Raw genomic sequence first — 286,104 nt, 5'->3', positions numbered from 1 at the left:
GGGTGCTGGTGAGGCGGCATTTGGGCGCTGGTGAGATGGCATTTGATGGGCGCAGGTCAAATGGCATTTGATGGGCACTGGTAAGGCTGCATTTGATGGGCGCTGACCAGGCAGCATTTGATGGGCGCTGGTGAGATGGCATTTGATGGGCGCTGGCTGGATAGCATTTGATGGGCGCTGGTGAGGCGGCATTTGGGTGCTGGTGAGATGGCATTTGATGGGCGCTGGTGAGGCAGCATTTGGGTGCTGGTGAGATGGCATTTGATGGGTGCTGGTGAGGCGGCATTTGGGTGCTGGTGAGATAGTATTTTTTAAATCGAAGCCGTACTTACCGTTTTAGAGATGCATCTTCTCCGCCACTTCCGGGTATGGGCTGCGGGACTGGGCGTTCCTTCTTGATTGACAGTCTTCCGACAGGCTTCTGACGGTCGCATCTATCGCGTCACGATTTTCCGAAAGTAGCCGAACGTCGGTGCGCAGGCGCCGTATAGAGCCGCACCGACGTTCAGCTTCTTTCGGCTACTCGTGACGCGATAGATGCGACTGTCTGAAGCCTGTCGGAAGACTGTCAATCAAGAAGGTATGCCCATTCCCGAAGACCATACCCGGAAGCGGCGGAGAAGATCGCTCTCTAAAACGGTAAGTACTGCTTCGTTTTTAAAAAAAACTACCCGATTCCCCTTGACAAAATGAGCATGAATCTAATCTTAAATTTTTTTTTTAGGGTGAACTCCCGCTTTAAGGGCATGTGGCCTGGTTTGGTTCAGGAGGGGGAAGCCCACTGACAGATGATGAGTTATCAGTTGTTAAGGACGCGGCAGCCAGATTTCTGGCCCACTCCTTGACAACTAGCTATTCTTCACACAGAATTAGAATCGGTCGATCATTTTTTCTACCAATCCGAATTTGAATGGTTACGAAACATTGGAATGTGTTAGAAAACAAATATACGAAATGAAATTAATTATTATTTCATTCACAGATTTGGATACATCCATATAACTAGAAATTAGTCTACTGTGTGCTGTGGTGATGTTACAAACTGTCCATTGGCATAAGGAGGGGTTAAAGGAAGGCCTGAGCTATCTGACTCTGCTGATCTGACATTTAACCTATTTGCTAGTTATTTATTAATTACTCTGAACAGAGACCTGATTGGCCGAGAGGAGAAAGGATCGTATTGGCCACCGCGTTGAGGGAAGGATGAGCGAAGACACCGAGGAGGAACCTGCCGTGAAGAACGAGATGCAGAGGAGGAGAAGACGCAGGAAGGAGCCAAAATTGCCCGCGACCTAGATGTGGTAAGCGGAGGGCTGACTGACCAACCAAAATATACAGCACCAGCCACCACTGGTCAAACATATTCATATACACACACGTACACAAAAATATATAAGGAGCTTATATAAGCCCTGCTACCAATATGTGATTAGGGGTGTAACGGATCAAAAAACTCACGGATCGGATCGATCCTCGGATCAGGAGTCACGGATCGGATCATTTTCGGATCAGCGCAAAAAAAAAAAAATGTGTGTGTGTGTAATATATATATATATATATATATATATATATATATATATATATATATATATATATATATATATATATATATATATATATATATACACACACACACATACATTTCACGGGTGGATTAAAGAGGAAGCAGGTGAGGCTGTTTGGGACTTGTTAAAAGTACAATCTTGATGTTTTTACAGATATATATATATATATATATATATATATATATATATATATACATATAATTATATATAGCTGTAAAAACATCAAGATTGTACTTTTAACAAGTCCCAAACAGCCTCACCTGCTTCCTCTTTAATCCACCCGTGAAATGTGCTCTCCCCCCCCCCCCTCCTCCTCTCACACTAGTGCTTCTCTGCTACTATTCCCTCTCCATGTCGGCTTGCCAGAGCCCAGTGCACAGCGTGACACGCCTCCCCGGGGAGGCGGGGAGGCGTGTCACGCTGGGCTCTGGCAAGCAGACTGGGTGGAGCAAGATCGCTCCGGAGCTAGGCCGAAGCCGGGGACTTTCCTAGGCCTAGGCTCCGGAGCGCTCCGCGGATCGCGGGGTGTGCCGATCCGAACGGGGTGGCCCGTTCGGATCACGGATCGGTGACGATCCGTTACACCCCTAGCGGCCACCCGAAAAATTGCAACCTAAGATAGGACGGCGCAAGCCGTCTTATCTTAGATATGTTTAAGCGTATCTCTGTTTGGGCATACGCTTAAACATAAGTCGGCGTAGATTCTGAGTTAGGTCGGCTTATCTACTGATAAGTCGGCCTAACTCTTACTGAATCTACCTATGTCACTCTTCTGAAGATTCTGATCACCACACCCATGACCACAGCAGAAGCTGAGAGGTGCTTCTCAACCTTAAAAAGGATAAAGACTTTTTTGAGAAATAGCATGACCCAGGAAAGGTTGAATGCATTGGCCATGCTGTCCACGGTGACAGAGATGACTGATTTCAACCAGAAGGTCATTGAAAAATTTGCAAGCCAGAAAGAAAGGAGAGCAAAATGTATTTTCAAATAATTCTACTGGTGCTAATGTGAATGTGGCGTTCATTTGTATTCAGTCACCTTTACTCTAATTCAGAGTTTTTCTGTTGCTGTTTGTTGTGCAATAAAGTTTGTTTACTGTTTTAAAAAAATTCACTGATTTGTGGAAAATGTATTGCATTATTTAACAGTTGACTTAAAGCGGAGGTTCACCCAAAAAACAAGTATATAACATTACATTCAGTATACCTCAAACATGCATGTTTTTTTTTTTTTTGGGGTGTACATACGGTATTATCGGTATTTTCCTCCCGGCTTCTGGGTACTCGCTCCCGCGGGAGTGGGCGTTCCTGTGCAGTGCTGCAATGTCATCTGGGACTTCGCCCATATGATTGACTTGCCTGAGAAAAACTCCCTCCGGCTGATAAGGCGCGTCACGACTTTCCGAAAGTAGTCGAACAGCGAGTCGGCTCTATACGGCGCCTGCGCAGTCAGCTCTACACGACTCCTAGTCGGTGCGCAGGCTGGTTCCCTACTGCTCATGCTAGAGTCGCGCTGCGCAATCTCACTGGTCCCTGCTGTCTTCTGGGACCAATGTGTTGCCCCAAAGACAGCAGGGGATGGAGGAGGGACCGGACATGGCGTAGATCGCTGCGGGTACTGCGGCAATCTATGCCCAGAAGTGGGAGAAAATACCTGTATTAGACAGGTATCTGCTCCCCCCTCCCCCTGAAAGGTGCCAAATGTGACTCCAGAGGGGGGAGGAACCGGAAAAGCAAATGTTCAATTTTTGGGTGGAACTCCGCTTTAACCACTTGAGGACCATTGCACGACGATATACGTCGACAAAATGGCACTGCTGGGCACAAGGGCGTCCCCTTTAAGATACTTTATGATCCCAGGCATGGGTGGCGCGCTCGCGACCCGGTCTTCTTCCCCGTGACCGTCCCTGCGGGAACAGCCGACCCGATCGCCGCTGGTGTCCCGCAGAGAGGAAGAAAGGGGGGAGGTAAGTGTAAACAAAACTCTCCCCATGCTTCCTAGTGAGCCTGTCACTGATCGTCTGTTCCCTGTCATAGGGAACGACGATCAGTGACATCATATGCCCAGCCATGCCCCCCACAGTAAGAATTACACATTAGGGCACACTTAACCCCTACAGCGCCCCCTTCTGTTTAATCCCTTCACTACCTGTGGCATTTTTACAGTAACCAGTGCATTTTTATAGCACTGTTCGCTGTAAAAATGACAATGGTCCCAAAATAGTGTCAAAAGTGTCCGATGCGTCCGCCATAATGTCGCAGTTACGATAAAAATCGTTGATCGCTGCCATTACTAGAATTTTTTTTTTTTTTTATGAAAATACAATAAAACTAATCCCTATTTGGTAGACGCTATAAATTTTGCGCAAACCAATTAATAAACGCTTATTGCTATTTTTTTTACCAAAAATATGTAGGAGAATACATATCGACCTAAACTGAGGGAAAAAAAAAATTTATATATATTTTTGGGGATATTTATTAAAGCAAAAAGTAAAAAATATTGTTTTTTTTTCAAAATTGTCACTCTATTTTTGTAGCGCAAAAAATAAAAACCGCAGAGGTGATCAAATACCACAAAAAGAAAGCTCTATTTGTGGGGAAAAAAAGGATGCCAATTTTGTTTGGGAGCCGCATCGCAGGACCGCGCAATTGTCAGTTAAAGCGAATTGTAAGTGGTTAAGTCTCTTTTTTATCCAAAACACAATCCCTCTGCTGTGTGGAGGGGGGTGTGTGCCTCCTCTGTGCTCCTGACAGATGACAAAAGATTCTAATGCCCCGTACACACGATCGGAAATTACGACAGCAAAAGTCAGATGTGAGATTTTGAACGTAGAGTCCGACCGTGTGTATGCTCCATCGGACTTTTGCTGTCGGAATTTACGCTAACAAAGATTGAGAGCTGGTTCTCAAATTTTCCAACGGGAAAAATTCATATCGGAAAATCCGATCGCAATTCCAACACGCAAAATTTTGACGCTTGCTCGGAAGCATTGAACTTAATTTTCTCAGCTTGTCATAGTGTTCTACATCACCGCGTTCTTGACAGTCGAAAGTTCAGAGAACTTTTGTGTGACCGTGTGTATGCAAGCCAAGCTTGAGCGGAGTTCCGTCGGAAAAACCATCCAAGCTTTTTCCTATGGAAAATCCGATCGTGTGTACGCAGCATAACACTTTTCTGCCCTTTTAAATGAAAATTATTATTTTTTTCCCCTCTAGAGAAAATTAGACCATGCTTTATATAGACTTTGGCCCAGATTCTCAATGGCGTTATGACGGCGCAACACCATTTGCGCCGTCGTAAGTCCTAATCTGGCCCCGGATATCTATGCGACTGATTCTTAGAATCAGTTACGCATAGATACCAATTAGATCTGACAGGCGTAAGGCTCTTACGCTGTCAGATCTTAAATGCAATTTTTTTTTCCCGCCGCTAGGTGTCGCATCGTCGTTTTCCCCGTCGTCTATGCAAATTAGGTAATTACGCGAGATTCCCGAACATACGCGCGGTCGACGCTGAGAATTTACAACGTTTCCGTAGCTTAAGCGACGCGTAAAGTTGCCCCTGCTATTATGAGGGGCAACCAATGTTAAGTATGGCCGTCGTTCCCGCGTCGAAATTTAAAAAAATTACGTTGTTTGCGTAAGACGTCCGTGAATGGCGCTGGACGCCATTTACATTAACGTCTAAGCAAATGACGTCGGGGCGACGTCATTTAGCGCAATGCACGTCGGGTAATTTACCCGATGGAGCATGCGCAGTGCGCTCGGCGCGGGAGCGCGCCTAATTTAAATGGTGCCCGCCCCGTTTGAATTGGGCGGGCTTGCGCCGAGCGCTTTTACGATACACCGCCGCAAGTTTACAGGTAAGTGTTCTGAGAATCAGGCACTAACGCTGTAAACCTGCGGCGGTGTAACGTAAATCACATACGTTACGCTGCCCAGGAGCAACGTAATTGTATGAGAATCTGGGCCTTTGTTTGCCTTCCTCTGAATCACCTGTGGTTATAGGATTTTATATATAGAGGGTTTACATTTATTTTTTTACTTTTTCTATTGGTTGAGCTAGACAGATTTGTGTCTTTTTCAACCAGTAACTATGCAATGTAAATTAATAAAATGCTTATAAATTATTCACACAAAAATTAGCTGATAAGTAGCATACACTGATGATTCTCTAAGCCAGTGACGCATTTGTGTGTTTAGTGACCATGAGTAGGCTGATTACATGGACCTTATCACAAGGTTCCCCAGTCCATAGAGGATCAGAGCTGTGTGTGATTTGCTCAGTAGGCATGCATGCCTTAGAGAATTGAAAGCTGATAAAGGATTTGTTATGTGGAAAGTGTCAGGAAGTATAGATCAAAACAACCAGGAACAAAAACATACCGGAGCAGCAATTGGGGAATACACAGGATAGAGGGACAATCTCAGCATGTTAGGGACCTTGTGAGGTCTGACATCTTGTATAAAAAAAAAAAGTACATGTAAATCCTAAAATGTATTTAATCACACCCATATTCTTAACACCTTTCTGATAGCGTATTTACATTTCAACCCAGTAGCTGTAACACGCATATTTCCCTTAGGTCCAAAATGTGACTTCCTGAGAACATGCTTGAGGAAAGGCCACATGGAAGGTATATATAGCACCGTCCTGGAAGTGCTGAATGCCTTCATTGTTGCAGAAACAGAAGGGAATAGCTACAGCTGCCAAGTCCATCCAGTGGTCTCACTCATGTAGGAAAAATCACATGACTTGGTAAGGCACATATAAACATTGTATTTTTTTTCTCAAGAGGCTCAAAAGGTTGTCTATTAGCCAGCCCATTGTAAATGTCTCAACATGCCTAGTTAGTTATTGTTTATTTCTTCATTTTGGAAAATAGTAATTGAGCCCCCCTTCACACCAGTGCGACTTGTCATGTGATTTGACAGCTCAAAATCGGATGACAAGTCACACAGAATTTGTGCCTATGGAACTATTCAAGATGGTACAACTCTGACTTGCACCGGTTAAAAAAAAACAAAAAACTCCTGCATTAGTTTTGCCGATTTGATGTGTGACCTTCATTGACATCTGTGCATGAAATCATACAGATGCCGGCAAGCGACACACAAAATCGCACTGAAGTAGGGCTATTTCAAAGCCGCATTCAGTGTGAACGGGGGCTGAAGGGCAGCTCCATTTTTCACTTTAGGTTATATAGTCTAGCCTATTTTGTTCATAAAAATCTGCTCTTTTGATTGATGCAGCTCTGAGCATTAGTTCCCATGTTCCTCAACAAATAGTGCTGTCTGTCTAGAAAGTTGGTAGGAAGGACAAGGCAGCTCCAAAATTTAGAAAGTCGTCCTTTTCTATGCTATGTTGATACATGGACAACAAGTGGGTAAAATATTTCAAACTCAATTTGAACAAAAAAAGGAAGTTACTTTTACCTTGCTACAAGTTGTAAAACTGGAGCAACCTGCTTATGTGCCCTTCAGTTCACATTTCCAGTCGGGCGCTAGCGCCCGAATAGCGGCGCAAAAATTATGGTAAAGTTTTGCTAAAAATAGCCTCAGTGTGAAAGCGGCCTTAAAATAAAATTCTCCTTAAAGGATAAAAATGTTCCTTTACCACAAAACTGCCTATGCAGATAAGGGACACCTATAGATAAAAACAAACTGTGCAGCTCTGACTAAAGCTGAATAATGCCCTTGCTATAGGTGTAGGCCATGTACATACCTCATGAAGCCTGACTGGAATACTCCCAGGATGTTGCTAAGTGAGGCCTAGTCATCACTGTTAACCTCCTCCATCACAGGAGTGAGCTCTCAAATGCTGAGCTCAAAGCTACTCTATCAGGGGGAGAAGGAGCATGTGAGGGGGTTTGAATCAGAGAAAGGGCTACTCCTATGATTGTGTAGGTGAACATTGACGACTAGGCCTCACTTAGCAACGTCCTGGGGCTGGAAGTACTTAGAAATGTCCTGGAAGTTCTAAGCAACATCCTGGCACTATTCCAGTCAGGCATCATAAGGTATTTAACCACTACCCGGCGGCCGTACGACTTTATACGGCCGCGGGGTGGTTCTAATTCTCTGACTGGCCGTGTTTATACGGCCTGCGCGCGCAGTCAGCTCGCCGCATCGATGAGATGCAGATGCGAGTGCCTGGCGGCTGTGATGTCCGCCAGGCACTCGGGATCGGCAGCTACAGGGACAAGACGTGAAGCTCTGTGTGTAAACAGCTCCACGTCCTGTCAGGGGAGAGAGGAGACCGATCTGTGTCCCTTGTACATAGGGACATAGATCGGTCACCTCCCCCAGTCACCCCCCTTCCCCCACACAGTTAGAACACAATTCAGGGTACACATTTAACCCCTTCCTCACCCCCTAGTGTTAACCCCTTCAATGCCAGTCACATTTATACAGTAATTAGTGCATATTTATAGCACTGATCGCTGTATAAATGTGAATGGCGCCAAAAATGTGTCAAAAGTGTCCGATGTGTCGGCCATAATGTCGCAGTCACGAAAAAAATGCTGATCGCCGCCATTAGTAGTAAAAAAAAAAAATAATTCTGTCTCCTATTTTGTAAGCGCAATAACTTTTGCGCACACCAGACGCTTCTTGCGATTTTTTTTTTTTTTACCAAAAATATGTAGAAGAATACGTATCGCCTAGACTGAGAAAAAGAATGTTTTTTTTTAAAAAAAATTGGGCTATTTATTACAACAAGTAAAAAATATTGTTTTTTTTTTAAAAATTTTCGCTCTATTTTTGATTATAGCGCAAAAAAAAAAAATGCAGAGGCGATCAAATACCACCAAAAGAAAGCTCTATTTGTGGGGAAAAAAGGACGTCAATTTTGTTTGGGAGCCACGTCGCACGACCGCGCAATTGTCAGTTGAAGTGATGCAGTGCCACAAGCTGAAATTTCACCTGGTCAGGAAGGGGTATATGTGCCCAGTAAGGAAGTGCTTAAATGGCCTACACCTATAGCAAAGGTATTATTCATCTTAGCCCGGGTTCACACTGCCCGTGACTTCAAAGTCACACAGCTTCGTCACAACTTTGAAGTCAGACCCCAGCGGCACTTCGGCATGTCATGCATGTGACTTCTTTACCAGAAGTCAGTGCAAGTCGTACCAAAGTTGGACCAAAAGAAGCCGTGAACTATCCTTTTAAGTTGATAGAGAAGATTATTATACTAAAAATGATATATTTTCATAAATGTGTGTATTTATTTGATTATCTAAATCGTTTCCTATCCCTCTAAAACATCATTTTTTTTTATTTGTCCGACAAATTCTTCCCTATAAAAAATAAATAAAATTCCCTGAAAGCTAACAAAGAGTGAGAGGTTTGACACTTTCTATTGTTACTTTGACGTCTTACTTGACGTATACAAATGAATGTGGGAAATACAGTTACATTACCTTTTGCTGCAAAACCCATATGAGTGATTTGCCAGTTCAATATTTTACATGTCCTCTTACAAACTAATTCCCAAAGATACCCTTGTTCTGACTTGGTATAATGTATTATCCCTAAACCTTTCTTTTTTAATTAGTATTTCTCTGAACACTTCCAGTTTAATTGAACCCTTACTGAACTCTTACTGAACTCTCTCAGTCGCATGACACTCAGCAGTGGGCTGCAAGCCTTGTGCACTATAACACGTCCTTTGTGTTGAAATACTCAGCACCAGAAAAACTCCTCAAAGCAGACAGTTTAACTACCTCAAGCCTACCATATAAACAAATGACGGTGGGCAGGATGCATCATATGATGTTGCCCCAGTCTTACCACGCCTGCGGCGGTGTGCAGCACGGCGATCGAGGGTGCGCTGTGTCACTGGGACATGGTGCGACCCCTATCTCAGTAAAGAGTCAATGATGCGGCTCTTTACCCATGTGATCAGCGTTGCGCACTGTGTCACTGGGAAACGGTGCGACCCAGATCTCGGTATAGAGCCGATGACGCGGCTCTTTACCCATGTGATCAGCTGTGTCTAATCACATGTAAACAAGGAAGAGTGTGAAGAGAGGAGAGCCGATCAGCAGCATCTCCTCACAGGAGAGATCTGTATAGATAATCAGTGCCCTGATTATCAGTACAGCCTCAACAGTGCCCAGCAGTAATGCCGGTCGGTGCCCATCAGTGAGGCCAATCTGTGCCCATCAGTAATGCAAGTCAGCGCTGCCTTTCAGTGCCCATCAGTGCCTGGACACCAGTGGTGCCCATCAAGGAATCAGTGCTGCCTACCCGTGCCACCTATCAGTGCACATAAGTGCCGCCTGTCAGTGCTCATAAGTGTTGCATATCAGTGCTGCCTATCATTGCCCATCAGTGCTGCATATTAGTGCCTCCTCATCAATGCCACCTCAACAGTGCCTATCAGTGCTGCATATTAGTGCCTCCTCATCAGTGCCCTTCAATACCACCTCATCAGTGCCCATTAATTCAATCTCATCAGTGCAGCCTATCAGTGCCCATCAGTGCAGCCTATCAGTGCCCATCAGTGCAGCCTCATCAGCGCACATGGGTAAAGGAGAAAAATCACTTATTCACATAATTTTCCTGACAGAAACTAACAAAAACGATTTTTTTCAAAACCAATTGGTCTTTTTTTATAGCAAAGAAAAAAAAAACACAGTGATTAAATACCACCAAAATAGAGCTCTATTTATGTAAAAAAAAATTATAAATATTTGGGTACAGCGTTGCATGACCACGCAATTGTCATTCAAAGTGTGAGAGCGCTGAAAGCTGAAAATTGGTCTGAGCAGGAAGGGGGTAAAATTGCCCTGTATTGAAGCAGTTAAAGTAGAATTGTAGGCAAAACTTTATTTTATTTTTTTCATTTTGGAATGAGCAAGGGAGGTTAACCCATGTCAGATTATTTTGCCATCGGTGTCCCATTGGGGAGACTTCCCTTTACTTCCTGTCCCATAGCAAAAGAATTTAGCAATGTGTACTTGTACTGTGAGTACTGCATTTTGTTTTCGTATTGTTGACTTGTTCTGATTCTGAATCACAAAAGTATACTCTCTCTCTAAACACCCAGTTGAACTTGTATACCTTTTGCCTAAATTCCAGAATCACTCAGTTGATGTTTCAGATTCCATTATTTTAAGCCCAGTGGTCCATTCTTAGTTGTTTAAGGCCTCGTACACACGACCGAACATGTCCGCTGAAACTGGTCCGGCGGACCAGTTTCCGCGGACATGTTCGGTCGTGTGTACGGCCGACCGGACAATTTTCCGGCGGATCGGACAGGTTTCCAGTGGACAAATGTTTCTTAGCATGCTAAGAAACATGTCCGCTGGAAGCCTGTCCGTCGGACATGTTCGGTCGTCTGTACGACTCACCGGACATGTCCGCTCGGCCGAAAGCCCTCGCATGCGTCAAAGTGATTCGACGCATGCGTGGAAGCATTGACCTTCCAGGGTCGCGCACGTCGCTGCGTCATCATCGCGGCCACGGCGTGGCCACGTCACCGCGTATCCTGTCAGTGGGAAATTTGGTCTGATGGTGTGTACAGCCATCAGACCAAATGATCCCAGCGGACATGTCTGATGAAAACGGTCCGCGGACCGTTTTCATAGGACAGATCCGGTCGTGTGTACGAGGCCAAAGAGTTATGTCAAACCATTACTTGTCATAAGAGTAAAAAGGCTTCTACATCGATGACCATAGCATAGCAAGCTCTTATCCATGCTAGAGATATCTACACCAGGATACCTACCCACGGCGCGGCCACGTCACCGCGTATCCTGTCCGCGGGAAATTTGGTCTGATGGTGTGTACAGCCATCAGACCAAATGATCCCAGCGGACATGTCTGTGATCAGCGTTGCGCACTGTGTCACTGGGAAACGGTGAGACCCAGTTCGGTCGGGTGTACGGCCGACCGGACAATTTTCCGGCGGATCGGACAGGTTTCCAGTGGACAAATGTTTCTTAGCATCCTAAGAAACATGTCCGCTGGAAGCCTGTCCGTCGGACATGTTCGGTCGTCTGTACGACTCACCAGACATGTCCGCTCGGCCGAAAGCCCCCGCATGCGTCAAAGTGATTCGACGCATGTGTGGAAGCATTGACCTTCCAGGGTCGCGCACCTGATCCCAGCGGACATGTCCGATGAAAACGGTCCGCAGACCGTTTTCATAGGACAGATCCGGTCGTGTGTACAAGGCCAAAGAGTTATGTCAAACCATTACTTGTCATAGGAGTAAAAAGGCTTCTACATCGATGACCATAGCATAGCAAGCTCTTATCCATGCTAGAGATATCTACACCAGGATACCTACTTTCAGTCAAGCTTTCTTCCAACCCACACCTAAGCAAACCCTGATGATGGGGGGTCAGTAGAACCCACAGAACTCACCGGCCTGGATTCAAATACAATTGTGTATCTATCGGCGGGGGTAGCGTATCTCAGATACGTTACGCCCACCGTAAATTAGTGCGCAAGTTCTGTATTCAGAAAGAACTTGCGCCCTAAGTTAAGGCGGCGTAGCGTATGTGGTCCGGCGTAAGCCCGCAGAATTCAAATTCTCCATGCAGTGGACGTGTGGTATGGTAATGATGGCTGACCCCATGTAAATTACGTTTTTGGCTAACGGCGCATTCGCCGTCCGTGAACGTATCCCAGTGCGCATGCTCCAAATTAAAGACAATGCTTTCGACGTGAACGTAAATTACGCCCAGCCCTATTCGAGAACGCAAACGACGTAATCGATGGAAAATTCGACGCTGGCCCGACATCCATACTTAACATAGGATACGCCTCATATAGCAGGGGTAACTTTACGCCAGAAAAAGCCTAACGTAAACAACGTAAAAAAATGCGCCGGGCGGACGTACGTTTCTGAATCGGCGTATCTACCTAATTTGCATATTCCTTGTGTAAATCTACGGAAGCGCCACCTAGCGGCCAGCGTAAATAATCATAATTGTAAACAATGGGTGGCTTCCTTTCATTCCATTCATTGTATACAATTGTGTTGCTAGCTGGGATTGGTTACAGTGATCACATGGTACAGACAGGGCAAATCACAGTTAATCATTACAGTAATACTGAATGAATCAGTTGCTTATACTATATAGCTTATGAAATTCACTGGTACAAGCAATCATAACGTGTAAAAGATCCTGATCACTTCCCCAGAGCAGTACAGTGTTACTATGGTGACACTGTATTGCTCTGGTCACAGTGTGTTAAAAATAAAATGGTAAAAAAAAAGAAAAAAAATGTAATAAAGGCATTTTTCTGCACTGGTAACAGTATGTACAAAAAAAATTACAACTTTAAAAACTTCATCATGCCTCTTCCTAAATACATTAAACTGTCTACTTTCCAAAAATGGGTCATTTTGGGTATATTTGTACTGTCCTGGTGTTTTCAGGCCTTTAGAGTTGAGATAGGCCGTCAGTACATCAGGATTGATTAATTTTCAGATACACTATATTGTCAAAATTATTGGGACGCCTGCCTTTACATGCACATGTCCTTTAATGGCATCCCAGTCTTAGTCTGTAGGGTTCAATATTGAGTTGGCCCACCCTTTGCAGCTATAACAGCTTCAGCCCTTCTGGAAAGGCTGTCCACAAGGTTTAGGAGTGTGTCTATGGGAATGTTTGACCATTCTTCCAGAAGCGCATTTGCTTTATGCACTTCTCCAAATCATTTGGTGGAGGGGGCATTATGGTCTGGGGTTGATTTTCAGGGGTTGGGCTTGGCCCCTTCGTTCCAGTGAAGGTAAGTCTTAAGGCATCAGCATACCAATACATTTTAGACAATTTCATGCTCCTAACTTTGTGGGAACAGTTTGGGGATGGCCCCTTCCTGTTCCAACATGGGGAAGTTTCCCATTGACAATGTCACGTGTGGCGAAACGTGTTTGGAGGAGGGTACGTGCTGACGTCACCACACTGTCTCATTAGGAGGACGGAGTTTGCTTTGTAGCTGGTCGGCTTTACAATTTGTGCACGATTTTACAACTTTGGAAATGTAAGTGCAACTATATTTTTTACTGAGCAATAAAACTAGGAATTAGACAATATTACGCTATGGTCAGTTTCTCTTTTTGGGTTCATTGCTGAATATTACAATAGGGAGCTTATGGTGTCATCAGTGTGTGAGTCATTGCAACCATCCATCCAGGGTTCCTTGAGATCATCTGTGCAAGCAAAGGCCTTGGCTGGGCTATAGCCACATGCCTGGTTTGGTTGCTACAATTTTTATATAAGGTGGCGGTGCACTTTTGTGAATCAGTCACTGTGGTGTCTACTACTGGATGAATTCATTTTGCCTTTGGAATTATTGGAATAAGTTTATGCTCTTCAATCAGTTCACTCAAATAATTTTGGACTTTAAAGCGGAGGTTCCGCCAATTTTTTTTTTTGAAAAGCCAGCAGCTACAAATACGGCAGCTGCTGACTTTTAAAAAATGGACACTTACCTGTTCATCGTGCCCGCGATGTCAGCAGCCGAGGCTGAACAATCGCTCGGTCCTCGGCTGCTTCCGCCGCCATCCTCGGTGAGGGAATCAGAAAGTGAAGCCTTGCGGCTTCACTGCCTGATTCCCTACTGCGCATGCAGTGTTTCCCAGAAGACAGCGGGGGGGTGACGTAGCAAGGCTCAATTCCCCGCGGGAGTCAGAACCCGGAAGTGGTGCAAATACTTGTCTCAGACGGGTATCTGTACCCCCCTCCACCTGAAAGGTACCAAATGTGACACCGGAGGGCGGGAGGGATCCAAAAAGCAGAGGTTCACTTTTTGTGTGAACGTCCACTTTAACTAGTGCGGCTTTTTCTTATCTATCTATGTTCTATATCCCACATTTAGCTGCTGCTTTTGGATTGGTCCATCCGTTTTGTTATTTTTAGTTTTTTTCCCATATATATATACCATAGATTGTGGACTCTACAATTTTCCTACAGACTAAATAATATACACTGATTTGGGTTATTTTCACCAACGAAATGTAGCAGAATACAGTTTGGCCTAAACTCATGAAGAAAGATTATTTATTTGCAACATTTTATAACAGAAACAATAAAAAATATGTTTTTTCAAAATGTTTGTTTATTTAGCAAACAATAAAAAAACAGCAAACTCAGCAAAAGAAAGCTCTATTTGTGTGAAAAAATGTCATGTGGGTACAGTGTTGTGTGACCGCGTAATTGTCATTCAAAGTGTGACAGCGCTGAAAGCTAAAAATTGGTCTGGACAGGAAGGAGGTAAAAGTGCCCATTATTGAGTTGGTCAACAATCAGTCTCCTCCTTCTAGTAAAAAAAAAAAGCATAAAACACATCAAAACACATAAAAAATATGCAGAAAAAACACAACAACCGCACATGCTAATAAATAATAATAATTAGGGTCACTGCCGGATCCATCCCCCTAATGTTGACTTCCTGTGTCCCTGCGGCCATTTACCTTGTAAATGGTCATGTACAGCGGCGGGGCGGGGCGATTGGCTAATAATAATAAAGGTTGGCCTATCCGTGATTGGCTGGCCTATCCGTGATCACGGCGGGGCTGGCCAATCCGTAATCATGGCGGGGCGAGGCTGGCCTATCCACGATCACAGAGGGGCTGGTCCCGCCTCCGCACTGATGTGCTCTCTTCCCATCCTCCAGGCTCCCCCTCTCCTCCGTACACCCTCTCTTCACCTCCTCCAGGCTGATGGAAGACGCAAGCTGCAGGTGAGACTCAGTCAGCCAGAGAGAAAGATTAGAGAGTTTAGACAAGTCAGTATTGGTCAGTATATAGTGTAGTGGACAGAGCAGTGGTCAGTGTAGTGCCATCCATCCGTCAGTGCCCCCTGTCAGTGCCATCCATCCATCAGTGCCATCCATCTGTCAGTGCCATCCATCCATCAGTGCCCTCTGTCAGTGCCATCCACCCCTGTCAGTGCCATCCATCTGTCAGTGTCCCCTGTCAGTGCCATTCACCCGTCAGTGCCCCCTGTCAGTGCCCATTATTCAAATTGTCACATGACATTAAAAAAAAGTATCGATATTTGGAATCGGCGAGTACCTAAAAAAAGTATCGGTACTAGTACTCGGGTCCTAGTACTCGGGACAACCCTAATAATAATAATAAAGGTGAACCCAGCATTATTGTGTACTTCTTATGCTGTAGATTCACTTGATTCTGCTGCTTCCACCAGGGGAGGATTTTAATTTATGTGCTGGATGAAGTCTATTTTGTTTCTTTGTAGAATTGTTTCTTATATTTTAAAACAAAATATTAATAAAAAGTTATGCAATAAAATAAATACATATCAAGGGCGTGGTGTGTTTGTACTGCCAAAAATCCTGTCTGGGTGGTTTTCTAAAATCTGTAAAAATGTTCCAATCTTTATGGAGATCCAGACTTGTAATGCTATTTATTATGTTAGCATTGTAGCTGCAAACCTGTTATGATCATTGGCTTCACTCACTGGCCTTTCTGAAAATATTTGCTATACTGCTGTATGTACATGAAATGTACAGCATGTACACTGCAGTGCTGCCATCTTGTGTTTGTTCAAATTATTTCATGTTCTACTCTTAGTTCTCTAAAACTGTATAGTGACAAATGTTTTGGCAAGCATGATTGTTTGAATAAACTGGTCCCAACCAAACAGGACCCTTATGGTTTTCATTTTGGATACAGTAAGGGAGGGTTAGAACCCATGTCACTTTTTTTTGTTATCTGTGTTAAATTGGGGGTATTGCCCTTCAATTTCCGTCAGCCAGACAACTAGCATTTCCAAAAAGAGGTCAGCATTACCAGCCAAATATTTCTCTCGGTACAGATTCTATTTAAGCCATAAATAAAGAAAACTGATGTTTTTTTGAAAAATGCACATAATGGGAATAGGGGATTTACCAAATAGGTACAGCATACAACTGAAGTAGATACTGTTTTTTCCCCTGATGCTAACACCTACAAAGCACAATCAAAAGTGGTCTGCTTCTCTAATAACTGCACCTGGCTGGATCTACAGTGTCTTGAAAAAGTATTCATACCAATGGAAATTTCCCACATTACCAAAAACCTAAATGGATTTTATTAGGATTTTATGTTTTATGTTTTAGGACCAACACAAAGTGGCACATAATTGTGGAGGGGAAATAATAAAGTTTTTCATTTGTTTTTTACAAATAAATATGTGAAAAGTGTGGTGTGCATTTGTATTCAGCCCCCCCCCCCCCCCCAGCTGCAAGTCTTTTCTGGTTTGTCTCTACCAGCTTTGCACATCTAGAGAGTGACATTTTTGCCCATTCTTCTTTGCAAAAATAGCTCAAGCTCTGTCAGATTGGATGGAGAGCGTCTTCTGGGAATAACAATTTTCAAGTCTTGCCACAGATTCTCAATTTGATTTAGGTCTGGACTTTGATCTAAACAATTCTATTGTAGCTCTGGCTGTATGTTTAGAGCCGTTGTCCTGCTGGAAGGTGAACCTCAGCCTCAAGTCTTCTGCAGAATCTAACAGGTTTTCTTCTAAGATTGTCCTGTATTTGGCTCCATCCATCTTCCCATCAACTCTGACCAGTTTCCCTGTCCCTGCTAAAGAAAAGCATCCCCACAACATGATGCTACCACCATCATGTTTCACAGTGGGGATGGTGTGGTTAGGGTGATGTGCAGTGTAAGTTTTCCTCCACACATAGGCCCAGATTCTCAAAGAAGTTACGCTGGCGTATCTCGAGATCCGCGGCATAAGTGTATATGTACGCAGGCGTATCTATGCGCCGTACCCACAGAACCAGATACGCCTGCGGTGCACGTAAGCTGTACGTCCGGCCTAAACTTGCCCCTCATGAAGCAGGGGCAACTTTGCACCAGACGTGTGCAGGTCAGCTGGAGAGCAGCTTCAGCAGCACCGTTACGGGCGAGCTGAGCAACCACACTTGCAGGACAACACATCTGTATGCCAACGTGCCAGGGGCAGGCATGGTCATAGCTATACTAGTGTGGGCCAGGCGCGTAGAAGGAGGAGGGCACAGGAGAGGATATACCGAACGCGCATAAACATCTTTGGCATGGGGGATTCGGAGGTGTATCGCATCTTCAGATTCAACACTGATGCCATCCTGGATTTAGCCACAACCCTGCATGATGACATCACCAGCCAGACACACCGCTCACATGCAGTGCAGCCACTGGTCAAGGTACTGGCAACACTGCATTTCCTCGCCAGTGGATCTTTTCAGCGTACAAGTGGAGTAGTGGCTGGGATGTCACAATCTTCCATGAGCAGATGTGTGCACCAGGTTGTCCCCGCAATCCTCGGACGCAGGTCCCACCACATCATCAGACCCACCCAGGAGCACCTGCGGAATAAGGCAATGGCGGATTTTGTCAGAATTGCAGGATTCCCATGCACCGTGGGGGCCATTGATTGCACACATGTGGCACTACGGCCCCCCAGTGACACAGAGCACATATACCGCAATCGGAAACACTGGCATTCCATCAACGTACAGGTGATAGCCGATGCCCAAGGCCTCATATGGCACGTCCGTGCCAAACACCCAGGCTCCAGCCACGACAGCTACATATACCGTCAAAGCAACATCCCAACAGAATTTGAACAGAACTTGTACGGGGACAGCTGGCTGGTTGGTTAGTGACATGGGTGTCAGGCATGACTGTCCCCCCCATGATGCAGACATCACGAGGGGCACATGCATGACTAACATCCTCCTGTCTTTTCCCTTCCAGGTGACTCTGGATATGCCCTGGGACCCCACCTGATGATTCCATTCCAGAACCCACAAACACCAGGAGAAAGAAGCTACAACGAGGCTCATATACGTACCCGGGGAGTGGTGGAGCGCATGTTTGGCCTCCTGAAGTCACGGTTCCGATGTCTAGATAGGTCTGTTGTATGCCCCAGACTTTGTGTGCCAGATTATCGGTGCATGTTGCATTCTGCACAATTTCGCCATGAGAAGGGGCCTGCAGGTTGAACTCCGTCATGACCTGAGCCCCGAACCAGACATTCCCCCCCCAACCGAGGGTCCCCCGTCTGCTAAGGGAATAGCAGTCAGGAGATGCCTCGTGGAAGGCTTATTTTCACGTGCAACACGCACATGAAACATGTCACAATGAGAATGCACGCATGCACACCACTGTGGTCCCTAACACCCCCCCCCCCCAAACCACAATAAATTGGATTAGACCGAAGTACACCGTGCGGTACTTGGGAGCAGCAACGCCACGTCAAGGCTCCAATTATGTTGCTGTATCTTTTTCTGAAAATAATTTCCCAAAAATATATCCCGAATAATAATAAAATAAATACAACTCCAATCGAGTATCATAATAACATAATATCACTCATATCATGAGTATCATAACAAATTAAGCAGACTCATTTCATGAGTATCAGTTAATAAAAAAAAATCATATTGAGTATAAAAAGAAAATAATCTAACTGGCACTCATCTGGCCCGACGTGGACTACGCCTAGTGCCAAGGCTCCGTGCCCTCTGTTGCCTGGGGGCAGCCGCGGGTGGGGGGGTGGGTCATTGGGAGGAGGAACATCCCCCGGTCTCTCCCTGGCTGCCTGGATACCCTCTAAAGCCAGGGCTATGCGGGTGAGGACCGCAGTGGTCTGATTCCCCACCGCTTCAATGGCTGCTGTATTGGCCTGTATGGCCACTCCCAGGCTCCTGACCTCTGCCACAAGGCCTGAATTTGTGTCATCCAGGTCCCTAACGCAGGTCACCAACGCAGTGCTGTTGGCACTGACCTCCTGCACATTTTCGGTCATGGCGGCAGTGAAAGCAGCCTGGGTCTGCTGCATGGAGGCCAGGCTGGCTGCCCCCCGGCGCATATCACATGCCACAGAACCCACATGGTGGGTCTGCCTGGCCAGGTCCATAGCCAAAGTGGCTTCTAATGCGTCAGGATCACCCCTCGTCTTCCTAGTTGCCTTCCTGGGTGCAGGTGAGGCTTGTGGACGACAGTATGGGGAGGCCCCTGAGGGCACTTCCCTTAGGGAGGATGGGCTTCCCAAAAGGGTGGAGGCCCTTAGGGGGCTTCCCAAAAGGGTGGAGGCCCTTGGGGGGGATCCCACATTTGAGGGCCTTGGGGGGGTTCCCATGAAGTTGGAGTCCCTTGGGGGGGTATCCCCTATGGAGGTGGAGGTATGGGAGGGTCCAGCGACGGAGGTCTTAACCCCCAGATATATTCCATCATCCAGGTGCCCGTGCTCCTCCTCCACTTTCTCTAATGGAGAGGTGTGGACACTGGTATCCTGGGATGGGGTTGGTTGCCCAGCAGCCGAGGATGGGCCCGCTTCATCCTGCACATCTGTGGATGACACAAAACATTCACATGTTGGTGGACCCACACACTTGTCACATATTCACTCCCCCCCCCCCACATGCTAGACACCAGATACCAGATAAAAGATAAAACACACTCACCTGTCCTCAAGGGCTGATCAACTGACTCGAAGCCCTCCAGGCCCTCCACCTGCTCCTTTTCCAGGCACCTGGCAATGACCTGCTCATCAGGTGTCAGTCTTATCTTCAGGGCTGGTCCACCTCCGGTGCCCCTTCTGTGTTTCTTGATCTTGGCCACCTTCTCCTTCACAAGACGCCGAAGGTCGTTGATCTTCTTGGCTATCTTGTCTGGGGTCCGGTTGGCATAGCCAAGGGCACTCACCTCCGCTGCAATCTGTGCCAATATTTGATCCTTACGGACCTTGCTGGTCGAGCCACTTTCCTTGCCGTGGAGGAACTTATTATATTTTGTCATGGCATCAATAATGACCGCCTTCTCCTCATTACTAAAGTTTTTATCCCTCCTATCTTTAGACGCAGCTTCAGACATCTTTTTGGATAAGAACAAGGCAAAAGTAGCCACACCAAACGACCAAAACCAGCAGGTGTACTTTTGCACTTGACTGGCGCATGTCTGAAAATAAAAAATAAAAAAGTGCAGCGCTAAATATTAAATGAAGTGAATCAAAAAATAAGTGAATAATCCAATCCAAAAATCAATGGGATTGGAGAAAGAAGGGGGGAGACCCACCTTGAATGGTGTGGCCAATGGACTACAACCAAGTGTAATACCACAAGAGACCACTGGGGGGTGGTGCTTCTTGTAACCTTAATGTTATGACTAAATGCACTGTGATGAGTGATATAACACCTGTAGATAACGGTGAAAACAAAACAAAACAAAACAAAAACAAAAAGTCCAAACAAGGTATGTGTACCAGACCTACGCAGGTCTAGTATAAATAGTCCAAGAAGGTAAGATGGTTCAGGGATTCTTATCAGGAAAAACACAACCACAAACAGATGAAGGATGATAATCTTCACAGGTATTCAATATGGATGGGAGGAACCTCATCAACGATCCACAGTAAATAGATAGAAAAGATGGATACTCTTACCAGAATCCGTGGACACACACGTCAGCGACGGTATGTCAATCAAGCATGCACGAACTCCAGGACGGCAGTGATGTCGGTGAAGAAGCCTTTTAATATGCTGACATCTAATCCACAGGAGCCGGTATAATCCAATAGAGAGAGACAACTCATGCAGGAGAGGTTCACGAATGCAGACATGTGGTGGACAAACCCATCATGGAATCATGTAAGAAAAAACCGTACCTCACATAGTGCGATTACTCTCGATAAAAAGCCTTTATTAGGCATAAATGATGAGCCAAGCAAACAGAAAAAACGGATAAAAAATATTGCATTTATTAAAAAAATAAAATGGTACAGGTCTGGTAAGAGACGAGTACAAGTGATCACATGGGTAAAATCACATGGGTAAAATGGCGTAATGAGCGGATAGCGTATGAGCTATGTACCCGACATGTATCAAGCAACAAAGCTCTTCAACTGGGGCATATCCCATACACATGCCCAACGCCATCTATTTATAGTGTAAATGAACAATAATGACAACTTGCCTGGAAAAGCTGTGCAAAGCCAAGGGGTGTAACCAATCATCGCCATCAGCATCAAACATGCCCACTGCTGTCAGCAAAGGACGTTTAGGTGTGCAATGACAACTTCCTGTGTATCCCCTCTGTGCTCTCATTGGTTCCTGGAGCCAATACATGAGCCACATCACTTCCGCCCTCAGCAACCTAACTGAAGTCTGGGCGGATTTATGCCCTGGGCGGAAACGGTGGGCTGGGTTATCGTGGGGGAATACGATAGGCGAATTGGGGCGCATGCGCAGTGGGACGCGGGGCATGCGATCACGTGACGGCGCATGCGCCGTTTGTTCGGACCTTAATTTGCATGGGGTCACGCTTCATTTAAATGGATCACGCCCACCTCCTTCCCACTTTAAATTACGTTGGGTTACGCCGTCTAAATTAAGTTACGATGGCGCATCGCAGCGCGCATTTGCTTGCTGAATAGGCTGCTTGCCTCTCTAAGTTTCGACGGTGAAGGTACGTGAATCTGGCCCAAGCTCTTCATAAATAAATAAAGAGAGCAAGAAAAAGAAAAAGTTCAGTGTGATAAGGAAGAAAAATCTCCAAAAAGCCGCGATGACGTCACGGCACCCTACGATCGTTTCGTCTCGACAGGACTTCAACGGGGGATCAGCCGGATGATCCCCCGTTGAAGTCCTGTCGAGATGAAACGAACGTAGGGTGCCGTGACGTCATCGCGTTCCGTCCTGAACGTCGGCGGTGTTTTCGTCCAAATAGCGAGAGGCATCGGAGTGGAGAGACTATGGCTCTTCAGCACTTTTTATGCTATATCCCTATCAACCAATTGTAAGTGCATTACTTATTAAACCCCTGCTTTTGACATACATAATACGCTATGTGAGTCCTTTCTTCTCTATCGTTTATGTATTATCCCGGACCCATTGCTGAGCTTCTTCTGATCATTACACGGATTGGTTCCAGGGAGACCTGACTTCCCTATGCTCCATGAGACTGATGCAAAACAGTCTCTCCTTTTGGTAAGCAGGCAGTCTTAATTCACGTGTGCGGTGTGAAGAGCCATTCTAATCACCAGAAAATTTAAGTTCACTTGATCACCTTTCTTGGCAGCAGTTTTCATCACAAGTTTTAATGCTGGACTTTCCTCATTTAACCCTTCATCACTGAGTGGCTTTTTGGAGATTTGTCTTCCTTATCACACTGAACTTTTTCTTTTTCTTGCTCTCTTTATTTATTTATGAAGAGCTTGTATTTATATATATTTTCATGAACCATATATTATTTATCATTCACTAGCGCTGCATTTCCCTTTGTTTTTTCCATGTTGTATTGAGTTGTTGTACACAACTTTTTAGTGCTAGCAGCTTACAGTTCATTTTTTTCACTGTCACTATTTCAATAATTTACGTCAGCGCAGCGTCAGCCTTTTGTTTTTTTTGTTTATAATATTGTGTGTGATGTTTCCTTATGCATTACACGGATCTGCAGTCTTTCATACAGCCAATGATTATAGCACAGAAGCAGTCTAACATGTAGAGCCTATTGGGAGGTAGTTTTGTTAAATAAATGATTAGTATGTTGCCACTATCAAACTTTTCAAAATAAATGGTGCTAACAACTTTAAAAATGTTCTGTGCCATAAAATAGGTGTTTAAATGTGCCCCATAAGTTTCAATTCTGTTATTTTCTGCCCAGCGTGCAGTTATTAACTGAAGCCACATGATGGCAGCACTTCCCCACAGTACAGCAGTCAGAGTGCAGTAGGTATGTTGGACAGGGTTGGTGCATGGTGCTCAGTACCAACTAAACTAAAACTACATTTTAAAGATATCGAAGCAATGCTTTTTCAAACTCCAAGTGTGATAGTAGCATGAATTAACCTTGGATTGTCCTGGCATATTCTAGTTAAATATAAACACTGTATGCAATGTCAGGATATTGACTCAACATTTGGAAGATACACTGCAATTATAAATCATACTGAATGGATCAATAATTTGATGCTCCAACCTTGGCTGACCCTCAGATCTTCTCCTTTCCAGTCTGGAGATTAGGTGTTGACGTATGGACGAGGAACAAGAAAGATTAGAGTTTAGACTCTGCAGAAATAGGATGATTAGTCACAATCTGTTTCTGTTATTCCTGCTAATTCTCTGTAAAGAGTCCTTCAAATGTTGATGAAAACTAATAAAAATACATTTTAAAGTCATAAAGTAAAGAGTCAGTCTAACCAAAAGTGATTGGCCTTGTTTGGGAGAAGCTAACGTTGAAGCCTATATAGATAAAAACACAGTTTAGTCCGGCTATATATTAAAAACAAGGTGTTAAATATTATACATATTATTACAGGAGGTACCTAAAGTCGCACCGGTGCGACTTGTCATAGTTTCAAATCCCATGACAAGTCGTACCCTATTGTCCACAATACAAGCAGTGAAATCGGTGCGACTCCAACTCCTTTAGAGTCACACCGATTTTGAAAGTAGTTCTTGCACCACTTTTTGCAAGTTCAGGTGTGACTTGCCTCTTCCAAGTCGCACTGACATGCGACTTAGAAACTGTGCGGCTTCAAGTGAAGCTGCACGATTTCAAAGCCGCGTTCAGTGTCACCGAAGTCTAAGGGCCCATTCATACTAGATTCAGTTGGATGCAATTCTGACTGCATTCCAAATGTCTAGACAGGCCAAAATTCAAGTTATGCTATGGGCATAGTTCACACTATTACAGTGCAGTACTGTCCCTAACAGGCGGGGCACCTGTCCCTACTCTATCATCTTGCAAAATGTGCACCAAAACTGGGAGCCAAGGCCCTAAATAGGCTCTGCCTGACCCAAGATGGTTGGGGTGGCAGCATCCAATAGTATAGCTAGGTGACCCAGGAAACCATAGTGCAGGCATTACTAAATGGCAGACCGCGATCTGAAAACAGATCGAAAAACAGTCCTATATGGACCGTGGATTCGCCACTTAGCAGCCGGGGTATCATCTCCTGGCTGACATCCTCCTTCCCCCACCACGACTGCCACAACATTCATTCTAGTATAGCAAGTAGAAGGCAAAAAGCACAGCAAGTCCAGGCAGAGATTGGGACATGCTTTTCAAGTTAACAAGCCAGGGATTTATTGCTAGGATGCAGGGTGGTCCTAGCAACCAATCACCTGCCTGTTAACATCAAAAGCACGCCCTTCGCTCTGCCTGGACATGCTGCACCTTCTGCTTTCTACCTGCTGTGTAAGGTAGGAACGGAACAGTTGGCAGAGTGTTGTCATTGGCAGGGGGAAATGTAAGAGAGAGAATCATTCATACAAAGGGGACCAGTATACAAAAAAGAAAAGGGGCAAGGTCTAGTGTCACCCATAAATCACCTCCGTCCCAAAATATACATACAAACAAGGAAAATGCACAAGGGACTTTGAATGAGGTGAGTATGGTTTAGCCAATGCATATAACAAGAATATTCAATATATTCAATTAAAAATATCCTACGCGTTTCACAACACAAGGCTCGCTTCCTCAGGGATGGGTGTGTGTATAATATATCTGTAATAAAAATACAAAGAAAAATATGTACAATGGTAGTATTGTGGTAAATAGTCAGAAGAATGTAGAGTAAACAACCTCATGCTCACCAATGTACTTGGGCCAAAGTTGTATATTTTTCTAAGTAAATTTCCATAAATTTTAATTCAGTGCCCCTGCCATAGAAGAACATTGTTCCTCTTGACTTCCTCTCAAACAACAGTGTCGCTGAAGAAGAGTGCCTCCTGCAGTGGAGAAAGTAGACTGCACCTGCCGACACACACACTGAACGCATCATAGTGCACATAAAAACCCAAAGAAAGTGACCTCACAGGACAAATGCAGATTGAATCAACTGCATATAAATTTCCATGAAAACATATGTAGTAGATGTAGAAGTTTCTAGTATGAATGGACCCTAAGTGTTGATATTAACATACTGTAATCCAGCGGAATGGTTTTATAATTATAAATCAGCTGCTGCACCTGCAGGGCTCTAATGAGGGTAGTTGCAGGGTCAGCATCCCTTTAGAAGTGATTTCACTTTGAAGCCCAAAATCTGACTTGTATCTGGGGAAATCAGTGAGCCAATCCCACAAGCAGGAAATAACATTTCTGGGGGGCGTTCTGTACACCATCCGTGTGCACAACACCTCCAGGTTGCCATATTGCACTGGCTTTTACAAAAGATTAAAGCACTGCAGATTGAAAAGGAAAGTTAATTTTAATGACATTTATTACAATATGACTTGTGTAGTAACTATATTCACAATATCCTCCTCCTCGGCAGCTTCACGGCAGCTTCACCTTGCGTCTCCTTGGCGGCTTCCTCCTCGGCGGCCATAACAATCGCTTCTCCTCTCGGTCAATCAGGTCTTATGAGCCTCTTCCTGGTCAGGAGGAGAAGCAGGAAGACAATAGTGAATACTAAAAAAGAAGTATGGGTATTTTTTTATTTTATTTTTTATTCATACTCGTTCTGATGCTGCATCTGTCCCCCGGCGGCTCTGCACTGAGAACCAAGCCACCGAACATCGCCGATGGCTCGGTTCTCACAGCTCCCAAAGCTGTAGACGATCAATCAGCAGCTCTCCACTCTGCTCCTCCTCGCTCATTGGAGCGCTAAGCTGTGGAGGGGGCTGGAAGCGGCTCGCTGAGAGGCTGAGATGGGTGTCAGTCAAGGCACCTGGCAGATCCAGACTTTATCGTCACGATGACATGATGCCTGAACTCATTTCTGTGATGTCAGCAGAGAGCGGACTTCAGAGTGGACTTTTCCTCTAATTCACTATTGTCACACAACTGGGTGGGCTCAGGTGCAGTACCCTGTGCCCCAAACCCACCTTTTTTTTAAAGCCAATTAGAGCCTCAGGCTTTAATCATGTGCTTAAAAAAAAACATTGAAATCAATGCATCCGGCACCCTGCATGTGGATTAGGGGGGCGGCATCCCTAATGGAGTGTTCGCCACTGTTTAAAATATCACTCATGTATGTACTCAGGAGTAAGCAGGGTCGGGACAAAGGGTGGGCAGGAGGGAAAGCTACCCTGGGCACTGTTAAGCAGAGGGACAGATTGAACACAGGGCAGTTAAAGCCATTCTACGACATGCATTAACAGTGGGCATATGCATGTGCAGTGGGTGTGCCTGGGCCCTAATCACGATGTGATGCAGTGCTCCTAGTTTCCCTCCTCTCCTCTCCCCCCGGATGTTGCAGGGGATGTTCTAGGATAGAGAGCATGGGAACTGGCTAGTAAATATTTAATTTACCAGCCCCTGGTAGCCGCATCTTTGCAGCACTGTAGGAGCGGTGAAATCAATGAGCAGTGCTGCTGAACCGCCAGCAAAGCATCGCTTTGCCATTGGTTTTAACCTTTTTTCGGCTGCTAGCGGGGGTTACAAGAACTCTGCTAGCGGCCGAAAAGCACTACAAAAAAGACGGTAAAGCGGCCCCCAACCACCTCAGTGTGAAAGAAGCCTTAATGTGCTTTTTTTTTCTTAGAAATTCTAAAATTCTATTGCCTGGGCATTGGCAACTGCTAACATACTATTTTACCAAGAACATTTTATACATTATTTATTGGAATGTGCCTGTCATTAAAATAGAAAATGATAACGATTGGGGAAGAAACTGAAACATGTGTGAGCTAAAACCTTTATAGAATCATAGTCTTCATGGAACTTTCATTTATTATTCTCAAAGGGAAACAAATCAACTCCTATAAATACTCATAAAGGTCAAATCACTTTGGGATTGAGTTGTGATGCCAAAAGTCACCAGCAGGTGCTGCTGCAGAGTAGATGGTGGTAACGCACTCGGATAATAGTCCAATATCAAAAAATTCTCATTTAGATTTTAAAGCTGAACTTGATGTTTCACAGCAAATCGGAACCGATAAAAGAAGATTTGTAAGAAAATTACAAATATTCTCATAAGACAAAAGGCTTTTTTTGTTATTGTTTCTGATCATGCCAGTCTTTCTTTTCTGATTTTTCTTCGACGAAAATCGTACTAAAATGGTACACATTAAACCAAAATATAAAAATGTGTAGTGAAGCAGCGCTAATTAATCAAGTGTAAAGTACTAATTAATCAAATATAAAGTGCTAGTGAACAATAAATAATTCTTCTCCAAATGTATCACAGCATAATAGCATCCAGATAAATCAGTGAAGCATCCAAAAATAAAGTGCATCACATCATACTGACATATAAATAAATAAATAAATAAATAAATTCAATGAAGAAAGTCCATTAATAAGGTGCATCCAAAAGAATCTGATGATTCAGAGAGAAAGTCAATCTCTTATACCGAAATTGGATAATTTCATGTGCAGACAAGTGGCTGCCCATCAAACGCAGCCACTGTGACCATCAAACACAACCACTGTGACCATCAAACGCAGCCACTGTCATTTAAAATGATCGTGTGTGGGCTTCACATCGTTTTTCGGCTTCTGAAAAAAATGTTGTTTTTCGGGTTGTAAAAAATGGCCGTGTGTGGGCTTAAACGACGTAAAAAACCTGCGCATGCTCATTAGCAAGTTATGAGAGGGGAGCGCTCGTTCTGGTAAAACTACCATTCATAATGGAGTAAGCACATTCATCACGCTGTAACAGACAAAAAAGCGCGAATCGTCTTTTACTAACAAGGACCAGCTAAAAGCAGCCCAAAGGCGAATAGAACTTCCCCTTTAGAGTGCCGTCATACGTGTTGTACGTCACCGCTCTTTGTTCATCATTTTTCAAAAACTATGGTGTGTGGGCAACGTCGTTTTTAATGATGAAGTTGGAAAAAAATTGTTTTTTGGACATGCTGAAAAACAATGTTTTTTTTAATGCCGAAAAACAATCGTGTGTACGCGGCATTAGATTTCATATTACATAGTTTTGGTAAATGTGACCTCATGGCGGGGCGGGGCCGAGTCCAGCATTCTTTGTCTATGGAAGCAAATGCTGGACTCGGGAGCGCACCCGCAAGGTAACCCCCGGGAAATCGCTTCTCCTAGGGGGTTATTTGATGCGGGGAGGAGCCGCCAAGGGACCCCAGAAGAGTAGGATCGGGACCACTCTGTGCAAAACGAACTGCACAGTGGAGGTAAGTATGACATGTTTGTTATTTTATTTTTATTTTTAAAAGGAAGCTTTACAATCCCTTTAAGGTTAGAGCTGAAAAAGTTGGTTCCACAATACCAGAACGTCTCCTGTGACACCGATCTGGCAACCTGTTACAAATCATGTGGGGTGTTTTGTTATATCTGCAAACATTCTGTTTATAGGAGAAATATGTGCAGTCTATCTTTTTCTTTTTAAATAATGCATAAAAGTAAACTTTAGGTACAATATTGACTTGCTTTATCCAAAAGCTATGCTAGCTATGCATGTTACTGTATACCTGTGTGTGTAATACAAACAAGCATTCAATGCAAAAAGGAATGCGACGTGACGGCTTTTGCTGCAAACAAATAGTAGAGTTCATCCATAAAATTCAATATTTACATTGTGCGGCAATTATTTAAAACAGTGCCCTCCCTTTTCCGACAAAAAAAAGTGCACTGCGTGCAGATATTAAATCACCTTAGTTTCTATAATGTAAAACAGGCATTCAACTGTTGCTTACATTGAGACGCTAAGTTCATTAATGTAACATTTCTGGACATTTTTAAGCCATGGGAAAAATATTTTTTTTCCCCAGTATTTTTACAGAATTTTTTTTTTTTTCAAAAAAATAATTCAGTGACTGATTTTAGGCAAGATTCACACATGTATGGCATCAGTTTGCAGTCTGTAGTCCTGTGTTGTTTTGATCACCCGTTCAGGTGCGATTCATGTGTGAGTTTGTACATGAACTGGAACCAATATCGCACACGACTCTTTTCAAAAACAGACCATGAGTGAACCGGCTCCATTGAAAGGTGGTCTAGTTCACATGTTATGCAAATCGAATGTGGTTAAAAACACATCTATTTTGCATACAGCTGTATGCAAAAGTTTAGGAACCCCTGACAATTTCCATGATTATCATTTATAAATATTTGATTGTTTGAATCAGCAATTTCATTTTGATCTATCAAATAACTGAAGGACACAGTAATATTTCAGTAGTGAAATGAGGTTTATTGGATTAACAGAAAATGCGCAATATACATCAAAACAAAATAAGACAGGTGCATAAATTTGGTTACCCTCGTCATTTTGTTGATTTGAATACCTGTAACTACTTAGCACTGATTAATTGGACCACACAATTGGTTTGGTGAGCTCATTAAGGCTGGGTTCACACTGGTCTGACAAACACTCTGACATTTTGAGCTCATGTCACATGACGTGTGAAAATCAATGTTTCCCTATGAGAGCTGTCTTAACTGGTTGCCACTTTGAAAATGCTCCCTGTACTACTTTGGTCCGACTTTGATCCTACTTCAGCCCATTGAATATCATTGAAGTCGGATCAAAGTAGGACCCTTGTCCTTACCATCCGACTTTTGACATCCAGCAGCAGTAAAAGGAATTTATCCCACTCTGGGATTGTTTTGATTGGTCAAAGAACAAGTCAGACTATCACAAAGTCGGATCAAAGTAATATCCTGTTCATGAAAGTCAGATGGATGTAGGATCAATGTAGGACCCATGTAGGATGACAGTCGTACTACTGTTGTATAGTATAGTGTGAACCCAGCCTTAGTCCCCTTTCACACTTATACGACTTGTCTCACGATTTTGGACTGCAAAATCGTATGACAAGTCATTCTCCATTATTTTCAATGACTACCATTCATACTGACACGACTTTAAGTTGTGCCTACTTCAAAGTAGTCCTTGCACTACTTTGGTCCGATTTTGATGCCACTTACACAGGCATTCATTGAAATCGCGGCCGCGAATCGCGGTAAAATCGCAGCCGCAAAATCACGGTAAAATCGCGTGACTTTGAAGTCGTACAAGTGTGAAAGGGGGCTTAGCCTTGAACTTCATAGAAAGGTGCATCCAATCATGAGAAAAGGTATTTAGGTGGCCAATTGCAAGTTGTTGTTCTCTTTGACTCTCCTCTGAAGAGTGGCAACATGGGGGTCTCAAAACAACTCTCAAATGACCTGAAAACAAAGATTGTTTTACATTATGGTTTAGGGGAAGGCTAAAAAAAATTATCGCAGAGATATAAGCTGTCAGTGTCCACTGTGAGGAACATAGTGAGGAAATGGAAGACCACAGACACAGTTCTTGTTAATTTGAAGGTATTTTTTACTTAACAGTTCTTGTTAAGGCCAGAAGTGGCAGGCCACATAAAATATTGGAGAGGCATAGGCGAAGGATGGTGAGAACGGTCAAAAGCAGCCCACGGACCACCTACAACATCAACTTGCTGCAGATGGTGTCACTGTGCATCCTTCAACAATTCAGCGCACTTTGCACAGGGAGAAGCTGTATGGGAGGAGTGATGCGAAAGAAGCATTTTCTGCACACACGCCACAAACGGAGTCGCTTGAGGTATGCAAACGCACATTTGGACAAGCCAGCTTCTTTTTAGAATAAGGTGCTGTGAACTGATGAAACAAAGATTGAGTTATTTGGTCATAACAAGGGGCGTTATGCATGGCGGCAAAAGAACACTGCATTCCAAGAAATACACTTGCTACCCACAGGAAAATTTGGTGGAGGTTCCATCATGCTGTGGAGCTGTGTGGCCAGTGCCGGTACTGGGAATCTGGTTAAAGTTGAGGGTCGCATGGATTCCACTCAATATCAGCAGATTCTGTGCCACTCTCGCCACGCTTGCGAGCCCACTGGGGTGCATGGTGAGGCAATAGGTGGTGCGCTCTGACCCTGGGACACGGCTTATTACGGTCCCAGTAAAGAACCGTTGATGAGGCTCTTTACCCATGTAATCAGATGTGTCCAATCACAGCTGATCACATGCAAACAAAGAATATGTCCCAGTGTCACTGGGAAGAATCAATGTGTCAGGCTTGGTGGTCAGTGAGAGTAACAAAATTAATAAACAGTGCATAGACCCTGTGGTCACTGGTCAGTAGTCATTGTTATTAGTAGGAGAAAGATCTCTCCCTTCCCCATGTGTCTTCTACCCTCAGCCAGACAAGCAAGGCAAACAAAAAGACATTACGGGCCAGATCCACAAATAGCAGGCGTAACTTAACTTTTCCCATTTAAGTTACACTGCCGCAAATTGTCCAAGTTAGTGCCCGATCCACAAAGCACTTACCTGGAAATTTGCAGCGGTGTAACTTAAATCCGGCCGGCGCGAGGCGGGCCAATTCAAATGGGGCGAGTCCCATTTAAATTAGGCGCGCTCCCGCGTCGGACGTACTGCGCATGCTCCCGACGCTATTTTCCCGACGTGCTTTGCGCGAAATTACGTTGCGCCGAGTTTTGAGAATCGCGACGGGTGTAAAAGAAAAAAAAAGAGTTGCGGCGGGAAAAAAATATTTAAAACATTTTTTTGACAGCGACGCGGGAAAGAAGGGTCTACTTTTACACGGTGTACTAAGTTTACACTTTGTAAAAGCAGCCCTAATTTTGCGACGGCAAACTAACACTTACGGAAAAAAAACGAAGGGAAAAAGCTTTGTGGATCTCCGTAAGTGCTAATTTGCATACCCGACGCGGAATTTCGACGAGAAATGCCCCCAGCGGCGGCCGCGGTACTTCATCCTAAGATCCGACAGTGTAAAACTATTACACCTGCCGGATCTTAGGAATATCTATGCGTAACTGATTCTATGAATCAGCCGCATAGATAGAAACAGAGATACGACAGCGTATCAGTAGATACGCCTGCGTATCCATTTTGTGGATCTGGCCCTACATCTACATCTCTGTAGATTATTCTTTATGCAACTGGGCTTGTGGGCAGTAGCGACGATCCCTTCCTTGTCTTATCCAAAATGCAATAGTGCATTTTCAAGCAGGATGTTCTTTGTGAGGCCCTCATAACAAGACAAAGAGAGAATGCGTCTTTCCTTTTGAAGTTGTGGCTTTCTGATAGCTCTGACAATGTCCAGGCGATGAAGACTAATCTCTTTGGGGTACTTGGGAGCAGGACACAAAGAGGGAAAGACTATTTCTTCATTAAGGTGGAAGTTAAATACAACCTTTGTCTTTGTGAATGATCAGGAATGGCTCCTTTCAACAGAGGGCTGCTAGTTCGGAGACATGTCCGACAGACATGATAGCCACTAAGAAGGCCACTTTGTAGGAAAGATCATCCAAGTTCCCTGACGGTTTCTGCAGGACACAGAAAACCAAACTAAGATCCCAAGGAAGCACGGGGTGCTATAAGAATGGTCTAATCTGAGAAACATCCTAAAAAAAGGGAAAATAAAGCCAGGGTGTTTCGGAACAAAATGAGGAAGGTTGAAACCTTTCCCCTAATGCCGTGTACACACAATCGGAATTTCCGACAACAAATGTTCGATGTGAGCTTTTGGTCGGATATTCCGACCGTGTGTAAGCTCCATCGGACATTTGCTGTCAGAATTTCTGACAACAAATGTTTGAGAGCTGGTTTTCAATTTTTCCGACAGTTCTTGTCAGAAATTACGATCGTCTGTATGCAATTTCGACGCACAAAAATCCTACGCATGCTCGGAATCAATTTGACGCATGCTCGGAATCATTGAACTTAATTTTTCTTGGTGCGTCGTAGTGTTGTACGTCACCGTGTTCTTGATGTTCGGAATTTCAGACAACATTTATGTGACCGTGTGTATGCAACACAAGTTTGAGGCAACATTCCTTCGGAAAAAAATCAACGGTTTTGTTGTCTGAAATTCCGATCGTGTTTACGCGGCATTAGAGTACTTAATGTGTTACTAATCCCAGAACCTGCATTCACTCTATCTGGCCTACCACAGTACACAGAACATGGAAATGATGCAATTATTTTAGTAAATATAAACAGCTAAATACCTTTTTATCAGCAGTATATAGGAGTCTTGTGACTTGTATCACTGTCTGCTTAAGCTTGTAGGAGGAGTTTTCATTCTCCCCGGATCCTCACTGGATAGTGCTGATTGGCCCTGTGCTGATCACATGCACACTCTTAAGAAAAAAAAAACTCTTTAGCAATACACACCAAACTGGGCATGTGCAGCCTGACTATTGCGAGATTGGAGTCAGTTAAAGAAAAGGAGCATCAGAGAGACAGGATCACACAGCCTGTATACACATTGCAGAGGATTGACCCCTTAGGTTTCACAGTGAGTATAACAAACATGCGTTACTGCATATACACACTGATTTTACTGTTGTGGGTTTAGTAAGGCCCCGTACACACGAGAGGATCGATCCGCTGGAATTGATCCGCGGACCGGTTTCAGCGGATAGATCCCCTGGTGTGTACGATCCAGCGGATCTTTTTCCGCGGATTTTTGTCCCCGGGGATGGATTTCCAGCGGATCAAAATTTCTTGACATGCTAAGAAATCGATCCGCTGGAATCCAGTCCAACGGATTGATCCGCTGGTCTGTACAGACTTACCGGATCAATCCGTCCGAATCCATCCCCCGCATGCGTCGTAATGATTCGACGCATGCGTGGAAGTCCTTATATCACAGCGTCGCGCACGTCGCCGCGTCATCATCGCGGCAACGGCGCGACACGTCACCGCGGACGGAATTCCGCTGGGATTTTGATCTCATGGTTAGTACAACCATGAGATCAAAATCCGCCAGAGGATTTATCCGCGGAAACGGTCCTCTCGTGTGTACTAGGCCTAACACTTTAAGATCAAATGTAGGAAGTCCAGAATGTGAGGCACAGATAATTCTGTGGTATTGAAGTGCCTGCGTTCACACCAGGCAAATAAGGATTTCCAGGCACAACAGTAAATATTTCTGGAAGTTGCTTTCTGGCTTTCAGCAATGTGGGAATGACAGAATCTGAGACACCCCTGGCCCTCGAGACCTGGAAGTCAACAGCCATGCTTAATGCCAATGACTGTGAAGCAGAATGGACAGGGGCTGTGAGACAGCAGGTCTGGTCTGTTTGGACAAAAGGACCCTATAACCTGGTATTTAAGGACTTTAACGGTACCACGTAAGTAAAACATTTTCAAAAATGTTATTGTAAGAAGTTTAAAAACATTGGAACATATATTCAAGACAAAAAAATTAACAAATAATTCTATATATAAATAGTATTTGTGCTACACAGTAAGAGATGGAATCATCAGCCTTGTAGGAATCGTGTGATGATCGGCTTGCTGCGACTTCCAAATGATTAATTTGGAAGAGGCCAGGACTTGTCTCCTAGAAGTTTGAGTGAGGCCCCGTACACACGACCGAGAAACTCGACGGGCAAAACACATCGTTTTGCTCGTCGAGTTCCTTGTTCGGCTGTCAGAAAACTTGTCGAGCCAAATTTTCCCATTGCCCAACGAGGAAATAGAGAACATGCTCTCTATTTGGCTCGACGAGTTTCTCGACGGGTTTCTCGGCGAAAAGTGTATACACGACCGGTTTTCTCGGCAGAATACGTCTCCCACCGAGTTTCTTGCTGGATTCTGCCGAGAAAACCGGTCGTGTGTACGGGGCCTATGTCTGTGTACGGCCTCGTACACACGACCATTTTCCTTGACAGAATCCATCAAGAAACTTGGTGGGAGAGCTTTTTTGCAGAGGAAAACGTTTGTGTGTATGTTTTTCGTCGAGAAATCTGTCGTGGAACTCGACGAGAAAAAAAGAGAACAAGTTATCTTTTTCCTCGTCGGGAGTCTCAATTTCCTCGTCGTGTTCCTCGTCGGGCTGGTTTACAACGAGAAACACGTTTGTGTGTATGCTTAGAAACCCGCGCATGCTCAGAATAAAGTATGAGACGGGAGAACACCTTCGGTAAAAGTCGCATTCGTAATGGAGATAGCACATTTGTCACGCTGTAACAGACTGAAAAGCGCGAATCGTCTCATACCAAACTTTTACTTAACACGCAGTAACATGAGATTAGCAAAAGCAGCCCCAAGGGTTGTGCCAGTGGAATCAAACTTCCCCTTTATAGTGCCGTCGTACGTGTTGTACGTCACCGCGTTTGAGAACGATGAGATTTTGTCTTGACAGTATGTATACAAAGAAAGCTTGTCAAGATTCTCGACAAGCCTAACAAGGAACTCGTCGAGGAAAAAGATGTTTCATTTACGACGAGTTCCTTGGTCGTGTGTACGAGGCCCACCAGGTTCTACTGGGTCAGTTTAGTGCAATGAGAACCACCAGTTTCCTATCTTGTTCTCTTTTGCAGAGCATTCAAGAAGTTTTGTAAGTTGATTACCCAATCAAAGGCCTGAAGCAGCTGAATCGTCTTTGGATGTTTGCCGATAGTTGAAGGGGAGAGGAATTCTTCAGAAGAAGGACGTCTAAAGCCTCAAACACACGATCGGACTTTCATTGGACTTTTCCGTGTATTTTGGTCCGAAGGGGCGTTGGCCGTGAACTTGGTATGCATACACACGGCAGAACATTTTCAGCCAACAAACACGGACGTAGTGATATAATAGACGTACTACGTGGTTTTCAAGCTCTTTAGCGCCACTCTTTGGGCAACTTCTGCCAATGTCTGATGGTTAGCATTGGTTCTGAGAATGCGTGTTTGTACGAAGGACTTGTGTACACATGATTGGATGATCCAACGTAACACATTTGTTGTCAGAAAGTTTGAGAGCATGCACAGCAAACATTTGTCCATGGAAATTCCGACAACAATTGTCTAGCATACAGACAATGGGATTGTCCGATAAAACACGTCTATCGGACCATTGTGGTTGGAAAGTCTGATCGCGTGTATGGGCCTTTATTAAGTAACCTGTTATCTAGATCCTCTTACGAGGGCAAGAAAAGGTGCAGTGGCAGCCCATATATATATATATATATATATATATATATATATATATATATATATATATATATATATATACATATATATTATTTTAACAGTAACTCCATGAGTACTGCGGCTGCTGGAACCTGTGGGAGGAGCTGGGGACCTCTATGTACTTTTTCCCATTGCCATGCTAAGTGGGCTTTTTGTCAGTGCTGTAAAATGCATAACATACCCATAAACCATTTATAATGTGGTTCACATATAATGTAACAGAAGAAATTGTTTGGATTGTGCTGCACAGGAATGTAATTTTAAATGACTGAACTAGAAAATCTATACTTTGCTGTGGGAATAGGAAATGTAATAAGTAAAATCAATAACACTATGCACAGTACATAGTGCCAGGGTGAGAGTCTGCAGGAGTCATAGTGAAGGGCACATGCATAACTGCTTTTTAATGATCAGGAATGGAGTAGGGAAATATGGTTGCAGAAATTAGCACTATAGCCTGTGACAACTGCCAGGCCAGCTGTGTTTACTGAGGAGTAAAATAAACTTCTGCTCCTGCCTAGGAACATAGACATTAAGAACAGTGTTATGATTAAACATTCATAACACAACTTGCTCTGCTTGTATTTCATTATGCTTTCATTGTGCATTGAGCAAAAGTGTAGGTGGGGGGAGCAGCTCAATGGGTTCTGAGCTAAATGAAAGAAAAAAAAACATTCAAATCGGGGTTGGGCAATCTGCTAGTTTCTAAATAAAGTGAACATTTATTCCACCAAAATGACACCCAGTTGTAGTGTCACTTGATGGCAACTGACTGTAACCAGATTCGCGTTGGGCAAAGTGTGCAACAGGGCAGGTCTGGGGAATACGGTAAAGCAAAGGCCATGCACAATGGATAGCCAACAACTGTGCCAAGTTTCCATTGTTATTTCTAATTATAACATGAAACAATCACATGTACTGCTGTACCGGCTTCAGGTGAGAGCAGGCTACATGCACTGGGTACATTTCATGGAAGGGGGTGCAGGCTGGCTGTATGGGGTTGCTACTGGAAAGATTGACAAATCAGAAACAATGAAATCAACAGAGCAAAGCACCAAACATCTCAAAAGTCCATAGTCCCTTCATTTTGGTAAAATTTGACAACAAAAACAGTGTTAAAGGGGTTGTAAAGGTAAAAAAAAATCAGATGACTCTTCGAAAGTCCTATGCTCGCCCCCGGCATCCTCCTCGAGTCGAAGCCCGGCCGTTGATTGGCTGCAGTGGATGGATTGAAAGCAGCCGCCACTGTATCACAGGAGCGCGCCCGCAATAGCTGCCCCCCAATGCTCGCTCGCATGTCTGTGTGCAGGGCTGGACTGGGACAAAAATTTGGCCCTGGACTTCATCCAGACTGGCCCACTTTGACAGTTCTCTCCCACGGCGGCCGGACAGCTCCCACACCCCCCCGACCACCCAAGCCCCCCTCCCCCTTCACTAGCCACTACTTTATTAGAGTAGAACGGCTGGTACTGGTACTCTTATAGGCAGTACCAGTGGGGAAGCTAGACATTATTTCACCCGGGCAAAGAATACGTTTGATGCCCCCCCTTATGGGACAAGATTAGGCAGAAGTGAGAAACTCCCAGGCCATAGCTGTTGAGTCAGCTGTCCCCTCCCCCATGCTCCTCTGTCATCCCCCCTGCTCCTCTGGTCCTCGCCCTGCTCCTTGGTTCCCCCCAGGTGAGCGCTGCGGGGAGGGAGAGGAGGTAAGCGCTGTGGGAAGGGAGAGACAGAGGAGCGGAGGGGGGCGGCGGTCCACTGCCACTGAAGCCACTGAAGCCGGCCCACTGAGCCATCGGCCCACCGGGAAACTCCCTGTAGTCCCAATGGCCAGTCCATCCCTGTCTGTGTGTAGTTGTTGCGGGGAGAAGCCACGACAGCCACCGAGGAACCCCAGAAGACCAGGATCGGGGCCACTGTGTGAAAAACGAACTGCACAGTGGAGGTAATTATAACATGCTTGTTATTTTAAAAAAAAAATCCTTTACAACTCCTTTAAGCCTAGTACACACATTGAGATTATCGGACAAAAGATCGTCCGTTGTTTATTGCATGCTAGTCTCCAGATCGAAAAATGAGGAGGTTACTAAAGTACGAAAATTCTCGTACGACAGAATAAAAACAAGAAAAGTGATGCCACGTGTTGTATTGAATTTGTATTGCATTGCATTTTTGGACAAAAACTATCCTGATAAAACAAAAATTGTACGATCTGGTATTGTAAGAGGAAAGTTTTCATGTTTTTTCCCTTCGGAAAATTTCGGACGAAAGCTGTGTACTAAAGATCAGATTATCGGACGATGATGTCACGGTAAAATTGGTAGTTTAGGGGGCACAGGGTGTGCAGAGCATAGATGTGGACTGGAGAAAACTGCTTTTGCAGCTTTCTCCAGGTTTTGCTATTCCATCATGGGGCTCTGTAGTTTGGAGATTCCATAGTGTCTTGGGTGGGACGGGATCTCCAACACTGTGTCCTGATTTTGTGGATGACCAGCAGGGTGAGCACAACCCTTATAATGAGGGTATGGGAAGACCTGATGGCTCCCAGTTGGAGACAGCTCCACACCAAGAGGGACAGGAGGTCTCCAGGAGTTAGAAGGGCTGCAGGAGGCAGCCAGAATGTGTGACTGCAAGAGGCAGTGCAATGACCTGAAGATTAAGGCCAGAGCGGAGCTGTGGGTGCTAAATGGAAGCCGTCCACATTGAAGAATTCTGTGGTCTAGGTGACCAGGATAAAGAGCAGTGGTGCTGCTAAAGAGAGCCAGGTGGGCTAGTATTTTCTGTTGTGTGTATTTGCTGGAGCAGAACACCTATGTTATGGACTTTTATTTGCCTTTTTAAAAAAATTGGACTATCATGCCCTAAAATATAGTTCCTGACTGCCATAAATCACTGACAAAAGCATATACCACAAGAGCTAATGCCTCCCCTCCCCCATTTTACAGGGCCTTTAGTCAATGTATTTTAGGGGGCAGTTAATCACCCTTGTCAGATGGATTCTATAAAATCTTCTGGAGGACAATCTCTCAGAATAGGTAACCATACCTTCTCAATTGTCTAACCATTTTTTAGCTATAAAACTGCTGGTGCCTATTCTTCACTGAAACATTATAGCCCAGTGATGGAAAACCTTGGCACCCCAGATGTTTTGGAACTACATTTCCCATGATGTTCAACTACACTTGGGGTGCCAAGGTTCGCCATCACTGTTCTAGTCTGTCATAGGTACGTATTGGAAAATTACACATCAGCAGGTTAAAAGAAATGGCAACTGAGTCTTTCTTCACCCTGCTTGCCACACACATAGGCCCCGTACAGACGACCGAACATGTCTGCTGAAACTGGTTTCAGCAGACATGTTCGGTCGTGTGTAGGCCCGAGCGTGCAGGATTCCAGCAAACATTTGCCCGCCGGGCCTTTTCCCAGCGGGCAAATATTTCTGGACTTGTTTTAAAACAGCCCGCTGGAATCCTGCCCGCTCGGACATGTTCGGTCGTCTGTACAGACCTACCGTACATGTCCGAGCGCCCGCCATCCCTCGCATGCGTCGAATGACTTTGACGCATGCGTGGAAGCATTTAACTGGCAGGGCCGCCCACGTCGCCGCGTCATCGTCGCGGCGACGGCGCGGACACGCCCCGCATATTGTTTACGCGCAGATTTCTGTATGATGGTGAGTACAGCCACCATACAGAAATCCCCGGGCATACATGTACGGTGAAAGCGGTACGGCGGACCGGTTTCATCGTACATGTATGCTCGTCTGTACGCGGCAATAGATTAAAACCTATGCATTCACTCCATTGAGCATTCCCTATAAAGTACTATGAGAACAGTAGGACTACAGTGTCTATTAGAGAAGAAGAGGTCTGTAACCATGGATTAAACAAAGGGTGGGAGACTTATTGGGTACATGAGCTTACACTTAAGCTGGCCATAAATTGGTAAATTTGACTTAAAGGGGAGTTCCACCCACAATTTCACCTTTTAAATATAAATACCCCTGTAATACACAAGCTTAATGTATTCTAGTAAAGTTAGTCTGTAAACTAAGGTCTGTTTTGTTAGGTTGTTACAGCATTTAGTTAGTTTATAATCTAGAAATAGACCGTGGCCATCTTAAGTGTGGGCATCATGAAGCCAGACTGTATGACTTTCTGGATTTCAGCCTTGCAGATCTCGCACATGCTTAGTGCTGCACAAGCGATGTAATAGGTTTCAGTCAGGTTTCCATAGCAACGGGAGTGTCAGAGGAAGTTGCCGCCCCTTCTCTATGCAAATAGGCTATTTGCAAGGACTACTGGGATACATGATGCCTATCCCAGAAACCCTTGCGAATAGCCTTGTGACTTAATAGCCTAGGCTAATAAGGAGGAGGAAGTAATGAAGGACTACAAAATAAAGGTATTTACAAGCAACAAAACAAATAAAAATTGTCCATTCTGAACACTACGAGATTAGGGCATGCAGCACAGACAAACATAAAAAAAATGGGTGGAACTCCACTTTAACTGTTTGTGGTATAGTCATCAGAAGAATATGTTTTGCCAGTCAACTAACTTGGCATGAAACCTTCTACAATTTTATCCAGAACTGCTAATGGAAGGTTTGGATTCTAAATGTATGTAACAGGTTTCATTATGCTTGAAGAAGAATTACGGGCCAGATCCTCAAAAAACGGGCTTAACTTAAATATGCCGATTTAAGTTACACCGCCGCAAAATTTCTACCTAAGTGCCCGATCCACAAAGCACTTACCTAGAAATTTTGAGTGGAGTAACTTAAATCGGGCCGGCGCAAGGCGTTCCTCATCATCAGGGGGCGAATCCCATTTAAATGAGGCGCGCTCCCGCGCCGGCCGTACTGCGCATGCTCGTGACGTCATTTTCCCAACGGGCATAGCGCGAAATTACGTTACGTCGGGCTTTGTGGATCGCGACGGGTCAATAAAGTTGCGTCGTGAAAAAAAAAAGATACGGCGGCAAAAAAAAAATTCAAAATAGAAAAAAAAGCGCGGCGCGAGGAAGAAGGGTCTGCTTTTACATGGTGTAAACAGTTTACACTTTGTAAAAGCAGCCCTAATTTTGCTCTTGCAAAATAAAACTTACGGCGACAAAACGAAGCATAATAGCTTCGTGGATCGCCGTAAGTCCTAATTTGCATACTAGAAGCGGCATTTCGACTCGAAATGCCCCCAGCGGCGGATGCGGTACTGCATCCTAAGATTCGGCAGTGTAATTCAATTACACATGCCGGATCTTCTGCCTAACTTTGGAAAACTGATTCTGTGGATCAGTTCCATAGTTAGGACAAGGGATACGATGGAGTAACAGCAGTTACTCCGTTGTATCTCTTTTGTGGATCTGGCCCTACATTTGCATCCGTGTGCTTCAGAGAGTGCAAGCAGCAAACATGGCAGATATAAGATTGATGGTAGGATGATCATAAATTTAATGTATGCCTCCCCCCCCTCTCCATTTTCTCCTTCCATATACCCACACTCCCCTTTCCTTTCTACCCCCAATCTAACTATGAGTTGTAGCGAGATGTGAACAACCAAGCTACCAGGGCAGAATTAGCTCCACTACTGTGCCATCTTGGACACGTCAGTTTGCCTGTGTTGACATCACAATAGGGCCCAGATTCACGTAGGAGATACGACAGCGTATCTCCAGATACGCCGTCGTATCTCTGAGTCTGAGGCGTCGTACCTTGGCGCCTGATTCAAAGAATCAGATACGCCAGAATTTCTCTAAGATACGACCAGCGTAAGTCTCCTACGCCGTCATATCTTAACTGCATATTTACGCTGGCCGCTAGGGGGCGTGTACGCTGATTTACGCCTAGAATATGTAAATCAGCTAGATACGCCTATTCACGAACGTACGCCCGGCCGTCGCAGTACAGATACTCAGTTTACGTTAGGCTTTTTCCAGCGTAAAGTTACCCCTGCTATATGAGGCGCAGCCAATGTTAAGTATGGACGTCGGGCCAGCGTCGAATTTTCCGTCGATTACGTCGTTTGCGTAAGTCGTTCGCAAATAGGGCTGTGCGTCATTTACGTTCACGTCGAAAGCATTGGCTTTTTGCGGGTTAATTTGGAGCATGCGCACTGGGATACTTTCACGGACGGTGCATGCGCCGTTCGTAAAAAGCGTCATTTACGTGGGGTCACAATAGATTAATATAAAACACGCCCACATGTTCCATATTTGAATAAGGCGGGCTTACGCTGGCCTATTTACGCTACGCCGCCGCAGCTTTGCTTTGTGAATACTGCACATGCCTGTCAAAGTTGTGGAGGCGTAGCGTAAATAGGATACGTTACGCCCACTCACAAACACGCGCTCCCTACATGAATCTGGGCCTATATGTCTATTGGTTGAGTCCTGATCCTTGCTTGTGGACCTAAGAAGATACTGTACAATCTGTTTACATTTATGTGACCAGTTTGCCAATGTGTACTTCCACTACTAATATACCCCTTGATTGTACAAAATAAAAATAATAATAATAAAAAAAACTTTCAATATGTAGATTTTTACCTAATGAAAACCACATTCAGTTAGAATTTTGTTTGTTCAAGAAAAAAATTTCCATCCCGTTCTTTGAATTTTCCTGTTAAAAGATTCTTTAATAGATGTAATAACATTATTAAAAAAATAATATTTAATTTCATGAAAGCAAGAGAAGCATGTTGTAAATTTTACACAAGATTGGATTTTACAACAAAGCAATCTAAGAATCATTACAAAAAAAAATAAAAAATTATTTACACCAGACTGTTAGCTGTGTCAATAAAGGGAATGACATTCAGCGATAAAGCTACTTGTTTGGATGTCTGAGGTCTTCGCTAACAAGAAAGCTTGCAGCAACTGCACTGCGATTAGTCATTTAAGCTAAATTAATTTGATAACCGTTTATTATATACTTGAATATAAGATGGCATACTCTATAACAAATGATATATGGATTATAATATTTACAAAGCATAACATCTTGAAGACATTGTTCTGTACAAATCTGTTTACTGTGATCTGTATGGGAAAAGAATACTACAAGCTGGGTGGCTTGTAGCCCGAACTGTTGCTTTCCTTTTTTTTATTCCATGGAATGTACAGTGCATGGTATCCTATGGTTTATTCATCTTTTACAGTCCAAATAACAGATCCAGTTTAGGTGGCAAGGCCATCATCCCTGGAAAATTTGTATGAGGAAGGTGCTTCATAAAGGCTCTCTCCATCAGTGCTTAGGTCATCATCGTCATCAAGGTCATTCAACATCTTGCTTGGGGAGTTCCTGCGTCTGCTGCAAAGAATACATAGCATTAAACAAACAGTTGTGCAAATGACAGAACAGGAAAAAAGGCTATTTTAAATGTAAAAATAATCTACATACGGCTTATCATGTCAAAACAAGTCGTTTTTGAAAAAAAATAAAAAATAAAATACTTTCCTCATTTAACACTTTGCTATGAATTACACAACTGTAGAAAAGTAAGAAATCACTTTGCAAAGACGAGGCAAAGAAATAGATACATTATAATGAACACTGCATACAGTATCTCACAAAAGTGAGTACACCCCTCACATTGAGCTGTAGCATGGTGGCCAAGACCATACGGCGGTTTAACGGGACAGGTTCCACTCAGAACATGCCTCGCCATGGTCAACCAAAGAAGTTCAGTCAAGCATATTGGTGAGAGTGTCTTGGTCTGGGGCTGCATGAGTGCTGTCGGCACTGGGGTGCTACAGTTCATTGAGGGAACCATGAATGCCAACATGTACTGTGACATACTGAAGCAGATCATGATCCCCTCCCTTCAGAGACTGGGCCGCAGGGCAGTATTCCAACATGACAATGACCCCAAACACACCTCCAAGATGGCAACTGCCATGTTAAAGAAGCTGAGGGTAAAGGTGATGGACTGGCCAAGCATGTCTCCAGACCTAAACCCTATTGAGCATCTGTGGGGCATCCTCAAATGGAAGGTGGAGGAGCACAAGGTCTCTAACATCCACCAGCTCTGGGATGTCGTCATTGAGGAGAGGAAGAGGACTCCAGTGGCAACCTGTTAAGCTCTGGTGAACTCCATGTACAAGATGGTTAAGGCAGTGCTGGAAAATATTGGTGGCCACATAAAATATTGACACTTTGGGCCCAATTTGGACATTTTCACTTAGGGGAGTACTCACTTTTGTTGCCAGGGGTTTAGACATTAATGGCTGTGTGTTGAGTTATTTTGAGGAGACAGCAAATCTACACTGTTATACAAGCTGTACACTCACTACTTAACATTGTAGCAAAGTGTCATTTCTTCAGTGTTGTCACATGAAAAGGTATAATAAAATATTTACAAAAATGTGAAGGGTGTACTCACTTTTGTGAGATACTGTACATCAAAGAAAGCACACAAATTAAAATGCATATAACCAGGACGCGGCCATTATTGAAAGTGAACCTGTGTGTGTGTTTTTTTTTTTATTATTCTTTATTTATAGCAACAAAGCATACAGCAGACAAAACAAGCCAGGCAAGTTAGCAGGTTTTTACCTCATTTTGACAAAAAAAAGATCATATATTATCCTGGAAAGTAAACTAAACAAGATATAGGAGTTATGTCCAGAGCAATGAGAATACACTCAAGACCCAAGAGACCCTTGTAGAAATAGTAATAATTAAGAAAAGCCAGGCAATCAACCTTCAGGAGTGGAAGCATGTGTTGCTGACGGGAGAACACTGCGGTTCCCACCATTTTTCATTATATTGTAGATAAGAAGAGAAAAGTAAATGGACTAGAGAGGGAGAATTAAAAAAACAGGGTGAAAAAGAAAAAAATAGTTGGGGGAGGGGGGGGGGGGTGTAGAGGAGTAAGCTCATACATTCACAGACTTGATCCAAAAACTTACTGTGGGGGGGTGGGGTGGACTTCCACTAAATCAGGGTGGAAGATCTACTTGTGTTGGTAAGATGGATTACTAAGGAATGACGATATGTTTGTTTGGAAATGGAGCTGAGGTGAAGAAGACAGGCTGCAGGGTCTTGCTAAAGCGAAAGGTCCATGAGATCTCGGATAAAATCACATAGGCCCAGATTCTCGTACAATTGCGCAAAACTGGGCGGGCGTAACGTATCTGATTTACGTTACGCCGCCGCAAGTTTTACAGGCAAGTGCTTTATTCTCAAAGAACTTGCCTGTAAAGTTGCGGCGGCGTAGCGTAAATCACCCGGCGCAAGCCCGCCTAATTCAAATTAGCCGGGTAGGGGGCGTGGAGCATTTAAATTAGGTGCGTTCCCGCGCCGAACGTACTGCGCATGCGCCGTCCGGAAAATATCCCAGGGTGCATTGCTCCAAATGATGTCGCAAGGACGTCATTGGTTTCGACGTGAGACCCATTGGTTTCGACGTCCAGCCCCATTCACGGGCGACTTACGTAAACGACGTAAATTTTTAAATTTCGACGCAGGAACGACGGCCATACTTAACATTGGTTGCCCCTCATATAGCAGGGGCAACTTTACGCGGCACAAATCTAACGTAAACGTCGTAACTTCACTGCGTCGACCGCGCGTACGTTCGGGAATTCGCGTATTTTGCTAATTTGCATACTCGACGGGGAAAACTACGGAGGCGACACCTAGCGGCAAAAAAAAAAATTGCATTTAAGATCCGACAGCGTAAGAGCCTTACGCCTGTCGGATATAATGGTTATCTATGCGTAACTGATTCTAAGAATCAGTCGCATAGATACGACGGCCCAGATTAGGACTTACGACGGCGTACATTGCGTTGCGCTGTCGTAAGCCCTTTGAGAATCTGGGCCTTACACTCTGACAGAAAAGGTGGTTCAGCAGACAGGACCAAAAAATGTGAAAAAGCGTGCCTCTGTCTGCCATGCACCTCCAGCAGGTAGGTACCTTCAGGAACATGGAGTGTAGTTTTATAGGGACCACCTGGTTAACAACTATGAGATTACTATATTTTTGAGGAGATCGCTAATTTATGCGCAAAGAGGATAATGAATTTTCTTTTTCACATGCAGGGTAAAGCAACAAGTTAATTTCAATGGTAGCCCAACTAGCAGCTTATGTTTACCTCCCTTGCTTAAGAATTTGCCCCATGTAAGCTCTAAGTTGTGAATTAAAACCTACACGGGGATGAGTACCCTTCTTTACCCCATATGATGGTCTTGGTGCTTGGCATTTTAGGTGCCCAGCATATGTAGTCACATGGTAGGAAGAGGAGCGGGTCACATGTTTCCCGCCAAGTGTAGCAGCTGGGGAGAAAAAGAGTAAAGATAAGCTGCAGAAGAGGCTGCCATTTAAGTGAACTTGTTGCATGGCCCTGTATGGACAGAGCATAGGTTCACTTTGAACCTGTGGCTGTGAAAATTGGTATTTTTAAATTAAAGCTCACAATTTGCTTATCTCCACCTTCTAGAAATGTGGCGGTTACATCTCTCGCTGGCCACTATCATCTCCCCCCCGGCTGCTGAGTTTTTGGCCTTTTGATTGGCCAGTGAGGGATGGCGTTTGGTGCCCTACTTGGAACTCATCTTTAACAATATATACCATAACAAGTGTACTTACTAGAAAATGTAATATTTTTTAGATGATATTCTAAAAAAAACAACAACAAAAAGAAGCAAACACTTGGTAGACAGTGCTGCTTCGAGATACCAAAGCTCAGCACACAGATGACCATGCCCCACCAATAATATAAGAAAATGTACATGTGTTGAGGTTTGAACTTCACTAAAAGATAAATCCTCTGTTATAGTACACCACACAAAATAAGAAAATTATATATTCTATGAAATAATGTACTGTATACAGCCCTCAAAATTTACACTCGCCTACTAGCATTTGGCGAGTGTATTTAAGCTGGGGGCGAGTGATGACAGGGCTGCATGAGCAATCTCCCTCCAATCTGTGCCTACACTTAGAGTCCCGATGAGATTGGCGGCCGAAGAGGAAAGGTGCATGCTCGGGAAAAGTAGTCTGGTGAGCCGCGCACAGGCAGAGCAGTACACAGGTGCTCTACTCACAATTCTCATTAAGCCATGGGACCCAACAGTATGACCTCTCTGAGCCTGCCCCCCTCCCCCAGGCCCGACCAATGTAGCTGGAGAGCAGAAAGTAATGAGTGAGGTGGAGGATTGCAAAAATTACCACTCCGGTGCAGCGCTCACTGAAAGTTGCCCTGACATGAGAGCAGCAGCCTTCTAGTTTGTGCAGTTTTCTTCTCCTTGTGCTCTATGTAAGTGTCCAACAGTTTAGCCTGAGCACTGTGAACAGACTGGTCTCAATGTGTGCTGTGCGCTGTCAGTGTGCGCTGTGCTATGGTGTTGTGTGGATCTCAGCGCTGGATTGTACTCCCTCCCGCTGTGCTGCAGCTCCTCTCCTCTCTGCCAGCCTGAATAAAAGGGGGAAGTGGGGACATGCAAGCGTGGAGCCGCACACACAGGCTCCTGATGATCAGATGAATGGGAGAGAGAGGATGGATGGGAGTTGCAGAGGAGACAGCAAGAAAATGGGAAAGAGACCCAGTTCTAGTGCCCTGTCCCTCTTGTCTGCCCCCAGTGCCCTGTCCCTCTGGTTTGCCCCCAGTGCCCTGTCCCTCTGGTCTGCCCCCAGTGCCCTGTCCCATTTTGTTAAAGTTGTTGTTGGTAATATTTAATTTTGTAACTTGATTCTGCATAAAACATTGTCCTTCCATGAGATAATCGATGAGGGCGTGTTTATGGGTGCAATTAGGCGCAGGGCAGTGTATTAATTAGGTGGAGCAACTGGTGGCAAGTAACTCTTGAGGCCTGGCTAGTAGCTCAGGACTTGAAATTTTGAGCCCTGCTGTATATATTTGTAATGCTTTTATTATTAAATGAGCACCAGTCACGAGCAGCACACACTAACCTGAGTTCCTTCTTTGAAGCATTCAGCTGGGTTTGCAGTTGCTCGTTGAGGTCAATCTGTTCCTCGAGATCTCTTTGCAGTTTCTTTTTGGAACTTTCTAGCCTATCAATTTCTTCTTCAGCTTCTTCTACTTGTCTCTTCATTGATTTCAGTCGAAGACTTATCTATAGATTTCAAGAAGAAACACATGTTCTGTGAGTATACAACTGCATTACCTTGTTCCCCCAACCCAGGCCTAGTCACTCACCAGTAGACAAAAGAGTGCTTTTAAATGATAAAAGTCAAGAATTTGTATTATGTGTGGACTTGAAAAGTTACAGATATGTCCACTTTAATGCAAAATGCCTAGACAATGCCTTTGACAATCAGACAGATCAGAAAAATCAAAAACAGTCTGATAAAACCTAGGGGTTTTACGTACACTGTAAACAGTTCTGAATGCATTTCAAGGTCACGCTGATATGGCTTTATTATCCTATCAGCACTGGATGACAGAGGGCAATTGTAACTCTATGCTTTGTTATTAACAGGTTGCTATTGTGTGGCTAGTAAATGAAAACTGGAGGAAAGGAACAATGGAAGTGTTAATAACTGTAAACAGCAAGGAAGTGTTTCTAAGGCCCCTTTCACACGGACGGATAGAATGGTGCTTTTAGCTGCGGATTCTACCGCAGCTAAAAGCACACAATGCTTTTCTATGGCCCCATTCACACACTGCGTTTAGCTGCAGTTTGGTTACCTGCAGGTTGGGTGCAGATAGAAAAAATTAAATGTACTGCGTCCAGGAACGATTTGGCGCAGCTATCTGCACATAACCACAGGTAATCGCAGTGCACTGTGTCAGCTGCGTTTGGTATGAATCATGAGGGGGAACTCCACGCCAAATTTTAAATAAAAAACTGGCATGGGTTCCCCTGCAGAAGCAAAAACGGCATTGGAGTCCCCCCAAAATCCATACCAGACCCTTATCCGAGCACGCAGCCCGGCCGGTCAGGAAAGGGAGGGGGACGAGCGAGCGCCCCTCCCCTCCTGAACCATACCAGGCCGCATGCCCTCAACATGGGGGGTGGGTGCTTTGGGACCGGGGGGCGCCCTGCGGCCCCCCACCGCAAAGCACTTTGTCCAGGTTTTTAAAGTAATTTATTAGGCAGCTCCTGGGGTCTTCTTCTGACTACGTGGGTCTCTTTTTCTGCTCTCCAGTGCCTTCTTTCTTCTGCCGGGCTGCTCCGCTATCTTCTTGCAGCTCTTTTACTAGCGGCGGCCCGGTCTTCTGCGTCATCTTCTCCCCTGGTTTGACACGGGGGGCAGATAGTTTGTTTGCTACCCCCCCAAAAAATGGAGCACCAGTGCCACTGAATCAAACTGGTTGTTTTTGGACAATGGTTACATATTCCTTTACACCACCTCTAAAATACTAAAAACCATGGTATTCTGGAAGTCAGACATCCTCAGGAAATGGAGTAAAGAGTGAGTTGTGACAAAGAAGAATTATGTTCTATGCTGGGGTTATAAATAGAGAGAATAACAGGAACTGCAGTCTGCTCACATAATTTGTAATAAAAAAAAATGCCATTCTGAAGCTTCCCTCCAACCACTTTGCATATTATTTTATATATACTGTTATTCTGTACTTGCTGTATATGCTGCAGAAATGTCCCTCTATTGAGTCTGGCTGCATCCATTTTAACTGTGGGCAGCTGAAGCTGCTGCCTCTTCACTGCCTGGATTTACACAGATACACAGAGGCACACCTCAAGCTCTGCAGCTTTCATTGGCCCTATTATGACTCATCCCCCCTCCCTTCCTGGCAAACTCTCACAAGAGAGTGAGAGAGCGCTGTACATTATGTAATAAGCCTAGGCTTTTTACCAGACAAGAAACAGGACGTGGGCTGTATAAGGTATTTACTGGCAGAAAAAATATTTTACTCTCCACATTTAAAACAACAAGGGCAGAAGATTTAATAGATGGGAAGTTGAAAAAAATTACTCAGGTTCGCCATCAATGAACTAATCTTATTACTCGTGGCCAGTAAACGACATGCCCATCTTTGCGCAATACACTGAAACTAACTGTGGTATAGAGTTTGATTCAGAGATAAGTATTACATTGGACACAGATTTGGGACCTGCCATCCTGGTTCTGGCTTCACTAGATAACACTCTATACAGAAGAACATTAGAACTCCCATTTCCGGCTTGTGCTATTGGCCCCCCGGCTTGCCCTAGACATCTGCACAACTCCAGAGGTGACTCAGGTTCTCCTAGCATTGGCTTTATGTTGGAAGCACTTGCTGAAAAAAACGAAGTTCAATGCTTCCAAGCATGCATCGACTTGATTCTGAGCATGCATGGATTTTTAACCGATGGACGTGCCTACAAACAATCTTTTTTTTCTATCGGTTAGGTATCCATCGGTTAAATTTAAAACAAGATTGCTTTTTTTTAACCTATGGATAAATAATAGGGTTGTCCTGATACCACTTTTTTAAGACCGAGTACGAGTACTGATACTTTTTTTCAAGTACTCGCCGATACCGATTACCGATACTTTTTTTTAATGTCATGTGTCAGTATTTTTTTTTATTTTACAATTTAAACATTTCACATTTTTTTTGTTGTTTTTTTACAATGCTTTCTTGGGGGTGAGGGGGGTGGGGAATGAATGTGTCAGTGTGTGTTTTTTTTTAATATGTATTATTTTTTACAATTAATTATTTTTATTATTTATTGCCATTTTTTTTCTTAGCCCTGTTGGGGGGCTTTGGTGAGATATCAGGGGTCATAACAGACCCCTGATATCTCACCTTTGAGACAGAGAAAGGGACTAAGGACACAGATTCCCCAGTCCCTTTCTCAGCTGCACTGGAAATGAATGGACAGGAGACAGAGGTTCCTATCCATTCATAAACTGAAGCATCGTAAACACAGTGATCGCTCCTACCGCCGCTCTCCATCCTGACAGAGGTGGCGGAGGAGGACACGGAGGGGGGACACAGATCACAGAGGGGGGAAGCAGCCGCACGGAGGGGGGACACAGATTCGGAGGGGGGAAGCAGCGGCACGGAGGGGGGGACACAGATCACAGAGGGGGGAAGCAGCGGCACGGAGGGGGGACACAGATCATGGAGGGGGAAGCAGCGGCATGGAGGGGGAGAGCAGAACAGAGGACGGCAGCAGCACAGAGGGGGAGAACAGAGGACGGCAGCGGCACGGAGGGGGAGAACAGAGGACGGCAGCGGCACGGAGGGGGGACACAGGAGCATGGAGGGAGTCAGGTATCGGTAAAGTATCGGAGCATTTTCCCCGAGTACAAGTACTCGAAGAAATGCTTGGTATCGGTCCCGATACCGATACTAGTATCGGTATCGAGACAACCCTAATAAATAACCGATGGAGCCTACACATGATCGGTTTGGACCGATGAAAACAGTCCATCAGACCATTCTCATCAGTTTAACCGATCGTGTGTACGCGGCCTTAGTGTTATCTTGGCAGAGATACTTGCCAAGGACACTAGATGTCTGAAAGGACATGAAGATGCAGGCTTTCGATAGAAAATTACTGTCATTAATTTTGTCTCTGTTCACTGGCAGACAGACATATTTCAGACACCCATGTAACCTAATCCTGTAATAATCATATGCTGCTAATTTGCAGTATAATTGAAATGCTATAGCAGTTGTTTTCTCAATAATTAGAGAACACAAGTAGCTAAAAATCTACCATGAAGTTTGAGAATATCTTTACAATGCATATATCCAGAGAACATTATTTAAATTTAAATTTTTCATTGTATTAAACTACACAATTCCAATCACTTTACTGACAACTGCAAAGTTAAATGCACTCAGGGTATTACCCTGACCCAGTAAGGTGCAGACTAGAATGAAATACAGATGCGGCAGACGTGATAAATCGTCCATTACCTTTTTGTGATAGAAAATCTTTCATATGATGGGTGAGTTTATCTCTTTTATTTAGCACTAATCCATACAAGAGGTCAAGCAATGCCTAAATCTGTTGCATCCAGAAAGGTTGCTCCACTTAAGCCCCGTACACACGAATAGAATATTGTACAAAAAAATACCGCTTTTCAAAGCGATTGTACGATAATCTGATCGTTAGTACAAAGCTGTCATCTGAAATTTTCCGAAGGGACAAACATGAGACCTGTTCTGGTCCAATTTCATTTAATCAGTACAGTTTTTGTCCGAAAATACATTACAAATACATTAAATCACTTCCGAATTTTTATTCTTTCGTTTAAGAATTTTCGTGCTTTTGTAACCTATTTGTTTTTTTGATATGGAGCCTAGTATCCAAAAAAAAATACAATCATTCATTCGATAATACCATTATGTGTACTGGGCTTAAAGGGGTTGCAAAGGCAATTTTTTTTCCCTAAATAGCTTCCTTTACCTTAGTGCAGTCCTCCTTCACTTACCTCATCCTTCCATTTTGCTTTTAAATGTCCTTATTTCTTCTGAGAAATCCTCACTTCCTGTTCTTCTGTCTGTAACTACACACAGTAATGCGACACTTTCTCCCTGGTGTGGAGAAAGCCTCTTGAGGGTCTCTCCTGGCTGTGTACACATTGAGCCAAGAGGGAGGGAGGAGCCGAAGTGTGACTGTGTATTGCAGTCAGTGGAGACTGAGAGAGAGGGACGCCTGCACTGTAGCCGAATGACGCTGCGGGACCCCGGGCGACAGATGTGCCGGGTGACCGCGCCACTTTGCGGGGGGCAGCAAAAAAGCGCCCCCGCCCCGCGAACCCTCCTCCTCCCGCACGGAGAGCCGCACAGCTGAATCCTGGAGTTCAGTGCAACTGCACGCTTCAGCACTGAACTCCAGGATTCAGCTGTGCGGCTCTCCGTGCGGAAAGAGGGGGTTCGGGGGGGCGCCTTTTCGCCGCCCCCCGCAAAGTGCCGCCCTAGGCCTGGGCCTTGTCGGCCTAGGCCATAATACATCTCTGCAGAGGATATTAAACCCCACCCTGGAGATAATCAACCTGCTGACTGGAGAGAGATTTCCTCTTCTGAAGTCAAGTGATCATATGACCATCACAGTGCCTTCCATGTGACTCCCTAAAACTTGAGAGACACAACATGCAGAATATTCTAGGAGTCACCAAGAAGATGATGGAGCTGCTGACCGGAGAGGTTCCTATAAAGGTGTCAGGATGTCACTCTCGATCTCTCCATGGAGGAATAGGTTTATTAAGAAGGACACAAGATTCTCTACAAGGACATTATGATGGAGAATCAGCCACCTCTCACATCACAGTGGATGCCAAATCATGTTGGTTTGGGCTTGCGCCCTCCTGGTTTGTTTTGCGGGGCCTGTTTGGATCCTATTACCACAGCTCCCAGGACAGACATTCCTAGCAGGAGCCAAGCGAATATGGGCATGTATTTTAGTTTTCAACAGTTTTATATTAAGTTTGCATCAACCCCTGAGGAAGTGAATGGTTGTTCATGAAACACGTTGAGACTATAGACTATTCTATGGAAATTTGTACCTGACTGCAATATACAACATGACAAATCTGTTCATAATATGATATCTGCCTGTGGCTACTCCTGATCTTGTATGTATCAATAAATGTGATTTTTACTTCATCAATAGAAGTGTCACCCCTCATTTTAAGGGCAAAAAAAAATGTATTTGAACAGTCTACTTGCCTTTAGTAAATCAACCCCATTGTTTTTTTGGTCCATGCCCACCCTTAGACCACTTCACGACTTTTATGTGTGCACCATTAACATTAAATTATTACATATCTCAAATTGGACTAGATTTATCATGTTAGTATTATGCACACTATTGGCTGTCCAATATGTTTTATTGTAAATAGTAGGGTTGTCCCGATACCACTTTTTTAGGACCGAGTACAAGTACCGATACTTTTTTTCATGTAGTCGCCGATACCGAATACCGATACTTTTTTTAAATGTCATGTGACAGTTTTCAAACCACAATACAGACTAAGGATATTTTCTTTAGAATTATGAAGAACTCTAACTCAAGACATTATAAAAGAATAAAAATGAGTAAAAATGAATACAAATGTTTTATTTGCTTGTCACGCAGTAGTAAAAAACTCAAAGAATTTTCATAGAACATGTTGATAAATACAAAAAAAGTATTCTATTTAGGTATCGGGAGCATTTGCGCGAGTACGAGTACTCCCGCAAATACTCGGTATCGGTCCCGATACCGATACTAGTATCGGTATCTGGACAACCCTAGTAAATAGTATTCATTTTCCTGCAACTCCCAGTGTTCTCATGCAACATCAGATTGATGCTGCTTGGAATTTACCACTCAAAGTAACATGGTTATAAAGGGCCAGATTCACAGCAGAGATACGACGGAGTATCTCAGATACTCCATCGTATCTCTCAGAGTATCTATGCGACTGATTCATAGAACCAGTTACGCATAGATAGCCCTTAGATCCGACAGGTGTAATTGTTTTACACTGTCGGATCTTAGGATGCAATACCGCGGCCGCCGCTGGGGGGAGTTTGCGTCGTAAACCAGCGTCGGGTATGCAAATTAGTAGTTACGGCGATCCACAATGGTTTTTCGTGTTCGCTACATCGCTGCTAGTCTAGTTTCCCGTCGCAAAGTTAGTCGTCGTTTTAGGTGCCCCAACTTTACACAGCACACGTATGTGCTGTATAAAGTATGGCCGTCGTTCCCGCGTCGAAATTAAAAAATGTTTCCTTCTTGCGTAAGACGTCCGGGAATACGGAAGTACGCTACGCACGTCGCCATTCTAAAAAATGACGTCACTTCGCGCAAAGCACAGTGGGAAATTCAAAAGGGAGCATGCGCAGTAGGTCCGGCGCGGGAGCGCGCCTAATTTAAACGGAGGCCGCCAGCGTAAGTTTTCATGCAAGTGCTTTGAGAATCAGGCACTTGCGATGAAAACTTGCGGCGGTGTAACGTATCTACGATACGTTACGTCGTCGCGATTCTACGTGAATCTGGGCCATAGTTACATAGTTAGTCAGGTTGAACAAAGACACAAGTCCATCTAGTTCAACCAATAAAAGAGAAAAAAAGAGAAACAACATTATTCACATGGTCTGAATATACGGCTTTAAGAATAAAACAGCTGTAATTTGCAAATAAACTTTGTCACCCAAGGCCAAACATGGGAAATACAAAAGCTGTATCTGAAGTCTTAAATTTGACATGCAGTAGTTAATTAGGGTTTGAGAGGAGAACCATTTAAAATCTGCTCTACCTGATCTTTCTGATCGGTTAAAGTGAGATGCTCGTCATCCACCTGCATCATTAACTCCTTCAGCTTCCTCTCCAGCCTGCGGTTGCCGAGTTGGAGGTTTGCCCGATCCCTGTGGAAAGGAAAAGCACATTGTTGGGAAATAGAAGCTGGAAACTGTGCCAGACTCTTCAACTTTCACTCAGAATACTGATGAAACGTTATTATTCTGTGGATTTACTGCTTAAAGCTCAGAATGTTACATTTCTATGGATCTACCATTATATAAACACACAAAAAAAGTTGATACAGCGATTTCTGAAACAAATATGCCCATGTACACCTACTATATAAAAATGGTATAAATAATATGTATGTACGGTAATTGTAACCAGCAAATATACAGAGACACGGGACAGTTTATGAAGACAGAGAAGCAAGACATCAGCACAGCAACCAGTCACTGAACTGCACCGAATCATAGAGCAAAGCATTCAAAGGAAAGCATAATAGACATCTGGGTACAGTATGCCAGCTTCCTGTGATGTTCTCCTGCACAAGTGGAATACTAATGCCGGAGCTTCGTCTGCAGACACACTGCAATGTCCCAAGTTCCGTGCAAACAAACGATCCAAGTGATTGTGTTTGGCCATGGACAGGTTCCCTTGATTGCAATTTTTTCTGGCTGGGTCGAATAGCAAAATTTATTTGGCTCCAATTCTTATTCCTTATTTTTTTTTTTTTTAACAGGCTCAAAAAATAAACAACTGGGATACTGCGAGAATCAGAATATTAATTCTTAAATTAGGATTGTGTGGTCTTGCTTATGATAGAATAAAATACAATGGGGCAGATCCACAGAGAGAGTACGCCGGCGTATCTACTGATACACCGGCGTACTTTCAAATTTCCCGCGTCGTATCTTTAGTTTGAATCCTCAAACCAAAATAATGACGGCATCTGGGTTAGATCCGACAGGCGTACGGCTTTGTACGCCTTCGGATCTTAGATGCAATACTTTGGCGTCTGCTGGGTGGAGTTTGCGTTGTTTTCCGCGTCGGGTATGCAAATTAACTAATTCCGATGATCCACGAACGTACGCGCGGCCGTCGCATTCTTTTACGTCGTCTCTAGTCGGCTTTTTCCGGCGTATAGTTAAAGCTGGTGTTTTGCGGCGTATAGTTAGACTTGCCATGTTAAGTATGGCCGTTGGTCCCGCGTTTAATTTGAATTGTTTTTTTTTTTTTTTTGCGTAAGTCGTCCGTGAATCAGGATGGATGTAATTCACGTCTATGTAAAAAAAAAATGACGTCCTAGTGACGTCATTTAGTGCAATGCACGGCGGGAAATTTATGGACGGGGCATGCGCAGTTCATTCGGCGCGGGGACGCGCTTCATTTAAATGAAACACGCCCCCTAATCGCCGATTTGAATTCCGCCGCCAGAGATAGACTACGCCACCGTAACTTACGGTGCAAAATCTTTAAGGATTCGATTTAAAGCCAGGTAAGGTACGGCGGCGTAGCGTATCTCTGATACGCTGCGCGGGTGCAGATCTCTGTGGATCTGCCCCTATATTTGTATGGTTGTCCTGCCTGACGTAATGCATGGTTTCTCGGCTTCTGATAGAAGGCAGGGTAGAAAAACAGAGCCCTGTACTTGTGTACATCTCTCTTTTTTTTTTTTTTTTATAGCTATAAAAAAGGACAGTAAAAATCCCTACTAAAATAAATAAATAAATATATATATATATATATATATATATATATATATATATATATATATATATATATATATATATATATATATACACACACACACACACACACACACACACACACACACACACACACACACACATTAAGCTCAGACCAATCTGTTGCCATTCCTGAAGCTTAAATCACAGATCAACACTGCTGGTGTATCAGACAAAACTGGCTTATAGAGCATGTAATGAACATGGTCGATCTGCCGGGGAAAGAAATTGTCATCACATGGTGTACATCTCTCTTGACTACAAGGCTTTACTATGCGGCACTGCTATGCACTCTGAGGAGCTGAGAAGTTGTCGGATTATCTGACCGTGTGTATGCAAGTCCTTTGGACAAAACTCCAAAGTACAAACATGCATGCTCAGAAGCAATGCTCACACAACATTAGCAGAAGTTGCCCAAAGGGTGGCGCTAAAGAGCTGAAAAACCACATAATTTTGTGTTTGGTGGCTAACAATTCTTTGCCGTTTGTATGCAATACAAGTTTGTGGCCAACGCCCGTCGAACAAAAGTCCTACCATTTGTCCGCAGAAAATCCGATCGTGTGTATGAGGCTTAACACAAAAAGGAAGGTCTTCTTTAATTCACCCCTATACCCAACTTTTTTGACCCATAAAATGTATTTCTTTTGCTTAATCTCCTAATATACAGATCACCATGAGTAACTCTTTTGCTTCCCCTACTCTCGTTTAATAACCTACACCCTACTTAAAAAATAAAAAAAATAAAAATGTTTTCTAGAGCTATGGCGATAAAAGTTGCTTTATTATCTTTTTTGTGTAATTGTCTACTTGCTAAAACATGTCATCTGGTATTGATTCTGTATGCTTACACACGCTGATTGGCTACCATGCACAGCTGCACAAGAATTTGCTCTCTCTAGTTTTAGTAAATCAACCCCTGCGTCCAGAAATCTAGAGGCCTAACTCCACATTTACTTTAACTAGCTCTTTTGTGCCAAGCTGGCCAAAATAAAATATTTCTTACACTTCTTATACACATAGGTTGTACTGTATAAACTGTTTGTAGGATCAGCTACCTACAGTATACAATACTGTTGAATAAGGACTTCCTGTCCCACTCCCAGAACAAAATTGAGTTGGGCTTAGCGCTGTGTAGCCATTCATAGGCGTGATGTCATCCACCCACCTTTCTACCTCAGCCAATCAGAGTAAGCTTTGCATTCCTTCATAAAATACTAAGCTACTTATGAATGGCTGAGCAGAGCTCATCCTGACTCAGTTTTGTTGGTGGTGTGGGACAGAAAGTTCACACCCCACTGCTGAAACACAGTGCTGTATTCCATATGTAGCTGATGTAGCAGCACACCCCAGTAAGCCAAGCAGTAAGTGTAGCCAATTGTTTGTTTTAGCCAAACAAACAAGTTAAATGGGCAGCAAATGTGGATTTAGATAGATGTTAAGTAGACAGGGCTGACAACATGTACTTATGAATTATGAGTTGTGTTGTCACATCAAAGCTGAAGGTAGGAGCATATTTAAAATTTCTGGCACATCAATAGTTATTTTTCTGTACTTGCAGCAGTTTAGGCCTCATGCACATTGAGCTTAAAAAAAGCGTTGAGTGTTTTTTTAGCCTGATAACCCTCTACATAAGCCAACGTGTCCATGGAAATATAGGCATTTACAGACGTATTAGAAGAGAAGCATTGATAGGATGGAAAAACAAAACAAAAGGCGTATTTAGGAGAAAACCTAAATAGCACGGAAAAAAAACACAGGACACGCCTAAATGAGTATAAACACACAAACCTAGACGCATTTAAGGCACGTCTACCATTTGAACACTAGTGCATTCCAATGGCCAGAATGAATTAATATTCAGGCCAATAGATCACATTGAATGCAAAGTACAGCCAAAGCTTGTTTGGCTTTACTTCTGTGGATCACAGGAGTGCAGATCGTTTTTTTCAGCAGAGAGTGGGCGGAAGCTCGCTGCCAGCTGGCGTCACAGAACCGGTCCAGGCTCAGGCAAGATTGTGAAAATGAATTTGAGATCTGCCCACATGCCTGGACTGGCACCGGCTCAGCCTCTCAGCAAGCCACTGATAGTTTGAGCCGGCCGCACACCAGTGAGGAAGGGGGCAGAGCAGAGAGCCCTAAGAGAGAACTAAGCGATCGGCAGTGTTTGATCGTTCGGTTCTCAGTCTTCGAGCCTGCGGTGGAGAGATGCTGCATCCACCTAGGTAAGTATGATTCTGCAAAAAAAAAAAACCCCATACATCTCGTTTAACATTCAAATGCTAGACGTGCCTAAACACGTGTGCAATACGTGGCTTTTACCGCATTTTTAAAGTAGCTTTTTCCTGCTAGGAGTTCTGTTGTACAGAGTCGCTTGGCAGATGCACAGTGTACATGAGACCTTTTTTTTAAATTTAACATTTTTTTATTGTTGTTTGCATATATATATAGTACAGAAAATAGTGCGCCAAGTTGTATAAGTTTAACATAGTACATATACAAGCATCCATTATACCCCTCCCCCTATCTCTGTGTCATTGTATTTAAGTAAAAAAGACCTATTAAATTCCAAATTATTTTCCCTCATATCCGTCATCCCCCCCCCCCCCCCGCCCCTCCACCCCTCACCCGCCCTCCCATCACACCTTGGACCGGTTTTTTAGGTTAATTTGCTACATTCAGTTGATCGTCCCCATAAAGGGATATCCAATAGCGGGTTAAGGTATTAATTAAGTTTGGAAGATTTCCTCTGCTTATATAGGGCATCCCGTTATGTCTAGCCAAGGTTTCCACATCCTCACATATTTTTTATAGTTACCCTGTTTAGTAAGTGTCGCTCTCTCACTCCAGATCATTGTGTTGATGGTTTCGACCCAGGATTTTACAGTAGGTGGAGTCTGGGCCTGCCACCTCCACGCAATTAGCTTCCTTGCCTGGAAGAGGCATCTCAGCACCACCTCAAGGGCACCGACAGGCACTCTATCCTCCTCAATACTGCCTAATAGGCATGTCTTGGACTCAGCTTCCAGATTAGTTTTAAAAGTTTTATTGATTATGTCTATCACCTCCTCCCAGTATCTGAATAGCTTAGGGCATTTCCACAACATGTGGATAAGATTGCCTGTCGCTCTGCACCTTGGACATTCGTCAGTGCTTCTCCACCCGAGGTTGAACATTCTCCTGGGGGTATAGTATACCCTATGCAGGAGGAACAGGTGTGATACTTTCTGAGATGGAGAGATCGAAACCAATACTCCCCTCCTCAGGATCGCATCCCACTGTTCCGTGGTCATTTTCCCTAAGTCTCTCTCCCATCCTATCCTGCTCTTAATGGGGCCTGCCCTACTTATTGTTTTAGCTCCTATTCTGTAGTACAGTTCGGAGATCAGGCCTTTAGTTGTTTTTGAAGAGATTATTTTCAGGAGGGTAGGAGCCGAGGACCATACAATGGGTCGTGACCCAAACTGGGCTTGAATGCCATGACGGATCTGGAGGTATCTGTAAAATGTTTTATTTGCGATGTTGAATTCCTGTCGCAAGTCTGCAAAGGATTTCATATGTTCTCCATCGTATAGTTGGTTTGTACATGAGACCTTACAGGGACAAAACATGTGGACATGTGCATGTACTGAATATATTGATTTTTTAATTTTGCCTTGACAGACGTTTTAAATGTCCAAATGCAACATCATACAACAGTACATGCACTCAATTAACATGAAATATCACAAAGATATTTACTGAAATATACAATGAATGTCGGAAAATCTAAGCTCTGTAATTTTATTTTGTATTTTAGAATTTTCACTATTTTATTTTATTTCACTATTGGGTTGCAGATGTAAATTTATAATCCAGAGGTTCATCAGGAATTTAAACATATAGGTATGAGAAGAAAAAAAAAAAATAAGAAAAATATAAGCTTAATATTACATCATAAAGCATAACTGAAAGCGCAACTATGCTACAACACTAATACATAAAAAGACAAGAAAGAGTTAAAAAAAATCATCCAGCAAGCCCAAACACAACAAACAACTCCATTACCTTTCTTCATTTTCCAGGCGTTCTTCCAGCTCCACTATTCTTACTTCCATCTGAGCAACAAGCCCTTCTTTATTGGATCGATGTGAAGTTTCAAAATGAGCTATTCGGCTCTTCAGATCTTTGTTCTGAGCGAAAAGAAAAGTGCAGTGGGTCAAACAATTTTAAACTTCAAATGCTACACAAGGTTTTAAAACAAAGCTGGATGTTTCAACAATGCCCAATGAATCTTTTAAGAATAACACATTTTCAGCTGAAAATTCTCTCGATTCAAGAGATCCCATTTACATCCAAGCCAAGGCATACACTCACAAGGTGCTATACAATACATTAGGTCAGTAATATTTAAACGAATGCACAGTGCAAAATTCAGCACTGCAATACATTCATGAGAATTTTTTTTGCCCAAGTATGCAAAAAAAATAAAAATAATACTTATAAAAAAATAAAATGTTACCTGTCTTTCCAAAGACATTTTATCACACTCCAGATCTTGCTTGGCAGCACGTTCTTGAAACAGTTCTCCCCTCATCTGTTCAATCTGATATGAACAACAAAGATTATTTTTTTAATTCTCATAATTATGCATCATATTAATCAGATATTTCTTTCAGCACCAAGTCATCTTTTTTTTTTCCATTTTTATTTAGAGGATTGCAACAGATAAATAAAAACATTGGCCTGGATTCAGATAGCCTTTACGTCGGCGTATCTATTGATACGCTGCGTAAGTGCTAAGAAGCGCCGGCGTATCTTCTTTCTGTATTCAGAAAGCAAGATACGCCAGAATTTTACTAAGATACGGCCGGCGTAAGGCTCTTAAACTGTCGTATCTTAGGCTGCATATTTACGCTGGCCGCTAGGTGGCGCTTCCGTATATTTCCGCGAGGAATATGCAAATTATGTAGTTACGCCGATTCAGAAACGTACGTCCGCCCGGGGCATTTTTTTACGACGTTTACGTTAGGCTTTTTCCGCCGTAAAGTTACCCCTGCTATATGAGGGGTATCCTATGTTAAGTATGGACATCGTTCCCACGTCGAATTTTGAAAATTTTACGTCGTTTGCATAAGTCGTTCGCGAATAGGGCTGTACGTAAGTTACGTTCACGTCTAAAGCATTGACGATTTGCGGCGTAATTTCGAGCATGCGCACTGGTGTTTTTTCACGAACGGCGCATGCGCCGTTCGTAAAATACATCCAATACGTGGGGTCACAGTGAATTTAAATAAAACACGCCCACATCATCCACATTTGAATTAGGCGGGCTTACGCCGGACCACAGACGTTACACCGCCGTAACTTAGGGCGCAAGTTCTTTCTGAATACAGAACTTGCGCCCTAATTTACGGCGGCGCAACATATCTGAGATACGTTACGCCCCGCCGAAAGATACTCCAATGTATCTGAATCCGGCCCATTGACTCCATACAATTGTCGAGTGTACATTCCAAGTCACTGCAAAGCTTCAAAAACATCCACAGAGGGGTACAGCATTACATACAGAAACCACATTGACCAGTAAGGCCTCGTACACACCGTCGATCCATCCGATGAGAATGGTCCGACGGACCGTTTTCATCGGTTCACCGCTGAAGCAGACCGATGGTCTGATGTGCGTACACACCATCGTTTCCAAAACCGATCGGGTCAGAACGCGGTGACGTAAAACACACGACGTGCTGAAAAAAACGAAGTTCAATGCTTCCAAGCATGCGTCGACTTGATTCTGAGCATGCACGGGTTTGAACCGATGCTTTTGCGTACTAACCATCGGTTTTGACCTATCGGTCAACCGTCCATCTGTTCGATTTTTAAGCAAGTTCTCTTTTTTTGGACCGAAGGACAACTGACCGATGGGGCGTACACATGGTCGGTTTGGACCGATGAAACTGAACTTCAGTCCGTTTTCATCGGTTTGGTCCAACCGTGTGTACGCGGCCTAAGAATCTTTATACATAAGTATCAACTGTCTATCCAAACATGGTTAAATGACCTGGATAATTGGGTATAGAAAGGCCTCTGGGAGTCCGCAACTGGATACAGGGTAGGAAGCCCATAAAACCCAAGTCATCTTTTATTAAAGGGACATGAACTATCATCGTAATATACCATTTATATCAGCTTTTTTGAGGACAGTGTGGAAAGCTTTTACAAAGCCTTTGCAACATTTTCAATTTGTAAGCACCTTTTTTTGAAGCTTTGAGGCCGGAATCACACTAGTGCGTTGCTTTTTTGAGCTGCGTTCTCGTTGCAGATTTCTCTAGAGGGTGTTCTGCAGATCAACTGCGGTTTAGCTGCAGATCAGGTGCGAATTTGGAGACCTGGGAGAACTTCCGGGTGAGAGGAGAGTGGGGGAGAATTGTATTGAGCTGAATGAGAGAAACTCCTGCAGAGAACTGAACACATGTGCGAATTAGATGCGTACCCATAGAAGATAATGGGACTGAATTCGCACCGCAAGACATAAAAACCGCATGCGGTTTGGAGGCAATACGCAGTGCGGATGCATCGCACATATGTGAACCAGCCTCATTGAAAACAATGTATTTTGAAATGTCCTGCGAATTAGATGCGGTTTAAACCGCACTCAATTCGCATAGGTGTGAACCTGGCCTAAGGCTCGTTCACACCTGGTAGGTGTGCTGGAGCCAAACACTTTTTTGCACATTCTGCGTATCGTGTTTAGGGAAACCCATTATTTTGATGGGTGAGAGGTATGCAAAAAGGGCCTGACCCATTTTTTATCACCAAAGCGCATGATACTGTGTGGGGGTGCCATTAAGAATTAATGGCACTACCATGCATCTGCAAAAAAACTCTGGCTCCCCTGCATCAGTGAGCAATTGGTGCAGCGGAGGGAATGCTGCCAACAACGTGCTGGGTTATGGAAGCCTAGGGGGACATCACAGCTCTCTGTCGTATAGCAAGATGGGTGGAAGGAACATTTTTAAGAGGTAAGCTGGCCATAGATGGTTGAAATCTCATCCAGTTCAGAAGAGACCAGCTGAAACCTGAACCATCTATGGGCAGACTGACTGTACCAAAATCGATCCATCGATGGACTTGGATACAACTAGCATGCTGGATTTTCACATGCAATTATTGACAGCGGCTTTAGCCGCTAGCAATAATCACTGTGTTCTCCTGGCAGGGACAGCTTCCTAAATCCCCCCTCCAGGAGAACACAAAAGCTTAGCGGGAAGCATTCCCCAATCAACTCAGTCAATTTTGAGCAATTTTCTTTCCTGCATCCCGTAGTTGTAGGAAAGAAAACATCTGTGGGCTGCTTTAGACTTATGCCGCGTACACACGATCATTTTTCGGGTTGTAAAAAACAAAGTTTTTCAGGCTCTCGAAAAAATGATTTTTTTTTCAACTTCATCATTAAAACAACGTTGCCTACACACGATCGTTTAAAAAAAATGCTCTAGCAAAGCGCGGTGACATACAACACGTACAACGGCACTATAAAGGGGAAGTTCCATGCTGATGACGCCACCCTTTGGGCTGCTTTAGCTGATTCCTTGTTAGTAAAAGACGATTCACGCTTTTCTGTCGGTTACAGTGTGATGAATGTGCTTACTCCATTACGAACGATAGTTTTACCAGAACGATCGCTCCCGTCTCATAACTTGCTTCTGAGCATGCGCAGGTTTTTCACGTCGTTTAAGCCCACACACGATCATTTTTTACAACCCGAAAAACGACATAGTTTAAAACGACGTTAAAAAATGCAGCATGTTCGAATTTTTTTTTTTTTGTTTTTTCAGAACCCGAAAAATTATGTGAAGCCCACACACAATCGTTTTAATGGACATTTTTTTAAAACTTTGATTTTTACATGCCGAAAAATGATTGTGTGTACGCAGCATTAGGCATTACTTCCACTTTAATGTCTAAACTGGCTACACTGTGGGGCTAATCCACAAAGAGAGTACGCTGGCGTATCTACTGATACGCCGGCGTACTTTCAAATTTCCCGCGTCGTATCTTTGTTTTGAATCCTCAAAACAAGATACAACGGCATCTGGGTTAGATCCGACAGGCGTACGTCTTCGTACGCCTTCGGATCTTAGATGCAATTCTTCGGCGTCTGCTGGGTGGCGTTCCCGTCGTAATCCGCGTTGAGTATGCAAATTAGCTATTTCCGACGATCCACGAACGTACAAGCGGCCGTCGCATTCTTTTACGTCGTCTCTAGTCGGCTTTTTCCGGCGTATAGTTAAAGCTGCTATATGGTGGCGTACTCAATGTTAAGTATGGCCGTCGTTCCCACGTATAATTTTAAAAAATGTAAGTCGTCCGTGAATCGGGCTGGACGTAACTTACGTCCACGTCAAAACAATGACGTCCTTGCGACGTCATTTAGCGCAATGCACGGTGGGAAATTTAGGGACAGCGCATGCGCAGTTCGTTCGGCGCGGGGACGCGCTTCATTTAAATGAAACACGCCACCTACTCACCGCATTTGAATTGCGCGCCATTACGCCGCGAGAGATACACTACGCCGCCGTAACTTACGGCGCAAATTCTTTGTGGATTCGAAGCTGGGAACAGTAAGTTACAGCAGCGTAGCGTATCTCACATACGCTGCGCCCATGCAATTTTTTGTGAATCTGCCCCTATATCTTCAATATGTATTTAAAACAAAAATAATGTTTGTAATATTAGATCCTAAGACAAAACTGGTTCTTAGGTAGCAGGCACATTCAGCTATCAGAGTGACTCCTCATCCCTTAGGTCTCAACATCATCAAACCCACCCCATGAGCCCAGAGCAACAAGGACACTTCCTGGGGGTTGATCATCAAGCTGCTCTAATCTATCACAGGAGAACACTTCAGTATCCATCACTACTTAACGCTGTCCTCTGCACCATAGAGGACCACCTGCTGAGGGAGGACCTCAGTATGTCACATGACACAACTGCTCCAAAATTTTTGTATGCAAAAAAGTTGTAATAAAGATTGTGGTGGTGATTTAGGGAAAGGGGGGATACTTTCGTTGAAAAGGGGTGTCCCCAACCTGAAGATGGACTTTGGAATGTAAAGCATGCAATAACTTTAAAGAGATATGCAGATATGAGATTCATAATGGCACTGGGTATGTAAACAGCATATTTAACTGTTATTTTGTTGCTTACATCTGGAGTACTCACTTTATTTAATAGGGAAGTTTACTTTGTGCTAAAGAATACCTGTAGACATATTTCCTAGAGTTGTGTTAATTGGTTGAATTTGTGATTTTAAGAGCTCTCTTTAAAAAAATATATATATATGTGATATATATATATATACTCACTATGGGGCAGATCCACAGAGATCTGCACCCACGCCGCCGTACCTTTCCTTGACTTTAAATCGAATCCTTAAAGATTTCGCTCCGTAAGTTACGGCGGCGTAGTCTATCTCTGGCGACGGAATTCAAATCGGCGATTAGGGGGCGTTTCATTTAAATGAAGCGCGTCCCCGCGCCGAATGAACTGCGCATGCGCCGTCCTGAAATTTCCCGCCTTGCATTGCGCTAAATGACATCGCTAGGACGTCGTTTTTTTAAACATAGACGTGAATTACGTCCATCCCGATTCACGGACGACTTACGAAAAAAAAAAAATCAAATTAAACGCGGGAACGACGGCCATACTTAACATGGCAAATCTAACTATACGCCGCAAAACAGCAGCTTTAACTATACGCCAGAAAAGGCCGACTAGAGACGACGTAAAAGAATGCGACGGCCGCGCGTACGTTCGTGGATCGTCGGAAATAGCTAGTTTGCATACCCGACGCGGAAAACGACGCAAACTCCACCCAGCGGACGCCGAAGTATTGCATCTACGATCCGAAGGCGTACGAAGCCGTACGCCTGTCGGATCTAACCCAGATGCCGTCGTATCTTGGTTTGAGGATTCGCGGGTAATTTGAAAGTACGCCGGCGTACTCGCTCTGTGGATCTGCCCCTTTATATATATATATATATATAATTAGACCGTAGTTCTTATTCAGGTCTTACATTCATATAGTAAAAGTTTTAATACATACACCCTCAGCAGCACATTTTAGATTTTTATAAGCAATCTGCTTATACATAGATTCACAGAAACAAAGTCCAAACTGGATACAGCAATGGATGTCCAACAGTCACACCTAAACTGAGATACAGACATGCCAGAACACTTGTTTTATAGGGTAGAAAGAAACCGTATGGTGAAGGTTGGCAATTAGCAGACCCTTACAAAGCATTCATAAACTAGAGAAGAAAAAGGCCCCACATTCCAGAGCAATGAGGTCACACTGTACTGCGGAGAATCACATGGGCTAATTTCTAGTGAAAGTAAATGGCCAGTCAAATCCTTTTAATTGCTCAAACAGCCCTCAGGTACAATACGTTATGGCTGCTCTGTGACTCCGGCAGTAATAATATGACTGTGGGAACAGAGCAGCAGCCTCCTGCGTGCACTTTTTTGTGCCAAGACAGATTTAGAGGCCAATGTTCAGATAACTCTTTGGGTTCATTTAACAGATACTCTCAGAGGCGGTGTAATGACAAACATTGTAAGGCTAATTTTGCAAATTAAAGGAACGCTTATTAATAAACAGGGAAAAATTATTTGATCCCCTGCTGATTTTATATGTTTTCCCACTGACAAAGAAGTGATCAGTCTATAATTTTAATGGTCGGTTTATTTTTACAGTGAGAGACAGAATAACAACAAAATATCCAGAAAAATGCATTTCAAAAAAGTTATAAATTGTTTTGCATTTTAACCACTTGCTCACTGGGCACTTAAACCTCTTTCCTGCCCAGACCAATTTTCAGCTTTCAGCAATCTCACGCTTTGAATGACAGTTGCGCGGTCATGCAACACGTAAAAATAGAATACCCAAAATAGAGCTTTGTTTTTGTGGTATTTAATCACTTTTTTTTTTTTTTTTATAAAAAACTAAAATAGACTTATTGATACATTTTAAAAACGAAAAAAAAAAAAAAAAAACAGTTTCATAGTTTATTTAGAAATTTTTTGAAAACAGGTAATTTTTCTCCTTCATCGATGTGCGCTGATGAGGCTGTCCTGATGGGAACTGAGAGGTGGCACTGATGGGTGGCACTGAAGGGCACTGACAGGTAGCACTGATAGGCAGTACTGATGATCACTGATGGGTGGCACTGATGGGTATTGGTAGGCACTGGTAGGTGACACTGATGATAAGGCACTGATGGGCATTGACTGGCAGCACTGGTGGCACTGGCTACACTGTGGGCACTGGTAGACTGGCTTGCGGGAGGAAAAAAAAAGATTAGCGATCTCCTGTTTACAGCATGTGATCAGCTGTCATTGGCTGACAGCTGATCACATGGTAAGGGCCTTAAAGGGAGTGCTCCTAATCTCAGCTTGTTACCTGTATAAAAAAGACATCTGTCCACATGAGGCAACCAATCAGATTCCAATCTCTCCATCAGGTCCAAGACCAAAGAGCTCTCCAAGGATGTCAGGGACAAGATTGTAGACCTACACAAGGCTGGAATGGGCTACAAGATCACCAATCAGCTTGGTGATAGGGTGACAACAGTTTGTGCGATTATTTGCAAATGAAAAAAATACAAAATAACTGTCGATCTGCCTTGATCTGGAGCTCCATGCAAGATCTTACTTCTTGGAGTTTCAATGATCATTAAAATGGTGAGTAGTCACCAAGAAAACAATTGATAACACACTAAGCCGTGAAGGACTGAAATCCTGCATTGCTCGCAAGTCCCCCCTGCTCAAGAAAGCACATGTACAGGCTAGTTTGCTAATGAACATCTAAATATTTCAGAGGAGAACTGGGTGAAAGTGTTGTGGTCAGATGAGACCAAAATCGAGCTCTTTGGCATCAACTCAACTTGCCATCTTTGGAGGAGAAGGAATGCTGCCTATGACCCCAAGAACACCATCCCCACTGTCAAACATGGAGGCGAAAACATTATGCTTTGGGGGTGTTTTTCTGCTAAGGGGACAGGACAACTTCACTGTATCAAAGAGACAATGGACAGGGCCATGTACCTTAAAATCTTGGGTGATAACCTTCTTCCCTCAGCCAGGGCATTAAAAATGGGTGGTAGATGAGTATTCCAGCATGAGGCCTCGTACACACGACCGAGTAACTCGTCGGGCGAAACACATAATTTTCCTCATCGAGTTCCTTGTTAGGCTTGTCGAGGAACTCGACAAGCTTGCTTTGCGTACACACGTAACAGACAAAATCTCCTCGTTCTCAAACGCGGTGATGTACAACACATACAACGGCAGGGGAAGTTCGATTCCACTTGCACAACTCTTGGGGCTGCTTTTGCTAATCTTATGTGTTTGCGTGTTAAATAAAAGTTTGTTAAGAGACGATTTGCACTTTTCAGTCTGTTACAGCTTTAAAAATGTGTTATCTCCATTACAAATGCTACTTTTACTCCCGTCTCATACTTTAATCTGAGCAAGCGGGGGTTTCTTAGCATACACACGCTCAAGTTTCTCGTCGGAAACCAGCCCGACGAGGAACTCGATGAGCCAATTTGAGACTCCCGTCGAGGGAAAAGAGAACTTGCTCTCTTTTTGGCTCGTCGAGTTCCTCGACAGTTTCCTCGATGAAAAACGTACACACGACCAGTTTCCTCGGCAAAAAAGCTCTCCCACCGAGATTCTTGATAGATTCTGCCGAGGAAACTGGTTGTGTGTACGAGGCCTGACAATGACCGAAAACACACAGTGAAGGCAACAAAGGATTGGCTCAAGAAGGACTAGCCAGTCATATGTGGAGGGAGTTGAAAGTTCGAGTTACCCAACGTCAACCTCAAGAACTTAATGACTTGGAGAGGATCTGCAAAGAGGAGTGGGACAAAATCCCTCCTGAGATGTGTGCAAACCTGGTGGCCAACTACCAAAAAAGTCTTACCTCTGTGATTGCCAACAAAGGTTTTGCCACCAAGTCATGTTTTGCGAATGGGTCAAATACTTAATTCACTTATTGAAATGCAAATCAATGTATAACTTTTTTGAAATGTGTTTTTCAGATTTTTTTTGTTGTTGTTATTCTGTATCTCACTGTTAAAATAAACCTACCATTAAAATTATAGACTGATAATTTCTCTGTCAGTGGACAAACGTACAAAATCAGCAGGGGATCAAATACTTTTTTCCCTCACTTTAAATATGTTAGTAATGATGCTTCCAAACAGCAATATGAAACACCAGATCCACTGTTTGGAAAAACCCAACCAACTCAAAGTTTGAAAATGCAAGTAATTAGCTATGAACTTATAAAGAAAGACTTCTATTCCAACTACAAGAGCAACTGCTGAAAATTATTTTATTTTCTGTTGAGAAGGGAATTTTAACTCCTGCGTTAATTGGAGCTAGCCGCGTAGCAGGTTCCTCTGGCAGCGAATGTGATCATTCTTAATGCATTATTTTCATCCTCGGAGGAACAACAAACATTGTGGATTTCAGCAGAAGTTATCACAGCTGGGTTTGGTGAGCACTAAAAACAAAGCATTTTCAACGAGCCACAATACCCCTCTGAGAGATGGCAAGGATTTAATAAACAGAGGCTGCGCTCATGCTAGACGCGGTATTAAGAACAGCTGGTTATCATCGTCTTGTTAATGAAAGCACACAATTTCATTTCTTCTCAATTATTGATATCGGGAAGCCTGGAACCGTCCCTTCATGTCTTTTTTAAAGAAGTCTGTAATCTTACATCTCATAAATAGAGTGTTTCGTGTAAGCCCACTCAGAGGGGGAGGGGTGGGGTTTCGCTAATGAGGTACATATTCCATTACTCCAGACAGTTGACTCCAAAGATCGCCGTGTGCTATAGTGCAGGAAGGAGGCCTCGATGTTAGGGGCTCCAATCCCTGGAAAAGGGCCTTCGTTTCTCCATTCTGATTTACTTGCTTTGTACACCTGGTGCACAGAGTGGAACAGGTGTTGAGAATCCAACTGGGAACGCTGCTCAGATGAGCGGAAAAAAAAGTAGCAAGGCCACTGTAACTCTAGCCTGCCATATTTACATTGTCACCATAGTAACCCCCTGCTCTCCCACGGTTTCAGGAAAGAAATCCACAGCCAGAAGGTTCTCGTTTAGATTTCTCTCCCCCTATGAAGCTAGAAATTTGACAATTAACTCCTTTCCTGTTACTGGGGTCCCAGCAGCCCCATTCTGCAGTTTAATTCGAAAAGTCGTTCTCTACAGTAGGGGATACAAGTTTGGCCATTTAGACAACAACATTTCTTTTTCAGCCCTTAAAATCTTGAGCTGTTCTAATGAAACAATGCCTCTTGTTTTCTTAGCAAGCATTAAAAGCCATGCTGTGATTTCATAAGCTACTATATATAATGATCATAAGAAGCAGCAAATTGTATGGGGACCATTTAAAGTGTAATGCCTAGTAAACACGACCGGGATTCCGACGGGAAAAGGTCCATCGGAAATCCCGAGGGGAAAACCGAGAACCTACTCTCTACTTTACCATACAGACGATCGGTTTTCCCGTTGGGAATACTCAGATGAGAGCTTTTCCTCGGGAATTCTGACCGTGTTAATGCTCCAACTGAGTTTTTCCCCACAGGAAAACTGCCAAAAATGTCTGGTTTCTGCTACACATGGCCGGGTTTTCTGACAGGGGTCTTAACAGACCTCTGACATCTCCCCTTTGAGACAGAGAAAGGGACTAGGAACACATGTTCCCCTGTCCCTTTCTCAGCAGCATCAGCTGCGCTGAAAATGAATGGAGTGAAGACAGCGTCTTCTCTTCATTCATAAACTGAAACATTGTAATCACAGTTTACGATGTTTCAGTTATGTGAATGGACCGAGTCAGTGATCACTGACTCTGTCCATTCGGAGCAGTAAGGAGCTGGATTTACCAGCTCCTACCCCGCTCTCCATCCTGACAGTTCCAGGGGGTGGAGGAGGAGCACGGAAGGGGAGAGAAACACGGAGGAATACACAGCGGGAATACACGGTGGGAATACACAGCGGGAATACACGGAGGAATACACGGAGGAATACACGGCAATACATGGAGGAATACACGGCGGGAATACACGGAGGAATACACGGCAATACATGGAGGAATACACGGCGGGAATACACTATATAGCGGTGATTGGTGCCTGTAACTTCCCCATGCACTGATCACCCCTGACAGTATAAGTAGCGGGTGAAGCATCAGGAGCATTTGCCCGAGTACAAGTACTCAGGCGAATGCTTGGTATCTGTCCCGATACCGATACTAGTATCGGTATCGGGACAACCCTAGTCATTTTTATTAACATTCAATTACAATATGACTTGTGTCGCAATTGTATATGCTATATTATTTTTTTTTAATTGCTAATTTTTGTTTCACAAGAAAGTGGAGTTACCCATTAAGGTTGGAATTTCTGGTGTGTGCTGTACACCTACACAATTAGTTAGAACTTCTAAAGTGACACTTCAACAGCTGGGGCAGGAGCCAGGCTCAGTGCACTTAGCCCAATTGCACATGGGGCCATTTAGCTGCTGTGCATCCTTTCAAGCATTTTAGTGTGGCCGGGACAGACAGGTATAGAAGACCTGCTTTCCATGCATTCGTCCCTGAAGGCATAGGGCCCTAAATGTGGGTACCACTCAGTACAGTAGTGCATTCAGCCCTGTCAAGCCACAGCCTGCTTGCACTGCAATGTCCGGAGGGATGCACAGCAGCTAGACATCCCATGCCAAGTACAAGTGGTGCTGTGGCTTTCAACAATAGGAGATCAATTTATGCTTTTATTAGTATCATTTATTAGAGGGTCACTAAAGGAAAAACATTTTTAGCTGAAATTACTGTTTACAGGGTATAGAGACATAATAGTTAACTGATTCCTTTAAAAAATGATTAAAAATAGATAAAAAACAATCATATAATGTGTCTGCAGTTTAGTTTTGTTTTTGCTGTTGTTTCCTGGTTCTCTGATGTACAGAGACAAAGAGCCAATAGAGGGCAGTGATGCTTTGGAAAACGAAACTGGATTGGTGCTGACACACAGTAATCACACCTCCTTGATTAGTGACCACAGTGAGAAATCTCCCAGTACTGTGGTGATCAGGAAACCGACAACCAGGAAGTGTCCAGAACAGAGAGGAATTACAGCAACATCAAAGCAAAAACTAACAATGAGGACATGAAACCAGGACTGCAGTAAGGTAAAGGAAGCTATTTAGCTAAAAAAAAAAAATCCTTTAGTGACCCTTTAAGTGCTCTAAATTAAAGTGGTATTAAAACCAAAACCAAAAATTTTATATATTACAACTTACCCATCCTTAAGCCTCATGTACCTTGGGTGTTTGACAAAAGCCAGCCAGAACACGCCAATCTAGGGATTGGAGCCCCTAACATCCAGGTCCCCTCCCTGCACTATAGCACACCGCGATCTTTGAACATCAGTTGGCTGCTGGTTTTCCAGCATGCTCGTCCGACAGAAGCCGGCCAAACACACGGGCCAAATGTCAGACGGTTTTTATTGAACCAACTGATGTCACCCAGCATTCAGTTTGTTTGTACAGTTATTTAGTTCAATTATTTTTCTTGGGGCCTTTGCACCACCTGCATTACAATACTCAAGTATTATGTCGCTCACGCCTAACCCATTAAAAGTTCATGTGTGTAAATTTATGTTAAACTGTTTATTTTTCTACAGTCCAAACATAATAGTTTGATCTGTATTTTACTTGGTTTTTGCATTCCTTAATCTTCAATTTGCTTATATAGAGTGGAACCTTGGATTACGAGCACAATCCATTCCAGGAGAATGCTCGTAATCCAAAGTACTCGCATATCAAAGCAAGCGATTTGGTCAATGGAAGCGAAAACATTTTTTTTTACGAATTGACTTCAATGGCATGCAATACCGCATGCGGCCAGAGGTGGGGGGCGCCAGAGAGCCTCGTAAACACTCGGAAAGGGCAGAGTACACCTCGGCTGAACTGAGTATTTCCAAGATTTTCCAAGCTTTTCCGAACAGTGCAGTTCGGCTCTGCTCGGCTTCGGCGCCCCCCCCACTTCAGGCCAAACACAGTTTTGCACAACGCTTTGGCTTGAATCCTGCACGTTTTGCGAGACAACACTCGCAAACTAAGTCAGGATTTTTTTAAATACAGTGCTCGCATTGCGGATCGCTCTTTAACCGCGTTACTCGCAATCCGAGGTTCCACTGTACTTTACTATATACAGTATTGTCCATGTTTCATTATAATGTGATATTTGGAGATGCATTTATGTTATTGTTAAAAATCAAAACTAAATAAAAAAAAAATTGAAAAAAAAGTACTGAACTCTACATACTTTTCCAATAGAGTCTGCATATTTTATCATTAGGTCTATTTTCTTATAGTGCAATAGGCATGTATCGGATGTCTAGAAGGACATCAAGGAAGAAAATTGGGTCATGTTGACTAATAAATTTGTGGTGCTTGAAAGTCCAGTGGGGCCGATTCATAATACTAGGAGGGAACAAAAGGTTTGTTGCAAGTAGAAATAACCCAGATTTTAACAATCATTGTTTTACAAAGCAAAATATAAAGGGGCAGATCTACAGAGAGAGTACGCCGGCGTATCTACTGATACGCTGGTGTACTTTCAAATTTCCTGCGTCGTATCGTTGTTTTGAATCCTCAAAACAAGATACGACGGCATCTGGGTTAGATCCGACAGGCGTACGTCTTCGTACGCCTTCGGATCTAAGATGCAATTCTTCGGCGTCCGCTGGGTGGCGTTCCCTTCGTTTTCCGCGTCGAGTATGCAAATCAGCTATTTCCGACGATCCACGAACATACGAGCGGCCGGCGCATTCCTCTACGTCATCTCTAGTCGGCTTTTTTCGGCGTATAGTTAAAGCTGCTATTTCGTGGCGTACTCAATGTTAAGTATGGCCGTCGTTCCCGCGTATAATTTCAATTTTTTTTTTTTTTTGCGTAAGTGGTTCGTGAATCGGGATGAATGTAATTTACGTCCAGGTCAAAACCAATGACGTCCTTGCAACGTCATTTCGCGCAATGCACGGTGGGAAATTTAGGGACGGCGCATGCGCAGTTCGTTCGGTGCGGGGACGCGCTTCATTTAAATGAAACACGCCCCCTACCCGCCCAATTTGAATTCCGCGCCGTTACGCCGCTTGAGATACACTACGCCGCCGTAACTTACGGCGCAAAATCTTTATGGATTCGAACCAAAGCCAGGTAAGGTACGGCGGCGTAGCGTATCTCAGATATGATGCGCCGGGGCAGATCTTTGTGGATCTGCCCCAAAATGTGTACATCTAGGCCCAATAGTTGTAATTTTCTTCATTCCTAAGTATTTTTTATTTTTTTTTATTTTATATTTATTATGTTTAATTTATCAAAGGGTTTGAGGAAACGTCTCTCACGCCACCTATGTGACTTTACAGCAAGATCATCCTTTCATTCTCCCCATGATAAATAAGAAGAATCTTATTGGTTGACATGTTTAACAAAAGTTGCTCCTTTGACACTTGATAACCAGGCCAAATGTTTTGGTCCAGTTCAGTACCAGAAGCACAGCTGCTCAAGACACTTGTGTGCAGATAAAGACCTACCTGTTCCCTGCATCGGGTTATTCTTTCTAGGAGGAGATCTGAGTTGTTTTTTTCTTCATCAAGCTCAATTTCCAGCTGGGATATCTTGTCCTGAGGAAAAAAAAACACAAAGCAGTTTTGTATGTGGAGTTTTAGAATACCAACTCAAAGATGAATGAACGGGGTCATTAACAACATTTTCTGGTGGAGTGTTGAGTGATCCGAAGATCTATATTGTCATTTGCTATGTCGGTGTATAACATAAACCATCAAAATGAAAAGAGAGGGGGCCGCCTGACCTGCAGGTGAGGCCACAGGAACAATTGTGAACTTGTGCCTTTATGTTTTTCTTAAGCCAGCAATAAAATGTTTGAATAAAAGACGGACAGAGCTGGTGCCTATTACCAGAACCATTTTCTCTTTTTTCTTAAAAAGTTAATACAGTCAGGGGTGTAACTAGAAATCACAGGGCCCCATAGCAAAATGTTGTATGGGGCCCCCCCCCCCCTCCAAAAAAAATGAACTAATGCCATTGAACAACACATTACTACACTGATGTGGCACAGTACCCAAGCAACAGCTTATATTAATTTTGAACAGCAAAACAAAAATGTAAATAACCATATAATAAATAAAAAAATAAAAAAATTGTTTGGGTGCAACGTCCCACGACTGCACAATTGTCAGTTAAAGCGACGCAGTGACGAATCGCAAAACGTGCTCTGGTCAGGAGGGGGGGGGGGGGGGGATTCTTCTGGGCCTGAAGTGGTTAAAATGACTAGGCTAGCATACTTCAGTAAATCCTGACAAATACCGTACATATGATTCACATGGTGGGAATGACACAGTATTTGAAATCTTCAATACGTTTGTAGAGATATAAATGTATGACGTTTACCATTGCCACTATTGCTATTACTGCTGATTTTTTATTTTTTTTTGCCATTTTTTCTACAAGGACAAAACTAAAAATTCTCACTCGAATACAGGGTTTTTCTCCCCCTACAGGACACCTTACGGATACATCAAACTGGCAATGTTAGCAATCTAATCACAAACCTGTAATTCTGTGAACAACAATTTCTTATTGTGAACAGTATTGCAGCTTTTATGTTCATTTAGGTCAACTGAAGATCAGTAAGGGCTCTCCACAGCACACTGAGTCACCTACCTTAGCAGCCTCAGCCTTAAGTTGGTGTGCGGTCACAGCAGGGCAGGCACTGGCAGTCAGAGGAGCCGAGGAGAGCCGTGCGGCGGCCGAATTGTAATTCCCGCCGTGGAGCCTGCAGCGCCTATGATGGACGTCACACGTCCCGCCATTGGCGCTGCAGACTCCAGAAGGCGGGGCAGCATCCAAGCACATTTTTAGCCCCGAGCGTCTGGGAGTCAGGACCATCTGATGCCAAAAGTACTCGGTAACACTCGGCGCTGACGGCACTCGGCCGCACTCGGCAACCTTCGGCATCAGATGGTCCTGACTCCCAGACGCTCGGGGCTAACAATGTGCTCGGATGCGGCAAACACTCGGGGCTTTTTCTTCATCCTCACAGTCACCGGGCCCCACTCGGCTGCGGGCCCCATAGTGCCCGCGTGGGTCGCTATGGCGGTAGTTCCGCCACTGAATACAGTGCATACCTGCACTCTATTAGCTGACAGCAATAACTATGCATAAGGCCCCTTTCACACTTGTGAACTTGGGACTGTAAAGTCGCATGACAAGTCGTACCCCATGATTTCCTATGAGTACCATTCGTATCTGTGCGCCATCAAAGTACTCCCTGCACTAGTTTGGTCCGACTTTGATGTGAGTTGAGGTCCACAGACCTCAAGATTACACAGGCATTCCATAAATTGCATCAAAATTGTGGCCGCAGATGACTGCCAGGATACAGGACAGCCTAGACGCCCATAATGAGGTCTGGGAGGAGTGGCATCGGCGGGAGGACACGCCGGGAGCAGACGTGGGAGCAGACACGGTAACCTAAACCCTATTTTTGCCCTATACTTTCTTTCTTCCTTTCCCTCTCTTTCTTAGTTTCCTCCTCTCTTTTTCTCTGGTAGATTATTGTTATGTGGTCACAAGCGATACTAAACTGTAGAATGCAACAGGTTACGCTATGTTTACTGACATATAGCCGGATTCAGGTAGAGCGGCGTATGTTTAAGTGGGCGTAGCGCATCTCATATGCGCTACGCGGATGTAACATAGAGAGTCAAGTACAGTATTCACAAAGCACTTGCTCCCTAAGTTATGGCGGCGTAGCGTAAATGGGCGGGCGTAAGCCCGCGTAATTCAAAGTAGGCTGGTAGTAGGCGTGTTGTATTGAAATGAATCGTGACCCCATGTGAACGCATGGCCGAACGAACTGCGCATACGCGCGCATGCTCAGTATCACGTCACAAATGCTCCCTACGATACAACGTCACAATGCGTACGACGTGAAACCTCACTTACGCCCAGCCCCATTCACGTACGACTTACGTAAACAACGTAAAATCCGACGGCACTTCCGACGTCCATACCCTAAACGACTTAGACCAGCTTTTTGGTGGTTTAACTTTACGCCGAAAAAACGCCTTACGTAAACGACGTAGATTACAGCGACGGGCGCAAGTACGTTCGTGAATCGGCGTATCTAGCTCATTTACATATTTGGCGCGTTAATCAACGGAAACGCCCCTTGCGGCCAGCGTAAATATGCCCCCAAGATACAACGGCGTAGGAGACTTACGTCGGTCGCATCTTGGTCAAATTCAGGCGTATCTGGTTTCCAGAATACACTTAAAGATACGACGGCGCACATTTGGACTTACGACGACGTATCTCTGATACGTCGGTGTAAGTCTCTCTGAATCTGCCTAAAAGACACCAAGGAGCCAGTCTTTTTAGTTTGGCTAATGGTTCCTCCTGTCCTGCGGTTACTGCAGGCGGGACTCGTATTTATACCCCTGGTTACATGTCTGTATTGATCCCTTTATTTGTGTTTTGTACTGTCTGTGTTTTACTACAAATTGTGAACTACCTTATATAAATAAAAACTTATTTGAAAAAAAAAAAAATTGTGGCCGCAAATTTGCGGTAAAAAAGTGGCGGCAGTGTGAAAGGGGCTTAAGAGGAAGCATTTTTCTGGTTGTTGGGTTTTTCTCTCTTTTTAAAAAAAAATTAGATCTGCTCTGAAAGATCAGCTTGACCATTTTGTGGCAATAGTCAATAAAGCTTAGATCCCTAGGCTAATTTAAACAGCTTCTAAATGTGTTGTTTAACTTGATAGTAATTATAACCAATTTTCCTAACCAAATAACATTCACATTTTAAGGACATATAATGCCGCGTACACACGACCGTTTTTCGGGTTCTAAAAGATTACGTTTTTTTAATGTCATTAAAAACGATTGTGTGTGGGCTCCAGAGCATTTTTCACAACGTAAAAAATGGGCATTAAAAATTTAGAACATGCTCTAATTTTTCACGTAGTTTTTAACATTCTCGTTTTTAACGTCGTAAAAAATGGTCGTGTGTGGGCTTTAACGATTTGAAAAAAACGTGCATGCTCAGAAGCAAGTTATGAGACGGGAGCGCTCGTTCTGGTAAAAATAGCATTTGTAATGGAGTAAGCACATTCATCACGCTGTAACAGACTGAAAAGCGTGAATCGTCTTTTACTAACACAAAATCAGCAAAAGCAGCCCTGAGGGTGGCGCATCCGCATGGAACTTCCCCTTTATAGTGCCGTCGTACGTGTTGTACGTCACCGCGCTCTGCTAGAGCATTTTTTTTTCACGATCGCGTGTAGGCAAGGCCAGTTTAACAATAAATCGGGTTGAAAAAAACGTAGTTTTTTCTAGACCATTAAAATTTTTATTTTTTACATCCCGAAAAACGATCTTGTATACGCGGCATTAGGCTTTATTAGTTGATTTTGCCTTTTACACTTAAAGTGATTGTAATTGATCACCTTGTAAACAACCCATTCAGTTTAAAATAAAAGGCAAAATATTTTTGTATAGATATAAAAAAAAAACATTATAAATACTCTTTTCCCCTTTTGTATAAGTGATCATATTCACTGTTCTCAGTTGCATAAGAGCTGACAAATGCAAATGCACTTCTGGAAGAACGGTCAAACATTCCCATAGGCACACCCCTAAACCTTGTGGACAGCCTTCCCAGAAGAGTTGAAGCCGTTATAACTGCAAAGGGTGGGCCAACTCAATATTGAACCTTACGGACTAGGACTGGGATGTTTATAAAGTTAAAGTGCATGTGGCAGGCATCCCAATACTTTTGGTAACATGTGTATGTACAGGGGGCATGTGTCAGCACAAGCCTGGAGGAGAGTAGGCTGAGTTCCCAGCACAGCTAGAGAACTGACAGCAATGTGCTCTCATGCCTAGTGTGGTCAGTTTTTAACAGTAGAGCAGAGAGACTGACAGGAACACCAGGGATTTCACACAAAGGAGGCAAAGAGAACAGGATCCCTTTTTATATACAAGTATATGGTACAGCAGACACATATCAAGAATATGCTGTTAAATGTTCACTTTAACGTTAACAGCTTATTGTACATTTTTTATAACCTTTTTTTTTTAGAATGCATTTTTTCCTAACTTTTTGGTGTATAATAGCCAGGTTGCTTTATACTGAATGCTTTTATATTTGAAGGTAATAAAATGTGTTAACAAAAGTGTGTATCAATCAATAGACTGGAATCTCAGACACCTCAAGAACAATTTAGCGGATTTAGCGTAGTTTAATTACAGAGCTTAGAATATTGACCTGTGGAGATTAGCAAGTTAAAACCTTGTGTGGGAAAGAGCTACATTTACTGCACAGAATGCTGTTAGGAATATATATATATAAATTATGAAGAAATGACGATACAATGTGAACATTTTCCACCACTTGAGGATTTCTTCATAGCCAATATTTTAATTGCAACAGTCTTTCTACTTTACTGTAAAGGCTAGCACTGAGTTAGGCTTCTGGGTGGAAAGACATACTGTAGGTAGCTTAAAGGGGTTGTATGGATTTGTTTTTTTTAAAATAACAAACATGTTTTACTTACCTCCACTGTGCAGCTTGTTTTGCACAGAGTGGCCCCGATCCTGGTCTTCTGGGGTCCCTCGGCAGGTGTATCGGCTCCTTCTCGCTTCTGGTAACCCCCCTGGGAAGCGCTCTCCTAAGGGGGTTACTTTGCGGGCGCGCCCCTGAGTCCTGTATCCGGAGTCCGTAGCCACCGACTACAGGACTCGGCCCCGCCCCTGGACCTCGCGTCATTGGAGTTGATTGACAGCAGTGCAAGCCAATGGCTGCACTGCTATCACTCTATCCAATGCAGAGCAGGCCGAGAAGAGCCAAGAAGCAAGCTCGTTCTTTCGATGCATCATGCATTAAGGTGAAAAAACATGAAGATCTACGAACCCTTTGTAAACCCTTACAGGCCACTTATACCTACAGGTAAAACTAGATTAAGGCTTACCTGTAGGTGCAAAAAATATCTCCTAAACCTGCACGATTTAGGAGATATTTGCAAAAAAGACAGCACCGATGTCTACGGCGCATGCGCGCCGTAGACAACGGCGCAGGCGCACTGAGCGTGCTGTCAGTAAATGGGGTCAGGTCGTCAGCAGCGGCTCCCGTGCACATGCACGGCAGTGACGTCATCACGGCTCCGGCCAGTCACAGCGCTGGAGCCGCGATACCCGGAAATCACTCCGGGAGACATGGCGGTGACGGTGGAGGCGAAAGAGGGCGACTGCGAGGGCTTCGATCTCAGGTAAGTACGTCATAATGAGCTAGTATGCTATGCATACTAGCTCTTTGTCTTACAGGGTGTATTTTTTATTTTATTTTTTAAGAAAGCTTTACTTCCTCTTTAATGTTGTCATGTGCCCATTCACTGCTGGCCAAGAGCAACATGTCAGAGCTAGGTGCCACATCACTTTTCACAGCTCATCCTTGCTTGACTAATGGCAAACACGGAAAATATAATACAGCTACGGTTTAGGTATGTAATTGTTACATAGTTATATTGGTCCAATTTGAACCAACAAAAGTATGAATATGCCATAACTGTGGGATCCCTGTGGAAGCTGGAAACCCCTGTCTTAGGCACGGATACAACAGTCATTGCACTAGCTTCCGGGTCCCCTACCAAGTGGCTGACCTGCTGGTTATTGAACAAAGGTGGTCGCCTGCCTTGCCTCTCTATTATGTTCAATCAGATTAAACTTCCGCACTTAAGTAATGTTTAATTTCTATCCAAATGGTAAATTTCAGGACTAATGCCACGTACACACGATCGGTTTTCCCGTCGGATAAAAAAACGATGGTTTTCCCGACGGAATTCCAGCCAAACTTGTCTTGCGTACACACGGTCAGACCAAATTCCGCCCGTTCAAAGCGCGGAGACGTACAACACGTACAACGGCACTATAAAAGGGAAGTTCAATTCCAATGGCGCCACCCTTTGGGCTGCTTTTGCTGACCCTCGTGTTAGTAAAAGTTTGGTGGGAGACGATTCGCACTTTTCAGCCTCGTGCTTTTCATTCCGTTAAAGTGTGACAATTGTGCTATCTTCATTGCGAACGCTAGTTTTACCAGAACAAGAGCTCCCGTCTCATACTTGATTCCAAACATGCACGTTTTTTTTTTTCTGTCGGAAAGGATTTTTTCCTGATGGGAAACAAGAGATCCTGCTCTTTTTTTCCCGGCAGTTTTTCCGTCTGAAAAACTACGATGGAGCATACAGACGGTCAGAATTCACTGCCAAAAGCTCTCATCGCAGTTTTTCCGATGGGAGAACCGGTCGTGTGTACGAGGCATAAAGGTTTTGCCTACAAATATTACCTCCATTGACTTTATTTGTCTAGTACGATCATCCTTCAAGTGGTTTTTGGCATCCAGCTCGTACTGTAGATCTTTAATTGTCTGCTGCAGAAGATGATTCTTGGTCAGTGATTCATCTTGGGCTCTCTGGTGGTCTTGCAAATTTTCTTCCAAGTGGCGAATCTAAGGAGAAGATGCCAACGTTACACAACATTACACAACCCTCTTTGAAATATGAAATTACACAACCTCAGGCTAGGTTCACACTGCTGCGAATTCAAAATCGCGGTAAAATCGCGGCTGCGGTTTTGCCATGATTTTGCCGCGATTTAAGAGACATCTGTGCAGGGTTCAATGTAAATCGCGTCCCGAAATCGCAAAAAGTAGTACAGGAACTACTTTTTGAAATCGGTGCAGCGCCGCAGATGCGGCGTCGCACCGATTAGGACGGTGCCATTGCCGACAATTGCCGGCAAATGCCGCCGATTTGAGATGCGATTTGACATGTGAAATCGCATCTCAAATCGTACCAAATCATACCCAGTGTGAACCTGGGCTCAGAGTAATATTCTCACATTTTTATCTTTGCAATAGTGCTAATTACCTCGTCTTGCAGCTTCTTGATTGCCTGATAGCATCTTTCCAATTCCAGTGTCTTATCCTTAATCTGTCTTTGCATTTCAGAGCCGTCCTTCCGATTCCTCTCTTTATAGTCATCAAACTGCTTTTGAAGATCCACAGTGGATGAACGGGAAAACTCGACATGTTCTGAAATCTAATCAACAATAATAATATTCAATGGGTGAGTCATGATTCGTGGTTACAAGTACAGTAGTTAGTAATCTGGCCTTGGCGTCAGCTCAAAAAAAGAATAATCTGTATTAATTTTTGAACCTATTCCTACCAAGAAACCTTCCTATTAAGAATTGCATTGTATGTAAATGTTGCAGTTTTGTTATTTTTATTGAGCTGGTTTAAAATAGTTATAACGCCCATTGGATTCTAATTCTAATTTCGGTCAACAGGGAGATGTCTGTTCTAACACCGGATTGTTAGTACAGGATCTCCTCTCGAACGGCTTCAGTTTATTTTCGTTCATCTCGAAAAAAATCTGATAGTGTGTACTAGGCTTTAGTCATAGCGGTAAATGGCAGAAACTGGATGGAAGAAGTTATACATTACTGGCAGTGAATATGAGGAGATAAGCATGTGCAAGTGATTAAGGTGATGAAGTCAATGGATAAGATAAGATTCACGTCATCACTTTAATCACTTGCATATGTTTATCTCCTTATTTTCACAACCAGTGATGTAGAGGGCATGGCTTGTGGAGTGGTGTAAGGCTGAGGCTAAGGCCCCGTACACACGACCGAGTTTCTCGGCAGAATTCAGCCAGAAACTCGATCGGAGCTGAATTCTGCCGAGAAACCCGGCCGTGTGTACACTTTCGGCCGAGGAAGCCGACGAGTTACTCGTCGAGCCAAATAGAGAACATGTTCTCTATTTCCTCATTGTTCAATGAGGAAAGTTGGCTCGCCGAGATCCTCGGCGCCTTCACACAGAACTCGACGAGCAAAACGATGAGTTTTGCCCGTCGAGTTCCTCGGACGTGTGTACGGGGCCTGATTTACACATTATTGTTAATAACAGACTAGACTGAGAGAGTGGCGATTTTTGGAAAACATACTACACACTACTGGATGATGATATTTCATGCTGGCACCCCATTCCTGAGCACCAGCAGGACAATATAGATCTTCTTTTTTTTGCTTTGAACGGCACTACAAGTATAAGCATGTTCCATTTGCTCCCCTTACACTTTTGGAGGTAGCATTTAGGCCTCATTCACATCATTGTTTTGCACATTACTGCAGCAGAATGATGTGAATAGGCCTTAGGTAAAACTTTGCTGCATGGGAAAAGCACAGGTTCATTTGGTGGCGCACCATCATGGCGCAGCATTAACAGTTATGGTAGATAAGTAATACGTTTAATTTCATATCTAACTATCAGACCATATACGAGAAATATGCAAAAAGGAAGAAAGGTGGCATAAAAACAGCTTCTTTATTAGTTTATATAATTAAAAATGCATAATAGCAAAAAGACATAAATACAGCCCACGGAACAGTGTGCACCCTGTGTACTTATTCATATAAGAGGAATAACCACAAAGCAATAAAACGTTGGTCTCCAAACTATGGCCTGGGGGCCAGATGTGGCCCGTTGCTTGCATTTTTCCGGCCCTTGGGCCACTATTCATCCCACACTATTTTGCCCACTGATACCAAGAATGGGGCACCATTCTTCCTCCTAATACCAAAGATGGAACACTGTTAAGTCCAGGGGTGCCCAACCTTTTGAAGAGCGAGAGCCACTTAAAGTGGTTGTAAACCCACATTTTTGACTTTTGCCTACAGGTAAGCCTATAATAAGGCTTACCTGTAGGTATAAAGAATATCTCCTAAACCTGTACGGTTTAGGAGATATTCCCCTCGCAATGCGCCGCTGATTGCAGCGGCGCATGCGCAGGGGGGATCCTCGGCTGAAGGGCCAGCACGCCGAAATGAAATCTCCCGCGCGCATGCGCAGGAGTGACGTCATCGCCGCTCCAGCGAATCACAGCGCTGGAGCGGCGATGCCCGGAAGACACGCTCGGCGTCGACCAGGTAAGTTCCCTACACCTCGTTCCAAGGTAAGTATTTCATAATGTATTTCATAATGAGCTAATATGCGGTGCTGTCAGGGAGAGAGGAGTGTCTCTTGTACATAGAGACACAGATCGGTCACCCCCCTTCCCCCACAGTTAGAACACTATATAGGATTCACATTTAACCCCTTCCTCGTCCCCTAGTGTTAACCCCTTCCCTGCCAGTCACATGTATACAGTAATTAGTGCATATTTATAGCACTGATTGCAGTATAAATGTGAATGGTGCCAAAAATGTGTCAAAAGTGTCCGATGTGTCCGCCATAATGTCGCAGTCCCAATAAAAATCGCAGATCGCCGCCATTACTAGTAAAAAAAAATAAAAAAAAATAATTCTTATTTTGTAGGCGCTATAACTTTTGCGCAAACCAGTCGCTAATTGCGATTTTTTTTTTTTTTTTTTTTTTATAAAAATATGTAGAATACGTATCGGCCTAGACTGAGGATAAAAAAAAAATTAAAAAAAAATTGAGCTATTTATTATAGCAACAAGTAAAAAAAAAATTTTTTTTTTTCAAAATTGTCGCTCTATTTTTGTTTATAGCGCAAAAAATAAAAACCGCAGATGTGATCAAATACCACCAAAAGAAAGCTCTATTTGTGGGAAAAAAAGGACATAAATTTTGTTTGGGAGCCACGTCGCACGACCGCGCAATTGTCAGTTAAAGCGACGCAGTGCCGAATCGCAAAAAGTCCTCTGGGCAGGAAGGGGGTTTAAGTGCCCAGTAAGGAAATGGTTAAAGAACCCGACTCTGACATGACCTTGTCTCAAGAACTAAAGGTTTGTCATCTAAATAACTGAGTGCAGCTCATGACTGACTAAAAGAAATATCAAAACACGCAGCCTTGTGGCACATTGAACCCAGGCATAATGATTAACAACCCCAGGCTGGATTTATTTGTGATGCTGTGGTATCCCGTAGGCATATTTCAAAGTATATTCCAGTTAAGGTCTGCAATTCTGAACTGCAGCAGCTACAGGCCAGTTCTTTCTGGTATCACATAGAGATCGCCTAGTAGGTCTTGAGCAATGGTGGAAACGTATTCAGTAGGTCATAATTTCTGACATTGCCTTGATAGGTGTGGCTTACTTATCCACTTAAGGACCCGCTCATGTACATATACGTCGGTACTTTAAAGATGGATATCTCGGTAACGGCAGCAGCCGCTGCCACAACCGAGATATCCACCTTTTCAGTGAGCGGTCCTTTAAACGATAACGGTAGTCTCCGCAGCGGATTTGAACGGGTTTGTCCCCTGCTCGGCTGGAATACGAGTGAGGGCAAGATGGCCCCCACCCGCCTCCATAGCATAGCAGGGCAGAAGCGACGTCAAAACGTCACTTCCGCCCATGCTTCTTAACCACTTAAGGACCGCCTCCTGCACATATACGTCGGCAGAATGGCACGGCTGGGCACAAGCACGTACAGGTACGTCCTCTTTAAGTGCCCAGCCACGGGTCGCGGGCGCGCGCCCGCGACCCGGTCCGAAGCTCCGTGACCATGGGACCCAATTTTGTTTGGGAGCCACGTCGCACGACCGCGCAATTGTCAGTTAAAGCGACACAGTGCAGAATCGCAAAAACTGGCCAGGTCCTTTAGCTGCCTAAAGGTCCGGGTCTTAAGTGGTTAAAGTGACATTTTCTTGTTGTCATTTTATCAAATGACACTTTTTTTTTTGACCCCAGATCTCATATTTAAGAGGACCTGTCATGCTTTTTTCTATTACAAGGGATGTTTACATTCCTTCTAATAGGAATAAAAGTGACTATTTATTTTTTTTGTGTAAAAATGAATAAAACAAATATAAATAAATAAGAAAACCCCCCCAATTTTTTTTTAAGCGCCCCGTCCCGACGAGCTTGCGCGCAGAAGCGAACGCATACGTGAGTAGCGCCTGCATATGAAAGTGGTGTTCAAACCACATAAGTGAGGTATCACCGCGATCGTTAGAGCGAGAGCAATAATTATAATCCTAGACCTCCTCTGTAACTCAAAAGATGCAACCTTTAGAATTTTTTAAACGTCGCCTATGGAGATTTTTAAGGTTAAAAGTTTGACGCCATTCCACAAGCGGGCGCAATTTTTGAAGCGTGACATGTTGGGTATAATTTTACTCGGCGTAACATTATCTTTCACAATATAAAAAAAATTGGGCTAACTTTACTGTTGTCTTATTTTTTTATTCAAAAAAGTGAATTTTTTCCAAAAAAAGTGCGCTTGTAAGACCGCTGCACAAATACGGTGTGACAAAAAGTATTGCAAAGACCTCCATTTTATTCTCTAGGGTGTTAGAAAAAATATATATATAATGTTTGGGGGTTTTAAGTAATTTTCTAGCAAAAAAAAACTGTTTTAATCTTGTAAACACCTCATCTGAAAAACAGGCAAGGTACTTAAAGCGGTAGTTCACCCCCCCCCCGACACATTTTACCATCGAGACAGGCATTGTAGCGCGAGCTACAGTATGCCTGTCCCGATTTTTTTAACCCCGGACTCACCTTGTAATCGGACATCGTAGATTTCGGCTCCCGCGGGGAATGGGCGTGCCTATGGAGAGGGAGGATGATTGACGGCCGGCCCTGGCACGTCACTCTCCCCGAAGACAGCCGGAGTAGGTCTCGGCTCTTCACGGCGCCTGCGCACAGGCTATGCGCACGCGTCGTGAAGACCAAGCCTATTTCGGCTATTCCCGGAGAAGCGTGACGCGCCAGAGCCGGCCGTCAATCATCCTCCGTCTCCATAGGCACGCCCATTCCCCGGTATCTTCGATGGACGACTACAAGGTGAGTACGGGGGTAAAAAATTCGGGACAGGCATACTGTAGCTCGCGCTACAATGCCTGATTTTAAGGTAAAAGAAAAAAAAAAAAATTTTTCGTCGATAGGGTGAACCCCCGCTTTAAGTGGTTATAGAACATAGCTTACTAAAAGTAAAGCCTTTATTACAAAGCAAAGTCCCATAAGGCCCCTTTCACACTGGGGCGGGAGGTGCGGTGGCGGTTAAGCGCTGCTATTTTTAGCGGCACTTCACCACAAATTTTGCGGTGCTATTCGGCTATACCGCAGGCAAACCCTTTTTCGACCACTAGCAGGGGTAAAACCACCCCGCTAATGGCCGGAAAAGGGTTAAAAACCACCACAAAGCGCCTCTGCAGAGGTGCTTTGCCGGCGGTATAGCCGCGGTGACCCATTGTTTCAATGGGCAGGAGCGGTGGAGGGGTGGTATACACACCACTCCTTCACCGCTCCAAAGATGCGGCTGGCAGGACTTTTTTTTCCGTCCTGCCAGCCGCACCGCTCCAGTGTGAAAGCCCTCAGGGCTTTCACACTGGAGAAACAGCAGTCGCTGTTTCAGGTCGGTTTGCAGGCGCTATTTTTAGTGCAATAGTGCCTGCAAACCTCCCCAGTGTGAAAGGGCTCTAACATTTTTTTTAGCACCACAGGGTGGTTTATCTTATATAAACCATTCATTTTAACATTCAGTAGTATTGAACAATATCTACTATGACTTGATTCACACTCATAGAAATGTATCTTATAGTGGTTTAGACCTTGCCATGAAGTCCCTAAATCTGGGAAAGCAAATCTGAAAAAAATGCATGTTGTTACCCAACAATATTTTTTTAAGTGGAAGAACCGGTTGGCATGCAGAAGTTTCCTTGTTAGTATAGCATTCCTTTCATGTGCAGGGAGTCCCCTTAAATGTCTCCACACATCCAAAAATGTTTGCTTTTCTCCACCTTAAGTCTGTGGCATGCCCATTATGTTACAAGGTATTTGGTTGTGATTACCTGGGGGTGGCATGTCAGAGCAGTAATGTTGATGACCCCAGGAAGCATGGGCTTTAGGACACGCAAGGTAGTCTAAAATGTATATCACCATGCATAAACCCATATTTAAAGTGTATGTTTGTGGAAAATAAAAAGTTTATAGCAGTATATCTGTGAAATCCATTGAGCTCCCAACTTCCTGTAGTATACTGATCTACCTTTGCTGCACTGAAATCAAAAGCAGTGATTTCTCGTAATGGACTACAGAACCCCTCACCTCATCTTCATAACATAAGGGAGTGTACTGTTGACCAGTGTCATCCGCAATCAATAAATGGACCTTCTCACCACAGGGTAAAAAAAGCCCTCACTGTTAAAGAAGAGCATGTATACCTACTTTTTTGACAACTCGTTACTTCAAACTCTTCTATTCTGCAAATTCCCAGCCAAAAACACTGCTTCTTTTTACAGGACTGTACATCACAAACGCACATACAAGCAAGCGGGAGAAACCACAGCTGGGCACACCCAGAAGAAGCAAAGCAGCAGATATGGGAAACATGGACCACCTGGAGGAAGAAAAGCAGCAGAGATGGGAGACATGGACCACCTGGAAGAGGCAAAGCAGCAGAGATGGGAGACATGGACCACCTGGAAGAAGAAAAGCAGCAGAGATGGGAAACATGGACCACCTGGAAGAAGAAAAGCAGCAGAGATGAAAGACATGGATAACCTGGAAGAAGAAAAGCAGCAGAGATGGGAGACATGGACCACCTGGAAGAAGAAAAGCAGCAGAGATGGGAGACATGGACCACCTGGAAGAAGAAAAGCAGCAGAGATGGGAGACATGGACCACCTGGAAGAAGAAAAGCAGCAGAGATGGGAGACATGGACCACCTGGAAGAAGAAAAGCAGCAGAGATGGGAGACATGGACCACCTGGAAGAAGAAAAGCAGCAGAGATGGGAGACATGGACCACCTGGAAGAAGAAAAGCAGCAGAGATGGAAGACGTGGACCACCTGGAAGAAGCAAAGCAGCAGAGATGGGAGACATGGACCACCTGGAAGAGGCAAAGCAGCAGAGATGGGAGACATAGACCACCTGCAAGAAGCAAAGCAGCAGAGATGGGAGACATGGACCACCTGGAAGAAGAAAAGCAGCAGAGATGGGAGACATGGACCACCTGGAAGAAGCAAAGCAGCAGAGATGGGAGACATGGACCACCTGGAAGAGGCAAAGCAGCAGAGATGGGAGACATAGACCACCTGGAAGAAGCAAAGCAGCAGAGATGGGAGACATGGACCACCTGGAAAAGCAAAGCAGCAAAGATGGGAGACATGGACCACCTGGAAGAAGCAAAGCAGGAGAGATGGGAGATATGAACCACCTGGAAGAAGCAAAGCAGCAGAGATGGGAGACATAGACCACCTGGAATAAGCAAAGTAGCAGAGATGGAAGACATGGACCACCTGGAAGAAGAAAAGCAGCAGAGATTGGAACTATGGACCACCCAGAAGAAGCAAAGCAAAGAGATGGAAGACATGGATCACCTGGAAGAAGCAAAGCAGCAGAGATGGAAGTTATAGACCACATTGAAGAAGTAAAGCAGCAGAGGTGGAAGTTATAGACCACATTGAAGAAGCAAAATCAGCAGAGATGGAAGTTATAGACCACATTGAAGAAGCAAAGCAGCCGAGATGGAAGACATGAACCCGATAAAAGAAGCAAAACAGCAGAGATGGAAGATGTGGACCACCTGGAAGAAGCAAAGGTGGAAGATATGGACCACGAAGATGAAGCTAAGCAGCATAGAAGACATTGGTCATGCAGAAGCAAAGCAGCAGAAATGGAAGACATGCACCCCCTGCAAGAAGCAAAGCAGCAAAGATAGAAGATATGGACCACGAGGATGAAGCAAAGTAGTCATCGACTACGCAGAAGCAAAGCAGCAGAGATGGAAGACATGGACCACATGGAAGAAGCAAAACAGAAGCAAAACAGCAAAGATGTGGAAAGATAAGTATACTTCGATTACAAGCAACCCTGTGGTGACCGGGTCATTTCCTCATTCTTATATGTTAGTAAGGGATTTGGAATTTATGGTTATCCTAAATGAATAACACAAGCAATACTTTACCAAAAAAATAAAAAACTCAGACATCCATCTTGCTTAGTAACCAGAATGAATTATGCCCCTGCTCTGGCTTTTTTTCTATGGAGGTGGAATGAAAGGCTAAGTTGGAATCAGGGTTGTGGCTGCAGAACAAGTGAATGTCTGTTAAAGAGAACGACACTTGTAGCAGAAATACAGAGATCAGGACCCTTAGCCATGAGAAAGTCACGTACTATGTAACCCTGTGTAATGTAAAACATGCAGAGCAAATTGCTCCAGTTCTGCTCAGCAGAGAAAGTATTACTGATGATAACAGCCAGCTTGAAGGTTAGAACTCTATGTCCATGTTATTGCCCTGTTAATGTTTTATTGGGGAAGTTCTCTATAACTGCACAAAAAGCACAATTTAAATGACCATGTTTGCTAAATACTGTCAGTATACATCTCATTACACACACCTAATGTTTATTTGATCAACCCCTCAGCCTTTCCAGCAGCACCTCTCAGTAAACTGAGAGAACAAACTGTACAACATGTGTCTTTCTTTATCTCTTAACATGAATTCAAGGCGACATTCGCTGCACCGCAGAATGTAAAGTGTTCTGCTCAATTCATTCTCAGTAATTTGGGAATGACCCAAATTGTTAATGAATAACCAAAAGAAAACTCATCTTCGTGAACAGTTCAAAAATAGAGCAGTGAACCAGCTGCTCGGTGAAGAATCACAATTAAACTTACAGAATGGCTCTTTGAAGCTTTGCTAGTAATTACTATCCTTGAACTATAAAGAAAAAAAGTATTAAACCAAAGCAATAATGTGGGAGAAGTTCATTCCTATATTTTAATGGAAATGACAATGCCTGTTCTCAAAGCTTTTATTCTTAGCGCAGAATGTCTAGTCTGGTTACTTGCTGCAACTTCATAAGCACTATGAACCTCCTAAATAAAACTATGATGAGAAAAATGAATTTCCCATTAAACTGCAGCTGTATAATTCCCGGCGAAGGAAACCAAGTTTCAGTTAAGTTGTGATGAGCAATACATTTCCAGCACTTTTTATTCAAGCAGCACTTAGGTCCAGGATTGCCTAGATTATATATAGTGAGGAAGCTTTACAAGGCAGTCACACAAAGTCTGAACATTTCTAAAAGCTTATCTGAAACTTTAAGGTACAGTAAAACCTTGTATTGCGAGCATAATTCTTGTAAATGCTTGTAATTCAAAGCACTTGTATATCAAAGCGAATTTCCCCATAGGAAATAATGGAAACTCAAATGATTCGTTCCACAATAATATATTCATAGGTCGTCAGTTTATAGTCCATATAAAAAGATTACAGCAATGTGATAGGTTGTGTAACCATAAAATGTCCATCCACAAATGGAAGCCTCCACAAGGGGATTAGAAGAAAATTTAAGCAGGAGCTACAGAGTATAAAAGAGAAGAGAGGCGCCTCGAAGTGTAGCAATATGTTGCTAAATGTTGTACTTTCATTAAATGTAACCATATTGCTACACTTAAGGCTCATACACACAGTCACACATCCAACAAACTTTCCCTTGGATTTTTGTCTTAATTGATTTGTCCGGTCACACCCATAGCATACACACGGTCAGACTTTTCTGCAAACTTTTCTAAAAATTACCCAACATCACATGGTTTTTCTGCTCTTTTCTGCTCTTTACCGCCACCCTTTGATTAACTTCTGCTATTCTTGGTTGATTTTAACATTGGTTCTGAGCATGCGTATTTGCACTTTGTCCAAAAGTTGGTTGGCTTGCTGTACACACAGTCAGACAAGGCACCATCGGACTTTTGTTGCCGAAAAGTTGGTCCGTTTGCAGACCCAACTTTTTGTTGGATGAAACCCAAAAAAGTTGGTCCGATGGAGCGTACACGGTCACACAAATTAGAAAAGTTGACGATTTTGAAGTTGGTTGGCAAAAAGTGTGACTGTGTGTATGAGGCTTTAGAGGCTCCTCTCTTCTCTTTTATACTCAGTTGTGACATGACGCTACTCTTATATCAAGACATCGCTTGTATATCAAGTCAAAATGTATACAAAAATTTGGCTTGTCTTGCAAAATGCTCTCAAACCAAGTTACTCTCAAACCAAGGTTTTACTGTATATTGCAATTGCCAACTCCAGGTGCCAAAACTTAGATTAACAGGGCTTTTGAGGTGCTTATATCTACCCAAACAGCTCCAAAATGTATAATATTCATTCACATATTACTGTATATAAAAACCACGTACACAGAACCATAAATAAATCAGCATAAATGATCCCCCTCCTTGAGGTGACTGCCACAAAGGTGGTCACCACCTTACTCTGTACACCACCTTGTATACTAAAATTCCATTTGCAGAAGGAGCTTAAAATGTGACCTGTATCTTAGTGCAGCAGGAAATTAAGCAGGAAATTACATTTCTGGGGGAGTGGTGTACATATCACCTTCAGGTTGCCATATTGCATTGAGTTTTACAGAAGATTACAACAGCTGCAGACTGAAAAGGAAAGGTCAGGTTAACATTAAAGTTTCAACATGGCATGTGTAGCAATTTTATATACTGTGTGTATATATATATATATATATATATATATATATATATACACAAAAGTGGAGTTGGCCTTTAAGGGTTCGTTCTTCCTGTGTCTAGTGACTTGCAGTTATATCCAGTGTATCCAGTGTGGAAAACCGCAAGTCACTGCTAAGGCACAAAGAAAATAACTGTGAAAAAAAAAAAAACAAGCAGTGGTGATGCACTGAAATGCGTATTGCACTGCGCCTTGCTGAAGTCAACAGTGCATTAGTCTGCACAGTGAGACGCTGAATTGTAATGCCGCGTACACACGATCATTTTTCGGGAATGTAGAAAAAAAAGAGATTTTTAATACAGCTTACCTGTAAAATCTTTTTCTTGGAGTACATCACGGGACACAGAGCGGCATTCATTACTATATGGGTTATATGGAGTACCTTCAGGTGTAGACACTGGCAATCTCAAACAGGAAATGCCCCTCCCTATATAACCCCCTCCCATAGGAGGAGTACCTCAGTTTTGTAGCAAGCAGTATGCCTCCCAAAATGGTCCTCAAAAAAGAGGGGTGGGAGCTCTGTGTCCCGTGATGTACTCCAAGAAAAAGATTTTACAGGTAAGCTGTATTAAAAATCTCTTTTTCTTTATCGTACATCACGGGACACAGAGCGGCATTCATTACTATATGGGATGTCCCAAAGCAATGCTTACAATGAGGGGAGGGAGAACATCTCCAAGACAAAAGGATTTAATTTAGAGATATACTCAAATCATAATAAATCCAACTTAGTTGAGAAAAATAATTTTAAATTTTAAATTTAACTCAAAAAAGAGGAGCCCCCGGAATCCGAGGGTCTCAAACTGCAGCCTGCAGCACTGCCTGCCCGAAGGCAGTATCAGTATTCCTTCTTACGTCCAACTTGTAGAATTTTGTAAACGTGTGGACAGAAGACCAGGTTGCCGCCTTGCAAACTTGAGCCATAGAGATCTGGTGGTGTGCTGCCCAGGAGGCGCCCATGGCTCTAGTAGAATGAGCCTTTAATGATACTGGAGGAGGCAACCCTTTCAAGCCGTAGGCCTGAGTGATTAATTGCTTAATCCACCTAGAAATGGTGGACTTTGCAGCTGCCTGCCCCTTCTTGGGCCCATCCGGTAGAATGAACAGCACATCTGTTTTCCGGATCTTCTTTGTAGCTTTAAGATAGGCCTTCATGGCCCTGACAATATCCAAGGTATGCAGCAACCCTTCCTTTCTGGAAGTAGGTTTAGGGAAGAAGGATGGTAATACCAAATCCTGGTTCAAATGAAAACTGGATATGACCTTCGGTAGGAAGGATGAGGGCGGAGAACGACCCTGTCCTTATGAAAAACAAGATATGGTTCCTTACAGGATAAGGCCGCTAGCTCCGAAACTCTTCTTGCGGAAACTATGGCAACCAAAAATACTAACTTCCTTGTCAGTAGAACCAAAGGAATTTCAGCCAACGGCTCAAACGGTTGTTTCTGTAAACTTGACAGAACAAGATTTAAATCCCACGGACAAAGCGGGGATTTAACTGGAGGTCTAATACGTAAGACCCCTTGAAGGAAGGTCTTAACCAGCGAGTGGGTGGCCAGCGGCCGCTGAAACCACACTGACAGAGCAGAAATCTGTCCTTTGATTGTGCTTAATGCCAATCCTTTATCCACTCCTAGCTGGAGAAAACTTAATACTCTATCGATGGTAAATTTGCGAGAAAGCCATCGCTTGGACTCACACCAGCCTACATAGGCCTTCCAGACCCTGTAATAAATCACCCTAGAGACCGGTTTCCTGGCTCTGATTAGGGTAGAGACTACTTTCTGAGACAGACCTCTACCCCTGAGAATCAGGGATTCAGCTTCCAGGCCGTCAAATTTAGATGCCGTAAGGCAGGGTGGAGGATCGGACCTTGCGATAGCAGGTCTGGCCGTAGAGGAAGAGTCCAAGGGTCTCCCACTACCATCTTTAGGATGAGTGAGTACCATGCCCTTCTGGGCCATGCTGGAGCTACCAGGATGACTGGTATGTGTTCCACCCGGATCCTGCGCAGCAGGCGGGGTAGTAACTGGAGCGGGGGAAACGCATAAAGAAGTTTGAACTGATGCCAAGGGCAAACCAACGCATCGGTTCCGCAGGCCATCGGATCCCTTGAGCGGGATATGAACCTGTCTAGTTTCTTGTTGAGTCTCGATGCCATGATATCCACGTCCGGCACTCCCCATCTTTGGCAGAGTGCTTGAAAGACTTGTGGATGCAGAGACCATTCCCCCGGCCATAGAGTCTGGCGGCTTAAGAAGTCCGCCTGAAAGTTGTCCACTCCTGGAATGAATATTGCCGATATGCAGGGCACATGCGCCTCTGCCCATAGGAGAATCAAGCTCACCTCTCTCTGAGCGGCTTGACTCCTGGTTCCCCCTTGGTGATTTATGTATGCCACGGCCGTGGCATTGTCTGATTGAATTCTCACCGGGAACCCCTGCAATTTTGACGTCCAAGCCCTGAGGGCTAGTCGAGCAGCTCTGAGCTCCAAGATGTTGATGGGCAACTGCTTCTCTGGCTTTGCCCAAGTACCTTGGCGAGTGCAACCATCCAAAATTGCTCCCCAGCCCGTCAGGCTGGCATCTGTGGTCACTATCTTCCAAGCCACTGGGCTGAAAGACTTCCCCTTCAGTAGATTCTGAGGGTCTAACCACCAACACAGACTTTGTCGGACTCTTGATAAGAGCGGCAACGGGATATCCAAGGCCTGTGGCCTTCTGCTCCATGCTGACAGGATGGCTGCCTGTAGGATGCGAGTGCTTAGAACCAGTAGGATTAATTCCTTGATGGCTTTTACCTTCCTCAGAGGTAGGAACACTCCTTGTTGTTCTGTGTCTAATCTCATGCCGAGATATTCCAACTGCCTTGTGGGCTGGAAAGCTGACTTTTCTCGATTTAGGACCCAGCCGAACCTCTCGAGGTATTGGACCGTGAGGGCCACTGCTCGCTCCAAGCCGGGAGACGAGTGGTCTATGACTAGGAGGTCGTCCAGGTATGCTAGGATCGTGACCCCTTGGATCCTTAGCTTGGCTAGGATCGGAGCTAGGACCTTCGTGAACACCCGGGGGGCCGTAGCCAACCCGAAGGGAAGCGCCACGAATTGGAAGTGACGCGAAGCCACCATGAAGCGTAGATATCTTTGATGTGGCTGATAAATTGGAACATGAAGGTAGGCATCCTTTATGTCTATGGACGCCATGAAGTCGTCCTTCTGGAGTGTGGCAGCTGCTGACCGCACGGATTCCATCCGAAATGAGCGGATCTTTAGATATGCATTTACCATCTTTAGGTCCAAAATTGGCCTGACATCTCCATTGGATTTTGGGATGATGAATAGGTTGGAGTAGAAACCCAGCCCCTGTTCCAGGACTGGTACCTCTACTATTACTTCCTGGGAAAGTAGATGATCTAATGCCGATCTTAATGCGGCTCCCTTTTCCGAATCGTTTGGAATCCTCGACTTCTGGAAATGAGGAGGAGGAAACCTTAGGAAATCTAATTTGTAGCCTGTGGCCACGGAAGACCGTACCCACTCGTCGGGAATGCTGGCTTCCCAAATCTCTGAAAAGAGTCGCAGCCTTCCCCCCACCTTCGTGGGTGGGGGCGCCCCTTCATAAGGTTGGCTTGGGGGCTGGTTTTGCTGGTTTGCGAAACCACTGCCTTTTGCCTCTAACAGCCTGTCCTTGTGATTTGCTGTTGAAGCCGAAGTTTGCTTTTGCAGGAGGCCGTCGATACTGCTTGGCATTAGAGGGCCCCTGCCCAGGGGAATACTGTCGTTTAAACGCAGGCCCCTGAACCTTCTTCTTAGTTGGCAAGAGAGTACTCTTGCCGTTTGAAATGGTCTGAATGTATTTATCTAGGTCTTCTCCGAAGAGTCGTCCTCCATGGAAGGGGAACCCTACCAGGAGCTTCTTGCATGGGGGCTCAGCCTCCCAGCTTTTTAACCATAAGAGTCTTCTCATATGGATAAGGGATAACGATAAACGTGACGCTTGCTGGATAGAATCCTTGATTGCGTCTACCGTAAAACATATGGCCTTAGGGACATCCGAAAATTCTTCTGCCTGCTGGGCAGGAATAAGTTTAAGCATCTGCTTAAATTGATCCGATAATGCTTGAGCGACCCCAATCGCAGCCACAGCTGGCTGTACTACTGCCCCTGCAGTAGTGAAGGAGTTCTTAAGTAGTGCTTCCAAGCGCTTATCAACTGGATCCTTGAACACCTGTATGTTTTCTACAGGGCATGTTAACGATTTGTTAACACATGAGATGGCTGCGTCCACTGCAGGAGTAGCCCATCTTTTGGAAAAATTTTCTTCCATAGGATATAGGACAGAGAACTTCTTAGGTGGTAAGAAGATCTTATCTGGCTTGTTCCAATCTTGGAACAAAACTCCCTCTAATAGAGGATGGATCGGAAACACAGCATTGCTTTGAGGCGCCCTCAGTGAGCCCAAAGCTGAAACCGTCGATACCTGGAGATCTGGTACTGGCAAGTTGAATGCCCTATGGACCAAGTCCGACAATCCTTGAATCCACCAGCTCTCCCTCAGGGAGACTGCCCCAGACTCCTCTGTATCCGGATCCTCGATCCCTGAACCTACTTGGTCCTTGTCCAAGAGGTCGTCCAATTCCCCTGAGGAAAGGACCTCCTCTTCTGAGGGTCCGCGCTCGGGCGACGGAGATCTATTCCGCTTACTGCCCCGCATAGCTGCGGCTATCATTTTACCCATGCTTTTCTGCATCTCTTTTAAAGAGGTGAGTAACCTCCTCCGTGACCATCTTAGGGTTGGACTGACCCGCGTCAGCTCCAGCCCCAGATCCCGATGGCCCCAAGGCTCCCTGTGGGGAAAGCAGCGGCATAGCTTTGTCCGAGACCTCAGACTCTCTGGGGGAATCCCCACCTCTTGTACCCTTGTTTTTTGATGCCATGGTACAATACCGAGGTACACCTGCTACTTATTGGTACCTGGGACTTATAAATAGTTAAATGCCCAAACACCTGTTTGGGGGATAAAAAAAAATGCTTCCTCTCCCCTAGATGACACTTTTTTTTTTTTTTTTTTTTTTTTTTTTCAAAAAAAAATCTTTTTTTTTTTTTTTTTTTTCAAATCTAGGAAAGAAAAAACATTCTGTCCCCCTGAGTAGTATTGCAAGAAAAACTATGAGATGGAAAAGAAACAGCCTATTCCTAGGCTTGAAAACAGTCTTTCTGAAGACTGCAATATTCTTTCTGGCCACTGTGTGTCCTCGGCGCCCCGTGCTTGCCGTTCTGGTCTTTCCTCCTCAGTTCCAAAGTATTGAATGAGCTATATGGAACAAACAAGGAAGGGCCGCCCCTTCCTTAAGCCACTGACCCGCCCTTCCCCCCCAGCAATCTCAAACAGGAAATGCCCCTCCCGACAGGGGGGGGGGTGGGGTTGGGAGGAAGGGACCTCTCTGCTCCAGCAAACTGCAGCCTGGAACCATGAGGAGGTCAGCGTTTTGCCTGCTTTGCAGGCCGTGAGGAGGAAGACTGAATGGAGCATCGCCTGGAGGCTTGCAGGTAAGCACAGCTCTCTGACACACACATATACTTTTATATCACACAGGCCCCACTCAATGCTTTTCCAACACTACAAGGGAGGTCACATCTTATGGGGAATAATACATATAGAGCCATCCTATCTTTATGATATGTGACTAGTTTGCCAGATGCAGTGCATAACTTTAGGCATGTCCCCTGTGACCCCCCAGAAAAAACCTGCTAAGAACCAAGTTCCGCAAGTTTTCCCCTCACTTACCTGCTCCATGCCGCAGGACTTTGCCAAGCAAGAGGCCCAATCTTCCCCCATCTCGGTGGGGATGTCTAGACCTTCAGGCCCTGGGTTCCTATGAAGGATCCACTGTCCTGGGCCCATATAGCACTCTGGCAACAGAAACATTAGGCACCCAAAGGTTTCTAAGTTCTGGGCCCAGGGTCCAGCTCTCTAAAAAGAAAAGCATTATGGGCTATACCCCAAGGGTTTGGGGTCCGGTTACTGACCACTTTAGCGCTGAGGCTTTTTTGGACAGAACCGGTTAGCTCACCTAATCCCAAGGATGTGGAGGCAAGCTAAACCATGACTAACACCTAAGACACTGGCGGAAAAACTGAGGTACTCCTCCTATGGGAGGGGGTTATATAGGGAGGGGCATTTCCTGTTTGAGATTGCCAGTGTCTACACCTGAAGGTACTCCATATAACCCATATAGTAATGAATGCCGCTCTGTGTCCCGTGATGTACGATAAAGAAACTTTGTTTTTTCCAACTTCATCATTAAAACGACGTTGCCCACACACGATCGTTTTTAAAAAATGTTCTAGCAAAGTGCGGTGACATACAACACATACGACGGCACTATAAAGGGGAAGTTCCATGCGGATGACGCCTTGGGGCTGCTTTAGCTGATGTCCTGTTAGTAAAAGACGATTCGCGCTTTTCTGTCTGTTACAGTGTGATGAATGTGCTTACTCCATTATGAATGGTAGTTTTACCAGAACGAGCGCTCCCATCTCATAACTTGCTTCTGAGCATGCGCGGGTTGTTAACGTCGTTTTAGCCCACACACGATAATTTTTTACAACCCGAAAAAACTGCATTGTTTAAAACGTCGTTAAAAAATGCAGCATGTTCGGGGGAAAAAAAATTCTTTTTTCAGAACCCGAAAAATGATGTGAAGCCCACACACGAGCATTTTAAATGACATTTTTTAGAAACTTTGTTTTTTGCATGCCGAAAAATGATCGTGTGTACGCGGCATAACACGCAAGCTAGTGTGAACCAAGCCTTATTTTACTCTCCTCTAATTATTTTATAATGACAGACATACATCTAGATTGGAAAGACAAAAAATAAATAAAAAAATCATTGTAAGCAGCCACATCACTATATGAGATTGCTTTGATGGATCCTTCTCATTCATTTGTAAGACAGAAACACAACTGCTAAACTCATTAAGCGGTTTTAATGCTAAAGATCTTTTCTATGAGGTTTACTAGTAACACATTACTATAAAAAGTCTCATAAAGAGAGTTGTCATCATCTTCATAACCTTTCATACACATTCCAAAAATTTACAGTAACCATTATGCTGTTCTCTTCTACGTACATTAAAAGACTTTACCTTTCAGTAATACAGACATTGATTTGTTGGTCAAAGGTCCAATCTCTGAGGCCCCGTACACACGACCGAGTTTCTCGGCAGAATTCAGCCAGAAACTCGATCGGAGCCGCATTCAGCCGAGAAACCCGGCCGCGTGTACACTTTCCGCCGAGGAAACCGACGAGGATCTCGTCGGGCCAAATAGAGAACATGTTCTCTATTTCCTCGTTAGTCAACGGGGAAACTTGGCTCGCCGAGATCCTCGGCGGCTTCACAAGGAACTTGACGAGCAAAACGATGTGTTTTGCTCGTCGAGTTTCTCGGCCGTGTGTACGGGGACTTAGTAATGAATAAAGAACAGATGTTTACATTTGATCATCTTCAGCAACTGCTGGCTTTTTAAAAAAGGTCCGAGCCTACCTAAAAAATGTTGGAACACGCTAAACCGAGTGTTATGTGCTGCTCCTGCATTTGGTTTATAGTTATAGAGATGCAAGGACATACACATACCTCTTTATGTAATTTCTCTACTGTCTTGTCCAGTTGCCATCGTTCACTTTCCATTTCATTCTTTAAGTTCCTTAACTGTTCCTTCTGAGTAGATTCCTCTTTTAATCGCTCAGTCAACTGCTGATGCTCATGGGTGATCCTAATGAGGCTTCTCTGAAATGCACAAGCATATGATCACCAATATGATAGAACACAAGAATAATATATGATGGTTTTAAAGTAGAACTATAGGCATTTTGTTTTATTTTGGATAGAGTAAGGGAAGGTCATAACCCCTGTAAGTAAATTATTTTGCCATTTGTGTCCCATTGGGGAGATTTCCCTTCACTTCCTGTCCCATAGCCAAAACAGGAAGTGAGACAAAATCCCTGCAAATTAAGGGAATCCATTGGGGACCCCCCAGGTCATCAGAACTAGTGTCCCTATTGGAAAATTTCCCCTCTATGACTTTTCTGGGGGCAACCCAAAATGTTTAATTTTTTCTTACTTTCACTTTCAAATGATAATGGTAAACAGGTACTGACAAGTGTTCTAAGTGGCAATAAGTCCTGACAAGTGTTCTAATCCATCTCTACTCTGTCCAAAGCATTAAAACAAATAGTTTTTAGTTGTACATTAGGTAAGGGATCTCAGTTTTGCAGGCTTTTTGACATCCTAAACTCCAGACAAACAACTGAAAGGTAGCTGAAATGGACATACTGAATGAGATTGAATTGTGTCCTTAAATTTGCCTGGAGTTCAACACCGAGCCATCCACACATCAGGATGCCGTCAGTAACACACTCTTGTGTATAATAAAATGTTGTAGATTAGTGGCCTGTCAGTTGGGGCAATCTAAAATGGTCCTCTTGATGCTGACCCTGCAAAGTTTGTATATTTTTTGTTAGTTGAAAATGTGTACTGTGTAATTATAGTTTGGTCTACACACTTTGGGGCATAATGCAAGCAGGGCACAGTAAAGCTGACCATACATGGTTAGATTACCGCTCACACGTACATTCTTTTATGCCATAATTAAGTTAACTGGTTTCTTTCAAAAGTCCCTAAAGTGGAAGTTTAGGTAAGCTAACTAACTCTAGTCCGGTCAGTGACGGCTTCACTGTGGAGATGGGTGCAGTAGAGGTAGCAGACAACGGAAGCCTCATAGTAATTTTATTGGCGACGTTGACGCTTCTCTCCTGACACAGCATCTGCCACTGGAGAACTGACCAGATCAGCTGCAGGACAGGTAAGTACAGCGATTTTTGCTTTACAGGGTTAGATAGATTAGTCTTAGAATGTAGCATAGAGTAGGGTTAGTCAGTTTTTGCCTTAACTTCTACTTAAAAATGTCATCAAGACGTGCTATTTGAATGGAATTTCAAAATAAAGAGCTTTCATTCCTTCAAGAAAAATGTCCTATCTTGCTCCTTCAAATTTCACCACTACAATTGGCAGCGAATGTCAATTACCGTATTTATCGGCGTATACCGCGCACTTTTTTCCCCTTAAAATCAGGGGAAAATCGTGGGTGCGCAATATACGCCGATACCCGCTTCCCGCGCTGTGTTTGAACCGGCCACCGACATATACCGAGCGCAGTACACTCAGGTACACTCGGCCAGGCTCGGCTCCGCTCGCGGTCACACCCTGTGCCGCCTCCTAGCCTTTATGCGAGAGGAGCCGAGCGTGGCCGAGCATGCCCGAGTGTACTGCGCTCGGTATATGTCGGCATTCAAACACAGCGCGGGAAGCGGGGATCGACTCAACAACAGCAAGAGAGAAGCGGGGAGGACACCACCAGGGCCGCAGACGGACACCGGACCGGAGAAGGCCGCCGATGGACGCCGGAGCAAGACACCAAAACTGTAAGTAATTCAATTTTTTTTTTCAGGAATTTCCCTTCTACATTAGGGGTGCGGGCTATACGCCGGTGCACGCTATAGGCAGATAAATACGGTATACACCACTGACCATTGGAAAATCTAACAAACGTTCCGGAACAAAGATCTTCTAGTCATTGGTTCTAGGTGTACTGACACAGAGTGGGCAAACACACAATACAATGTCTGATCTTCTTAGCATTTTTCTAAGGTTAAGCTTTCTAATGATGCACAAGGGTATTCAATACAACGTAGCCAGTATGGGGCCAAAAGCATAAAAAAGTATTAATATTTTGCACTAAATATAAAATTAGTACTCAGCAGACTATCAACAAAAAAGCATGAAAACATTTATATATTATCTACAGATTTTATAACCTATATAACAATTAATGGCTTTGTGCTCATTAGATGTGAATAATTCAGCATGAGTATTGAGAGACAGGTGGTAAGCACCTGCTGAAGAGTGAGCAGTATCAAAAGGTACCTGTGAATTACATGGGACTCCTCAACTACTGCTTGGTCATACTGCTCTATACAAAACATACTCTGTGCAGTTTCATACCAAAAGCCTTTAGGGAAATTTAAATTTTTTAAAGCCAGACATATATGGATCGAAAGTCAGCCAATTCAGCAGAGACCAAGCAAATTGGACAGGAAGGTTGCACAAAGTTTTATCTAAAGTTTTATCTGTACAATCTCCCTGTCAGATTTTCTCTGCTTGATCAGCACTTCAATGAATTCTGACAGCAGGGAAGTCTCTCCGCTGTCAGAACACAATGGTTCAGCAGGTAGGATTTCTCCATCCAGTTTCAGTTATTTTCCTGGTTGACCGTAAAAAACTGACTCATCTATGGGCTGCCTAAAGAAGGGTTGGCTTCTTATTAGAGTGTTACTTGCCCAATTACTAGGTGACCAGCTTACCTTTGTGTCTTCAAGTTGGATTTCTAACCCTCTAGAAATCTGTAGTGCTTCTTTTTCTTGTTCTTTTGCATCATCATACTCTTCTAGAAGCTGCTGCTTTTCTTTCTAGAATTAAAGGATGATGAACATTGTTATATAAAATGTCTATGAAATAGCAGAAGTATACATGATCCCTCTCTGTCCCAACCAACATATTCCATACTTCTGAAAAAATAAAACCTTCCAGGATCAGAAAACAACCACATTGTATGCAGCTACTACTCTTTTCCAAACCCTTCCATAGCAAAGTCTATTCCGTTATACATTTCTGTGCTCTACTGCCTGCCACATAGCTATACCTGGGAACTTTTGGGAATCCTAATTCCTGAGAATGCGGGACTGGAGAGGGATGTGGGCAAAGCTAATTGCAGCTCCAGTAGCATGCCACGCTTCAACAGTGGATGGGGCCAAATTATGCTAAAAGTGGGAGGCGCTTAAAGGATAGGTCCAGTGTCTACAGTAAAATACACAAGACCATAGAACCTCTTCCTGGCTCTGTGCCTGACTTACAAATGGTGTCATGCCTAGCACACCACCCCCTCTTATAGTCATTCACATGACATCACAACATTATGGAGTCATGATGTATGCGTGGTGCTGATTGGCAGAAGCAGACATTGCCAGCCACTGCTTGGCATGCACAGCCCATAGAACACAGAGACCAAAAAGCACTGTAGTGTACTGCTCCACAATAAACTGAGTATAAACTGAGTATACACCAGTAGAACACCCCATAAATATCCTAAAACCCTGAGAGAACTTGTGTAGTGGGTAGAGTCAGTACATACTGTTTAAGAAAGTGGTGTCTATTCAACTAAACATGCCACAGACACGTAAAATCCTGGGACAGACTTTCCCCCAAGTGTAACTTACAAATGCCACCACGTTGTACTGTCATAATGGAGTAGCTGCCACCACTAGACATGTATTACAATATGTGTGAACTAAATACCCCAATTATTGCAAAGTTTGCTTGAATGGGTATAGCAGTGTGCAGAGGGTTCATCCAGTATTTATAATTGGAGCAGCTAGCACTACTGGACCTGAACGGATACATAGTTATGTAGTATGTGGACTTAACAACTGGTATCCAGCTCTGTTGCACATCTCTAAGGGCTGAATTCACTAAGATCTAAATAACGGCAAATTAAATATGCTAAAATAACACTTGGCCGGACTTTCCAACGGGAAAAAATAGAGAACCTGCTCTCTATCTAAGTCCTTTGAAAATTCCGGCAGAAAAAGTCAGATGGGGCACACACACTGACGGAATAGCCGATGAAAAGCTCCCATCTGACTTTTTCTGACGGAAATTTATTTAGCGTTAAATGACGACGTGGTATTTTTCCGATTGTTTCAGTAACTACCGCATTTTCTCATTCTAATTTATTGTATGTGTCAGTGGTTAAGGCTTGTTTAAGGTAATTTCCTTATAAAATTTTACAGTATAACATGTTTGTTATTTTTCTTTTGTAAAAAACAATTTTTTTATATCATTTTTTTTTGACTGTAAACTGTATTTGGAGGCATTGAAATTTGAACTACCTTCTCAAATATATGTCTCCTGATGCTTGGTAATCCAAGCTGTGTCTTCTTCATGTGTTGCCTGAAAATAGCTGTTAAGCTGTGTTGCGGTCATTTACTAAATCCATCATGCCATACATTCAAAAAATTGTGATGTTTTTGTACATCTATGGCCCACTAGAGCTGTGGAAAGTGCTCTTTAATAGACTGTTCTATGTTTTTGGCCCAATTCTGTGCTGCTATGCTTATATTGTGGAAATGAAAGAAAACTATATTTTTTTATAATTTTTAAAACATTTTTATCTATTGTTCCTATCAAAGTGTAACTTGTTGAAATGGTGTATATAAAAAGCATTACCTATACTTTTGGTTATATTATAGTGGCCACTTCGAGAGGTCACTTCTAGTTGGAGTAATTGTCATAGATGACATACTCCATTGTTGCACTTTTGTAAACAACGTTTATTTCAAAATATATATATATATATATATATATATATTATAAAAAAAAAAAGTTCTTGATGTAAAATTTCAGCTGATGTTTGCATTTAATTTGCACTGCACGTCATGCCTTTTTGATTTAATAAATAAAAAAAAAGGTGCTCGGGATGTATAATGCCACATTTTTGTGTGTCCATTGCTGGTGGAACAGTGTCAACTTCCTGTGGGTCCTCTGTGGGTTAAATTAGCAGCATTGACAGTTGTAAACTGCAAGCACTTGAGTAGGAACCGTAACCGTAATGTTCTAAAAGGGTGTATTACTACTTTAAAACTTCTGGTACTACAGCCCTCAGTGCTCCAGGTGTCAGAACGCGGTGACGTAAAACACAACAACGTGCTGAAAAAAACTAAGTTCAATGCTTCCAAGCATGCGTCGACTTGATTCTGAGCATGCGTGGATTTTTAACCGATGGTTGTGCCTACTAACGATCGTTTTTTTCCCCATCGGTTAGGAATCCATCGGTTAAATTTAAAACAAGTTGGCTTTTTTCTAACCGATGGTTAAATAACCAATGGCGCCCACACACGATCGGTTTGGACCGATGAAAACGGTCCATCAGACCATTCTCATCGGTTTAACCAATCATGTGTACGCGGCCTGAGACTAACCCGGCAACCAAAACGAAACCCTGGCATTGTTGGGTCAATTCCAGAAAGTTCTCAAATATGCACTTACTGTATCTAACCACATTGTCTTGTGACAGGTATGCTTTAGTTTCCCAACAATTATTAGACAATCACAAATTTTGACCTCACATACTACTTTCCTGTAACCTTTATGTTGCTTAATGGCTGCCTGTCCTAATTCACACATATTAGCAATAACACAAGAAATGGTCCAGTCTGACAGCCATGCGTAATGCTTGGGTAGGCATAAGGCCATTAGGGCAATCCTAGGGCTGATGAGCGCTCATTATTGTGCATATAAACTTTCACTGTTCCCAGAGAGAGATCTGCCTTTTTATTGCCAGGCAAACTTTGGCTGCAGTAGATTTGTGAACTTGCTCTGTAAATATATGCAATGGAAGAAAATACAAAAAGGAGACCATTTTCTACACCAGGCGTATCCAATTCTAGTCTCTATTGCTGTATTCCGGCTAAGGTTCTGTAGCAGACACATTCAATTTGGTTTGATTTCTTACTGTCTGTTAATTATGGAAATCCTAAAACTCTGGGGAGGATCATGGCCCCCAAGGACTGATTTGGACAGCACCGCTCCATACAACAACATGTGAAAGATTAGTTTACACTGATACTGTTCAGAGTAAATGCAGCCCAGTTCATTATCCTATCTAACCCTCTAAGTCTCGGTAAAACATATCAGCTTTTTAGATGTTCATTTTCCTGACCTCGGTTCTCCGCAGTCTCTCTTTTGTTCTATCGTTATCTTCGTTCAGCTCATTGATTTTCTGATGAAGCTCAGTTATTTTGGCCTCCAGCTGCTGTATCCTTTGTCTCAGTTCTTCATTTTCTCGCAATAAACTTTTTACTCTACTTTCACATGCATTCTTTATCTCACTTGCTTCATTCTTCTGAAAAGTGATGTCATTTACATTCTGTAAGGGGAAAAACAACCACAGCATTTCTTAGTTGGATAACAAGATTGGTTGTGCGAGACTGTCCTTAATGTCTACAAAACATATTTCAAGGGCACAAAATAGAGAAGCTCAGTAGGTGGCATGTAGTACACATAATATATACAGGTTTATTTAAAAAACCCAACCATAAGAAGCCTAACCACCCACTACCCAAAACCCCCACACCCACCCTTTGCAGTGGAGCTGCACCCACACTGCAAGGGCCAACAGCTCTTTATATCTAGGGAACAGAAAAGCACTACTACTTAGAGCCCATTCACACCCAGGCGTATATACGCCTGAAGTGCGACGCTCATGCCGCTGGAGGGGCGAATTTACATTGATGTCTATGAGATGGTTCACATCTCACGCCGAAGCGCCGTACGCCTGCCGCCTGAAAACAAGTCCCGGACCCTTTTTTTCAGGCGGCTTTCGACGTTCGGCATAGACATCAATGTAAAATGTTTTGTGAAAAAAAAAAAAAAGTTTACAAATCGCGGCAAAATACGCCGCGTACGCCGTGTTATAGTGTGAATGCAGCCTTACCCAATCCTCTGCACTGCTAGATCAATCTCGATGATGGAGCATAGGGAAAAAAAAGTTGAGGGAACCAGCCTAGCAGTGCAGAGAAATTTTATATTTTGAAACAACACCCATACATGTGGGTGAGTAAATGGCAGTGCCAGCAGTTACACATGGCAATTTCTGCAGTGCATTCCTATGGGTAAAAATATGTTGCAGCTGTGGCTCCCAAGCACCACAACTACAGATGTATTTTACTCTGTATGCACATACACTGTAGATTACAAGTACAAGAGACCTAAAGGATTTGCACTGGAATTTTACCTTGCTGTAGTCAGACATTTTTATGTGGGCTTTGTCCTGCTATAAATATTCATGGTCAAGGTTTGTGCTCTATCATTTATGCCATCTAATTTTTTATTAGTACTCTACAGAAATATATATACACACATACACACACACAATGTATACCATATATACTCGAGTATAAGCCGACCCGAATATAAGCCGAGGTACCTTATTTTACCACAAAAATCTGTACAAATTTATTGACTAGGTATAAGCCTAGGGTGGGAAATGCAGCAGCTACTGTAAGGCCCCGTACACACGTCCGAGAAACTCGACGAGCAAAACACATTGTTTTGCTCGTCGAGTTCCTTGTGAAGCCGCCGAGGATCTCGGCAAGCCAAGTTTCCTCATTGACTAACGAGGAAATAGAGACCATGTTCTCTATTTGGCCTGACGAGATCCTCGTCGGTTTCCTCGGCCAAAAGTGTACACACGACCGGGTTTCTCGGCAGAATACGGCTCCGATCGAGTTTCTGGCTGAATTCTGCCGAGAAACTCGGTCGTGTGTAAGGGGCCTGAGTGGAAAAGAGGGTAAACAATGTCCATCTGCAGCCTCACTGTGCCCATTTGCAGCCTCACTGTGCCCATTTGCAGCCTCTTTGTGCCCATACACACACATAAACACACACACATTTTTTATATATATATATATATATATATATATATATATATATATATATATATACACACACACACACACATACTGATAATTAATGTGATTCATGTTTCCCTAAGCTGGCCATCCACTAGTAGATTTTCTAACAGACATTTGTATATAAATTCCCTTAAGTACATTTGATGACTTGTTGTTCCAAAGTATTTAAAAAGTTTGCCTTTAACATTCAATTTGGGAGTGAATGCACTTTTACGAATGAAAACCACAATCACTGTCAGAAAATGTTTTGTTCAAGAACATTTTCACATCCTGCTCCTCTGAATTAACTCTTCACTGTTGTTGAAAATTAACATACATTTTTACATTCAATAAACATTAGAAAATTAAACAACTGTTCCTATAATGAAAATTTGCAAACAAATTTCTTCTAGCGTATAGCTAGCTTTATAAGTAAATCTACACAATGTATTATTGACACACATGCACAGAACTCTTCAAGTTCAAGCACACAAATTAGTCGGAGAATACTGACTCTGCTACCCACGCTCTACCCAACACAACAAAGGAAAATTGATGCTTGCAGGGCCTTCCTTATAGCAGTCATGTCAGCAGAAAAGTAAAACAGACTAAGCAAATAAAGAAACAATAAAAGTGTTGCCTTTAATGCTTGACCTGCTTCAAATCTGTGCAGGACGGGCATTAGATAAAGAAAAGGAAAAAGGCCAAGTCAAGGCTATTAGGAGACAGGAGAGTGCTTATTTTGAGTTCTTGTTAGTCAGCATTGCTTACTGGGATGGGATTCTCCAGACTGCACTGAAACAAAGGTATATGGGCCTCAAACGGCCCTTTAGGGTAAGAAGCCAACATAAGCTTTTTGCAAAGCCAGCATGTAAATAACATACAAAAGACCCTCGAGTCACAATACATCAAGAAGGAAAAGAGAAAAGTTAAATTAATACGACAACAATTAGCAATCATTTTGGAGCCATCACACTCTATTTAGCACTATCCGTGTGTAATGTTACCTAATAAACTATACTGAGATGCCAGTACTGCTACAACTCCATGCACAGCAATGTATTTGTTGAACTAACTTTAAAAAACACTGTGGGCCATATCCAGAAAGAAATACATTGGCGCAGCGTATCAGAGATACACTACGCCGCCGTACCTTACCTGGCGCATTTTCGAATCCTCAGCGAGTTTGAGCCGTAAGTTACGGCGGCGTAGTGTATTTTTGGTGGCGGATTTTAAATTGGGCGGGTTGGGGGCGGGTTTCATTTAATTGAAGCGCGTCCCCGTGTCGAATGAACTGCGCATGCGTCGTCCCGAAATTTCCCGCCGTGCATTGCGCTAAATGACGTTGCTAGGATGTCATTTTTTTAACTCAGACGTGAGTTACGTCCATCCCTATTCACGGACGACTTACGCAAAAATATTTTTTTTCAAATTTAGACACGGGAACGACGGCCATACTTAACATGGCAAGTCTATGTATACGCCGAAAAATACCAGCTTTAACTATGCGCCGAAAAAAGCCGACTACAGACGACGTTAGAAAATGCGACAGCCGCGTGTACGTTCGTGGATCGTAAATTGCTAATTTGCATACCCGACGCGGAAAAACGGCACCCGGCGGACGCCGAAGTATTGCATCTTAGATCCAAAGGCGTACGAAGACGTACACCTGTCGGATCTAACCCAGAAGCCGTTGTATCTTGTTTTGAGGATTCAAAACAACGATACGACGCGGGAAATTTGAAAGTACGCCGGCGTATCAGTAGATACGCCGGCGTATTTCGTCTGTGGATCTGGCCCTGTATGTAAAGATTTCTATTAAATCATGAAATTTAATCCTCAACAATAAAAGAAGCATTATTTGTTGGAATGACTGGCTGCCTCACTCAACTGAACCAGACAATCCTAACAGCTGGACTGAGGATGTGATGGTCAAGGAATGATATATACAGTACCCGTCTTCATTGGAGACTAGGCAAGAGCAGGGTGATTTTGGTGAAAATGTCTCCAAAGTGGAAACTCACAATTTTACTGAGTTTCTTAGGTGAAAAAAAAATTCTCCTATTTGGTTGTTGGGAAGGGAAGTGGGTGTAATTATTTCATTTAGTGGTGTGGATTTATAAAAAAAATAATTCATAGCTGTCTGTCGAAATTGCATGTAAGTTTGTTGTGTACAAATTGGAAAAATATTGAAAGTTCTCAGACTATATTATCTGCAATTGGAATATGTGAATGCAGAAAATATCCATTATAATCATTAGATGGAGCCGAGGAGCATATATATTTTCTATGATAGTCAACACCATCTAGTGTCCAAAATGCCATATGCATTCACATATTTGAATTGCAGAAAAGGATCTACAGTGGAACCCTGGATTACGAGCATAATCCGTTCCAGGAGAATGCTTGTAATCCAAAGCACTCGCATACCAAAGCAAGTTTTCCCATAGAATTTAATGGAAAAAAAGATACTTTGTTCCACATTGACTTCTATTGCATGCTGGAGAGACTCGGAAATACTCAGAGACTGCTCAGATGCACACGCAAACCCAGGAAAAGCTCAGAAACACTCAGGAACTGAGTATTTCCAAGCCACTCCGAATGGCTCTGTGTCACCAGTGCCCCCGCACCCTCCCATTGCGGTATTGCATGCAAATGTGGTACTGTACACTTCAGAGGCCTGAATCCTGCTCGTTTTGCGAGACAACATTCGCAAACCGAGTCAGGATTAAAAAAATAAATAAAAATGCTTGTATGGCAAAATGCTCGTTAACCGCATTACTCGCAATCCAAGGTTCCACTGTATTGAGAAATCTATGGACGATGCAACAAGAGTTGTCAAACATACATCACTGATAGTACAAGAAAGACAGATCTCAAACACACTTCTTTTTGGAAGAAATGGTCACAGACTAGGTGGTTAGCTCTGTAATTTGTATGTGTAATATTTTATTAGGTACACCCAGCTTGTAGGGTTTTTCCCAAATGACCAGCTATAGCCGGCAAAACTGATCATTGTATTCTGCTGGCAGGAGAGGCTGAATCCAGAATACAATAGCTGAGCAGAAGGATTCCCCCATTCACATCCAATGTGTGGATGGGGGAAATCAGTTAATTTTTTTTTCATTCAACCTGCTGATTGAACAAAAAAAAAGAATCGTATGTGGCCAACATTGTTTGAAAAGATTGTTATTGCACACTGAATCTGTCGACCTAAAATTAAAAAAAAATATATCATTTAAAGGCCAACTCAAACTTTTTCCTATTTTTGCTAGAGTTTGAAAGGGATAAAGTATCTGGGTTTTTTTTTTCTGGTGTCTGTATCTCCATTAGGAAGATTGTCATTATTGTCTTGGTTATGTGACACAAGGTCTAATGCCGCGTACACACGACCGTTTTTCGGGTTCTAAAAAATGATGTTTTTCATTGGTCTAGAAAAAACAATGTTTTTTTCTACTCGATCGTTAAAACGGCCTTGCCTACACACGATTGTAAAAAAAAAATGCTCTAGCAAAGCTCGGTGACGTACAACACGTACGACGGCACTATAAAGGGGAAGTTCCATTCGGATGGCGCCACCCTTGGGGCTGCTTTTGCTGATTTCGTGTTAGTAAAAGACGATTCGCGCTTTTCAGTCTGTTACAGCGTGATGAATGTGCTTACTCCATTACGAACGCTAGTTTTACCAGAACGAGCGCTCCCATCTCATAACTTGCTTCTGAGCATGCACGGATTTTTCACGTCGTTAAAGCCCACACACGACCATTTTTTACGACGTTAAAAACGACAACGTTAAAAACGTTGTGAAAAATAATGCCGCGTACACACGATCATTTTTCGGCATGAAAAAAACAAAGTTTTTCGGCATGTAGAAAAAACTTTGTTTTTTCCAACTTCATCATTAAAACGACGTTGCCCACACACGATCGTTTTAAAAAAATGCTCTAGCAAAGCGCGGTGACATACAACACGTACGACGAAGTTCCTGTTAGTAAAAGACGATTCTGGCTTTTCTGAATGTGCTTACTCCATTATGAACGGTAGTTTTACCAGAACGAGCGCTCCCGTATCATAACTTGCTTCTGAGCATGCGCAGGTTTTTAACGTCGTTTTAGCCCACACATGATCATTTTTTACAACCCGAAAAATGACATTGTTTAAAACGTCGTTATAAAATGCAGCATGTTCGAAAGTAAAATTGTCGTTTTTCACAACCTGAAAAATTACGTTGTTTTTTTCATGCCGAAAAATGATCGTGTGTACGCGCCATTAGAGCATGTTCTAAATTTTGAATGGCCATTTTTTACATTGTGAAAAATGCTCTGAAGCCCAAACACAATCGTTTTTAAAGACATTTTAACGTAATTTTTTACAACCCGAAATATGGTCGTTTGTACACGGCATAACAGTTTGAGGCCCCTTTCACACTTGTCCCACCATTTGGGACTGCAAAGTAGCATGACAAGTCCTTTCCCATGATTTCCAATGACTACCATTTATATTAGTACAACTTCAAGTCGTTCCAACTTCAAAGTAGTCCCTGCACTACTTTGGTCTGACTTTAATGCAAGTTCAGGTTCATAGACCTCAAGTCTCTCTTAAATCGTGGTAAAATCGCGTGACTTTGAAGTCACGGTAGTGTGAAAGGGGCCTGAAGGGAAATCTCCCCAGATATGCAGCCATGCCATTCATTGGTCCAGGTTCTTTCCTTCATCTAACTACTGCAAGATAAGAGGAATATCAGTGTGGACCATTGATGTACATATTCAGCAGAGGCTTTCCTGGCAACCAATCCATCTTACCAACTAATCATTAACAGGAATTTCCAAGCCTGCTACAAAACTAAGGATTATAGATTGTAAGCTCTAAGGAGCAGGGCCCTCTGATTCCTACTGTATTAAAGTGTATTGTATTTGTACTGTCTACCCTCAAGATGTAAAGCGCTGAGTAAACTGTTGGCGCTATATAATTCCTGTATAACAATAATAATTATAAACGCTATTTCAGTTTGATTTGATAATCATGACAAACCTATTTCAACAACCCTACTATTTAAGGTATATGTGTGAGTACATAGAGAGATGGACACACAAACATCGATACAGACAGTTTTAACTCAGCAAATGTAGTGTCCAAAGTCTCTTTAATAAATTAAATTTAAATAATAATAAAATACAATTTCACATTTATGTTTAATCTGAATTGGTCAGTTTTAACAAACCAATATTAGCATTTACACTAATGGTCTATTTATAAAATATTTGCAGTGTGAATGCCTCAGCATAGTCAAATGATCCCTGTAATGTTTTCTATAATTACCAGCTCCATCTAGTGTCCATAATGCAGTATTTTACTGAAATACCATAATCAGTAAAATAATATGATATGGTCACTAGATGGCGCTGACAATCATAGTAAATACACATATTGGACATGTTATGGGGATTTTTTGCAACGGCTGTGTGAATGCTGTGATGTACTCATTTATCTCTAGATCAGGGATATGCAATTAGCGGACCTCCAGTTGTTCCAGAACTACAAGTCCCATGAGGCCTAGCAATACTCTTGACAGCCACAAGCATGACACCCAGAGGCATGATGGGACTTGTAGTTTTGCAAAAGCTGGAGGTCCGCCAATTGCTTATCCCTGCTCTAGATTGTAAGCTCTAACGAGCAGGGCCCTCTGATCCCTCCTGTATTGAATTGTATTGTAACTGTACTGTCTTCCCTGATGTTGTAAAGTGCTGCGTAAACTGTTGGCGCTATATAAATCAAGTATAATAATAATAATAATAAGTGGGGGGGAAAAAAGAGCCTAGAAAGTAACAAACTAGGTATCATATTTTTTTTATGAACAGGCTTAAAGGGGTTGTAAAGGTTCATTTTTTATTTTCTAAATAGGTTCCTTTAAGCTAGTGCATTGTTGGTTCACTTACCTTTTCTTTCGATTTCCCTTCTAAATGTTTTTTTTTATTTGTCTGAATTTCTCACTTCCTGTTTCTCCTCAGCAAGCTTTCCACCATCATCTGAGCTGTTCTGGTTGGGGGTTAGTCAACCAGAACAGCTTACTGGGGAGGATCAGGAAGTGAGAAATTCAGACAAAGAAAAAAAAATAGAAGGGAAATCGAAGGAAAACAATGTTTTCTAATTACTGAAGTAATACAAGTACATGTGTTTAATGGGCTGATTCTGTTTTGGCATTACAAAGAGATCTTCCAGCATAACAACGCATTTCATTCACCTGTGTGTGGTTCAGTTCATTATGATAATCATTCAGAGCCACAAGCACACTGATCACTTAGTACTAGACAAAGACGTACGCCAAGAGTTTTATTACCTAATGCTATAAACAAACATGTGTGGTCAAACATGTCAAGCATACCCAGAGCCTGAAAACTATGCCAGCAATGTAAACCAGTCAGTGCACTAATCCGTAAAACAGGATTGCTGGGGAGGGGGGGACAGTCACTGGAATGAAGACGGTGCAAACATTGGTAACACTTGTGTCATCTTTCTGCAGAGGACATTCACATCACATGCAGTATAATACAAACATCCTAAGTGTATGGTACATTCAGACGGTAATGATAAAAAAAAAAAATCATACTAGTACCACATTCCCTAGGTATTCGAATAATACAAAAAAAAACAAGAAATGAAAAAAAAATAGGGACTTTTCACATGCTTGTATGGTATTTGTGTAATAATCACAGACTGAAAAAAAAAGTCATGTCTATTCTATTACATAGTTGAACCAGAGAGGAACTGGGGACATTGATCATGTTAAAAACGTATCTAAGCCTAACAATAAAGGTGCATTTATTTTTTACAGGTATTTTTATATAGTGTCGACAATTTACGCAACAATTTACATCAGTCCATCTCCCCAAGGAGCTTACAAACTAAAGTCCCTATCTCACATGCAAACATACATATTTTTGGCCAATTTAGTCTCCTTTCACCCTGCTCTGTTGCAAAAACGCAGTAAAAACATGTGTTTTTGATGCGATTTCAGTGCATTTTCTGGGTTCCTATTACCCAGCATGCGCCTGTGAAAGGTGGACATGTGATAAAAAAAAGCAACGCAGGTGCCTTTTTATGTATTTTTGCCTTGTTTTTGCGGCATTTTCTATTAATTTGAGTTTTTAATTTTCATTTTGAAAACCGCACCAAAGATGTGGCTTTAAGGACTTTTCAAAACGCACTGCACCCGTAGCACAGTGGTGTGAACAGTCCCATATAATAGCACCTTAAAAACGCAGCTAAAACACATCAGTGTGAAAGCAACCTAGTACATACGATAAGAATATCGGGCGAAGGATCGTTTTTTTTGCATGCTATTCTCATATCGAAAACCAATAGGTTACTAAAGTTACGAAAATTCTCATAGGACAGAATGAAACTTCAGAAGTGATGTAATGTGTCTTATTGTATTATAATGTATGTTTTTGTTTGGTCACACCATATATACAGTAAAATCTCATATTTTTTTAAATCCTTACACAATTTGGAATCGGCTCGCAAGACGAGCAGGATTCAAGCTTCTGGGGTGTGCAGTACCGCATGTGGCCAGAGGTGCGGGGGCGCCGGTGACACTCTGAGACCAGGTACTACTGTACATACCGTATTTATCGGTGTATAACACGCACAAGCGTATAACACGCACCCTAACTTTAAGAGGGAAGTTTCAGGAAAAAAACTTTCCACAGCCCCCTGCGTATAATACGCAGGCACAGTTTACCCTCTATTTTCAGGGTAAAAAAGTGAGTGTTATACGCCAATAAATACAGTAGTTACATAGTCTAGTTGAAAAAAAGACACAAGTCCATCTAGTTCAGCAAATAAATACTATAATAATACTATACTAATAACACGAAAATCATTTGTTCAGAACATTTTCTGTGCTTGTCCCTTCGGATATTTTTGCATGAACTGTCATGTTCAGCTCTCGAAAGCTGTATACTAATGATCAGATTATTGGACGATTGCTCCAAAAGCAGTATTTTTTGTCAGATTTTTTCATCGTTTGTACGAGGCATTACACAGGAGCTGATTAACCCTTTAACATGCCTTGGGTCTGTAAGGTGTAACCAGAAGAAATGAATATAAGCACAGTGAGAACATGCAAACTTCATGCAGGAAGTGTCCTGGTTGGGATGCAAACCGAGGACCCCAACCCCAGAGTTGCAAGGCAGGAATGCTAACCACCAAACCACTGTGCCATTGATTAAATATAGACACGAGTCCATATACGGGTGACCAACGCCCAGACCCTTTATTTTACATGTGATGTGAGACAATTAATGACGCTACCTGCAGCTGGTTGGACTACAAAGGAGCTCAATGTTTACATTTGGATAGACTTGTGTTCAGTTGCCCAATCTCATCTCTAATTGGAGACTTGCTTTCTAAGATTTACATACCCTTGAAGTGAATAATACAAAAGAAATGCGAATTGCCACCAAATGATTACAAAAGGCATCCACAGGTGTCTTTATTTTTCCAATAACGAGCTCAGCCTGCCCCTTCCCATACCACAAGGCTAATAAATTAGATGACCAACAGCAAGACACAGGAAGCACATAAAGCCCAGGGTGCCAGTCACTAGGCGTGAAGTCAGTAGACATTTGCTTCTATTTATTTATTTATTTATTTTTTTCCCCTTGGTTGAATTAAATAGTCTTGTGTTTTTTTTTTAACCCAACTATGTAACTATATAGCACCATCAATTCATGCAGCTCTTTACATACTGTACACGTTCACATCGGCCCCTGTACTAAAAGGAACTTATCATCTAAAGCCCCGACTTGCACATACTAGAGCCAATTAAGACAGAAGCCAATTAACCTATCAGTGGATCTTTGGAGTGTGGGAGGAAACTAAAGTACCTGGAGGAAACCAAACAAGTACAGGGAGAACATGCAAACTCCATTATTCATCATAGTATGGTTAAAGTCAGAGGTGGCTCTAGGCTTCGTGAAGCCTTAGGCAAAATTTAGACATGAGGCCCCATAATGGGAAAAATAATTCCAGCAAGAAAAATGGCTGAAAAAAATGCACGGATCTAGCACACAGGTGATCAGCAGGGAACCCTCTTCACCCATCAGAAATATTTAGCCAATGCAAGGGGGGGTTGAGAAAGAGAGAGGGGTGATAGAGAGATCTGATGGTGTCGACGTTAGTATTGATCACAGGCAAATTAGGCGGCGGCAAAGGCCCCTGTGAGTGTGAGGCCTTAGGTGACCGCCTTATTTGCCTAATTAGAGAGCCGCCTCTGTTTAAAGTATAACTAAAAGCAAAACTTTTTCTTTAGTTTTGGATAACGTGGAGATGGTTTAGAACACTGGTCAGTTTTTATTGTTGTGTGTGTCCCTGTTAGAGAGATTCATCCTCTATATTCTTCCTGTTTACCATTATCATTGAAAGTAAAAGAAAATCCCACATTTTGGGTTGTCCCCAGAAAAGTAATAAAGGGAAAATATTCCAATGGGGACACTAGTTCTGATGGGGTGTTTCATCAGATATGGCGACCTGTCAGAATTGGTAACAGAAGTGACGTTCCGTCGCCGCCATCTTGCTATAGCCCGCACTCCGCCATAGTAAGGATACACAGAGAAGGGGGAAAGCGGCCTTCTTATTACACCCATCGGACTTTTGCATTTTAGACCTATTTTTTAACAGTAAAGTGACCTTATATAGTGAAATACAGTACACAGAACTTCATCTGACTGGTTAGATGTTGAATTTAAAAAGCAGCACGCTTCTGTACGATTAGCAAACCTATGAGATGAGCAGACTTGACGGCTTTTAAAATTAAACCAGTCAGACGTAATTCTATCTACTGTATTTCACTATATAAAGTCACTTTACAGTTAAAAAAAAGTGTAAAATGAAAAATTCCAGTGGGTGTAACAAGATGTCCACTTTCCCCCTTCTTCAGTGTATCCTTTCTATGGAGGAGGGCAGGGTGAAGCAAGATGGCGGCGACGAAACGTCACTTCCGTTACACATTCTGACAGGTCTCCTAATCTGATGAAACAGGGGTCCCCAAGGGATTTCCTCTTACTTCCTGTTTTGGCTATGGGACAGGAAGTAAAGGTAAATCTCCCAAACAAGGTTTAGATGGGGAAGAATAAACCAACAGGGGTATAACCCTCCCTCCATCCAAAAAAAAAAGAAGTTTTGCCTATAGCTCTACTTTAATTCTGGATTAAAGGGAATATATTAAATGCTATAATCAAGACTTATTTTCAGAAAAGTTAGTTGGAATGTTAGTTGGAAGTTCCCACACATCATTTCTGTATGCATGTATATGACCGTTCTCTGGTGCGTACTATAAACCCACCCCTATGTATTGTTATCATTGTTTTCTTCATTTATACTATAGTTCTACTTATCAAACATAAATGCATATTTGTGCTGTGAGAACAGTCTCTCCAAAATTGTGCTTTTATGAATCGTTAACTCGGCATGACAACCATATTGACAGGACCCCATTTTTATTTCAAAAGCTTGTCTACTGTGAAGAAACTCCATTGTGGATGTATAGTATATCAGAGGCCAGTACACTCCTATGGGGAGTCAATAAATCATTGTTCATCTTCACTGAGCAGAAAGATAAAATAACTTGTGTAAAATATGCTAATGAATAGGTCAAAGAAGTTATTCACTAATTTTGACACCGATGCAGAATTGGTGCCATTTTAATCCCCCCCCCCCCCCCCCCCCCCCTGCAATTTCAAGACTAGCTGGGGATGATTGTTACTTCAACTTCTTCTATTCTTTCTATATGATGAGAGTGAAGATTCTGCTGCCAGATGACTGTCTGTTGTTTCAGAGGCTTGACATAAAAGGATATTTAATCAGCCAATTCATCTTTACTCTGAAATTACACGGAGCGTTACTAATTAGTAAGCACTATGGTGGTGACTGCTCTTTGTTGGCAAAGGACAAGTGTCTATAGGGATAGTGGGGCCGGATGATCTCCCCAAAAAAAATAAAGTTTCTGTTCTCGTCTGTGTCCAAGCCGTTTTCAACTAGACTTGAAGGTGCTGCTATAATTCCTATTATTTATGACTATGATCTGTGGCGAAAAAAACACAGACATTCTACCAAGCACTAAATGTCACCAGTTAAGAAGTGTGTACTTTTAAACATATTAAGATAACAGCAACATATTTTCCCTAACTTGTCATGATCGTAAAAAGCCACCATTCGTTGACAGATATGGTCGCTGCTCAAAGCCTCCTGCCAGAGGTGTAACTAGAACCTTCAGGGCCCCGATGCAAAAAAATATAAAGGGCCCCCTGACTCCTAGCCAGGGCCCCCCTACGGAGGCGTATACCAGGGCTCGGTCACAAGTGCAACCTTTGTGACTCTGGTAGTTTTGCCACTGGTGTCAGTATTTTGTAATGTCATTTTTTATTATTTTTTACCATTTTTTTTTTTTTTTTACACAATTCTATATCCACTGTTGATCCAGAGGAAGGTGAAAATCCCCAACAACGCATGATCCAATTTGCTACAGCAGGGGAAAAAATCCTTCCTGATCCCCTGAGAGGCAATCGGATTTTCCCTGGATCAACTTTACCTATAAATGTTAGTACCCAGTTATATTATGTACATTTATGTTCATCTTTGCAAGTCAATACTGAATCCCAGCACTATGCAGTCTGAGTTCTTGTGTGGCAAGAGGCTTGATTTACAACAATGTAACACATTCATAATGTAGAAAAACAGGTTTGCATAGTAGAAAGCCTACTTTGAAAGCTATCATAGCATTTAGAGAAAAATGGCTCATGTTCATCCAATTATTCAACAAGGCAGAGAAGTGAAAGCATAAAATGCCAGGTACAGTAACAACTTCTCGCACTCAAACATTTAAGAGTTGTTCTGGATAAAAAGGACTTTGATTGAACTTATGGCTTCAAGCTGAACTTGGCACAAGGTAAGTATGTACCTGGATTCGGGGTCACCAGATCGACGTGATAGCCTCTGATTGGCTATTTTAGTCACTATGAAGCCGGCCCTGTGCTCTCTTACTGTGAATGGAGGAGAGAGATAAATCATATCTCTCTCTCCTTGCAGAGAGAGAGAAAAAAAATTGTGTGTAAAAAATAACTAAAATAATAATAAAAAATAATAAAAATAGATACCTAGATAAAGGTTTTATCTAGGACAGTGCCAGGGTTAGTGTTTGGGTCAAAGCTAGGGTCAAAGGTCAAGTTAAGGGTCATTGATCAGGGTCAGTATTTTTTGGGGATGGTATTTTTTAAAAAAATCAGTGTCAGTGTGTTTTAGGTAGGATAAAAAAAGCAAATGCACACTATTGTTTCACTATTTTTTTTACAAACAACAAATAACATACACATATGTGGTATCGTTGTGATCGTCATGAGCAGGAGAATTTATTTTGGGTTGAAATATAGCTACATTTAAAAATATATATATTTTTTTTTACTATTTTGGAACAGTTTTCTTAAGATAATAATAATAAAAAAAATAAAAATAAAAATCAGGAGATATCCATTACCATTTACTACCAAATGAAAGCCCAATTTGTCCTGAAAAAACAAGGTAAAATCCACTTGGATACACAAAGTAGTTGTGATGATATGTACAGTATTAATGACATATGTCAAAGTTGCAAAATTGTGCTCAGCCATTAAGATTTGTTTTACCCTTAGGAGCGATAGGGTTAAGCAAAACCACTGTGTAGTACTGCTAAGCAAAAATCAGTAGACATGTGCACACTGAAATATTTCATTTCGGATTTCCGTTTTCGTCCGAAAAATAAATTTATTTAGTTACTCCCGAAATTCGTTTTTATTTATTTTGTTTTTCGTTGGAAATTGCATTAGTCCGAAAATCCGAACGAATTAAGGTTGAATCTGTCATTGAAGGCTTATGGTGTCTGACTGTCTGTCAAATGTTAAAAGAAGATTCTACGGAACAGCGGAACTGTACGACGCAGCAATCATACTTTTCCGGTCAAATGTTCCGCCTACAAGCTATAGTAGAATTCTAATGTTGTATGACTAGTAATAATTATATTTATTAATTATTATTACTAGTCAACCAACAATAGAATTTTTCTATAGCCTATGGGCCGAGCATTTGACCGGAAATGTATGATTGCAGCGTCGTACAGTTTAGCTGCTCCGTCGAATCTTCTTAGAACTATCAACAGACACCATAAGCCTTCAATGACAGACTCAACGTTTTTCGATGCTTTGTCGAATCTTCGTCGTTCATGTTGAAATGTCAAGTTAGTTCTAGCTATTTTACTGCTCCTCCTCTTTGGTTACAATCAGCCAATAACATTCATCATCATCATTATTTTTATTTTACATCCCCCACCCAATTCCAGCAGCGATCTTTTCTCTCTATGTTGAATCTTTTCTCTCTATAATGTCAAATCTTTTCTCTCTATAATGTCGAATCTTTTCTCTCTATGTAGAATAATCTTGAACTAATAGAGTTAAGGTTAGGCACATTTGACCGACCAAAACAAAAATAAAGCATTTGTTTATGTCGGATCTTTCGGTTTTCGTATTCTGTGCGTTCGTTTTCGTTTGTTAAAACGTTAACGAAAATACATGAAATTTGGTCGAAAATGCATTCGGACGAAAACGAATGCACATGTCTAAAAATGAGTGCCTTCAAAAAGGATGAACAAATATGGCTGCCATATATATATTTTTTAAAACATGAAAACTTATTAATTCGATTTGTTTTAAGTGGATGCAAACATTTACATACATTTTTATAGTTTCCCTTTAAAACGCACCCCACATATAAATGGCAGTTTTAAATTTTAATTAATGTCCAATAGAGTCACCAGTAATTCCATAGTTAACACAATGAGCCCACAGAGAAGGTCAGATTGTCCGACAAAATACAATCAAAGTCCCCTTTCTCAGGCAGATAATCAGCAACGAGTTGCTGACATGGTCCATTTCTCAGAAAGTCTACAAAGCATCCTAATTCCTGGGAATTATTAGGTCAAAATCAGAAACCTTGAGAGGGGAGCTGAAGAGATTAGCTCATTACATGTTGTTGTAGTAACACAGCGTTCTTTAGAAAATGTAAATCCAACATTTAGATTAAAGTCACAACATTCAAAAGAGAAACTAACAAGACCAACTTGGAAATGGAAAAGTCTTCAACATCAACAAAACAGCTATTCTTTCAACAGATATACACTTGCAAACAAATATGAATGGGCTATTGTGTTTTTGGATGGGCAGAATTCTTAACATGGCTTACAGCCTAGCAGTCAGTGTTACAACCAATAACAATGCAGCGGATGTGTCCTTTGTTCATAATTAGAGTATTACATAAGAAAAATCTTATGTACTTACGATTTATACAAAAAGGGGCAAAGGTCAAAAACAGTAGACCCATTAATTTTTTTTTAAGGGGTTTATTTTTTTTTTGCAATTTTTTATAAGTAACAAGAATACAAACAATAAAACATAGCACATTCTGTACTACAACAAAGCTCTCTCTTTTTCCTCATAGACGAAACCAATGCATTATTAATCTAACTAGAGAAGACTGCGACCAGATAGGAATAGTCCTCACCACTAGCTGTCTACAACAGTGGGTGAAAGAGGCACATGTTAAAGTAACAGGTTAGCAGACAACCCGGTATTACAGGGAATCAGCTTGCTGGGGGTCCCTGCCATTGTTTGATAACAACTGACAAATATTATACAATTTTGGGACATGCTCTGCTATGATAATTTTAATGGTGAAAAAATAGTGTAGCGCTAATGGTAGTAGTGAATAAGAGCAATGGTGAATGTACTCAGAAACACAATATCAAAATATGAAAACTTGGTGAATAAACATCAAGAAAGAGGTGAAGCGTGTATCATAATGTGATAAAGTCCAATAAATGAGGCAAATAAACCTTCTTCCTATTGGAATGACACCAGATAATAGGAAAATGGAAAGAGTTGCCTGTAGTCACTCTTCAGAGAAAGGAGGATGGGGGTACTCTTATTGGCTAAGATGGACACATGTCTTATGACAGTGGGTCAAAAGAGCTTGGGATCCTGGATGATCTGGATCAAATGCTGTATATGAAAAAAGATCCGGTAAATGAAGTTGTAGGGTCCCCGATTCTCAGCTGACGAATAACACAGGTACAGCGAAATTCCTTCAGGGTCAGGTCAGGATGGATATACACCAGGGTCGCTCCTCACGGACTCCAAAAGGGAAAAAAAAGTAGGAAAAATGCTCCAATGGTGTAGGTCTACCAAAATAGGTTTACCGGATCTTCTCTCATATACAGCATTTTATCCAGATCATCCAGGATTCCAAGCTCTTTTGACCCACTGTCGTAAGACATGTGTGTCCTTCTTAGCCGGCAAGAGTACCCCATCCTCCTATGTCTGAAGAGTTTAAGAGTGACTACAGGCAACTCTTTCCCTTTTCTTATTATCTGGTGTCATTCCAATAGGAAGAAGCTTAATTTGCCTCTTTTATGTGGATTTTTTTAATATCACATTTTGAAGCTCATATCCATTAATGGACTTTATCACATATGGTTCATATTGTGCTATGATACACGCTTCTCCTCTTTCTTGAAGTTTATTCACCAAGTTTTCATATTTTTATATTGTGTTTCTGAGTACATTCACCATTGCTCTTATACACTAATACCATTAGCGCTACACTATTTTTTCACCATTCACATTAGACTTTGTTTGTTTGAGTGTTAGCTGCTTGTTTTCCCATATTTGTTTTTTGTCTTAGTGAATTTTTTTCCCCCGTTTTTACACATGATAATTTTAATAACTTTAATCATTTTAAGCGTGGGTGGATAACCATTAAAAAAAAAAAACAGGATGCAGTGCTATAAAGCTGATGTTTCATTGAAGAGATGTTTCATTGAATAAGACTGTCCACTGTGCTGACCATTTCCTTGAACCAAACCAGTTCCTAAGAGTAGAACCATTAATACAATATACAGTAGGACAGATGACTTTGCTGGGAAAGTGCTGTTATTAGATTACTTCAACAAAGTGGGTATGTGGTGGATATGTGGTGGGTAGAAGGACCAAAAGAATCTGTTCACTTTGCATGGAGGTGAGTGAATTTCTCCATGCCAAAGCCCCCTTCAAATCGGAGATCTCTAGGATAAACATGCCTATCATGGGAGATACAAAATATCGCTCTCCTTTAAGACAGCAAACATCGATTTATTAATGTTTTCACACAAGATTCACGTGAGTTTTAGTGCACACAAAGTGAGTGAGTGAGTGAGAAACTTGTAAAGCGCAACACAATGCGAACTGAATCGCCTCTGGGCGCTGTATCCATTCCATGGGTAAGGAACCCCTTCAGAAGAGATGGGTTTTAATCTTTCTCCTGAAGGCCAAGTGGTCCGACTCCAGTCGGATGGTGGCTGGTAGAACATTCCACAGCCGAGGTCCCTGGACTGCAAATCTTCGATCTCCTTTGGACTTGTATCTGGCTTTAGGTATCTGGAGTAGGTTTTGATTGGTGGATGGCAGAATGCGATTGGGGTTATAGGCTTTTATTTTTTCGCATAGATATTGTGGGGCGTTTCCTTGATTACACTTATGCATTAGGCAGAGTGCCTTGAAAGTGATTCTGTCTTTTACTGGCAACCAATGAAGGGATCTCAGTGAAGGTGAGATTGATTCCCATGTTTTTTTGCCGGTCACTAATCGCGCGGCCGTATTTTGAACGATTTTGAATGACTTGCAGACGAGTGATTTGGTATTTGGGGAGTCCTAGAAAGAGGGCATTTGCGTAATCTGGAATTGATGATTGTTCCTACCACGACTGCAATGTCCTCTTTCGGGATAAAGGGGGTCAGTCTGCATAGTAGGCGCATCAGATGGTGCGATCCGCTGACTACTGACCCTAGACACTAGAATGCCCAGTTTTTGGTAAAATATAAAAGATGAGGACATGCCGAGTAAATAGATACCATACATATCACACTTTAAAAGTGAGCACACCCATGGAAGGTGTTGGTGGGGGGTACCCTCCTCCTGCCCCCCTGTAAAAGCGACTCAGTGGCTAGTTAGTTAGTCGCTACAAAAAAATGTTACATAAAAAAGTATTGCCAGCTGAAAAAAGTAACCGGGATGTTTACTGTAGCTGCAGCCATCATCCCGGTATATCTCCTTCAATGTATGGGTACATCGCTGAGGCTGAAAGTGGCTAGGTTGGGCTCTAACAAGCAAATATCAAATGCTCTACCATACTGGATGGTATTCTTCTAATGCCTTCCCTTCACATCACATGATGTTTGATCAGGCCAAATAGGTCACCCTATATGTGTTTGCACATCAAAAAACGAAACAATTATTGGTGACACTACCCACCGAGTTGGTTAATTAAATAGCTCTGAAACCTGATGCTTTACCTATATAAGCATCAGGCTTGTATTTCAATAAGCTTCCAACAGTAAGGTCTGCTGTGACTGAGCACAATAAAGAGCAGTGCAATTTGTTGGAATTGGCATGAACAGAAAGGCCAGGTATTTATGGAAAACATAGACCTGGTATTTGTGGAATGTGGCTTTGATGGCTTTATTTGACTTCCCAGTGGCTTAAAACTTGATACTTTCCAGATGACAATTTCCTGATCTTATCTAAACGGTGGTTTACTATGTTATATATTTTAATACAATTGACAATCCATCATGTCAACAACCCTCAACCACAAAACAAGATTTAATAGAAATAAATGATCATTTCAAGTACTTACAGGTTGAGAATACATTTTCCACAAAAATGTACACCTCTTCAATTTTTTTGCATACGCTATACTCCTGTTTACATGAACACTGGCATATAATGGTGTACAGCCACGCACAGCCATTCATGTCCATATGTGGCTGTTTCCAGCAGCTAGGCTTTCTGTCCAGGAGAAATATGCCAGAAACGTTGTTGCAGGGACTTGGGTGCTATTGTGTAAGAGACCTGATTTACAGAATACCTATGTATTCTTAACATGTCAGTAAGAAAAACTGCAGAACAGAATTATAGTTTATAATTCAGAATCCTAAAAACATGTAATGGTTGACAAAATGTTGTACAGCCAGTCTAACATTAGGCATATATTTAAAGACTGGATATAGACACACATCTATATGTAAATAAAAAGATTATTTCTCATGTCAGGACATGGCAGTGTGCAAAAAAACAAACACCAAAGTGTACAAAAGAATGCATTTGAACACACACATAAATAAAGTGCACAGGGGTGTGTCAAATGCCACCTTTCAAAGAGGAAGGCCCCCCTTAAGAGTTACTTCAAGCATACTTGCATGAAAAAAAATCTGAACCTTCAAAGAAGCAAGTGAATACTTACCTGAACCTCTCCTACAACTTGCACCAGCAAACATCACTCTGCAAATAGCGATGCCCCCCTCCCCCTCATGCACTCAGTGGCTCCTCTCGCCAAAAGTATCCTGTGCTAAAGTCGGGGTCAGTGGGAATTAAAAACAGCAGTAGGGAATTCAAAAGAGCACTAAGGGACATGGGTGATTCCGAAGAAATTCCAGACAAGAATTATTTTTAAAGCATCAGAGCAGTGTTTGGTCACAGGTGCAACAGGTGACAGATGTGACTTATTTCAAGGTACATTTTTTTAAAGCATTTATTTTAAGTAAGTTTGTTTAACCCCCCTGGCGGTATTCCCGAGGCTGGCTCGGGGTGGAATTTCAGGAACAAAAGCGGTAACCCCGAACCAGACTCGGGATCGCCTTGCAGTGTCCACAGGCACAAGTTACTTACCTTGTCCCTGGATCCTGCGATGCCTCCCCGCTGTGTGATCGAGCGATGTCCTCCTCGCTCGATTCACAGTGCCGACGAGCTCCGTTCCCTGTGACGTTACAACGCACGGGGGCGGAGATCGGCGCCAAATTTAAAAAAGTAAATAAACACAGTACATAGAGTATACTGTAATCTTATAGATTACAGTACTGTATGAAATAAATACACACCCCCTTTGTCCCTAGTGGTCTATCCAGTGTCCTACATGCACTTTTATATAATAAAAACTGTTCTTTCTGCCTGGAAACTGGAGATTGTCCATAGCAACAAAAAAGTGTCCCTTTATGTCAAAAGTGGTTTTAGACCAGCTAAAAAACAGCGATAAAAAATTATAATCACTTGCAGAATTGAGCGATAGCAATTTGTGGGGAAATTTGTCATCAAAAAATGAAAAGTAATAATTTTTATTATTATTATATTTATATTTGTTATAATTATATAATTTATGATTTTGTGTTTCAAATTTTATTATACCCGGGATGTCTACTAGACTCTTATTTGGACAGATTTAATTGAGATATTTCTAAGAATTACAGGCCTACAATATAAAACGCCAATTTTCCATGCAAAATAATGGTACCGCTTTCAGCACCTAAAATCTGAATTAATCATACCGCCAGGGAGGTTAAGCAACCAGGTCCCGTTATGCACACAATAGAAAGGTTTTAAAACATAAAAAAAAAAGTTTAGATTGTTCATGCAACCCAACAAATCACCAGTTTGTTCTTCTCTACATGGTAGGAAAGGAGGTAGATTGAAGATTGAATTGCAGTATTTATGACTAGCATAACCACATTCCTGAAAAACAGCTGTGTCGTATTTAGCTAGCATTAAAACAGTTATCGGAGTGGTCTTTCATAAAAATATATATTTTTTTAAATATCCTGGCTTTTTTTATATTTTTGGGTGGCGAGGAAATACAGTATTTAAGAAATTTAATGGCAGGCTTAAAACCCTTCATTTACATGTGTTTTTGTTGCCCTCAGAATGGCCTCTGATATGCCACAGTACTCAGAGCAATGCCTATGAGTCATTTGTCCACTGATGACCTTCAAGCTATCCTCATAGTTGTAACAAAACACTTAAAACCGTAGAGCTCAATTAGTTACTATGTAATTTACCTCCATTGTCTCTTGAACTCTCTCTCGCATCTTTTTCAGTTCTTTTTCATATTGTTCTTTTAGCTTATCAATTTCCTGATCATGAGTTGACACCTCTTCTTTAAGTGCTCCCTTTAAAGCAGTGAGTTCTCGTTCTCGCTTCCTTAATAGATCTTCTTGTTCTTCTTTTGCCATTAGTAACTCTTGAACTCCTTGTTTCATGTGCATGAGTTCCTGAGAAATACAATCATATGGACCATATTTACTAAACATGATAAAACCCGTAATAACAAGGGTCCAGAATATAATTTTTACATAACAGTCACCATTTGGTATGTGTAGATGGGATGAAAAACTATATATCTGAAAAGCTTTACATCACACCACTCTTTCAGATTATCATTGAAGCCTTTTGGTTGCACCCTACTACACGTTTTCATTACATGCTGTGGCTTAGGTATGAATATAAGGGCAAAATAAATGTAAGTGATCACAACAAGCAGATGCTTGTATTGTTACTATACACTAGTAAAAAAAAAAGTGCAGTGGTTGTGGCCAATGATACCTATGCAGCTTTCTAATACAAAAGTCTTTGCTTTATGGTACATTTATATAAGGCTATTAAGCCTGCGCTAATACCAAATGCACTGCTTGTTATTACCATTCTCCTATGAACACACATTGCTTACATTTGGTGATTAGCAAAAATAAATAATAATAGCACTATGATTAGCATGATAAAAAAAAGAATGTTGAGAAGCCGCAGGTAAGAACTCAGTAAAAGCTGATATTCAGCAAACACAGCTCAAATGTGTAAAAAACAAACTTGAGATGCAACTTCATTAAATAAGAATTCCAGATATGGCATTTTATACATAGTTACATTGGTCCAGCTTGGAACTATGTATACACCATACCTGTGAATGCCCATGCCCAGTACCCAACCTTCTGTGCTTACTAGTGGAGATCACTGTAGTAGCAGAACCTCCTACAGTGATTTCCAGCTGCTAGAGCAGTGTTTCTCAATCTTTTTTCAGTCAAGGCACCCTTTAAAATTCTCTACAATCTTGAGGCACCCCATTCTAAAATGTCAAAAAGAAAACTAAGTTTTACATAATGCAGCAACATCCACACGTAGGACATCCAATGTTAGAGGTGATATATTCTCACAAAGCAATAATACCTTTGCACACTGGTACTGACTAGTATTCCAATGTTTCTTTTCTTCCTCAGTTTCTTTCTCATTCAGCTAATGTGACCCCAGAGCTGATAGAGAGGGGGCAAGGGAGGGTCACAACACGCAGATGCTTGTATTGTTACTATACACTAGTAAAAAAAACAGGTGCAGTGGTTGTGGCCAATGATACCTATGCAGCTTTCTAATACAAAAGTCTTTGCTTTATGGTACTTTTATATAAGGCTATTAAGCCTGCGCTAATACCAAATGCACTGCTTGTTATTACCATTCTCCTATGAACACACATTGCTTACATTTGGTGATCAGCAAAAATAAATAATAATAGCACTATGATTAGCATGATAAAAAAAAGAATGTTGAGAAGCCGCAGGTAAGAACTCAGCAAAAGCTGATATTCAGCAAACACAACTCAAATGTGTAAAAAAACAAACTTGAGATGCAACTTTATTAAATAAGAATTCCAGATATGGCATTTTATACATAGTAACATTGGTCCAGCTTGGAACTATGTATACACCATACCTGTGAATGGCACCCATGCCCAGTACCCAACCTTCTGTGCTTACTAGTGGAGATCACTGTAGTAGCAGAACCTCCTACAGTGATTTCCAGCTGCTAGAGCAGTGTTTCTCAATTTTTTTTCAGTCAAGGCACCCTTTAAAATTCTCCACAATCTTGAGGCACCCCATTCTAAAATGTCAAAAATAAAACTACGTTTTACATAATGCAGCAACATCCACACGTAGGACATCCAATGTTAGAGGTGATATATTCTCACAAAGCAATAATACCTTTGCACACTGGTACTGACTAGTATTCCAATGTTTCTTTTCTTCCTCAGTTTCTTTCTCATTCAGCTAATGTGAATCCGGAGATGATAGAGAGGGGGCAGGGGAGGGTCAAACAAGGATGCTTAAAGGAGCCCGACATCCTCTTTATCAACCAATGACATCATTGGTTGTTCGGATGCAGGCAGCTAGAAGGTTTTAATGGTGTACAATAAAGACCTGTGGCTTTGTGTAACTAAAAGGCAGTCTTGATCTACCCACTGGCTTGTATACAATTTTGGGCAATTTCCAAGGCACCCTGGTGGAAAAAGACTGTTCTAGGTGGATGCCACAGGTATAGTAAATGCATAGTTATATTGACCCAAGTGTCTAATCATCTTTTAAATCTTCTTTAACCTCCTTAGTGGTAATCCAGAGTGTGGCTTGGGGTGAAATTTCAGTACCAAAAGCGGTTTTAGACCAGCTAGAAAACAGTGATGATAAATTAGAATTTGTGGGGAAATTCATCATCAAACACTGAAAGTAATGACAGTGACAATTCTGCAACTGAGCAAATTTCTGTGTTTTTGATTTGATTACATTATTGAATAATTTGTATTATTATATTATTTGTTATAATTATTTATAGTTATTTATTATATTATAATTTATGATTTTGTGTTTCAAACTTTATCATACCCGGGATGTCTACTAGACTTTGGTTTGGACAGATTTAAGTGAGTTATTACTAAGAATTACAGGCCTACAATATAAAACGCCAAATTTCCATGCAAAACATAAAAAATCTGACATAATCATATCGCCAGGGAGGTTAATCATCCTTAAACTGATCATTATTGAGATATAACTATTTAACAAAAAAAAAACAACCAGCTAAATATAAGCCGACACACAATGACTGCCTTCATATAGCCTGGGCAACAGATCCACATTAACAAACATAAACATAACATTAAAATCTAGGTTTTTCTAGCAAGCCAAAATAACAATTTACGAAAATATAGGAAATAAAAATGCAACTTGTGAGTTTTGATTTTTTGACTTGCGCAGAGATCTGATTTTATAAAAAAAATGGTAATTAGAAGTTAATATTTCTCTGTACTTTTGGTCCAAAAATACCACTGTGATCCAAAACACATCTAAAAAAAAAATTCTAAAAATAAAACTTCGGAACAAATAAATAGATACAGTGGTACCCAACACAAGGGTTGTAATTGTTCAATAACTCTTATGATTTACATTCCCTCCATGCTGCACTGCCTGGAAGATCACTGTACTATTTCCTGAAGATCAATTGTCCAGTGAGCAGGCTGGAGGCACTGAGGTGATAAAAGGAAGCTGAATTGCTGAACCAGTAAATCGTTGTATTACCTGCCTGGCTAGGCAATGTGTCAGGTGTGTTTATAAAATTGCAAGACTAGCTGCACAAATCCTTTCAGCAGGAAAAACAGTAAACATGTGTATTCAACATGCGTATTTATTATTTTTCCACTGGAGTTTTCCTTTAAGTATGTTGATACGCACCGATCAAACTGATAAGCATGTGTGCGCAACTATGAAGTAGTATTCCAGACCCTGCGGTTGCTTTTTCACCATTATAGCTTTCTTAATGGCCTGAAAATTGGGTGCATAAATTAAAATATATTTTCAATGTAATAAATAGCAGCAGCATTAATGCAACACTTCAAAACTAACCTCTATCAAATCCTCTCTTTCTCCATCATCAACAGAGTGCTTTGCATTGTCCAATTCATCATGCATTTCTGACAGCTGCTCTTGCAGGTCTCTAATTTCAGTCTGATACTGCTCCTGCTCCATCTTCAACTCAAATAATCTGTCAAGGAGAAAACACAGTATTTTGTAACTTACAGTACATGTGCAAGATGCTTGCCAGAACAAAATAAACAAAAGGCTCCTTCATGGTTACTTGGCAAGAAATGAAAACTACCAAGGTCCCCCGAGACATCAGACCCCCAATTCAATACACATAAAAAAAGAAGAAAGAAAAAAAGTTGACCTAAGAAAAGAGGTCATCTTGGTTTTTTACCCCAACCACGTTCCAGCCCGCCAAAGCGTCAGAAAACAAGCAAGAATTATCTCCCATCTTAGGGAGGGACAAAATCTTGAAGCATTGCTTAACATGTTGTGAGTGCAGTTTTGTGAAAGGATGATGATTGGACTAAGTAGCCGTTTTGAAAACCTGTTCATTTGAGGCATCTCCCTTTGCCCAAGAACAAAACTCTAGTTAAGTGGGTTCTTAGTACGGATTTATTTTCTCTGTGAGATTGTAAAGTAGGCTTTAGTAATAGAGAGTTTGCTCCTTGTAGTTATCAAAGTTTTAATGGCCATTTGTCTCTGCTATCAATAAGCACACAAAGGGCACGAAAGGGAAATCCACTTTGCACTGAAAGTGCAGTCACTGTTAGGCCTCGTACACACAACCGTTTTCCTCGACAGAATCCATCAAGAAACTTGGTGGCAGAGCTTTTTTGCAGAGGAAAACGGTCATGTGTATGTTTTTCATCGAGGAAACTGTCGAGGAACTCGACGAGAAAAAAAGAGAACAAGTTCTCTTTTTCCTCGACGGGAGTCTCAATTTCCTCGTTGTGTTCCTCGTCGGGCTGGTTTTCGACGAGAAACACGTTCGTGTGTATGCTAAGAAACCAGCGCATGCTCAGAATAAAGTATGAGACGGGAGCATACCTTTGGTAAAAGTAGCGTTTGTAATGGAGATAACACATTTGTCACGCTGTAACAGTCTGAAAAGTGCAAATCGTCTCTTTTCAAACTTTTACTTAACACGCAGAAACATGAGATTAGCAAAAGCAGCCCCAAGGCTTGTGCCAGTGGAATCGAACTTCCCCTGCCATTGTATGTGTTGTACATCACCGCATTTGAGAACGAGGTGATGTGGTCTTGACCGTGTGTACGCAAAGCAAGCTTGTCAAGTATCTCGACAAGCCTAACAAGGAACTCGTCGAGGAAAACGATGTTTCAATTACGACGAGTTCCTCGGTCATGTGTACGAGGCCTAAGGCCTCGTACACACGACCGAGGAACTCGTCGTAAATTAAACATTGTTTTCCTCGTCGAGTTCCTTGTCAGGCTTGTCGAGAATCTTGACAAGCTTTCTTTGCGTACACACTGTCTAGACAAAATCTTGTCGTTATCAAACGGGGTGACGTACAACGCATACGACGGCACTATAAAGGGGAAGTTCGATTCCACTGGCACAACCCTTGGGGCTGCTTTTGCTAATCTCATGTTACTGCGTGTTAAGTAAAAGTTTGGTAAGAGACGATTCGCGCTTTTCAGTCTGTTACAGCGTGACAAATGTGCTATCTCCATTACGAACGCTACTTTTACCGAAGGTGCGCTCCCGTCTCATACTTTATTCTGAGCATGCGCTGGTTTCTAAGCATACACACAAACGTGTTTCTCGTCGTAAACCAGCCCCGGCGAGAAACACGACAAGGAAATTGAGACTCCCGACGAGGAAAAAGAGAACTTGTTCTCTTTTTTTTTCGTTGAGTTCCACAACAGTTTTCTCAATGAAAAACATACACGACCGTTTTCCTCGGCAAAAAAGCTCTGCCACCAAGTTTCTTGATGGATTCTGTCAAGGAAAACGGTCGTGTGTACGAGGCCTTAATCTGAGGGGTAGATCTGAAATGGGGGAAGCTATGCTGATTTTATTATCCAATCATGTGCAAGCTAAAATGCTGTTTTTTACTTTCCTTGCATGTCCTCCTCGGATCTACAGCGACTGCACTTCCAAGTGCACTGTCAGTGCAATTTCAAGTGCACTTTGCACTTTTAGTTTGCACTTGTAGTGCAAAGTGGATTTGCCTTTAGTAAATAATCCCCAAAGGGTGTTGCATTTGCTTTTGTGACATACCTTTTTTTGTATGCATGATTACAATAAGTAAAAAAACAGTACCGTATTTTCCAGCGTATAAGACGACCTTTTACTCCTTAATTACACTGACAGAGAGCAGGGGTCGTCTTATATGCCGGGTGCAGATGGATTCCAGGTGCAGATGCCGCTGCCAGATGAATCTGAAGCCCGCCGGACGATGCACTCTGCTGAAAACAGAGCTTGTTAAGCCTGCTCGGATTGGAGCGGTGCGGGCTGATGATGTCACAGCCTCTGCCAATCCGAGCAGGCTTTGCATTTATCAATAGATTAATAAAATGCATTGCCTGTCATGACTGGCTCAGCGGTGTACACTGTATTCTGCAGTGTTACTATTGCATACCTCCCAACCGTCCCGGATTCCGCGGGACTGTCCCAAGATTTCAAGGCTGTCCCGGGGTCCCTGCAGATCTGGGCTAGAGTCCCGGAAAACAGGTTCAGGCAGCTGGGTGACGTCCACTCAGTGGGGGTGTTCTCATGAGATGCTATATGCTCTTACTGTCTCCTCTGCCTCTCCCCCCCCCTTCAATCTTCCTTCCTGTCATTAGTGCAATATTGTATGGCAAGGAGGGGGGGACAGACCCATGACTAAGTCACGTGACGAGTGACGTAACACGTGGGGGAGGAGCCTATGTGACGGGACAACGATCCGAGTGAGGAGACCATCACACTGAGCGGCAACCTGTCTTTGAGCCTGTGTTAATCGGCGGATCTGTGAATGCACACACCGTCGGTGTAGTGTGTGTCCCCCCCTCCTTGCCATACAATATTGCACTAGGAGATTTGTCCTCTCTCTCTTGTTCTTTTTCCCTATATATCGAGGAGCTTCTGGCCGAATCTGCATGAAGGTCGGTTCTATCTATCTGAAGCAGTTAGAAGGAAACGCCGGCTGATTGCCTGCAGGTCTTCATATGGGTCCATTCCATTAACCCATTATGGACTCACTGTCAGTTTTTGGATAGACGTTTTTTTTCAAGAGTGTTGTTGTTTCTTATGTTTTATCATTCACTATTGATTACCATAATAGCATTTATTGTACTCACCTTGCACTAGTTGATGTTAGCGCTATCTTTATTCATTTTCACATAATTATAATTTATTATCGCTGTTTTCTAGCTGCTCTAAAACCATTTTTGACATAAAGAGACACTTTTGGTTGCTATGGACAATCTACAGTTTGCAGGCAGAAAGAACATTTTTTATTATATAAAAGTACATGTAGGACACTGGGCAGACCACTAGGGACAAGGGGTGTGTGTATTTTTTACATACAGTACTGTAATCTATAAGATTACAGTATACTGTATGTAAGGTGTTTGTTTACCTTTTTGAATTTGGCGCCATTCTCCGCTCCCATGCGTCGTAACGTCGCAGGGAACAGAGATCGGCGGCACACAGAGGCACTGTGCGAATCGAGCGAGGATCGCGGTGGCATCGATGGATCCAGGGACAAGGTAAGTAAACCAAGCCTGTGGATTCTGCGAGGCGAGCCAGAGTCTGACTCGGGGTTACCGATCGCAGCACAAAAATGTAACCCCGAGTCAGACTCGGGAATAACGCCAGGGGGGTTAAGAACTGAGGAAATGCCTGCTTGGAAATCTTAAAGTATACAATTTTTGAAATGCTGGCAACATTTTGGGAATAAAGGTTGGGTTTGCATAGAGGAAGGTAACTAAATTATCTTTAAAAAAAGGGGGCTGGGGCTCATGGACTCCAATGAGAGAGGTGAAGACTAAAAAGAAAAACACATTGGCCCGGATTCAGATAGAATGCTCTATCTATGGGCGGGCGTAACGTATCGCAGATATGGTACGCCGCCGTAACTTAGAGCGCAAGTTCCGTATGCAGAAACAACTTGTGCCCTTAGTTACTGCGGCGTAACGTATGTGTGGTGGCGTAAGCCCGCCTAATTCAAATGGGGATGATGCGGGCGTGTTTTATGCAAATGCACTGTGACCCCACGTATTTGATGTTTTTCACGAACAGTGCATGCGTCGTCCGTGGAATTTCCCAGTGTGCATTGCTCCAAAGTACGCCGCAAGGACGTATTGGTTTCGACATGAACGTAAATGACGTCCAGCCCCATTCACGAACGACTTACGCAAACGACGTAAATTTTTCAAAACTCGACGCGGGAACGACGTCCATACTTAACATAGGATACCCCTCATATAGCAGGGGTAACTTTGAGCCTAACGTAAACGACGTAAAAAGATGCGCCGGCCGGACGGACGTACGTTTCTGAATCGTTGTATCTACCTAATTAGCATATTCATCTCGTAACTATACGGAAGCACCACCTAGTGGCCAGCGTAAATATGCAGCCTAAGATACAACGGTGTAAGACACTTACGCTGGTCGGATCTTAGGAAAATCTATGCGTAACTGATTCTCTGAATCAGTCGCATAGATACGACGGCCCGCAGTCAGAGATACGACGGCGTATCTGGAGATACGCCGTCGTATCTCCTATCTGAATCCGGGCCATTGAGTGTATAGTGTAATAGAACATTACTTGTCAGTTGTCAAGTATGCAAGTATTTGAAGGGTAGTTTGGCTGGTTTTGATGAACCCCTGTTAACTCTTGAAACAGATGGATCAGAATGCTGTCAAATATTAAAAAAAATCAGCAATCCTTAAAACTATTTTAGGTGAGAAGTAGAGCTGCATGATTCTAGCTAAAATGAGAATCACAATTTATTTGCTTAGAATAAATATCCCGATTCTCTCACCGTCCAATCTTTTACATTATTGGGCTAACTTTACTGTTTATTTTTTATTAATTAAATAGTGTATTTTTTCCCAAAAAAGACCACTGCACAGATACAGTGTGACATAAAATATTGCAACAACCACCATTTTATGCTCTAGGGTCTCTGCTAATATATATATATATATATATATATATATATATATATATATATATATATATATATATATATATATATATATATATATATATATATATTTATATATATATATATATATATATATATATTTATTTATATATATTGTTTGGGGGTTCTAAGTAATTTTCTAGCAAACAATACTGATTTTAACTTGTAAGCAACAAGTGTCAAAAAAAGGTTTAGTCTTTATGTGGCTAAACTGACCTCATTTACCTTTGATCTAAAATAAGTATATGTTACAATGTTTCTCTTTAGCGATGTTGTGAGAAACTTGGCAGGCTGCCTGTTTTTTTTTTAAAGCTGTGGGCTTAAAGCGGTAGTTCACCCTCCTTCACCCCATTATTCCATTACTTTCGGCATCGTAGCGCGAGCTACGGTATGCCGGTCTTAAATTTTTAAACCCCGTACTCACTGTGCTATTGTTGATTGAAGAATCCGACTCCCGCGGGGAATGGGCGTGCCTATGGAGAGGGAGGATGATTGACGGCCGGCTCTGGCACGTCACGCTCCCCGAAGACAGCCGGAGTAGGTCTCGGCTATTCACAGCGCCTGCGCACAGGCTATGCGCAGGCGCCGTGAATAGCCAAGCCTATTTCGGCTATTTCCGGAGAAGCGTGACGTGCCAGGGCCGGCCGTCAATCACCTTCTCTCACCAGAGGAACGCCCATTCCCCGGATTCTTCAATCAACGATACCGCAGTGAGTACGGGCATAAAAAATGTAAGACCGGCATACCGTAGCTCGCGCTACGATGCCGAATTTAATTGTCTAATAAAAAAAAACTTTTTTTTTTTTTTTTACAGGGCGAACCCCCGCTTTAAATAGAGAACTCTCTTCACTGACTTGAGGAAATGCTTTTTTAAGATGGGAGGGGGGGTGTGTAGAATCGTGATCTTGATTCTTTAACAATTAATCGTGCAGCTCTAGTGAGAAGGAACAGATGGGAGTCTGAACCTTAAAGCATAGGCATGGTAAAGGTTTCAGAGAGAGCTGGAACATTTATTTCTAGGCAACTATCTCTTCAATCCAGGAAAATAAAAATCACATTTTCCTTTATTCCTAAGAAGGAAATTATTCTAATCAAAGGATTTGTCTGATGTTTGAGAACCCATGTTATTCAGCAAGCAGGCTTATTTGTATTTCCTCTATCTGTGAAAGAGCCTTGGAAAAACAAAATAAAACAATCTACACCCCAATAAAATTGACAATGAAAGTGCTCAACTTTCTTAACTGAAAACTTGAGATCATTGGGTCTTGTTGACAAGGGGCTTAAATACTTATCCTTCATTGACTTTACCATAATTGAAGTCACACTTTTTTCTCCTGAGGCTGCTTGTCTCAAAGGAAAAAAAAAAAGTCATGTGACCTTCAGGGTCAAAACAGGTTTCCTAATGTCTTTTTTCTGAATCCTTTTTTTGTTTCATTTATGAATCCAAAAATAAGTGTCTTGGCCTGGATCTTGAATCATAATGCACTATAACTGGAGGAAATCAGATTCTACATATTATCTGGACTGCTTGAGGACTGAATCTACTGGGGCACTAGCTTTACTATGTTTTGGCTGTAGCCCAAAAAATAATGCAAGTGCAATGAAATTCTTATGCAATATGGAGTATATCCATGCCATTTTTCTGAAGACATTACATCAGATTTCTGATGCACTGGTCCAAATCATTTGGTGGAGGGGGGATTATGGTGTGGGGCAGTTTTTTCAGGGGTTGGGCTAGAACTCTTAAGGCGTCAGCATATGAAGACATTTTGGACAATTTCATGCTCTCAACTTTGTGGGAACGGTTTGTGGGTGGCCCCTTCCTGTTCCAACATGAATACGCACTAGTGCACAAAGCAAGGTCCATAAAGACATGGATGAGCGAGTTTGGGGTGGGGGGAATTGACCGGCCTGCACCTCATGTAGATTATCATAACTATATGCATATTTATATAAATAGTATATAGGGCATAACAGGATAAGTGTTCCTTTAGGGATCACAATCATATTTCTAGAACTTGGCGTGAATAACAAAATTTTGCATGTTATGGAGGTTGTGTATTTACCTTTTTCTCTGGGCTATGTTTGGTACTTTAAAGTCCCTTTTTCTCTCTTTTTTTGCCATTTATGCTTATCTTGGATAAAGTGCCAACTGAGCAAACTATATTCCCTATATGTGTATTATATGTGTATTATATTCTTTTGTAAAATTTAGGCAGTAGACATACCAGATGTTGGTCGGTTTGGCTGACATGACCATCTTAAACACATAGAAGTGGTAGACATTCTCATGTGGAGAGTTGGCAGATCCTGGTGATGTCCTCAAACATCAACAAATAATGCAAATGTTTGCCATCCAGTTATACAGTTGAACTAACCAGTGATTTACCTGATCAAGACTCATCAAGAATCAAATAAAATGTGTACTGATATATTTTGTTCCCTTTTTTAAAGATAAGGTACTTATACGATTAATACAACCATCTTTTTTTATTTCTGTAATTATTTCATCTGGTTTGCGCTTAATTTGATTTGGGGTGAAGGTGCCTTGTTTTTAACTAAGGCCTCGTACACACGACCAGTTTCCTCGGCAGAATCCATCAAGAAACTTGGTGGGAGAGCTTTTTTGCAGAGGAAACTGGTCGTGTGTACATTTTTCATCGAGGAAACTGTCGAGGAACTCGACGAGCAAAAAAGAGAGCAAGTTCTCTATTTCCTCGACGGGAGTCTCAAATTGACTCGTCGGGTTCCTCGTCGGGCTGGTTTCCGACGAGAAACTCAAGCGTGTGTATGCTAAGAAACCCGCGCTTGCTCAGATTAAAGTATGAGACGGGAGTAAAAGTAGCATTTGTAATGGAGATAACACATTTTTAAAGCTGTAACAGACTGAAAAGTGCAAATTGTCTCTTACCAAACTTTTATTTAACACGCAAACACATGAAATTAGCCCCAAGAGTTGTGCCAGTGGAATCGAACTTCCCCTGCCGTTGTATGTGTTGTAGGTCACAACGTTTGAGAACAAGGAGATTTGGTCTTGACTGTGTGTACGCAAAGCAAGCTTGTCAAGTTCCTCGACAAGCCTAACAAGAAACTCTAGAAGGAAAATTATGTGTTTCGCCCGACGAGTAACTCGGTCGTGTGTACGAGGCCTAAGTATTGCTCTGCAAAATAGCTTCATGCCACATATAAGAAAAAAAATCCAGTCTGTGGGATATTTGCAAGTTAAAGTATGTTTAGCATCAGCTAGACAGGCATAACATGAATGTATCTAAAGATTAAAAAAAAAAAAAAAAAACTTCTGCTAAGTATGACTCTACTGCCCACACAGCTTTATAATTATTGCAGTAATAACTATAAGCAGTAAAAAAAATCTTTCAGAAGCCTTCCTATGCCGTTTGATAAAAATGTAACATGTCTACTTTAAGGTATGCCTTTGATGGCTAAACACCTGAGCTTCCCAGTACACTTGTCAATTAGTACACCTGACACAAATGACTGAAAACAAAGTACAAATGTTATATAAAACCCTGGGAAAACCAGACATATATTACAAAAATGTCATCGTGTTTAACCGAAAGAAAATCTTACTCTTCTAGATGTTTTCTTAATTCTTTCTCACTCTCCCCTAGTTTCCCACGAAGAACCAAGTTTTCTTCCATGCTATGTTCAAGTTGTTCCTGGATGTCTTTCATGCTTGCCTTTGTTTTATTGTTCTGTTCTTTGTTGCTTTCTTGACTCTAGGTTCATGGCATGTAAAGTCATTTTTAGTAAAGCTCAGACACAAACAGTTAATATAAACATATATAAAAAGGATGCACAAACCGTAACACAATAGCAAGAGCAAGTATCGCTTAAGGCAGTCTACCTGCATACCCAGCTTATTCTAGTAAAGTCATGTTCTTCTATCAATAAAAGCCTTTATAATCTGTATAGTTTCAATTTTTCTGGTTTCATTGTACTGCCTTGCTGATGTAATAAAGTAAACCTGTAATGAGAAAAACATGGGCTGCCAATGCTAACCTTTTAAAAATCCTTTTAAAAAGGGTCACGCTGACCCTTGTGGATCAGGAAATCAGAGAAAAGTCATAATTTCTTATCTGCCATCCAGTTTGGGGTCAATGATTTGGAAAGTATTGAAACCAATGGTCAGGTTTGCATCCAGACAAATATAGTTTTCAGTAGGAACGGCCAGGCTTGGACGCCTCCATATTTCTATCTTGACAGATTTTAAGAGTAAACAACATAAAATGCAAAAATTGACCTACTGCATACAATGCTGTATACTTAGCATTCTACCATAGTAAACTTTATCTGTTCTGGACTGTGAAACAGGGAAAAAAAACTACTCAGTTAGTACAACATCTCTCAGTCTGGACAAGAGAGACTACTTTAAGTTGTATATGCTTGCTCTTGTATTTAACAGCTTTACAAAAAGCCAACACTTGTGTTGCTTTCACATAACTGACTATCTACTTTGTATAGAAACAAAAATGCATATGAACATGAGAAGTAATGGTGAAAATAAAATTATACCGTTGTTTGGTCATCAAGCCGTTTCTGGAGGGAAGCCAGCTTCCTTTCTAGTTCACTCTTTTGGTCGGTCAAAGCTTTGATTTCTGATGTTGGATCTGGACTCTAGAAGGGAAGAAAGGAGCAGATGAAATTAATTTCATACAACCCAAATATATTTAAACAGCCTGAACCATAAGATAGTTTGGTGAAGGATAAGCACTAGTTCAACTCTGTCTTGGGACCAATTCTGTGTAATTTATAAATGATATAGAGGGTGGGATAAATAGTGTAATCTCAGTGTTTGCTGACGACACAAAAACATGTAGGGCAATAACAACACTCAAGATATGGAATCTTTACAAGAGGACCTGAAAAAATTATTGGAGCGGGCTACTTCACGGCAAATTAAGTCACTTTAAGAAAAGACAAACATCACAAATTGAAAAAATGCATTAAAACACACCAAAAAAAAACAGGAAATGAGGTGTAAAAAGAAAGCTCTGTGATTAAGTGGAGGAACACATAGTACATTTAAGCAATAGTCATTAGGTGCCAGCAGACAGGCGCATTTGCCTGCATGTTCTAAGGAGTGCTAATTTGCAAAAGAAAGTCATGAGACTTGGATTATTTATAAAAAAAAATGCCTCCATATTTGGAAATTCTTTGAAGAGTTACAGCTCATACTTAATCTGGCCAAAGATGGGCAGAATTTCGAACGAAAAGTCTTAGCAAAAGAATGCTAGTTCGTTTTTCTAATCATTAGTGGGTCAAATTGACAAAGGTTTTCAACTGCAGTGACTAGAAAAATTTGAAGGAGCATAACGGATATTTTTTCTCAAATAAATGAATACCTAAAACTGCATGTGGTTTTCATTCAGTCAAGTCCATTCATTCCAAAATCAAATGAAAGTAAATAAAATCTTTCGAACTATAGTATATTTGAATGTTATGAGACCTAAAACTTAGTTCACACAAGCCGAATGTCGGATGGCATTGGACAGTTTCTATTCTATTTCTATTCGGCTCAACAGAAGCCAGTTATTCAGCCAGCTTCTATCAAAGGGGCGTGACTGAAAAACATCTGCCAAAAGGTCTCCCAATCAGCTCTAAGCCAATGGGGGGGGGGGGGGGGGGTCAGCATCAGGCGTCTTCTGAAAATGTACGTACCATGTTGAAAATGAAAATGCCATTAAATGGTACACATATTCTCAAATGACAAAAGAAAAACTTCCCCGATATGTAGCTACATTCCAGCATATAATCAGGCTGTACTTTGTTTCCGATCATGCATGTCTTGCAAATTTGATTTTTTTTAACACAAATATGGTTCAATTCAACGAAAAATCGGTCATTCTGGTAACTATCAAGTAACATTTTCTAACATATCCTTTCAGAAATTTGCGTCCACATCGGCTCTTGAAAGCAGTACACTAACAAACAGAAAATCAAATAACCGATCCAAATTCTGAGATTTCCATTTGATTTTCTAATAACGTGTACTAGGCTTTAAATTCACTGTAATTTAATTGCATGCACAGTTGGTGAGATTCATACTGTTAAGCCTTGATGTACTATTCTTATTGTTTCCAGAAACAGAATCTCTTATTGAATTTCCAAGCTAATAGGACATGCAATAAAAACATCACTCTGCTCTCAGAAATGCAGAGGAATGGCAAGAGTAATCAATTTACTTTCTGTTATTAACATTTAATAAAAGTAAATCGCCACTTTGTCAAAGTTAAAGATTGTTAATATTGATCGTATGCTAGTAAAGTAAACTACCGTAACAAATGCAACACACCAAAAGGAAATCTCAAAGCAATAGGTCCTTATCTTCATGTGTGCAAAGCATAAACATCAATTAAAGAAAAGGACTATTTACCTGGACATTGCTTGAGGCACGGGATTTTAAAGTCTGAATCTTTTCAAAGACCAAGTTGACTTTTCTTTTGGTTGCATCGTCATTATCCTGACTTCTGAAAAATAGAAATTCAATTGTAGTTTAAATACCAATTCATACTTTTTTAAATATATTTTATTTTGCAATTCAATGTTTGCTGATGATCCAGGTGTCTGACAAGACTTTATAAATGTCAAATAACACTGTTAATGTCCAAAAAAATGAAGAATGAGACATGTTGATTACCAGTGGTGAACTGTGACAGAGCAGCCCACTTACTGAGAATGTGTAGGATTCTTTAAAAGAGAAGTATGGGTTGGGGGGGGGGGGGGGATTTCCTCCATTTTCCTTGCCTCTGCACTGAGAACCGAGCGACTCAACATCGCAGATGGCTCGGTTCTCTCACCTCCCCGAGCGGAAAGCTGCTGCCTGTCAATCATCAGCTCTCCGCTCTGCTTCTCCACGCTCACTGGAGCGCTGAGCTGTGCAGGGGGTGGCCATCTAAGCCTCTCAGTGGCTCGCTTAGAGGCTGAGACAAGTGTCAGTCTAGGCACCTGGTAGATCCAGACTCCCATTGTTGTGCCTGGACTGATATCCGTCATGTCAGCAGAGAGCGGACTTCAGACCGTTCTCTGCTGAAAACAGGTCACAGGAGTGCAAAACGAATTGCACTCCTGTGACCCATAGGAGTAGCCCAGCCAAATGAGCTTAGGCTGGACTTCTTTAAAATATTCATACTTACCTCTGTGGATTGAGCATCAGACCGATGCTGCATCTGTCCCCCGCCGTCTCTGCACTGAGAACCGAGCCACTGAACATCGCCGATGGCTCAGTTCTCACAGATCCCCGAGAGGAAAGCTGCTGACAGTAGGTCAGCGTCTTTCCTCTCTGCTTCTCCATGCTCACTGGAGCGATGAGCAGTGGAGGGGCAGGGAGAGGCTGTCTCAGCGGCTCGCTGGGACTGCCATCAGCTGGCGGTTCCCAACTTTAAAGTGGAGGTTCACCCAAAAAGTTAATTTTTAACATTAGATTGAGGCTCGTTTTGTCAAGGGGAATCGGGTGTTTTTTTTTAAATCGACGCAGTACTTACCGTTTTAGAGATAGATCTTCTCCGCCGATTCCAGGTATGGGCTGCGGGACTGGGTGTTCCTATTTGATTGACAGGCTTCCGACAGGCTTCCGACGGTCGCATACATCGCGTCACGATTTTCCGAAAGTAGCCGAACGTCGGTGCGCAGGCGCCGTATAGAGCCGCACCGACGTTCGGCTTCTTCCGGCTACTCGTGACGCGATGTATGCGACTGTCGGAAGCCTGTCGGAAGCCTGTCAATCAAATAGGAACGCCCAGTCCCGAAAACCATACCCGGAAGCGGCGGAGAAGATCTATCTCGAAAACGGTAAGTACTGCTTCGATTTTTAAAAAAACACCCGATTCCCCTTGACAAAATGAGCATCAATCTAATGTTAAAAAAAATGTTTCGGGTGAACTCCCGCTTCAAAGCGGAGGTTCACCCTAAAAACAAGTATATGCCATTCAATCCAGCATACTGCAGACATGTACAGTATGCTGTTTTTTTTTTTTGGTTTACATACCGTAGTATAGGTATTTTCCCCCCAGCTTCCGGGTAGTGAATCCCGCAGGAGTGGGCGTTCCTATTCAGAGACTAAGTGATTGACGTATGACAAAAGCTTCACCCCCGGCGCAAAAGGCGCGTCACCAGTTTCCGGAAAAAGCCGAACGTCGGTGTGCAGGCGCCGTATAGCTCCGTATAGAGCCGACTTGCAGTTCGGCTTCTTTCGGAAACTGGTGACGAGCATTATGCGCCAGGGGTGAAGCTTTTGTCATACGTCAATCACTTAGTCTCTGAATAGGAACGTAGACATCGGTGCATGTCTTTCGCAAATATCTCCTAAACCGTGTAGCATTGAACTTCTTTTTTCTCAGCACGTTGTAGTGTTTTACGTCACCGCGTTGGACACGATCGGATTTTTAACCAATGGTGTGTAGGCAAGACTGATGAAAGCCAGCCATCGGATTCGATTCCATCAGATATCCGATCGTGTGTACAGGGCATTACCCTGGCATTTACCTAGATCAACTTGATCTAGGTAATTTTTTTTATTTTATTTTTTTAAATATAATTTTTTTTTCTACACACTTTTTTTCCTATTTTATTTTCTTCAGTATGACACTGACAGATGGTAAAACATATTCACCCTGGGTGAATATGTTTTACCATCTGTCAGTGTCATACTGAAGAAAATAAAATCCTTTATTAAACCTACTGCCCCATGAAGTCCTTTATCCTCTCCTTCTAATCCCACTCATTGTTTGAGCACAAAGAATTCGTTTGAGCACACGGAACGGCATATCTTCCAATCCTGAAGGTCCAAGAAGGGAGCTGAGACACAGCATTGGAGTACTTCCTGGGATCCACGGAATTACAGCCCTCTGAGTGCCCAATAACCCCTTGAGGGTACAACGTTCTGGTACGCGGCCATCCTATATCTTTTTGGATTTAAATTACCTGTCTGCTGATATCGCCATAGGAACAAGTGTTTATGAAGAGTATAAGATTTTTGAAAATCAGCTGTTTTGCGATAGGACTTATTGCACCTACTGTTTTCACAACACTTGTGGTTATCTGTCACACAGAGACTTTTTTATTTGTATTCATATTTTTATTTATTTCCACCAATCCTTTTTTTAAGGAATTCCATTCACTATGCACATTGGTCAACTATGGCTTTGATGCTATGATAGTAGCGCACTTGTATTTTTTGCCTACGGAAGCCTAGCTGGGCTGTTCCTGGAGCCTGTAGCCACCCACTAAGCCTCTTTGCAGCCCCCCATTCAGTTCACAGCATGGGTGGGGGGCAGAGACTAGAGGTCAGCTGACTGGTGAGGAATGTGAAGTGGGAGAGGCTGGAGGAGACCCCATCTCCTGATTTTGGCATAGGTGTCACTGTTACGGGACACCACAAAGTCAGAGACACAGTGAGTAACACTACCGTGATTAAAGTTGCCATTAAAAGTCCCCACTACAGTTCTCAGATTAGCAGACAACCTTGATCAAGAGCAACTAAGTTGGCTGATCAGAACTCCCCCCAGCACTGCCACTCATCCCAACTCTGTGCCAGCAATGCCACTAATACAAAGGAATACAAATAGAGAATACATGGAAGGGAGAGGAAAAGAGGGGAGGAATAATGAAAAAGGGGGAGAAAGAATAAGAGATAAGAGACAGTACAAGAAAGACCGCTAGAGCGAGGGATGGGGGGAAAAAAACAAGAAATTAGGATAGAGAGAGATAAAAGGGAAAGAAAGGGGAACAAAGAGAAAGAGTGGTACATCGTAAAATATACCATAAGGGGTTCGAATATTGTATGAGTGGAAGGGACTCAGGGAGCGCTAAATGTCCGTGGGCTGGGGGCGGGCGCAAATTACTTGTCTTCCCTTGGGTGCTGACAACCCACGCTCCGAAAATTATTTTACTGTTAGGGGTCCCCACAACTTGGGAAATTTTATCAAGGGGTCACGGCACTAGAAAAGTTGAGAACCACTGCCTTAGATGGACTAAAATTTGTCTGGTTCCTGCTGAACTGACAGAATTTTAATCCATCTGTGCCCAGCCTTACAAATAAATATACACAAACATATTAAGATGAGAGAAAGAAAGAAAGAAAGAAAGAAAGAAAGAAAGAAAGAAAGAAAGAAAGAAAGAAAGAAAGAAAGAAAGAAAGAAAGAAAGAAAGAAAGAAAGAAAGAAAGAAAGAAAGAAAGAAAGAAAGATGGAGGGAGAAAGAGAATGCACTCACAATGGATGGGTGGATTAGCAGGCTGCATCTTTCCTCTTCTGTTTGCTGGGCTTTAAACTTCCCACCCACACATCCCCTTCTCTGAGGCACAACACTGCCGGGGAGTGTGGGTGTGGCAGACACAGGAGGAGAGGGCAGAAGGAGGAGCAGAACCAGCTCTCTCTCTTCTCCTGTCCGTGTGCGTGGGGGGGACTATCAGCGATGGCTCTGGTCTGCCTGCATTTCTGCAAAACCAAAGGTAGTACGCTGTCAGCTGAGCAGGTCTGTGCTAAAGGTGGTAGGGTTGGTTGGCAGAGACCAGAAGCTTGCAGCTTCATTGGCGGCATCAGGAGAAATGTGATACTTCAGTAAGGCACAGGAGGAGCCCAAACCCTGAAGCTCTTAGCATGCCCCCCCTCAACACTTTGCTTGGGGTTATTAGGGTGTGCCCACACCCCGTGTGCAAGCCTATGCATATTTGACATAAATGGATTACCTAAAAAAGAGGCATACATATTTAAACCCAGTGTTTCAAAATGCCACATTTGCAAATGATTTTTAATCCAACATAAAATACAGTGGTACCCAAAACTAAAACCACAGAAACCATGAGAATAACCTTTTTTCATCAGCCATGTAAATCCACTGTTTAGTGCAGGGGTGCCCAACCTTTTGAAGAGCGAGGGCCACTTAACTAACTTGGCAACCACTCGAGGGCCACAATGAGCGGAGCGGGCAGATGACAGGTCACGGCTACGCTATGGCCCTCCGATCCGCCCAGACAAAAGGGTACGAACAGGTGATATGAGGGTCCCATTTGATCGGGCTGATCTTGTGAAAAGGGCCTAAGACTGCTTTCACACTGATGTTCTGTGGTTTGCAGGTGCAGTGTAGTGCCTGTGTCTATCCTGCGGGTTAGCTGAACTTTGCCATAGACTCCACCTGTGGCAAAAGCCGGCGCTGTAGAGGAAGCATCGGCTCATGGGGCTCTGCTCTGCAGCCGCTTTCTTCCTCTACCACCAGCTTCTTTCACCACACTGATGCTGTGGTATGGCGGGTCGGCAACATGCGATCTGGGCTTTCCAACCCACCATTCCAGAGCAGGAGGTCGCGGGCCACATCAGAGGGCTCTGCGGGCCACATGTGACCCCCCGGGCCACTGGTTCGCCACCCCTGATTAAGTGTATTATGAACTACCTGGGGATCTTGTTCCATATACACAAGGCAGGTTTATTGCTGCACAATGGCCATCAATATAATTACCCATTAACAATAACATATTACACTCAACCATTATACTAACCCTTCTTTCAAGTAATTAAAGAGTATCTGTTTTGCAGTTTCCTCATGGGTTTGTTGTGCTAGTTGTTGCTGGCCCTTCAAAATGTCTGGTGTCGCCTGAAAATAAGAAAAAATAAAAAAGATTTAAAAATATAATGTTAGTTAGTGTTAATGTTAGCGTACCAGTGCAAAAATGTGAGTCCAATTAAACATGGTTATGGTTTTGAGTAGCTGTCCAAATATGCTGAGCAGCAACTGCAGCCGATGATTATGAAAAAAAATTCCAACAAGCCTAATCGACTTCTATTGAGTGGGAGCAGCCACACATAGATCGAAATTTAGTCAGTTCCTGCTGAACCAGCCGAATTTCAATCTATCTATGGACAGCTTTACAATAAGGACAATACAGCAGGAAAAGGCAGACAGTCTGTAGCAGCCGCAGAAGCAAGGCCAGCCATACATGGTTCAAATCTCGGCCGGTTCAGAAGGATTGATTGATCAACAGCCTGCTCGCTAGTGGCTGCAATCGTAGCTAGCAATAATCACTGTCTTCTCAGACAATTGCTGATTCCTCTGTCAGTGCTGTCTGTGTTGGAGGAATCGTGCACATTTCTTTCCTGCAACCTCTGATTGCAGGGAAAAAAATTTGCACTGTGCATGGCCAGCTTAAAGTGGTTCCAAAGGCAGAAGTTTTTTATCTTAATGCATTCTGTGCTCAGGGACTGTCACCAGCTCTCTGCTCTGCCCCCCACTGGAGCGCAGAGCTGTGGAAGGGGTAGGAGCGGCCGGCTCAGGCCCCGTACACACGACCGAGTTTCTCGGCAGAATTCTGCCAGAAACTCGATCGGAGCTGAATTCTGCAGAGAAACCCGGCCGTGTGTACACTTTCGGCCGAGGAAGCCGACGAGTTCCTCGTCGAGCCAAATAGAGAACATGTTCTCTATTTCCTCGTTGTTTAATGAGGAAAGTTGGCTCGCCGAGATCCTCGGCGGCTTCACACAGAACTCGACGAGCAAAACGATGAGTTTTGCCCGTCGTGTTCCTCGGACCTGTGTACGGGGCCTCAGGCTCTGAGTGCCTGTGGTCCTGGATTGGAGATCAGAAGCTGAAAAAAAACTGAGTGGACTTAAAGGATAAGTTCACCTTTTTTTTCCTGAATTGCAGCTCCCCTATGTACCAATAGACCATTAAGTCACATGATTAACCAACAGCCTGGAGTCCCTGAACCTGGAAGGAAGCCCAGGTGAAGATGGAAGCCTCTGCAGTGGTGACAGCGTCCCACTGGAAGGCTTCGTTTTAAGGTAAGTCTTTCATAATGTGCTAGTTAGTATGTGGTGCATAACAGCACATTATAATATTGCCTTGCAGGTCTAAACTTTTTTTTTTTTTTTTACAGAGCTTACTTCTGCTTTAAAAGTAAAAACCTCTTTACTGAAGAAGGCTATATATGTTTTTGGGATGCATTTCCCATCTTAAAAATGTATTATTGCACCTTTCCCTGGTAAAAACAAAAAGTCAATCAATGATTAATCCATGCATTCAAACACTGCTTCTGCAGACTGCACTAATTACAAAATCAATCAAGTTTTTTGCAGAGGCAAGATTGACTTTCATTAGATAGTTCAACTGCAGATATACATAGAACCCCGTGGATTATCCTCCATTATGTTCCGCTTTCCATTAGCGTAGCCCTCCTGGCTTCTCCACAGGAATGGAATCAGTCTTCCTCTTATAGCTTTATCTTTGCAGTCGCATATTGAGGCCAAGTAATGAAAGATACATTTAACTCATTCCATAGCTGCAGGACTATCAGGCTGAATTCATTGTAATGGGTGGAGCAGGGTCTTTCCCATTGTCAGGAAGTGCCTTCAGACTGCAGTCATTTTCCACCCTAATGTGTACATATGTACTGAACTGATAGTCAGGAGGGTGGTGTAGGATTAGTAATACAGTCTCAGAGGACTATTTGTCACACGTGTTGAGCGTACAGTGATAGGTTAGGAATCTTTGAAGCTGAACTCCACGATAAGCAAATATCGCCTAGGTACAAGTGATGTGTATTCCTACTTGAATCTTGGCATGCTTGTATTCTTTCTTCAGTTTGCAGTAATATGCAGTAATATGGGGCTGTGCAGTGGTTAAGTGGTTAGCACTTACGCCTAGCAGCATTAGGACTGTTAGTTCAAATCCCAACCACGGCACTACCTGCACAGAGTTTGCATGTTTTCCATGTGACTGCATAGGTTTCCTCCACACTCCAAAGAAATGCTGGTAAGTTAATTGGCCCTAGTATCTGTAGGTATAAATGTGAGCTGTGGGTACCTTAGATTCTAAGCTCCTTGAAAGTAGGGACTTCTGTGAATGTACAATATACAGTATATGTAAAGTGCTGCATAAATTGACAGCACTATATAAGTACCTGTAATAAATAAATAATACAGCTTGAAACTTTGACACCATGCAGCAGCTTTCTGTAATAAAGACCAGTTGCTTCTGTTTTCTCTCCTTACATACAGTGACTGGTCTTGTCTTCGCCCCTCCTGTAATTTTCTGCAGGTAATCTGTACTGGCTGAGACCTACTGGGTACCTCCCACAGCTCTGCTCCTCACAGGATGGGTTTGTAACAGAATTTGGTGCATACAAAAATAGTATTATATCCTTTATGGCCATCAAGGAATAGATTTCAATGATGGCTTTGTCTATTCAGGATTTGGCCATAGCAGAGGGCAATGAGAGCTGCTGCAGGTATAATGCAAGCATCCATTTTACATGGAGCCACCAAACCCTGCACATATGCTACCCAGAGTCCTAATTTTTCCTCTTTAATGCCCCGTACACACAGCTGGCATTTCCGACGGGAAAACTGCGATGAGCGTTTGGCCAGGGATCCCGACCGTGTGTATGCTCCATCGCAGTTTTTCTGACGGAAAAACTGCCAAAAACGTCCGGCAAAAGAAGAGAACTGGCTCTCTTTTTTCCCGTCGGGATTCCCGACTGACTTTTTCCCGTCGGAAATCCCGGCCATGTGTATGGGCCATTAGAATATCGCCCCAAAATGTAATTCAAGAGCCTCAGTGGCCGAAAGAGAGGTGCCTGATTGAATGATGGATTCAAAAAGTGTTCACCCAAATTTAAAAGCATTTGCTTTATTAGATTTTTTTTCAAGCTTAGTGCTAATGGGTTGCACAAAATGACAGGACATTATCTGAAGTTCTGAACCCAAAAACAAAAATCTTCTATATAGCAGCTCTACAGTTTTTTGGTGGCTGCATTCATTTTCTTTTTAGGCTTTTTCCTTTATTTCCTTTAGGTATTGTTATATAGTTCTCTGCAACCTACTTTTGAAATCTCATGTAGCCTTGTTTGATGAGGACAGAGCAAAGCCAAGTGCATCTTGAAACTAGAACTGCAGATGTCACATGCTTCCTTGAACATGATGCTGCTGGTATGGGAGATATTATCACTTAACCCTTTCCCGCCGAGCGTACGCATATATGCGTCCTCGGCTTTTGGGCGTTATACCGGAATGATGCCCGCAGCTGCAGGCATCATCCCGGTACCGTTGTTAGGAGCCGGCGTTTGGCTATCTAGGCATAACAACCGATGCAGCTAAAAGCCGCTCGGTTGTTATGCCGGAGGAGCGGGAGGGGGCGGGAGGGGACATTCCCCCCTCCCGCCGCCTCTCGCCGCTCTGACTGGGCCTCCCGTCCCACCGGGAGACCCGATCCGCCATTCGGCGCCAGTGTCTAGGCGCAGACTGAAATGAAGCCGTAAACGGCTTCGATCCAGTCTCCGCAATGTAAACACGGAAGCAGCATCATGACGTTAATGGCGCCGGATTTAAAAAAGTACACTGTATTCAGAATCGCCGTTTTCGGCAATCTGAATACTTTGAAGTGCAAAGGAGGGATCAGGGGTCTTTTAGACCCCCCGATCCCTCCATAAAGAGTACCTGTCACCACCTATTACTATCACAAGGGATGTTTACATTCCTTGTGACAGCAATAAAAGTGATCAAAATGTAAAAAAAAAACACACAATTTAATATTATACAATTAAATAAAATAAATAAGAAAAAATATATTTTTTTTAAAGCGCCCCCCCTCCCCGCGAGCTTGCGCAACAAAGAAAACGCATAAAGAAGTCGTGCCCGCATATGAAAACGTGAGGTATGGCCGCGATTGCCAGAGTGAGAGCAATAATTCCAGCACTAGACCTCCTCTGTAGCTCCGTAAAAAAAAGTTTAAATCGTCGCCTATGGAGATTTTTAGGTACCGTAGTTTGTCGCCATTCCACGAGTGCGTGCAATTATAAAGCGTGACATGTTTGGTATCTATTTACTTGGAGTAACATCATCTTTCACATTATACAAAAAATTGGGTCAACTTTACCTTTTTATTTATTTTTAATTCATGAAAGTTAATTTTTCCCAAAAAGTTGCGTTTAAAACACCACTGCACAATCAATGTGTGACATATAATTTTGCAACAATCGCCATTGTATTCTCTATATTCTCTGCTAAAATATATATATATAATGTTTGGGGGTTCTAAGTAATTTTCTATAAAAAAATACGGATTTTAACTTGTAAGCACCAAATGTCAGAAATAGGCTCTAGCCCTGTACACATGATCGGTTTGTCTGATGAAAACAGACCGATGGACCGTTTTCATCGGACGAACCGATCGTGTGTGGGCCCCATCGTTTTTTTTTCCATCTGTGAAAAAAAAATGGAACCTGTTTTAAATTTTTCCTATGGATAAAAAAACGATAGAAAAAAACGATCGTCTGTGGGGAAGTCCATCGTTCAAAAATCCATGCATGCTCAGAATCAAGTCGACGCATGCTCAGAAGCATTGAACTTAATTTTTCTCAGCACGTCGTAGTGTTTTACGTCACAGCGTTGGACACGATCGGATTTTTAAACGATGGTGTGCAGGCAAGACTGATGAAAGTCAGCTTCATCGAATATCCGATGAAAAAATCCATCGGATTAGATTCCATCAAGTATACGATCGTGTGTACAGGGCCTTAGTCATGAATGCTTTTACCCAATTTCAATATCGAATTTATTGGCTATATTTGGATCTAGTGACAGGTATGCTTTGATGGTCTTTTTTAAGGATACAGGCCAACATTACTGATGCATCCAGGTTAAATACAAACTATATACAGTTGTGCTCATAACTTTACATACCCTGGCAGAATTTATGATTTCTTGGCCATTTTTCAGAGAATATGAATGATAACACAAACACTTTTCTTTCACTCATGGTTAGTGTTTGGTTGAAGCCATGTATTATCAATCAACTGAGTTTACTCTCTTTAAATCATAATGGCAACAGAAACTACCCAAATGACCCTGATCAAAAGTTTACATACCCCAGTTCTTAATACCGTGTATTGCCCCCTTTAACATCAATGACAGCTTGAAGTCTTTTGTGGTATTTGTGGATGAGGCTCTTTATCTTCTCAGATGGTAAAGCTGCCCATTCCTCTTGGCAAAAAGCCTCCAGTTCCTATAAATTCTTGGCACGTTTAAGATCTCCGCAGAGTGGCTCAAAGATATTGAGGTCAGTAGACTGAGATGGCCACATTCACTTTATTCTGCTGTAGCCAATAACAGGTCGACTTGGCCTTGTGTTTTGGATCATTGTCATGTTGGAATGTCCAAGTACGTCCCATGCGCAGCTTCCTGGCTTATGAATGCAAATGTTCCTCCAGTATTTTTTGATAACATACTGCATTCATCTTGCCAACAATTTTGACCAAATTTCCTGTGCCTTTGTAGCTCACAAATCCCCAAAATAAAGTTAGCGTTTATGGTTGTGGCCAAAAAGCTCAGTTTTGGTCTCATCACTCCAAATGACTCCAAATGACTTTGCGCCAGAAGGTTTGAGACTTGCCTCTGTGCTGTTTGGCGTATTGTAAGCAGGATTCTTTGTGGCATTTACGAAGTAATGGCTTTCTTCTGGCAACTCGACCATACAGCCAATCATTCTTCAAGTGCCTCCTTATTGTGCATCTTGAAAAAGCCACACCACATGTTTTTAGAGAGTCCTGTATTTCACCTGAAGTTATTTGTGGTTTTTTTTTTTTGCATCCTGAACAATTTTCCTGGCAGTTGTTGCTGAAATTTTAGTTGGTCTACCTAAACAGTGGTTTGGTTTCAACAGAACCCCTCATATTTCCACTTCTTGATTCAAGTATGAACACTGCTGATTGGCATTCTCAATTCCTTGGATATCTTTTTATATCCCTTTCCTGTTTTATACAGTTCAACTACCTTTACCTGCAGATCGTTTGACAATTGTTTTGCTTTCTCCATGACTCAGAATTCAGAAACGTCAGTGCAGCACTGGATGAAAGATGCAAGGGTCTGTCAGGAGTCCAGAAACGCATTGACCTTTTATACACACACATTAATTACAAGCAAACAGATCACAGATGAGGATGGTTACATTTAATAGCCATTAAAGCCCCCTTTGTGTCTACTTGTGTGCGTGTAATCACCAGGGTATGTAAACTTTTGACCAGGGTCCTTTGGGTAGTGTCTGTTGCCATTATGATTTAAAAAGAGTAAACACAGTTCAGCCAAACACTAACCATGAGTAAAAAAAATGTTTTTGTGATATCATTCATATTCTCTGAAAGATGGCCAAGAAATCATACATTCTGCCAGGGTATGTAAACTTATGATCACTACTGTATTTTAATCTTGGTAAAGAGGTAGGATTCCATGTTCTACAATCTGCCAAAAAAAGAATGCAAAATGTCTAGCTGGCCTGTTATAGCCCATTATATGGTTTAGCTTCGATGATTAACAAGATTGACAGGGCATTTATTAAAATGATTGGGGTCACAGCAGTACCTCAGGATTTCAATAACAGCCAAGTTTATCAAAGTTCATTGTGAAAAGGGCACTGTGTGGCTCATGATGTTATTGCCTGTTAGGTGCCAAGCTTCAGCTGCTGGACCAGAGCCACCATGTCCTTGTGTTTTGTTCTCACTTTACTCCAATGAGACAGGGAGACTTTTCTAGTTTGCAGTACGACCAATTCAGAAGAGGCTTTCAGTAAAATAAATGTCTAGCCGGTATACTGGTAGAAATAAAACACATACCAAAATGTGCATTTTTTTTATATAATGATGGAGATAATGCAGAAGGGTATTTGCAATATGGAACAGTTCTTCTTGGTGCTTTTTTCTCTGTATAGTATATTTTCTTCTTTTTTTTTGTCTTTCAGAGCCAATATTGATGTGCCCATGATACTAAATTAATATCTGTAGTATATTGTACTTGTTATTGTACCATTTGTCAGCTTGTCAACAGTTTAGAGCTCTTAGAAGCTGCTCACACCCAGGTATTTTACAGTGAACAAACATCTAGAAAACTACAAAAATTGCAGCAATCACATTTTCTTAAAATGGGGAGCCAACATTGCTTACTATCTATGAGGATCTTATGCCGCGTACACACGATCGGACATTCTGTCAACAAAACCGTAGATTTTTTTCTGACGGAATGTTGGCTCAAACTTGTCTTGCATACACATGGTCACACAAATGTTGTCGGAAATTCCAAAGGTCAAGAACGCAGTGACGTACAACACGTACAATGAGCCGAGAAAAATGAAGTTCAATAGGCAGTGCGGCTCTTCTGCTTGATTCCGAGCATGCATGGATTTTTGTGCTTCGGAATTGCATACAGACGATTGGAATTTCCGACAAGAACTTTTGTTGTTGGAAAAATTGAGAACCAGCTCTCAAACAATTGTTGTTGGAAATTCCAACAGCAAATGTCCGATGGAGCCTACACATGGTCGGAAAATCCGACCAAAATCTCACATCGAAAATCTTTTGTCGGAAATTCCAACCATGTGTACGCGCCATAACTGTCTGAAATCACGACTACCACTACAATAGGCATCACATTTGTTGCACAAAGCATAGGTATAGCATATTTAAATGTTCAATTTACTTTGCAGTAACTCAAGTTTGCTTTAAAATAAAAAAAATTGAATTCTGCATGCTATGAACAAGATTAATGTAATACTTTTAACACAAAGGGGTTGATTTACTAAAGGCAAATCCACTTTGCACTACAAGTGCACTTGGAAGGGCAGTCGCTTTAGATCTGAGGGGAAGATCTGAAATAAGGGGAAGCTCTGCTGATTTTATCATCCAATCATGTGCAAGCATGTCTCCCTCAGATCTACAGCAACTACACTTCCAAGTGTACTTGTAGTGCAAGTGGATTTGCCTTTAGTAAATCAACCCCTAGACTAAAACTTAAATCAATGTATTTAGAAATATGTTATCCATTAAATATAAATATTTGAACTAACCTGTGCACCTTGACCTGAACTGTGTGTATTTGCTTTAACTCTTCTTTTTGACTCTTCCGATGGGGGAATGCTGTAGTTTGACAGTTTTAATGAGGACGTCATGGTTTGAATATCTCCATTTCTCTTGTTTTGCCTTTGTAGCGTGGCCGAGTCAGTCTCACTGAATGAGGTTAACCTGCTATTCTTGGTCTCTTTGTAGTAAGGCAAAGAACTGTAGTTTTGCTGCTGGACCTTGTCTGTGGGTGAGGCTTGGCTGACAAGGCTTCCAGTTGTATTTTGCCTTTTAAAGGGCAGTTTATAGTTCTGCATATGTGCTTTCTGCTGGCAGATCTGGGATGGCCGTAATAAGTGTTCATTTGACTTGCCTAAATTTCTACTGAACTCGTTTAAGTAAGCCGTATTGCCTTGTAAACCAAATGGTAGAGCACTGTCAACACTTCTAGCGCGCTTTCTGTCCTCTGCATTGATCCTATTCCGTTTGGCAGACCTGCCTCTTCTTTGTATAGGGACACTCACGTCAAACTTTTCAATCAACTCATCGACTCCAGGAATACACCCAGTATCAATATCACGACCTGTTCCAGGTACAAAAGGAATATACCTCCGATTTTCATGGCGGTTCACATTATCTGCATAAAGAGCATCCTCTTGCTCCTCAAGCCACAACTTTTGTAAGGACTGAGACAATGTTGCAGTTGCTGAAGAACAGGATGATCTACGTGAACGAGGTCCATCAACAGCCTGACCCGAATCTTGTCTTTTAAACTGAAGGACATCAGGCCTTGTTCTCCTAGACTCTGCAGTAATAGTAGAGCTTGTACTATATGGGGATCCATTACTGGAAGAGAAAGACTCTGAGGTATTATTATCACTTGTACTACTCAGCATACTTGTGTTGTCTGTCGGTGACTTGATTTGGTCTTCTTGCATGGAAGATGCATCTTTACCGTTTTGTTCAACTATATCAGCTGACTTACTGCGTACATATTTAGAAGTAACATCTTTAGGTAAAAACATAAAAAGCTTGGAATCTTTTTTTCTTTGCTCTTCTGTAGTCAACAAACCAGAGTCATTTTTAGATGACTTGTAATGGTCTATGCTCAAGGGGTTTTCATTTGGATTATACGGTTTCAAAAGCTCAGGGTGTCTTTGAAAATTTAACACGCTTGCTTTTTGGGACCCATCTTTGGATTCCGGGGTGCTATTCTTCGAGTGGAGATAGTTACTATTGTTTGAGGATTTGTATAACTTGTATGGATTTTCTGGAAAATCCTTGTCATCTGTCCTTACAGAATTTTGACTGTTCTTTAAATTCAGTAACGATCTTTCTTGCGATAGACGTTCCTTTTCAGGTGGGGGAATATTACTTGATGAATATCCTTCTTTATTATTTAATACAATGAATGGATGTCCATCAATTCCTTGGACTCTGATGCTAACACCATAAGAACCTTCCTTTTTATTAGTCCTTGTCCTTCGTGCATTTTCTTCATTGCGCCGAATAATAACATCAGAGTCTTGCCTGTATTTTAGTCCATCATAACGTGAATCCATTGTAGTCTACTGACTCCAGCTGCAGGAACAAGACATAGACAAATTAGAAAGTTATTTTGCTGTCTGCTATAAGAAAACAAAAATTATTATCTCTGAGGTGGTAGGATGTAACCCATAATATAATTTTTAAAAGACTCCCCTCCCCAAAATAATAAAAATACATAAAAATGATGTGGCATAACTATATAAAAACTAGCCTAATAATTTTATTGCAGTTCAAGAAGGTTAGTGCTTCTTTTAAATGTTTTCCTAAGGTTAAAAGTTGTTAATGTACAGGAACAGGAAAGCTTAGGAGTTCCCAGTGGACCCAAAATTCCACACAATGGATCCTCTGGGAAATTAAATGAAAATCCATTACATTCATCTATGGGCATTAGAGCCTATTTCCACAAGCAATCCAAGTCTTACACCAGGGATACAAAAAGGGGTGAAACATGGCTCAGCATCTAAGCAATATAGTTTCTTGCTCACTTAATAATGGAATCCTATATAAGATCCTATATATGATCAATATGTACTGTAGGGTGGGATTACGGTACTTAACCGAGCAGTAAACAGCAGCAGTAACATACCAGTTGGCTATCATTTCAAATTAAAGTATGATTATGTATATATATATATATATATATATATATATATATATATATATATATATATATATATATATATATATATATATATATATATATATACACACACACACACACACTGTAATATATATATAAATATATATATATATATATATATATATATATATATATATACACACACACATATACATACACACATACACACTTTTGAAGGTTTTCCGACAGTACCTTAAAGCTGGCTATAACATTTGATTTTCCAATGAAAAGTTCCTCTATAAATACATACAAAGTGGGAAACAAACAAACAACTCTCTGCATGCTTTCTACTCCCAATCTGACTGTCAGGCCTCGTACACACGACACGACCGAGGAACTCGTCGGGCGAAACACATCGTTTTACTCGTCGAGTTCCTTGTTAGACTTTGCAAGCTTTGCAAGACAACATCTCCTCGTTCTCAAACGCGGTGACATACAACACATACAACGGTAGGGGAAGTTTGATTCCACGGCACAACTCTTGGGGCTGGTTTTGCTAATCTCATGTGTTTGCGTGTTAAGTAAAAGTTTAAGAGACGATTTGCACTTTTCAGTCTGTTACAGCTTGAAAAATGTGTTATCTCCATTACAAATGCTACTTTTACTCCCGTTTCATACTTTATTTTGAGCAAGCGCGGGTTTCCTAGCATACACATGCTCGAGTTTCTCGTCGAAAACAAGCCCAACGAGGAACACGACAAGCAAATTCAGACTCCCGTCGAGGAAAAAGAGAACTTGCTCTCTTTTTTGCTTGTCGAGTTCCTCGACAGTTTCCTTGATGAAAAACGTACACACGACCGGTTTCCTCTGCAAAAAAGCTCTCCCACCAAGTTTCTTGATGGATTCTGCCGAGGAAACCGGTCGTGTGTACGAGGCCTGAAACAATTATGACCGCATAGCTCCCAGCTGTCCTTCATTTGGAGGGACTGTAACTCTGAGACCAAATCCGAAGTCCCTCGTGCAGCCTCAGTGGTCTCTTTTTGGTCTGATGTGTACATCGCTATACAAAATGTACTATCTTACTACCAAAAGTGTTATGTTGGGCTACATTTTTAATCCAACCTCTATTACTGCATTTGAAAAGCCAATAAAAAGAAAAAATTGAGGTCAAAAAGCCAATGTCAATGACGTGTCCTTTGTCTACATACTGTCTGCTAAAAGGACCCCCTCCATCATTTCAGAAGGTTGGGTGGTAATTATGACAGTATCACTTTGCTGACAAAAAATATTAAAAGTCAACAGCTACAAATACTGCAGCTGCTGACTTTTAATATATGGAAACTTACCTGTCCTGAGCGCCCTGCGATGTTGGCACCCGAAGCCGATCTGTCCCTTGGCTCTTGGGTGGAGGCGCCGCCATCTTCGGTAAGACCCCTTTCACACTGCAGCTTCACTTCCGGGTTCCCTACTGTGCATGCACGAGTCGCGCTGCACGATCCCACTGGACCCTGCTGTCTTCTGGGACCTGTGTGTCTCCCAGAAGACAGAGGGGGGACAGAGTAAGTGCCGGACGTGGCGTAGGTCACCGCAGCGATCTAAGTGGGAGCAAATACCTGGATTACACAGGTATCTGCTCCCTTCTCTCCCCTGAAAGGTGCAAGATGTGACACTGGAGGGGGGAAGGATTCCAAAAAGCGGAAGTTTAATTTTTGGGTGAAACTCTACTTTAAGTTCACTTAACAATATAGGGTGCTTCTATGAACTAAATACTCAATAAGCATATTCACAGTTTAAAAAAATTAAATAAAATTAGCAAGCATGTCAAGCTCTCATTTGCAGAAAGCTAATATTTTGATGCTGAAAAAATATTCTTAGAAAACTTCTAATATAAAAGTTAGTATTATCATAACTGCAAATAGAAATGATTTTAGCATTCCAGCATTTGTTAGATTTGTGAATAAAACGAATTGAGCTAAAATTTACTCTTGTCAGAGGAAGTGTTTTACCTAAGCAAGTTACAAAAACTCACAATACTGGTATCCAGCTGGATAGTGTCCTGTAAATTCTACATTTAATGGAATGTTCGGGTGTGTCTGCATACTTTCATCTTGATTATGTGTTCAAATAATAACTCACCAAGCAAAAGAATTTAATTGGGAGGCAAAGCATGGTTTCACTCCCAACAAATAGCATGCTTTGCTCATGAAATTACTACGCACTGTCCAAGTTTTTAGATGTGCATGAACAGTCAAAACGATGCTGTTCGAAGTGAACTGACAAGTGCATTTTATATGGCGGAATAGCCATTATTTCTATAAACCATCCATCCTGGCTGGTACAGACACTACCACTATCTCCATCGCTGCAAAGCAGTTTGCCCTATTTCAGGAGAACAATAACCCGAGCCACTGTAAATGCTGTACCAACAATGCACAGGCTAGTTCTACTAAAAATAAATTATTATTATTATACAGGATTTACATAGCGCCAACAATTTGTGCAGTTACAATGCAATTCAATACAAGAGGAATCAGAGGACCCTGCTTGTTAGAGCTTACAAGAGTTGAGTTATAATTAATGGATGCCATTCGCTGCTGCTTTGCGTGAACTGTACTTTTTTTTATCATTGCCTGAACTAGCTGAAATAAGGAAAGTATTGTTTAAAGCCTATGACAACTTTTAGAAAGAAATATTTATTTATGAATGTTAATTTTTTGTTATAGTCAACCTGTCCTAGCTCCAAAGTAAAGTCCTAGTTCCAAAGTAAGAGGAAACAGTGGCAGCTGGTGGTATATTTTTTTTTACCACCAGTTTCCCCTTGATCGGTCGCCAGGTCAACTCCAAACCACCCCCCCCATCGCCGGTCGCACTTGCCCCATCTAGGTTGTGGCAGGTCCAGGCTTCCCCTGCATCTCCTAATCCCCTGCATCACGCCATGCGTCTCCTCCCTCCTCTCGCCATCCATCTCCTCCTGTCACATACTACGGTGAACAGGAGTAAACCACAACTGCGGTTAAGGAAAGATTTCAATAAACGTGAAAGAGCACAATTGCATTAAAGATTCCAATGCACTTCTCTATGCAAGTGATTATCAGTACTGGACCCCAGGCGTGACTCCAATCAGAGAACAGGAGTTTGGGGGTTCTCTACATCATATCACTTTACATAAAGGAATGCATTGGGCTACTAAGGGAGGAGGTATTACAACATACCCTCTAAGCTTAGCCAACAAAAAGGTATAACGAACATGTTCAGAATTTAAGGGCGGAAGCTGTATACAAGTAACAACAAATGTCAAGCACGTAGCATATGGAATTATTGTATGCAATTAGCAATTTACTGGAGAGAGGCAACTTTAGCGTAAATGATTTGAGAATGTATGTCCCTTTAAGATATTGCACAGCGGTCAGCTGAAGACACAGCAAATAATCCCAAGCAGTAGGATAGCATTAAATAAGCAAATTTTAAATACAGTACTTGTAAAGGCTATATGTGAAGCGGGTAATACTAGAGCAGTAATAGTACTTATCCGTTTGCAGGGATGAGTGTTTTCCAGTAAACAAAGTATTGCAGCAGCAATGGGATTCGTTTATGGAGGGTCTCCTGGTGGGGGATATCTTGGGGTGTCCGCAGCAACTGTAGTAAGGTTGACAGCGTAGATCCAGGCATGGGATGGTTCCCAGTTTAGGGAAAGATAGTAGATGTAGTTTAATTGTAGCCAAGCCGGCTACGGCCGACAATAATAGAACAACGTGTATACTACACGCTGTTCTGTTTATAGCAGAGAGGCATGTGTGCCGAATAGAGCGTTAATTACGCTCGGCACTTCCGCGCTCCAGGCTGGAACGCACGTGGCGCTGGGCGATGACGTTATTGCGCGGTCGCCATTTGCGGTCCAGCGTGGAACGCAATACGGCGACAGAGGCGCCGATTACACCTCCCTCCTGCTCCTAGGTGGCCAATCAAATTGCCTCTATTTTTGGCCAATTGACTGATGCGTCTTATGACACGCTTCCTGATTGGACGGGAGGAGAATCAGTGTGACAATAGAAAATATTCATTCGCTTGGGGCGCAGTGCTCTGCACCTTGAGCCTACCCTTTGCAGCCTAATTTAGCCTGTGGCTCTAATCACATGTTTAAAAAAAAAAAACTCGCCCCTGGTGCTGATGCGAGTGCCCGGCGGGCACGATCACCTCCGGGCACCAGAGATCACTTGTGACAGAACTAGAACCGGGAGCTGTGTGTGTAAACACACAGCTCCCGGTTCTTTCAGGGGGAGAAATTACTGATCGTATGTTCATACAATGTAATGTAATGTATCAACAACTAGTCAGTCCCACCCCCCCTTCAGTTAGAACACAATGAGGGAACCTAATTAACCTCTTGATCGCCCCCTAGTGTTAACCCCTTCCCTGCCAGTGATATTTTTACAGAAATCAATGCATTTTTTTTAGCACTGATCGCTATAAAAATGCCAATGGTCCCAAAAATGTGTCAAAAGTGTCCGATGTGTCCGCCATAAGGTCGCAGTACCGATAAAAATCGCAGATCACCGCCATTACTAGAAAGAAAATTATTAATAAAAATGCCATAAAACTATCCCCTATTTTGTAGACGCTATAACTTTTGCACAAAATCAATCAATAAACGCTTATTGCAATTTTTATATTTTATATTTATTACAGCAAAAAGTTAAAAATATTCATTTTTTTTTACAATTGTCGCTCTATTTTTGCATATAGTACAAAAAAATAAAAACAGCAGAGGTGATCAAATACCACCAAAAGAAATCTCTATTTGTGGGAAAAAAAGGACATCAATTTTGTTTGGGAGCCACGTAGCACGACCGCACAATTGTCAGTTAAAGCGACACAGTGCCAAAACGCAAAAAAGTGGCCCGATCATTGACCAGCAAAATGGTCCGGGGCTGAAGTAGCTAAAGCGACACAGTGGCGTATTGCAAAAAATGGCCTGGTCAGGAAGTGGGTAAAACCTTCCGGAACTGAAGTGGTTAACACAAACGGACACAAGGCTTATACATGGTGATCGACTTGGCGATCTGGTAGGTAAACAGGGGTGTGGGGGGACACGGTGATGGTAAAATATTAGTAACAAATGAGTGTAGGTATAAAGAGAACCTGTTACATTTCCAATGAGCAAAGTGAAAGGCTCACTGTACTACTGTATATTCAGTTTAGATGACCTTGTTCTGTTTTATACAAAGTAAAATGTAATGTACAAACAACTACAGAAAATAGTAAAAAGACATTTAAAATGTCATTAGTCATAATATGTGTGTTGTATTTACCCTCTTAGCATTCAAATTTGTTAGACCTTAACTAAGTATCACCATCGTTTAAATTACTTAATACTATTACTTCAAATGTTCTTTCATGTTGCTCACAAAGCAGCTTGACCTTCTTCTGCTGATTTCTCAATTATATACAAGGTTGCATACTTTGCATAACTTGGCAAGTCATCTATTTACAATGCAGAACACGTATTAAAGGAACATTAAAAACTTTACGTTTTGGTATGTGGCAAGTGATAAGATTCTTATTTCATGACTAATGTTGTTATGCAACCCATGACAAAGTCTACCCAGAGTCTGGTATTTGTGTCATGGGAATGTAGGGCACAGATGTGTATATTATATATGAATATGATTAGAGTGTTTATATAAGGCAAGTATTTGTGCTGAGGCTGTAAAAGGTAAGATGAGTGGTTTATGGACATTAAACAAAGCATACAAAAAATCTTATGGAATAGAGCAGATTTCCACATACAGTATATCCATTCAATAAAATGACAAACTATATTATATATATATATATATATATATATATATATATATATATATATATATATATATATATATATATATTTTTTTTTTTGTAAGATTGGGGTTATTAGACTACAGCGATAGATGCGTTTTCCAGTGAGTACGCCAATCCAGAACTGAGTTTTTAAGGGCCTGGTAGCCCACTTTTATTTAAAAGCATGAAAGTTCACAAATACAATAGCAGCCCTCGCAGGGGGTTCCACCATTCCTGTATCTTGCCAAATCAACAGTTTAGCCTCCCGGCTGTCATACTTGTTATCTGGCTGTTTCAGGCCTTTAGCCTAGGCCCCAGTTTTGTTCCTCAGAACAGTTTCCTAGAGATAAGCTCAAACCTCGCTTACTCCTGTCAGCATCTTGCTGCTCCGTCATTAGTGACATCTGCCTCCTGCAGACATGCACACACAGCCTCTGACTCCACTCAGAGGGATTTTGGGAATCCACCTGATTCCCGGGACAGACTTCCTGTCTGTAGGGTGGGGCCATGAGCTATAGTCAGGTCACAACTAAATAGCTGAACACACAGCTGTGTAATTAGTGTGTCTTTCTCTCCAACATATGGCGGTCAACCAGCAATCTTTCCCATAGCACAGAGTCCCACCCTCACAATATATATATATACACACACACACTCCTGGCACTCCTTCCATATGTGTGTTTTTATCTGGTAGGGTCACTGCAATCTCATCAAATGTAAGTTATGATTTAGAATACTTCTAAATGACTATTAGCTATATATACATACTACGGGTTCTCCCACCTATCCTCTTATTTTCTTTCTTTGAATATACCGGTTTGTCCCCTGGACCTGTATTGTACTCCCTCAGCTTTACCCCACTCGAACCCTGAGGACCACCACCACACGACCACAACATGAAAATAAAATTTCTGTATGACAGTATCATCTATTAACAATACAGAAACATCCTAGCACCTTTACACCTATATTTTCTCAACCAATTACCAGTTCCACAGTATTTTAAATCCAGCATCTGAAAGGCAAATTTAAAAGTGACAATGACTCTCATGTTTCAGACACTCACTGTGTACAGCGAGTTGCCAAGAATATACTGTAAATAGAGTGGTTCTGAATGAGTTGCTTTACCCAGACAGCCTAGTATTTACACATTTGCTGGACAGTGTCACTGATTTAAAGCAGAAATAAACTCTTCTGTCCATTGTTAAAACATTTCCAAACCCCTTTGCTAAAGTTCTAGAAATGTTTGACAACAGATCAATACACCAATACTTGCATGTTTACTGTGTGTTGAGATGAAGGCCACACTACCCTTGCTGCCGCAGAAACAGGCGCCATCTTTGATGTGTCCTGGCACCTACTTTCTTCATGCCCTCCTCCACTGAAAATGCACATTAGCAAAAGATCCTACACAAGGGCAGTAGTTAGTAATAAGGGGTTACCGAAAGGAGATAGTATATCATGACAGTGAGCGCCAATGTTGGAGGTGGAGGCTGATGCCATCCTAGCAAGGCGCTCTGAGGGTCTTGCCATGAAAAGGATTGCAGAACTGAAGGACACACTGATCATCCACAGGTATATGTCACCTGCTTAAATAGCATAGATAATACAGCAAGGCTTTAGAGGACTTTACTACTATGGAAGTAATATATGCATTCAGCACTTTTATATTGGGGAGCACTTCCACAAACTGTTTACTTCCACTTTAACAGAGCAACAGTGGCTTTCTGAAACTCCTGTAGGTCTCCTGGTCTTTTTTGGCAGTTGATCAGATTTTTTCTGGCAGAGCAGTTGTTATGTAGGAGTGCTTCTTTCAACATTTCTAGCATCAGTGTGCTAAAATCCTCCAAATGCAACACATACACACTCACAAATCTTTTGGCTAGAAATACACTATACGCCAGAGGATGACCGAACAAGCAACACAAGCCAGGAATAGGGAACATTTCCAATGTCATATACTAGCAAGCCACAACACTAAATACTGGAGTTTGCAATCTCGCTCCCTCCTCCCTATCCATACCTGTCGTTGCATAAAAAACTTTTTCATATATATATATACTCTGCTTCACTGCCCGGTTCCCTACGACGCATGCGCGAGTCGCGCTACGCCTGCCGATTGGCTCCCGCTGTCTACTGGGAGCCGAGTGTTCCCAGAACACAACGGGGGGACGGGGACGGGAGGTGACGTTATGCCCGCAGTCTGCCCGAGACTGTGTGGCCGGAAGTGGGTGCAAATACCTGTCTTTAGACTGGTATCTGTACCCCCCTGAAAGGTGTCAAATGTGACACCGGAGGGGGGAGGGTTCCGATCAGCGGGAGTTCCACTTTAGGGTGGAGCTCCGCTTTAAAGTCATCTTTAGAAATTATGTTACACATAATAAAGACAGGAATTGCATGCCTTTCTTTTCCAACCACTGTTCAAACAGACGATGAATAGAAGGGTTGTTCATACTCAAAGCATCTGGCAGCATAGACACCCATCCAGTTACAAAAATACTTAAGTCAAATATAAATAATGAGTAATAGGTAGCAATGCTAACAAGTAATCTGCACCAGCAAATACAATGGTCAAGTTAATGCCAAGCATCTGATGTATTGGTCTCTAGAGGATTCCTTCGCATTTTCCGCTCATTGTGATTATAGAACAATCTGAACTCAAACTAAAAGGGTTTCGTCCAACAGTAAAATGACGCCATTTAATGGAAACTAAAACACAATTCACATGATAGAATGACTAGGTAAGAAAAAGCCTTCTGTTAATCTTGGCCATTTTTCCTCTCACGCCTTATAGATAACTATAAATATTAGCGGCTGTGGCTCTTTGGCGTTTCTGCACCCACCCTTCCTCTATCTCTAACAAGCAGGAAGGAGTTGATTCCCCTGAATTAAGGGAGCATTCTGAAAGCGTGAACAATCCTATCTTAAATTTTTTTTGGGGTGGTGCCAATACATCTGAGCAGTAAAATGTTTTCCCCTCCCTATCCGTGACATTATTAACCAGTTAAGGACCAGCCGTCGTATTTATACTGTGGCAGGTTGGCTCCCCTGGGCAAATCGCTCGGGCACTTTAAGAGCACTAGGGGGCACGCGTGGCGCGACGACAGAGCTGATGCACGTGCCTGGCGGCCACGATGTCCATCGGGCACCCGCGATCACTCCTGCAAAAGACAGAACGGGGATTTGTCAATGTAAACAGACAGATCTCCATCCTGTCAGGAGAGAGGAGACAGATCTGTTGTTCATACTGCTTCATACTGAACAGTGATCGGTCTCTTCCTCCAGGCAGTCCCACCCCCAGACAGTTAGAAACACTCCCTAGGACACACATTTAACCTCTTCCCTGACAATAATGGGCCAAATCCTCAAAAGAGATACGCAGGCGGAACTGCTGTTCAGCCTGCGTATCCCTGTGCCTATCTTTGGAACTGATCCACAGAAGGATTTTTCCAAAGATAGGCATAAGATCTGACATCTGTAAGACACTTACACTGTCAGATCTTAAGACCATTATGGCCGAATCCATCTTTTTAATTCTTGCTCAAGTATACCTTTAGAAGTTCGTATGAAGATGGCAGCCTGAAGCCTCGTACACACGCTTGGTTTTCTCGGCAAGAACCAGCAAGAAAACTGGCTGCAGAGCTTTCTTGCCGAGTAAACCGAACGTGTGTATGAGGCTTTCGGGTTTCTCGTCAAGAAAACTGCCTAAAATCTCGACGAGAAAAATAGAGAACATGTTCTCTATTTTCTCGTTGTGATTCTCGGCAGTGTTTTCCTGCCAAGAAACCCTAGAGCAGGGGTCTCAAACTGGTGGCCCTCCAGCTGTTGCAGAACTACAAGTCCCATGAGGCATTGCAAGGCTGACAATTACAAGCATTACTCCCACAGGCAGAGGCATGATGGGACTTGTAGTTTTGTAACAGCTGGAGGGCCGCGAGTTTGAGACCCCTGCCCTAGAGTGTGTATACTTACCTGTTGCCGTGGAAACCTGTGCATGCTTGAAATGACTTTGACGCATGCGCGGTAGCTTCCTAGGCATAGGTACGGTACAGCAAGATGGTGGCGACGGCATCGAATGTGACAAGTGCATGCTCGTCATACGCAATGACGTCACCGCGTTCTTGCCTTTAAAAAGAACTGTGTCTGTACACTGGGGCGGCAAGAGATTCTTGCGAATAATCTCATCAGGGAAAACAACGTTTTTTCCTGACAAGATTCTGGCCCGTGTGTACAGGGCTTGAGAGCCTGCACCTGTACCAAAAAAGTCAGAATCTGCAAGCCCATATTTTTTATCATCAGGTCTTTTCTAGTCTGTGTATTCTACCTGTACACACAATTATTGGATGCCATTGCAACAAAACAGAACACAGATTGTACCTGGGGAAAGTAAATCACTTGACAAGCTCCAGTTTCTTGTTTCCCCCAGTCTGTTCTTTGTGTCCAGGAGCCAGGATTTGATGTCATGCACTTTCCTGCCCAGCTGAGAAGGATATGGAAGGCTGGGATATGAGCAATATGCTTCCTGTTTCTGATTGGCAACACTTGTGAAACTTGTTCTACATTGCATTCTGCTAGCCGAAACCATGCAAGACAATTAATCTGTTCACTGTTGGAGGAACGAATGATTCTAGTGCCAAAGGGAACTTAAAGTAGGAAGTTCTAAATTTAAATAACTCTAAAGATTTTGTCCTGCAAGAAATGGCATCCTCCTTGCCTATGGTTAAAGTGGTTGTTAAGCCACTCTAAGCTGTATACACCATCAGCACTGCCTCCTAGTGTAGTGTCCCCCTCTGGGTGTGATTTATAAAAATAAATGCTGCTCATTTCAGTGCCAAGATTGTGATCACATGACTGGTCAGCTTTCTCCTTTTCTCCTCTGAGAGATGCAGTGGGCGGGGCTCAAATTCCTCTGCTGATGTCAGTCTGGAGGGGAGGAGGAGAGAGCTGGCTGGTCATGTGATCGCAATCTCGCTCTTAAATTAGGTATTTACAGTATTTATATTTATAAATCATTCACAGCGGGGAACACTGCAATAGGAGGCAATGCAGATGGTGTATACATGTTAGCAGGGCCGCCATAAGGGGGGGGACAGCCGATACAACTGTAAGGGGCCCGGGGCCCGTCTTGGCCAGAAGAAGGCAGAAGGGGTGAAGGGGATAGAAATTATCTTACAGCTTTTGCTGCTCTCTTTGTCATTGAGCCCAGACATCAAGCCGTTTACTGCCACCTCTGGCTACTATGTGCATGTGCACCTCTCGTGTGAACGACCTGTACTGTGCTCCTCTGTGTCAGCAACATGTCAGCTTTGTGAAAATGAGCTGGGACTAGGTAGGAAGATTTCCTTTACAAGTAGGGGCTGTGAAGGAAAGGGAGGGGCTGTTCAGGGACAGGGAGGGGCCAGAGGCGTGTCTGTTTACAAATTTGTGCATGTGTGGGGCTGACATATATTTACAGGTGGGGGCTGACATATATACAGGATTGAGGGGGGGCTGAGTGCGTACAGGTGAGGTGGCCGGTGTGTGGATTTCGTGGGATTGCTCATGGGCAAGCCCTGAGGAATGTTGGTGGTCAGGCTTGGGGGGGGCAGGCCTAAAGCTGTGTAAGGGGCCCAAAAATTTCTGATGGCTGCAGGTTAGTGTTATGAGATCAGCAGGAGGGGGGCTCACACACAACAGAGGGACAAGGGGGAAGGAGGACACCAGAGCAGAGAGGAGAATCCCAGTAGATCAGCAGTTTTTGAAACACTCAGAGCAGCCCGTTCAATGTCACTTAAATTCCTTTTTTTTTTTACCCACTCTGATGCTCGGTTTGAACTTTAGCAAGTCATCTTCTCCACGTCTAGATGCATAAATGCACCGAGTTGCTGCCATGCGATTTGCAAATTAGAAATTTGTGTTACTGAGCAATTGAACATGTGCACCTAATAAAGTGTCCGGTGAGTGTATATTGTACATTCACATCAGTAGCTGCCCACAAGAGCTTACAGTAAAGGCCCTTAACATATTCATACATAAATACACATACTAGGGTCAATTTAGACATTAGCCAATTAACTTACCAGCATTTCTTTGTAGTGTGGGAGGAAACCCATGCAAGCACAAGGAGAACATGCAAACTCCAATGTTATAGGTGGGAGGCTAACACAAGGGGGGGGGGGAGTTATTTCTGCAGGAGTTTGGTACACCCAGCATGAAAAGCCTAGGAAGACTGAAGTTATTATAATTAGTAAATGTATTCAAGCTATTACCAAAGTATATCTAAATCCTGAATGGATGATACTTTGTTTGTTAAATCAATAAACAGCATAAACAACTGTAATTTTTTTATATATATATATATATATATATATATATATATATATATATATATATATATATAGATTTTCAGCCATTTCCTATCTACATTCATTGACTTGCAGGCAGAGGAGATAAGAAATATATTTGTACAATAAATTGTGTGAATATTCACCTTAAGGTGGCTGCAAGGGTAAAAAGATGTTTACCTTAATTAATTATCTGCATTAAAGTGATATTAAAGCGGAGTTTCACCCATTTAAAAGTCAGCAGATACAAAATGTGCAGTTGTTGACATTTAATAATCAGACACTCACCTGTCCCACGGTCCAGCGATGAAGGTGCAGGAAGCCCCGCTCCTCTCTCCCTCCTCTATGAGGCGCCGGCATTCTAACTGTGGGCGCCCGGCTGAGGCCTTGTACACACGACCGAGTTTCTCTGCAAAAACCAGCAAGAAACTTCCTGGGAGATATTTTATTGCCGAGGAAACCGGTTGTGTGTACATTTTCGTCAAGGAAACTGTCGAGAAACTCGACGAGCCAAAAAGAAAGCATGTTCTCTATTTCCTTGACGGGAATGGAGAAAATTGGCTTGTCGAGTTTCTCGACGGCTTCACAAGGAACTCGACGAGCAAAACGATGTGTTTCGCCCGTCGAGTTTCTCGGTCGTGTGTACGAGGCCTGAGGCTTCACAGCCGGGGGTGCACTGCACATGGGAGGGGGGAAAGGTGAACTTTCTTTCAGCGTCGCAGAGCCAGGGGAGGAAGTGGGAGCTGGGTGCCCGTAAAAACAGAGTGCCCGCTCCTCCCCCAAAAAAATTACATGCCAAATGCGGCATGACAGGGGGTCACTTGCTCTTAAAGGGGAAGTTCCATTTTTGGGTGGAACTCCGCTTTAAAGTCTCTTTAAAAAAAAAATTATAACAACAACAAATATGTCTATACTTACTAACTCTGTGTAATGGTTTTGCAGAGCAGCCCCGATACTCCTATATCCAGGTCCCTTGCCGGTGCTCCTAGCCCCTCCCTCCTGCCCCCAGAGCAAGCAGCATGGGCGCCTAAGCAAGCTTGATTCCGAGCTGCAGCTCTGCATGTCCATTCACACACAGCCGGAGCTCGGCCGCGCCCCCTCTCTCTCCTGATTGGCTTAGTGACTATGATTAACATCAGTGGGAGCCATTAGCTCAGCCAATGTGGAGGCAAAGTCCCTGAAGAGCCGAGGCACTCATGCACAACATTGGATAGAGATGGGGCTTGGGTATTAAGGGGGGCTGGGGGGGATGCTGCCCAGAGAATGTTTTAACATTCATGCATAGAATGCACAATGGTAAATAACCTTAAACTATTTTATGGTAAAAAAAATTAAAACTTTTAAAAGCTTCTCCCTATCAACCCCTCCCCTCTCTCTCTCTTCTCACAGAAGGCTTGGCAGCAGCAAGAGCCAGCGGCTCCTGCTGCTGTCAGTCAAAGCCTGCGAGGAGGGAGGGGGCGGGATGTGTGTCTATAGATGTACAAGTGGCCCTCTAGCAAGTGGCTTGCTATGGAGGCACTCAGAGAAGGAGGAGGAGCCAAGAGTGATGGCGGGGAACCCCAGAAAAGGAGGTTCACGGCCGCACTATGCACAACGATTGCACAGAGCAGGCAAGTATAACATGTTTGTTATTTAAAAAACCCTCTATAAATCATTTTAAATTGTACCCTTTGTGTTAAATTTAAAGTCCACTTTTTTGCATCCCATATGCCCCCCCCCCCCCAATACAAATAGCTTTAAAAATCCATTTGCAAACAAACCAATTACCTAAGAAAAACATAACAAAAAAAGAAGACTGATTACCTTTGCACTGGCCTCTGACATCTCCGGGAAGCATGGGTTACGTCATCGTGCCTTGCTGCAGACCTGGAAGCTTGAAATCCTGCAAGAACGCACTCTATCCCATTAAAAGAGTGCATTCCCACAGGATTCTGAACTATTCCAGAAGGGAGCATGGAGGTACGGTGATGTTACCTATTGTTCCTGGAACTTTTGTAGGCCAGGGCCAAGGTAAATAAAAAATTCCCAGGTGATATGTTTATTTACAAGTGGCTTTTAATGGGCAACATGGGACATGCAAAAAAAAAAAAGGGGGATCTTCAATTCAGCATGCAAGGTCCACTTTAAGAGCCCATTCACACCTAGGCGTTTTGTCGCCTGTAGCGCGACGCTCACAAACGCCAGAGGGACCAAAATACATTAAAGTCTATGGGGATGGTTCACATCTGAACGCTGATGCGCCTGACGCCCATCGCCTGTAGCCAAAAAAAGTTCCGGACCCTTTTTTGTCGCGCATATCGGGCGGTTTGGGCGTATTTGAGCGTTTCCATTTCCCATAGAAAGTAATGGAAACGCTCGATTCAAGCGACTTGCGCGACAACGGGCGTTTGCTACGGGCGTTTCGTCGCTTTTATCAATAGAACTTGTCGTCCATGCAGAAGATTAAAAAAATCTACCAACATAGCAACAAGTGATGAAAAGATGATAGTTTTTCCTATTGGCTAAAATAAAAAACGTCGGACAACGATGTATGCAAACGCGCAAATAAGCATGAATACGCGCGACAAAACGCCGGGAAAAAAACGCCGAACGACCGACGCTCAGGTGTGAATGCAGCCTAACTATCCTTGAGGGGGGGGGGGGGGGGGCAGATTCATGTTTACTCATTTCATCTGCATATTACTGGATAACTGATGAGAACATTTACACAATTTATTCTATTTAGTAAATCAGGCCATGTGTGTATTAGAATCTGTTGGGGATCCATTTATCTTTTGGGGCTGTAAACACACATTTTATAGCAAAAAAAAATAATGGAAATTATTCAGTCAAGGTCTCCGCAAGCTGACCTCTCTTCTTCTTTTCAAAGAATGAATGTCTCAAAGTGTAAATTCACGGGCTGGGAACAATGACACTGACTTTGAACTGGAAGACCTGACCCTAGTATCTAGAAATCCCAAGCATGTGTTCATGTTGTGGTCTCATGGGGAATATAGCAAAAAAGGACTGGCTAGTAGAAAAGAGAAAAAAAAATGTACCATGGTTTAAAAAATAATTAGTCTAGGAAAAAAAAAGAAATGCATTCTTGTTGTGCAGTTTACTCCATGTGTACTGTAAGCAGGAGTACCAACTAAAGTAACTACACATTGCTGAACAAGCCATCAATACACATTACTATTTAAGGATATACAACTGGAGGTTAAATCACAGTACATTATACAAAAGAGTATGATACTGCTGCTGTAATAATAATAATATATGGGTGTATGTGTACATATAATTATATATCACATTATAGAGATCCAGACTCAACACAGTTGTCGTTTATTTTATGAACTATACAAATGAGAAGGTTGCAATTTATCTCTAAATTTAGGAACCCAAGGGATTTTATGCTTTAATGACACCCCTAGTTCCCAGAAATTGTATAGGCTAAAACTGTAAAGGTCTGTCCTACTAATCCTTGACATTCTGCAGATGTCATCCAGAACCCCTGCATGCCACTGCAGGTTAGGCGTCTGTTCTGGAAGTTTTATAGTTAGGCAAATCCTATAATCTTATTGCGAATTGGTTCCAAATTATTAATAATTTATTTAATAAAAGATGCACACAGCATCTTTCCAAATAACTGTACTGTTTATTTGTGCAATTTAAGTTTTTATACACATGATTAGGTAGGTATCACATTAATATTACAATTGTACTTTTATTGTACTTTTATGGTAACAAGGGGCGTAACATAGGCAGGCTAATTTCCAATCAGGACTCCAAAAGAATGCAACATCTAATCAAAACATTATTAGTGCCGTGTGCACAGAGAGTGCAGAGTGTAATACATAGGCAAAGCATACAAAATAGAAAATAATTTTAAACAGATTTAACAAACTTCCTTTACAGCCTCTCAACACTTCAATGGCACCATTCTTATCCTGGGCCATCAGTAAAGAACGTGCAAGGATAAAAGCCCAGGATCCTGCACCTTTACAAACAATTCATTAATGGGAGCTTCCATATCTATTCTCAAGCTTGAAGATGGATGGTAGGTTACCCTTGAAGAACATATGCTATTAGTGGGATACTAAGGCCCCGTACACATGGTCGGTTTGGTCCGATGAGAATGAACCGAAGTTCATTTTCATCGGACCAAACCGACCGTGTGTATAGGCTATCGGTCTGTTTTCCTTCGGTCCAAAATTTTAAAACATGCTTCAAAACCGAACCGATGGTTAGTACAGAAAAGCATCGGTTTAAAACCCGCGCATGCTCAGAATCAAGTCGACACATGCTTGGAAGCATTGAACTTCGTTTTTTTCAGCACGTCGTGTGTTTTACGTCACCGCGTTCTGACCCGATCGGATTTTGAACTGATGGTGTGTACACACATCAGACCATCAGGCCACTTCAGCGGTGAACCAATGAAAACGGTCCGTCAGACCATTCTCATCGGTTTTGTCCGACCGTGTGTACGGGGCCTAAGGCAGCCATTGCCAAGTTCCTTTGGAAACCTGCATGATCATGCCTGGTTGTTCTGACTCAATGGGGGTTGATTTACCAAAGGAAAAAAGTCTGTTCAATTTGCAAATACATTTTCGCCTTAAAGAAGAAGTCCAGCCTGAGCTTGTTTAGCTGTATTTCTCCTATGGGCCATAGGAGTGCAATTCATTTTGCACTCCTGTGTCCAATTTTTGGCAGAGAGCGTTCTGAAGTCCGCTCTCTGCTGAAATCACTGGAATCAGTCCAGGCATCGCATCATCACAACAAAAATTCTGGATCTCACAGGTGTCTGGACTGATGCCTGTCTCAGCCTCTCAGCGAGCTGCTGAGAGCCTGAGGCGGCCGCTCCCCACCCCCTCCACAGCTCAGCACTCCATAGAGGAGCAGAGAGGAGAGTGGCTGACTGACAGTCAGCTGCTCTCCGCTCGGGGAGCTAAGAGAACTCAACCATCGACAATGTTTGATGGCTCTGTTCTCAATGCAGAGACGCCGGGAGACAAATGTAGCATCGGTCCAATGCTGCATCCACCTAGGCAAGTATGATGGGTTAAAACAAAAAAACATATATTTCTCTTTTAAGTTAGCCATACACTAGTAGAATTTGGTTAGAATTTTTGTTTCTAAGAACATAAATTTATTTTCTAATTTTTAATAGAATAATTTTGATCACAATAACGAGAAAATTCTAAAGAGCAGGATAAAAAATTTTTCACAAATGTATGGATTTCTAACTATGTTAAAAAGTGAATTTTCACCATCTTCACTATGCCAAGGGAGAATTTTCTTCCAAAATGAAATGTCCCTTAAAAAAGGAACAGCCTATTTTTCTTCAGTAAATCAATGCCAGTGAATACTGAAGCCAAAGAGCCATAATGACAGCCTCTGTCATTTTCAAAAAAGCCATTAATTGCATCCCCTGTAATTTTTTATTTTGTTTTGGTGAGGTATGTTAACATATTACTAAAGTCAACGTTTAAACATTGTTGATGAATTGAAACCAAAATTCCAGCAAAAAAATGATAAAAACATACACTGCATCCAGAGTGTACATTTGAGACATGCCTTGGTTCCAGAATGAAATAACGCCGGGGTGCATGAGATAAAGTTACGTCATCCGGCTCAGCCAATCAAGTTGGCTGAAGATGCCAAACAAGAAAGACGGCCAGATAATGATGTTGGTGCCAGCGAGGGAGTTCACAGACATCAACTTATTGGAGGGGAGGGGAGGTGAGGTGAGTACAGGTGCTTTAAAGTGGAACTAAACCCTCCTATCTTTTTCAGCCAAGGAAGCTGCCATCTTAGACTGCTTGATCTGCAACTACCATTATGCTGCACGTGATCAGTTATGACACCAACCATTTAATGGTTTAACAGTTTGGTTGAGAGCACAACCAACGTGACAGTTAACATTCCCTGCATGATGGGAATGTATTTTTTTTGAGTTTAGTTCCGCTTTAAGGTACTTTACAGACAGCAATGTACCGAGCTCTGGCTAAACAACAGCGGCCTTTGCAGAAATCACAAGATCAGTGTTTTATACCTGGGCACCTTCATGGCTGCCAGAATTAGCACAGAGCCCTTCATTCTCTTGCACATAAAGTTTTTCACAACCTTTTATACAACTTTACGGTAGTTAAGCTAGATCTTTAATACCTCTTGCTAGTATACTAAAGTATACTAAAGTTGGCCACAAACAGTTAAGCCCTGTACACACGATCGGTTTGTCTGATGAAAAACGGACCGATGGACCGCTTTCATTGGACGAACCGATCGTGTGTGGGCCCCATCGTTTTTTTATCCATCGGTGAAAAAAAATAGAACCCGTTTTAAATGTTTCTTATGGTGTGCAGGCAAGACTGATGAAAGTCAGCTTCATCAGATATCCGATGAAAAAATCCATCGGATCAGATTCCATCACATATCCGATAGTGTGTACAGGGCTTCAGATTTTCATTTAAACATTTGTACAGAGATTTTGAAAAATCAATCAATATAACATTCTTTCTTGTTATCATGGGGTCAACTAATCTCATTGGAAAGACCTTAAATTTTTAATTTGAATTGAATCCCAAATGTGTTAAACAGGTTTCACTACAATATATACAAATTGTCCTTTACCAAAACCACATTTGCAGTTATAACTTCGTGTTTTTTAATTTTCTCCTTACTATGGTCAAAAAATGAACGTTGGTTTGTATCCATTAACCACTAAAGCATTAAACAAATGCACCAAAAAATGAAATAAAAAAAAAATTCTACTGTTTTATGGGCAGCTTTAGAATATAGGTTCTATTAACCCCCCTGGCGGTATTCCCGATTCTGACTCGGGGTTACATTTTTTTGCTACGATCGGTAACCCCGGGTCAGACTCGGGCTCGCCTCGCTGAATCCACAGGAAGTGTTTACTTACCTTGTCCCTGGATACAGCGATGCCACCATAGTGCCTCTGTGTGTCGCCGATCTCCGTTCCCTGCGATGTTACAACGCACGGGGGCGGAGAACGGCGCCAAATTCAAAAAGGTAATCAAACACCTTACATACAGTATACTGTAATCTTATAGATTACAGTACTATATGTAAAAAATACACACCCCTTGTCCCTAGTGGTCTGCCCAGTGCCCTACATGTACTTTTATATAATAAAAACGGTTCTTTCTCCCTGCAAACTGTAGATTGTCCATAGCAACCAAAAGTGTCCCTTTATGTCAAAAATGGTTTTAGATCAGCTAGAAAACAGCGATAATAAATTATAATCACTTGCAGAATTGTGCGATAGCGATTTGTGGGGAAATTCGTCATAAAAAAAAAAGTAATGACAGCGGCAATTCTGCAACTGAGCACATTTCAGTGATTTTGAGTTGATTACATTATTGAATAATTTTTATTATAATTATATTATTATTTGTTATAATTATTTATAATTATTTCCTATATTATAATTTATGATTTTGTTTTTAAAAAAAATTCATACCCGGTATGCCTACTAGACTCTTGTTTGGTCAGATTTAAAGCGGTAGTTCACCCTCACCCACATGATTTTACCATCGAGACAGGCATTGTAGCGCGAGCTACAGTATGCCTGTCCCGATTTTTTTAACCCCGGACTCACCTTGTAATCGTACATTGTAGATTTCGGCTCCCGCGGGGAATGGGCGTGCCTATGGAGAGGGAGGATGATTGACGGCCGGCCCTGGCACGTCACTCTCCCCGAAGACAGCCGGAGTAGGTCTCGGCTCTTCACGGCGCCTGCGCACAGGCTATGCGCAGGCACCGTGAAGAGCCAAGCCTATTTCGGCTATTTCCGGAGAAGCGTGACGCGCCAGAGCCGGCCGTCAATCATCCTCCGTCTCCATAGGCACGCCCATTCCCCGGTATCTTCGATGAACGATTACAAGGTGAGTACGGGGGTAAAAAAATCGGGACAGGCATACTGTAGCTCGCGCTACAATGCCTGATTTTATTGTAGTAGAAAAAAAAAAAAAAAAAATTCCGTTCATAGGGTGAACCCCCGCTTTAAGTGAGTTATTCCTAAAAATTGCAGGCCTACAGTATAAAACGCCAAATTTCCTTGCAAATAATGGTACTGCTTTCAGCACCTAAAATCTGAAATAATCATACCGCTAGGGAGGCTAAAACCTGAGGATATTGCAAGTTGGGAAAGATTTACCATACGTCCCATAATATATACGAGTGGTTTACATGCAACCCCTACTAAGCATCTCTCCACCTAAATAATGGCACAGCTACAAGTGTAAACTTCATTACATAACCATAATAGAAAGGTTCAGTATCATACACGATCACACCCGTCTCCACCCCAGGAGTCAACTCATTCATGACACAGGAGGGGGGAATTCAGAGGTGCCCAAAAGTTCAGGAATTCCAGGAATGTCATTGGGAAGCTCTGTACCATCCCCTCCCCCAGGGATAATGGCTATTGTCTAGAGATGCCACTATTAACGATGTCACTGCATTGTACTCAGCAGTCTATCCCATTCCTAGTCCAACCAAAACATGAGGGCTAATGGCCAAACCTGCCAGATTCCTGAATTTCAGATGTAATTAGTTTAGATGATACTTATTTGGGTTTCAGGCAGTCCTTTTATTATACTATATCACCTGGACAGTTTACTGCACCACCCATTAAATAAAAAGGTGCATTTAAATAATCTGAAAAGAATACCAGAATTAGAAACATTTTACATTGCTGAAAAGACCTAAACTCGCCATAGATGGATCGAAACTCCACCAAACTGGTTAAATTTTGATCCATGTGCTCTTCAACTTCTTAATAAGTAATTACTGTATCACCACAGAGTGGTACTGTGGATACGTAATAGAGTAGACAGTGCCACGTCCCGTTTGGATTAAAGAGAATTTGAAGTATGTAGGTTTGGACTTTTCAGGCACGACAAAAAACAAATACTGTATTTGCTGGCGTATAAGACTACCTTTTACACTTAAAAAAACTGTCCAAAAAGCAGGGGTCGTCTTATACGCCGGGTCAGCTGCTCGGATGCCTGCTGGATGTGCAGTAATACTGTATGTAGCTTCGGCTGTGCAGTAATCCTGGTCAACGCCAAGGGAGCTGACATTTTTCCCTCGGTGTGCCTTCCGGGTCCTCGACTTCGGTGCTGTGAGTGGCCAGAGCTGCGAAGACGTCGCTCCTGCGCATGCGCGCGGGAGTCTTCTTCCCGGCAAGGTCCGGCAGTGTCTGCCGGACCTTCACAGCGCATGCGCCTCTGACGTCAGTGGCTGCATGCAAAGTTATTATCTCCTAAACAGTACAGGTTTAGGAGATAGTCATTTTACCTATAATAAGGCTTACCTGTAGGTAAAAAAAAAAAAAAATGGGTATACAACCACTTAAATTAGAACTTTTTCAAATTTTGGACAGAGTTTACATACCCCACCTTCACCACTGCAGGCATTGTATCTGTACATTCTCTATAAAAAGGTGCATTTATGGATCCTCAGCCACCTAAGTTGCTGCAAGGTGTGCTGTGACTTGTGGTTCCCCCCAGCTGGCCCCTTTGTCTATTGCTGCAATTGTTTCTAACTATAGAATAATATACGCGGAGGGGGCGCAGAGGGCGCACATCCCGTACACAGGGCCATGTGTTTCCTTTCTGACAAGCCTAATAGGAAATCTTCATGAGGTGTTGTTTATAAACAGACGCACCATAGAGAGGTATATAAATTGTCCATACTGACGGCTTCTATACACAACAACGGGCTCCAGTCACACATGTCACAAGTCACACAAGCAATTTTGCCACATTTGGTAAATGCACTGCACTGGATGAAGTTGGCAATTAACTGATCAAACTTGGGTGGTTTCGCAGAGACTGAATACATTTCGATCAGTGCGTGGCCATCCCTGCTTGACAGAAATTGATCGATTGATCAAGATGATGGAAAACTTGTCGATCATCGGCTGCAGCAGCTGATTTGTGTATTCTGGCATCAGCAGGTCCCACCATCAGAATACAATGTCCCAGCAGGAGGGGATCCCCCCATTCATTCTGTTTGTTTGGATGGAGGAATCTGTTTTTTTGTTTGTTTTTTTACTCAGCTTTCAATGGCCAGTTTTGAGGAGGATTATAACCTGAAGAGGTTTTTTTGTTTTTGCTTCCCATCGGGGAATTTTTTATTTTTATTGTATTATCTTTTAGTTAAATAGAAAAAATAACATGTTGTATCAAGCAGTCCAGTGTATCAGGAGCCATAGACATAAAAAGACATGTATACGGGATAAAATACAATGACAAGCATGGCGATACTGTATGGAACAATAATTGTAGCTCAGAGCGACCACAGGGCCTGCACCATGAAGAAACAAGCAGAAAATCATAACAATAGAGCCCAAAAGCCAGACCTAGGCGAGTCAATACTGATTCCGATGCTAAATTAACTACAGAGTAGGCTGGTGGTGCAAACCCCAGAAGTGGGGGAGTAAACAACCTCCATCCATTGGGGATGTTTCCTTTCACTTCATGTTCCACAGCCAAAACAGGAAGTGAGAGGAATTCCCTCCAAAGTAAGTAAACACGTGGTTGTCAACAGATCTAGTGTCCCCGTTGGAAGATTTCCTTTCTATTAACCTCCCTGGCGGTATGATTCTGTCAGAAAAAACATGCTGAAAGCGGTACCATTATTTGCAAGGAAATTTGGCGTTTTATATTGTAGGTCTGTAATTTTTAGAAATAACTCACTTAAATCTGACCAAACAAGATTCTAATAGGCATCCCGGGTATGACATTTTTTTAAAAACAAAATTATAAATTATAATATAATAAATAATTATAAATAATTATAACAAATAATAATATAATTATAATAAAAATTATTCAATAATGTAATCAAATCAAAATCACTGAAATTTTCTCAGTTGCAGAATTGTTGCTGTCATTATTTTTTTTTTTTTATGACGAATTTCCCCACAAATCGCTATCGCACAATTCTGCAAGTGATTATAATTTATTATCGCTGTTTTTTAGCTGATCTAAAACCATTTTTGACATAAAGGGACACTTTTGGTTGCTATGGACAATCTACAGTTTGCAGGGAGAAAGAAACGTTTTTATTATATAAAATTACATGCATGACACAGGACAGACCACTAGGGACAAGGGGGGTGTGTTTTTTTTACATACAGTACTGTAATCTATAAGATTACAGTATACTGTATGTAAGGTGTTTGTTTACTTTTTTGAATTTGGCGCCGTTCTCCGTCCCCGTGCGTCGTAACGTCGCAGGGAACGGAGATCGGCGTCACACGGAGGCACTGTGTGAATCGAGCGAGGTCCCGCTCGCTCACACAGCGGGGTGGCATCGCTGGATCCAGGGACAAGGTAAGTAACTTTGCCTGTGGATCTAGCGAGGCAAGCCCGAGACTGACTCGGGGTTACCGCTCGCAGCAGGAAAATCTAACCCCGAGTCAGACTCGGGAACACCGCCAGGCAGGTTAATGTTCTGGTGACAACCCAAAATTTGGGATTTTCTTTCACTTTCAATGGCAAACAGGACAAATCCAGAGGATGAATCTCCCTAACGGGGACACAGACAGCAATAAAAACCTGACAGGGATCCTGAAAAAAAAAAGTTTTGCCTTTACTTATACCTAAAGCTTTGTAAATTGAGTCGAATATGCTCTACATCTGATAGTGTTTAATAACAAATTAATCAAACCATGCGGAAAGAAAACGAATGCACAAATGCAACAAACCTGCCAGAAAAAACATCAACCACAAGGTCGATCGTACCCTGAGGGCAACCTCACTGTGTGCAAACTACACGGGATGTAAACAGTGCTGGAGCAAAATGGGTGGCTGCCTGGGGCCCCAGACCTCAGGGGCCACCTCGTATTCATGTCCCTGTATATTCCACCATTACATCTGCAGTTTTTAGAGAGTATACCACTACGAGAGACTCATTAAACTGGTGGGGGCCCCATGAACTGAACCCAACCGGGGACCACCGTATGATTTGTTCAAACCTTGTCCATTGATCAGTGCAAGAACATTGTTTTCGATCGGCCCTAATTACACCATACAGGTGCTGTGTATTAAAAGGTAGCATGTCTGCATCTACACAGTGTACAAAAATGCAATGCATCTAATAATAATACAATAAAAATAAAAAATAAATAAGTAAAAAATAATCACAAATAATAAAAATAAATAATATAAATAATATTATAGGAAAAAAATAGATGTTAGAATTGTGACCCTTGGCCTGTACAGAACAAAACGCATGTAAACAAACAATGTTCAACGCACAGCAAAACAGAGCAATGCACCAAGGCTCATTCACACTTACAGTCAAGTGCCCTTTCACACTTGTGCGACTTGTCCTGCGACTTGAGACGTCATATGACAAGTCATACTTCATGATTTACAATGAGAAAGTAGTCCCTGCACTACTTTGTTCTGACTTTGATGTGACTTGAGGTCCATAGACCTCAAGATTACATAGGCATTGCTTCAAGTCGCCTCCTAGTCGTGGCAAAATCGTTGGCAAGGTTGCACAAGCGTGAAAGGGGTCTAAGGGATGGCAAAACCCCACAGTTGAAACCCTGTTTTTACAGCCCTCCCAACCACACCCCCCTTTAGCTCCAGAGCCAACGGCCGGGCATGTACACATGCCGCAGTGCTTTGCTGCGCCGAGCGCGACGCATTCAAGTGAATGAGTGCCCCTCTACTGCATGCAATGCATAATGCTAGTGAGGGGTGCAAGGCGTTAAAGCAGGCAGTGAGAGGGGATACAACCCCTCATCACCACCTGTCAAATGCTCTCTGAAGAGCAATTTGATCACTCTTCAGAGACCGAAGCAAGTGTGAATGAGCCTTACAAAAAAAAGCAGTTTTCTGTGGATTTTTTTTTTTGCGTTGTTCGGTGTAAATGGGCCCTTCTTACACTACCCCTGCTTCTACCTGTGATGATGGCGCAATAAGTTACAAGCTGCAACTTCTATGCAACAAAATTTGTGTCTAACATGTTAGAACAGTCCTATCCAGTATATTAGTATCCCCCATGTCTTAGTAGGGCAATGATCGCACTAGTAATGTGAGCAGCTGTCAGTGTGAGTTCTGGCAGGAAGCAGTGCAATGCGTCTTTATGCGCTTGTGCGTATTTTCTCACCTGCGATTATCCAGCGCCTAAAAACACAGAACACCACAAATAGTGCAATGCTGGTAAAAACAGACAGTGGTATTGGGTTGATCTCCTTAGGAGCTGACACTTAGATCCCCCCTCCCCCACAGGGAAACTACAACTTGCTGGGAGTCCCAGTTCCAGAACAGCTGCAGTCCTATCCAGGGACAGCCTGCCAACACTTATCATTATTAGCCAGAAAGTCAACACACCAAACAGACACCAAGGTCACTGGAAACTAAATCCCCCAACTAACAAAAGTTACAAAGTTTTCTACAAGAATCTCCAAAGAATGCAAAGCACAGTGATCAGCCTTCTGCTGAATGATTGTCAGCTCTGCAGTCCAGGGAAAGTTCTCACAATCCCATGAACAGATCACCCACCCAGACATACAGATCACCCACCCAGACATACATACAGATCACCCACCCAGACATACATACAGATCACCCAGACAGACACACAGATCTACTACCTGCACACAGACATCACTTTACATGGAGGAGGAAAGTTCTCCTATTCCCAGCTCACAGCACTACACAGGTGCTGAACTCCAGAAAGTAAACAGGTGTATAGGAAGAAACAAGGAAACCAAACTCCTTACCTTTCCTAGTCTGTCCCTCTGCTGACAACTGATTACCATATTATCCCAAACTCAGCTCACATCTCCTCTCCACCCCTACAAGGTGACCACCCCTTCCTCCCATTGTTCCAGCCATGGGAGAGTCAGCTCCACACTGCCATCTACTGGGCGAACTGCACATCTTCACCAGCATGGCAAATGCAATGGTTTACTACACAGAGCAGAGATTTCCTACAGAGAGCAATGATTTAATATAGAGATCAGTAATTTACTACAGAGAGCAGTGATTTCTACAGAGAGCAATGATTTCCTACAGAGAGAAATTACTTCTTATAGAGATCAGTAATTTACTACAGAGAGCAGTGATTTCTACAGAGAGCAATGATTTCCTACAGAGAGCAATGATTTCTTATAGAGATCAGTAATTTACTACAGAGAGCAGTGATTTCCTACAGAGAGCAATGACTTCTTATAGAGATCAGTAATTTACTACAGAGAGCAGTGATTTCTACAGAGAGCAGAGATTTCCTACAGAGAGCAATAATTTATTATATATATCAGTAATTTACTACAGAGATCAATGATTTCTACAGAGAGCAATGATTTCTTATAGAGATCAGTAATTTACTACAGAGAGCAATGATTTCTACAGAGAGCAATGATTTCTACAGAGAGCAATGATTTCTACAGAGAGCAATGATTTCCTACAGAGAGCAATGATTTCTTATAGAGACCAGTCATTTACTACAGATAGCAGTGATTTCTACAGAGAGCAATGATTTCCTACAGAGCAATGATTTCTTATAGAGATCAGTAATTTACTACAGATAGCAGTGATTTCCTACAGAGAGCAATGATTTATTATAGAGATCAGTAATTTACTACAGAGAGCAGTGATTTCTACAGAGAGCACTGATTTCCTACAGAGAGCAATGATTTCTTATAGCGATCAGTAATTTACTACAGAGAGCAATGATTTCTACAGAGAGCAATGATTTCCTACAGAGAGCAATGATTTCTTATAGAGATCAGTAATTTACTACAGAGAGCAGTGATTTCCTACAGAGAGCAATGATTTATTATAGAGATCAGTAATTTACTACAGAGAGCAGTGATTTCTACAGAGAGCAATGATTTCCTACAGAGAGCAATGATTTCTTATAGAGATCAGTAATTTACTACAGAGAGCAATGATTTATTATAGAGATCAGTAATTTACTACAGAGAGCAGTGATTTCTACAGAGAGCAATGATTTCTTATAGAGATCAGTAATTTACTACAGAGAGCAATGATTTCTACAGAGAGCAATGATTTCCTACAGAGAGCAATGATTTCTTATAGAGATCAGTAATTTACTACAGAGAGCAATGATTTCTACAGAGAGCAATGATTTCCTACAGAGAGCAATGATTTCTTATAGAGATCAGTAATTTACTACAGAGAGCAGTGATTTCTACAGAGAGCAATGATTTCCTACAGAGAGCAATGATTTCTTATAGAGATCAGTAATTTACTACAGATAGCAGTAATTTCTACAGAGAGCAATGATTTCCTACAGAGAGCAATGATTTCTTATAGAGATCAGTAATTTACTACAGAGAGCAGTGATTTCTACAGAGAGCAATGATTTTCAACAGATAGCAGGGATTTACTACAGAGAGCAGTGTATTTATTGCAGAAATCAGTGATTTGCTACAGGGAGTAGAGATTTCCTACAGAGAGCAATGATTTATTATAGAGATCAGTAATTTACTACAGAGAGCAGAGATTTCTACAGAAAGCAATGATTTCCTACAGAGAGCAATGATTCTTATAGAGATCAGTAATTTACTACAGAGAGCAAAGATTTCCTACAGAGAGTAATGATTTTTAACAGATAGCAGGGATTTACAACAGAAAGCAGTGTATTTATTGCATAAATCAGTGATTTTCTACAGGGGGCAGAGATTTCCTACAGAGAGCAATGATTTATTATAGAGATAAGTAATTTACTACAGGGAGCAGAGATTTTTCTACAGAGAGCAATGATTTTCAACAGATAGCAGGGATGTTTACTACAGAAAGCATTGGGGTTGATTTATTAAAACTGGAGCGTGCAAAATCTGGTGAAGCTCTGAATAGAAACCAATCAGCTTCCAGGTTGTATTGCCAAAGCTTATTTGAACAAGCTGAAGTTAAATGCTGATTGGCTACCATGCACAGCTGCTACAGATTCTGAGTAAATCTCAGAAAACTGTATTTATAGCAATCAGTGTTTTGCAACAGAGAGCAGAAATTTCCTACAAAGAGCAATGATTTTCAACAGATAGCAGAGATTTAATACAGAAACCAGTGGATTTATTGCAGAAATCAGTGATTTGCTACAGGGAGCAGAGATTGTCTACAGAGGGCAATGATTTATTATAGAGATCAGTAATTTACTACAGAGAGCAGAGATTTCCTACAGAGAGCAATGATTTTCTTCAGATAGCAGGGATTCACTACAGAGAGCAATGATTTTCTTCAGATAGCAGGGATTCACTACAGAGAGCAATGATTTTCTTCAGATAGCAGATATTTACTACAGAAACCAGTGGATTTATTGCAGAAATCAGTGGGATTGATTTACTAAAGGCTAATAGACCTTGCACTTTGCAAGTGCAGTTGCTCCTGAGCTTAGTAAATGAGACAAAGCTTCACTTTGCAAAGAATACCCAGTCACATGCAAGGAAAATAAAAAACAGCATTGTTTGCTTACACATGGTTGGATGATGGAAGTAAGCAGAACTTCCTCTCATTTAACAAGCTATGGGGCAATTGCAGTTGCAGAGTGCACACTCTATTTGCCTTTAGTAAAGTGATTTGCTACAGAGAGCAGAGATTTTCTACAGAGAGCAATGATTTTCAACAGATAGCAGGGATTTACTACAGAAAGCAGTGTATTTACAGCACAAATCAGCAATTTGCTATATATAGCAGAGATTTCCTATAGATAGCAGAGATTTACTACAGAAAGCAGAGATTTCCTACAGAGAGCAATGATTTACGGTATTATAGGGATCAGTGATTTACTACAGAGGGCAATGATTTTTACAGCTAGCAAAGATTTATTACAGAGAGCTGTGATTTCTACAGATAGCAGAAAATTACTACAAAAAGCAGTAATTTATTGCAGAGATCAGTGACTTGCTACAGAGAGCAGAAATTTACTACAAAGATCAGTGATTTAATAAAGAGAGCTGAGCTTTACTACAGATAGAAGTTATATACTGCAGAGAACAACAATTTACTACAGAGAGAAGTGACTTAATACAAACCGCAGAACTTTAATATAAAGGGCAGTGATTTACTACAGAGAGACGTGATTTACTGCAGAGAGCAATGATTTACTACAGAGAGAAGTGATTTAATACAGACAGCAGAGCTTTAATACAGAGAGCAGTGATTTACTACAGAGAGAAGTGATTTAATACAGACAGCAGAGCTTTAATACAGATAGCAAAGCTTTACCACAGAGAGCAATGATTTACTACAGAGAGAAGCGATTTACTACAGATCAGGATATCCTGCAGCTCCCAACGCACACAGGATTATTAAAATACTCCGAGTCCCCATCTATGCTAAAATTCACAGAAAAAAGAAATCATGGGCCAGATTCACAAATAAGATACAACGGCGTTTCTCCTGATACGCCGTCGTATCTCTGTTTCTATCTATGAAACTGATTCATAGAATCAGTTACGCATAGATATCCCTAAGATCCGACAGGTGTAATTGTTTTACACTGTCGGATCTTAGGATGCAGTACCGCGGCCGCCGCTGGGGGGAGTTTGCGTCGTAAACCAGCGTCGGGTATGCAAATTAGGAGTTACGGCGGATCCACAACGGTTTTTCGCGTTCGCTACGTCGCCGCTAGTCTAGTTTCCCGTCGCAAAGTTACACTTTTTTTTGGTGCCTTAACTTTAGTCAGCAAGTGTATTGCTGTCTAAAGTATGGCCGTCGTTCCAGCGTCGAAATTTAAAAATCAATGTCATTTGCGTAAGCCGTCCGGGAATACGGAAGTACGCTACGCGCGTTGCCGTTCAAAAAAATGACGTCACGGCGCGCAAAGCACGGCGGGAGTTAGGAAACGGAGCATGCGCAGTAGGTCCGGCGCGGGAGCGCGCCTAATTTAAATGGCACACGCCCATTTGAATTGGCCCGCCTTGCGCCGGAGGCCGCGGGCGTAGGTTTTCTTTTTTTTCAATTTCTTTATTTTCAAAACAAAAAAATAACATTTTATAGAAAACATTAAAGAAAAATTAACAATCATCTAACAAAAATAAATAAATAAATCCTGGTTCATTCCAATGGACATGTTACAACACTATCTGTCTATCCGATCGTCTCCAGAAGGAACCAAAGCTACAAAAAAAAAAAAAAAAAAATTTAAAGTTACGCAAGAGAGAGAAAGAAGAAACCGGAACTATTCCATATTATTGATATCTTCGGGGTCCTCTCCTTTCCTCCCTTAATTCCCGTCCTCCCACTATTACACATCAGGAGCATGGCCCCTTCGCTACCATTATTGGTTCATAACAAAAGGGAAGGAGGGCCTTATAGGGGGAAGAATTCAATAAATCAGCACTTCAAATTTCCTAATGTTTGGACATGGGAGGACGCTATCCCATGCCATCCCATTTCATTATAGCCCATTCCCCGTGCCCTCTCCCCCCATGTTTCTTATAGTTCCTTTTCGTTCCTTATCTTAATATGCATTCCTAGATTTTCCCTCCCGAGCCTTCTCTAATAAATAAAAAAAAGAAAAAAAAAAAAAGAAAAAACCCCAACCAACACAAAAAAAAAAACAACATCCCCAGGTTTTCATCGCAAGTGCTTGGTGAATCAGGCACTTGCGATGAAAAATTGCGGCGGTGTAACGTATCTAGGATACGTTACGCCGCCACAATTCTACGTGAATCTGGCCCCATGTGCCTATGGCATGTTAGGGGGTCATTTACATGAACAATTTGCCCTATACAGCGTGAAGAGCCATTTGTTAATTTTTCTGTACCAGCTCTGAGTTGCATGCAGACAGCCCATGTCAGTGAATGGAGATTATTGGCTGTTCAGACTCAGGGACAGATGCACGGATCCCAATGCAGAGACAATACACCAAGGGCTGTGAATACCCATTAGGCCTCATGCACACTGGACGTTTTTGGCGTCAGACGTTTTTTTTCTACAGCCAATAAACTCCCCATCATCTTCCCCTATGTGTCCATGCACATAGGTTGTTATCAACTGTTTTTGGCTGGGGTGTTTTTGGGCTGTAAAAAAAAAAAAAAAACTAGTGCATTCTGACAAGAGTTTTTCAGCTGTAAAAAAGCTCTAACGTCACATTCAATGCCGTCGCCGCCATTTTGCTGCACCCTACCTATGCCTAGAAAGCTACCGCGCATGCGTCAAAGTCATTTCGAGCATGCACGGGTTTCCACGGCGACCACACTCTCGGGTTTCTCGGCAGGACGAGAAAATAGAGAGCATGTTCTCTATTTTTCTCGTCTAGTTTCTGGGCAGTTTTCTTGACGAGAATCCTGAAAGCCTCATACACACGCTCGGTATAGTCGACTATTCATGGCATGCATGTCGAGACCTAGCTGGGATGTACACTGCAATGGAAAAGAAAAATTGCAAAGAGTTTGGGGCAAAAGGTTTTTTGAAAAAGACCTCTGGGTACACCATGCAAGTATACAGTATCCAACAAAAATGAGTACACCCCTTACATTTTTGTAAATATTTTATGCTATCTTTTCATGTGACAACACTGAAGAAATGACACTTTGCTACAATGTAAAGTACAGCTTGTATAACAGTGTAAATTTGCTGTCCCCTCACAATAACTCAACACACAGCCATTAATGTCTAAACCCCATGCAACAAAAGTGAGTACACCCCTAATTAAAAAATGTCAAATTGGGCCCAAATAGCCATTTTCTCTCCCCGGTGTCATGTGACATGTTAGTGTTACAAGGTCTCAGGTGTGAATAGGGAGCAGGTGTGTTAAATTTGGTGTTATTGCTCTCACTCTCTTATACTGGTCACTGGAAGTTCAATATGGCACCCCATGGCGATGAACTCTCTGAGGATCTAAAAAAAAGAATTGTTGCTCTATATAAAGATGGCCTAGGCTATAAGAAGATTGCCAAGACCCTGAGACCCTGATGTTTAACAGGACAGGTTCCACTCAGAACAGGCCTCGCCATGGTTGACCAAAGAAGATGAGTGCACGTGCTCAGCGTCATATACAGAGGTCGTCTTTGGGAAATAGACGTATGAGTGCTGCCAGCATTGCTGCAGAGATTGAAGGGGTTGGGGGTCAGCCTGTCATTGTGCATGGCTGTTGTCCCAGAAGGAAGCCTCTTCTAAAGATGATGCACAAGAAAGCCCGCAAGCAGTTTGCTAAAGACAAGCAGACTAAGGACAAGGATTACTGGAACCATGTCCTGTGGTCTGATTAGACCAAGATAAACTTATTTGGTTCAGATGGTGTCAAGCGTGTGTGGTGGTCACCAGGGGAGGAATACAAAGACAAGTGTGTCTTGCCTACAGTCAAGCATGGTGGTGGGAGTGTCATGGTCTGGGGCTACACGAGTGCTGCCGGCACTGGGAGCTACAGTTCATTGAGGGAACCATGAATGTTAACATGTACTGTGACATACTAAGCATGATCCTCTCCTTTTGGAGACTGGGCCGCAGGGCAGTATTCCAACATAACGACCCCAAACACACCTTCAAAACAGCCACTACCTTGCTAAAGAAGCTGAGGGTAAATATGATGGACTGGCCAAGCATGTCTCCAGATCTAAACCCTATTGAGCATCTGTGGGGCATCCTCAAACGGAAGGTGGAGGAGCGCAAGGTCTCTAACATCCAGTGTGGAAGAGGACTCCAGTGGTAACCTGTGAATCTCTGGTGAACTCCATGCCCGAGAGGGTTAAGGCAGTGCTGGAAAATAATGTTGGCCACACAAAATATTGACATTTTGGACCCAATTTGGACATTTTCACTTAGGGGTGTACTCACTTTTGTTGCCAGCGGTTTAGACATTAATGGCTGTGTGTTTCGTTATTTTGAGGGGACAGCAAATTTACACTGTTATGCCGCGTACACACGATCGGACATTCCAACAAAACCGTGGATTTTTTCGCTCAAACTTGTCTTATATACACACGGTCACACAAATGTTGTCGAAAATCCCGAACGTCAAGAACGCGGTGACGTACAACACTACGATGAGCCGAGAAAAATTAAGTTCAATGATTCCGAGCAATGCGTCCAATTGATTCCGAACATGCGTAGGATTTTTGTGCGTCGGAATTGGCTACAGACGATCGGAATTTCCGACAAGAACTTTTGTTGTCTGAAAAATTGAGAACCAGCTCTCCATACCTTTTTTCCTGCAGTCTTCAGACCAAGACTGTGCAGTTATGGGTCCTTCCTCAGTGGCGGTGGCGGTCTGTACTTCCTCCTGGACTGAGCAGTGATAACATGCTGTATCAGTCAAGGAGTACTGTGAGCCTAGTCTAGTGATGATACAACCCCCAAGGGGTGTGTCAATGACAACCTGAGTCAATAGGAAGTAGGTTGGATGACATCGGCCAGAAGAAGAGTGCTGCTTCACCTTGGAGGACAGCGCTGGGAAGAAGGTGAGTACAGTAGTAGCTCAGATTGCGAGTAACGCGGTTAACAAGCGTTTCGCATACGGGCTGTTATTTTTTGATAAAGTGTTTCTGTGTTTCTGATTGCATCCGATCGGCTTTGAGCAGTCTCTAAGGCCTCGTACACACGATAGGTTAACCAACGGACAACGATCTGATGGACCGTTTTCATCAGTCAAAACCGATCGTGTGTGGGCCCCATAGGTTATTTAACCATTGGTTAAAAAAAGCCAACTTGCTTTAAATTTAACCAATGGATTCCTAACCGATGGGAAAAAAACGATCGTTAGTAGGCACGACCATCGGTTAAAAATCCACGCATGCTCAGAATCAAGTTGACGCATGCTTGGAAGCATTGAACTTTTTTTTTTTCAGCATTTCGTTGTGTTACGTCACCACGTTCTGACACGATCGTTTTTTTAACCGATGGTGTGTAGGCGCGACGGACCATCAGTCAGCTTCATCGGTTAACCGACGACAACGGTCCATCAGACCGTTCTCATTGGATGGACTGATCGTGTGTACGAGGCTTGAGTGTCTCCAGCGCCCCCCCACCTCTGACCACATGCGGTACTGCATGCCATAGAAGTCACTGTGAAATGAATTGTCTGGGTTTACAATGACTTCTATGGGGAAACTCGCTTTGATATACGAGTTGTGCTCGTGATTCAAGGTTCCATTGTATTGCATTATAAGCATTTTTTTTTTTTTTTACAGGTGCAAGGTAGCATATTAAAAAAAAAAAAATACAGTACATTTATATGCTAGAATTTATTTATGATTAGTGTGCGCATTTTTCCACTATTTAATAAAATAAAAGGTACTTTGCACTGGGCACAGAGGTGGTAATTTCACTCACACCCCCCATAAACAATTAAGTTCACATACTATAATTAGAATTTTATATCCTATCTTTTATATCCTGTCTATTTTTGGAACTCCAAATAAAAATAACATAGTGGCAAGTTCTAGATTTATGTTAAGTCTCGCACACAGAGGTATTATTATATCATTTCCTAGATTAACACTGCCTTGTGTTCTCTGCTTCCAATTGCTTCTTAAAAAATACATTTTTTATTTTTTTTATTTTTTTTTTAAGTGTATTTTGTGCGTGTACTCGAGAGAGGAGCCGGACTGCAGGAGTTGGGAGTAGGCAGGCCTCCCCCAGAGGCAATCTGCCACCTTTCTCCATGCCCCGGGTGGCAATGGTGGGTGTGTGAGAGGGTCCTCCCACACAGCCCGCCCTACCTGCTCCGCTTTGAAGCCCAACGGGGCAGAGGGACTCCCTATAAGGGAGTGAGAGGATTTGCCCGCTCAACCAGCCCCGTTAGTCCTTCGCCTCTCTTTAAGAGACCGCGTGGTCAAAGTGTGTGTGCGTTAACCCAATTTCGAGTGCGTGTGTAGGTGTGGTGGTTTTTGTGGGAGGGGGGTGGGCGTACTAAGCGCAGGCTTACCTCGCATAGCACACCCACCGGGAGTCGGGCTGAGACCACCAAACTCAATTCACATGTAGCCGAGACCGGGAACCGAACCCCTAGCTGCAGAGGTGAATGGCTTGTCAGCGCAGTGCCAATCGCGTTGAGCCACCGCAGCTCCTCAAAAAAATAAATAAATAAATACATTTCTTATTGGTTTCATATACTGGATCTGTTCCAATTTACCTTCAGTGTATCCATTGTTGTCCTTAATGCATATTTTTAGTCCAAAAACAAAACTTAATATTTTTGCAAATTACTGGTCCTTATACAGTATACACTCATTCATGAAACTGTTGATGGCTGTGCTGTGGAAGTATCGCTAGAAGTCCTCTTCTTCTTCTTTGAGAGGAGGTCAGGCGAATTACACAAAAATTTACGGAACGCGAGGTCCCAGATGACCCAGCGTATTTCCTTCTACACGCAAATGACACCCCTGCGCATATATATAAAAAGTCAATTGTTTGACACCTGTTAGATGCAGTCAAGGCCTGCATCCCACTATGCTGGAAGTCCCCGCATCCACCGACGGTAGCCATGTGGTTGCGGAAGGTAGATGAGACATGGCGAATGTGGACAATGTTCACATATTCGGAGGAGGGCCAGGCCCTCAGAGGTGAATGACCGACCCCCCCTAGCCAGAGTCCCCCCCCCCCCCGGATCAACTGACCTGATTGATGGGACCGTCTCGTGGAGCGGGCCGCTGGCCGGCGGTGGGTGTCCATGCTCGCGAACTTCCCCCTCCCTCCCCTCCCTCCCTCTCCTCTTTTCTCCCTCTTTTCTTCCATCATTCTCCCTTCTCTTTTCTCTTCTGGACTGCTCACTGAGCAGTATCCACAATCTTACTCCTATTTTCTCCACTCAATTGCACTTAGAAAAAGGAAAATGTGGGAGGCTGGGCCACGGTTCCATAGTGCCCTGATGCAGAGTGTACCACACGAATACTGTTTGAGATTAAATGTTGGTTTTCAAGATGGAGGCGGATGTGCGGTGCAGACGGCGGTTCACCCTCTGGTGTCTGCAATACTGCCCTCGACTATAAGTTATAACTAAACACGCTGTTCAACGGCTTCGGCCGAACTCTACATGTAACTTCCCCTTATGTATGTGTATTTGCTGATGACAGCTGTTGTACTGTTTTTTTTTTTTTTTTTGCTGTGGTTCGTGTGGACCAGTCTTCTGTTATGAATAACTAAACAATAAAAAAAGAAGTCCTCTTCTATAGGAAATCTTATCTAAACTGGTTAAATTTCTGTTTCTGTGTATTTAACTTTGTGGACTTTAAACCCAAGCACACTGATTTTTCCTTATCAGTAGGGATGACTAAAACTAAATATTGACTGGAAATAAATGTTATTTGTAATGGTGGTCATTACTGTGCCCTAGGATGGTGTATATTACAACATGGCCATCATTTCAGACAGTTCATTTTCATTATTTCTGTGACCTTACATAAGTTTTATTAAACTAGCAATACACACCATGGGCCAGATTCACAGAATAGATACGACGGCGTATCTCCTGATACACCGTTGTATCTCTTGTCCTATCTATGCGGCTGATTCATAGAATCAGTTCCGCATAGATAGCCCTAAGATCCGACAGGTGTAATTGACTTACACTGTCGGATCTTAGGATGCAATACTTCGGCCGCCGCTGGGTGGAGTTTAAGTCGTTTTCCTGCGTCGGGTATGCTAATGAGCATTTACGGCGATCCACGACGGTTTTCGCGTTCGTTACGTCGTCGCTAGTAATTTTTTCCCGTCGCAAAGTTACACCTGCTTTAACATGGCTTAACTTTAGTCGAGCCATGTTAAAGTATGGCCGTCGTTCCCGGGTCAAATTTAAAAAAATTTTGGGGCGTAAGACGTCCGGGAATACGAATGGACGCTACGCACGTCACCGTTCTAAAAAATGACGTCACTTCGCGCAAAGCACGGCGGGAATTTCAAAACTGAGAATGCGCAGTACTTCCGGCGCGGGAGCGCGCCTAATTTAAATGGTACACGCCCCATTTGAATTGGGCGGGCTTGCGCCGAACGTGTTTACAATACACCGCCGCAAGTTTACAGGTAAGTGCTTTGTGGATCAGGCACTTATACTGAAAACTTGCGGCGGTGTAACGTAAACGGGCTACGTTGCGCCGCCGCAATTGTACCTGAATCTGGCCCCATGAGCTTAGTTGCAATGATTTCTCATTAAAGCATTATATTTTTGGCCTATATGAGAAGATAAGCCAAGTATCTGTGTATGAGCACAGAGGAAAAATACTCTGGCTTTACAAAATATTTGTAGGACTGGATTCAGTTTTGTAAAATTTTTCAATATATGTGCAACCATCAAATGGTGGTCTACTGAAAAGGCTGAATTACAGCAGACCAAGTTGTGGGGCCTTTGTGCCACCTAGGCTGCAGCAACCCTGCTCTGGGCTGTGTGCCACTTATGCTGCAGCTAGGGTTGCCACCTTTTCTTCAAGTCAAACCCGAACACTAGCGGCGCACAGAAATGTTTTTTATACATATATTTTGCTAATAAATAAAATTTCTAATCATATGACGTTAATAACAAGAGTCCCCCTTTACATCATAGTCCACAGAGTTCCCCTTTCACATCTGAACTGGCAGAGTTCCCTTTCACTTTAACCTCCCTGGCGGTATGATTATGTCTGGAATTTTGTTCCAAAAGCGGTACAATTATTTTGCATGGAAATTTGGCGTTTTACATTGTATGCCTGTAATTTTATAGGAATAACTCACTTAAATCTGTCCAAACAAGAGTCTAGTAGACATCCTGGGTATGATAAAGTTCTCTAACCGGAACTGTCTGGGTGAATCCCGTACAGGTGGCAACCCTAGCTTCAGAAAACCTGTTCTGGGCTGTGTGCCACCTATGCTGCAGCAACCCTTCTCTGGGCTCTGTGCCTTATAGACTGTTGCAACCCTACTATGGACTATGTGGGTTATTTACGAAAGGCAAATCCACTTTGCACTATCTGAGGGGTAGATCTGAATTGAGGGGAAGCTCTGCTGATTTTATTATCCAATCATGTGCAAGCTAAAATGCTGTTTTTTATTTTCCCTGCATGTCCCCCTCAGATCTACAGCGACTGCACTTTCAAGTGCACTTTCAGTGCAATTTCAAGTGCACTTTTGTGGTGGAGGTAAATAAAATGAATATTTTTGTGCTTTTCTCCTAAACCATTCAAATTGTATTCTCTAGGGTCTTTGCTTAAAAATATATATATATATAATGTTTTGGGGTTCAATGTAATTTTATAGCAAATAAATGATTATTTTTACATGTAGGAGAGAAATGTCAGAATTGGCCTGGGTGCTCCAGAACGCCTAATGGTGCTCCCTGCATGTTGGGCCTCTGTATGTGGCCACACTGTGTAAAAGTCTTATACATGTGGTATCGCCATACTCGGGAGGAATAGCAGAATGTGTTTTGGGGTATAATTTGTGGTATGCATATGCTGTGTGAGAGAAATAACCTGCTCATATGACAATTTTGTGAAAAAATAAATAAAAAAATAAAACATCTTGGGGCAGATTCACGTAGATCGCAGCAAATTTGTGCGGATTTACGTTACGCCGCCGCAAGTTTTTCAGGCAAGTGCTTTATTCACAAAGCACTTGCCTGTAAAGTTGCGGCGGCGTAGCGTAAATCACCCGGCGGAATTCAAATTTGGCGGGTAGGGGGCGTATATCATTTAAATGAAGCGCGTTCCCGCGCCAAACAAACTGTGCATGCGCCGTCCGTAAAATATCCCATCGCAAGGACATCATTGGTTTCACGGACGACTTACGCAAACAACGTAAATTGTTCAATTTTCGACGCGGGAACAACAGCCATACTGAACATTGGCTGCGCCTCATAGACCCAGGGGCAACTTTACGCCGGGAAAAGCCTAACGTAAACGTCGTAACTTTACTGCGTCGGCCGCGCGTACGTTCGGGAATTTGCGTATCTAACTAATTTGCATACTCAATGCGGAATTCGACGGAAGCGCCACCTAGCGGTCAAAAAAAATGCAGTTGAGATCCGACGGCGTAAGAGACTTACGCCTGTCGGATCTAATGGATATCTATGCGTAACTGATTCTAAGAATCAGGCGCATAGATACGACGGCGCTACGCAGAGATACGATGGCGTATCTGGAGATGCGCCGTCGTATCTCTTTTGAGAATCTGGGCCTTTGATTTTGCAAAGAATTGTGGGAAAAAAATGACAACTTCAAAAAACTCACCATGCCTCTTTCTAAATACCTTGGAATGTCTTCTTTCCAAAAAGGGGTCATTTGGGGGGTATTTGTACTTTTCTGGCATGTTAGGGTCTCAAGAAATGAGATAGGACGTCAGTACTTCAGGTGTGATCAATTTTCAGATATTGGCACCATATTTCAGATATTGGCACCATAGCTTGTGGACGCTATAACTTTCACAAAGACCTAATAATATCCACCAATTTGTACTTATTTTTACCAAAGATATGTAGCAGTATAGATTTTGGCCAAAATTTATGAAGAAAAATTACAAATTTGCTAAATTTTATAACAGAAACAAAGAAACATTTTTTTTCTTTTATAGCGCAAAAAATAAAAAACCCAACGGTGATTATATACCACCAAAAGAAAGCTCCATTTGTGGGAAAAAAAGGACAAAAATAAAATTTGGGTACAGTGTTGTATGACTGACTAATTGTCATTCAAAATGTGAGAGCACCGAAAGCTGAAAATTGGTCTGGTTATTAAGGGAGTTTAAGTGCCCAGTGGTCAAGTGGTTAAATAAAATTGCATGACACAAAGGCAACAGTCTTTCCTTAACCGCTTGCCAACCGCCCACCGTACTTTTATGGCTGCAGGTCGGCTCGGCTGCGCAAAATCACGTAATATAGCGTGATTTTGCATTGCGGCCACTAGGGGCGCATACGCCGCCAGAGGCGCACGCGTGCGCCCCCTGCTCGCCCCTGGTGCCGATCACCGCTGGGCACCCGCGATCGCGCGTGACAGAGCGAGAACCGGGAGCTGTGTGTGTAAACACAATGAGGGAACATAATTAACCCCTTGATCCCCCTAGTGTTAACCCCTTCCCTGCCAGCTACATTTTTACAGTAATCAATGCATTTTTATAGCACTGATCGCTATAAAAATGCCAATGGTCCCAAAAATGTGTCAAAAGTGTCCGAAGTGTCCGCCATAATGTCGCAGTACCAATAAAAATCGCAGATCACCGCCATTACTAGTAAAAAAAAATATTAATAAAAATGCCATAAAACTATCCCCTATTTTGTAGACGCTATAACTTTTGTGCAAACCAATCAATAACCGCTTATTGCCTTTTTTTTACGAAAAATATGTAGAAGAATACGTATTGGCCTAAACTGCTGAAAAAATATTTTTTATATATATTTTTGGGGGATATTTATTATAGCAAAAAATAAAAAATATTCCTTTTTTTTCAAAATTGTCACTCTATTTTTGTTAAAACCGCAAAGGTGATCAAATACCACCAAAAGAAAGCTCTATTTGTCCACGCAATGGTCAGTCAAAGCGACGCTGTGCCGAATCGCAAAAAGTGGCTCGGTCATTGACCACCAAAATGGTCCGGGGCTAAAGTGGTTAAACTAATTCGTAACTCAGGCGAGTCCATAATGGCAGTATCCAGGATTCTGTGCAATACCAGGTAAGTATAACATCTTTTTTTTTTTTTTTTTTTTTATAACAAAAATCCTTTACAATCACTCAAAGGTGAGATAACCTTTTAAGAGATTATGTGCTTTAACTAAAAATTATAGGGCCAGATCCACTGAGAGAGTACGCCGGCGTATCTACTGATACGCCTGCGTACTTTCATATTTCCCGCGTCGTATCTTTAGTTTGAATCCTCAAACCAAGATACGACGGCATCTGGGTTCGATCCGACAGGCGTACGGCTTCGTACGCCTTCGGATCGTAGATGCAATACTTTGGCGTCCGCTGGGTGGCGTTCGCGTAGTTTTCCGCGTCGGGTATGCAAATTCGCTTTTTCCGACGATCCACGAACGTACGCACGGCCGTCGCATTCTCTTACGTCGTCTCTAGTCGGCTTTTTCCGGCATATAGTTAAAGCTGGTATTTTGCGGCGTATAGTTAGACTTGCCATGTTAAGTATGGCCGTCTTTCCCACGTCGTAATTTGAATTTTTTTTTTGCGTAAGTCGTCCGTGAATAGGGATGGACGTAATTCATGTCTAAGTTAAAAAAATTACGTCGTTGCGACGTCATTTAGCGCAATGCACGGCGGGAAATTTAGGGACGGTGCATGCGCAGTTCATTCGACGCGCTTCATTTAAATGAAACACGCCCCCTACTCGCCGATTTGAATTACGCGCCGAGAGATACACTACGCCGCAGTAACTTACGGCGCAAATTCTTTGTGGATTCAAAGAATTAAAAAGTAAGTTACAGCGCCATAGCGTATCTCACATACGCTGCGCCCATCTAAATATATGTGGATCTGGCCCCTAGTTTTCTCTATATGGGAATCTTTAGTCGTGCATAGGAAAAATGGGAAAAGTGTCCCAGCTACAAAAAGGTTAATTGTGAATAAAATGTTAAAATGCTCAGTTCATGGGATGAACTGTTGGGTTTTAGTTGTCTTGTGATCACTGTGACTTGTAAAATCGCCTTACCTATCATGTGGCTTGTTCCCTGTAGACAAAGTCAGTGATGTGTGCATTTTGTTAGGCCATGGAGGAAGTGTAGTGAAAGATTAACAGGGTAATTATGCACACAACATACAGATTAATTTAATTCAGAAAATCTCTGCCCGCTTGGCTTCCAGTTATATGCTCTTAAGTGCTATTACTAAGCATTGAACAATCACTTCAAAGATCTGAAAAAGAATGGAAATAATCCATGTAATAAGAAGAGCAGCAGGAGGACAAGAAGTCCCTTTAGTCTCAATTGGACATAATCTCGTTTTGTGTGCGATATTCCTTGTATGCCTTAAGTCCCGGCTTATACTTGTGGCATTCCAAATGCTGGTATTCTGCAGTCCACTAGAGCAGATATGCTTAACATTTCACTTATCACAGACCCCGAGGTCTTGCTTCTTGGTTCCTATGTGTGTTTATATGCCCTGTTCCAAAGTAATACTGTTTTACTCTTCCTTTGTTTAAAGTATTTTTAAACCCTCAGCGGTCTTAGTTTAACATAAAATTCTTAACCCACCACTTGCAGTTTATAACTTTCATGAATACTGGCTCCTACTCTCTCAGGATTGCTTTCCTGATTTTTGGTCTTCACACTGAAGAGTTAGCAGTGGACAGAGCAGTCATCAGCTAGTCTGTTAGCTTGGAGATGGTTATCGTACACACAACCGTTTTCCTCGACAGAATCCATCAAGGAGCTGCGGTGGCTCAACGCGATTGGCACTGCGCTGACAAGCCATTCACCTCTGCAGCTAGAGGTTCGGATCCTGGTCTAAGCTACATGTGAATTGAGTTTGGTGGTCTCAGCCCGGCTCCCAGTGGGTGTGCTATGCGAGGTAAGCTTGCGCTTAGTATGCCCACCCCCCTCCCACAAAAACCACCACACTTACACGCACTCGAAATTGGGTTAACATGCACACACTTTGATCACGCGGTCTCTAAAAAGAGAGGCGAAGGACTAACGGGGCTGGTTGAGCGGGCTAGATCCTCTCACTCCCTTATAGGGAGTCCCTCTGCCCCGTTGGGCTTCAAAGCGGAGTAGGTAGGGCGGGCTGTGTGGGAGGACCCCCTCACACACCCACCATGGCCACCCGGGGCATGGAGAAAGGTGGCAGAGTACACGCACAAAAATACACTTAAAAAAAAAAAAAAGAATCCATCAAGAAACTTGGTGGCAGAGCTTTTTTGTCGAGGAAAACGGTCATGTGTATGTTTTTCGTCAAGAAAACTGTCGTGGAACTCGACGAGAAAAAAAGAGAACAACTTCTCTTTTTCCTCGTCGGGAGTTTCAATTTCCTTGTCGCGTTTCTCGTCGGGCTGGTTTACGACGAGAAACACGTTTGTGTGTATGCTTAGAAACCCACGCATACTCAGAATAAAGTATGAGACGGGAGCGCGCCTTCGGTAAAAGTAGGGTTTGTAATGGAGATAGCACATTCGTCACGCTGTAACAGACAGAAAAGCGCGAATCGTCTCTCACCAAACTTTTACTTAACACGCAGTAACATGAGATTAGCAAAAGCAGCCCCAAGGGTGACGCCAGTGGAATCAAACTTCCCCTTTATAGTGCCGTTGTACGTATTGTACGTCACCGCGTTTGAGAACAACGAGATTTTGTCTTGACAGTGTGTACGCAAAGAAAGCTTGTCAAGATTCTCGACAAGCCTAACAATGAACTCGTCGAGGAAAACGATGTTTAATTTACGACGAGTTCCTCGGTCGTGTGTACGAGGCCTCAGGGGAAGGAGCAGGGGAGTGCCTTGCCATACTAGGCTACGGGGCTGTGTGTTTCTATTGATGCACACAATGTAGGGAGACTATTCTAGTTCCTTCATGGAAGGGTAACTCCATGGAATTCTGCAAGAGAAATGAACCACCCCGAAACAGGAAACCTGGGGCAGCAATCATGGCACCAGCAAGTCTTAGGCCGGGTACTAACGAGCAAACATGTACGATGAAACCGGTCCGTCGGACCGTTTTCACCGTACATGTCTGCCCGAAAGCTTCTGTACGATGGCTGTACTAACCATCGTACAGAAGACCGTTTTCACCGTACATGTCTGCCCGAGGGCTTCTGTACGATGGCTGTACTAACCATCGTACAGAAGACCGCGCGTAAACAATACGCGGGGCGTGGCCTCGTCGTCGCAGCGGCGATGACGCGGCGATGAGACGGCGACGTGGGCGGGCCTGCCATTTAAATGCTTCCACGAATGCGTCAAACTCATTCGACGCATGCGAGGGACGGCGGGCACTCGGACATGTACGGTAGGTCTGTACTGACGACCGTACATGTCCGAGCGGGCAGGATTCCAGCGGACGGTTTTAAAACACGTCCAGGAATATTTGTCTGCTGGGAAAAGGCCCGGCGGGCAAATGTTTGCTGGAAATCTGCCCGCTCGCGCCTACACACGACCAAACATGTATGCTGAAACTGGTCCGCGGACCAGTTTCAGCATACATGTTTGGTCGTGTGTACGGGGCCTTAAAGTGGTTCTAAAGGCAGAAAGTTTTTTTTTTCTTAATGCATTCTATGCATTCTACCCGTACCACCAGAGAGAGAGCCACGCTGTACCTGCACCACCAGAGTTAGTGCCATGCTGTACCTGCACCACCAGAGAGGGAGCCACGCTGTACCCACACCACCAGAGGGAGAAAGTCTGAGCCACTGCCAGGGTACAGATGTGATACACTACTGACCGGAGTCAGCCTGGGAACCCAGAGTGAGCGGACGTCCAATCGGAGGGATCACTGCAGCTGTTTTGGGGGGTCTGGGTCTTGGTCTGGTAAGAGAGACATTATCCATTACTGTTCCTAGGGACTGAGCTATTAGGGAGTGCCTAATCTGCTATCCTCTATGCCTTATTGACCGCCACAATGAGCTCAAATGCTGGGCCTCTGGCTCAAAACTAGGGGGTAGGGGTTGACACCATTTGTACCACAACAGATAGCTGCCATAGTCCCAGTATCCTCTTCAACGGCAGACAGTCCTCTTTCAGATAAAGGTGGTCTCCACAGCCACTTACCGGAGCCGATCGCGTCCTTTCCCCTGTGAGGTTGGATGCTGAGTGAGGAAAAGATGGCTCCATACCAGGCCCGGATTGGCCATAGGGCAAACCGGGCATATGCCCGGTGGGCCGCGGCCGCCGGGCCGCTGTTCTTGCTTGCGGGGCCAAGGCAGGCTGCTCTGTAAGCCCGCGCCGGTCCTCCGACCTTTCCACGGCCGCCCGGCTGCCAGTTCAGCCTTCGGCATCGGGATATGCAGCAGGAGGACGTAAACAAGAAGGGGGAGGGACTAGAGGAGACACCGCTCCACGGCCGCCAATGAACTGCAGCCGTTGGTGCCGGGGGGCGTGACCAGGAAGGGAGAGGAGCCTGCTACAGCATGTTCTGCAGATGGGATCTCTCCGAGAAAACGTAAGTGCCGGCCCCTGTAACCTGAATAGGAGGAGCGGTGGGGTGGCTCAGGCTGGCTGCATCTAAAAGAATCATTCTCTCCATCTTCTCCCCGTGGTCTCTGAATGCCTGTTTCTGCTCCTCTCCCTCTCGCAGGCATTCAGGTACTGCGGGAAGAAGAGGGAGAGAATGATTCTTCTATATGCAGCCACCCCACCGCTCCACCTATCCTGCTCATCTCTGCTGCCCCCACAGTGCTCCCCCCCCCCACAGTGCTCTCTACCCCCCCCCCCACAGGACTCTCAAGCCCCCCCAGTGCTCTCCACCTCACCCATGCTCTCTGCTGCCCCCTGCCTCTCTTCCTGTGCTCTGCACCTCCCCCCTGTGATATCCAACTCTCCCTGTGCCCTCTACTTCTCCCTCAGTGCTATCCAGCCCACCCCCCCTGTGCTCTCCTCCTCCCTCCTGTACTCTCCACCTCCCCCCATGCTCTAGGCTGTCCCCCTGTGCCCTCCGCCTCTCCCCCTGTGCTCTTCACCTCCCCCAGTGCTCTCCAGCCCCCCCCCAGTGCTCTCTACCTCCCCCCATGCTCAACGCTGCCCCCTGTGCCCTCCGCCTCTCCCCCTGTGCTCTCCACCTCCCCCTGTGCTCTTTTCAATTCCCCCTAATTCTCTCCAGCCCCCCCAGTGCTCTCCACCTCCCCCATGCTCTACGCTGCCCCCCTGTGCCCTCCGTCTCTCCCCCTGTGCTCTCTACCTCCCCCCATGCTCAACGCTGCCCTCTGTGCCCTCCGCCTCTCCCCCTGTGCTCTCCACCTCATCCTGTGCTCTTTTCAATTCCCCCTAATGCTCTCCAACCCCCCCAGTGCTCTCCAGCCCCCCTTCTCTCCACCTCCCTCCTGTGCTCTCCACCTCCCCCATGCTCTACGCTGCCCCCCTGTGTCCTCCGTCTCTCCCCCTGTGCTCTCCACCTCCCCCCATGCTCAACGCTGTGCCCTCCGCCTCTCCCCCTGTGCTCTCCACCTCCCCCTGTGCTCTTTTCAATTCCCCCTAATTCTCTCCAGCCCCCCCAGTGCTCTCCAAACCCCCTTCTCTCCACCTCCCTCCTGTGCTCTCCACCTCCCCCATGCTCTACGCTGCCCCCCTGTGTCCTCCGTCTCTCCCCCTGTGCTCTCTACCTCCCCCCATGCTCTACGATGCCCCCTGTGCCCTCCGCCTCTCCCCCTGTGCTCTCCACCTCCCCCTGTGCTCTTTTCAATTCCCCCTAATTCTCTCCAGCCCCCCCCCCCCAGTGCTCTCTATCCCCCCCAGTGCTCTCCAGCCCCCCTCTTCTCTCCACCTCCCTCCTGTGCTCTCCACCTCCCCCCATGCTCTACGCTGCCCCCTCTGCCCTCCATCTCTCCCCCTGTGCTCTCCACCTCCCCCATGCTCTATGCTGCCCCCCTGTGCCCTCTGCCTCTCCCGCAGTGCTCTCTAGCCCCCCAGTGCTCTCTAGCCTCCCCAGTGCTCTCTACCTCACCCTGTGCTCTCCAGCCCCCCAGTGCTCTTTAACACCCCAGCCCAGTGCTCTCCACCTCCCCCATGCTCTACGCTGCCCCCTGTGCCCTCCACCTTCCCAATGCTCTACGCCTCCCCCTGTGCTCTCCACCTCCCCCCATGCTCTACGCTGCCCCCTATGCCCTCCATCTCTCCCCCTGTGCTCTCCACCTCCCCCATGCTCTATGCTGCCCCCCTGTGCCCTCTGCCTCTCCCCCCAGTGCTCTCTAGCCCCCCAGTGCTCTCTAGCCTCCCCAGTGTTCTCTACCTCACCCTGTGCTCTCCAACCCCCCGTGCTCTTTAATACCCCAGCCCAGTTCTCTCCACCTCCCCCCATGCTCTACGCTGCCCCCCTGTGCCCTCCATCTCTCCCCCTTTGCTCTCCACCTTCCCAATGCTCTACGCCTCCCCCTGTGCTCTCCACCTTCCCCCCATGCTCTACGCTGCCCCCTGTGCCCTCTGCCTCTCCCCCAGTGCTTTCTAGCCCCCCCCCCAGTGTTCTCTAGCCCCCCCAGTGTTCTCTAGCCCCCTTTTGCTCTCCCCTCCCCCATGCTCTATGCTGCCCCCTGTACCCTCTGCCTCTTCCCCAGTGCTCTCTAGCCCCCCAGTGCTCTCCAGCCCCCACTGTGCTCTCCACCTCCTCCCATGCTCTACGTTGCCCCCTGTGCCCTACGCCTCTCCCCCAGTACTCTCCAGCCCCCCATTGATCTTCACCTACCCCCTGTGCTCTCCACCTCCTCCCATGCTCTCTGCTGCCCCCCTGTGCCCTTCGCCTCCCCCCAGTGATCTCCGCCTCCCCCATGTGATCTTCACCCCCGTGCTCTCCTGCCCTCCCTGTGCTCTCTGCCCCACCCTGTGTTTTTGCTTCCCCCTGTGCTCTTCAACCCCCCACTCCCTGTGCTCTCCAGACCCCCATGCTCTCTGGCCCCCTTGTGCTCTCCTCTTCCTCCCTGTGACCTCTGCCTCTCCCCTGTGCTCTCTGCCCCCTCATTCTCTCCACCTCCCCCGTGCTCTCACCCCACCCAATGTTCTCAAGGTTCTTCCCTGTGCTCTCTGCCCCCCCTGCTCTTTCCCTGTCCCCTTGCCCCCTGCACCTTTGCAGGGTTTCCCCCTCCCCTCTCCCGAGGGATCCTTTAGGATGGAGAGTGGGGATGGGTCGGTTAAGGTGTCATGGGCTGCTCATTCCAAAATGCCCGGGCCTATTTTTTGTCCCAGTCCGGGCCTGCTCCATACCATGGGATGACAGAATTGACATCAAATGTTACTTCCACCCAATGGTCTTAAAGGGGAATTATTATTTTATTTGCAAAAAAAAAAAACTTTTTTACTCATTTTTTTTATTGCATTTTGGTGTAAATGTGACATAAAGAGGACCGATTATGCACTATTCCCATTACAAGGGATGTTTACATTCCTTATAATAGCAATAAAAATTATCCAAAAATATATTTTTTTTAAAGAAAGTGTAAAAATAAAAAACTTACAATAAAATAAAAAATAAAAACTATATTTTTTTTAAATCGCCCCTGTCCCTGTGTGCTCAAGCACAGAAGCGAATGCACGCACACGTATGTCCCGCCCACATATGTAAACGCCATTCAAACCACACATGTGAGGTATTGCCACGTGTCTTAGAGCGAGATCAACAATTGTAGCACTAGGCCTCCTCTGTAACTCTAAACATGTGTAGCGCCCCCTTACTTTTAGTATGGGCGTTACGCTAGAAATTAGTGGGGAATGGGAGGATTAGTTTACTCCTATTCATAATTTGTGGAAATTTGGGTTGTTGCCAATTTCAGAATCTGTCCTGTAGGTCAGTCTGCGCTCCGGGGGTGCGTTATCACCCCCGGGCGGCAGGTGGCGCTAGAGGGGTTCTGACAGACCCACCTTCCCCAGCAGCCAATCAGAGGAGTTCTGTACTCGTTGGGCATGCTGGGGGGGATATATCTGTGGCAACCGCCATTGTTCTCTGTTCTGTGTGGGGCCCCAGTTCCAGGTGCGGTATCCACCTTCAGGGTACGCGCATCCATGGGCCTCGCCACCGTGGCCTGCTTCACTGAGGTTACGCACCATGCGGAGCCTCGCCCTAATATTGAGAGGGGCCCCAGCGACTTGCTGGGTCCCAACATTCTGCTGTAAGGATTCTAAGCTGGAAGATGTGTGATGGGGGATCGGCTCAGGGAGAACCTAGAACTAGAGGTTGTCCAGGAGGCCTAGACGAACCATCGGGGATCCGGTCACCACGCCGCATGACAGGTATGCTTAAGCTGTCAGTTTGGTGACACAAAAATCTGAATTGACTGGGAGGATTCACTCATCCTGATCTCACATACCTCAAATTGATAAAGCCTGTATCAGAGGCTCTGAGTTAGGCCGGTGCTACAGGCCTGTTCCTCCCAGTGTTCTTTAAGTGGCACTTCGGCTGCCAGGCATGTGATAGTCGCCTGTCCGGGGCACTTTACCCACCCTGATAGGGGTGGAGAAGAATTGAGTTACACTATTGCTAAGAGCAGGCTTGCTCTTTTCCATATCCAAGGCCTGATACTAAAGTTTCTCTATGCTCATCAACCTTTCTCTATTGTGTGCCATGTTGATGTTGGCCATGTTGGGGCCTTGGAATAAAGCATTAAAAACCCATTCTGTGTCTGGACATGTAGGCGAGAAGTGCCAGAATAGGCCCGGCATGGAAGTGAAGAAAGCAGCTCCTGTTTACTCAGAAGCTTCTCAAACTGATGCCATCAACACAAGCACAAAATCCGACAACACATCCTCTAATGGTTCCTTTTCTTGGCCGTGAAGATCTAAAAGCTCAACGCTTACTCTTCTGTTCCAAATGACAGATATTGGCAGTCATGTGCTGGTTGCAGTTTAATGCTGGCTTCACGCTGCAGCACACTCCGGCTCACAGCAGGAGTCCGGTGCGCACAGCACATCAGCTGTGGCAGGGGAATCATTGCTACTGCAGCTGCATGTGGATAAAGAGGCAGGGATGCTTGTGGTATCATTGATCTAAGTGTGGCCATGTGTCCATTTTAGATCAATGATGTCATTTTTTTTTTTATTTGGTGTGAAGTTCACCTTCAAGATCCTCAGAGCACAAGTCGCATTCCAAAGTCAGATCAGTTAAGACGATGATCCGACTTCAATGATATTCAATGAGCTGAAGTAGGATCAAAGTTGGACCAAAGTAGTGCAGGAACATTTTCAAAGTCGGACTGACTTGTGTCAGACCAGTTAAGACGTCTCTCATAGGGAAACATTGATTTCCATACGTCATGCAACATGTGCTCACAATGTCTGATCGTTTGTTGTACAAGTGTGAACCCGGCCGTAATCACCATGGTGGATGCCACAAGTCGGATGGCTATGACAAGGATCTAACTTTAATCCTACTTCAATGATATTCAATGGGCTGAAGTCGTACAGGAACCTTTTTCAAAGTCGAACTGACTTGTGTCGTACCAGTTAAGATGTCCCTTTAGGGAATAATTGATTTGCACACATCATGAGACATGAGTTTTCCAAAGCCGTTTGGTATGTCATACCAGTGTGAACTCAAGAAGTTGGTTGGCACATCTGCACCAGATTTTGTACGCTGTAGTTTTAGTTAAATCAACCCAACAGTGTCCTATCCATGGCTTGCCATTGTCTCTGTTAAATCATAAAGTAAATGTACTGGAGAGATGTACTGACTTTTTTATTTTGCCAAGACATACAATTTAATTCAGCTCTGCTCAATAGCTATCTGCCTCCACCCTGTTTATGTTTCAGCTTGGCAGTACTAACAGGTTGGAATAGTGATGTTAGGTGACAGAGATGCAGCTTTTGTGTAGGTGTGAAGACTAGTAGGTAGGTTCAGAGAGAAATTTTTACGTTGTTTGCGCACATCGTCCGTGAATAGGGATTTACGTCGTTTACGCAATGCACACTGGGAAATGTAGGTGCCCGGCGCATGCGCAGTTTAAAAAAAACGTCAAAAACGTCAGGTCAAGCCCCATTAACATAAAACACGCCCCCCTTAGACAATTTTGAATTAGGCGCCCTTACGCCCGCCCGCTTTAGGCTACGCTGCCGTAACTTAGCAGGCAAGTACTTTGAGAATCAAGTACTTGCCTCGCCAACTTACGGCGGCGTAGCCTAAACACGCTAAGCTACGCCGCCGCAAAGTTGGGCCAATCTCTCTGAATCTACCTAAAAAGTGATGCCACATTTTCTGTACTCTCAAATTTGTTTTTCCTGCTTGAATCCTCTTGTCCGCTATGCTGTGCTGGAAACCTATTCATTTGAAAGGGCTGCCTTATCACAATGTACATTAATGCACAACATAACACATGTTATTCAATGCCCAAAATCAGACAAGTCTTAAAGTGGAGTTCCACCCATTAATATAACATTACATCAGTAGTTTTAAAAAAAAATCATTAGTCCTTTAAGAATTTTTTTTTTTTTTTAGATGCCTTCAAAGTGTTGTTGCTAGGCAGAATAGTTAATCTTCCCTCTTCCTGCACCTAGGGGCTTAAGCTTCCTAACCTACACCGCACAGACTCCTGGGAATGTAGTGGGTGTAACTTTCCAGGAGTCTGTGCACTCCCCAGTCTCGAAGAATCATGTGACTTGGACAGTACAGGTGCTGAAACCTATTACACTGCTTGTGCAGCACTGAGCATGTGCGAGATCTGCAAGGCTGAAATCCAGGAAGTCATACAGTCTGGCTTCATGATGCCCACACTTAAGATGGCCCCAGTCAATCTCTATTTTATAAAGTGTCTAAATGCTGTAACAACCTAACAAAACGGACCTTAGTTTACAGACTAACTTTACTAGAATACATTAAGCTTGTGTATTACAGGGGTATTTATATTTATAAAGTGAAATTGTGGCCGGAACTCTGCTTTAAAGCCCCTTAAGGATTTCACTTTATAAATGATCTGTAATTTTCTGTAGCAGCGTTTCCCCCCAAGGAGCCGTAAATTGGACTTTAAGAACAACCTCTGGTACACCTGGTTAAATGAAAGTTACTACACGTACTTATAAGAATGCAAGTGTGGATACCTTTAACTGGACTGTGAATTAGTATCAGGAAATAGACACAAGACCATTTAGTAGTAATTGAACTCAATGTATTAGTACGGAGTAAATGGTGCATATAAATATGGTGCAGTAAATGAGCGTACAGAAGGTAGGTTCAGGCGCAGTCCACTAGACAGTATACTCACCATACCTAAGTAACTGTACCACTAGACTGGAATCAACACATAAATCAGCAAAGTCAGCAATAAACAGTGCATATAAGCATTAACTGTAAACAACACAGGAGCCAGGCGCATAAATGTGATCAAAAGTACCCGTAATTGAATGTGAAATACTCCGGCTGCTGCTCCCAAACTCAAAAGACCAGCTGAGATACATTAGAAGATTCAACACGGGAATCGCTGTTTCGGTATAATAGAAACAAACAATGGAAAAAAGGTTAAGAACTTTAATGACAACAGTATCAAGACTTGTATCAATTGTCAATTGTGAAAGAATAAGAGGAAATAACCTCTTATTGTTTCACAATTGACAATTGATACAAATTTTGATACTGTTAAAGTTCTTAACCTTTTTTCCATCATTTGCTTCTATTATACCGGAACAGCGCTTCCGTGTTGAATCTTCTATAAGCATTAGCTGCAATGTGAATATTAACACTATACAGGCATACCCCACTTTTAAGTACACAATGGAGTTTATTTACTAAAGCTGGAAAGCGCAAAATCAGGCTCACTTCTGCATGGAAACCAATTAGCTTCCAGGTTTTATTACCAGACTTAATTGAACAAGCTGGGGTTAGAACCTCATTGGTTTCTATGCAGAAGTGGCCTGATTTTGCACTTTCCAGCTTTAGTAAATAAACCCCATTGTGAACTTAAAAGTGGGGTATGCCTGTAACTAATCTAGAGTTCACTCTAAGGCCCCGTACACACGAGAGGATCCATCCGCTGGAATTGATCCGCGGACCGGCTCCAGCGGATAGATCCCCTGGTGTGTACAATCCAGCGAATCTGTTTCCGCGGATTTTCATCCCCTGGGATGGATTTCAAACGGATACAAATTTGAAGACATGCTTTCAAATCTATCCGCTTGAATCCATCCCAACGGATTGATCCGCTGGTCTGTACAGACTCACCGGATCAATCCGTCCGAATGAATCCGACGCATGCGTGGAATTCCTTATATGACAGCGTCGCGCACGTCGCCGCGTCATCATCGCGGCGACGGCGCGACACGTCATCGCGATGGGATTTCGGCGCAGATTTCGATCCGATGGTGAGTACACTCCATCGGATCAAAATCCTTGCAAATCCTCGAGAGGATTTATCGGCGGAAACGGTCCGGTGTACCGTATCCGCGGATAAATCCTCTCGTGTGTACGGGGCCTTAGAGGATGGCTAGGATATTATAGGTTGGACTTGATAAACTTGTGTCTTTTTGCAACCTCACCTTTGATAACTATGTAACTATGGGATGCCTATACTGATGGGGGGTCCGCACTGAGGGGGGGTGTCTATACTGATGGGGGGTCTGCACTAAGCGGGGGTTTCTATTCTGATAGGGGGTCTGTACTCAGGGGGGTGTCTAAACTGATCGGAGGGTTTGCACTGAGGGGTGGTCTGTACTGATGGAGGGAAGTGGTCTGTACCATGCCCGCAGCCTCTGCATCTCCTGTACCATGCCCACAGCCTCTGCATCTCCTGTACTATGCTTGCAGTCTCTGCATCACATCCTGTACCATCAAAATATATATATAGCGTATAACTTTCTTTTCTTCTCTGCTTCGGGCTCTAGCCCCAGATCTTTTGTAGACCCAGCAACACCCCTACCATCCAGTGAGATGCAATAAAATGCAGCATGTCTGTATTTTATCGCACCTCACTGCACCACATCTCTGGGCTTGCATTGTAGTAACAATAGAGCACATGAAAAACAATTGTTTTATATGTGCCCTAGCGATGACTGGTGTTTTTCCTCTGCTAGTCATTGTTGCTGTGTTGAATGGGCCCTGAGTCTAGGTTTACATCTATGCAGTTTTCAGGTGTGTTTTGTGGTGCGTTTTGTATTTTTAAACCCACATTTTTTATGTGTTTTTGCATATCGTTTTCATGCGTTTTGCGTTTTCTTTTCATTAAACACACTGTATATAGCTGGTTGCTAAGGAGTGAGGCGGCCGCTGCATCCATAACAACGATGAGTAACCAACTTCTCCACTGATAGCTGAACGTAAAAAGAACAAAAAAATATGTTTAAATATGTTTAAACCCGGTGCGGGGTTACACCCCAAATCCAGGCCAGGCCCTGTCTGGTTTGGATTTGGAAGGGAACCCCACGCCAAAAACAATGGCATGGGGTTCCCCCCAAATCCATACCAAACCCTTATGCGAGCATGCCCTCAACATGGGGGGGGGGGGTGCTTTGGGTGAGATGGGCTCTACCCCCTCCCTTTTCTGACATGCTGGGATGAAGGTCTGGTATGGATTTGGGGGAGGGCATATGCCATTTATTTATTCTTGGCATGTGGTTCTCCTCCAAATTTATACCGGACCCTAAGGGCCTGGTATGGATTTGGGAAAGGGGGGGGGCATGCTGTATTTTTCAGAAATTTTCTTGCCAACAAATCTTTTTTTTTTACATTTAGCTGTGGGTGGGGAACCTTGCTGACAGCCGAAGACTCATCGGTTGTTAAAGACGCGGGGGAGGGTTAATAAAGGAAAAAAAAAGTAACACAAAAAAAAGAGAAAAGATATTGCAGTGGCAAGCAGAGGCGTATCTAGTGAAAATAGCACCTATGGCAAGCACTGAGACTGCGCCCCTGTCGAAACATATGAAACCCATCTTTCAGATAACCTTAACAAAAAAACAAAACTTGTGATATTTATCATCCCTTGTGATACCTTTGGTAGTGACATAGCTTTTTTATGGAGAAATCTGGGGTTTATTAGACCTCTGATTCCTCCTTTGCCCTCCAAGGCCAGGTAAATGCAGAACCAACACTGGAAGTGATGAAATCTTCATCACTTACGGCCAAAGTTTTCACAGAGGAGAGGGAGAAACTGATGTTCCTCCTTCTTCTTTGTGCGCTTCCAATCCGACCAAATGGAATGGGAGAGCTTGGGAGAACAGGGAAGGGCTGTGGCTGAACGCAGCAGGGATCGCGCTGCCATTGTCCATTAGCAAAGGTGCTGAAAAGGAGATCATGCCTATGCTCGGGAGGAGAGAAGAAGAGACCCTGGTAAGTGCTTTGCTGCCCAGCCACTCATCAGCGCTCCCTTCATATGGCGCCCATGGCACTTGCCATGGCTGCCATACCCTAGATACGCCACTGGTGGCAAGGCAGTGCAGGACTGGCCAGAAGAGGGATTACTTTGACGGCCGGCTTAAACATGTATTGCAATATGTAAAAATGAACTAAATATCCCTGTTTTTCATTGCATTGTTTGCTGGGAAGGGTGGAGAGCAGGAGTGCCCAACCTTCTGAAAGCAGAGGGCCACTTAAGCGACTTAGTAACCAGTCGCGAGCCACAATGAGTGGAGTGGGCAGATGACAGGTCTGTGTCCAGTCTGCATATGCAAAGCAGACACAGGCAACGCCCAATCTACTCTATGGGCCCTCCTATCCAATCAGATAGAAGGGGGCAGATCTACTTTTGTTTTTTTTAGCAGATCGAATTGGAGGTAGGCAGGTGTAAATGGACAAACGTCTGTTTACATCTGCCTCTCCATAGAGGTGAATGGAGGGTCCGATTGGGTCGGATCGATCATGTGAAAGGGGCCTAAGGCTGCTTTTACACTGATGGTCTGCGGTCTATTGCGGCGTAGTGTACCTGAGGTTTTCCCGCCATCTAGCTGCACTTTGCCATAGATGTCTATTATATCCTGCAGGTGTGGTGCACTTTCTGAAAAGCCACTTGCTTCCTCTACTGCTGGCTTCATTTACAACACTGATGCTCCCGGATGGCAGGTTGGCAACCTGCAATCTGGGCTTGCCAACCAGCCATCCCAGAGCAGGAGGTCGCGGGCCACATCAGAGGGCTCCGCGGGCCACATGTGGCCCCTGGGTCACTGGTTGGGCACCCCTTGTGTAGAGGGTCCATCCAGAATTTGTAAAAAATAACATAAAACGCGCCAAAACACAACAAACACATGTTTTTGGTGCGACTCCATTGAAGGCTATTACACACAAAATGCAATCCGCTACGGGAAAAAATTACCCAACCGTTTTAAAAAAAAGCAGCACCGCAAAACATACAGATGTGAACTACATCTATTCGAAACCATATTAAAGCGGGAGTTCACCCAAATTTGTTTTTTAACATTAGATGGATGCTCATTTTGTCAAGGGGAATCGGGTAGTTTTTTTTAAAATCGAAGCAGTACTTACCGTTTTAGAGAGCGATCTTCTCCGCCGCTTCCGGGGAAGGTCTTCGGGACTGGGCGTTCCTATTTGATTGACAGGCTTCCGACGGTCGCATACATCGCGTCACGAGTAGCCGAAAGAAGCCGAACGTCGGTGCGGCTCTATACGGCGCCTGCGCACCGACGTTCGGCTACTTTCGGAAAATCGTGACGCGATGTATGCGACCGTCGGAAGCCTGTCAATCAAGTAGGAACGCCCAGTCCCGCAGCCCATACCCGGAAGCGGCGGAGAAGATGCATCTCTAAAATGGTAAGTGCGGCTTCGATTGTAAAAAAAAACACCCGATTCCCCTAGACAAAACGAGCCTCAATCTAATGTTAAAAAAAAAAGTTTTTTTGAGTGAACCTCCATTTTAAATGGACTGTAGTGCATTTCTGCAAAATGCAAAGCGCACCAAAATTGTGTGACCGTAGGGTGAGTCATTTAAAGAAAGTCTGAGGGGCTGTGAATTAAAAGTGATAGTAGTTCTACTGCATTACACAGTGCTCTCAGTCCAATACTGCAAACGGAGAAACGGAAAAGAGCAGATTGATAATTCGTTACTGTGCCGCTAATCCTTCATTCTCCAATGAGGGTGCTGGGGGTGTGTCCTGGACCTGGCTATACTGCTTAAACGCAGTGAAGGTGCGGGACCTGGCTTTGCAATCTAAATCACAAGACCCACTGAACAGAATTACAAATCTGTATTTGTGAAGCACCCAGCACTTGCGGTGAGAACATTTTGCCTATACTAAACCTGCTTTTGAGGACCTGTCATTCTGTGAAGGCTGTAATGATAATTAGAAAAATGACAGTTAATATAAATATGTATCAAGAGCTTCTAAATATACAGCAGTTGCCAGTCAAAACTACAACAGTAAATGTTTGTCCATTACAGCAGAGCTGGACATACAGTATATGTTGTGCTGATACATTAATCTGATCAATGGCTGCCTTCCTTGGCACTGTGTAATAGCACCACCTGGTGGAATCTTCTATATCTGCTACTGACGAGTTACCCCTGAAACAACATTTGTCAGTACATGTACAAGCATTTATTTTTTTGCACTACCCTCCTCCCCCTGCTTCTAAAGAAGGATCACATACATTTGTAACTCTAAACCAAACAATAATGTACACAGAAAGAATAATTTAAAAAAATATATATTTGTATTGTAATTCTCTAGTTTAGTTAAACTACATATAACTTGTCATTTCCTATAATAAATCAATGTTTAAATATTTTCCTTATATTAAATGGGAACTCCTTCACGTACTAAACATGGAATGGTGGAAAAATACATCTGCCTTTGAATGTCATAGATTTTAGTAGGTTTCCAAAACTAGAGCTGCATCACTTTGCGTCAGCCAAAAGGTATGGGGGGCCAAATGCTCAGCCTGCCCCACATCTGCTTTCAGACAAATGCTTGGTGCATGACCCTTGTATGGGCCCAATAAATTGCCCAACATTCTCAAGGAGGTACAGGCCCAGATTCTCAAAGGGCTTACGACGGCGCAACGCAATGTACGCCGTTGTAAGTCCTAATCTGGGCCGTCGTATCTATGCGACTGATTCAATCAGTTACACATAGATACCCATTATATCCGACAGGCGTAAGGCTCTTACGCTGTCGGATCTTAAATGCAATTTTTTTTTTTGCCGCTAGGTGTCGCCTCCGTCGTTTTCCCAGTCGAGTATGCAAATTAGCAAAATACGAGAATTCCCAAACGTACGCGCGGTCGACGCAGTGAAGTTACGACGTTTACGTTAGATTTGCACCGCGTAAAGTTGCCCCTGCTATATGAGGGGCAACCAATGTTAAGTATGGCCGTCGTTCCCGCGACAAAATTTTAAAATTTAAGTCGTTTGCGTAAGTCGTCCGTGAATGGGGCTGGACGCCATTTACGTTCACTTCGAAACCAATGACGACCTTGCGACGTCATTTGGAGCAATGCACCCTGGGATATTTTCCGGACGGCGCATGCGCAGTACGTTCGGCGTGGGAACGCGCCTAATTTAAATGCTCCACGCCCCTTACCCGGCTAATTTGAATTAGGCGGGCTTGCGCCGGGTGATTTACGCTACGCCGCCGCAACTTTACAGGCAAGTTCTTTGTGAATAAAGCACTTGCCTGTAAAACTTGCGGTGGCGTAACGTAAATCAGATACGTTAGGCCCGCACAGTTTTACGCCCATATATGAGAATCTGGGCCTTAATGTTTAATCTGAAAGTGTGAAACATTGCATTCTGTCACCTTCCTCTGTTCTGATTGGTGATACCAATGTAACTATTCTAAACAATAAAGTGGTTGTAAACATATACCCAGTGAAGTGACTGGCCTCAGGTGATACACAGGGATAAACAAATCCTCCTATATACCTATTTATCTGCAGCCTTCTCTTCTCTATATGCATTCAAAGTCCAGAATTTTTAAAGCTTGCCTGAGCTGTCAGAAGATGGGGCAGAGAGCTAAAGTTACACTCTGCAGAGATCAGTGAGGAGAGCTCTGAGAGCTGATTGGTTCGAAGGGACACATCCCCCATCACACATCACACAGAAAAAAAGCTTAGACTGTCAACCACAGGCTGTTTACTGGAGATCCCTCCCCTGTCACCTTTTTTCTCTTGGTGTCAGGAAAACATATTAGAAGTGACTCACGCTGGTAGCAGAAGAAGAAATCAGCTGGAAGAAATTACACTTAGTGCTCCTAATTGAGACAAGTACACACAATAGATATGCTTTGTTCATATTTCATGTGGACTAAGCAAGGATTGTGGGGTAGATCCACATACAAATACATTGGCTCAGCGTATGTGAGATACGCTACGCTGCTGTAACTTACATTATGCCGGTTCGAATCCCCAAAGAATTTGCGGCTTAAGTTACGGTGGCGTAGTGTATCTCAAGCGGCGTAACGGCGCGGAATTCAAATCGGCGATTAGGGGGCGTGTTTCATTTAAATGAAGCGCGTCCCCACGCCGAATGAACTGCGCATGCTCCGTTTATAAATTTCCCGCCGTGCATTGCGCTAAATGACGTCGCAACTTAGACGTGAATTACGTCCATCCCGATTCACGGACGACTTACGCAAAAAATAAAAAAAATCTAATTTCGACGCGGGAACGACAGCCATACTTAACATGGCAAGTCTAACTATACGCGACGAAATAGCAGCTTTAACTATACGCCAGAAAAAGCCGACTACTGGCGCCGGAAAAAAATGCGCCGGCCACTCGTACGTTCGTGGATCGTCGGAAATAGCTCATTTGCATACCCGACGCGGAAAACGACGTGAACGCCACCCAGCGGACGCCGAAGTATTGCATCTTAGATCCGAAGGAGTACGAAGACGTACACCTGTCGGATCTAACCCAGAAGCCGTCGATACGACGCGGGAAATTTGAAAGTACGCCTGCGTATCAGTAGATACACCGGCGTACTGGCTTTGTGGATCTACCCCTTAATATCTACTGGACACCTGAATGGGGACACACTTGCTCCAATTGTTCCACTGGCAGGAAAAATGCCACTGCCACTGTAAAGCCCAATACACACGACCGGTCTGTCTGATGGTTTGTTTTCCATCGGTGAAAAAAAATAGAACATGTTTTAAAATTTTCCTATGGATAAAAAACTGATAGAAAAAAGATCGTCTGTGTGGAACTCCATCGGAGAAAAATCCATGCATGCTCAGAATCAAGTCGACGCATGCTCGGAAGCATTGAACTTCATTTTTCTCAGCATGTCGTAGTGTTTTACGTCACAGCGTTGGACACGGTTGGATTTTTGACTGATGGTGTGTAGACAAGACTGATGGAAGTCAGCTTCATCGGATATCCAACGAAAAAATCCATCGGATTAGATTCCATCAGATATCCGATCGTGTGTACAGGGCTTTAGTCAGCAGGAGGAAAACATTCTCCAGCTTCGGATGTTGGAGAAAGACATCTGTTGTCTGTGGTCAGGGGAATGGCTGTCCCTAATGGAAAAGAGGCCTTTCTCTCATTCTACACTGTTACTGTATATGAGGTATAGTGAGTATTTTGGGGGAGTCGAGTTCTTTACTGGTGGTATTTATGCTGGGAGGGAGCTTTGTGCTGGGGTGGATCTGGAAAGGAGGTAATTTTTGGTTGTATGCTAAATACTGCTGAGCCCTGCACTCTGAGGGTTATGCACTCCTGACCCCTGCACTCTGTGCGATACACACTCCTGATCCCTGCACCCTGTGTGTTTGTACTCCTGATCCCTACAGTTTGGGCATTATGCACTCCTGACCCCTGCATCCTGTGCACTATATACATCGGCTCCCTGCACTCTGTGTGATATGCACTCCTTATCCTAGAACCTTCACTTTGAGCACCCCTGACCCCTTAACACTGTAACATGGATATTCCATACTCCTGACCACTGCAAGTACATTATATACTCCTGAGCCCTGCACTCTGCATGCTATATTGTACAATGTACATGACATACTTCTGACCAAAGTCTTTATTTCTTTATCGTACACCACGGCATGGGCGTCCGCAGAACTTTTTTCAGGGGGGGCATCATTTTAAGGTCATCCATGCTCGGTCCCTTTTTGACAATGTCATGAAGTGGAGGGGCTTAGTCATTATCACATAAAGCGCAGGCATCCAAAGGTTTGAGAAACCTGATGCAACTATCAAGCAACTAGCAACTTTGAATAACAATATCATAAAAAATTGAGTCCCCCCCCCCCCCAGGATCAGTGCCAGTTTCTGCAATAACAATCCCCAGCTTTGCTGTCAGTTTCCGCAATAAAAATCGCCAGCATTGGTGTCAGGAGCAACAATAATAACCCTCCACATCGGTGCATATTTCTAGAATAAAAACTTCAGCATCTGTACCAGTGTACATAATAATGACCCTCAGCACTGGTGTCAGTTTCCGCACTAAAAAATCCCAGCATTTGGTGTCATTTTCTGCAATAATTGCCCCCAGCATAGATGGGAGGATATCAGGTTAGACACTTCCTAATGGCTCAGTCCCTAGGATAAGTAATGGATAATGGCCAACAGGCCCTCTTACCAGACCTGGTGAAACCGCAACAGTGATCCCTCTGGCTGGACGTTCACTCACTTTTGGTTGCCTGGGGTGACTCTAGTCAGTAGTGTAGCATGCCTGTATACTGGCAGTGGCTCGGTCTTTCTCCCTCTCTGGTGGTGCGGGTACAGCGTGGCTCCCTCTCTGGTCATGCGGGTACAGCGTGGCTCCCTCTCTGGTCGTGCGGGTACAGCGGGGCTCCCTCTCTGGTCGTGCGGGTACAGCGGGGCTCCCTCTCTGGTCGTGCGGGTACAGCGGGGCTCCCTCTCTGGTGGTAGGGGTACAGCGGGGCTCCCTCTCTGGTGGTGCGGGTACAACGAGGCTCCCTCTCTGGTGGTGCGGGTACAGTGTGACTCCCTCTCTGGTCGTGCGGGTACAACATGGCTCACTGGTTGGTGCGGGTACAGCGTGGCTCTCTGGTTGGTGCGGGTACAGCGTGGCTCTCTGGTTGGTGCGGGTACAGCGTGGCTCTCTGGTTGGTGCGGGTACACCCAGCTTCCCCCAGCATGAGCACAGTATTTTCTTTTCTCCTCTTGTATCCCCCCCCCCCCCAGCAGAGAGCTTGCTCTCTATTTTCTAGCTTCAGCTGACAGAAAGGGGCGATCAGGGAGATATACAGACACAGCCGTGGCTCTCCTCTCCCTGTCACAGCGCCGCTGATCCATTTACCAGCGAACACGGCAGTGGCGCTGTGACAGGGAGAGGAGAGCCGCGGGCTGTGTCTGTATATCTTCCCGGATCGCCCCCTCCCCCTTTCTGTCAGCTGAAGCTAGAAGAGAGAGAGAGAGAGCGGATCTAATTGAATTCGCCGCACCGCCGCCATGCTTCCTACCTACTGTTTTCCTCCCCGAGAATCACGGCACTGGTTTCTAGGGGGGGGGCAAACACCCTCCCTTGCCCTTTGGACGCCCATGCACCACGGGACACAGAGCCTCCTAATCATTACATAGTGGGTTGCATGGTCACCAGAGGTGATTGGACACTGGCACAACCAATCAAAGACAGTTCCTCTCCATATAACCCCTCCCATCAGGGAAGTACCTTCGTTTTTTCCCCAGTGTCTAAGGTGTTGGACGTGAGTAAGATGTGCTGAAGGAAGCTCTGCCAAAGGAGACCCTATGAGGGCAGAGAGCTACACTGTGGGTCCATCCAAGACGCTTATTTTTATTACGCCAAAACTGGATGGTATCCGGACCTCGTGGACGAGGTGTCGTCTGTAATGTCTCTGTTCGGAGGACTGGGCTCTGGGGTCCAGCACTTTCGCTCTATACGCTAAAAGTCCTGGGAAAGTCTTTGACAAGGCCCAGGGAAGAGGTCTCCTTTAAGTAGGAACCCATACCCATGAAGCTTGGCATGCAGAACCCGCAGTGATGGGGGAAGATTGGTATCTGCCTGGCAGAAAACCTGCGGCGGGGACAAGGTGATTTAGGAAAAAGTCCTAAGTTTTAAACTTAACCACTTAAGGACCCATTCACGCCGACATACGTCGGCAGAATGGCACGGCTGGGCACAGGCACGTACCTGTACGTCCTCTTTAAGAGCCCAGCCGTGGGGTCGCGACCCGGTCCGAAGCTCCGTGACCGTGCCCGTGGGACCCGTGGACCCGATCGACGCCTGTGTCCCGCGATCTGTCACAGGAGCTAAAGAACGGGGAGAGGTGTGTGTAAACATTCATTGTGGCAATGTCAGTGATCTTCTGTTCCCTGATATAGGGAAAGACGATCACTAACATCACATGTCCAGCCCCGCCCCCCTACAGTTAGAAACACATATGAGGTCACACTTAACTCCTTCAACGCCCCCTAGTGGTTACCGTAACTCTTAAACTGCAATTGTCATTTTCACAGTAATCAGTGCATTTTTATAGCACTTTTCGCTGTGAAAATTACAATGGTCCCAAAAATGTGTAAAAATTGGCCGATGTGTCCGCCATAATGTCGCAGTCACAAAAACAGGTCGGGGGGGGACCCCCGACCTGTAAGGGGTCCGGTGGCCCCAGGGGCCTGGATGGCATCCCCCATTTTTTTTTTGATCGTCAGCACCCAAAGACCCCCAACCTGTAAGGGGCCCGGTGGTCCCCAGGGGCCCGGATTGGCATCCCCCATTTTTTTTGTTCGTCAGCACCCAAAAGCCCCCCCCCCAGACCTGTAAGGGGCCCGGATGGCATCCTCATTTTTTTCTTTGTTTGTCAGCACCCAAAGCCCCCCGACCTGTAAGGGGCCCGAATGGCATTCCCCATTTTTTTTGTTCGTCAGCACCCAAAGCCCCCCCGACCTGTAAAGAGTCTGATGGCCCCCAGGGGCCCGGATGGCATCCTCCATTTTTTCTATTTTTTTTTGATCGTCCGCACCCAAAGTCCCCGATCTGTATAGGGGCCCGGTGGTTCCCAGGGGCCCGGATGGCATCCCCCATTTTTTTTGTTCGTCAGCACCCACGACCTGTAAGGGGCCCGGTGGCCCACAGGGGCCCAGATGGCATCCCCCATTTTTTTTTTTATCGTCAGCACCCAAAGACCCCCAACCTGTAAGGGGCCCGGTGGTCCCCAGGGGCCCGGATTGGCATCCCCCATTTTTTTTGTTCGTCAGCACCCAAAAGCCCCCCCCCCAGACCTGTAAGGGGCCCGGATAGCATCCTCATTTTTTTCTTTGTTTGTCAGCACCAAAAGACCCCCGACCGGTAAGGGGCCCGAATGGCATTCCCCATTTTTTTTGTTCGTCAGCACCCAAAGCCCCCCCGACCTGTAAAGAGTCTGATGGCCCCCAGGGGCCCGGATGGCATCCTCCATTTTTTCTATTTTTTTTTGATCGTCCGCACCCAAAGTCCCCGATCTGTAAGGGGCCCGGTGGTTCCCAGGGGCCCGGATGGCATCCCCCATTTTTTTTGTTCGTCAGCACCCACGACCTGTAAGGGGCCCGGTGGCCCACAGGGGCCCAGATGGCATCCCCCATTTTTTTTTTTATCGTCAGCACCCAAAGCCCCCCGACCTGTAAGGGTCACGGTGGTCCCCAGGAGCCCGGATGTCATCCCCCATTTTCTTTGTTCATCAGCACTCAAAGCCTCTCCCCTGACCTGTAAGGGGCCTGGTGGTCCCCAGGGGCCTGGATGGCATCCCCCATTCTTTTGTTTTTTAATTCTTTTTTTGTTTGTCAGCACCCAAAGCCCCCCGACTTGTAAGGGGCCCGGATGGCATCCCCCATTTTATTCCTTTGTTCGTCAGCACCCAAAGCCCCCCCCCCCCCCTGACATGTAAGGGGCTCGGATGGCATCCCCAATTTTTTTTGTTCGTCAGCACCCAAAGCCCCCCCGACCCTTAAGGGGCCCGGATGGCATCCCCCATATTTTTTTTTGTGATCGATAGCACCCAAAGCCCCCCCGACCTGTAAGGGGCCTGGTGGTCCCCAGGGGTCCAGATGTCATCCACCATTTTTTTTGTTTGTCAGCACTCAAAGCCCCTTTCCCAACCTGTAAGGGGCCCAGTGGTCTCCAGGGGCCTGGATGCTTCTTTTTTTTTTATTCTTTTTTTTTTGTTCGTCAGCACCCAAAGCCCCCCCCCCCCCCCCCTGTAAGGGGCCCGGGTGGCATCCACCATTTTTTTCTTTGTTCGTCAGCACCCAAAGCCGGATTTCTTCTCCAGCTTGCCGATTGCACTAGTGAGCCAGTAGAAGCACCGGAGGGCAGCAAGTAAAAGCAATTAAGCAGGGAATCACCGGCCAAAAAATATGATATCTGAACAGGGGCAATCTGTCCATTAGGGGCGCCCAGGTGTTGCTACCCTCTCTCCAGGCCACCCTCTATATGCATAGCATGAATCTATCCATTGATGCAGCGGCTGCCCCCTATTAATGCGTCCGACCCCTTTCAGGGCATCAGGCGCATGATTTACCGCAGCCAGATTTTTTTTTAAGCACCTGCCAAAGGCTCTAATAAGCTTCAAAATAGGGTGTGCTCGGGACGCAGAGAGTGCGACTGGAGCCCACCCTGGTGTGTTACATTAGCGAATGAATATTCACTGTTGCAACACTGATCCTCCTCCTGGTCAACAGTGTTGTAACTAACGGCGTTTAAATAAACGCCGTTAGGTAACGATGGGCCTCCTGAGGGTAACGAGTAATCTATCAGATTACTTTTGCCCTCTCGGCAACGCCGTTCCCATTACTGGACGGCGTTACCGAAATTACATAGAGCGCGTGGGGGGGCAGTCCGGGCAGACTCTGCCTCCTCCCGTGACGCTGCTTGTGACTCACCGTCCGACCACCTGACCAGCTGACGCGGCTACGTCGAAACGTCACTCCGTACACTTCCAGCCACCCGATACATTGGGTGGCTGGGAGTGTACGGAGTGACGTTTCGAAGCGACCGCGTCAGCTGGTCAGGTGGTCGGATGGTGAGTCACAAGCAGCGTCACGGCAGGAGGCAGAGTCTGCCCGGACTGCCCGGCGATACTTGACGTTGAGAAGGGAGTGGGACCTGATATGCCTAAAACATATGGAACCGGCGGAGCAGCGGCGTTGGAGCCGAGGAGATCATCATGACAGTCGGCGATGGAGAGGCACAGGTACGCCCGCACAGTACACGGGACACACAGACCCAGGAGGTGGGGAATGGGGATAGAGTCAGAGCCAGATCATATCAGGCAGCTTAGCGGGCTTATCCAGGCTCTCACCACAAAGGATGACATGCCTGGGCAGTGGGCAGTTGGGCACTGTGGGCAGGTGGAGTTGATAATTAATTATACACAGTATTGCATTTGCTGGGCCTGCCTGGGCATGTGGAGCGGTTCGGTGGAGTGACACTCCACCGGACCGCTCCACATGCCCAGGCAGGCCCAGCAAATGCAATACTTTTAAAATGTTATTAGTAATAACATTTTAAAATATGCATTATTTGTAAAGGAATTTTGTAGTGCAGTTATAAAGTATAGTACAGTACAGTATATGGCAGGCCCAGCAAATGCAATACTGTGTACAATTATTAATATCATCATCACACTCCACCTGCCCAGGCAGCAATACTGTACAATATAGATTCAGTGTGCACTGCAGCAGTGTCACTCACACTGCACACTGAATCTATATTGTGCAGTATTGCTGGGCAGGTGGAGTGTGATGATGATATTAATAATTGTACACAGTACGAAATGTTCTAAAATACTGTATATAGTGTTTTTATTCTTCAATCAGTTAATATAAACATCTTTGATATTAAAGATGCTATAGAACGTAATTGTATTGTAGAATATTAAAAAAAAAAGTCAGTTACTTTTCTGAGTAACTAATTACTTTGCCAATGAAGTAACTGAGGGCAAAATCCACAAAGCAGATGCGCCGACTTAACTCGAGATTTCTAATTTTACACGGCGCGTATCTTTGCGCCTGATCCTCAAAACGAGATACGCATGAAATTCCGGTATTTTCGTCCTACCTAAAATAATTACACCGGCGCTTCTTTGTGCGCAAATTACGCTAGACACGCCGCTGTATTTGATAGGCAAAGATGCAAATGAGGGAGATAGGGCGATCCACAAAATTAAGTGTGTGCGGCGTAGATTACGACCTGTGCGCTTTTGTTAGTTTCCCGGAGCAATTTTACACTTTATAAAAGCAGCCCTAATTTTACACATGCCGTGTAAAGGTCAGCTAAAGCAATACCATGAAGGAAGAGCTGACCACACACACTTGCTGGACTACAATCTGTATGCCACCATGCCAGGGGCATCCATGCCCCTATCTATAATAGTGACTTTAGTAACCCAGGGTACCCCCTCTTCTGAGGGAACAGCAGTCAGGAGACGCCTCGCAGAATGCATATTTGCAGAGTAAACGCACATTAATGATGTCACAATGAGAATGCATGAATGCACGCCACTGTGGTCCCTAGCACAGACACATCACATGCACATCGAATTGGATTAGATCCAAGTCCCCCCCCCCCCATTGGTACTTGGAAGCAGCAACGCCACGCCACGGCTCCAATTATGTCACTGTGCATTCATACACCATTCAGGAACCTGGGATCACTTCTCCCTGGTCCTGGGGATCCCTACTCCACCAAAACTGAGGATGACACCCTTATTTTATCAGGAATGCCACCCCCCCACATTCACACACATAAATCAAATCATAAGTACAGAATACCAAATGAAATAATAAAAAAAAAAAAAAAAGTATCCCTGCTAATTAATTATCGGCGGCGATTGCTACGCCTTGGCTGGCCACGGGCATGGCCACGGGCACGGCCACGCCCTCGCGGAGGATGTCCATTGGGGGGGTGTGAGCTGGGGAAGGAGGAGCCTCCTGGGGGGGTGAGCAGGGGAAGGAGGAGCCTCCTGGGGGGGGTGAGCAGGGGAAGGAGGAGCCTCCTGGGGGGGGTGAGCAGGGGAAGGAGGAGCCTCCCCTGCTGGCCTGCCCTCCAAGGCCACTGCAATTCTACTGAGACAGGCAGTGAGGGAAGCCGCATTGGCCTGGCCAGACCTAGTATTGTCCTGCACAGCCTGGGTCAGGGCAGTCACCTCCCGGGCCACGCCTGTTGTGGCGGTCTGTAGGTCGTTCATGCATGTAATGACCGCCACTGAGTTGGTGGCCACATCACCGACTGCCTCCATCATTACACCCAGGCTGTGCTCCATCTGGGTAATTTTTTGGAGCATTTTAGCCAGAGTGCGGGTCTGCCGGGCATTGTCCCTCAGCAGACTGACCGGCAGACGCTCGGCTACCTCCATGGTGTCCTGGGTCGCCATCCTGCCTGCCCCTGAGGCTTGTGGCCTGGGAGGAGGGGATAGAGTGACCCTTGTGGGTGGAGGCCTGTTGGGAGAGAAGTGGGAGGGGCTACCCCTGATGGTGGCCTGACTGGTGCCAGCCTCTGGGGTAGCCTCAGGGGAAGACTCAAAGGTCATCATATCAGAGGCCAACAGGACTTCCCGGCCAATCTGAATATTTTCTTCCTCCTCCCCCTCATCCTCCTCCCCCTCATCCTCCTCCCCCTCAACCTCCTCATGAGGGGAGGTTTGGCCACTCCCCTCCCCTGGGGAATCCTGCCCTTCTTGGGAGTCATCAGCAGCCTGTCTTGGGGGTGGTGCAGCAGCCTGGCCTGATGGGCCAGCAACCTCCTGGCCTGATGGGCCTGCAACCTCCTGGCCTGATGGGCCTGCAACCTCCTGGCCATCTGTGGAGGACACAAAACAATCACAGGTTTGAGGATCCACACACATGGCACATCTTCCCTTCCCCCACCCACACATGCTAATCACCAGAGAGAAAAACCAAAAACGTACCTGTCCTCACAGGAACATCTGACTGATAGCCAGGCAGGCCCACCACCTGCTGTGGGTGGAAACACTGGGCCACTGCCCATTCCTCCTCCGTCAGTCTGACTGGGCAGGGTCCTCCTCCTCCAGTGCCCCTGGTATGGGCGTCCATCTTTGCCATCTTATTGCGGACGACGCTCCTAAGGTCGTTAATCTTTTTCTGTATGCCAGGGGGGGTCCTGGTCTCCCCCCCACCGCATTGACCTGATCCGTTTAAGGAGCTCCTTCCTCCTGGCCGGGGGGGTGTTTTGGCTCTCAGGGCCATGCAGATATCGCCCATATCGCACGATGCCCCGAGCAAGAATTCGCTTCTCTCCCAGGGTGAAATTAAGCTTCCTGCGCTTGGGGGCCATCACAGACACCACCCAGCACCAAGAAACTCACCCAAAAAACAATCACCAATACACACCCAACAAACAGACAAAAATACACACCCAAAAAACAGACAAAAATATACACCCAAAAAACAGACAAAAATCTAAACACACAAGCAGACAGCTACTATAAATTCTAAATAAAACACGAACAAAAAACAAACAAAATACAAGCACAAAAAAAAAATCAGCAAAAACAATAACAAACAAATTAACAAAATACACTTATCAAAAACAAACACCAACTAGACTCTCCAACTCCTCAAACACTTTTCTCACAAACACAACTTAACAACACACCGACAAACGTTAAGAGCAGAAGCAAATTGCTCATGGAAGGGAAACACTGGGATATACTTTTGCAAGGGAAGTGTGTTTGACTGGGGATTTTTATACACAGGGCGATCCTCAAACTAAGTACGCTTGGCCTTTTACCTATCTCACTGATTGCGCCGAGCAAAGTTCTGCACATGCGCAGTGAGCAGCAGATTCGTGCGCGCATGCGCAGTACGGCCGGCCCTTCATTTGCATGGGGTCACGGCTCATTACAATGAAGCACGCCCACTTCCTTCCCACTTGCAATAACCCCGCCTTACGCCTCGGAATTTAAGTTTAATTTTGTGCGCAAATGCGCTGTGGATACGGCACTTACGACACCAACTTAGGGCGCCGTAACTTAAATGACATAAGTTTTAAGTAACTTAATTTGCGCCGCTGGCTGTGGATTTGGCCCTGAGTCACTAACTCAATTACTTTTTCGGACAAGTAATTTGTAACTGTAACTAATTACTTTTTTAAAGGAAGATGAGCAACACTGCTGGTCAATCGGGAAGCGGGTCTGATACCCGTCACTTGATTGGCTGAAAGGACAGGTGATCCTATTGGATGGCTAGAAGCAGGGGGGGAGATGCACGGCGAAAGCAAGGAGGTGAAGAGCCACTGCCCAATGCCTGCATGCTCGGTCCCCGTCGATGCCTGGATGCCCGGTCCCTGCAGATGCTTGGATGCTCCATCCACTCCACCGCTCTGCGGATCTCCGCCGCTGCTCCTTGGATGCCCGCAGACACCAGTCGCCACTGTATCTGAATGATGCCTGCAGCTGCACCCATCATTCAGATATCCCCACTCAAAGCCCAGGAGGTCATATGACGTCATAGGACATAGGATGTCATAAGTGGTAAGCTGCATTGACATACATTGTAGTTGTAGTGCATAACATTTAACATGACTGTCTAGATGTAAAGATAGGAGACAAAATGATGCAAGGCTACTTCTTAACGTGTTTCGTGAAACAAAATCAGGAGATACAGCATTTTTCCGCTCAAAAAACGATATCTGCAAGGAGACCATGTGATTAAATTACATTAAAAGTAAAAAAAAACAAAAAACAGACTTCTTCATGTAATTTAATGATATGGTCTCCTTGCAGATATGGGTATGTTGAGGAAAGTTGAGAAATCCTGAAATCCTGAGTGACCTAGGCATTAGGTAATGAATTTGACATTGTATTTAGTCTTCTTATCTATATAACTGCATACTTGTGTCCTCTGTTATCAACATTGATGGGTCAACAGTAATGTCTTCCATTGGTCTTACTGTCAAAAAGACTGATACTTACAGCAAACAACATCCCCAAATGTAAAACCTTCATCTTGGGTATCTTCAGTCACAGTGAAGGTTATCAGACCTTCTAATGACGCTATATACAGTGACCATATATCAAGACAGTTGTATTGTAGGTTACAGAGCAATGTTTTAAATGGCCACTTTTGTCAATAACAACAAATTGAAGTATGTATATATTGAAGTATGGCTATGAAAAGCTTTTTTGTTTTGGACAGAGTTTTATAGGGATTAGAACACATATCAGTGGGCAGAAGGCCACATTCTTACACCTTTTTTTTTTACTTGGAAAAAACAACTTTATTAATTTAAGGCACAGATTACAAGATAGTCAAGCACATTCATCAATAAAAGTACAATTTCATATGGTAAATTGCGTGATCATTTTGTTTACCCAGAAACCGCTATTCATACATTCACAAGGCCAAAGGAGCAGTTCAACATAGAACAACCTCCGGGCAAGGCAGAATCAGACACATGTTTCTCGATCCTCTAGCCATCTGTCCTATATCTTGGAATACTTTTGTGCGGATCCCCTGTGTGTGTAAATCGTTTTTTTGAATGGCAAAGTGTCATTAACAGCCTTTTTCCACATCTGTAGAGTGGGGGCAAAATGTGCATCCATCTCTGGGCAATCACTTTACATGCTAAAAATAATGTTTCAAATAGGAAAATTGTGTGATATTTATCTACCTCTACATCAGGCAATAGCCCCAGAATACACAACTTAGGGTCAAGTACCACAGGGGATCCCATATTGTCATGTAGAAAGCGGACAACCTGCGTCCAGTAAGTCTGAATATTTGGACAGCTCCAAATGAGATGGTAAAATGTGCCAACACATTCTTACACCTTTGGTGGGATTGCACCTTTATTAAACCATTTTGGGCAGAGTAACAAACCTGTATAGTAATATTGCTCAAAATCGTTAGGAGATGATCCTCTCAGAATGCTATTCCATGACACGCATATGTCTGTGGGCTCCTATAAGTGATAGTTAGTTTCCCAGCTTCTGAGGCTTGTGCCGCTACAATGGAAATCCTTGGTGGTCCCTACTGTCAAGGAGTGGCTAATGAAGGTACAAGAAATACAATGGACAGAGTAGTGGAGGTACCAGTGTTCAGATCATTGTCACAAATTTTGCAGTATCTAAGCTCTATGACTAGATTTCAGTTCCTATGATTTATATAAACAACTAACAATATGGTAATATGAGTTTACATGTGCAAAATGTTGGCCTTTGACCTTTCTCACAGCACTGGTTGACTTGAGTTAGGCTGTGTGATACCCCGGTTTTTCTTCGTATTCTCTTTCTAGGGGAGGGATAGGTTTTCTAGCCCCGCTCACCTGCTTTCCATCCTCCTCTCTTCTTGCTTCACCCATCCTTCTTTCAAACATCTTCCTTTTTGCTCACTGTTTCCTCACTGGAGAGTCAGGGGAAACCTCTACGAAGGCCCCTCCGGTAATATATATTTGTCATCCACAAAGGCATATTATTTTTACTGTAATAGATTGTTATTTTGTAATGCCGTAATATTGTCCATATATCCATGTGGAACAAATGCAATAGGATCCAAAGGGCTGCACACTTGAAAACTGCATTCACTTTATTTATAATCATTAAACACCATATACAGCAACAGTGAACACCATGAGAGCAAGGAAACACAGTCAACCTGTTTTACACTGCCAGCGATTATTCATGACTTTACGAATAAGCGCTAGTAGTGCGAAACTTGCTGACTGTGTTTCCTTGCTATCTTACCTACCGTACCTGTAATGTTCCTATTTTCTTTTTGCAATTATGAAAAAAAAACACATTAAGATTTGAAAAAAAATAATCTGTCGAGATTTTATTGTTGTCTGTGTCCATGATTCACCCTCTCTATTTGTCCTAATGACCATTGTCACTGACAGTGAAAGCCCCAAATTTTTAATTGACCCCTAAACAGGAATACAGAGGACATTTTCCAATGAGGACACAGTTCTAGTGACAGTCAGTGAGTTCCCTCACTTCCTGTTTTGGCTTTGGCAAAATCTCTGCAATAGGACACAGAAGCAAAAAATACCGACAGGGGTTATATAACCCTCCCCTGCTCTATCCAAAATAATAAAGGAGTTTTGCTTTTAGTTCTACTTTCAGCTTTGACAGGTTTGCCCCTGACTGTTTATATAACATCACATTTAAATAATTTTATCTTTAACAGTTATTATCTGGCCTGGTGGCAACAGTCTCTAGAAGGTCGAATGTTGCTAAAGCAGGCCATACACGGTCGAATTTTCTTTTCAAAATCAGAACGTTTTTTTTTTTTTTGATCCGATGATGCCACCATTGATTTTTGAAATTCGGCCGACCAAACCATCATGTTGCCGGGAATATTCGTTTCTCTCCGGGAATATTCGTTTCTCTCCGGGAATATTCTTTTCTTGCACATGCGCATTTTTTTTTCTATTACATTTCTCGCACGATTCTCCCATCATTGATCAAAAAATCATTAGTTTTTCAAAAGATTTCCAACATGTCAGATTCCTCAAATTTGATTGCCGCACGAAAATCGGCTGTTGCTGCAGCCCACTAACGGTGCGAAATTCGTACGAAAATTCTTTGATACGATTTTCGAAAGAAAATTCTTTCAAAATTCGAACCATGTATGGCCTTTAGTGGGACATAACAATTAAAGTCTGACAAGGTTCTAAGGACTCGTACACATGGCCGAGTTTCTCGGCAAAAACCAGCAAGAAGCTTGCTGTGTTTTTTTTTTTGCCGAGGAAACCGGTCGTGTGTACACTTTTCAACGAGGAAACCGCCGAGGATCTCGTCGGGCCAAAAAGAAAGCATGTCTATTTTTTCCTCCACGGCAATGGGAAAATTTGGCTCGCCGAGATTCTCGGCGGCTTCACAAGGAACTTGACGAGCAAAACGATGTGTTTCGCCCGTCGAGTTCCTCGGACATGTGTACGAGGCTTAACCCTTCCCAGCTGAACCCAAAGTTAGAAGAAACAGTTGTGTGGAGTTCCATTTTAAGTGGGTTCAGGATATTTCATGACTCCTAGGGGGTTCAGTCATAAACCATTTGCTGAATGTTGCCACATTGCTTTTTTAGGATGTGTCTTTATAATCATTGCCTAAGGATGTTTTTGCTTAGAAAGGACAATTTGAAAGGAAAGGGAACACATTTTCCTGTAGGATGTATTTTCATATTATACAAACAGGAAGTGAGTGAAGCAAAGAAATAATCTGGACGAGCAAATGCCAAATGGTTGTTAGTAGTCTGTATTCTACTCTAAACATAAATTAACATTTGTTTTTGGCATGACTGATAACCTTCTGGCTCATTGCATAGGATCTTACTTATCTCTGAGTATTCATGGAAACCACATTGTAAAATAATTGTGATAACACAATTACAAGACCATTCAGATAGGGATCAGGAAAGGAGATAAGAAGGGAAGTGCTCTCATAGTGCTATAAATATCTCCTATCATTTTGCTCCTAAAGGAATATTATATTTTATATTTAAAAATTACACTTCTATACTGTACATTCTAAGTTATCTATCCTTTACTACATGGGCTGTTATCAATCATGATCAACAGTGTGACCAAGAACCGTTACTGCTCCCTCATGATTAATAATAGTCTTTACAAGAGAGCGACTGCAAGACATAGCTGGTAATTTACACGCACAGTTACATAGTCATGAACTACCCATGCCTTTTACTGAATTTATGTAGCGCAAAGCCATCTTGCTGACACTGAGGTAGGCCACAAGGAACCAGAGGTTGCATCACTAAGGTTGCTGTAAGGCAGACATTCTCAAGCTTTTTAACATGGGGGAACCCTTGAATTAACTCTCTGGGCTCAGGGAACCCTTGCTTATAATTGCTATGGCCCGGATTCAGAAAGGACTTACGTCGACGTATCTCCAGATACGCTGTCGTAAGTCCAAATGTGCGCCGTCGTATCTATGCGCTTACTCAGGAATCCAGATACGCCTGAATTTCTGCTTGAGCCGACCGACGTAAGTCTCCTTACGCCGTTGTATCTTGGGTGCATATTTACGCTGGCCGCCAGGGGCACTTCCGTAGATTTACGCGTTAAATATGTAAATGAGCTAGATACGCCGATTCACAAACGTACTTGCGCCCGTCGCAGTAAGGCGTACGTCCGGCGTAAATTTACTCCTCATAAATCAGGGGTAAGCCATGTTAAGGTATGGGCGCGGGAACAGTGTCGTATTTTACGTTGTTTGCGTAAGCCGTACGTGAATGGGGCTGGGCATAGGTTATGTTCACGTCGAAAGCATTGAGCCGACGTATCTTAGGGAGTATTTGCAACGTGATTCTGAGCATGCGCCGTTCGTTCGGCCATGCATTTACATGGGGTCACAGTTAATTTAAATACAACACGCCCACGGCCTTGCTACTTTGAATTAGGCGGGCTTACGCCACCCATTTTACGTTACGCCGGCGTAAGAAAGGGAGCAAGTGGTTTGTGAATACAGTACGAGCCACACTATGTTACTTTGGCGTAGCGCATATCAGATGCGCTACGCCGCTCTAAAGATACGCCAATCTCTCTGAATCCCGGACCAAATCTACAACTCACAGTTAGTGTGATGGCTACTTGGAAGAATATTCCTTATATATGGGGTCATTGGGAGGAAATACCCCCTTACAAATAGCTAACAAAATAATTGTTATAAGTGGTTAATCATCTGAGAGGCAGAAGATGCTCATTCCCCACGATGTAGTATATATACACATTCTGTGAATAAACTTACTAGACTGCTGCTGGCATATATGGTCTGTCTTCCGGACTTGTGAGGACGCTTCCTGGGTGGAACGAAATGCATTAAGCGAGTGGATACTTCCGGTGACAACATGTCCGCTATTTAGAACGCAGACCGCAGCTTTGAGTTCCACATCGGCGTCTTTACATGCCCATATACAAGAGGAGAGTTTTGTAAGTGTGCAAATTGCTTTTAAATGCTTTTAGACTAATAAAAATGTAATTGCGCTATGGATCTCTCCAGGTTCTATTTCCCCATACTCATGTAAGAAGTCTTTAACCTACCTGCTGGAACCCCTAAGAAGGAAAAGATACAGCTATCCATTAACAATTGGAGGATCGCAAGCCACTTTTAACAACAGGCACATAACCCACTACAAGTTAGTGAGAGATGGCACATAAGGAGGGGAGCATGGCATGGCACTTTATTGACATCATTGTCACTGGAGGATACTAAGCACTTTAAAGGGCGTATTGTTTTGTATACATTGATGCACAGAACACGGCTTGAATTTTGTTTCTGTAGCGGTACCCCTGTAGGGGCTGCTGAAAGTTGTAGTCCGTCTGTCACCCTGCCCAGCCCGGCATTCACTTTCTCAAGCACACAGAGTCAATAAATAGTCTGTTAACTTAGCGTGTTTAGGCTACGCCGCCGTAAGTTAGCTAGGCAAGTACATGATTCTCAATGTACTTGCCTGCTATGTTACGGCGGCGTAGCCTAAAGTGGGCGGGCGTAAGGGCGCCAAATTCAAATGTGTGTTAGGGGGGGCGTGTTGTATGCTAATAGTGCTTGACCTTAGGTTTTTTATGTTTTTATTTAACTGCGCATGCGCCGGGCGCCTACATTTCCCAGTGTGCATTGCGCAAACGACGTAAAAAATTCAAATTTCGACGCGGGAACGGCGGCCATACTTACTATTCCACTAGGGCCTAGCTCTAAATTTACGCGGCCTATCTCTTATGTAAATGGCGTAAAAGTACTGCGTCGGCCGGGCGTACGTTCGTGAATCGGCGTATCTCCTCATTTACATATTCTACGCCGACCACAATGGAAGCGCCACCTAGCGGCCATCCAAAATATTGCAATCTAAGATAGGACGGCGCAAGCCGTCGTATCTTAAAATATGTTTAAGCGTATCTCTGTTTGAGCATACGCTTAAACATAAGTCGGCGTAGATTATGAGTTAGGTCGGCTTATCTACTGATAAGCCGGCCTAACTCTTTCTGAATTTACCTAAGAGTCTCTGGAAGAGCCCATCCTATACAAATGCATGATCCCCCAAGCGAAGCCCAACTAAGTAACAGAAATAGTTTATGTAAATCATACTTCCATACCAATATATTGCTTGCTGCAAACCAGAACTACTGAAAAGTGATTGCTTTATAAAGCCATATTTTTATAGGGCAGTGTTCTTTTGTCAATATTACAGAAATAGGTGCCAGGTTAAAGATTCCCTTTTTCACATAGAACCCCAGTTTATAAAAGTTCATTGTTCCTTTGCAAAAGCCTTGGGTAGCGGTTACTACCCTATCACTGTTTCCCAGGGCTCTCTCGCTCCATTTGTTCAATTAGACTATTACATCAGTCTGCTATGACTACACTATAATAAAGCTGCAAGCTATTGTCTTTCTGATAGTTTGAAGCACAGTGAAATTTGACAAGGCGTATGTATTTACTGATAAAAAAAATCCTGGAAATTTAGAATAAAGGGCCAGATCCTCAAAAGAGATACGACGGCGTATCTACTGATACACCGTCGTATCCCTGTTTCTATCTTTGGAACTGATCCACAGAATCAGTTTCCAAGAGATAGACAGAAGATCCGACATGTGTAAGTGACTTACACTACTGGGTCTTAGGATGCAGTACCGCATTCGCCGCTGGGGGCATTTCGCGTCGAAATGCCGCCTCGGGTATGCAAATTAGCACTTACGGAGATCCACGAAGCTTTTCAGCTTCGTTTTTTCTCCGTAAGTATTAAGTTGCATGTGTAAAATTAGGGCTGCTTTTACGAAGTGTAAACTGTTTACACCTTGTAAAAGCAGACCCTTCTGTCCAGCGACGCGGGTTTTTTTTTGTTTTAAAAAAAAAAATTCCCGCCGTATCTTTTTTTTTCCCGACGCAACTTTATTGACCCGTCGCGATCCACAAAGCTCGGCGTAGTGTAATTTTGCGCTATGCACGTTGGGAAAATGACGTCACGAGCATGCGCAGTACGGCCGGCGCGGGAGCGCGCCTAATTTAAATGGGAATCGCCCCCAGTTGAAGAGGAACACCTTGCGCTGGCCGGATTTAAGTTACACCGCTCAAAATTTCTAGGTAAGTGCTTTGTGGATCGGGCACTTAGTTAGAGATTTTGCGGCGGTGTAACTTAAATGGCAAAAGTTACGTTGCGCCGGGTTTTTGAGGATTAGGCCCAAAGATTTTTGCAAAATTAAGCCAACCTAATATATAAAGCTATGTGCATTATCCTTAGCCACTGCTTAAAGCGGAGGTCCAGCCTAAACAAATAAATAAAAGCCAGAAAGGCTCCAAAAAAATTTAAAAACATTTTTTTTTTATATACTTACCAGAAATGGCTGTTGCTAGGCAGATCGTCCTAATCTGCCACTTCCTCATCTGCAATCTCCTCCTCGCATTGCCTCCTGGGAAATGGTGCGCGCTGTCTTCTGGGAACTGTGTGTGAGGAAGTGAGGAACAGGAAGTGAGAAATTCAGACAAAGAAAAAAAAAATTTAGAAGGGAAATCGAAGGAAAGGGTAACAATGCAATTGCTAAAAGGAACCAGTTTAGAAAATAAAAAACAAACCTTTACAACCCCTTTAAATCAAAGCCCTTAAGGGCTGCCATCTTTACCCTTCTTCCTTCTGGGAGTCACGGTCATACTACAGCACTCTCAATGGATGTCACACTCAAGCAAACCCTCCATTCAGAGTACGGTGCTCCATTGATGTCTCCGGCTGCAAAACATGCAAATATCTTCTAAACAGTGCATGCTTAGGAGACATTCATTTTACTTTCAGGCAGTGTTAATTTTGATGTCAAATCTCGATTTCATCTTAGTCATAGTCTTTTGACTAAAATGCCATTTTAGTTTTAGTTGGATTTTAGTCATGTGAATTGTTTTAGTTTTAGTCGTATTTTAGTCGACTGAAATCTCCAGTACAATTTGGTTGACCAAAATCTAAAGGGTTTAGTTGAATTGTAATGCATTATTTAAGTGTAGCGCCTGGTTACTTAACCACTTAAGCCCCGGACCAAAATGCAGGTAAAGGACCAGGCCCCTTTTTGCGATTCGGCATTGCGTCGCTTTAACTGACAATTGCGCGGTCGTGCGACGTGGCTCCCAAACAAAATTGGCGTCCTTTTTTTCGCACAAATAGAGCTTTCTTTTGGTGGTATTTGAGTACCTCTGTGGTTTTTATTTTTTGCGCTATAAACAAAAATAGAGCGCCAATTTTGAAAAAAATTCAATATTTTTTACCTTTTGCTATAATAAATATCCCCCAAAAATATATAAAAAAATAGTTTTTTTCCTCAGTTTAGGCCGATACGTATTCTTCTACATATTTTTGGTAAAAAAAAAATCGCAATAAGCGTTTATCGGTTGGTTTGCGCAAAATTTATAGCGTTTACAAAATAGGGGATAGTTTTATTGCATTTTTATTAATTATATTTTTTTTACTACTAATGGCGGCGATCATCGATTTTTTTCGTGACTGCGACATTATGGCGGACACTTCGAACAATTTTGACACATTTTTGGGACCATTGTCATTTTCACAGCAAAAAAATGCATTTAAAATGCATTGTTTATTGTGGAAAAGCCAGTTGCAGTTTGGGAGTTAACCACAGGGGGCGATGAAGGAGTTATGTTTCACCTAGTGTGTGTTTACAACTGTAGGGGGGTGTGGCTGTAGGAGTGACGTCATCGATTGTGTCTCCCTATAAAGGGGATGAAAGTGAAGCACGGGGAAACCGTGTTTACACGCTGCTCTCCCCGTTCTTCAGCTCCGGGGACCAATCGCGGGACTCCAGTGGCGATCGGGTCCGGTCACGGCTGGGCACTAGCAGAGGACGCAGAGGACGTACCTGTACGTGCATTTGTGCCCAGCCGTGCCATTCTGCCGACGTAAAAGCAGGAGGCGGTCCTTAAGCGGTTAAGCTTTGCTTCCCTATGGATAACATAGGTAATCAATAGCGTGCACTTTGCTTTTTTTTTCTATCCTACCTAAAACACACAGACAATGACACTAACTAAAGCCCCGTACACACAATGAGATTATCAGACAAATGATCATCTGTTTTTTTTTTTTGCATGCTAATCTCACGTCAAATCTGATGAGTTTACTAAAGTCACGAAAATTCTCATACGACAGAATAAAAATTCTGAAATGATGTCGTGTTGTAATGCATTTGTATTGCATTTTCAAACGACCGCTGTACTGATTAAACGAACATCGTACGATCTGCCATCGTACAATTTTTTTTTCCATGAATATCCGGTGGAATAATATCGGATGAACTGTCCTGATCGGCTCTCGAAAGCTCTGTACTAACGATCCGATTATCGTACGATCGATTCAAATGCGTAATTTTTTGTACGATGTTTGGATCGTTTGTATGGGCTTAATACTAATAAAACAAAAAAAACAAAAAAAAATACTGACCCTGACCTTGACCTAGATCAAACCTTGATCTAGGTATTTTTTTTTTTTTACCTTTTTTTATTTTTTTTCTACACACACTTTTTTTTTCCAATTCTACAAGGCCAGAGAAAGATACATTAGGGGTTATTTACTAAAGGCAAATCCACTTTGCACTACAAGTGCACTGCAAGTGTACTTGAAAGTGCAGTCGCTGTAGATCAGAGGGGGACATGCAAGGAAAATCAACAGTATTTTAGCTTGCACATGATTGGATGATAAAATCGTCATTCCCCTCATTTCAGATCTTCCCCTCAGATCTACAGCAACTACACTTCCAAGTACACTTTCGGAAATAACCCCCACTGTATATTTCTCGTTCATTCACAGACACATAAAACACGGGGGACGGGCTTCACAGTGACTGATCATTGTGATAGTTAATCAGAAGCTATCACAGTGATCAGGTGACCCAGAATTGGACGTTAAGGGTCCCGATCGTTCGAACAGGGCCCGGGGCTCTCACAAAGGGAGATACACAAATATGTGGCCCCACAGCAAACACAAATATGTGGCCCCATGGCAAAAAGCCCAGTGCAGTGGGGCTGCAAATTTGTGTTAGGTCAGCGCCAAGGGGTTAAACTTTATCTGAGAGCCACAAACCAAATATGCTGTTTTATTTTATTTTATTTTAATATTCAAAGCAAATTCACCCATCCATCCATGTCCCCATGTTTTATTTTGTAGAAAAATCGCTTTGAAAAAGACTCCCCTAATATTTCTAGCCACAGCCATCTTGAGTAAGGGCAGATGATTCATGTAGCATTTACTTCCTGGAATCCATCTGCGCTTAGCTCAGAAATGCAGGCAGGAGGATGTGCTTTGCAATTACAATGAAGACTCATAGATTGTATGGCATCATATCGGCCTAGGCCAGAACCCAGGAAGCAACTAAAGATATGTAAAAATATAAAGTTTAAAATGAGTAAATATAATAGACCTTCTTATGTACAGTGGGGATCGAAAGTTTGGGCACCCCAGGTAAAAATTTGTATGAATGTGCATAGCGAAGCCAAGGAAAGATGGAAAAATCTCCAAAAGGCATCAAATTACAGATTAGACATTCTTATAATATGTAAAAAAAAGTTAGATTTTATTTCCATCATTTACACTTTCAAAATTACAGAAAACAAAAAAATGGCGTCTGCAAAAGTTTGGGCACCCTGCAGAGTTAATATCTTGTACTGCCCCCTTTGGCAAGTATCACAGCTTGTAAACGCTTTTTGTAGCCAGCCAAGAGTCTTTCAATTCTTGTTTGAGGTATCTTTGTCCATTCTTCCTTACAAAAGTCTTCCAGTTCTTTGAGATTTCTGGGCTGTCTGTCACGCACTGCTCTTTTAAGGTCTATCCATAGTTTTTTAATTAGGTTGAGGTCAGGAGATTGTGAAGGCCATGGCAAAACCTTCAGTTTACACCTCTTGATGTAATCCCCTGTGGATTTTGAGGTGTGTTTAGGATCATTATCCATTTGTAGAAGCCATGTTCTCTTTAACTTCAGCTTTTTCACAGATGGCATCAAGTTACCATCCAAAATTTGCTGAAATTTTATTGAATCCATTTTTCCTTCTACTTGTGAAATGTTCCCTGTGCCACTGGCTGCAATACAACCCCAAAGCATGATTGATCCACCCCCATGCTTAACATTTGGACAGAGGTTCTTTTCATTAAATTCTGTGCCCTTTCTTCTCCAAACGTACCTTTGCTCATTCCGGCCAAAAAGTTATATTTTAACTTCATCGGTCCACAGAACTTGTTTCCAAAATGCATCAGGCTTGTCTATATGTTCATTTGCAAAGTTCAAACGCTGATTTTTGTGGTGAGGACGTAGAAGAGGTTTTCTTCTGATGACTCTTCCATGAAGACCATATTTGTACAAATATCTCTTTATAGTGGAATAGTGTACCACAACTCCAGTGTCTGCCAGATCTTTCTGGAGGGATAGTGCAGTCAAATGTGGGTTTTGAATTGCTTTTCTCACAATCCTGCGAGCTGTTCTGTCTGATATTTTTCTTGGTCTTCCAGATCTTGCTTTAACTTCCACTGTTCCTGATGACTGCCATTTCCTAATTACATTCCGAACAGAGGATATTGACATCTGAAAACGCTTTGCTATCTTCTTACAGCCTTCTCCAGCTTTGTGAGCGTCAACTATTTTCAGTTTCAGTTTTCTAGACAACTGCTTAGAAGAACCCATGGTGCTGATTGTTGGGGCAAGGTCAGATGAGTCTGGGCATTTAAAACCTTTGAGATTGACATCACCTGGTCTTCCCAGATGATGATTGAGAACAATCCATGACACTGGCAGGTCTCAGCTTTGCAAAGGGGGCAGTGCATGCTATAAATTCTGCAGGGTGCCCAAAGTGTAAATGATGGAAATAAAATCTAACTTTTTTTTGACATATTATAAGAATGTCTAATCTGTAATTTGATGCCTTTTGGAGATTCTTCTATCTTTCCTTGGCTTCGTTATGCACATTAATACAAATTTTTACCTGGGGTGCCCAAACTTTCGATCCCCACTGTATTTACTAATGCTAGCAGCATAAGGATTACAAATACTTGATGTTTAGTTCCGCTTTAAGAAGCACTGCTTAAAGTAGAACAGCAACAATAGACAAAATGCTTTTAAAGCCTCTTAGCAAATGCAATGTCTAGACGTTGTAGGTGGGTTCATTTCATTTCAGTGGTTTCCAGTAATCGCTTGTGAATCCTAAACGATAACTGTTTCTTTTTCGTATCAGGTATGTTGGGGGAAGCTGTCATTTTGCAAAGCACAGGGGATGACAGAATGCATTAAAGTGATATTAAACGCAATCCTTTTTCTATTATAGATACTAATATTATGTCTTTCTTACATTAAGTAAGATAGATCAGCTTCTCAGGAATAGGATAGGCCATACATGGATGACCAGCTTTACTCCTATTAGCGTGTCCCTTGTTCGCACATGAGCACTGCATCACAGTTGTCTAGCTCTGAGTTCTGCTTCTCTCTCTTCCAGTTAGAGCTCTGTTGTACAGTAAACTCCAAATAGGTAAAATCAAGTCAAATTTAGGCGCCTACACTGCTGGCATAAAATGAATTCCGAGCTGCAATAACGCGTATCTTTAATGCCAGCTTGGAGTCCAGCTTTAACCACTTAAGGACCCCTTCACGCTGACATACGTCGGCAGAAGGGCACGGCTGGGCACAATCATGTACCTGTACGTGTCTCTTTATGCCCAGCCGTGGGGTCGCGAGCGCCCCGCCGGCGGCGCGCTCGCGACCTGGTCCTAACCTCCGTGACCGTGCCCACGGGACCCGCAGATCCGATCGCCGGCGGTGTCCCAGAATCGGTCACCGGAGCTGAAGAACGGGGAGAGGTGTGTGTAACACACCTTCCCTGTTCTTCACCGTGTCAGTGTCATTGATCGTCTGTTCCCTGATATATGTGTGTGTGGTATCAACACAAAAATAAGTAAATAAATAAAATAAAAAAGCTGCTACCCAAAAATAATCAAAAGATTATAACAGTGAGAATATGTGGGGGATGGGTGCGCTATCACTAATAATACATATTTGGATCAATAGAATAAACAAGCACGCCTCCTGAGGACGTTCATAACGAAACGTACGTCGGGGCGGCACCCAACCACGCACGCAACTTTCGTCACTTCCTGCAACGCTGGCTCTCATCACCGCCGAGGTGGAACGCACGCTCTAAAGACCAGAGCGGCATACAGCGCCCAGGTTTCGATACTTGTTCCAACGTGACCAAGCCTCAGTGCCGGGCTCAAGGCACCACATATGGTAGGCGGCCACTTGGCTCCCTCTGTCTACATTTTTTAACTCATAATAAACGTAATACACTATGTTTGGCACCGTTCTATTTTTCATGCATTTCTCGGGTTATCCATGACTGCAACAACCATCACTGCCAGGACGCATTTAACTACACAGGTGATCCTGTCAAAAGCTTTAAATGTCCCCTTCTTTGGTATCAAACTAAGGGGCACATTTATCTGGTAAGGAGCCATCTCATTTATTCACATCGGGTGATTGTCTAACTGGTGAAGGTGGAGCATCATCACATTTGTTTGGAAGCACACAAATTTTCTGCATATTTGAGGACTACATACGAGGACTCTTCCTTATTTTTCTATTATTTGGTTTAAGCACTAATTGGACTGATTCATAGGAGCTCAGTTTGCACCATTTGTTTGGTCCATCAACCAGAGCAACCATTATCACCACATACTTACGGACTTTTTTACTAGATCATCTAGTATCGAAAGGTGTTTCAGTGATATATATATTTGTTTATTCTATTGATCCAAATATGTATTATTAGTGATAGCGCACCCATCCCCCACATATTCTCACTGTTCCCTGATATAGGGAAAGACGATCAATGATGTCACACGTACAGCCCCCAACAACGATTGTTACAAATCTCTGCAATGTACATAAATTACCCAGAGGGTAATGTTTTTTTCTAATCAAAAGTGAAGTTATAGCCCCCAAGAGTGTTTTCTTTGCCATTTGTTTCCCATTGGGGAGATTTCTTTTCACTTCCTGTACCATAGCCAAAATAGTTAGGAAATGCCTGGTTGTCACCAGAACCAGTGTCTCCAATTTGAAAGTTGTCCCTTCTAATACTGTTCTGGGGACCACCTAACATTAGGAATCTACTTTCACTGTTGATGATAATGGTAAACAGGACTAATAGGGTGTGCCTAACAGGGGCACCAAAATAAATAAAATCTTGATTTTGGTTGTCTTAGAGCTGCACGATTAATCGTTAAGAATCAAAATCGCGATATTTTTCCCTTCCCAATCTTCAAAACAGCTGTCACGGTTCTTTCTAAAGCCTCAAACAAACTTTTCCGGGGATTTTTGTTTGAAGGGCGTCGGCCATGAACTTGGCATGCATACACACGGCAGGACTTTTTCAACAAACTTTCTCAAAATCACGTGTTTTTTAAGCTCTTTTCTGCTCTTTACCGCCACCCTGCTATTGTTGGTTGATTTTAATATTGGTTCTGAGCATGCGTGTTTGTACTTTGGACAAAAGTCTGATGGACTTCTGTACACACGATAGGACTTTGCACCGTAGAACTTTTGTTGCCGAAAAGTTTGTCCGTTTGCAGAGCGAACTTTTGTCCGATGAAAACCGAAAAAGTTTTTCTGATGGAGCGTACATATAGTCAGATTTTTTTGAAAACCTGCTCATTTTGAAGTTTGTTGTCGAAAAGTCCGACCTTGTGTATGGGGCTTTACAAGTGCAGAAAGTTCTCACAGCTGAAAATTACTCGGAACACCCAAACATGATATATGCAGCCGTCTTTCAAACGCAGTTTTTTAGAAAAAAATACACTTTAATGAATTTTAAAAAAACTAAACAGTAAAGTTAGCCTCATTTTTTAGTATAGTGTGAAAGATGATATTACATCGCGAGAATCGTGATCTTTATTCTAAGCAAAAAGAAAATATGATTCTCATTTTAGCCAAAATCGTGCAGCTTTAAGTTGTCCCCAGAAAAGTAATATAGGTAGATTCAGGTAGAGAGGAGCAAAGTTATGGCGGCGTAGCTTAGCATGTTTAGGCTACGCCGCCGTAAATTAGCTAGGCTAGTAATGATTCTCGATATACTTGCCTGCTAATATACGGCGGCGTAGCCTAAAGCGTAAGGGCGCCTAAATCAAATGTCTTGGAGGGGGGCGTGTTTGATGGTAATGAGGCTTGACCTCACGTTTTTTACGTTTTTTTTTAACGCCGCATGCGCCGGGCGCCTACATTTCCCAGTGTGCATTGCGGCTACGTACGGCGCACGGGCCTATTGATTTCGACGTGGACGTAAACGACGTAAATCCCGATTCGAGGAAGACTTACGCAAATGACGTAAAAAATTTGAATCTCGCGGCGGGAACCGTGGCCATACTTTAACATTGTTTAGGCCTGCTAATGCCTTACGGAAACGGCGTAAATCGACTGCGGTGGCCGGGCGTACGTTCGTGAATCGGCGTATCCCCTAATTTACATATTCTACACCGACCGCAATGGAAGCGCCACCTAGCGGCCTTCCAAAATATTGCAATCTAAGATAGGACGGCGCAAGCCGTCGTATCTTAGATATGTTTAAGCGTATCTCTGTTTGAGCATACGCTTAAACATAAGTCGGCGTAGATTCTGAGTTAGGTCGGCTTATCTACTGATAAGCCGGCCTAACTCTACCTGAATCTACCTAATAGAGAGGAAATCTTCCAATGGAGACAGTGTCTATCAGTTTAATCATCTGTCTGCTGAGGAGTTTAATAATTTGCTCAGGTTATGTCATCTTGCTGTTTCTTCTTGAATATAAGTATTAGTGTCCAATTTGTCCGCCACAATGTTGCAGTCCCGCTATGAGTCGCTGATCGTCGTCATTACTAGTAACAACAAATAACAAAAATCCATAAACATATCTCATAGTTCGTAGATGCTATAATTTTTGCACAAACCAATCAATATACGCTTATTGTGATTTTTTTTTAAATAAAGATATGTAGCAGAATACATATTGGCCTAAATTGCTGAATAAATTAGATTTTTTTATTTTTATTGGATGTGTTCTATAGCAGAAAGTAAAAAAAATATATATTTTTTTAATTCTCTGTCTTTTTTTGCTTGTAGTGCAAAAAAAAAAAACGCAGAGGTGATCAAGTACCACCAAAAGAAATCTCTATTTGTGGGAAAGAAATTGTATTTGTGTACAGTGTTGCAAGACAGAGCAATTGTCAGTTAAAGTAACACAGGGCCGTATAGCAAAAAACGGCCTGGTCATGAAGCAGGGTAAACCTTCCGGGGCTGACGTGGTTAAAAAACAAGCCTTCACTGATCTCTGTAGCTGCATGTACTATAAACAAATTAACCCCCACAGATCACATCAAAGAGTGTTTGTTTACAATAGAGGGCCGGCAGGCTACCAAAGAATAAGTGGAAAGAAGCTTCATTTTCAGTGGAACTTGAAGATTAGTTTTGGCTTTAACCACTTAAGACCCGGACCATTATGCAGGTAAAGGACCTGGCCCCTTTTTGCAATTCCGCACTGTGTCGCTTTAACTGAAAATTGCGCAGTCATGTGATGTGGCTCCCTATAATAAATATCCCCCAAAAATATATAAAAAAAATATTTTTTCCCACAGTTTAGGCCAATACGTATTCTTCTACTAATTTTTGGCAAAAAAACCCGCAATAAGCGTTTATTTATTGGTTTGCGCAAAAGTTATAGGGCCAGATTCACAAAAGAGATACAACGGCGTATCTCCTGATACGCCGTCGTATCTCTGAGATCCGCCCGTCGTAACTATGCACCTGATTCATAGAATCAGGTTAAGCATAGATCTCACAAAGATCCGACAGGTGTAATTGACTTACACCGTCGGATCTTAGGCTGCAATTCCAGGCCGGCCGCTAGGTGGCGATTCCATTGCGGTCGGCGTAGAATATGCAAATGACTAGTAACGCCGATTCACGATTGTACGATTTGCCCGTCACTCTAAATTGACGTCGTTTCCATAGAGATACGCGGCGTAAAACTAAGGCTGCCCTCTAGGTGGTCTAGCCAATGTTAAGTATGGCCGTCGTTCCCGTGTTGAAATTTGAAATTTCACGTCGTTTGCATAAGTCGTCGGTGAATGGCGCTGGATGCCATTTACGTTAACGTCGAAACCAATGACGTCCTTGCGACGTCATTTAGCGCAATGCACGTCGGGAAATTTTAGGGACGGAGCATGCGCAGTACGTTCGGCGCGGGAACACGCCTAATTTAAATGGTCCCCGCCCCATTTGTATTAGGCGGGCTTGCGCCGGGCGGATTTACGCTACGCCGCCTCAAGTTTACAGGCAAGTGCTTTGTGAATCAAGCACTTACGCTGTAAACTTGCGGCGGTGTAACATAAATGGGATACGTTACGCCGCCCAGCGTAGCCCGATTCTATGTGAATCTGGCCCATAGCGTTTACCAAATAGGGGATAGTTTTATGGCATTTTTATTAATATTTTTTTTTTACTAGTAATGACGGCGATCAGCGATTTTTTTCGTGACTGCGACATTATGGCGGACACATCGAACACTTTTGACAAATTTTTGGGACCATTGTCATTTTCAAAGTGCTATAAAAATGCACTGATTACTGTGAAAATGACAATGGCAGTGAAGGGGTTAACCACTAGGGGGCGCTAAGGGGTTAAGTGTGCCCTAAGGGAGTGATTCTTACTGTAGGGGGCGTGGCTGTAGGTGGGACGTCACTGATCAGCGTTCCCTATAACAGGGAACAGACGATCAGTGACACTGCCACAGAGAAGAACGGGGAAGGTGTGTTTACACTCACCTCTCGCCGTTCTTCAGCTCCTGTGACCCGATCGCGGGACACCGGCGGCGATCGGGTCCGCGGGTCCCGCAGGAGCGGTCATGGAGCTTTCAGGCCATGTCGCGAGCGCGCGTGCCGGCGGCTGGACACTTAAAGGGCAACGTACCTGTACGTGCCTGTGCCAGCCGTGCCATTCTGCCGACGTATATCGGCGTTAGGCGGTTCTTAAGTGGTTAAAGTGTTTTTGTTGCTTGTTTTAAAAATGTTAATACTTTAGTGTGAAAAATCTGTGTACAGGTTCACTTTGAAGCAACATTTCTATGTTTTTAATATAATAAATATGAAGATTTGTAGATTAAAGTAAATGTTACAGAGTTAATGTCAGAGACTGGTGGGCAGTCATGTAAAATGCCTACAAGAAGTAATTTTTGCTAAATGAGGTAATGCCAGTGTAGCAAGGTGACCCTTTCGCTATGGTTTAACCACTTCCTGCACGGTCAATAGACAATTGATGTCCGGGAAGTAGTTGTGAAATCCTGACTGGACGTCAATAGACGGAGGCTCTTTACCACGTGATCTCGTTACCACATGATCAGCCGTGTCCAATCACGGCTGATCTTGATGTAAACAGGAAGAGCCGTTGATGGCTCTTCCTCACTCGCGTCTGACTGTATGCCCACACTGGACCACCAGGGAAGCCCACACTGGACCACCAGGGAAGAGGGCAGTAAAAAAAAAAAGAGAAAGATGCCAATCAGTGCCCACAAATGGGCACTGACTGGCAACATGGGCACTGGGATAAACAAGTGATGCCCAGCAATGCCCTCAGTGCCACCCCTCAGTGTCCATCAGTGCCACTCCTCAGTGTCCATCAGTGCCACCTCTCAGTGCCCATCCATGCCCAGTGCCCATCTGTGCCACCCATAAGTGCCGCCCATGAGTGCCCATCAGTGTCACCTATGAGTGCCCATTGCCGCCTATGAGTGCCCAACAGTGCCGCCTATGAGTGCCCATCAGTGCCGCATACCAGCGCTGCCTATCAGTGCCCATCAGTGCCGCCTATCAGTGTCCATCAGTGCCACCTATCAGTGCCCATCAGTGCTGCCTCACCGGTGCCCATCAGTGCCACCTCATCGGTGCCCATCAGTGCCGCCATATCAGTGCCCGTAATCGAAGAAGAAAATTTACTTATTTACAAAAAAAATAACAGCAAAAAATAAAAATCGCAGAGGTGATCAAATACCACCAAAAGAAAGCTCTATTTGTGGGAATAAAATGATAAAAAATTGTTTGGGTACAGTGTAGCATGACCGCGCAATTGTCATTCAAAGTGTGACAGCGCTGAAAGCTGAAAATTGGCTTGGGCAGGAAGGTACGTAAGTGCCCGGTATGGAAGTGGTAAAAAGACTACCGTTGTAGATAAAGAAGGAACTCAGCTCCCCCTGGTGGTCGATTGCGTTATAGCCACCTCCTGTTGGGTTTTACCCTGGTGCCGGCAATAAATGTTGGGAATTGAAGTACAGGGAGATAAAGACTCCATTGCCCTGGTAAAGTGCAACTGTGCGATCCCAAAATACTTTGCGCCCCACACAGCCTGCTGGGTGGAGGAATTTAAGGAGGAGGACGTCCTTGTTTCGCTCTCTCTGGACCGCCTCTTCGAGCAAGAAGGAGGCCTGTCTTGAGGCTTGCCTCCGGGAGCCTAGGCCTGAGAATCCTGGGCCTGTACACTCCTGTGCGGATCGCCCATCCTGTGAGGGGGATTACTGACGGAGTGACCGGACCATGTCCAGGAGCAACTGGTGACTTGTTCGATAGGCAGTGTGCGACGGCCGCGTGAAAGACCGGGATGCGGGACCATTCACAAAGAGCAGCACGACTCATGCATGCGCAGTAGGAAACCGGCTGTGAAAAATCGTCTTGGGTGCCAACATCGTTGGATCCCTGGACAGGTAAATGCCCTTATATTAAAAGTCAGCAGCTACAATACTTGTAGCTGCTGACTTTTATTTATTTATTTTTGTCCAAATTGGAGCTCCTCTTTAACAAAATGGTTCTAAAGGCAGAAGGTATATACCCTCACATGGTCAGTTTAGAATCAATTTCTCCAAAGTTTGCCTCTTCTGTATAATTTGTTGCTCTACTGTCTGCCAGTCCCGGCTTTATTCCTCCATAGCGCTGGAGTCCAACCCCCCTTTCCCCCAATTTTTCCCCCTGTCCCTCTTCCCCCTGTACCTTATCTCACACCTCTACACCCTTTCTCTCTCTTATATAGATTACTTGCATATTGATTGATTTCCGGGTGTCTATATACCGATTACTTCGATTTACACTTTTTTTATTTGTTGAGGTCCCTCAATCAGATATCAGCAGGACGGGTTTAATGAATAGCTATGACCTTGATGTGGTCTAACCCCATTTTTTATAAAAAAAAAAAACCTTTACTACTAATTTAAAGCTTGACATAAGTTTCTTGATCTTGCAATAACTCCAGAATGTTTGTAGACAGGTCCTAGGTCAAATGTCATATCTTGATCTAGTTTGAAGTTTAATTTTGTTCCGTGAATAAAGGAAAAATACAGCTGGCAATGGAGGATTACGACATAAGCAAAAGGTGCCCTTAGAGAACAAAGCACTTGTTTCCAGTGAGGAGGACACTTATGGCTCAACACAGAATGAAAACATAAATGAAGGGATTATAAAAATCCCCTCAAAAACACTTGGACTCAATTCTTAAATATATATAAATCTATATTTTAGATTGCAAGCTCTCACAAGCAGGGCCCTTTCAACCTTCTTATCTTGAATTGCATTGTAACTGTACTGTCTCCCTTTATATTGTAAATCGCTGCCCAAACTATCGGCACTAATTAAATCTTGTAAAATAAGAATTTTATATATATATACACACACACAGATACACACATACATGTGTAATCATCACTTCATTGTCTATCTTACAATTACTTTGTTCTTTATTCAAAATAGATTGGATGAGGCTTTTTCTTTTTTACCAGTTTTGTTTTTTATCTTTTTTGATGTGTTTCTTTACAATTTATCCTTTCAAGTGAAACTCTACAGGACGCAGACGATCTCATCATAGGCTAGCAAGAAGTAGCCACTTGTGAGTTTACCACATGTCTCTGTGAGGCACAAAGCAGGTCCACAAATGTATACAATATAACTAAACTTGTGTTTGTTCTAAGAGATGCAAACTTCAAAGCTTTCATTAAAGCAGATAGCCACCCAGGATGAAATTCCCTAAAGAGCCCACAATCTCCCAAGTTAGTACAGCCAGAGACTCTGGTGGCCTGGGGATCTGTAAAATGGGGCTTGCCTATTATTGTTATGCTCTCGCAGTAATATTATGGAAAAACAGTGACTCTAGCCTCTTTTTTTTTTTTTTTTTTTGGTAAAAGGCAACAAAAAATTTTGAGTACTGTCTGTGAAACAGTTTTTTTTTTTCAATAGCATTTTTTATTTTTTTTTCCATTTATAAAAAAAGTTAGACAATACAGGCACTATATACATAGTGGGCCAGATTCACAAAAGAGATACGACGGCGTATCTCCTGATATGCCGTCGTATCTCTGTTTCTAACTATGCGACTGATTCATAGAATCAGTTACGCATAGATAGGCAGAAGATCCAACAGGTGTAATGGACTTGCACTGTCGGATCTTAGGATGCAGTACCGCGGCCGCCGCTGGGGGGAGTTTGCGTCGTAAACCAGCGTCGGGTATGCAAATTAGGAGTTACGGCGATCCACAAAGCTTTTTCCCGTCGTTACGTCGTTGCGAGTGTTAGATTTCCGTCGCAAAGATAGGGCACCTTTAACATGGTGTAAAAGTACTCCACCATGTTAAAGTATGCCTGTCTTTCCCGCGTTGCTTTTGAATTTTTTTTTTAATCCTTTATTTTTCCCCGCGTAAATCTTTTTTCACGTTGCGATTCACAAAACGTCGGCGCGTCGTAATTTCGCGCAAAGCACGTCGGGAAATTTTCAACGGGAGCATGCGCAGTACGTCCGGCGCGGGAGCGCGCCTAATTTAAATGGTACCCGCCCCATTTGAATTGGACCGCCTTGCGCCGGACCTGTTTACGATACACCGCCGCAAATTTCCAGGTAAGTGCTTTGTGGATCGGGCACTAAATCGGAAAAATTGCGGCGGTGTAACGTAAACCGGTTACGTAAACTTGCGCCCACTGTATGTGAATCTGGCCCAGTAAACATATTACAATCATAGCACACCAAGACCATGCTGGATGGCATTGACAAAATAAAAGGAAAAGCCTGGACAGTAGAAAAGTGCCTCAACAGAGGCTAATAATACGGGCGACTTAAAGGGTCACTAAAGGAAAAAAATGTTTTAGCTGAAATGACTGTTTACAGGGTATAGAGACATAATAGTTAACTGATTCCTTTTAAAAATGATTAAAAATAGATAAAAATCAATCATATAATGTGCCTGCAGTTTAGTTTAGTTTTTGCTGTTGTTTGCTGGTTCTCTGATGTACAGAGAGCCAATATAGAGTAGTGATACTTTGTCTAAAACTCCTCAGCACCAATCCAGTTTCGTTTTACACACAGTAATCACACCTCCTTGATTAGTCACCACAGAGAGAAATCTCCCAGTACTGTGGTGATCAGGAAACAGACAACCAGGAAGTGTCCAGAACAGAGAGGATTTACAGCAACATCAAAGCAAAAAGGAACAATGAGGACATGAAACCAGGACTGCAGTAAGGTAAAGGAAGCTATTTAGCTAAAAAAAAAAAATTCCTTTAGTGACCCTTTAAGGCACACATTAACAACTTATAATGCCCAGCAGGCAAGCATTGAAAGAAAGGCTCACTGCCATGACTATAGTCTAACATAAGCATTTTAGTGCAAATTATCCCAAAATTACAGAATGAGAATAATAAGAGGAAAAATACCCAGAGTAGGCTAGAAGAAAAGAAAGAAGAGACGAGCACAGGGAAAAGATAGAGGACTACCGCGACATCCCAAATCCTTGATGCAGATCCAACGACCAGAGCTGTGATACTTTTTTTGTTTGCACTAACATTTATATTTTTCTTGTCAAAAATATTTTATTAAGTACAATAAAAATAAATACTGTACAATATACAATACTGAAATATTATATAACGTATGCTAATGTTGTTCAGGGTATAAGAAAATTGTGAAAAGTGTAAATAGTTAATAAACAATTCTATATTAAATCAGATGTATTATTGACAACCTATTAGTATGTGATCCTTATGAATATGAAAAAAAATCCCTGAACAAACTAGAGTTGATGGGTTGTTTATCAGTTTTGAAGCTATATTTTGTAACTTGAGGAGATTCAAAATCATAAGGTATAAAGAGGGACAGAGTAGAAAAGAGGAAAGTGGGGAGTAAAGAGGGGTCCACCGGGTTGATCCAAAATTCTCAGTCAGACCTAATATGATCAGTATGGTTTCAAATCATCTACCAGGGCATTAAGACAGAGTCATTAAAAGATGACGGTAAGAAATATTTAATCCAAGGCTGCCACAACTTACAAAATTTAGGAACTTGATTTTGTTCAATAGCTACCATTTTAGCGTGTATCATGACATTATTCATTCTTTGTTTTGTCTCAGCCAATGCCAAAGAAGGAGTCTTCCAAGCTTTTGCCACAGTTTGCTTAGCTGCTGTGAGAAGAAATATAAAAAGTTTGAATTGGGCATGAGTCAGGCAATCTGGTTTGAGGTTAAGTAATGTCGTAATGGGGTTAGGTTGGAGGGTTACATTAAACATTTTGGAGGCATATGTAAACATTTACATTTTCATTCTACCATAACATTAGGTAGTAATGCCCAGTATACCCCAGGAAAAAATTGTCCTAAAAATTTGAATGTTAGTGCAAATAAAAAAAAGTATCATCAACAGTACTCAATAGTTTTGTTGCAAGTGCAGTAATACAATTACAATCACCTCAATCATGATGGGTACAAGGCAGAAGGGTTAGAAACAATGGGCCAGATTCTGGTAGTTTCTGCGTTGGCGTAGCGTAAGCCATTTACAGTACGCCACCGCAACTTACTGGAGCAAGTGCCGTATTCCTCAAGCACTTGCTCCGTAATTTGCGGAGGCGTAGTGTAGTGTAGTGTATGGCCCGGCGTATCCCAGCGTAATTCAAAGGGGGCGGCTTGTATTTAAATTAAGCGCGCCCCCGCGTCGATTGAACTGCGCATGCGCCGGGCTGAAAAATAGCCCAGTGCGCATGCTCCAGTTCATGACGGAAAACGTCAATGACGCCGACGTGTGCGTCATTGACGTAAAGTCGTATTCAAGAACGACTTAGGAAAACGACGTACCCGACGGGAAAAGACGACGCGGACCCGACGCCATACTTAACATGGCATACGGCGGACTGGCGTAAGGTTACCCCTCATATAGCAGGGGTAACCTTACGCCTACGGAAACGACGTAAGCGACGACTACGCGATGCAAATTAGTTCGGGAATCGGCGTATCAGGCTCATTTGCATAGTCAAATGAGACCTGAACGTAAACGCCACCTAGCGGCCAGCGGCGAATTACATTTAAGATCCGACAGTGTAAGTCACTTACACCTGTCGGATCTTGGCCGTATCTATGCGAAAATGATTCTAGGAATCACTCGCATAGATACCCGGGTCAAAAAACAGAGATACAACGGTGTTTCCTGAGATACACCGTCGTAACTCTTCTGAGAATCTGGCCCAATGTCAGTTTCCCCCCCACTGAGAAGAATATCCCAATTTCCAATCCCACCTAGCAAGTGCAATCCCTTCCAAAACTGGGCACTGAGTTCCACTTTAAGTGGTAATTATTTATTGTCTCTTGATTTGAATCGAATATTAATTGAACATATTGGATTTTCCACCTGCACTGTGGACCTTATCCCTGATGTCATTCTTTGCCTACAATGTGTGTGCTCATTGGAAAAAATATTTCAATAACCATATTGAAACAGAACATATTTTCTCTTGACCCTCCCTTCTAGGCCCTCTGATCCCTCCTGTATTGAATTGTATTGTAATTGTACTGTCTTTGCCCATGTTGTAAATCGCTGCGCAAATTGTTGGCGCTATATAAATCCTGTATAATAATAGTAATAATAATAATTTTAGTGGTTGTCTGAAATTAGGAGTGGGTAACAGAGACAGTTAATCAATCCTTTGGACCAGGCATCATTTGGAGTAATAGTAAAGAACTGTAGGGGAACATACACATGGGTGAATGTATATACAAAAATGTGCTGAGTTTATAGAGCACAGGCATGCAATGACCACTGGAAAGCAATCAGAATACAACTTATAAAGTAGACAAAGAAAAGAACAATAAAGCAATTTCTGATTGATGTTTTTTTTATGTTACATATGATTGCTTTTTGTGCTGCCCTATATATATATTAAGCCTGGAATTCTCTTTTCTAGCCACTGGAATGTACTTTTCCAGCTAAAGACAGTACAGTTTCCCACTGATTGTTTTTTTTTTCTACCTGTGCTGGAAATGATTGAATACCTGTAATACATCATCCACTACCTGCTTATTCTTAGATTGCAGAGCATCTTCCTAATGGGATCCAGTGATGACCAGTGGGTAGTAATTGTAACCCTGAATTAGTGCTCCTTGTATGCTGCAGCAGTGAAGTGTTCTTGATAAGATCATAGTCAGGCTAGTTAATGCGTATGTCAAGGCAAAAACATAAAAAACATACTTAGTACACCTCTGGAAAAAATGCACGTTTAAATTTCTGCCAGGAACTAGGTATGCCACCTTTCTTTTTGGTGAGGTATCCACAGTGATACAACCATGTCTCGAAAGATAGTTAATGACACAGTAAAACCATACAGGTTACGGTTAGAAGATACTAAAGCAATTGAAAAGCCCTCCAACCAAATCAGTGTGTAGCAGAGTCGTGCCTTCTTAAAATGTATCTACATTTCTTCATACTGTATATCCAAAAATATGTGCACAATGGGTAGAGCCATGCAAACAATTCCTTTAATGCACCAACAGCAAGATGTACATCCAGAACTGTTATACCTTGTACACACGAGCGGAATTTCCGACGGAAAAAGTCAGACGGAAGCTTTTCATCGGATATTCTGTCCATGTGTATGACCCATCTGACTTTTTCCGTCTGAAATTCCAACAGAATTAGATAGAGAACATGTTCTCAATTTTTCAGATGAAAAAAAATTCTATCTGAATTTCCATTGGTCTAGATGCAATTCCGACGGACTAAAAACAATGCATGCTCATAATCAAGTCGACGCATGCTTCGAAGCATTAAACTTAATTTTTCTCGGCTCTTCATAGTGTTGTATGTCACTGTGTTCTTGACGGTCAGAATTTGACCGTGTGTATGCAAGACAGCTTGAGCGGAATTCCGTCGGAACTCTGTCTGAAAAACCATCGGAGTTTATTCTATTATTCTGTACAGGGCATTAGTATATAGTGTGCCTACGTGGGTTTCCTCTAGGTACTCCAGAAAACAGCAAAAACTCTCTAGCAAGACTTTTTAAGGCAATGACTAATATGACTAATATGTATGAAAAAAATATTAAATGTAGAAAATATAAGTTTAAGGCCACGTACACACAATCGGTCAAAACCGATGAAAACGGACTGAAGGACCTTTTCATCGGTCCAAACCGATCGTCTGTGGGCCCCATCGGTCAGTTAACCTTCGGTCAAAAAATTTAGAACTTGCTTTAAAATTGAACCGATGGACGCCTACCCGACAGGTCAAAACCGATGGTTAGTATGCAAAAGCATTGGTTAAAAATCCACGCATGCTCAGAATCAAGTCGACGCATACTTGGAAGCATTGAACTTCGTTTTTTTCAGCACGTCATTGTGTTTTACGTCACCGCGTTCTGACACGATCGGTTTTTAACCTATGGTGTGTAGGCACATCAGACCATCAGTCAGCTTCATCGGTTAACCGATGACAACGGTCCTTCGGACCGTTCTCATCGGATGGACTGATCGTGTGTACGCGGCCCAACATTACAAAATCTAAAACCATGGACACAACAAGAGCTGTATCAACAATTTACATATTAAGATTGATATAACATATTATTAATGAGATCACAGAGCAACCACTAATTTACATCACTCTTATGCAATTGAACAGAGTAATACTCAACGCGTTTCAAGGTTATATGTTATTCCTCTTCATTAGAAGCAAGTGGTGTGAAGATTTGTGATATCTACAATTCATAAAAGGTACAAATAAGCAAAGAGTATATGCATACAAATATTCAAACAAAGGATTGTCTACAGACAAGCAATTTATATATTGACAACATTGTTTACTGATCATATATAAGCAGGTATCTTTGATAAGTCACATCAAGGATTTATTAAAGGAAACAAGAACATATGGCTATGCTAGCCCCACAGCGCCCAAAAGAAGGTTGGAGACAGGCAAGGCCGCCAAATCGACGGTCACTCCAAAGAGATGCTTGTAGGTTATTTGGATGAATCCTGTCTAAAATTGGCCCTAGTATGTATGAATGTAAGTTAGGGACCTTTTATTGTAAGCTCCTTGAGGGAAGGGAATGATGTGAATGTACAATATATATCTTTAAAGCGCTGCGTAAATTGACGGCACTATATAAGTACCTGTAATAAACAAAATAAATATAGTGGAAATATGGCCAGATAATATAACAAAGACAAAATTCATCCGTCTTTTTCAGACTTTTATTGTCATGGCCATTATCATTGTAGTATATGCATGTAAACCATTGCTTCTGTGGAGTAAGGCTGTGGACCCAATGAAACAGTATAACCATATAGGCTGTGTTGAGAAGGGACAGTAAGGCCGTGTACACACAACCGTTCCATCCGATGAGAATGGTCCGACGGACCGTTTTCATCGGTTCACCGATGAAGTGGCCTGATGGTCTGATGTGCGTACACACCATCAGTTCAAAATCCGATCGGGTGAGAACGCGGTGACGTTAAACACACAACGTGCTGAAAAAAAACAAAGTTTAATGCTTCCAAGCAAGCTTCGACTTGATTCTGAGCGTGCGCGGGTTTTGAACCGATGGTCAGCCGTCCATTGGTTCGATTTTGAAGCAAGTTCTCTAATTTTTATCCGAAGGACAACAGACCGATGGGCCCTACACACAGTCGGTTTGGACCGATGAAACTAGACTTCAGGCCGTTTTCATCGGTTCGGACCGACCGTGTGTACGCGGCATAAGATATTCACATGTCTCATTCCATTACATATAGCAAAAATAAGAGTGTTACTTATTTCAGGATAGTAGGCGGTGTCAATAAAAGGAGAAAACAATTAGAGACTTTTGTTCCAACTCTCTTACAGCTGGTCATAGAACACATTAAACGTATGTTTAATATTGGACTGTTTCAGTCCCAGTTTGCCACATTCGGTCCTAGTGCAGTAAATAGGGCTTTTGATCAGCTGAACTTTGGAAGCAATTGTTACTACACACATTTTTTACATGATAAAAATCTCATGGTTACCCTTCACATCAGTTGGAATAAAGACTGTGAAGACTCCTGGAGGAACGCAGGTTGATTGAGGATGTGCAGAAGATCCTCCACCTATCATTTTCTGTGAAACATCTGCTTGTCTATAGCCAACCCAAGTTCCCAGTATGCATCTGCTGACTTCCACTGTATTTACCAGGAAATTCTCAGTACTAGGATTCGGCTAGGATCAAAGAACAACTGACAAACTATTGTCAAATGGAGCTTCATGTTCCACATCAAAAGCAATGCTAGCACTTTGATCTCCTAAGACTTTGTGATTACAGTAAGCATCTTCCATTTACCATCCTTTTGTGACCCCTATTTGTCTATTTTTCTACTTGCCCTGGTTGCTGTCTGCTGTGCATGCTATATATCAACTAACATCAGTACATACTGAAACTATTTAATTTCCATGCCCTTTGGTGCGATTCAAAAATATGATGACTCTTGGCACTTATAGGTCTGTTACAAGGTTCTCAATGTACTTTATCGTAGAAAGAAAAATTGTTCAAAAGGAAGAAAGAGAAAAATATTGATTTCAATTCTTATTGAGTTTTGCTTTGTATAAGTACTAGAGTTGGTTTAGAATTATATGGCCTTTAGTCAATAAAATTATTCCTTTTAGGTGCAAAAACAAAAAAAAAAAAAAAAAAAGATTTTACTGATGCAGAAGATGACACAATGATGTTTAAAACATAAAATACATTTTTATTCAATTATTATTATTTTTATTATACAGGATTTATATAGCGCCAACAGTTTACGCAACGCTTTACAACTTGAGGGTAGACAGTACAAACACAATAAACTTTAATTCAATAGTTAAAACCACATTTATAAGAGAAAGGGGGAGTATATACAGAAATCCCCTATGCATCTCTCAAAGTGGGTTAGTATCACATTACATAGTATACACCCATCACATATCATATGGTCTGCAGGGTCAACGCTTTTCGCGTAAAGCTTATTCAGGGCCTTTTCTTAAGGATCCATTGAGAGAGCAGAGCTATCCAGGGACATGAAGAGTGTTATTTTGAGGATTACAATGAGAAAATAAAGCAAAAGAACATGGGGAAAAAAGAAAACAAATGCAGTCACCAAGCACTAGTAGCTGAAATATATTACATTTTTGGTTTTGGGTCTTTAGGCAGGTGGCTAAAATGTTATTTGGATGCTCAATTGAAGGGTTCATTCCCAGTGACTGTGGGGTTAATTGTGGACTGTGGTGCGTCGTCGGCCTGGGAATGTGTCACTTGTCGTTATGCCGCGTATACACCATCACTTTATGTGATGAAAAAAAACGACGTTTTAAATCATGAAATAAAACAACGTTTTTGAAACTTCATTTTCAAAAACGACGTTGCCAACACACCATCGTTTTTTCAAAATGCTCTAGCAAAGCGCGGTTACGTTCAGCACTCTTTTCCATTGAAGCTAGCTTCATAACTTGCTTCTGAGCATGCGCGGGTTTAAAAACGTCGTTTTGCCCACACACGGTCATTTTAATTGACACAAAAAACGACGTTTTGAAAAACGATACAAAAAATTGAAGCATGCTTCAAATTTTTTTTTTCGTTTTTCACAAGACATAAAACAACGTTTTCCCCCACACACGGTCATTTTAAAACTACGTTTTTCAAAACGTAGTTTTTTTTCATCACATAAAGTGATGGTGTGTACGCGGCATAAGAGTTATATAGGGGAGAGGAAATTGTTCCCCAGGCTCTTTCCATGGGTGGGGGGAAGAAGGCCACAAAAACAATGTAGTCCTACAGAGCAGAAAGAATCCACCTGATCTTCGGGACCCGAGCATAGGAAAACAGAGAGACTAAATAGCAGCCAGTTCAGGAGATTGTGGTGATCGGTGACAGAGGTTATGTTGTTGGGGTAGATTGCTGCCCATTTGATCTGCCATTCTCGGTGCTAGGCACCCTATCTTAGAACTGGACAACGAGCGTGCGGTGCCTTGCAGAGTATACAGTGGATTTACCATACATTCCAACTTTCTGTGATGGGAACGAGAGACACCTATTATGAAAAGTATGTAGGCATAGGACATGCCCCATGTCACGCCCCCCTAAAGGAGAATTATCCCCAAAAAATGATTAGTTAAACCCACAAGTGCTTTTGTTTACCACTACTAGTCCTTTATATTGGCTTTTGAGATTTACAAATGTAGCAATTTACAAATTGTATGAAAGGTTTAGCACTGGGAAACACTTTTTGAAAGCTAAATAGAGCGTTTTATATACAACTATATGGATCAGACCAAAATGAGGGACAAATGAGGAGGAATGAGGGACAGAGGGAAAATTTTATAAATCAGGGACAGTCCCTCAAAATCAGGGACAGTTGGGAGGTATGGTTTTACTATATACCTACAGGGTGAAGCACGTAATGTGCGTGTAATAACTGGTGGAGGATAATCAGTGTTCTGTACCATTTTCTTCAAAATGACTCTCTGGTTAATGCTTGGAAAGATGTCCCTGGCCGGTGTCTAATGCCGCGTACACACCATCACTTTATGTGATGAAAAAAAACGACACTTTCTGTGAAGTAAAAAATGACGTTTTTGAAACTTCAATTTTCAAAGACGAAGTTGCCTACACACCATCGTTTTCTCACAATGATCTTGCAAAGTGAGGTTACGTTCCACCACGTTTTACCATTGAAGCTTGCTTCATAAGTAGCTTCTGGGCATGCGTGGATGAAAAAACGTCTTAGAAAACAACGTTTTTTGCTACACACAGTCAATTTCTGTGAAGTAAAAAGTGCACTTTTGAAAAACGACACATAAAATTGAAGCATGCTTCAATTTTTTTTGGTCGTTTTTTAGAAGACATAAAACGACGTTTTCCCCCACACACAGTCAATTAAAGTGACGTTTTTAAAAACTTCATTTTTTTTCATCACATAAAGTGATGGTGTGTACGCGGCATAAGATTTATGTATGTGGAGCTTTGAGAAGTAATTTGGCCTCTGGCCATGAGGTGGTGCTAACCCACATGTGAAACAATATAAAACAATCAGCATGCAGTTCAGCTTAAGCTCCTTATCCAGTGGTAGAGGGACCTAGTACAACTAAGTAGATGGGGCTCAGAGCATGGGCGTAGGAACCGGAGGGGACGGGGGGGACGCATCCCCCCCAGGAAATAATGCGGGGGGGACAGGTATGGTAAAATCCCCCCCGGGTTAGGAGGACTTGGAGCCAGGGCCGGTACATTGAAGGCAGGGGCGGAGAAGGAGAGTGACCTGGGCGCTACCATTTTGTATAGGAGGGGGCGCAGTTCTGACACACAGGCAGCCAAGGTACACTTGTGTCTGTGTGTCATAGACTAGTCAGCGCGGGCGGCGGCAGCGGCAGTGGTGGCAGTGCACTGTACAAATTGTGTGCCTCCTGCAACTGGGACCGTCCCCTCCTGGCTTTTCTGTTTGTTTACTCCCCCTATGGAGTAAGTAAGTTGGTCCATTCCATCAGCGTGAGCCGTGTGACGTCACGGCCGGGGGCGCAGGGAGCTGTGTCGGCGCTGCTGAGCTTGTAACTGCAAGGACTAGACACGAGGAGCCAGAAGGAGCCTGCCTGCCTACAGTCACAGTGCCTAGGAACCAGCAGTGTGCTACTGCAAAGAAGAAGACTACTGAGTCTGTACTAAAAAGTAAGCAGAACAGAACATGTGAGAGAAAATAATTATGGCTGTATTGGGGGGGTGGGGGGAAATTGTGGCTGACTGAGGTGACCAGCACAAAAAAATGTTTTTGAGCCATGCTTGCCTAGTTGCCTTCTCTGATTAGCGAGAAAAAAAAAACATCAATTGCAGCCTCACTATGCCACCAAACGCAGCCACTGTGCCATCACATGCAGCCACTATGCCAACACACGCAGCCACTGTGCCATCAATTGTCGCCACTGTGCCCATCACACGCAGGGACTGTGCCCATCACACACAGCCACTCTGGCCATCACACGCAGCCACTGTTCCCATCACACGCAGCCACTGTTCCCATTACACGCAGCCACTGTGCCCATCACACGCAGCCACTGTTCCCATTACACGCAGCCACTGTGCCCATCACACGCAGCCACTGTTCCCATTACACGCAGCCACTGTGCCCATCACATGCAGCCACTATGCCACCAAACGCAGCCACTGTGCCATCACATGCAGCCACTGTGCCAACACACGCAGCCACTGTGCCATCAATTGTCGCCACTGTGCCCATCACACGCAGCCACTGTGCCCATCACACGCAGCCACTGTGCCATCACACGCAGCCACTGTGCCCATCACACGCAGCCACTGTGCCATCACATGCAGCCACTGTGCCCATCACACGCAGCCACTGTGCCCATCACACGCAGCCACTGTGCCATCACATGCAGCCACTGTGCCATCAAACACAGCCACTGTGCCATCAATTGTCGCCACTGTGCCCATCACACGCAGGGACTGTGCCCATCACACACAGCCACTCTGGCCATCACACGCAGCCACTGTTCCCATTACACGCAGCCACTGTGCCCATCACACGCAGCCACTGTTCCCATTACACGCAGCCACTGTGCCCATCACACGCAGCCACTGTTCCCATTACACGCAGCCACTGTGCCCATCACATGCAGCCACTATGCCACCAAACGCAGCCACTGTGCCATCACATGCAGCCACTGTGCCAACACACGCAGCCACTGTGCCATCAATTGTCGCCACTGTGCCCATCACACGCAGCCACTGTGCCCATCACACGCAGCCACTGTGCCATCACACGCAGCCACTGTGCCCATCACACGCAGCCACTGTGCCATCACATGCAGCCACTGTGCCCATCACACGCAGCCACTGTGCCCATCACACGCAGCCACTGTGCCATCACATGCAGCCACTGTGCCATCAAACACAGCCACTGTGCCATCAATTGTCGCCACTGTGCCCATAAAACGCAGCCACTGTGCCCATCAAACGCAGCCAAATTGCTGTCCCCCCCAGATTTGTAAGGGTTCCTACACCCATGGCTCAGAGCATTGCAAATATATCATTTTGAATTAAACAGCAGCACAGACATGTTATAGGTTAATCTCCAGTATGCACAGAAGCCAATAGTCAGAATTTTCCTAAGACATTCTTGACTTTCCAGGGTATAAGGAATCCAAGAGTGAGTTGCAGCTTTATGTACCATCTGAGATGGGTAGCTGCTACAGAACTGTGTTTTAACAGGCAGTTTATTTTACACAGTCCAGGCTGCAGGATCTACAAGGGAATGAAACAGGGAGGCATGGAATCAGACTGTTAGGTGGCTGGTCTAGGGTTTTCATGCCAGTGCTGCCACAACAGAGGCATGCTGATAGAGTGTATTTGCACAGTATAGGGGCTGCTGCTGCCAAGTGTGCCCCCCTGGCAACAGGGGAGTTCTCAGTTCCTCTGTCACTGCCTACGCTAAGGTGACTAGATTTTTTAAATTAAATCCAAGAACATATTTTTTTTTACTAGTAAGGCCGACAATCAGCAACGCTCTGCCTATCGCTGCCGCTGCCCCCCTCATAGCCTATCACGTCTCAGTCTCAGGGCCCTGGCTACTACTGGGTGGGGAAAGGAGGAAGATCACTCCACCAAGGAAGGCAAGGAGATAAGCAGGCAGGTGGCTGGCCGGGACTTAAGCCAAGTCAGAAGAACATGCAAGTGAAGCTGAATGGGCATGCACCCAAAACTGAAGAAATAGTCCCTACGCTCCAACACATGATCATAAGAAAGGGGCACAGATAATGGAAAAAATACACCCCCCTAAGCTAGTAGGTGCGGGGGTTTGTAATTCAGATAGTTTTTTTTTTATTCTGCACTGACTGTCTGAAATTGCCCCAGCCCCTGTTCAAACCCAATCCGGGGACAAAACCTGGGACAGACTTGGTCCGGGGGCAGTGTCCTCAATCCGGGGACTGTCCCCGGAAAACGGGGATGTCTGGTCACCCTAGCCTACACACCCATCGTAGCATGTTTACTCTCAAGAGCCTACCCTCACAGTGCTAATAGGTAGGGCTCTTGAGATATATAGCATTGTGGGGCATGCCTATGGTATATGGAAATCATGTAGGGTGCCCCTTACAACCCCCCAGCTAGTACTGCTGCAAAACATACTGGAGGCCTGTGATCACATCTTGCTGCAGGAAAATATCTTGCTGCAGGAATACCTTGCTGCAGTAAAATAGCAAGTTACAAAGTCCTGGAAAATGTTGTGCCCGGAGATTATTATTATTATTATTATTATTATTATACAGGATTTATATAGCGCCAACAGTTTGCGCAGCGCTTTACATCAGGGAAGACAGTACAGTCACAATACAAATCAATACAGGAGGGATCAGAGGCAGGCCCGGACTGGCCATCGGGTAAACCGGGCATTCGCCGGTGGGCCGCGGCCACCGAGAGGCCGCCAGGCTGCAAGTCGCGGGGCACAAGTCTCTTTAAACCCACGCCGCTCATCTAGCCTCTCCGCGGCCTCCCGGGCGGACGTAAACACAGGGGGGAGGAGCTAGATGAGAAGCCTTCGGCCTCTCCACGGCCGGGGCACGTGACTGTGAGGGGGAGGAGCCAGAGCGGACACCTGTTGCTCCTTACACAGGCCCGGATATAGCAGAAAACGTGAGTGCAGCCCCCCCTCCTGTAACCTGGATAGGAGGAGCAGTGGGGGCGGCTGCATATAAAAAATCTTTTTCTCTGTCTCCCTTCTGCAATATTGGAATGCCTGAGGCTGCGAGAGGTAGAGGAGAAGCAGGCATTCCAATACTGCAGAAGGGAGATTGAGAAAATGATTTTTTATATGCAGCCGCCCCCACTGCTCCTCCTACACCGCTTATACTCTTTGCCTCCTCGTGATCTCCCAGTGCTCTCTGCCACCCCCCCCAGTGATTTCTGCCACCCCCTCCCAGTGCTCTCTGCCACCCCCCCCCCCAGTGCTCTCTGCCACCCCCCCCAGTGCTTTCTGCCACCCCCTCCCAGTGCTCTCTGCCACCCCCTCCCAGTGCTCTCTGCCACCCCCTCCCAGTGCTTTCTGCCACCCCCTCCCAGTGCTCTCTGCCACCCCCTCCCAGTGCTCTCTGCCACCCCCTCCCCCAGTGCTCTCTGCCACCCCCTCCCCCAGTGCTTTCTGCCACCCCCTCCCAGTGCTCTCTGCCACCCCCCCAGTGCTCTCTGCCACCCCCTCCCAGTGCTCTCTGCCACCCCCTCCCAGTGCTCTCTGCCACCCCCTCCCCCAGTGCCTTCTGCCACCCCCTCCCAGTGCTCTCTGCCACCCCCCCAGTGCTTTCTGCCACCCCCTCCCAGTGCTCTCTGCCACCCCCCCAGTGCTCTCTGCCACCCCCCCCAGTGCTTTCTGCCACCCCCTCCCAGTGCTCTCCACCACCCCCCAGCGCTCTCAACCTCCCCCAGAGCTCTCTGCCACCCCCCAGTGCTCTCCACCACCCCCCAGTGCTCTCAACCTCCCCCCAGAGCTCTCTGCCACCCCCCCAGTGCTTTCTGCCACCCCCTCCCAGTGCTCTCTGCCACCCCCTCCCAGTGCTCTCTGCCACCCCCTCCCAGTGCTTTCTGCCACCCCCTCCCAGTGCTCTCTGCCACCCCCTCCCCCAGTGCTCTCTGCTACCCCCTCCCCCAGTGCTCTCTGCCATCCCCTCCCCCAGTGCTCTCTGCCACCCCCCCCAGTGCTTTCTGCCACCCCCCCCAGTGCTTTCTGCCACCCCCTCCCAGTGCTCTCTGCCACCCCCCCCCAGTGCTCTCTGCCACCCCCTTCCAGTGCTCTCTGCCACCCCCTCCCCCAGTGCCTTCTGCCACCCCCTCCCAGTGCTCTCTGCCACCCCCCCAGTGCTTTCTGCCACCCCCTCCCAGTGCTCTCTGCCACCCCCCCAGTGCTCTCTGCCACCCCCCCCCCAGTGCTTTCTGCCACCCCCTCCCAGTGCTCTCCACCACCCCCCAGCGCTCTCAACCTCCCCCAGAGCTCTCTGCCACCCCCCAGTGCTCTCAACCTCCCCCAGAGCTCTCTGCCACCCCCCAGTGCTCTCTGCCACCCCCCCGTGCTCTCTGCCACCCCCGTGCTCTCCACCTCCCCCTGGTGCCCTCTGCCACCCCCCAGTGCTCTCTGCCACCCCCCCAGTGCTCTCTGCCACCCCCCTAGTGCTCTCCGCCACCCCCCCAGTGCTCTCCGCCACCCCCCAGTACTCTCTGCCACCCTCCAGTGCTCTCTGCCACCCTCCAGTGCTCTCAACCTCCCCCCAGTGCTCTCTGCCACCCCCCAGTGCTCTCTGCCACCCCCGGTGCTCTCTGCCACCCCCCCAGTGCCCTCTGCCACCCCCCAAGTGCTCTCTGCCACCCCCTCCAGTGCTCTCTGCCACCCCCCAGTGCTCTCCGCCACCTCCCAGTGCTCTCTGCCACCTCCCAGTGCTCTCTGCCACCTCCCAGTACTCTCTGCCACCCCCCAGTGCTCTTTACCACCCCCCAGTGCTCTCAACCTCCCCTCAGGGTTCTCTGTCACCCCCCAGTGCTCTCCACCTCCCTCCATGCTCTCTGCCACCCCTCAGTGCTCTCCACCTTCAACCAGGGCACTCCTCCACCCCTGCAGTGCTCTCTGCCAATCCCCGCAGTGCTCTCTGCCAATCCCTGCAGTGCTCTCTGCCACCCCCAGTGCTCTCTGCCACCCCCAGGGCTCTCTGCCACCACCCCAGTGCTCTCTGACACCCCCCAGTGCTCTCAACCTTCCCACCAGTGCTCTCCACCTCCCTTAGTGCTCTCCACCTCCCCCAGTGCTCTCTGCCATGCCACCCCCCCAGTGCTCTCAACCTTCCCCCCAGTGCTCTCTGCCACGTCACCCCCCCCCCCTTTTTCCGGCGTATAGTTAAAGCTGCTATATGGTGGCGTACTCAATGTTAAGTATGGCCGTCGTTCCCGCGTATAATTTTGAAAATGTTACGTCGTTTGCGTAAGTCATCTGTGAATGGGGCTGGACGCCATTTACGTTCACGTCGAAATCAATGACGTCCTTGCGACGTCATTTGGAGCAATGCACCCTGGGAGTTTTTACGGACGGCGCATGCGCAGTTCGTTCGGCGCGGGGACGCGCTTCATTTAAATGAAACACGCCCCCTACCCGCCAAATTTGAATTCCGCACCCTTACGCCGCCGTAACTTATGGCGCGGATTCGTTGAGGATTCAAACCAACTGAAAGTGAGTTACAGCGGAGTAGCCTATCTTAGATACGCTGCGCCCAGCGCAGATGTATGTGGATTTGCCCCTAAATCTACAAGTTCCCTTTGCTCGCCGTTGTTGAAAATAAAAAACTAGCTGTTGATTGATGGCTTCAACTGTTTAGGAGGAATACATCCAGAATACACATGTAAGCTTCAGGTTTAGATGCTTAATTTTCTATATTTGTATTTTATTTTTAAACATGACTCAACAGATGAGGCTGCATGGAGTAAAATACCAGTGGTTGTGCCACATTGTAACCACCCATATGTGGAAACCAATAGGACTGACAGTAAATGATGTACTGGTAGTTACATGTATCATATTACAGTTTGCACACCAGGGGCAAGAAAAGGAAAAAAGAGATCCCAGCTTTTAAAGTCACAAAAACATGGTAATTGTACTATACAGTAAAAAGATCGTGAGCATAATTTGTTCCAGAAACATGCTTGTAATCCAAAGCACTTGTATATCAAAGCAAATTTCCCCATAAGAAATAATGGAAATTCAAATGATTTGTTCCATAGCCATTTATTCATATGTAGGTCCTTCAGTTTATAGTTCATATAAAAAGATTATAGCAATGTGATAGGTTGTGCAACCATAAAATGTCCATCCACAGGGGGATTAGAAGCAAAATCCAGCAAAATAAACAGAGTATAAAAGAGAAGAGAGGATCCTTTAAGTGTAGCAATATGTTGCTAAATGTTTGTACCTTCATTAAATGTAACCATATTGCTACACTAAGGCCTTGTACACACGATAGGTTAACCAGAGGACAACGGTCTGAAGGACCGTTGTTCTAGGTTAACCTATGAAGCTGACTGATGGTCAGTCGTGCCTACACACCATCAGTTAAAAAAACGATCGTGTCAGAACGCGGTGACGTAAAACACAACGACGTGCTGAAAAAAACGAAGTGCAATGCTTCCAAGCATGCATCGACTTGATTCTGAGCATGTGCGGGTTTTTAAACGATGGTTTGCATACTAACGATCGGTTTTGACCTATCGGTTAGCAATCTATCGGTTAAATTTTAAAGCAAGTTGCCATTTTTTTAACCTAAGGTTAAATAACCTATGGGACCTACACAAGATCGGTTTGGACCGATGAAAACGGTCTTTCAGACCGTTGTCCTCTGGTTAACCTATCGTGTGTACGAGGCCTTAGGCGGCGTACACACGGTCGAACATGTCCGCTGAAACTGGTCCGCGGACCAGTTTCCGCGGACATGTCCGACCGTGTGTACGGCCTACCGGACAGGTTTCCAGTGGACAAAAGTTTCTTAGCAAGCTAAGAAACTTGTCCGCTGGAAACATGTCCGTCGGACATGTCCGATGGTTAGTACACCTAATCGGACATGTCCGCTGGTTATGACCTGTAACCAGCGTCCCGAAATCCCGCGCATGCGTCGAATTGATTCGATGCATGCGTGGAAGCATTGCACTTCCGTGTTTGAGAACGTCGGTGTCTTCTACGTCACCGCGTTCTCTGTCCGCGGGGATTTTGGTCTGATGGTGTGTACACACATCAGACCAAAAGCTCCCAGGAGACATGTTCGATGAAAACGTTCCTCTCTTCTCTTTTATACTCAGTTGTGACATGACGCTACTTGTATATTAAGACATCTCTTGTATATCAAGTCAAAAATGTATTGTAAAATTTTGCTTGTCTTGCAAAACTCAAACCAAGTTACTCAAGGTTTTACTGTAATTGTTCCTTTTTACATCCAGGAGCTGATTAATCAACTGCCTTGTTACTGCCATTTTAAAAAAAAGGGCAGGTAGGTGGACTCAATTTTCTGTAGCGCTGTGAATTTTACATAAATGACTTGTGCCAAATGTTAGCACAGGGGCGGATCCAAGGGGGCTGAGAGAGCCGGTGGCTCAGCAGGTGGGTGAGATAGCTACGCGGGTGGGTGAGATAGAGGGCGGCTCAGATAGCGGGTGGGTGCAATGGCAGGCAGCTCTGCAGACGGGTGAGATAGTAGGCAGACCAAGCGGCGCGGTTTGTGGGTGGGTTTGTTTACGGCGCAGTTTGTGGGTGGGTTTTCGGCACGGTTTGTGGGCAGACCAGGCTGCCGGGTGGCTCAGTGTGTTAGCCTTGAGAGTGAGAGAGCAGGCTCTGTGTGGTAGCTGGCCAATCAGCTAGCCGGGGGGAGCAGAGAGATGAGATAATCTCTCACCGCTTGTGCCTGCCCTGCATTAACTTCTGTCCTCACTGTGCAGGCAGCAGAGAGATTACATTATCTCTCTGCTGCCTGACTTTAGGAGTCTGGGACACAGCAAGAAAACCAAAAAAACCACCTTAGCAGGCAAGTGACAATCTGCAAATTTGTGGCAGGTGACGTGGCAAGTGACAATCTGCATCTGGTGGCAGGTAAGTGACAATCAGCAAGGTGTGGTAGGTGACGTGGCAAGTGACAATTCGCAAGGTGTGACAAGTGACAATCCACAAGATGAGTCAGGTGCCGTGGCAAGTGACAATCTGCATCTAGTGGCAGGCAAGTGACAATCCGCAAGGTGTGGCAGGTGAAGTGGCAATTGACAATCCGCAAGGTGTGGCAGGTGATGTGGCAAGTGACAATCTCCAAGGTGTGGCAGGTGACGTGGCAAGTGACAATCTGCATCTAGTGGCAGGCAAGTGACAATCCGCAACATGTGGCAGGTGATGTGGCAAGTGACAATTTGCAACGTGTGGCAGGTGATGTGGCAAGTGACAATCCGCAACATGTGGCAAGTGACAATTGGTAACGTGTGGCAGGTGATGTGGCAAGTGATACATTCAGGGCTCCCACTGATTATGCATTATGGTGAGTTGAACTATTTCATTTCATATTACAATGTAATAATATAAATAATGCTCTTTAATCATCCTGACACCATAACAACCATGGTGCCGGGATGATTTAAGCCCTAACACAAGCCATTTTCCCGATAAATTGCCCACAAAAAAAACTTATTTTCTGGCAGCGCCCCTCCCGAGACAAGACTCTGGATCCGCCTCTGTGTTAGCATGGTGGTACAGCTTTTGTGTGTGTGTTAGCGCTCCTCATGGCCAACCCTAGGCCTCACACCAGAAGGATAATGTTTTTTCACCTGCCAATGACACCTGATTTGGCACTGACTACAGAGACATTTCAAACAATACCGTGTTGAGTGCGGATTCTCTTCACCAGCTCTTTTACACACGTTACACAATATGCTTTACTCTCTTTAATCTGAAGGCACGGAGGGAAGCTGCTGTATAGTTTGTGAGGCTTTGCACACAGTGGCCCCCAGGAAGGTTCCATTTCGCAGCGTGCCCTAACATATGGATCCTGCCACTTAGAAGGGTGAACCATACAACCACAAGTCCACCCCACTAGCTGAATTTCCGTAACCGGCCACCAAAACCTCCTTTCCCAAGCTGGCTGCTCCTCTTTCTCTTTTTTCTCTCGATCACCCAGAAGGTAACATAAAGATTACACTTCATTCCCAGTTCCAATTCACTGTAGGAGAACACACTTATTCTCTTATACTTATACTTCTCTTCGTAAGACGAATCAGAACTTCCTTTACTTCAGTAAAGGGGCTCCAAATTAACAGTTTAATTGTATCTCCACATTACAGTTCTCCAACTGTTCCTTAAGCAAGGCAACATGTCAGATAACATGGCAGTACTACTTCTCCTCTTTGCAAAAATGCTATACTGCACTACTCATACTGTATACCTCATAACCACACACTTGGTGCAACACTACATTTCCTTGTGTATGGTTTTTCCAACTCCCACATCAACCAACAACCATGTATCCCAACCCCCTATCACTATCCATACCACAGGAAGCATCACAGACCAAAAAGAGCAGACATACCACTGTACATTAATTTGTGTGTTACCAGATATTTACCTCATGAATACAGGAAATGAACAGTCTAGGCACCTTCCTACAAACACGCATAGGCAGACAGTGTGCCCTTTGAATGCCTGTGAATAGACAGCACAAATCACAGGCAAAATACGCAGAGCCAATCAAAGTGGCACTGTGCCTTCTGATAACTGTAAACCACAGTGATCACACATATAAACAAAAAATGTAAACAATTCCCTCCTTCTGCCTCTGCTACTGATTGCTTCTCTGCCAATCAGTAACACTGTAAGTAAAGCTTTCTTTCAAAAATGTTCAACTTAGGAAGGTTTGTTTGATTTTCTAACCGTCAGTGAGTCATTATCAAGTCATTATCATCATCTACTAACAATTATGTTTGAAAATCAGCCTGGCTTCACCTATGCACTTGCTTGTGGGGGGAAAGATGGTGGCACCCAATGAGGACATAAATGGGTATTTGAGAACAGACCACTGCAGAGTTTTGTTCACTGATTTTAGACTTGTGCGTTGATTATAAGATGAAAAAATTCCTCTTTGGTATCAGTTTCTGGAAGCATTGCCAACTAAAAAGGGTTACTTCATATTTAAAGTAAGTTAGCAGTTGTTAGTTTCTGCTTTAAGATTTAAACACTTGCCTACTGGGTACTTTTACCCCCCCCCCTTCCTGGCCAGGCCAATTTTCAGCTTTCAGTGCTGTCACACAAATAGAGCTTTCTTTTGGTGGTCTTTAATCACTGCTGGGTTTTTATAGTTTTTGCTAAATGAAAAAAGACTGGAAATTTGAGGGAAAAACTAAAACGTTTGTTATAAAATTTTGCAAACAGGTAATTTTTCTTCTTCACTGATGTGCGGTAAAGAGGCTGCACTGAGGGGTACTGATTAGCAGCACTGATGGGCAATGTTAGGACTGCGCTGATAATCAGGACTAGACATGTGCAGAACGAAAAAAAATGTTTTGTTTTGTTTCGATTAGTTATTTACATCAATTTGTTTCATTAAATCTGTTTCATTCGTTTAATTCATTTTTGGGATGCGTTTTGTTTATTCGTTTTCAAATCGATTCGAAAAGTTTTCTGAAAATTTTAGAATAGTTTTCGAATTCGAAAAGTTTTCCAATAGTTTTTTTGAATTTGAAAAGTTTTTCGAACTTGGAAAGTTTTCGAATTCGAATAGTTTTCGAATTCAAATAGTTTTCCAATTTACAAAAATAATAAAATATAATTTTATTTTCTATTTTTTTTATTCTTTTCCTTTATTTTCTATTCTAAACTCTTTGGAAATTAGAAAGGTTCTTGAATTTGAAAACGATTAGAATTCGAAAACGATTTGAATTTCGTTATTTCGGATTCGTTTAAATTCGGTACTATTCTAATCCGGAAATTTGGATACATCCGAATTTCCAAATAACGAAAATGTGTCCAAATTTTAATTTGGAACGAAACAAACAGCACATATCTAATCAGGACACTGATTATCAGTGTAAATGTCAGCATGATTAAACCACTTGACAACTGGGCCTATTTTGGCACTTCTCTCCTTCATGTAAAAATCTAAATTTTTTGCTAGAAAATTAATCAGAACCCCCAAACATTATATATATTTTTTTTAGCAGACACCCTAGGGAATAAAATGGCAGTCATTGCAACTTTTTTTCTCGCACGGTATTTGCGCAATCATTTTTCAAACGCCTTTTTTGGGGGAAAAATTGGTTTCATGAATTAAAAAATAACAAAACAGTAAAGTCAGCCTAATTTTTTGTATAATGTTAAAGATGATGTTACGCCGAGTAAATAGATACCTAACATGTCACGCTTTAAAATTGAGCACACTCATGGAATGGCGCCAAACTTCGGTACTTCATAGGCGACGCTTACATTTTTTTTACAGGTTACTATTTTCGAGTTACAGAGGAGGTCTAGTGTTAGAAATTGTTGCACACGCTCTAACGCACGCGACGATACCTCATATGTGGGGTTTGAACGGCGTTTACATATGTGGGCGGGACTTGCAGGCGTGTTCACTTCTAAGCGCAAACTACCGGGGACAGGGCGTTTTAAAAATATATATATATATTTTATTTTACCTCATTTTTTTATTTTTACACTTTTTAAAAAAAAATTGTTATCACTTTTATTCCTATTAAAAGGAGTGTAAACATCCCTTGTAATAGGAATCACTGTGACAGGTCCTCTTTATGGAGAGATGTGGGGTCAATAAGACCCCACATCTCTCCTACAGGCTTACAAGCATTAAATCGTGAAAACAATTCACTGATCTAATGCCGACAGCCGTGATTGCGGCTTTGTTTACTTCCGGGTACCGGGCGTGATGTCATAATGTCGAGCCCGGACCTCCGACGGTCATAGAGATGACCGGTGACCATCTGGTCACCGATCATCTCTATGCTTTCCCAGCTAGCGCCGGCCGATTCGCTCTCTGGGCCCCCGATGGCACGGGAGAGCCCGGAGAAGCACCGGATGGCGGCAGGAGGGGGGGGGACGTCCCCTCCCGCTGCCTATAGGAACGATCAATCGGCAGAACTGCCGCTTTGATCATTCTTATCGTGCACAGAATCGCCAGCTGAAGACGGTGATATCTGAAGGATGCCTGTAGCTGCAGGCATCATTCAGATATCACTGCACAAAGCCGAGGTTGTCCATAGACGTCCTCGGTCGTCAAGTGGTTAAAGGAATGCCGATAACCAGCTTGTGTTTACATTGTGATCAGCTGTGATTGGACACAGAGGATAACGTGGTAAAGGGTCAGAGTGATTGGCCCTTTACTCTGATCCTAGGGGACACAGCGATCACAGAAAGCAGCAGGTGTGACCACGGAACCTTGTCATATGATGTCCTCCCAGAACTGTCCGCCCGCGCTGTAGCCGGTTAAGAATGTATTATTAGGAAGACAGCGTTGCTTCATGGATGATAGTGGGCTTGGAAAAAAAAGGATGATTACCTAAAAGGTAAAGCTCATGTTCATTATTTTCTGTGTCTACATAATTTTATTCCACACATGGATTCTATAGAGGGAGCCATTGGCTCCCACTGCTGTCAATTAAATCCAGTGATGGGGAAGCAAAGGTGGGCCTGAGACATGCTATGTGTGTCCATAGACACACAGAACTGCCTGGCTCAGGAGGAAGCCTGCAAGAGTGCCCCCAAAACAAAGGCTTGCTATGGGGCAGACACTGAAGAGGAGGAGTGGACAGTGCCAGCATGGGATCCCAGAAGAGGAGGTTTTGGGCCACTCTTTGCAATATCATTACACAGACCAGGTAACATATTTAAAAAAAAAAAAACTTTAGTAGTGCTTTAACCTTTGTTATCAATTCCTTTTGTTGATAGCAAAGTAAAATCCTAATTATTGTACCTCCTTCCATCTTACTGTAATTCCACTCTGCACACCACCTGTTAGGCACCAGATGTTTATTTAACCCAGGCAGCTACTTCAGTTATTTTATTGTGTTTGCACAGCCTAGATGTAAATGTGTAATCCACTATCTGCTTTCCCAAGGTATTTAACTCTGTCTTTATAATTAACAATTTAATAATATGGAATCACACATGTAATGATGTCTCAAAAAATCAGCTCTGTATTATTGAATACAGAGCTGCATAGAATGGAACTAAACTCTCTGTTAGCATTAACGATTTTTAATCCTTTTGCTTCTAGCATTAGTAAATAGATAAGAAGATATATTATATTTACTTGTTTTAAACCTTTTTTTTTTATTTGTTCAGTTGCTTTAGGTTTCTGGCCTAGGTCAAAATAATGTCATACAACCCAAAAGTCTTCATGGGCTTTTTTTTTTTCATCTGGAGGAGGGGCTTTCTCGGCTAAACACATCATCCTGCCGACATGCCTGAGCTAAATGCAGATGGATTTCAGGAACTAAATGCTACATGAATCATCTGCCCTTACTCAAAATGGACGCAGATAGAAATGCTGGGGGGTGTTTTTCAAAGTGATTGCTTAACAAAATAAAGCACAGAGACATGGATGGTTAGATGAGATTGCTTTTGAATATTAAAAATTTATGAAATAGTGTTTTTGGTTTGTGGTGCTCACATACAGTTTAGCTCTGCTTTAATCGTATATCTTTTTTTTTTTAACTTGTATGTAGTAAATCAGCCGTTTTTAAACTTGTATGTAGTAAAACAGGAAAAGGAGACGCTGAAGCTACAATAGGATTGAGCGTTCATTGGAAGACTAGCCGCATCTAAACCTTTGGAGCTACTAGCGTTATTTGACCCATTTGCCATGTGAAGGGTCAATTGGTTCTGGTGAGTGTAGTGTGGTGTTTTTAAACTATGGTGCTGTGGTGCAGTTAAACCATTGGAATATAGGAATACTTGCATTATAGTTAACTCTGGCAGCATGGACAGGGCATATGGCTATTGGCTAAGACTTTCTTTCCCTCTGTCTACTTCTTCATTCTGGGGTTTCTGAGCCAGAAGCACAGAGACAGGAAGTGATGTACTGTACATAATCAATCTCTGTGAACATTAAGGCCTCGTACACACGATAGGTTAAACAGAGGACAACGGTCTGATGGAACGTTTTCATCAGTCAAAACCGATCGTGTGTGGGCCCCATAGGTTATTTAACCATTGGTTAAAAAAAGCCAACTTGCTTTAAATTTAACCGATGGATTCCTAACCAATGGGAAAAAAACGATCGTTAGTAGGCACGACCATCGGTTCAAAATCCACGCATGCTCAGAATCAAGTTGACGCATTCTTGGAAGCATTGAACTTTGTTTTTTTCAGCAAGTCGTTGTGTTTTACGTCACCGCGTTCTGACACGATCGTTTTTTTAACCGATGGTGTGTAGGCGTGACGGACCATCAGTCAGCTTCATCGGTTAACCGATGAAAACGGTCCATCGGTCCGTTCTCATCGGATGGTCTGATCGTGTGTACGCGGCATTAAGCGTAACTTCAGTAATTTTTTCATCTTTCCATCTATTAAATCCTCTGCCCTTGTTGTTTTATCCTTGGATAACTCGCAGACTCAATGTCCGCCAGTGTCCCGCGATCGGGTCACAGAGCTGAAGAACGGGGAGATGTCAGTGTAAACACAACATCTCCCCATCCTTCCCCTGACAGGTCACTGATCGTCTGTTCCCTGTCATCGGGAACAGTAATCAGTGATGTGTCACGGCAAGCCACGCCCCCTAGAAGCACTCCCTAGGTCACACTTAACCACTTCAGTGCCCCCTACAGGTTAACCCCTTCTCTGCCAGTGTCATTTTTTATAGCACTAATCGCTGTAAAAATGACAATGTTCCCAAAATGGTGTCAAAAGTGTCCGATGTGTCCTCCATAATGTCGCAGTCACGATAAAAATCGCTGATCACCGGCATCACTAGTAAAAAAAAAAATATTAATGAAAATGACATAAAACTTTCCCTTATTTTGTAGACGCTATAGTAAAAAATATAGCATTTTTTTCAAAATTGGCGCTCTATATCACCGCAGAGGTGATCAAATACCACCAAAAGAAAGCTCTATTTGTGGGAAAAAAAGGACGTAAATTTTGTTTGAGCCATGTTGCACGACCGCGTAATTGTCAGTTAAAACGATGCAGTGCCGAATCGCAAAAAGTGGCCTGGTCTTTGGCCAGCTAAATGGTCCAGGGCTTAAGTGGTTAAAGACAGCCTTCAAAAGAACACAGAAGGGACTGGGTATGGGTTCCCCTTAATGATTAGATTTCAATTAGAGGGTGTTTGTTTCTTTTCTTTTGTATTAGTATTACTCATACTATATTATGTGCAATACTATTTTTTTGTATTGTATCTCTTTAGAACTGCATTATGGAATGTGTATTGACTCATGTTTTATGGGCCATTAGGGTGACTTCAACCTAAGCACGACTTAGCTGTGAATCAGGGTTACCGAAAGGACAAGCTGGAGACTTTTTTTAGCTGTTCAGTCAGCTTTTAAACACCAGATTACAAGGCAAAGAGAATTGTCACTGTTCATTGCCAGATGCTTCAGTGGATCATATTGCCGGCTTCTACTGGAAGGGAATAGGGAGGAGTACAACATGAATCACTCTCATACTTGATGGACTAATTACAATAACTTTGCTATGGAATAGTGCAGATCTGGAAAAGAACTCTTATCTTATTGTGGGAATTGTGGGGGCAGGACAGTTGAATAAAAGTATTTTGTAAAGCTCACTGTAGGTGTATACTCATACACAATACAAAACTTCCCAAGCTCTCCATCCGGTTACCCAGCCCAGGGAAATTACCTAAAAATGTCTCTAACATTTAACCTAGAAACAAAGCATCGGGTATATCAATTATATAGGAAGTCATTCCGTCATGTTAGCCCTAATAAGTAAGTATATATATATATACAGTATATATATATATATATATATATATATATATATATATATATATATATATATATATATATATATGTGTGTGTGTGTGTATGTGTGACCAGTGCTATTTAACCACTTCAATACCGGCCCATTGTCATTTGACGTCCACAGATGGGATCTCCCATCCTGGGTGGACGTCAAATGACGTCCTGAGCTTTGCGGGTGAATATCTGAATGATGCCTGCAGCCAGAGGCATCATCCAGATATCCTCTTGTTCAGCCGGCGATTCTGCACGACATAAGAACGATCATAGCGGCGGTTCCGCCGCTTGATCGTTCTTGCAGGCGGCGGGAGGGGACATCCCCCCCTCCCGTCGCCATCCGGTGCTTCTCCGGGGGCTCTCCCGTGCCTTCGGGGGCCCGGAGAACGAATCGTCCGGTGTCGGCAGGAAGCATAGAGATGACTGGTGACCAGATGGTCACCAGTCATCTCTATGACCGTCGAAGGACCCGGGCGCGATGTGATGACGTCACGCCCGGGTCCCCGTAAGTAAACAAAGCCGCGATTGCGGCTGTAAGCATCTATTCATGAGATCGGTGAATTTTTTTCACCGATCTCATGGTTTCCAGCCTGGAGGAGAGATGTGGGGTCTTGTTGACCCCGCATCTCTCCATAAAGAGGACCTGTCACACACATTCCTATTACAAGGGATGTTTACATTCCTTGTAATAGGAATAAAAGTGAAAAAAAATTTTTTTTTTTGAAAAAAAGTGTAAAAATAAATAAAAATAAGTAAAAAAATAAATAAAAGATTAAAAAATAAAATTAAACCGCCCCTGTCCCCGGTAGCTTGCGTGCAGATGCGAACGCACACGTAAGTCCCGCCGCCATGTAAACGCCGTTTAAAACACATATGTGAGGTATCGCCGTGTGCGTTAGAGTGCCAGCAACAAATCTAGCACTAGATCTCCTCTGTAAATCTAAACTGGTAACCTGTAAAAATAAATTAAAGCGTTGCCTATGGAGATTTTTAAGTACCAAAGTTTGGCGCCATTCCATGAGTGTGCGCATAATTAAAGCGTGACATGTTGGGTATCCATTTACTCGGTGTAACATAATCTTTCACATAATACAAAAAAATTGGGCTAACTTTACTGTTTTGTTATTTTTTTAATTCATGAAACAATTTTTTTTCCAAAAAAAGGGTGTTTGAAAAATGATTGCGCAAATACCGTGCAATATAAAACGTTGCAATGACCGTCGTTTTATTCCCTAGGGTGTCTGCTAAAAAAACATATATAATGTTTGGGGGTTCTGCGTAATTTTCTAGCAAAAGAATGATGATTTTTACATGTAGGAGAGAAGTGCCAGAATAGGCCCGGTATGGAGGTGGTATAAAAGCCCTGTATTGAAGTGGTTAAAGGCAAAGCAACACAACACACAAGAAGCACACTCATTTTATTTACATATTGAATCAAATTATGAAATAATATTCTGAAAAAAAAAATAGCAAAACATATTTTTATACTTACATTGCTAACCATCAAAGTGCCATATTTTCCTAAGGTACTCTATGTTAGGGTATGCTACATTTATATCAAAAAGTGCAAAAATATGTTCACGGGCATAAATGTGAAATCTGCCATATGTTTTGTTTTGTTCATATCACAGCTCCATGCACACTGAAGCTGATAAACTGCAGTTTATTGGTGTTTTGACTTTTTTTTTTTAAAGCCCATAAACTGAACTCTATGTTAGCCTATGTGCCCATGCACACCTGGGCGTTTTTTAGTGTTAATTAGTGTTGCTCACGAATATTCGCATTGCGAATATTCGACTCGAATATAGCATATTCGAGAAATCGCGCTATATTTCGAATTTCGCGGTGAATATTCGCAATTCCGAATATTCGCATTTTTTCAATTTGATTTTTAAAACAGATCACATCCTATCGACGTCTAAAAGCATTGCTGGTATGATTAGAGACCATGGTCCGAGTAGCTAAGCTGAGGCGATCCTTTTATGTTGCCAAATTGAAAAAAAAAAATTGCGATTTTTCGCTATTGCGAATGCGAAAATGATTGCGAATTTTCGATAACTGTGGTAGGAGAACTCTGATTGTCTCTGATGCAAAAGGGGGGGGCTTTGTGTATGTTTCTGTTATGAATATTTGTATGTTTGATATTATTTTTTTTTGTAAGAAGGAAAAAATTGCGCATACCTTAAAAAAAGGGGAGAATACAGCAGCAACTCAAAAATGTTATACAACATAAATTAATACAAGACAGAAAATGGAGTCGCTCTACAAGAATAAAAAATATGTCTAGTGACAAGACATGTGGGCAAATTATAAAATAAGCAAGCGCAAATAACGTGTGAAATACACAGTGAAACAAATATATAAAGAAATATAGTCCCAATAATAGAAAAATAATCTTTCATAAAAATGTCTTTGATATGTGAAGTGAAAAAAAGTCCAAAGCATGCTGCATGAACGTGTTCAATCTTCAAGGTGTTTGATTGACAAACGGCTGTGACAGATGGATAGAGTAAAGAATCACCACCAATGCAAAACACTTTTTATTTTCTATTGTAAAATATCAAGAATATTCTGAGCCAATCAGAGTGCTCCTTCTGCATTTGCCGAATATTCGCAATTATTTTGTATTGTAAAATATCAAGAATATTCTGAGCCAATCAGAGTGCTCCTTCTGCATTTGCCGAATATTCGCAATTATTTTGTATTGTAAAATATCAAGAATATTCTGAGCCAATCAGAGTGCTCCTTCTGCATTTGCCAAATATTCGCAATTATTTTGTATTGTAAAATATCACGAATATTCTGAGCCAATCAGAGTGCTCCTACAGCATTTCTCGAAATTGCGCAATAAATATCGCATTCGCATGTTGCGATATTTCGATAAAATATCACGAATATTCTGAGCCAATCAGAGTGCTCCTACCGCAGTTATCAAAAAATCGCAATTATTTTCGCATTCGCAATAGCGAAAAATCGCAATCATTTAATTTCGATAAAATATCACGAATATTTGAATTTAGCGAATATATCTCGAATATTCGAATATATATTCGAGATATATCGCGAAATCGAATATGGCATATTCTGCTCAACACTAGTGTTAATGAGCTTTGGAGTTTATTGGCTTTTTTCTGAACGCCCGAAATTCACGTTCAAAGTGCCGTTTTTTTGGCGGGAAAAAGCGATAAAAACCGCAAAACGCTGAAAAACGGCAAAAAACGCTCAAAAACGCTTAAAACAATCAAAAACGCCAGTGCCAGCGATTTTTAGCGATTTTTAATCCATTGGAATAAAAAAAGTAAAAAAAAAAAAAAAAAAAGCTACACTGAAAAACGCTATTGCAAAAACGCTAAAAACCGTTGAAAGGCTCCCTGCAAAGCTACTGGCGTTTTTTTATAGCTTTTATCAGCTTCAGTTTGCATGGAGCCTAATAACTCCAGCCCAATTCCACATCAACAGAGGTTTCATCAGCTACAAAAGTGGAGTTCCACCCATAAATATAACATTACATCAGTAGTTTTAAAAAAATGTCATTAGTCTTTTTTTTTTTAGATGCCGTCAAAGTGTTGTTGCTAGGCAGAATAGTTAATCTTCCCACTTCCTGCACCTAGGTGCTTAATGCTTCCTAACCTACACCGCACAGACTCCTGGGAATGTAGTGGGTGTAACTTTCCAGGAGTCTGTGCATTCCCCAGTCTCAAAGAATCATGTGACTTGGACAGCACAGGTGCTGAAACCTGATCTGACACTGCTTGTGCAGCACTGAGCATGTGCGAGATTTGCAAGGCTGAAATCCAGGAAGTCATACAGTCTGGCATCATGATGCCCACACTTAAGATGGCCCCAGTCAATTTCTATTTTATAAAGTGTCTAAATGCTGTTACAACCTAACAAAACGGACCTTAGTTTACAGACTAACTTTACTAGAATACATTAAGCTTGTGTATTACAGGGGTATTTATATTTAAAAAGTGAAATTGTGGCCGGAACTCTGCTTTAAGTCCAAATGGTGTAGCTACAGATATTGGAGCTTCAGTTCAAAATTGGGTCTGCAGCCCTACCATACTGCGTCCTCCTACTGGTAGTCCAACCTATAATATGTACCTCCCCAACCCTTATTGAGCTGGCCATACATACATTTTTACATAAACGTCTGTATAAAAAATCTTGTCAGTATATTAAATAATGCCATCGGAGACACAACAAATGTTCAAAAGTACTTCAAATACCTGTATTTAGAATTTGGAATGAGTGGAATTTCCTTAATAAAAACCTATATATACAGTTAAGATTTCATTCAACACGTATTTTCTACAGTTGAAAATAATTGGTCAGTTTGACCCCATTAAAGTGGTTGTATACCCATTTTTTTTATATTTACTTACAGGTAAGCCTTATTATCATACACAATACGATGTGGCCGGAGCCGCATCGTATTGGTAAGGTAAGCCTTACCTTACCTGTAAGTAAAAAAGAAAAAGGTATGGTTTAGAAGATATTCACTTTGCATGCAGCCCCTGACGTCAGAGGCGCATGCCCTGTGAAGGCCCGGCAGACGCTGCCGGATCTTGCTGGGAAGAAGACTCCTGCATGCATGCACGGGAGTAACATCATCGCAGCTCCAGCCACTCACAGCACTGGAGCCGCGAACCCGGAAGACACACAGAGGGCAAAATGTCAGCTCCCTTTGTGTGGACCAGGATTAGATACCGACGCCTCGTTCTAAGGTAAGTATTTCATAATGAGCTAGTATGCAGTGCATACTAGCTCATTATGCCTTTGCCTTATAGGTTTTATTTTATTTATTTTAACAATTTCTGCTGGTATGAAACCACTTTAACTATTAGAAAGTTGAATGTTCTGAAACAATTTTTTTAATATTATACCATTGTATGGTCAGCTTTCCATTGCCACATACCTGCTGTTGGGACTTTTTTTTCCCCCTCCCCATTTACTGTACACCACATCTGCGTGCTGGGCTACCCTTTTTAATGTGCGGGGAGGAGCCGAGAGAGTCGCTGTGGGACCCCAGAAGAGGATGTTCGGGGCCACTCTGTGCAAAACGAGCTGCACAGTGGAGGTAAGTATGACATGTTTGTTATTTTTTTTTTTTATCTAACCTATAGTATCACTTTAATTGCATATTATACTCTGTGGCAGTAGAGGTGGAGACTGTGTTGGGCCTCACTAGGACAATGGCAATGCACATCTCTAACTCTGACCCTTATACAGGAACACTGTTCTTCTTTGACTAGTAACACCCCAACATTCAGAGACAGTGGGAAACGATCTACAGTTCTCAAACTACATGATAAACCTTGCTTCTATATTCTCCAGAGTTTATCTACTCTAATTGTTCCCTAAACAATATAACAGTACCAAAACTACAACATTGTGATGAGTATGTTGTTAAGTAGACAAAGCTGTTGAGCAATATAAAATAAGAAACCCTAAAAACCCAATATTGTGCACATCAAGGCCAAACCACCATCAGCTCTCAAATAATAAAAGTCAGCCAACAGTCAGCATTACTAATTTATTGCTGGTGTGTGAGATAAGATCATGATCACTGAGATGTAACAGCATCTAAATTCTTGGGAAGGAAAGCAGAGGAAACGTTCCCATGCTTGGGCCGTATGCTCAACAATATGCAGGAAAACATTTAAATATTAGACAGTAGCTCAGTACACTAAAAGGTTATCATGAAAACTTCATTTGCATTAAATGGAAACCCTATCTTTTAATTATTCCAAAAAATTACAAGGGTGCATTGGTTAAAGTATATGTAATCCCAATCACTATAAACTCATCTGAGCTTTAGCATGGTGATATCATTTTAAATGTCATTTACATTTTTTTTTTTTTTTAAATCTGCCACTATTAAAAAAATAATTGATGATCCTGCCATGAAGGTCCTTGGTCATCCAACTGCATTGCTGTGTTGTCACCCTGTCACAGGGGCTTCTGATAGATACTAAAAGTTGCTAATTTAACACACATTATACAGGCATGGTCCACTGTTGTCATCACCAGTAGAGATCAGTTGGGTTGGATCTGATCTGAGTCCAAACCCAGTTCAGCAGAACATTCACACCACCTGTGGCTGGGACATTCTTTGCTTACTTACTGTTCCAAAGGCAGATCAGAGAATATAATCAAGCAGCTGATGGGCAAACTGTAAAAGTTTACACCATGCAGTGGCCAACTCCCTCCCTGGAACATGCACATCTAAAGGGTGCCCGGCAGGGCCGGACTTGCCATTGGGCTTGACTGGGCTAAGCCCATGGGCCCCGCCCAATAGGGGGCCCCTGCCTGCAGAGGCGGCTCTCCAGTTAGGCAAAGGCTGGCGGGGTGAGCCGTGAGCAGGCCGATGTTCTGCAAGATTAGTGTGACAGAAATAACATCACCGCCGACACACATTAAGTTCCCCCCCTGTTACATCCTCATCAGTAGCATAAGCCAATAGCTGGCTCCACCGCTGTCCTAGTTGGCACCACATTGCATGATGGGAGATGTAGTTCTCTACAGCACACACTAGACTCGGCCGAGCTGTGCCTGCACGCTGCAGAGACTACACCTCCCAGAATGCACTGCAGGGTGGGAGCTCAAAGTGGACAGTCGGCTTCTCCTGAGTCCTGCTTGTAGTAGGGGACGGAGGACTCGGAAGAGTGATCAACTGTCCTGCCCTGGCGTCTGCACCGGGATTATCTGTGGCTGTGACTCCAGTGTTTGGCGGGGGCTGCTGCTGCAATGTGATGTTATTACCTTGATAGTCAGATGAGACAGAGAGTTTGCTTGTCATTACCATGACCACCTCCTGTATGTCTGCACAGTCCCTGACCACCCCTGTATGTCCGCACAGTCCCTGACCACCCCTGTATGTCCTCACAGTCCCTGACCACCCCTGTATGTCCTCACAGTCCCTGACCACCCCTGTATGTCCACACAGTCCCTGACCACCCCTGTATATCCGCTAATTTTGTTTAGTTGCGTGTTCAGAATCGTGATTTCTATTTTTATTCTCAGTTTATCCAGAATTGTGTAGCTCTAATACATAGCTTGTGTATGTATAATTTTGTTCTATTTAAGTAATGTATAGAAGGTAGGGCCCGAAAGTGAATCAAGCCCAGGGGCCCCCACTACCCTAAGTCCTGCCCTGGTGCCCGGGTATGTGTCTTTCACTCTAGTTCTGAAGGAACAGCAATAATGTGACTGGGGGCACTGCAAGGAACCATGAGAGATGTAGCCTGTAATTAGTAGGATGTTGATGTATTAGCTCCCAATTGGCTTGTATGAAAAGCTGAAAATACTAAAAAAACAGCAACTGCAACTACAGAGGTAGTCAGAGGCTTTGCACAAATTTTTAAAGTACGAAATATAATTACATCATTACTAATGTACAACATTTGAGTCAGCGATTAATGCTCTTTGTTAATGCTTTATGTAATGAATGTGACTTTAGTACTGCTTTAAAGATCATAATGTAATTTGAGATTACACATCCCAACTCTTGATATTCATTTGTAGAACTCCAGGATAGTTATATTGCAGCTCTGCAGATAAATCCCAATATGTTATTGGCTATTGACAAGCTTAAAGCTTGGTATATGGATGAAT

The 286,104-nt window shown here is 43.3% G+C and overlaps 1 protein-coding gene and 1 non-coding gene across 5 annotated transcripts; both read right to left on the bottom strand.

Annotated features, from left to right (window-relative positions):
• Nucleotides 1-43,000: 43,000 nt before the first annotated feature.
• On the bottom strand, nt 43,001-186,194 carry CGNL1 (cingulin like 1). Of its 4 annotated transcripts, none has more exons than XM_040342749.1 (19): nt 186,097-186,194; nt 158,084-159,656; nt 149,757-149,851; nt 144,638-144,731; nt 142,777-142,878; nt 141,832-141,980; nt 133,126-133,264; nt 129,466-129,678; nt 107,789-107,995; nt 104,376-104,480; nt 101,590-101,742; nt 83,362-83,532; nt 82,779-82,940; nt 75,950-76,039; nt 61,794-61,877; nt 61,340-61,464; nt 55,564-55,672; nt 48,307-48,470; nt 43,001-43,701 (listed from the first exon to the last, which is right to left on the bottom strand). In XM_040342749.1, exons 2-19 carry the CDS (start codon nt 159,635-159,637, stop codon nt 43,569-43,571), a joined length of 3,849 nt encoding a protein of 1,282 aa, XP_040198683.1. In that variant the 5' UTR covers nt 159,638-159,656; nt 186,097-186,194; the 3' UTR covers nt 43,001-43,568. The 4 variants fall into 4 exon arrangements, with proteins under 4 accessions (XP_040198683.1, XP_040198686.1, XP_040198684.1 ...); XM_040342752.1 differs by having other exon boundaries at nt 43,001-43,698; XM_040342750.1 differs by lacking the exon at nt 186,097-186,194 and adding an exon at nt 185,968-186,059.
• LOC120934198 lies at nt 57,460-57,543 on the bottom strand. The gene has a single exon (XR_005748344.1). It is a non-coding gene; the product is annotated as a small nucleolar SNORD12/SNORD106 (small nucleolar RNA).
• Nucleotides 186,195-286,104: the final 99,910 nt, after the last annotated feature.

This window comes from Rana temporaria, chromosome 3 (genome assembly GCF_905171775.1).
Source record: "Rana temporaria chromosome 3, aRanTem1.1, whole genome shotgun sequence".
In the NCBI taxonomy this organism is placed as follows: domain Eukaryota; kingdom Metazoa; phylum Chordata; class Amphibia; order Anura; family Ranidae; genus Rana; species Rana temporaria.
The sequence above is the reverse complement of the archived record's forward strand: the minus strand, read 5'-3'. Positions and strand labels throughout refer to the sequence as shown.

Bases quoted from the DNA above. Each gene is read 5' to 3' on its own strand.
- CGNL1 (XM_040342749.1), bottom strand. From the start codon at position 159,637: ATGGATTCACGTTATGATGGACTAAAATACAGGCAAGACTCTGATGTT. The intron at 141,981-142,776 runs GTATAATTTTAT...CCATGAACCTAG, and splicing joins GGCTTGATGACCAAACAACG to AGTCAAGAAAGCAACAAAGA. The intron at 133,265-141,831 runs GTAAGATTTTCT...TCTCCTTGACAG, and splicing joins TTAAGAAAACATCTAGAAGA to ATTATTTGAGTTGAAGATGG.